The sequence below is a fragment of the Argiope bruennichi genome, chromosome 7 (genome assembly GCF_947563725.1).
Source record: "Argiope bruennichi chromosome 7, qqArgBrue1.1, whole genome shotgun sequence".
NCBI classification, from domain to species: Eukaryota; Metazoa; Arthropoda; class Arachnida; order Araneae; family Araneidae; genus Argiope; species Argiope bruennichi.
The window spans coordinates 112,922,748-113,182,444 of record NC_079157.1 but is presented as its reverse complement, the minus strand read 5'-3'; the positions used below and the strand labels follow the sequence as shown (position 1 = coordinate 113,182,444).

The 259,697-nt window shown below is 29.6% G+C and overlaps 6 protein-coding genes and 1 long non-coding RNA gene across 23 annotated transcripts; 5 read left to right on the top strand and 2 right to left on the bottom strand.

Moving 5' to 3' along the window:
• The first annotated feature begins 25,515 nt into the window (after window positions 1-25,515).
• On the top strand, window positions 25,516-25,950 carry LOC129975544 (protein FAM200B-like). Its single transcript, XM_056088605.1, has one exon. The coding sequence runs from the start codon at window positions 25,516-25,518 to the stop codon at window positions 25,948-25,950; it is 435 nt and encodes a 144-aa protein (XP_055944580.1).
• Window positions 25,951-29,497: 3,547 nt separating this feature from the next.
• Window positions 29,498-66,916, top strand: LOC129976565 (anaphase-promoting complex subunit 7-like). 2 transcript variants are annotated; one of them, XM_056090195.1, is made up of 18 exons: window positions 29,498-29,818; window positions 32,072-32,194; window positions 32,631-32,708; window positions 32,827-32,910; window positions 37,301-37,416; window positions 40,712-40,825; window positions 44,108-44,195; window positions 46,710-46,805; window positions 47,732-47,820; window positions 48,336-48,450; window positions 50,892-51,033; window positions 52,332-52,432; window positions 53,753-53,797; window positions 55,690-55,802; window positions 55,965-56,081; window positions 58,634-58,742; window positions 61,554-61,641; window positions 66,599-66,916. In XM_056090195.1, exons 1-17 carry the CDS (start codon window positions 29,753-29,755, stop codon window positions 61,602-61,604), a joined length of 1,647 nt encoding a protein of 548 aa, XP_055946170.1. In that variant the 5' UTR covers window positions 29,498-29,752; the 3' UTR covers window positions 61,605-61,641; window positions 66,599-66,916. The 2 variants fall into 2 exon arrangements, with proteins under 2 accessions (XP_055946170.1, XP_055946169.1); XM_056090194.1 differs by lacking the exon at window positions 61,554-61,641 and having other exon boundaries at window positions 29,499-29,818.
• Window positions 66,917-81,915: 14,999 nt separating this feature from the next.
• On the top strand, window positions 81,916-94,435 carry LOC129976738 (E3 ISG15--protein ligase HERC5-like). 2 transcript variants are annotated; one of them, XM_056090458.1, is made up of 5 exons: window positions 81,916-82,846; window positions 83,744-83,891; window positions 84,003-84,124; window positions 86,582-86,773; window positions 94,050-94,435. In XM_056090458.1, the coding sequence occupies exons 1-5, from the start codon at window positions 82,291-82,293 to the stop codon at window positions 94,118-94,120; spliced, it is 1,089 nt and encodes a 362-aa protein (XP_055946433.1). In that variant the 5' UTR covers window positions 81,916-82,290; the 3' UTR covers window positions 94,121-94,435. The 2 variants fall into 2 exon arrangements, with proteins under 2 accessions (XP_055946433.1, XP_055946432.1); XM_056090457.1 differs by lacking the exon at window positions 94,050-94,435 and adding an exon at window positions 90,848-91,118.
• A 1,722-nt stretch (window positions 94,436-96,157) lies between these two features.
• LOC129975714 (KICSTOR complex protein kaptin-like) lies at window positions 96,158-131,563 on the bottom strand. Of its 13 annotated transcripts, none has more exons than XM_056088877.1 (15): window positions 131,468-131,542; window positions 128,968-129,085; window positions 121,425-121,635; window positions 119,713-119,795; window positions 117,710-117,787; window positions 114,591-114,675; window positions 114,344-114,398; window positions 113,384-113,459; window positions 113,101-113,174; window positions 111,720-111,817; window positions 108,482-108,586; window positions 105,895-105,964; window positions 103,185-103,326; window positions 97,178-97,348; window positions 96,158-96,370 (listed from the first exon to the last, which is right to left on the bottom strand). In XM_056088877.1, the coding sequence occupies exons 2-15, from the start codon at window positions 129,001-129,003 to the stop codon at window positions 96,269-96,271; spliced, it is 1,386 nt and encodes a 461-aa protein (XP_055944852.1). In that variant the 5' UTR covers window positions 129,004-129,085; window positions 131,468-131,542; the 3' UTR covers window positions 96,158-96,268. The 13 variants fall into 13 exon arrangements, with proteins under 13 accessions (XP_055944852.1, XP_055944851.1, XP_055944850.1 ...); XM_056088876.1 differs by having other exon boundaries at window positions 131,322-131,514; XM_056088875.1 differs by lacking the exons at window positions 128,968-129,085; window positions 131,468-131,542 and adding exons at window positions 123,457-123,534; window positions 123,876-123,893.
• Window positions 131,564-131,882: 319 nt separating this feature from the next.
• Window positions 131,883-151,213, top strand: LOC129975245 (thioredoxin domain-containing protein 11-like). The gene is made up of 13 exons (XM_056088283.1): window positions 131,883-132,142; window positions 133,435-133,645; window positions 134,892-135,119; window positions 135,699-135,792; window positions 139,043-139,146; window positions 139,245-139,310; window positions 140,446-140,574; window positions 141,044-141,823; window positions 144,085-144,133; window positions 144,207-144,361; window positions 144,534-144,646; window positions 145,957-146,037; window positions 147,177-151,213. The coding sequence occupies exons 1-13, from the start codon at window positions 131,967-131,969 to the stop codon at window positions 147,691-147,693; spliced, it is 2,703 nt and encodes a 900-aa protein (XP_055944258.1). The 5' UTR covers window positions 131,883-131,966; the 3' UTR covers window positions 147,694-151,213.
• Window positions 151,214-163,989: 12,776 nt separating this feature from the next.
• On the top strand, window positions 163,990-167,353 carry LOC129976740 (peroxisomal biogenesis factor 19-like). 3 transcript variants are annotated; one of them, XM_056090461.1, is made up of 2 exons: window positions 163,990-164,113; window positions 166,375-167,353. In XM_056090461.1, exon 2 carries the CDS (start codon window positions 166,395-166,397, stop codon window positions 167,241-167,243), a length of 849 nt encoding a protein of 282 aa, XP_055946436.1. In that variant the 5' UTR covers window positions 163,990-164,113; window positions 166,375-166,394; the 3' UTR covers window positions 167,244-167,353. The 3 variants fall into 3 exon arrangements, with proteins under 3 accessions (XP_055946436.1, XP_055946438.1, XP_055946437.1); XM_056090463.1 differs by lacking the exon at window positions 163,990-164,113 and adding an exon at window positions 164,184-164,208; XM_056090462.1 differs by lacking the exon at window positions 163,990-164,113 and adding an exon at window positions 164,323-164,346.
• Window positions 167,354-177,874: 10,521 nt separating this feature from the next.
• Window positions 177,875-184,408, bottom strand: LOC129975972 (uncharacterized). Its single transcript, XR_008785063.1, has 5 exons — window positions 184,305-184,408; window positions 184,014-184,200; window positions 182,366-182,993; window positions 182,087-182,218; window positions 177,875-180,289 (listed from the first exon to the last, which is right to left on the bottom strand). It is a non-coding gene; the product is annotated as an uncharacterized LOC129975972 (long non-coding RNA).
• Between the last annotated feature and the right edge of the window lie 75,289 nt (window positions 184,409-259,697).

The window sequence follows — 259,697 nt, the reverse complement described above, 5'->3', positions numbered from 1 at the left end:
TAACAAAGTTTAATGCCATCTGTTCAAAACACCATTGGCGCTGGCCACAACTTCAACTTCAACTTAATTTCACATGTAACGCGCCAATCTCAGGTATCTTATTTTTATTAAACCATATCGGGTGATAAAAAATCTCAGTGAAGCGTTAATAATGAGCGAATTAGGAAATGATATTGCTCAGGAAAGAATGCGAAATTTTCCTTGTGATTTATGTTCCAAATCATTTTTTACCAGACAGAATTTATCTGAGCATCGTGCATCGCATACTCAAGAAAGGAAGTTCAGTTGTAAAATATGTAATGCATTGTTTACGAGATCATCAGACGTAAAAGTTCATTATCGTGTGCACACACGGGAAAAGCCTTATGGTTGTGACGTTTGTAATAAATCATTTTCTCAAAAATCAAATCTAAAGAAACATTCCCTCAGCCACATCAAGGAGAAACCCTTCTCATGTAATGTGTGTAGTAAGACGTTTGATACTCAAGGGCATTTGGACATTCATTACCGTACTCATACAAAAGAGAAACCTTTTGTGTGTGAAATTTGTGGTAAAGCATTTGCCTGTAAGACGTATTTAAAGCAACATTACTATTATCACACTGACGAAAAGCCTTTTGAGTGTAAGTTTTGCAAACGATTATTTAAACTTAAAAAGGCAGTAAAGACTCATGAGCGTACTCATACAAAAGAAAATCCTTATACATGTAGTATGTGTGATCAATCATTTCCTTTATTGGCTGCATTGAAAGAGCATTGCCGGAAACATACTGGGGAAAATCCTTATATATGTGATATTTGCAATAAAACATTTTGTCGACAATTTACTTTAAATCGGCACTATCTCATTCATTCAGGAAATAAACCTTATTCTTGTAATGAATGCATGAAATGTTTCAATCAGAAAGGATATTTAGAATCGCATATCAAGAAGGTTCACACCCAGAAGAAAACCTATACATGTCGTTTTTGCAATAAATCATTTATAAAACAAGCTCTATGGCAAGCCCATTGCCTCACTCATAAATTTTCATGTCAAGACTGCAAGAAAGAATTCCATCGGAAAGGTGATTTAAACAAGCACTCATGCCTATTGTTATGACTAATGTTAATCAGTCATGCCTAAGTTATGACTGATATAACTTAAAATGTCATTATGGCAGACATTTCCATGAAAAAGTTGTAAAAATATCTTATAAACATTTTTTTTTTTTTTTTCCATATTCTTAAAACTTTGAATTTCAATTTGTTGTTTGAAATTTAACAAGAAAATTAAACATATGTTCTGAATATTTAGAAAATTGAATGGAATTTTTGTTAAAGAAAGTGGAGTCAATACAGTAATTTCAGCTATCAAATGAACTGTATGCTTCAGTATCAGAAATTATGATTATAAGTTCTCTCTATTCAAGTCAAGAAGAAAAGCACAATAAGTGGAAAAATTCTAGACTTAGTTTCTGTTCTTTCTCTGTTAGAATAAATGAGAATTGATGCAGTTGCTTATTATTTTTTTCAAAATTGAAATTATATAGATTGATTTAAGTGATATGGCTGTATTTAAAGAAAAACACAGATTACTAATTGGATTTTCAATATCATTTTACGTTATTAAAATGCAAAAATAATCTGAATATTTGAACATGTTATAATTATTTCTTCTTGTCAATAGATTTTTGGATTTGGTCTGACTAAGTCAGGCCATGGAGATTAGCAACGACAACAATAATTATTTTAATGAATTTGGGGATGAGAATGAATTTGGATTAATAATCAATTTGGGAATGTTCATGATTTTTTTTTCTTTCTTGAATTCAAAGTCATCTAAATATTCAATTATTAAGAGATGTATTGAATTATTTGAAACTATATTAGATTCTAATTCTTGTTGGTTTTTAAAATAGAATTACAAGCAGTGACAAATTTAGGTATTTTGTGCCCCTAAGTAATAATTGGTTAATATAGTTACATATTTTTAATTTAAATTAAAATGTTGATATTTTATTTAAATGATATTTGAAATATATAATATTATTTTTAAATGCATATGTTATGAAAAAAAGTAAATTAAAAACTAAATAATAAGATTATAGATATATGAACAGTTAATTGCATTATATTATAATAAGTATTTATATAACTCTTAATTAATTTTTTAATAATCCTATGTAAATAGATGTACTTTTATATCTTGCAAATTTATTTATTTAACTACTAGACTAATGATTTATTTTTTTATCACAGCAGTTGTTTCACATTTAATAGTTGCTTTGTCTGCTATTGGCGATAAAATGTAGGCAACCATCCACAGTAAGGGAAGTATCCCTGAAAATTAAGCTAGAGTGCAAGCAACTGACATTTATTCCTTATCCAAATCACATACAATAAATGCCAAATCCTAAAGACAGATCACTAAATGTGTATGTAGTTGCCAAAATAGAGCGATGTGACTGACCAGTTGAACTGGTTGATGACTGGAGTTCCATTTACAAATATGTATATGTATATTCTTATTTCTGAACCATAAAATTTGTCAGCTAGATTTTTTTTTTAAAATATAGTTTGACATATTCATATGGTTTAAGACAAACACTAAGCTATTGTTAAATTTTATTCCTACAATTGCATTATTGCTGAATATGAATGTCTCTAAATGAATTTGAAAAATTGTTATATGATGTACTTATTAATGTTTCTTGTCTAAAAATGTAATTTTCTCAAAATGAAAATTGCTTAATTTTGAAACTAAAAATACTGATTATAAAATTTCTTCTTAAAAAATACTTGCTGTTTGTAGTGAAAGCATATTTCAAATGGAAAGTTGATTGTCAATTGCATTGTGAAAAGTAGTCAAGAAACTTTTTGACTCCTGAACATTAATGGCTATTAATTTGTCATTTTCATTTAGTTATTTTTGTTGATAATTTTTTTTTTTTTTTTTTTGTATGCCTGTTCATAAATTAAGTTTATTATATATGTATAATCCTGCTGCAAGAAGTGAAAAAATATTCATAAAATAATCACTGAGTTTAAGTTACTGATTGAAATAAAACTGAAATATAAGAGAGATACACTTAAATTTGTTTTATGGAGTCGTTAAAGACTTCAGTAAAAAGTCTAAATTAGTGTAATAATAATTTATTTTACAATTTACACCAAAATTTTAGAATAGTTTTAAGATATAGGTATAGAATAATTTAAAGATATATATATATATATATATATATATAAGAGCATGGATTAAAGCATGCCATTGCTAGATCTGAACTAAGTCATGGTGCCATAAGGTGTCAGAGGGTGCTGTCTCTGATGTCATCACATTCAGTTATGGTTAATTTTACAAGAGCAGCTACAGTTTAATTTTCTTAAAATATTATACATTAATGTATTGCAGAAACGTAATTGTTCAAATAGAGGACTTGACAGGTATATATTTATCATAGAATTGTCATAGAAAAATTTCATATTTCCAAACGGATAGTTGAGATAGGGGTCTATTTGAAAATTTTTTATAAAAAATAGTAAACCATTTCTGTACTTTATATTATTTCTCTTTAGTTTTTCGTTATTATTTGTGGGTTCATTTTACGTTTTTCTATCTGGCAAGTAGAATATAAGTTAGGGAATCAAAGAATAGGATATCTCTTATTTCCAGTGCTAGCATATTCTCAACAGAATAGTAACATATTGCTCTCTGACAGATTTTCCCAAGAGATTGCACTCAAAAGTTTTTTTTATAAAAGAATATAATCAAATAGGATTTGTTTTGTTGGATACATTTTTTTTTTGAAAAAGTTTTTTTCTGTAATTTTGAAATAGTCATTGACCAATTATTGTTGTGTACCCAATTATTTTGATCTTACAGATTTCGAGTTAGGGAAATTAGCTTTTTTAGATGAATAAATGAATTATTTTTACTGAAATTTTTAGAATATTTTAATGATAGATGTTTAAAGTTTATATATATATGAATTATCTGCTTTTGAACTAAACAAGAAAAAAAATTGAAAAAATATGGCACTACTCAGTAAGCAGTAAGGTGATGAATGTCTTGTTAAAATATTTTTAGTAACTACGTTTATCTTATTTCCAGCTGATTTGTTATATATAAAGAATTGAGAATAAAACATTATATAATTTGATTTCATTGTGTGTGCATGAATTGAAAAATAGAGGCTGAAATTATTTTAAAAGCTTGGTTTTTCATTTTTAATCCTGTTTGTTATTTTTCATATTGAAAATTTAATGAGTAAAAGAAAATGGAAAAAATTAATAGAAGCTAAAATAAATAGTCAATAAGTAGGAGATTCATTAGTTAGAATCTAGTTTCTAACAGCTAAGAAAGAATCAAAATATGCTCATGTCATATAGTAACAGAAATCTAAAATCACAGATTCTTCCTTTTAAATTTGATATTGATAATCTTTGATTGAATTTGTAGTTTCAATACATGGCTAACTCTCTGATATTATGTCATGCCCCCTTTTCTTAGCGGTACATGTTCTTTGCTTCCTCAATTTTTTCTCCCTTGTTAGATTTTTTTTTTTTTTTTTTTTTTTTTTTTAGTTTTTATGGTGCTTTGATAGAAATTCATTTGTTTAATGTAAATTTTTCTTTTGTTAGAAGTTGCTCATTGAAAAAAAAAATGCATCAATAAATCCCTAAAATGTAATTCAAATAAATATAATTACAAATTTTTATCTATTTAGAGATAAAGTTGACTTTTAAAAGAAAATGATGTAATTTAATTTGCCTTGTGAAACATTTTTTGCTATAATGTGTATTTCTAAATTGATGATCCACAACTGATTATATTTGTTAAAAGGCTTCATGTTTAGATTGGCTGACTTATCTACGCACTATTTTTAACTTAATTTTTGTAAATTTCTATCGGATTTATTCAACTAAATGAAAATGACAACCAATAATAGATAAAATTCCAAAACTTTATATAACAACCATGGAAATTCATAAATATTAAGCAGTACAAAATATCAATTTGCTTGCATATAATTTCAAATAAAGAAGGTAAGTTGTATCATAAGGTAAGTAAGTTTCTGTAGGCATGATGGAATTTAAAAAAATTGGTCAAACAAATATTGTGAACAACCATTCACCATCACTGTTTGATTTTACATTTTAGAAGTAGCAATTCAAAAAATTCCTTTCAGCAAACCAGAAGGTGAAGATAGGTTTGATTTGTTAGAAAATATAAGAAACTCCTATCTGTCATTTTCCTCTCTTCCTATTCTCATAATGTATAGAATTCAACTAATAAAGGGAAAGTATTCTAACAAGGCATCATAAGTTTGGGTTATAACGTAGATAATGTTAATGATTAAAAATTATTTTTTCAATCGCTAAGCTATTGCAGCTATAAATCTGCTTTAAGTTTAACTTCTGTGTACTCTCTTTGTAGCTTCTGCTTTTTTTCTATTTCGAAAAAAAAAATCACTAATTATATTAATGCATACCTTAATTTTTTAAAAGATGATTTGTTCCATTTTACTAAATTTTTAAAGCTTTTATAATTTTAAGATCAAGGATGTTTGTATTTTCAGGATTGTGTTTTACTGAAGCTCAACTTCATTGAATTTTATATGATTAAACTTAAAATTGCATTATGGTCACCAATTTTTTTTTTTTTTTTCAAATAGTAATTACTTATAGTAAATAGTAATTTGCTAAATCTGACAATTCAGACAGTGTGAATTGCAATCCTAAAAAACAAACATTAAATATTCCTTTAGTAAAACAATTTTAATCACTATCTAAGATGGTGAACATTTCACAAATATGGCAACAATGCCTTTGTGTAGTTTTAAATATGTCTGAAACAAATATATTACTTAATTTTTTAGATTTTATGTTCAGAACTTCATGAATCATCATACTGATATTTTAATTTTTGTTGAATTTATTAGGATAAATATATTTATGAGAATTATATTAGGATTTTTGACAAGGTCAATTTTTTAGAATGAGATATTAATTGCAGTCTCAAAAATGCATGGTTTAAAGGAACTGATTGCATGTTGAAAAATGTTACTTTCAAAGAAATGTCTTCATCAAATTTAGTAATTTGAACCCTGCTCTATATAGTAAAACAACAACTTCCATTGTTTTAATGAAATTGATTGATAATTAATTAAATATAATTTCAGTTTATGAAAATTTGTTAGAACGAGAAATCAAAAACTATAAAATAATGGTTCAGTTATCTTAAACATTCATCAAATATAGAAAGTACTGATGCTGTAATTTTTTTAGTTTGAAGTATTCAAAGTAGTATCATAAGAAGATATAAAAATTAAATACCTAGTTTCAATTAAACTAATTCATTGGTTTTACTTTTTTCCATGAAGCCATTTTTGAAAGTCCATTTAATTATTTGGTAATATGATAAATGGTGGTACCTTTGAGAGTGGATAATCACTATGCTGGACAGACCGTAGAATATTTATTTTTAAAAAAATAAAAATGCATGTAAAGCTTTGGGGTCAGACAACTTTTCAAACCTCCATTTGTCAAGACTTAATAAAAAATTTATCGAATCTTCAGTCCATGATATCTTAACAAAATACCTAATTTTCAGGGCCAACCTTGGGAAATGTGGGGCTCAATTGGAAATTTTTTTATCGGGGTGAGTAGCATCATAAAAAGTGCTTAAATCTGAAAACTATTTTTAAGAAACTTAAAAGTGTTTAATTTTGGAAAAAAGGTCCTTAAAAGTGCTTAATTTTTTCGAGAAGTGCAAAGAAGATATTCCTTTTTGTTACCGCAGACAAAGCATGCGATAGATCGAAAATAGTCATAAATCTTTGTTTACTGGATATATCAAAAAAGAAAACCGACGAAAGGGAAGCAAGCATTCGAAGGGATACAAGAGTTTCAAAACGTGTTAAAAAAAATGAACTTTTTTTCTCTCCTTTTTTCAAAAATGGGCACCAGTGTATATTGGAATGGTTAGCCGAACTGATTGCAACTAGGAAACCGTTTGAACTTCTTTTACATTTAGTGTTGTAAATACCGAATAATTTACTATAGTTATGTCTGGTAACTTTATGTTCAACTCTTTATGTGTTCTTAAAGGCTACACAGGTTAGTTCCGATCGACGGAAAATATGAATACAGTATGATGCGTAAAGGAAATGGAGACATACATACGTACATATTTATAATATTCTGATTACCATGAAGTCTCATTACACATTCAACCATCAATCTCGTTAATATGTTGTCTTGAGCGATCTTTTGAACGACTACGAAAGGGAGTTTACTGTACAATTCTTTATTGCGATTGTAATTACTTTAGTCGACTGCGTAAAAGATGAAATTTTAATTTGAAGACGTCGGTTTTCAATAATTTCTTCTGTGGTGTACTTTTTTAAATGTCCCCATTCCTTTGAAAATTATCATTTGTTGAACCACTTTTGACAAATGTTAATTATTTTTTAGAAATTCTGCTAGGTCTGATATTTGAAATTTAAAAGAAATAAAAAAAAATTTAAGGAACCTTTATGATTTAGATTATATTATTTTTTAAGTTTTTTTTTTTTCTTTCTTTTTTACAGTGAATTTTTTCTTTCTCGGTATATAAAGATTTGCCTGATTAACACAAAGCATCATTGAAATAAGGGATGTGAAATTTAACTTAATTTTGGATGTTGGAAGCTCACTAAGGATGGATTGTGCAAAACTTTAATTAGAAATTCAATTTAAAAATTAAAATTCTAACGTACTTCCCACATAACATTAAGAAATATTATGGCACAAAATTTATTTTTACACCTTCTTAAAGGTGTTAATGCAATATTTTCCGACACTCTTCTGCAAATTTGGTTGCTGCTTGTTACTTCTCATTTACTTTGATGGCCTTGGAAGGCTTTCATTAACTAAGATAGTAAAAGAAGGATTTTCCCGTTAACAGCTTTCAAATCTGACCTTCTATAATATTTTGATGGATTTCATCCTCTTTTGATGGATTTCGTCCTCTTATGGTGGAATCTATATAAAATGAATGTTGAAAGAAAAAGTTTTATAAAAGAAATTTTTTTAGAAATCTAAAATAATAAATAAAAAATATTCGATGTTTTCTCCAAAAATAGATTTTTCAACGTAGTTCCTTACCTAGCATGTTTGTAAAGCAAGGATTGCAACCAAGAGCAAAGGTGTTTCGAATCCGAGGAGAATAAGGGCCCGTGCTCAACAAAAATTTACTATAGATTGACATGAACAATATAGAATGCTGAAATGTTGTTGTTTCTTAAGAAGTCTGGAGAAAATATTTTCTAAATTTATGTATAAACTTACTATTTTATGTAAGATCTGAAAAATATTTTTATGAAAAATGGACTGCTTAAACGTTAGATGCCCCGTGTATTTATTTTTCAATATATATTTAGGCTTAAAAACCAATGCATTTAAAAAAAACAATTAAATCTTGAATATGAATTCCCCTATTTTCATTTTTAGGCACGCGTTCTATGGTTAAGTACATTTTTAATTCGAAGTTATTGCAAATTAACATTCCACCCAAAAACGTGAGTTTTATCTCCTCATTTGCATGCATTGGGTTTCTCCTTAGTTGCATGTTAGTTTTCTTAAACCCTTCATATACAATGGCGAATCTGACTCGCTTTGGAATTATTGGATTTTAAATTTTAAATCTGAAATTAAGTGAAAGTATTAAGTAATTTAAAATGCAAAAATCCCTTGAAAATGCATCATTACCTCAAATGCCCTTATATTATTCTAGGCATTAAAATAACAGTAATTGTTCGAAATAAGATCTGCCATCTTATTAGGAAGCTAAGTAAATTCGTATGTCAAGGAGTTAGTGTGTTATTTATGAATATTCTAAAAATAACTATTTTAATCATCTTTTTATCAAGACATCTTTATTCAAAGTCTATTGAAAATTTAGAAGCATCTGAAATTATATAGTTTTTGCCCGAATAGTAATTAAAAGAAAAAATAATATATAAACGATACGTTCCCGATTACATAGTCATAATATTGAATGGAGAATATGAAGATAGATTGTAATTTATTTATTTAACAAATTGCATACTTGGGTAAACTCTTTTAGTGTAGCTAAAAAGCTATCAAACCACAAATATTTATTTATTTTTGTCGCCAACTGCAGCCAGCAATATTTATTTAATGTAATAATTGTAGTCTGATAAATTAGATTCCAATAGAAAACAGATATTTTACTGTTAAATAAATTTAATTTACAATTATACAATTTACTTACTTCAGTGATTTACAATGAATTCACAAAATTTGGCTACAGCAAAATAACTTTTTTTAGCATGCATATTCACAAGAGTGTCAAAAGAAAAGAGCGTTTTATTGAATTTAGTTTAACCATTAACTAGAATTTAGTCAGACTATTCTCATAGTGAAATGAATAAAATAAATTTATCAATTCGTTACTGAGAAAGTAATAATTTTATAAATAAGATAATGATAAGTTTTAGAACTTGAATTAGAATGAGGAATTATGGAAAACAACTCTATCGTCTTATTCATGAATAATATATTGTAAAAGCATCAATTTCTCTAATAATTCCACTCGAGGTAATCGAAGTGATGAAAACAATTTTTTTTCCGTAATCTATGATAAAATCTTATCCGAAGGACAAAGATTAGTCAGGTAAAATGTGATGTCTTATTCATTGGGCAGCTTATTGATTATTCTACTAAGGTGATCTAATTTCTAAATATAATATAAATTAAATATTGAATGAACATTATGACAATTTAAATAAAATGACTGAGAATTTGGACTCGTCGACAATCATTAGGATTGAATTCTTAATCGACCGATAAAAAATTTTTGACAAAATGGGACATATCTTATATCTTATTCACATGTCGTCTTGTCGGTTATATTACCAAAAGTAGTGCAAATTAAAAGCTTGATGAACGATATTTGAATCAAATGAAAAGCTGTGGACAGAGTCTTCGACATTCATCACATTCAGTTCATAGTCGGTCGTCTAAAAGTTGCCGGAAGAATGCGATATCTTATTCACTTGTCTGATATATTGCCAAATCTAGTGTAAATTATAAGCTAAATGAACGACATTTCAATCAAACGTCTGAAAATCTGCAGATTTAATGCCTTCGGCATTCACCGCATTGAGTTCATAGTCAGCCGACAAAAATTGCCAGCAAAATGAGAATATAACCTTGTCGATGTCTTATTCACTTGTTACCTTGTCGGTTATATTACCAAAAGTAGTACAAATTATAAGCTTAATGAACGACATTTGAATCAGATGTCTGAAAATCTGTGAACTTAACATCTTCGACATCCATTGCATTCAGTTCTTAGTTCGGTCTATCAAAAATTATCCCCAAAATACGGTATATTATTGACCTACCGCCCTATTGATTATTTTGCCGAATATAGTCAAATTACTTTAATCGTTACTTGGGATACTTCGACTGTTTACAATATAGGTGTATACTGTTTACAACTAAGGTGGATTTTAAATAATCATATTCGATAATACGCTACTCTCTACAACCGTCCTAAACTGGTGAACACTTTTGCCGACGAAACTCTCAATCTCTCGCCGACGGGGGGGGGCAAGGGGCTGCCTACAGGGGGGCAATTGCCCCCCTGTTACCACCCCCTCTGGATATGCTGCCTAGTCAAACTTAAGAATTATTGAAATTCAACAAAATAATCTTATCAGAAAATTCTGCAACTGTCACTGGTACATACCTAACACAAACATGTGTAAAGCTCTTGATTATTGACCACTTAAGAAATTTATTAAAAAACTTGCCACTAAATTTTTTTTAAAAGAATCTTGACTCTCACGATAATGAAGCATTTCTTGCTATTTCTAAATACACTCCTAAATTACGTATTAAAACGCCCTGTAATATTCTTCTTTAATCCCCCTTTTTTTTAGTTTTACTGTTTAATTCAAATTCAACTTTGATTTTTTCATATCTTTAATAAATTGTCCGGCAGCGTTTTTCAAATCCTTGTTGCACCTCCTTTCACGCGCCGATACCCACGGTGGAATGATTATTGATCGTCAGGAAAACGATCCTAATATTCACGATGCACCTGCCTGCCAGACATGTGCTCAGAGAAATTTCACAGAAATTGCCATTTATGGAATCCAAATGGAAGTCGATGGCTTAAATAAAGCATTGAAAAATTGGATAAAGAACCCAAATCTGCCCCAAGATCACCCTACTCTACTGGATATAGATGCCAAACGTGCCGACGCCATTTCAAGACTGGAGGAAGCACACGGTAATCTTTCTCATTTTGTCTGTCAGGATGCTAAATGTAATTTAACACCTAATCCCCCAACCTTCCTTAAAGCGCAAGAGAACGAAAAATTTCAATCCCCCACTAAACGTAAAACAGCAAGAAATAACCCCTCTCAAAATTCTAACCCAGAAATTACCACTAGAAATAGATTCTCACCGATTGAAAGTATAAAAGAGCGCGAAACTAAAGCTACATCCACTAAGGTTTCACCCATTATGCTTAGGTATGCTGATAAATTCCAAACGATATTAGCTGATATTCAGAAAGTCTGCGGCCCCACAGACAATAAATTTAAAACGGTTTCATTAAAATTTTCCCGAATTCCATTGAGCAACATCAAAAAATCCAATCTTATGCAACATCTCAGGGCTACGATTACTACATCATAAAACCAAAGAACTAACGCCCAGTCAAGGTAATCATTAAAGGTCTCCCTATCGATCATGAAGCAGCAGATATTTTTGCATACATTAAAACTGAACTTGGATTCTGCGTAATTAAAGTTGTACAACTCACACAAACAAGAACAAGCGGGCACTGCCGTTTTTTCTAGTTGAACTAGAACACAATGATGAAACAAATAGTATTGACAACATAAATTGTATCAACTATCTTCGCGTTTCTATTGAGCCATATCGTGCTCGAAATATGACAAGGCAATGTTTTAAATGTAACTATTTTCACCTTAGTGCAGATTGCTGCAACATCAAGCCATATTGTCTTAAATGTGGTGATACTCATGAGACCAATGCATGCGAAATTAAGAAACGTATTGAAATACCGAAATGTATCAACTGTGGCAAAAGTAGGCATGTTGCCTCATACAGAGGATGCGAGGCGTTCCCTAAGAGATTTCCCCCCAACAAAATCGTAATAACATTACTAATCAGCGCAGAACTAGCTTCAACAATAATTAGGCCAGTATCCGTGAAAATACATCTATCGCAGTTCTTTTTAAACCAGCTGAAGCACGGCAGATGGCGCCACGAGAAACGCAAAAAGTTGATAAGGATGTTTCTTCTACCCTCAATTTCATGAATTCGAATCACTTTAGGGAAATCATTGAGGGCATGAAGGAAATTAAAAGGCTTTTAAACGAATTTCCTAACCTACTTATACAAATTAGAAAACTTAAAAATGCTCAAACATCAGTAGATAAAGTTTTAATTATGTCAGAAATTTTTGCTAGTCTAGTCAACCCCTCTGAAAATTAATATTCAAGTGTAACAGTCCGCGTATTGTTTTTTGAAATGCAAATGGCATTTCAAACAAAATTAATGATTTTCGGTCCTTTGTAAATAAATATAACCCTGATGCTATTCTTATTCAAGAAACTCACCTTAGACCGCAAAGAAAGATTTTTCTGGCTAATTACCACTCATATTATAGCTACAGGATTGATAATACTGGTGGTGGTACTACAATTCTGATTAAAAACGGTATTCCACATCATGAGATTATCCCTCCTATGCTATACTATGTTGAGGCTATTCTGACATTGATAAAGCAAACTGCTTGGCAAATAGCCTTGAGACCCAGTTTAAATTAAATAATCTTAAGCATGATGATACAGAGCTGCTTGTAAATAATACAGTCAAAGACTTTCATAATTCTCTTCCTAATTACTTTCATGATGTTACTCCACCATCTACCACTAAAATTTCTGACTGCACTAAAAATCTTAAAATCAATAAAGCCCCTGGCTTAGATGGTATTAATAACAAAATTCTTCGTAATCTCCCCCCAAATTTAATTTCTATGCTTCAACTCATCATCTTTAAAATAATGGCCATTGGTCACTTTCCTACAAAATGGAAAACAGCTGTTGTTGCAACCATTCTCAAACCGGGCAAAGATCCCACAGAACTGGCCAGTTATAGACCCATTTCGCTACTTCCCTCCATTAGCAAAATTGCTGAGCACATCATTTTAAACAGGCTAAACAAATTTCTAGAAGACAACAACATCCTTTGCCCGGAACAATTTGGGTTTAGGAATAATCTCTCGACGACTCATCAACTTGTCAGGGTAGTTGAATAGGTCGAAGAGGGTTTTGCTAATAATCAAAAGTCTGCCGCTGTTTTCCTAGACATTCAGAAAATCTTTGACAGAGTTTGGCAAGAAGACCTTATTTACAAGCTTATTACTTATAATATCCCTCATTATATTATCAAAATTATTATCTACTATTTAAACAACATAATCTTTTGTGTTTGCGTTAAAAATAATCTTTCAGACTTAAAACATATTAAAGCAGGTGTTGCCCAAGACTCCAAAATTGGTCATATCCTTTTTTCAATCTACATTCATGACATTCCAAAACAATTTAAAACTAGGCTTTGCATGTATGCCGACGATACTGCAATACTAGCCAGAAATAAAAATCCAAATTTCATCTCAATAGCTCTTACAAGACATCTTAAAACGCTTCAAGACTGGTTCAATAAATGGAAAATTGAAATCAATCTGAGTAAAACTGAAGCAATTATGTTCACCAAAAATTAGGTTTACAAGGATTTCCGCCCAGTTAAAGTTACAAATCAAATTATCCCTTGGTCTAAGGAATGCAAATATTTAGGTGTTATTTTAGACAATAAACTTACTTGGAAACCCCACTTTATTTATGTTAACAACAAGTTTCGAGACCTAACTCATAAATTTTATCCCCCAATTTCTCGAAACTCTAAAATGAATAGGGACAACAAAATACTTATTTACACCGCTTATCTGCGTCCAGTTCTAACTTACGCATGTCTGGTTTGGGGGTACGCTGCAAAGTCAAACTTAATTATTAAAATTCAAAAACAATCTTATTAAAAGATTCTGTAATCGTCACTGGTACATGCCTAACACAAACATGTACAAAGGCGGACTCTCCAGAAGAAGTACAAGTCCTTTTTCGAAAATGATCACGGCAAATATTTAAAGCAAGTCTTTTCATTTACCGGAGATAAAGCCCCAACCCTAGGTGCTAAGCGCTCCGTTAAACATATCATTAACTTTTTCGAAGAGTAACAGGGCAAATACTGAACGCAAGGTTTCTGACAAGTTCTTTAATTTACCGGAGATAAAGCCCCAATCCTAGGGGCCAGGTGCGCCGTTAAACATATCATTAACCTGATTCGAACAGGAGACCTGCAAAATATTCTGAATAAGGATGCCGCTTAATCCACCAGGACACACATTCTCCGAGATAGACGGAGATGCAAGCTTTCGAGTTTGTTAAACAATTATTGATTGAAATACGTTGGGTTTCTGGTGGAAATGCACAATGCTAAGAATAGGGGCTGTTACGTAAGCATGTTGCCCCGCCTCTCACTTGTAACGCCCTCTAGCGGTATATGTAAAAAACCATCAGTCTTTGTAACATCATCGACGTAGCAGCACGCCGAAAGGCGAAGCTCAAACCAACTCCCAAAAGCGGAGAAACAATAAAAATCTTTAAAATACAAAAAAGGTCCGTCATCATTATTGAACCTCTCCAGGGGCTATTTCTGCGCATGCGCGAGGTGTGAAATTAAAAAGTTTTGTTAATTCCATAAATATTTTAAGATAAAAAATTATTTTTCGAAGTTTTATAGGCAGAATATTTAATAGTAACCCTTGAATTATATTGAAGTATAGAATTAATTTAAAAAAAAAAACACTAAAAAATACATAAAAATATTTTTTTTTCTCAGATTCGAACAGAAGACCTACAAAATACTCAGAACTTGCAAGTCGCTTAATACATCAGGACACACATCCTCCGAGACAGACGGAGATGTAAACTTTCAAGCTTGTTAAACAATTATTGATTAAAATACGTTGGGTTACTGGTCGAAATGCACAATGCTAAGAATAGGAGCTATTTCTCCGCATGCGCGAGGTGTGGAAATAAAACGTTTGTTCATTCCATTAATATTTTAAGGTAAAAAAATTGTTTTTCCTAGTTTTATCAGCAGTATATTTAATAGGTACACTTGATTTATCTTGAAGTATAGTATTAAAATAATTAAAAAAAGAAGAAAAATATAAAAAAATATTTTTCTTTTCTCAGATTCGAACAGAAGACCTACAAAATGCCCTGAACTTGCATGTCGCTTAATGCATCAGGACACACATCCTCCGAGACAGAAGGAGATGTCAGCTTTCAAGCTTGTTAAACAATTATTGTTTGAAATACGTTGGGTTTCTGGTCGAAATGCAACATGCTAAGAATGGGGGCAATTTCTGCGCATGCGTGAGGTGTGGAAATAAAAAATTTTGTTCATTCCATAAATATTTTAAGGTAAAAAAATTGTTTTTCGAAGTTTTATCAGCAGTATATTTAACAGGTATATTTGATTTATATTAAAGTATAGTATTAAAATAATTAAAAAAAGAAGAAGAAATATAAAAAAAATATTTTTCTTCCCTCCGATTCGAACAGGAGACCAAAATAATCCGAACATACACGTCGCTTAATCCATCAGGACACACATCCTCCAAGACAGACGAAGATGTCAGCTTTCAAGCTTGTTAAACAATTATTGATTGAAATACGTTGGGTTTCTGGTCGAAAGGCGCAATGCTAAGAATAGGGGCTATTTCTCCGCATGCGCGAGGTGTGGAAATAAAAAGTTTTGTTCATTCCATTAATAATTTAAGGTAAAATTTGTTATTCGAAGTTTTTTCAGCAGTATATTTAATAGGTACCCTTGATTTATATTGAAATATATTATTAAAATAATTTAAAAAAGAAAGATATATATAAAAATATTTTTCTTCTCTCAGATTCGAACAGGAGACCTACAAAGTATCCGGAACATGGATGTCGCTTTAGCCACCCGGCAAGATATTCTTCAGACAGACGGAGGTGTAAGCTTTCAAGCTTCTGAAACAATTAATGCTTGAAATGCGTTGGGTTTCTGGTCGAAATACTTGAAAGTAGTATATACTCGAAAACTTGAAAGAAGAAATGAATATTTATATTATTAAATTTTACATCTCTCAAATTAATTACATCTTATTATTACATTAATTACATCTTATTACAAAAATTACATCTTATTCTTTGGCTTTTACTTACAAAACTTTTAATATTTAGAAATTATATTATTTAGAGTGCTTTGTGTGCTTTGAGAAGCAATACATTAGAAATACTAATTTAAAATAGTGAAGGAGGAGAAACCTTATTTGCAAAGTAAAATAATTTTTTTATTAGTAAATTTTTTTAACAACACTAAGTCACATAATTAATTTTAAGCTATCCCAAAATTTCTCTTATCTATTTATCAGTATCTTTCATTCCTTTTTTGCAAATGAAGCTATTTTATTTCAAATGAATTGGTACAAATAAAACAACCATCTCTCAAGTTCTGTTTCTATATAAATATTGTTACAAAATATTTTTTCTATTATAAATACCATCAATTAATCGTAGCACATTTAATCACTAGTCATTAGTTCAGCAACTTGCTTGCTGTCTAATCCTCGAGTTTCTTTTACTCGTAGGCGACTCCGACCACTCTCACACACTCAACTTTTTCTCCAAAACACGACTCCCGAGTGCCTGTCTTTTATAGTTTCGGGAGGCGGGGCTAGAGTCTTCCAGACCAATCAGGGCGTACCTGGCTGTACCTCGGGTCTTACTAGATGGATCGTGAAACTTCTAGAACTTTCCGGTATTATCCATTTAGTCGCCAAATTCGTCGCCAAGTCGTCAAATGGTCGCCAAGCTCTCAGGTCATTTACGCGGCAGCTGCTCAGCACAGATCTTACAACGGTCTTTCTCACGATGACACTATTCATGGCCGAGTAGCAAAATTACAGATTTGTAACAATATGTTTGAGGAATATTTATTTACTGATTCAGAATCACTGTTAATTAATATTATAGAATTTTTTTTTAGAGATATCTGTTATTGGTAGCTATTGTTAATAGTAAAATATTGTTAATATATTAGTAATGTTATAACTAATATACATGGAAGAATTACGTTTATTTTATTATATATTACTTTTTTTAAAAAAGCACAATACAATTAAAAAAATATAAAACATGCATATGTTAAACTTCATAATGAGGTATTGTTGCGAACTTGTAATGTTGGTTTCTAGTGCAGTATTTCTCAACGTAAGTAAGACAGTTTTACAGACAGCTGTATTGGATATTGATCGGATACCGGATATTTGACTCCCCCCCGCAAATTTAATGACAAAATGGAAAATAATAGAATATTAAGGAATCTTGGAGATAGGACCAATAAGAGGCGAATTGTGCCGATCATTCGAGATTTTTCTGTACCTTCCTTCGGAAGCTATGAAAAGCCACGAAACCAAGTCTGAGTCAGTCGGAGCTCAAGGGATTAGAGGATTGAACTGTTGAGCTCTGTGCTGAGTCTTGTAGACAAGTATTGAAGCAAGTCCTGTACTTTGTAACCAGTTGTATAATAGTGAGTCCACAGTTGATTTATATATATATATATATATATATATATATATATATATATATATATATATATATATATATATATATATATTGTAATGAATCAGCTTCTTCCTGGGTGACCACTGTGACATTCCTTTTTCCCACACTCGATAATGTACATTCCGGGCCATTCTTCATCAACGAAACTCCCACAGTGTTAAGTGCCTCCAGATTGCCAAATGGAAGACCCTCCTTTTAAGTACGGTCATCTGGCCATTTAGTGCTAATCCAGATAAGGAACCACACGTGCGTTTCCCAGGCAAATAAATCGTGTCTTCGAAAGGCGACAGTGTCAAACACTCCAGATGTCCTGCATTTTTCCCATGGTGGAGGGTGAATCATCAATGGACATTTTCCCACGGGCGACCAGAGACGATTCAGGTTGTTCTGAACGGTGATTGGGTAACAGGGAGTCTGAGAGGAAAATAAAAGGTGAGGTTTTTCGGAAGAAGACGGGGAGAAGCTTCGTGTGAACCAAGGAGGAGAAGCTTCGTGTGAATCGGACTTCTGCGTAGAATTCCACCCGAAGAAAATTCGGTGGATTCCGAGAGCTACCCCCGGAGTAGCCTAAGACGCCAACAGCCTGTTAGCTGTTCTTGTAAAGTTGTTTCCTTCGAAATGGTTCGAGGAACTATTCTTGTGTAATTTTCGTGTTGTAAATAGCATCATTCATTTAACCTAGATTAGAAAGAGTTGTTTTTATGTAATAAAGCTGTAAATAAAAAAATTTGATCATATCGCTACCTGTTTTTGGATCGAGACTTTACAGCTTTAATATTTGGTGGCAGCGGTGTTGATAGAACTTTGCGCGGTAAGCTATCATTAGCTAACTGGACTTGCGTTTCAGACTCAGAGATTTCTAGTCTGAGAAAACTTACAATATCTAGGTTAAAGTTACTTTTAAAAAAGTTGCGTGGTAATTGCCAACTTCAAGATCGACGAGTGGAACTCAAAGCGAGGAAGAATCGCTGAGCTGCAAGAGCGTACTGACCCAAGTTAGAAAGGAATTCTCCAGCCGCAAGTTCGACGAGTGGACTCAACTTCGATTGGAATTCCCTCTACCTCCAACCTGGTATCAACCAACCGACGAAGTGTTCCGAGTCTCCTGCACACCGGTGAGTGCTTCCTAACTTTCCTTTCTCTAGAGGCAGTAAATTTATTATAAAAGTAACTGTCGGTCACTGAAGTAAAATTTGAAATTTCAGTGTAGCATTTTAGAATTGGCTATTAAAGCAATGCAGTAAAGAAATTTTTAATTAGTTGGGACTAATTATAAAGATTAAAATTTTGGTGTACAAGTTCTGTTAATAAGTTATAGAAGTAATGTTAAATTGTAGATGCTAATTAACTTGTAAATGCTAAATGTAACCACAGGTTTCAGTGGCTGAACCAAATGCATTCGATGAATGATAACTTTGACTTTTTTCGAATGTGTATTAGATGAAAAATTGTGTGACAGTTTGCAGTAATTAGTTGAATAGAAATCTGCTGATTTCAGTAAATTATTCAAAACTGGTGAAATAGTTAATAGAATTTATTTTGTGTATTGTATAAATCAACTGTGTTTTATGTGTATTGTTGATACATAAAGGAGTTCCTTGTGTTTAAAATCAGTTGAGTTTTGTGTAGCTTAAAATTTTTTTTTTGAGAGTAAGATAGCTAATCAGTTTGTAAGTAGAATTAAATTAAGAAATGGCTTTCTTAAACAGAGCGTTAAAAATAGATTTATTCTCCCTGACGGAAGAATTAGGGATCGAGACTGACCCCTCAAATAAAGTAGTAGATCTGATCAGGAAAATTAAAGAGTTCCCAGATATTGACTTCGTAAAAGATAGATATGAAGTTATAGTGGAAGAACGAAAAACAGAGAAAGAGCGCGTAGAGGCAGAATTACAAGCTGAAAGGCAGCGCGAACGGGAATTTGAGTTGGAGCGTTTAAGAATATCTAATTCCTCGGAAATTAATAGCTCACATTCAAGCCGAAATGAAAATTCTAGACCGCGAAGAGATATTAAGCATTTAATGCCTAAGTTTGATAGTAACCAAACTGATATGTCAATTTATCTGACATTACTAGAGAGGCAATTAAAAACCGCCGAGATTGACGAGGCTGAATGGGTCTCTCAACTACTGTCATTATTGCCGTTAGATTTGGCTCACATCATAGCGAAAGAACCGGAAGACAAAGCTCAGGATTACGAGCATATTAAACAAGTTTTGCTGGAACGATTTAAGATAAAAACTGAGACATATAGGCAGCGTTTCGTGAGCCATCAGAAAAAACCGAACGCATTGTGGAAGGAATTAATTTTTGATCTGGAACATTTCTTAGATGGTTGGCTTTCGGGATCGGGTGTAACGGATTTTACCGGGCTAAAGAAATTGCTAATCACCGACCAGATAAAAAAACGCGTCCCGAGCCAGATAAGAGACCATTTTCTAGACGTATGGTCGGAGTTCGTGGATCCTTTTGTTCTAGCCGAGAAACTGGACCACTACGAATCGGTGCGGACGAAATCCAACTTTGTAAAATTCCCCGAAAGAAAAATGGTTGAGAGAAACAGACCGTTTTCGCCTAAGAAAGAAGAGAAGTATAAAGCGACGGAAAGAATGGCAAACGCTAAACCCAATGAGAATAAATCGTGGAGGAATTTAGCCCCACAAAGGAATTGGAGGGGAGACAATTTTGATCAGCGGAAACAATTACAATGTTATGAATGTCTGTCTACGACGCATTTAAGGCCAAACTGCCCTCAATTAAAAAGGAATCAACCGACAGAGCAGATAAATCACGTAGGAAGCGCGCACGAAAATGAATTATTTGCTCCCTATATAAGTGAAGGATCCGTTAACGGATCGGAAATTAAAATTCTCCGGGATTCAGGCGCCAGCGTAGATATCGTTACACGAAATTACGTCAGTAATGCAGATTTTACCGGTGAGGTAATTTGGGTGAAACAACCATTGGACTTAGATTTGAGGTGTTTGCCTCTGGCACGTGTAAAGCTCAATAGCCCAGAGTTCGGGGAGGTCGTCACAAAGGCCGCTATTGTTGATTCATCTCTCGATCAAGGAATTTACCTTCTTAGTAACGCCACGGCCGAGTTACTTAACAAACGTATCAGTATTGCCACCGTGAATGCTGGCACTACTCGTTCACAAAAGAAGGGGGAAAACGCGAAAGGGGATGGAAAAGCAAGGAGAATAGAAAGCGGGACAGGAGGGCATCAGTACAAGGCTCCTAATAATGTGATGAATAACATTGTGCCCGACTCTGCTTCATTACGTTCGGCAACCAGATCACCTACAATTGATATGTCTACAAATCGCAACATGTTTAATGTTAGTACTGCAGTGTCTACTGCAATAAATTCTACTCCTGTTATTGCTGTTCCCCCAATGTCCACTACTGGTGTGATTGGCAAACATGGACAGCCTCAAGGGAGTGCTCTTCCTACTAATCGTATGACAGCAACTTCTGGAAAGACTTCTCAGTATTCAGTTTCACAGTCACAACAGGCTTATTTTCAATTTGGACAACAAAAGTTTAATCACCTGAAATCTAATCCAATTCGAGCTCCACAAATGTTGTTTCCAAATGTTGTAAGAAATGCTCTTCATCAACAAATTCCAACTGTTGCTGCTGCAGCAGCAGCGTCTAATTTACATTACTCACCACCTATTCAGAGACCTGGGCCTGCAACTGTTACTCAAGCTGCACCGCAGCCTCAACAAAAAATTGGAATTAGACCACAAGCCAGTGTGCTAGTTCCTGGAGGAAAATTAACACCAGCCCAGCAGGCAAAACTAAGAGCAGAAGCTGTTCAACAAACCCACATGTTCTTTGCTCAGTCAAAAACTGGCAAACATGATGAATCTGTATCTAATATGCTTTCCCAAGATAACAAGAATAACATTCAAGGAGGAGTGATTCAGAAAATGCCCCTGATTATACAAAAAAATTTATAGTCCAAACTGATGCGTCGGATGTAGGGATGGGAGTGGTAATGTCTCAATTAGATTCCGAAGGCAAGGAACATCCTATTTTATATCTAAGTAAGAAATTTTCAGACGCGGAAAAGAAATATAGCACTACTGAAAAAGAGTGTGCTAGTATAGTATACGCCATAAAGAAGCTTAAATTTTACTTGGATGGCCAGCACTTCACTATTGTCACGGACCACAATCCGTTAGTTTGGCTAAAAACCAATGCGGGTAACAACCCTAGATTGATGAGATGGTCATTGGCTTTACAACCATACAACTATACTGTCACACATAAACCGGGCAGTAAGCACCAGAATGCTGATGGTTTGAGCCGCTGTAACCTTTAAAAAAAGGAAAATCTAGTGATAAATTTTAATGTGTAAACGGTATTTTAATGTGTAAATAGTGTTTTAATGTAAATTGTTTTTTAAAATGTATTTGTATTGTATAATTGCCTCTAAGAAGGGATAGTTGGTTCCACGACCCAGTAGTGACTTTCGTCCAAGACTGGACAAAAGTCCCCTTTCAAAGGGGGGGAGAGTTGTAATGAATCAGCTTCTTCCTGGGTGACCACTGTGACATTCCTTTTTCCCACACTCGATAATGTACATTCCGGGCCATTCTTCATCAACGAAACTCCCACAGTGTTAAGTGCCTCCAGATTGCCAAATGGAAGACCCTCCTTTTAAGTACGGTCATCTGGCCATTTAGTGCTAATCCAGATAAGGAACCACACGTGCGTTTCCCAGGCAAATAAATCGTGTCTTCGAAAGGCGACAGTGTCAAACACTCCAGATGTCCTGCATTTTTCCCATGGTGGAGGGTGAATCATCAATGGACATTTTCCCACGGGCGACCAGAGACGATTCAGGTTGTTCTGAACGGTGATTGGGTAACAGGGAGTCTGAGAGGAAAATAAAAGGTGAGGTTTTTCGGAAGAAGACGGGGAGAAGCTTCGTGTGAACCAAGGAGGAGAAGCTTCGTGTGAATCGGACTTCTGCGTAGAATTCCACCCGAAGAAAATTCGGTGGATTCCGAGAGCTACCCCCGGAGTAGCCTAAGACGCCAACAGCCTGTTAGCTGTTCTTGTAAAGTTGTTTCCTTCGAAATGGTTCGAGGAACTATTCTTGTGTAATTTTCGTGTTGTAAATAGCATCATTCATTTAACCTAGATTAGAAAGAGTTGTTTTTATGTAATAAAGCTGTAAATAAAAAAATTTGATCATATCGCTACCTGTTTTTGGATCGAGACTTTACAATATATATATATATATATATAATGTGTGTGTAATGTTGTTTCCCAGCACGGTTTATTCCCTCATAGGAATGAACCGTTTTTCGATCCGCTCTCTTGGATACTAATCAGATGCCGGATTAATAACCCCCGGGCTTGGTGACCAACGACGAATTTGACCAATGGCAATAGGTCTAATAGGAGTTATGCTTGATTGTTCGAGAACATTTTGTGCCCCACTGCGGAAACTATAAAAAGCAGGCAGTCCAAATCGAGTCGTATAGTGAGTCCACGACGAATGAGTTGGATCAGTCCAGCGAAGCGCAAGTGTTGAGTGAAGCTCAAGCAATTGGTGGACTGAGAATTGGTACCGTGTAGTTTTGGAGACAAGTATAGAAGCAGTATCGAGTTCTGTATTGGAGTAGCAAATCGTACAATAGTGAGTCGGCAGTTGGGCATAGCTAAAGAAGGGAGACAGTGCAGAATAACAAGCGTTTGGAGAGATCATAGAGAATAGCTATGTAGACTCTCTCCTCCTGCTATGTTCTGTTTCGCCGCTTTGTGTGCTATGGTTGTTATTAGCTACCTATTACTAGTTGTGCTAAGTGTGCTGCTGTGTATTGTTTGTGTAAATCTCAGCTGTGTTTTGTCTTTTGCGTATTCGTGTCAATAAACATCGTCATTTGCTATCGAGGCTTGCTGATTGTTTTACACCTTAAACCCACTACGCAAGCTAACCCGTTGACTTAACGGACTTAGTGGAAGGAGTCCATAACAGTATATGTGTGTGTGTGTGATTAAAAAAATCAAATTGCTGCTTTGATAATGGATAATTCAATTAATCAGAAATAAAACCGGACAGCAATATTTTGTAGAATTGAATAAACTTACAAACGATTTCATGGTTTAATATTTATTTTTAAAATATTGAAATAATTTATAATATACTAATTAGCTATTACTTTTAAAATAGTTCCACCATTGATAATATGCTAATTATAAAATTCTCTTGAAAGCATGAATATTTAATAAATTACTTGAAATAAAATTCAAACATTGCAAATGCTCGTACTCTGTGATGTCCTCGTATAATAACAAAAGTTGGGAGAGAGAAAAAAACAAAAATTCATCAATCGTTCAGAGTATTTTAAGTACTGTTTATTATTTTTATACATAAATTGCATACTGCAGTACCTTCTTTAAGAATTTTTCCAAGATATATTGATGCAAATGGAGATTCTAAGGATTTCATTATTTTTCGATAAAGAATTACGAAATGATTTACATTAAGAAAAAGACGAACTCTTCAAATTCAGAAATTTTTAATAGAATATTTTCTTAGTTTAACTCATAGGTTCCCAAAGTGGTCCATGTGGACCCCCAGGGGTCCATAGGAGACCATACTGGGGGTCTACGTAGACGTGAAAAGAAAACAGGGGTTCACAAGTTGTAAGTGGGGGTCCACGAAAAATTTTCTGGTTTTCATAATAAAGAACAAAAATTTTGGCTTGGATTTACTTATCAATGTAGTAGGGATGACGAATATTTTCAGAGCGGTTATTACGTAACCAATATCAAAAAGTCACAAATACAAGTTATCAATACTTTTCAAAGAGGGGTGTGATTCAAATCCTTGATACGATCTTACTGAGGATATTTTGATTACAGGTTTTGGATCACGATAGAAAGTAACAATCGATACGATATCACTGAAATTTGCCGAAGCGGTGACTTTACTGGAAAGTAAGAATCGATACGATCCGTCAAATGGAAGCTCTCGAAAGAAATCTGTGATTGGATTGAAAAGTGAACGGACCGTTTATTGGAATTATCGTATCGTATCATTGAATTGTATATCACTGAAATTTATCGGAGAGGTGATTTCATCGGAAAGTTGGAAAGTGCGAAGTCACCGCTCCACGAAGTCACCGCTCCGAGAGAGACCGATATTCGTATTTGATGATGCGCTATTCCATACAGATCATTTTTAATTGCTCGTGACATGATTGACTTTGATTACATGTACTCTGTTTACTGCTGGCGCCATCTATTGGTAGAATATAGGACTAAAGTAAACATTTTAAAGAAATGACATATATTTTTAACTTATCTTTTCCAGAAAAGGGTTAACTCTAATAAATAAATAGTTTTGAGAAAAAAAATTAAATTTAAGAAGTAAGCTGAAACAAATAAATTAATTCAATCACACGTTAATTAAATTAGTAAATTAATTATTAATTACAATTAATAAATTATATATTTAATATTAAGTAATAATTTTGAATTAATAATATGATTGAAATAACAGATATTTGGAACGCATATTTAAAAATAACAATAGCAATATTATTTGTTATTCAAAAATCGTGGATTATGCATCTCTACAATGTAGGCAGGTAGCGTCCTTCACTAGGGAGGTACTCAAAAATATTCGAAACTCAGTTCAAACACAGAATTGAATAGAACAATAGATAATAGTACAAGGGTACACCACATGTCGAGACTTGCAAAGTGCTGGAAAATGGCTGAATACGGAAAATGGCTGAATCTAAGAAGAAATGTCGACAGTACAGTGTTGATTATTTGAAATTTGGTTTTCTTCCATCAACGGCAGACAAACGATTGCCCATGTGTCTTTTATGCAACAAAGTTCTGAGCAATGACTCTATGAAACCATCGAAACTCGAAGACCATCTAAGAAGGTGTCATCCTGAAAAAATAGGTAAAGATCTGAAATACTGTCAAACATTGAAGGAAAAATTTGAAAAGAGCCCTACCGTAAATAGTATGTTTTCTTCAACGTCTCAAAGTAACGATGATGGCTTGTGGGTATCTTACAATATTTCGTTGCTTGTAGCGAAATCTGGAAAACCGCACACCATCGGAGAAGAGTTAATTTTACCCGCTATTGAAGAGGTTTTAAAAACTGTTCTGCACAAACCTTATTTGACGTACTCAAAAGAATTCCTTTAAGTAACAACATTTTACAAAGACGTATTGATGAAATGAGCTCTGATATAGAAAGCTTCTTTTGTAATTATCTGCAAACCACTCATTTTTCTATTCAATTGGACGAGTCTACTTTGCCTGGTAAGGAATCATTATTATTGGCATATGTTCGATTTGTTATGGACGAAGAAATCCATGAAGAACTGCTATTCGCAAAAACTTTGAAATCGGACACTAAAGGCGAATCGATATTTAATGTCCTGAGTGATTTTTTTACAGAAAAATCTATTCCATTTACAAACATTATTTCGGTGGCAGCAGATGGAGCTCCTGCCATGTTCGGGCGATATCGTGGGTTTATAAGCCATCTTAAAAGAATAATACCAGGACTAATTGCAATTCACTGTGTCATCCACCGACAACACCTTGTAGCAAAAAATTGGAGTGATAGATTGCACCAATCGCTTCAATTTGTGAGTAACGCAGTTAATAAAATAAGAAGCAATGCTTTGAATACCCGTTAATTTGCCCTATAGTGCGATGAAAATGATGAAGATTTCCAACGACTGCTCTTACATACTGAAGTACGCTGGTTGTCGAAAGGTGCATGTTTATCGACATTTTACTCACTTTTCAAATCAGTGATAGAGTGTCTGGAAACTAAAGCACCAGATTTTTAAAAAAATCTGATCAAATATAAAGCGGGCATTGCGTACTTAACAGATTTGTTCATAAAATTCAATGACGTTAACTTGAAGTTACAAGGAGACAGCCTTAATTTAATAAAAACAAAGGGTGCAATTTCGGCTTTTCTTGGTAAATTGAAATTAATGAAGCAAAATATTAGTCGGCGCGGATTCTCCCAGTTTCCGCACTTGTCACAGATAGAAGGTCTTGATGAGGATATTCAGACATACGCTCAACATTTAAATACCCTGCATGATGACTTCAAAAATAGATTTGAAGATATTCTGACGATGGAAATACCACCATGGATCATAACCCCATTTGGTGAAATGGAAGAGGCGAATGTGGTATTACAAGAGGAGCTACTTGAGCTCAGCACCAACGAGGAACTGAAGGTGAAATTTAAAAAAGGCTATCAAACATTTTGGCTGCAGGCAAAAATCCCCGAAAAATATCCTGGGCTGTGGGAAATTGCGAGAAAATTTTTGATAGCGTTTCCCTCGTCATATCTTGTCGAAAGAAGTTTTTGTGCTGTTACCAACCTGTTAATAAAAAAAAGGAGCAGATTGAACATCACAGAACGGGGAGATTTGAGATTACTTCTTACAAAACTGAAGCCAAATATTGATAATTTACTGTCAATTCATCAAGTACATCCGTCTCATTAAAAGTATGACTATTTTTTATTGTTGATTTACATTTCAGAGTTCATTGTTGATTTTTTGTCAATTGTTGATTGTTTGTAATAATAAATGTTTATAATTTTGTATAACCACAAGTATAATTTTAATAAATAGGACACAAGAAAATGTGCTACTTTTTTTTTCTTCTTAACACCCCCAATTTAGGGTGATATTTTTTAGGAGTTTTGGGAATACAGTAGAAATGTAGCAGCAGGGGGTCTACCGAAAATAGTAAAACTTTGAAAGTGGTCCACGAGAAAAAAAAGTTTGGGAACCTCTGGTTTAACTGGAAATAACGCCAATGCTAACTAATATTGTTTAGATGACTAAAAGCTGTGTTAGTGAAACTATTCAGTAACATGAGATTACTCAAGATTTTTTTAATTAGTAAGATCACAGTATTTTGTTCACAGTAGTATAGATTTACATAGATTATTTCACAATTCCTAGAAAAAAAATTTATAGTTCAAGGAAATGAATTAACAATTAAATATTAACAAATCAGAGTAAAGAGTAAGTATCTATTATTTTTGATCGCTTACTTTCTTCTTTGATACCTTTTAATCAAATTTTTAATTAATTTTTAATATAATTTCGTACATAACCCTTTTTTATATATTTTTCAGTTATCAATTTATTTCCCCTATTCATTCATACATTCATTAATATGAAACAAAATTGCACCAAAAGAAAAAGTTATAAGAAGATTGTATTGGCTGCGGTAGCCTGTTGGTAAAGTTTCGGCTTCAGAATCGGAGGGTTTCAGGTTCGAGAGCCGATTCCGTCGAAGAACCATCATGTAAGCGGATCTAGTGTACATTAAATCCGCGAAATGTGGTGTGGAAGTATGGAGAGAAGGGGCGTCAGCTCAGGTGTCATCTTATCATCTGATCACGGTTCAAAACTACGAGGTTCAACCTAAAATAGCCCTAGTGTTGCTTTAAAATGGACGTTAATAAAACTAAACTAAAGACCATAAGTAAATTGTGCATTCGAAAAGCCCTTACTCCTTGGTTTATTTTAATTCATTAATTTATGTTTGCCATACATTATTTCTTGCTCTTATTTTTTTTTCACGCTATCTTCATTGCCATCTAGGCCGAGAGTTAGTTTTAGAAACAGATGCAAATAACACTTCTAAGATAAAAATCATCTGCCTGTACGTACGGCACAATATCCATTACAAATGCGATATGAAAGGTAAACAAATTGGCTATATATCTTGCCCATACTCAGTAAGGAAAATAACCCCTTAAACTTCCTTGCTTTCATTTTTTTTTTCTCTCTCTCTCTCATATTGAAACGTTTAAGACTGTGATCTCAGACGGTTTCGCATAAAGCCAATAACAATAATTTATAGTTTGCTAGATACAAAATAATTCTAGATCTTTGTAGCCAATAAACAAATTGGCGACGTCTGACTATCCACAGCAAGATAAGAACGCCTTTTCATAAAACAGTAAACCAGAACTTCATAAACCAGTTAACAGCCTCCGGATGGTGTGATTACTTTTGTCTAGTGGTTATGATACGCGGCTACGGACCCTAACGTCGCGGGTTCTGTTCTCGAGAATGCAATCTCCACATTGGTGACCTTGACCACGCAACCTTCGTGCAGCTGTCGTGGCGCATTTACCCGCAACAAAAAGCAACCAACGCAAGTCGACAAACTCACTTGACGCAGTAACCAAAAAATCGTCAGACTCACTTGACTCAACAGCCAACATCACCAGTCAATAGCAACAACTCACACGCGCTCATCATAACGCTTGGCCTGATAATATCGTTCGTCTTTCCGCCGACTCACTGGTGGGAGAGTATTATGGTGGTTACTTCATAAGCCAGTTAACAGCCTGCGGATGGGGTGATCACTTTTGTCTAGTAGTTATGTTACGCGGTTACGGACCCTGACGTCGCGGGTTCTGACCTCGGGAATGCAATCTCCATACTTCTACTTCCTTTTGACCTTTCATAGATTGAAGCATTTTTATGTATTATTTATCTCAATTACGGTTTATCAAATTGTTAGGGATGGATTTAGATATTCGTTAACTATATTTTAACTTATAACAAGTTTTAATTTCAACTATTGCTGAAAAATTTTTGCTTGAAAAAAATTTTAGAATTATTTTTTTAAAGAATTTTTAAATTATTAAATTGATTAGTATGCTGATACAAGCAATAAACCAAGCAATTCACGGGCTGATACCAATCTTTCAAACACGAATCGCAGCAAAGGTGACATAAATATCACAGGTTTATATCATCCTTGCACTGATTGGTCAATTAACGGTTGACATTTGTTATTGTTATACATGTGATCGGTTCCATAGCACATGTTTCAGTGAAGTCCAACCTACGACGGTTATTTAAATTTCGCTGTTAAAATTCGAAAATATTTGCGAGTGTTTGTCTTTTAGATAAAAAAAAAATCTCAGAAATAATTTTTTGTTATAATGGCACTGTTTGAACAACTAAAGTTGCAGTATGAGCAAGGACTTTATACTGATGTTTCAATTCTGGTAAGATTAAAATTTTTTTAAACGTTTATGCCCGTTTTACTCATGGAGAAATAGTTTTGAGGAAGTTCATGAGAACTCATTAAAGACAAGATACTTTTTCTAATTATGAAGTTTAAAATATCAAACCACTTTTGGCGACCAGCTGATTAGCAGGTATTAAGGCTCTCCAAAATGTTCAATTAAATATTTTATGCAACTTGATTTTTTAATGGCTCCTTCAGAAAAATAGTTTTAGGCATCAAATTTTGATAATAATATAACTGGTACTTTTATAGAAGTCTTATGCTGTTCAATCATTGAACTATGTTTCTCTAATTTTATATCAGTTCCCGTAAAATTTGAACTTTAAATGAAAGTTAAAGTGATTGAACTTCAATTAATGCAAAAATATTTTTTAAACATATGAGTACAAGAAACAATCATTCAGCATTGAAGTTTTATTTACAGAACATAAAACTTCAATGCTAAACATAAAAACCACGCTAAATGCTAAGCATTCAAACTACATACAAAACTTTTGTATGTAACATTCTTTTACATACAAAATTTTAATAAGTTATGGAATCTTTCAATAAATTATTTCATAAAAGATTCTCTTATTCATCAAAAAATTCAGTTTTGCCTTCAAAAGGAATTAAATGACATAAATAATATTTTATTCTGTTTCAGTTAATAAATATACCTTAAAAAAAAGTCCAAATTCTATACAATCCTTTAGTCTTAAATAAATGTATTCTTCAAATTATTCTTGACATTTAAATAAATAAATAAAAAAATTCTATTTTCTCTATTCAAATCTGACCAAATTCTGAAGTTTTCAAAATAACAATTTTAGAACAATCAACATTTTTGTAATTTTAAGCCAATCAAACATGGGAAAATTCCAAGCATTGATTGATGTATCTTCTACAAGATGGTCTTGGAGTAGCCTAAAATTTCGTGTCTTTATAAGAGGCTAACATTCAAATTTTCATAACTTACTCTGTTTTAATTGCAACAGAGTGGAGTTTAGTTTTCTTTTTGTTTAAAATGATTTGCCTTTGGTGACCAGCTGGAATATTTGTCAAGTCTAGTGTTTCACAGGGAATATTGGTTGCATTTAAATTGTGTAGATATAACTTCATGTCCATGATTCTACTTAATTATCAGTTTTTGAAGCTGTATTATTTTTATTATCTCTTACATATATACTTTTATTGTGTACATGAGCCTTTCTAGTGAAGATTAGTCGCATGACATCATGGCTCTACTAAATATCCAGTTTATCTATCTTCTAATGTTCATGATATCATAACTTCATTTTTTTAATACATTGCATAAACTGCAGACATATTAAACAGAAATCTTATTCTTTAGTTTTTAACAATGGGAAAAAAAATTATGTTATCAGATAAGTAATGAAATAATGAAAATAGCTTGAACTTCATGGTAGAATGTAATCTATTGTTGGAAATTAAACATAAAATTTATTTTTAAAATAATTGCAAAAGTTTTCATGGTTATGAAATTTGTATAATTAAAATGACAATTTTTTGTGGTACAATTTGGATTTAATGGAACCAAAAGGCAGCAAGTAAATTTTCTTTATCAAATTATAAAAATTACTCAAGTGCATTATTTATTATGAAAAATTTTCGATGTGCAAATCGCATATTATATAGTTTGACAATTGAAATTGCCAGAATTTCTCGGTGCTCTGTGGTCGCCATTACAACAACCATATTACCTTTTTTATATTTCAAAATGAGGCAAAATTCATTATTGTGCAGTAATATTTTCAGAAATTAGCACTAAAAAATACCAAAATTCAGCTTTATTTTTAATTGAATAAAATTTTAAAAAATTTGCTGTTATGTATCCACATGTCAAATTTGGTAGCTGTAGGTCAAATGGTTTGAATTGTAAAGTGCCAACACACACCCAATCATCTTTATTATTAGTGCTTGTTGACTAGCTGATTCGATTAATGGCTGCTAAAAATTAAATGTGTTTTGTTATTAATATGTCTTGATAATTCTTTTAATAGTTTCCTTTTCTTTTCAACGGTAGATAATTTTACTTTTTGTAAATCTTTTTTATAAAAAAAGCATTGGATTTTTTTGTTTTTTTTGTTGGAAAGAGCATATATGCTCTGTTCAATGTAATACCAGAAGATTGATCTATGCTATAAATCAAGGTTGAAGTACATTATATGTAATATGTGTGATTATTTGTGGTAATTTGATATTAAAAATATATTTCTATTTTACTTAGGCCAATATGATGCTGCTTAGCAGTGAAAGTACTCCAGATCTCTTGACTTTTTCTACCAGATATCAGACTTTGGTATATTATGCTGATTCACTTTCTAACTTGAAGGATTTCAAGAAAGCCGAAGTAAATAGTTTGTTTTTAAACATTTTTATTCAAATCAATTTGCTTTATGTTTGTAAAGATGGAATCAATTTTACACTTGCTTCCAGACATGCTAGTTTCCAAAATTTATACAAGTGTATAAAAATTATGTATATATGTAATTTCAATCGCAATAAATTATTTTAATATTTTCAGACTTAATTCTTCATTAAGTTGATTAATATAATTAAATTATTATGATTCTTCATATTTGTTTTGTCTAGAGGTGAATTTGAGAAATTGGGAATGATTTAAAAATTCCTTAATATAATAATAATTATGTAATAATAATAATAATATAATAATGAATTGTGATAAAAATATTAAAATATAATAAGTTATATAATTAAATTATTTTTATATGTTTGAAGTAATGTTTTTAAAAACTTAAAATAATGGATTTATATTGCTTTCTTAGGCTATATACAAAAAAGCACTGCAATTCAGGAAATCGGTTGCTAAATCAAAAGGGAAAACGCAGCCTTTTCCAATGGGTGTAGGTAGATTTCTGTTTTTATGTGTATGATATGTTTAAATTTTATGTATTGTTTTTGTTAATATTATTATAATTCATTTCTTTAAATAAATGTATTGAATCTTATTTAATTATATAGGAAGTTACATCTGAAGTTGATGTTAAATACAAGATTTATTTATGCCTAACCAATTTGAAACAACATTCTCAAGCTGCTGCTGTTGTAAGTAATGATTCAAATAGTAAAAATGTAAAGTAATAATTCATCATTTTATGTTATTTGACTGATATTCTTGCAGTTTATAGAGATATTAATTGAATGTATTGGAAGCTTTCAGAATTTTTCTCTAAAATCTTCTCAGATGTAATTATTAACAAGTTACTATTTAAACTGCAAATAAAATGGATTGAAAATATAATAGTTTTCTATATAAGCAATAGAAGGATCATCTTGTGCCTAGAGACCCTTTGGAGCCTCAAAATCTATTTGTCGTTCAAGCTGATAATGAATTTACAGCATTGCAGCCCTGTTTTAAAAATAATCCAATTCTCAGAGAAAATGTTCTTTATTTTATTTTTTTTAAAAAAGTAAAACAAATGAATGAAAATAATCAAATGAGTTGTGGAGTAATTAAATCCTAGTCCTTTCATGTGTGTCACTATCTATAAACAACCTTACTTCTTGTACAAGAAATGTGTGCATTCTACTGGGGCCTCTGAGAAAACAATAAAATCATTTTATGATCCTGAAACTCTAACCCTATCTGCCATTACAGTTTGAGAATAAGTGATGGGCTGCTTTCTATTATGGGCAGTCAGTTTCTTATAACAGATCAGTGTGATCTCTTACATGTTTTGAATTCTTGAGCTCATTTTGCATTTAAAATTCCTGTAAATATTTCTAGCTTACCAATGAATTAGATAGAACAGAATATGTGCCATCTCTGACATTCATATAAGTACTTAATACATTCTCTTTATTAGCAATATTTTCTGAGTTCTAATTTTTTGATTTCATTTACACATTAAGCCTAAGATTGTTTTAGCATTAGACTATTCATTGTAGTGAGTAGACAGGTGTGTTTTGATGATATGAATATTCAAATTTTATGTTATCATTTTAAGAATGGATTGTTTGCTGCAATTCTCTTTTCCTGTTTTATAAAAATCTTAATTTTATGCATTTTTTTTCATGTTAAAGTCTTTATCCAGTGACATTTGAAAATTATTTATCAATTTTTATTTTTAAAAAATGCATAAAATTCAAAGTATTTTATATTTTGGAAAATATTGCTTGTAAAAAAATGTTTTAAGTATTTACATGAGTGATAAAGATGGTACAGTATTCTGTCTTTTTAAATAACTGTTTTTATATAATTTTATTCGGTAATTTTTGATAGACATGATTGATACTTAATATAAGAAGGAATTATTCTGTTATGAAATAAAATTAATGCAATTCTTTTTAATTAGTACATGTGTTTTTAAAATTATCTGTTGTATTTAATAGAGCAATTTCTTAAATATATATCTAATTAATGATTAATTGTTAAAATTACAATTTAAAACAGTTGTTAAACATTACAAATATTTAGTCATTTCAGTTCATACTATTTTTCTGATGGCAAACTTTTTCTTTTCTTTTTTTCCTTTTAAAGAGGAGGAGAAGGGATGGGGGGTATCCATGGGATAAATAGGAAAATAGGCATGCAGTTCCAGGTTAAAATAAATAAATGAGGAAAATACACTTCAGAAATATTTTAATAATAATTTTAAAAAAAGATTTATTTATTCATTAATAAATCTCTTAACATAATAAAATTTTAAAAGGAAAATGATTCTTTTGGAGGCAGATTTGGAAGCTGATGATAATTTGTTAGCAAATATTGTATTTCTGTTGAATAGAATAAGAGGGGAAAACTCCGAATGACAGACTGAAGTTGCATTCAAAATAATATGAACTTTATGTGAGCTATTCATGTAATTTTGTCATTCTGAAACTGAAATGCCAAATTTTTTAAATTGAAAATAATAAAAGGCCCTTCATAAATTGAAATTTCATTTGTGATATGGTATATAGAACTAATATCTCATCCAAAAGATTAATATTGGAAATAACATATTTTGTGGCAAAGAAATCTTGATATTTATTAGCGAAAACTGTTGCATCCAAATGAAGACATTGATAATAATTTTTAACAAATTTTAAAATATTAACTCTTGTAAGAAATATTTTAATACTGTCATTTTATTTGCTTAGAAAATCCTCATTAAGTAAATTGTTTTTTAATGATTTTATAGAGTCATATTTTTCTATAAATATTAAGTACTTCAAATTGATTTTGGGAAAAAAAAATTTACTATGTTGAAATCTATGTAAAATCATTAAAATTGTGAAATAAGTAGCCAATAGTGTTAATCATAAATTGATACCAAATTTATACCACATAGCTTTAGAGCAGTAGCCTGAGGAAAAAACATGGTAAATGAAACGCAAGTATCACTTAGTCTTTGTCTTTCTCGGGTTTTTTCCAGGCTAATAGGATGCATTTTTATAGCGGCAGTCCTAGTTCTATTCAGAATTTGAAGCAAAAGGCAATGATCTATTGTATTTAGAGTATAATAATTTACTTACGCAAATGTAGCAGTGTTCTTGGAAGGGTAATTGTTTGTAGTGTTCAGTTCTAGATGATCTTGCCTACAAAATTAAATATGCTCCAAGTGGTTTTTTAAAAAAAATTCAAATTTGTACCCAAAGGATTGACAATGCAACTTCATTTCTAACTAAAACATTGTAAAATTTACCATTTTTCTTTGTATTGATAGAATATTTTAAATATCAGTCTTTTATATATTTATCTCAAAATAAATCTATTGTTTGCTTTAGAGAAATCTGCTTTATCAATAATGAATTGTGCTAAGGACAGAAATTTGATTTCTTACAGGTTTCATTATTTATGTATTTATTTTATTTATTATTCATTTTTTTTTTGTATTAATGCCGATGATAATTTGAATTGTAAAAAAACTTTTTCAATAACTTAGGTGTTTTTCCTGAATTTGTAAAGATACTTTTTTAAAATGTTAAGATGATGTAAAAATTATTTTTGTGTTAGAATATTTTCTGGTATTATTGTGGGCAAACCACAAAGTTGTGCTTAATTTTAAATTAAATTCTAGTTGAAATTAAAAAAAAAAAATCCTCAGATATGCTTATTCCGATCCTCCAAAGTGCATATGTGCCAAATCAAATGGACTAGCCTGTTGAGCGCTAACACACAAACACACATTATCTTTATTATAGATAAATATATTTAAATTACACAGATACAATTCATTTTTCATTTGATTCCTTCAAGTTTTCAGTAACAAAACTTTTTTAGAATAAGGAAAGTATATTGGGAACATTATTTTAAATAATTTGCTTTGTACCTTTGATAATATTTTTTTATATTCTTATTAATAATATTATTTCGAATAATATTTAATTTTTTTATTACCTTAAACTATCTTAACAGAACATTATAAATGCATAATGTTCTTTTTTTCTTTCCCTTTTTGTTTCCTTTTTCTGTAGCAACTTCTTTTGGTATATTCAGTTTATTAGAATGAAAAGAATTGATGCTACTTATTCCACTGAAAATTATGATGAAATATAAAATCCTTACTTAATTGTCCTCTTTATAAATATTATTGATAATTTTTCAATATTTGTTCCTGTTTAATGTAAAATTCGAATGCTTGTATACTATTATTTCTGACCTTCCTAAATTATTTTGGGGTCAAATATTTATCATCAATGTAGTGTCACGATTTTGTGTGTTTTGGCTTTATGTTGTCAAAATTTATCATCCATCTTCTGCTTCATATTATTCTGTATTAAAACAATATGAAATTTAGGGTATTTTTAATTAGATACAATTCTCAAATAAGTTATGTTTAACCATTATTTAAATGCATCACTTTTACATGTAGATTCAAACTCACTTGCAACAAAGGAAAATTGTATTTATATATAATATTATAATAAAATAAATCTTTTATAGAATGACACGGTTACAGAATTTACCAAATTGATCAAATTTTATGAAATAATTAAAGTTTGTTTCCTATGTTAATATCAATGACTCTTGCTCTTGATTTGTAAATTGCAATACAGTTCTTAAGATTAATATATATATCTGTGGTTCTTATAAAATATATTTGTATCATGCTATTCATCATTTTTAAATTCAGTATTTTCAGCAATGTATAAATAGTGTTGAGTTATATTCTATGCAAAACTTGACCATGATTTAAGAAGAAGAAAAAAAAATAAAAAAATCCACTTATATTTTGGGATTTTTTTTTCTCTGCATTTTTTTCTTTATTTTGTCAAATTTTTAATTTCCATTTCTACAAGTTAAGTGTTAATTATACTGGATTTTGGGGCTCTAAACTTATGTAAATAGTTTTCTTTCATTTAACATTACTAATGAAATTCCCCCAATTGTATATGGTATAGTTTTAATCTTTGTTAAATTTCTCATTTTTAGCAATTAAATCGATTAGTAATTTAATATGAGGAAAAAAATTTTCTCATAAAAATTGCAATTTTTTATTTTCGTTTGCAGTTGGATAGTATACCCGCAAAACAAAGGACACCATGCATAAATATGGCTATAGCGAAACTTAATCACCAAAATGGAAATGAGAGAGTTGCAATCACAAGTTATAAAGAAGTTTTAAGGTATTTCGATACTTAATGATTTTTTGAAAACAAAAGTGATGTCATTCTTTATTTTAAATTTAATTGTTAAATTGATAACATAGATTTACATATTTGTCAATGTCCAGATTCAAGATTTAAGTTATTGTCAATTAAAAAAATTGTGAAAAATAGTAAATTATTGTATTAGTTTCTACTTCTTACTGTAAGTTTACTAATTATTTGAGAGCTGGCTTATAATGGGGAGGATTGGTAGGAATGTCTAAATAAAAGATTAGAATCTATTTTTATTTTTCCATTAGATAGTACAGCTATAAATCCTTGCTTGATACTAATTGTTACACCATCTATAATGTTATTTGTGTTTTAAATCGGAAAATCTGATTTTTATACCTCAGTAATAAATAAAAAACATTTTTTAATGATTTTTTTTTGTCTTATTACTTATAAAATAAAAATTTTAAATATATAATAAACTCAACAATATAATGTTTATAAACTAACAATTAAATTAAACTTAATGTAGCATACTTTATATGATATGCATTTAAAATTCTGCAGAGTGTGGAATGGGACATTCTTGATTAGATTTTCTAAATAGCTCAATATGCTATCAATTAAATTTTTAATTTTTTCTTATTGCTGTTTAATATATTTATGGGTGTTGCAATGCAAGTTGATGATTTTAAATTTATTAAAATACATGTTAATATATATTATGTCATAATATATATATATTCCATTAACCAAAACAAAAAGCATAAAATAAAATTCCACTCTTTTCCAAAAATTTACTTAAAAGCACCAATATTTCTCATTTTAATTGACATTTTTGTTATTTATTTATTATATAAAGTATGAATACGTACTGTCGATCTTTCTGTATAGTTTCACATAAAAAAAATATTTTATACCCAAAATCATGTTTACTACTTAATTTCACTAAAGGGAAATTCTACTTTAAATATAATAAAGTAATAAGCAATATAATGAATATTAAGTAATGAAAAGAAATAAAGCTAAATTATGTATCTGCTGTTTATTTTAAAATTGTCTTTGATATTCATCACATAGTTTCTTCCTCAAATCATTATAGCAAACTATTATTACAAAAACAGATATTTATTTTATGGACAAATTTATATTTCTTAATTCCAAAGAGGGTTTTTCAGATATAGGAATCGGAAACATCTTGTATGGTAAAGTATGGTAATACTGCATCTTGCTGCTCTTTAGACCATCACTAAAGGTATGTTTATGCATGTGATGGTTGTAATGTGATCTATTATAGGTCAACATGTGCTGTGGCAGTTTGGTCCTGGATACTATAGTAGAGTAAAGGGTTTCCTCTTTACATATATATTTTTTAATGAAATCAGCTCAATTTTCTAAATCATTTTCATGGCTTATTTCTGAATTTAGATACTAATGATTCCTTGCACATGGCAAGAATTTATACCAAGAATGAAATGTATGCAATATTACACTTCCGTGTTACCATATTAAATTTGGTGATTATATTTCTGTTTAGAGAATGAAAAGGAGATAATAAAAGACTGAAAGAATATAAGAATCTTTAAATCTCCCCAAACATAGTCATAGATTTTTTACTAATTCCCTGAATGACAAAGTTATTGTAATGTCAATCCAGGATCATTGACTTTCAATGAGGGAACATTTGACTTTTAGTCAATTGATGTTATTGCCTTCAGTATCCTTTGTTTTATTCTTCATAAGCATGCAAGATAATTTTAACTGAAAGAAAAGAAGAAATTCTGAATTTAATTTCTATACAGAATTTTGGAAAGATTCTTCTGCTTCCTTGTAGAGCAAGTTGCTTTGAAAATTTTTGTCTAGTTATGCATAGGCTGATATTTATTTTGTCTGTGGTTCTTTAATGCTTTGCCAGATATCACTTTTTGCTGAATAATTCCATTAAATTGTTTTAACCAAATACTTCAATGAAGCTGCTGTATTTTGTTTTTGACTGTGATTGCCATATCCTAGATCTCATTAGAATGTTCCATTGTGTGGTATTTGCCCTATCAGTCTCTGGCTGGGAAATGAATTTATGGAATCAATATTTAGTCACTATTGGGAAAACTGAAACAACTCAAATTTGGTCTCAGTTTCTTCTATTACACACCAACCTCTTTTACTCAACTGGCCATTGGCGTTCACTTTCAAGGGCTAATTATCATACCATTCCCAGCATTATTAGGTAATTTTAATGATTATAGACATCAACTTTAAGCCTACTGGTTGCCACTAAGTGTGACTAATGATTTTTATCTAGTGATAAAAATATCTACAAGACTTTGTGAAATTTGACACCCCTATTTCTCAGCTTTAGAAATTCAAAGGGAGTTGGTTACTTTTACTAGATCATAGAAATTAAGATAGCAAAGAGAATTACCATTTGAATATTCTCTAATCTAAATTTTTAAACTTTGTGACTTTTATTTAAATGTTCTTTTGTTAAATAGGGACATTATAGTCTCCATTGCATATAAATATAAGAATAATTTAATATTAGAATTAAGTTTTCAAATATTATTGCATTTTAATTTTGATACTAATTTATATATTTTTATTCTCTTTTCAAATATTTAACAGTTTAACATTTTCTGTTATTCTATCCTAGTATGATAAGTCTTTGACTGAATAATTTCTCTTTCATCTCTTTACTCCATCAAAATTATTATGTATTTTTTTTAATCAAGTTTTCTCTCTCAAATATAACTGTAAATAAGACAATTATAGGTTGAAAATATTTTGGGGGAAAGTTATTTTACTGCTTCTTATTTTCATTACAATAATACAATAATTAATGAATTATAATATGGCTTAGGTCCATATAATTTTTAAGATTACACTTGGTGATGTAATTCATTATGAAGAGTATTATCAAATTATATTTGCTTCATTCTTATAATTTTTTTTTGATAATCATTCAATCAATGTTCGATAATCAACACACATTCTTTAAATTTGTACAATATATTAGTGATAGCTCAGTAATGGAATAAGGCCAACATTTAAGGAGGACACAGCTAGTGACTCCATAATGGAAAATAGTATCAAATTGGTAAAAAATGTATCTTTTGATTATAAAAAATTTTATGCTTAAAATCTAATTTTTTAAATAATTTTTTATTATTACATAAAGTAGATTCTCTTTAGTCTTTTAGGAGTCTTATAACCATAATATATATAATGTGTGTGTGTTTCATGTATAAAAGCTTTAGAATTATGTGTATTATTTTTTCCCTTTGTTTTTCATGTTTTTTAATAATTCTAATTTGTTCTATTTTAGGGAAAGCCCATTTGCTGTAGATGCTGCTTTGGGTTTGCTAACACTGGGTGTAAAAGCTACTGAAGTTGCTGCGATGATGGTGAATAATTCTTTAAATGTTGCAACTATTGATTGGTAATGTTTATTTTCTATCTTATATAAATATACTTAAATTTGGAGTCAGTTTTATTAAATATGCAGCATTCTTTAAATGCTATTTCTTTACTCTGCTCTCTCTTCTTTTTGTCTTCCTTTTGTTGTCTCTTTTCTTCTGCTCTTTCTTTACTTTACTCTTTTATAAGAGTTGAAATATTGTAATTGTAATACTTTATAGAAATATCCTTTCAAAAGGTTATTTATTCTATTTATAAAATACTTTACCTTTGGCAACCAGCTGGTTCGCTAGTATTAATGCTCACTAAAATGTTCAATTAATATTTTATGTAACTTGTTCTCATAGTAGGTTTTTCAGCAAAATATTTTTAAGTTACAAGTTATGATAGTCATATTATTTACTTATAATTTGTGTAGGCCTTAAGCTGTTCTGTTCATTGTACAACACATCTCTCTCTATTTTTCTATTGGTGTCCATAAAATTTAATTTTGGATTAAAAAGTGGAAATGATAAAACTACAATTAAAGCTTTTTGTGAATCCAAGCATGTCTTTTTTTAAAATTGTTCAGTATTGAAGTCTTGTGTGCACTACAGAATAATGTTCATAATTTGAAAATTTCAAAAAGTCAAAAAATTTGAACTTGAAATTTTTTTTATGAATCTCCACATTTTAGAACTGTTTAAGTTCGAAAAATGCATTGTTGGAAAATGTTCATCTGTTTATAAAAAAAATATCACAAAAATACTTTGAACTAGATGGATGGAATTTGGTATATGGTCTTTATACCAAATTTGTTGATTTCTATCAAATTTTGAGCAAAATCCGTTCAGCACAAGTCAGATTGTCTGGTAGTTCAATTATAGGATAACTGTAAAACTAATTGAGCTAGATAGATAAAATTTGGTCAATGTTTTTAACATCTATATTGTTTGTATCAAATTTTTGTTTCAATCAGTTGGGAAAAATCTCTTAATCACAAATTCAATTTTTGGATATTATTAACTGCATGCCTTGGATTAATCGCCAAAGAACTTGCCAAGGATCACACAATAGATTTAGTAAAAATAATAAATTCACACCAAAGACTAATATTTCGTGGTTATTGTACGTTGTGGCTTCCATACATGACTTTCTCTGGAATAACACTTTTATGAGAGTGTATGTGAGAAAGCTTTGAGGAGACCACTGCTATTGGTTTATTGAATGATATGGTCTGCTAATCAGTTGAAAGTGAGGAGTTTGTAATACCTAGAGATTGAATTGATGAGTTTTATTAAATTGTTTAGAAAGTCAAAGTTCTTATCAAAAATTTTGAAAGGTACTTAAAATTCTAATACAGTTCCATATCCAGACCATAGTTTGAAAGATTTTCTATAATTAAGAGTATTTAGATTGGAAACACACGCAAAAATGAATATATGTGCAGCACATTTCGTTTCAGATGAGTTGAAAAAAAAAAAAAATGTAAAGTAAAGAATTTTTAAATCATGAAAGAACAATAAAAAAAAAGGTGAAAATTAAAGAGGCAGTTGCTATACTGCAGAAAAATGCAAACAAACTAGGAAAAGGCAGAGAAAAGAAGCAGATTTTTAATGCACTTATAGTATCAAATAGTTTTAGGGTTGAAATTTTAAACTTAGCAACTTAAAATGTCAATTTAAAATAATTTAATTGCACACTGCTTCCATTTCATTTATGTAGATGTTAATAAAAGTATATTGATTTGTTTCTGTCTTATATATTTTTCTCTTCTATTCTGCCAAGCACTGGTTCAAGTAACATTAGGGGTTCTTTTGAGATTAACATTTTTTTTAATGAATTTCTTTTCAGTTAAAGTGTGAATGTGTTTGTGATATGAACAAGCAGTAAAATTACTCCACAAATTTTATAATTTAAATGTGTGAAAATTATCATCTAGTAATAGACATGGGGGGAATAAAAGTTCAGACACTTTGATCTTGAAACCCACTTTGAACAGTAAATTTTAGTATAACTGCAAGATCGGCATAACAAGTATTTTTAGTGCTTCTTCACTTAAACTTCTGGAATTATTAAGCAAGAAAATAATGGCTTTAAGAATGAATAATAATACTTGGAAGTTATATATTAAAAAATATTTGACCCTTGATTTCTTTTTCCCCTATAGTGAGTGGATGCCCTACTATGCTACTCAAAATGGTTGGGAACTCTTTCTTACAGCATTTTCAGTTCATATTGAATAAATTATTTTTAAAAAATGCCAAAACACTTGAACATGAAAACTATGAAATCTAGATAACTTATGCTGTTAAAGGAGAGAAAGGAAATAGATTCTTAAAAATAATTTACTTTAAACTTAGCTGCTCAGTTTTAAGATTGTTAAGTCGTGTGTGTGTGGGGGGGGGTATTTAAATAAAATATTGTTTTATATTTGAAAAAGAGACTGTAATAGTGATAATGAAATCTTGGATATGGCATCACAAAGAATTTGATGCCTTTGCTTCTATTATATTGCTTTTAAATTATTTAAAAAATTAAATTTTAAATTATTTAATAATTATTTTTTTTTACTTTTTTTTATGAAGTATAGGGATGTTTATTTTAAATATTGAGAAATCTCTTCCTGAATTCAAAAAACATGTTTTTGACATTATGAAATTTGGTATATAGTTTTGATAAAATGTGTAGATTTCTATCAAACTTTGAATGAAAATCCTTTTAGAGGAAATCTGTCTTGCTATTTGAGTGGCTACTCAGTAATTACGAAACATAGTACAGTAGTTAAAATTTGGTTCACAGGTTATAAAATGAAATTTAGATTTTTATCTATATTTTATACTTATAAAATATAGATTTTTTTAAAATCAAATTTTGAACCAAATCTGTCAAAAAGACTAACCATCTGTTGATCTCTATTTTTATATGTGTGTAAATTCTATGAGTCAAGAAATCTGGCACATGATCTTGTGACATAATTGTAGTTGCATGTCAAATTTTGGTTCCAATCAATCAGGGAAAAAAAAGCAATGGAAACCTTTACATAATTAAAATGCTGGATTCATGCTTAAGACTTATATTTTGTTACTTTTGTTCATTAATATCTTACGAGGCATTGGCTGTCTTATCCTGGATCAACAATTTTATGTGGGGGAGGGATAAGATCTTTCAGAAGTATACAAGAAAGTTTCAGGGAAACCATTTTCCCTGGTTTTCTTTATAAGGAAAATATTTGTGTTAAATGTTTTAAGGAACAGTATAACAGAATTCTTATTTTATAAAAGGTAAACTTATTCGAAAATTTAATTGCTCTTCTCTGTTATAGGTTGTCATTGTGGATAAAGGGGCATTCTCACTTGCATGCCAATGAACTTGCACTGGCTATATCTACATTTAAGCAAATAGATACAAAGGTATTATTACACTCAATACTTATCTTTGTGGCTATGTGTGTATGGCTAAACAATGTTATTATACTGTCAATACTTTATTACTAGCATAAAAAGGGTAGAATTAGAGGAGTACTGATGTCCCAAGCCTCATTCTTAAAATTGCATGAATAAAAATATATTTATTTCACTCTTTAAAAGCCAAATGTGGTTGGAAAAAGACGTAATTGATGGTAACTGGGATGATTTTAATTCTCACTTTGTCACTGCCTTATAAACTTTATTGTATAGCCGGGCTTCTTAAGCTGTGAGTCGCTACTTGGCAGGTCATGCAGAACCCAAAAAAATGGGGAATGTGTCCTTTGTTTTCCCCTTTAATATTTATAGGAAATGACATAATTAATTAGCAGCCTTTGGCAGCTAGGTCGCTTATCGAAATGTTCGTTTTATTTGATTCCATTTAAAACTTATGCATGACTTTATGATTCCAACAACATAAAATTTTAAACAAACAAATTGTCATAAGTATTAGTCATGCCATTTTAATAGTTTTACATGTCTTCTGAATGAACCTTTCTAATAGAAACCAGTTACACATAATCATAGCGCTATTGCAAATGTAATTGTCTAATTTATCTATCTTCTAAAATCTTTTAACTTTATTTTTTATTCATTTACTAACTCGTTTGGCAAATTTTTAATTAAATATTTTATCTAACTTGATCAAATAATTTTCAGCAAAATATTTTTAGTAATATATAACCCATACTATTTTAGAAGCCTTGAGATGTTCAGTTTATTTTTTTATACACATTTCTCTTATTTTCAATCCAGCTTTCCTAAAATTCATAAAAAAAATTGGTACATAGTGCTGTTTTAGTCTTTTATCAATAATAACCTGTCTTTTAACCTAGAACTATGTAAAATTTTCCATTTTTTTCAGTCTAATATTATTTGAAATAAAAATTGAAGTCTTTTACAGATTTTTCTCTGAGAGTAAATATATAGGTCGTAGTAACCTAATAATTTCATTATTTCATCTGGTGATAAGGACTTGGTTTTGGGATCGGAGGGTTTCAGGTTTGAGTTACGATTCTGCCATGGAAGCGGGTCTAGTGCCCATTATATCCGTCGGGGCCAAATGTTTACCTGCTGCTGTGGTGCGGAAGTTTGGAGAGGGTGATGTTAGCTTAAGTGTCGTTCTAGTCATCTGACTAGGTTTCAAAAGTATGAGATCCGTCCCAAAATGCCTTAGTTTTGCTATATAGCAAATTGTATCGAATTAAATCATATGCAATAAAAATATAGGGAAATTACAAGGTTCTATAAACTTTTGGAACAAAATATATATGAATTTTTTCAATATATTTGTCAGTTATATATATACATATGGGGGGGGGGTAAAATGAAAATATGAAATAAATATGAGCCCCCTAATGTCTGCTGATAGATAGCATCTCTTTTGGGTGCCTGAGTTATAATTCTAGCATCAATCTACGGTATGCAGAAAATTTGTGTGAATTACTGCTTTGTATCATTCTCCATTTAATTTTTTCTTTGCTTTTGAACTTGCAAATAAGTACTTTGTAGAATTTTCGACAATTCTTTTTGTTATAGTTAGCAATAAAATTATGAATACTTTGCTATTATTTACTTTTTTTAGATCAAATCTTGGAAATGTTATTGCTTTTTCTTAACTGATTTAAAATGTCTCCATAAATATTAATATGAATATTGATTTGATAACATTGGCCATGTTGAAATCTGTATGGTTTGTATATATTTAAATATAATTTTTTTTTCATATACTATGTTTATTATGTACATGGAACTTTCTAATGAAATAATTGTCCAGTTCATTTGTATTCTAATTTTTACAATATTGCGACTCCACTTTTTTGTTTGTCATGTAAGCTACACAGACATTAAACTGAATCCTTGTACCTTGATTTCTGACAGTAGAATCAAATATTTGATGACAATGAAGCTGATTTTAATCTCTTGGAGGAAGGGGGGGGGGTAAAAGGGAGAAAGAATTACCAGCATTTAGAAAGAATTTGTACAAATATAAATTGGTATTATTGAAAAAATTATTTTTCAGATTTTATTATGATGCAAAAGTTATTTTTATGCTTTATTATTTTTGAAAGTTACGGTGTAAAAACATCTAAATTTTGTTTATTTTGAATTAATTAAAATTTTTTCCGAATTTCTGATGCAAATTCTAAATTTCTTGATTTTAATGAAAAAAGAATGAGAGATAAGAATGCTTATGCTAATGAGCATATCTAATATTGTATGAAATAAGAATGTTGCAATGTATAGCACTTAAACATTGATACATTATTTCCCAGTAAACTTTCATTGAGGTGGAAATTGAAAATATATGTTAGTTTAAATGTTAGATTATTGCTTAAAATTTATATTAATTACACTTTAAAGATTCCCTTTGTTTTGAGAAATTTCATCTTCAATCTCACCACCAGATGATTTGTTTTAAAGCATAATAATAAACAGCACTTTTTTCTGGAATTTCAGACTAGTCTTAAGGATTGTACCGAGGTACTTGTACCTCTTGGAGAAGCTCACTATTATAATGGCGATTTTCAGAATGCCTTGGTTGTTTTGGAAAGGGTATGAAATTCTATATTTTTTTACCCACATTTTAAAATTTTTCTAATTATTGTCATAGACTGTTTGCTTGGTTTGAAAGTTTTTTAAAGTTTTAAAAATTAAAATGTAATTTGCATAGTTTGAAAATAAAATAAGTATTTTCACCCACTCGAATCAAAATTTCAGAATAGTAGTGTGTGTTTTATTAACAGCATTTTAATTCACAATGTAATCCATAAAAAATATTATGCAATAATATTCAAATAACTCGCTTCAGCCACATATTCAATAATTTGTATATTGCTGTTTTTAATATTATTTTTGCGGCCTTGTGCTTTACTAATTAAAGTTTCTTACATTCACATAGTTATTTGGTCACTGTGGAATGGTCTTTGTGATTAGTAGACAGGGATCCAATTTTAAAATCTAATTCTTTCGAATGTTTTTAATGTAACCTCTGCTTTTGTAGAGAGTGCTTAAAAATACCACAAACAAGTTTCTTTCCATTAATGATGCATGTAAGTTGGAAGGAGATATAGGGCTTGCTGATATGTTAACCATGTTATTTGACCATGACTTAAAATTATGTGTCTGTACCAAAATAGAGCTTCAGAATAGGACAGTAATTAAACTAATAGATATTATAGCAAATTTATCTACCTTATGAAATTAATTTTGTAGTTTCCATATTGAATTTCTTGTTTTTCATACTTTTGTCTTCCTATAAAAGGTATTTTTGAAGTTTTATGGCACATTGAATGAAAGAGAGAATTTCAAACTTGTTTAATATAAATGTATTGATAATCAATTTACTGCTTGATGTGTCAACTGAATCTTGATTTAAATTCAGCAGAATAATGCTTTTAATACTATAATACCTAAATTATTGTATTGCTGATTTATGTAGCACTTGATAGCCATGAATTCTGCTTTTTCCCCTCCCCCAGGTACATTGCTTAGATCCACTTTCAGTAAAAGGAATGGATGTCTATGGAATATTGCTGGGCAGAGAAAAAAAAACTCAAGAACTTGAAAAGTATTATTATTAAGATATTTGTTGCTTTTTCAAATGTCTGAAAACATTTATAAAATATGATTTATTTTATATATTATATAATTCAGGGTTGTTTAAAGACTGGTCGTGGCATTTTAATTTACACTCAGTAATACTTAAGATACAAAATTACGTTGCATGTATTTTATAACTTAATATGTTTTTTTTTTTTCTCTTTATCATTAACTGCCTTTAAAATGTTGTGAAAAATTATTCACATGATAATATATTGCTCATTGAAGTAAAATAAATTTTATGAGGAAATTTTATCAATTCTTTTCTGCGAAATAAATATGAAGATTTTTTTTTTTCTAAATTTGGTTTCTCTCTAAAATTTCCATTTATTATGAATTTTATTCTTTGGAAATATGTCTTCATTGGTAGGACTGATTTACAATTTATATAAATTTGTAGCCCTGTTGTCTAATATATTCCTAATTGAAGTCCCTTTTCAAATTTTATTGTGAGAATCGCATATAATATATAATTTTTTTCAGTTTGGCTAATCACCTTAGTTCTGTAAATGAATATGCTCCTGAACCATGGATAGTAATGGGTTATCATAGTCTTTCAATCAAAAAAGGCGGTAGAGCATCAATGTTTTCCCAGAAGGTAACTGTTTACTTTGCTTTAAATTAAGATGCAGAACTTTCCCCTTTATATATAATTTAATTATTGTTTTTCTTGAGCTATGTGTTTTTAAACTAAATTGTAAATTTTTAAATATTGTATTAAAAATTTTTAAGAAGTGCAATAGTTCTTAAACTTTACTTTTTCTATAATAAAGAGTGTTGGAAAGGGTTTTGCTTGAAATATAAATATTTAAATGAAATGTGAATTAGTCTCCTTATAATTAAATTGATTTATAAACCATAAAAAATAATCTGTAGACTGATTCAACAAGTCTGTATCATCTTTATTATCAACTTTTAGGGTTTTTTTTTCTCTTATTTTTTGAAATGGCTTTCAAAAAGCAGAAACAAGTTTAGAGACATATCATTCATCTTGTTCTTATACATTATACTTTTTTTTTAAGAAAAAAAAATGCGGTAAATTTGAATGCCATTCTTTATTTTCATAAACATTCATAATGCACTGATTTGCATATATTGTAATTAGTATGTTGAATATTAGTTTAGAAAGTATTCAACATTTTGAACTGTGGAAGTTATATATAAACAACGTTATAATATACTGTTATACAATAAAGAGAAATTAGTTATTATAGGAACCAAGTTTATGGATCTTCTTGAAAATCTGACAAATTCTGTGTATGCATAAGAAATGGTTAACACATGATAAATGATTTCTTTCATATATATATTTAATAAATTTATTTTCCTTTTTATTTCAAAACAGATTAGTTTTCCCACTAATTTCTCTCTTTAAAATTCCATTTGTTAAGTTTTGCATATTTTTACCAATTCTTATCTTAACCTTAAGCAAAATATCTATGACGATCAAGCAACGTATGTGATTGTTAAAGTTATCAATTTGCCACTTTTTCTCAGTCATAATTTCAGTTTTGAGCTCTTAACTTTCATATTTGTTTTAGAAAAGAAAGATGTAAATTTTTCAGACTACCTGTGGTCCTTGAAAACTCTTTGGATTTTGTTTTGTTGCATTCAGGACCCAGAAAGATACTTGATTTTTTCATTAGATCCTTGAAAAGTCTTTTAAAAATAATTAAAATTTATATATGTTTTTCAGATTTGTAGATTGAAAAAGAAATGGAAAATAACCCTATTCTAATAACGTTGCACTATGGTTTTAGATGACATTATAATAGTTAATCTTCAGAAGAAAAAAGAAAGAGAAGGGAGGGGGGATTAATTTTGAATTTAGCATTTTGTCAAAATTAAAGTCATTGATATTCATCAGGTTTCTTGCTTCATTTATATTGATGTATTATATTGCTGTAGTCATTTTCCCCATGGGATGGGGTTCATATTCTTTTATCTCAACTAGAAAACTCTGGATTGGTTTAAAAAGACAACTATGCTGCCATTTGTGTGGTTTGAAATTTGAATAACTATAACCAACTGCTTCCTACATTTGGATGAAATTGAATTGACTAACAGATAAAAAAAAGGGGGGAGGAAAATTTAAATGTTGAAGACAAAATTGAAATTCTTAATAGATATTGAAGTTTATGCACTAACATAATGCTATGACATAGTTAAAAATTTGACTGTCTCTTTTTTTATAAAATGATTACAAAAAAATTATGGATTTTTTGTAATCAAGACCAACTATAAATTTTGATGAAAATGAATGAATGTGTTCATGAAAACCTTGTAATAAATGCCAAAATGAGCTGAGTTCTTGATATTTTGGAATGCGGCATTGAACGTTGTTCAACAATTTTTTAAAAAAAATATGCAAGCACAAATAATATATAGGTGAACTGTTAAGGACTAATTATCAATAAGCAGTAATTGATGCCTTTTCTTATTTTTGAAATAAATTATAAATAACCCTGTATATGGGTTTTGCACTCTCCCCAGGATATTATAAAATTGTCACTGATTTTACCCAATTCAGTTGTTATCAAAATTTTTAAGTCCTGAATGATCACATTAAGTGGCAGCTATTAAAATAATTTTGGAAAATAAGAATATCAATTTCCTTAGGCAAGTCAAAGCAATTATACATCTCACAAGTTATCAACTTGATTTGATAATAAACTTCTACTGGGCATTTCTAATTTTGTACCCTTTTAATTCTCTTTTTCACTGACAAATAGGCATCACTCCAATCTTGTAACATTTCTAATTAGCTAAGCTAATAATTCAATTTAGTTTTGCTAAAAAAGCATTTAACAAAACAATTTAAAATATTTGCATAGAGGTTTGTTAATATTTCAGTGCTACCATTTGGCAATAAATAGTGATTTCTGTACCACATACTTTAATGTGTTTTGTATGTGTGTGTACAGAGGAATTTGTTTAAGAAATTTATTTCAGTATTTTTTAGGTGCAAGAAATAATTTGATTAAAATAAATTCTACTTATGTATGAAAATTATAAAATCTTTTTCTTTATTTTCTCAAGGCTTATAGTTTGGCTCCTCGCTACATTGAAGCACTATTACTTAGAGGAACTGTGCTGTTGGAGCTGAAAAAAACCCAAGAAGCAATAACATACTTTGGGGAAGCATATAAAATGTGTTCTACACGATATGAAGCTGTTAAAGGTGAAGATTTTTCGTATTATTTTGCAAGAGAAATTTTTATTTGTCTTGTACTAATGTGTTATTTTCAAAGGTTTGGGGGAGGTGTTACTTTTTATACTTTCAGCTATGGTTATTGATCATTAACAGGGGGAAAAAACGTCAGTGCACATTTTTAAAATTATCATTAACAGAATCAGTTAGGATTTAAAAAAAAAAAAGAAATTAAATAATCAAAAATATTGGGAAAATTATCCTAATACTTTTAGCAAAAATTTATCCCCCCCCCCTACATTTCTTTTCCAGGTTAATTTTAAGTATGTTAATATCCTGCCTCCCTTTACCTATAAATAGTTTAATCCTTTTTTTATTGTTAATTACCTAAAAAGATTTTAAATACAAAATGCTCTTTAATTTTGATGATTATAGAAATATATATGTTGATGAAGGAAGAAAGAAAAATCATTAATCAGCAAAAGTTGCATTATAATTGAATAACAGCACACATATTAAATTAATATCTTGTAAATTCAAACATACTCAAATTTAAGTGATGAAGATTAATTGTTTATATGTTATTATCAATTGAAAAACACATAGTAGTAACTTTTGTCTAGTTGGAACATGTTAGGCTCTTTTTTCTAGCTATTCTCAAATTATTTTCTTTATTATGTTTTTGTAATTTCTTTATCCATGTAGCTGGGATAAAATACTTAACGATAACATATGTTCAAGAAAAATTACTGTTTAGCAATTTAGTCTGTTCTAAAAAATGGAATAAATAAATTTTCTGTTTTGAACATTTTGTGGACACTGTTTGTAATTTCAAAATGTATTTTTAATTGTATATACATAAATGGATATTTTATTTTGTGCTGAATATTGTTTTAATGTATATTCAGATTGAATTTATTTTTAATGACTAATTTATTATAAAATTTTGATTTCAAAATATTTTTATTTCTCATTTTATAATAGATACAGTATAGTAATAATAATTTGTAATAATTAATATTTCTAAATTAAGAACTGTTTTGAAAATAAATTTCTACATTTTCTTTTTAAAGCATTCTTGTTTATTTTTTCTCATTATTTGTTTGCTTCTTTCAATGTGCTTATATCATCATATGTTTAGAATTGGAACTTTATATATTTGTGGTAATATATAAAGTAAAATATTATTCAATGTAGATAAGAAATAATGCAATATTTTATTATGTATTCAAGATACTATTTCTTTCCAAAAATTTTAATGTCTGTAACATTATTTAATTGTTGATTATTCATTGAAATCTTTAAAATAATGCATCCATATTTTACAGGTTTAGTGGACTGTTATTTGATTATGCACAGAAATAGAGAAGCTGTTGCCATTGCCAGTACTGCTTGCAAGCAGTTAGGTCAAACAGCCAGAGCATTAACGGTATGGTCCCCCCCCCCCATTTTTCTAAACATGGTGAAGGTTGGGAGGAAGCGAATTGTGGAAGGAATTTTATTTATTTAATTTAAAATATTAGTATCTCATGAATATTTCATTAAATGTGACTCGCAGGACAGAGGATGTATAAAAATTTAAAATGCATAATTCCTCAAAACATTTATTCATCCTCCTGAATTGCAAAAAATATAACTATTTATTTCATTTAGTCCATTTTATGACATTTATAGGTTTATTACAAAAGTTTTAGAAATTTGCTTTTGGGCCAAGAATAGAGTGGATACCTTATATATATTCAACTGTTACTTCCTTTAGATAAAACTGAATTATTGAATTAATAATATAGATATTTTAAAAGATTGCCGAAAATGTTTTCTTTTATTTATTTTTTTAGAAAGTGTCACATTTTATATTAATAATTTCATTTCATACAGGCACATGCTGAAAACTGCTCAGTTTTAGGTAACATTTTAATTGATATATTAAAACAAAGATATCATTGTAAAGATAATTTTTTGAACTTTAAAATGATGTAGAAATCACTTCTGTGCTGTATTATTTTTTATAGTTATTAAAAAAAAACCAAAAGTTTGCAAATTTGCCAAAAAATTGCATAAGTTTTCATTAAAATTTCAAAAAAAAAAAAAAAAAAATCAGTTTAAATAGCACATTTCTAACCTCCAGAGCATGTGTGTGTCTAGTTTAGTTGCTTCTAGGTCAAACGGTTTGATCAGTTATATCACTATACACTGAAATATAATATTTGTATGTTTCAACATTTACAGGAAAATAAGTGTTAATTTTGAAGGATTTGTGTTCTTAAATGCAATTTTTGGTGTAAATGTATGAGCTTTTCTGTATATTTATGAATCATGCAAATATTAATTAATATAAAGTTAAAATCATATTAATTATCTTAATGTACATTATAATTATAAGAATAGTCAAATTACTTTCACATGCTTATCAGCCAAAGCACTGAAACTTACTAAAGAAGTTAAATACTCATGGTTATAATTTATCTATCATTTATAATAGTTGGCCATTTATTAGTTTAAAATAGGGCTTCTGAAATGTGGATCCCAATCTATGTATGGAATTAAGTAGAAAATTATCTTGACTTACAGAATTTCATTATTATTTGGTATATAACTATTTTTAACTTAGTTTTGTATTACTTATCATTAATTAAACTGTTGATGCCTGTTTTAAATTATAAATTGATACTTTAGACTTTCAAATTGATGAATTAACTATCCATATTTTTGAATCATATATAATTAATCTGCCAAACTCTTCTTCCAGCTCTATGCTAATGTCCTGACAAAAGATCCCTTGTCAGCTGATAAAGTAAGTTATTTTAGATATTTTTGTTTTAATGTATTGAATTGAATTCATGAGCAGTTTTTTCCTTCTGTTCTTTAGATTTAAAATTGTACAGAAAAATGCATTAGCCAAATTTTATGTTGTTTGACAGATAATTTATTACTTTGCAGTATCATGTATTTGATTTTGTTAATTTTATACCCTTTTGTGGATTTCAAAGACTTCAAAATAAAGACAAATGCAGATTATCAAAATAGAGTGTCAAGTGAGCAAGACTGAGTATTTTTGACACTTTATTTATTTGAATTTGGCTAGTTAAAACTGAAAAAGCCACTCATTAGATTTGCTCTGTGTATTGAAGAGAAGCAATGCCACACACCACCATTATTTTATAATGCATTAGGAAAAAAAGGAAAAATGTTTAAATTGAATGCTTAATTTCTTCAAGTGATTGAAGAATTTTTTAAAAATTTAATTTGAAAGTACTCATAAATTATTGTTGAACTCATATAAGAATAGAAAATAAACATACGTTAAGGTAAATGCAATAAACTAGTTGTTGCATATAATGCTTCTTTTGTACAGCCGACCACCCCGCCACCACTGAATATAGCAGTATCGACAGGGTTGTGTATAATGCTATAAGTTATGTGGTGGTTATGAATAATCACTGGTAATTATGCATAACCATCGGGTTAAGTGCATTTGCCTTAACATTTATATATGTATTAAATAAATTTCTTTCTGTGTGCTTATAAATATTATAAATTTATTCAGTACATAATTAATAATGCAATAAAAGAAGTTCAATTTAAATATTGCTTATAATTGCAATATTCAATTTTGATATTGCTGTTTATGCATATATGAAATGAAATTTCTAAAGTGATTTAAAACTTACCAATTTTGATATTAATTTTCTCTTATAAATTGTTAGAATTCAGTGAAGTATTCAGAAGAATCAGTGGAATAAAGTACATTATAAAATATTTTGTGACTTATTAATTATATATATAATTTATATGCATGTTAATCATGGTATGCTAGAATTTATATCTTTTGCTATTTTAAAATATCTGTTCATTTGGTAAAATTGTATTAATTCCTCTTTTTAAAATTCTTTAATTATTCTTTTTTTTTCTGTTTGCTAGTTAATAATTCTAGGATCTCATTACACTGCGAGTAATGAAATATAACAATAAAAACTGTTGGGAATAAAGATTAATGTAGAGATATATTATCCTATTGGCTTAAATGAGATCAGGACAATCTGAGATTAATGTTATTTTGATCTATAATAATTATTTTTGGAATTCATATGATAGCATGAAATATTTTTTAAATTATGAAATTAAACACTTTAAAAATTCTGAAGGAACTATTAATCCTAATGAGAAATGCTTTCTTTGATTTTTATGTGCAAATGTCGGACTCCAATTACTAATTATCTAAATGTACCAGACAATTATGCTCTCATTTTTTTTCAATAATAATTATTTTTATTTATTCTTTACCATAATTTTCCATGGCTCATTTTGTTGAACCATTTTTATTCTAAATTTGTTTTTGATCGTTCAAAAAAATACCTAACAAAATTTCAGCATGGAGAAGGCATAGTAATCAAACAACAAATTAAAATTAATCATTTATGTAAGAGTATGTAAATATTTAGTTATATTATTTAAAATTTGGTTAACTTATAATAAACTTTTCATTACAAATATAACCTTTTTATTTCTAAGGATTATTCTTCCGTATATTTATTGAAAGTGCATTCAGGTTTGTTGAAATTCCTCTTATATATTCAGTTTTTAGTAAATTTGTGAATAAGCATAAAATTGCTTATTATCTATGGAAAATATATATTATTATAGATAAAATTTATACCTTAATTACATTTTGATTTCTTTTCATAGGCCAAACCTTTGCTTGAAAAGGCTTTGAAACAAGATCCAACTTATCTGAATGCTGTCTTTTTATTGGCTTCTATATATGAGCAAGAAAGACTTTATGAAAAAGGAATCGAGTTGTAAGAACTGCTTTATGAGATTTAGAATTGTGATTTCTAAATATAATAATATAAATTGAATCAAAGTTTGTTTAAATTTATGCTGATTATATATATATATAATGTGTGTATGTTTATATACATAATATATAATATGAGTAACCATATGCAAAATTGTTTCAGATTAAAAAAACATATAGAACAGCAAACTAGTGGTAAACTGCATCAAATGCTAGGGGATTTTTTAGCTCGCACAAATGAGCACGAGAAGGCATTGCAACACTTTAGCATTGCACTTAAGTAAGAAGTTATATCTGTAAATCTTAAACTTTAAATATACATGATAATTGAATTATGCATTTTCAATTTGTTACCTTTCATTGATATTTGAAATCTTTCATCTGTATGCATTCCTGAAATATTTATTATTGTGAATTGGAATAGTTGATAAATTCGCTTGTACTAACTTTTTTTTCTGATTTTCTTTCATCAAATATGTTGCAGTATAAGTTCTTGTTTTTTTTAAGTTATAAAATTATGAATTTTCAAAGATGTGCAAATCTTTACTTTTTGTAAAAACCTGTTCAGTCATTTTCTGTTATTTGTAACTCTTGTATTCAGTATAGTAACTATTTTCTGTGCCAAGAACACTGGCAGCAGGATGTAATGCCCCCCCCCCAACCTTTTCCCTGCACTGTTTTAATTAAGTGCAGAGAAATGAGATTGAAAACACTGATTGTTAATTTTTAGATTCTTGAAATTTGTAAAATTTCAAGATACTTTATTATATTTCTGTTAATTTAATAAATACACATCCTGAAAATTAATAAAATATGAAAAACAGATAAATAACTCAGCTGACTATTGGTTCTTTTATAAATTGCAATTTTTAATCAAATACAGTATACTCGGAAAATAAATAACCAAGCAATCAAAATTAATAATAAAGCAATTTACAAATTACATTTTGTATATGTACAATTTTCAAGCAAAAATTTGATGGTGTGTGTATTTATTTTAATCTTCATTGTTGTGTAAAAATGGCTGTACTTTATTTAACTGTACAAAGTGCACACCTATTAGATTTGCTACTTAAGGCTTTCCAAAATATATGTTTCATAAAATATTGGAAGTTATATTATGCTTGATGTAAATAGATGGTTAATTTATTTCAACAATTTGAATAGCTCTCTTAGCACGTAAAATGAGCGAGAGACAATTTTTGTGATTTTTCATATTTTGATCCTCCTATCATACCAAAAAATGATTTCATGCAGCTTAAATTCTGTTGTTGATAATTTTACCATTTAATTTTCTTTATTTAATAAGATAACACCTTCTGCTTTCAAATTATGGTATTATTTTTATTCTGTTGAATGTTCATAAGGCATTTAAGATATTTATGTATTGTACATAATGATTCTTAAAACTTATAAATGATTCCTTAATTAATGGAATTACTAAAATTTGATGCATAATGCTGAAATATCTATGAAATTTTGCAATATGATGTTCAGTACTTTGCTTGAATCAGATATTTATTGGGGAATTAAGTTTATATGCAGAGAAAAATGAAATTCCTTTCTTGTTTTAACATTTAAATAAAAAATAAAAAATCGCCAGTTTTTACAAAACCTGAACATTTTCCCTTGACTTTCTTGCATGATGCATTTATGTTAAGTTGCGCATTTTCTAACTTTACCCTTTATCTGTGCTAAAAATTCGGTACAGAAATGTTATTCAAACCACAGCAGCAAATGTCATTTATATAGTTTCATTTATCAATTATCATATTCATTTAAACATGAACATGCAAATAGTCATGCTTTTGTGGATTTGTCCTAAAATCTGAAAGTCTAAAATAAAAAGTCTTTGCATTTTGAGTTCAGTATTGTATTCATATACTCATGGACAAATGAACTTTCTGTGATAGATTTCATTCAAAATTTGATAGAACTCTCCAATACTGTTGTAAAAAAAAAAAAAAAAAAAAAAAAAAAAAACATGTATCTCATTTTATCCTTTTAGTTCCTTTTAACTGTTGTGTTTTGGGAATGAAGTTTGTGATCAAAGAAAATTGGCCATATATAAATATAAAAACCATAAGTCTTTGGGAATTATTTCCAATCACATATTAATGGATGCAAATAAAAATATTAAATATCAAAAAATTCCAAATTTTTGAATATTAATCTTGAATTGCAATCTTCTATTTTTAACTCTAATTATATTATTGAAAGTATCTCAGAAGGCTTGTGTTATGAAGATCAAGTTTTTTCAGAATATTACAGATGGTCCAATTTTTTTTCTTGCAATTATGATTCAAAAATGTGATTTCTAGCGATCAATGTTATATTGCATGTGATAACTTAAAATTTTCAGTAGCTATAACCCCCCTCCGACATTCCCCCCATGAATTGTTTGAGAGCTACAATACATTACTCTCCGTAATCCAGGATATATCAAATAGGAAAGTGTCAGATTATTAGTGAATTTCTAAAATGCATTTAAATAGCAAAAAGCTATATTGATTGCACACAATATACAAAATTATATTTTATATAACAAATATTAAAAATATATAATTTAAAATTCCACTATTTACATTGTGCTGCATGGAATCTCCCCCCTCATTAACACACCTACCTATCCTTCTAGATTTTGTTGGTGAATTTCAGCTGAATTAGTAAAGTTCAAGATTACTGGAATTCCACTGCATTTTTTTTTTTTATTTATTTAATTGATATATAGAAATTTTTAGTTGAAACATAAAATAGTATAGATTTAAGAATAATAATTATTCCTTTTAAACTGTTTGCATTGAATTCATTCTTATCCTTTTCCTTCCTTAGCATGGATCCTACCAATCATAAGGCTGCTGAAGGGAGTCAAAGAGTTGAACAAAACCCTGAGTCATCAGAAAGCTACGATGTGGATGAAATGGCTGATTCTGAGAATGAGGTGAATTTCTATACTTTCATCACAAAAATGAAAATTTCATTTCAGACTTCAATATTTGAATATAAATGATATATTTCTGATAATTTTTAATTAATGAAAAGAGAGTATGAAAGAAACATTCCAAGGCTGGCATGAATTTATTTATGGATTATTTCCCCATCCCCAAAACTAAATTTTGATGAATTGTTGAATTAAAATAACACCATATCTCTTCAAACATTAGCCAAAGTTTTTTTCCTTGTTTTTAATTATCTCCTTGTAGCTAAGTTGGGCATCCACTTCATGGCTAGTGGCTATGACAAAGATGATGGAATTCTTCCACATTCTTCATAGTTTTCGACTCAAAAATTTCTTCCACATTCTTCATAGTTTTCGACTCAAAAATTTCTTCCACATCTGAAACTTGTGCACTAAATAATGCTGCTTGTTGAACTGCTGTAACTGATGATCAAAAGCAAACTATGAAATGTCTATTGAATCATTTCAATGAAAGGCCTGTAAAAACTAATTATGAGTTCTGAGATATGCTGCAATGGTTAATTGACCATGAAAGAAATGTTTGTTAAAATACTTCCTTTCCCTTCAAATTTTTTGTCTTATATATAATTAAATTTGTTGGAATATGTTGCTTAAAATGTCTTAGAAAAAATCATACACCATTTTTTCTCTTTTTTTTTTTTTTTTTTTTTTTTTACTTTTATAAATTTAAAATGATTGTAGGTTCTAATTTTGATTTAAAAAAAATATTTATATTGAATGTGCATTGTTTCATATTTGCTTCATGCTCACTGCATAATTTTTTCTTCGTGTATTGTTTCACATCACTTTTTGGATTTCCTCTTTTTTCAGTTTTAATTGATCACATCCCTTAGTTATAATCATTGACATTCATTATGTTTCATCCATTTTAGTAATGGCCTATTGGTAGAATGTCAACATCAAGGCCAAAGAGCTCCATCTTTGAAATCTAATTCCACTAAAGATCCATCATGTATGTGGGCCTGGTGCATGTTAAATCTGGTATTGTGATTGAAATGTTTTCCCATTGATGTGGTGTGAAGCATGGAGGAGGGGCAAATGTCTTCCTTGTCCTCTGACCGGGGTTTAAAATTGCAAGATCCATCTCTAAACAGCTCTAATGTTGCTTGCTTACAAATCGTACATTAATATAATTAAACTAAACTCCCCCATTTTAATGTTATATTAAAACATCCAAGCACTTTAATATTGGGAATAGCATGTCTGATGCAGTAGCAATATTGTTAGCATTCTTCAAGTCGTTAATGAGTGCATCTTCATTTAGAATTCAGGGTCCAAATATTTATTGCTTGCAAGAAGATTTTGTCTGTGTATATTTCCTTCTCAAAGTCATGAATGGCTCAAATTTTATTTAATTTCATTATGCAGTTTTAGTTCTTTTACACTATGATATTAATATATATTTTCTAATATCATCTTTTCTACTTTGAGACCAAATATTATTATTATTATTATTATTATTATTATTTTGTAATAATTATCTTCAAAGTTGATTCAGATAGATTTTGTTTTTGTCATAGCAACTTCATTGAATTTTTTTAATTGAAAAATTTTCATTTACCATTTGCTTTTTTAAAACAGGTTAGCCAGTCAGAGAAAACTGGAATGGCTAAAAAAATCTGAGCGATCAAGAAAAGACAAGGAAATTTATTCTAAAACTGGAATTTTTCTATTTTGATAATCTTGATTTTTATTGTAAAACGTAACTATTGTAATTAGTAAAAATCTGTCATTTACTGAAGTCGGAAATGGAAGCCATGCGTGTTTCCATGCACACTCTATATGCTGGGAAATTTGAATTTATGAGGAACCAAAATTTTTATTGTGTAGTGGACAATATCACAAATTGCTAGTTCTTATATAGTGCAGATTTTTTAAAGTACAATTTTTTTCTTTTCCAATAACGATCACTTTATTCTTTTGATTGTTATATCTCAAATAGTAGACTGAATAACTTGCAGTGATTTTATGCACAAATCATGTTCATCACCTATCGAGCAAAATATTTTCTTAACATGTAAAATTGCAAGTGCCTTCAAATCTGAATGCACACATCATAATAGATTTCGCTTCTGCTGAACTTGCTGTTTCAAAACAACTAACTTGCTTATTTTTATTATATTCTATATTATATCATACAAATTTATCTTGCTTAAAAAAAATACTGCTTCACTTTGATTTCCTGTATTATTTTGTATTATAATTTATTAATTCATTGTTTTTAGATTGATTTGCGATTTGAGGTTCATTTTAGGATTCGTACTCAGAGTCAAACAATTTAAGAACAATAAAGTTGATTATATTAAAATTCGGAATTTCTGTGGGGAAGTCAAAAAAAGAAAATCATCATAATTAATTTATTCCTCTTTTTTTTTTTTTTTTTTTTTTTTTTTTTTCCAGAATATGAAAGTTGCAAAAATTATTACTGTCATAAATGAAAATAATTTTAGTAGAGAGAAACACAATTAAGGTCTAGATCACATTATGGTTATAATTTTCAGTTTTAATGTGCCTCTTTTATTCAGAAGGGAAAAATGCCTTTCATTATTTTTATACATGTTAAATATTATAATAGTCAAAAATTTTAATTAAAGATCCAGCAAATCTTTATAAAAAAAAAAACGTTTTCAACCTCTCTGGGTCTGCAAAATATGTATTTTGGAATTTTGTTTGATTATTTGTGAATGTGTTAACTCAAACATATTTTGAGCGTGACAAATGAAATTTGGCATGGGGTCTTTATACCAAATTTTGAGAAAATTTCTTTCTCAGGAAGTCTGGCTGTCTAAGGAATACTATAACTACAAAATGTTAAAAACATAATAAAATCTGGCATGCTAATTTAACATTAAAAGCATGGGTAAGTGTCTTTGAACCAAATCCATTAAAGGTCGTTTCTATGTGTTTAAACACAAAAATTATAGTTTTGTATCAGATTTTCGTTTTATTTGATTGAAAAAAAATGCACATGCAAAATGCATAGCAGTTTTTTCTCTCTATTATAAAGCACTAAATGCTTATGTAGAAGGCTCTGAAACTAAAATATGAACATTTATGGAGGGTGAGAGCATACTTTTTTGAAGAGTATGCATAAATTTTGGGGAGACTTATCCAACAGGTTTTTCCGTCAGCATTAAGTCGATCATATATTTCGTGAAAGTATGAATATTTGTGTTATTAATATGCAAAATAATATAAATAAATTTAATATAAGAATTAATTTATTTTTCAATTATCAAGATTTTTTTTAAAATTAGGAAGTATTGGGCATAATTGCTTATAAAGTCTCAAAGAAATTTTTTGTTTGTATATATATTTTTTTTTATGTAATGGGACATAATGTGGATATTTTGCTAAATTATGTGATCTTCAAAATATCATATGAATGTTTTTGCCAATAGTTTCTTCTAAATTATATTATTTTTTCATTCTGCAAACCTTTAAAATTCTTCCTTGTAATTAAAATCATTCTAAATATATTAAATTAATTTAAATTTGTTTTTTTATATGTAGTATTTATTATTTGAAGTACAAATTTATCATTTTCTGAAAAAGAAAAAAAAAGAAAAAAAAACGTATAAAAATGTAACATTTTTCTTACATGAGTTGATGTACTAATTGTTTCAGAATTCTGAGACTATCACTTTCTGAGGATTTTTTCCCCTGCTAAGGTAATATGCAGTGTATAATATAAACACATTTCAATGTTTCTCTATTATATCTTGATTTTTTTTTTTTTTTTTTTTTTTTTTGTTCTATCAGATAAGTTTTTTTTGCATTCCCTTCTCTCCCCCCCCTCCCGCTTTTAATTCCAGTATTTTAATTCAAAACGTGTGTCTTTCTTATTAGTTTGGCTACTTCAGTTTCATGGTTTATCCATTGGTACTACACATCCTAATTCAGTTGATAATCAGAATTTACTGTATTGCAGGGGTGTTTGTGCTCCGGGGAAACCCCGGAATTCCGGGGATTTTGAACTTCGATCCCCGGAATTTCCGGGGATCGTCGTTCAAAAGGAAGTAGGAATAATAATGAATTATTTATTTTGATCTGGGTAATTTTGTTTGCTTTTAAAGCAGAAAACGCAAGGTCAGTGTGTGTGGTGAAAACTTTTCCTTTCTTTCTCCAAAGGCAGTGATAATTCGTGAAAAGGGGGATAAAACTTCTTTTTTGTTCTTTCCTTATTGCGAGTTATGACTCATTCCCCCGGTTCTCGGACATTCTCTTCTGGATTCTTTTCGGCAAGTAGGCGCGGCAGAAATAAAAGGGGGAGACTTCGTTCGACCAGATGTGCGATAACGTGACTCTGGGTTCAAAGGTCTTATCTCTACTGGCCTGGCGCCAATAAGTAGAGAAGGGGGATTTTTCGCCGTATTAGCTATTTGTCATTGATCGCTTCGCAACTTTTTTTTCTCCGCTGTGTAAAATTTTCGTTTCATTTATTGATGCACGTGTAAATTTTTCGTTTCGCTTATTGAAATATTTTTTTATTTATGTACGCAAGAGAATTTCATTTAGAAATTTCAGCATATGAAACAGAAATTACCCCTTAAAAATTCATATCTAATTAGTTTTACAGCATTAGATCCAGAGCTAAGAAGTAAAACCAGTACAATATTAGCTTTTGAAAAATTATCATCTTTTATGTCCCATATTTTTAGTGATAATGAAAAGTCAAAAGTAGAAGCTGAAATAAGGTTATACCAGAGTGATATTGATATCACCAAAGAAATGCTCTACACATCTGATGAAAGTGGAAATCAAGTCAAGTGTACAATTGATAAATATTGGTCTAAAGTTTTTAATTTAAAAGATGATTTCACAAATGATTATAAGTATCCTACATTGGCTAAATTGGTCAAAGCCTGCCTTAGCTGCTTCCATGGCCCATTAGTGGAAAGTGCATTCAACTTAATGGATACACTTGTCACTGACTATAGAACCTCTCTTAAGATTGATTCCCTAGATGCAGTGCAGACTATTAAATATACTACTAAAGAAACCTCATGTGAAAAATATCAGAAAATAAAAAAAAAGCAGCAGAAATTAGATAATTTTTTTTTAAAGAATTAATTCAGGTAATTTAAAATATTTGCATAAAATGTAGTAGTTTATATGTTTAAAAATTTATGGTTATTAATTTTGCAAAAAAAGTAATTCATTGAACTTTTATAATTAGGTCATTCAATACTTTATAATTGTAATTTTTCATTTCTCCCCCCCCCCTTCTCGAAACTCCAAAATGCCGGTAGTAAGTCTGTAAAAGTTTCAGGGGATTTTTTGGGGTCCCACAAACACCCCTGGTATTGTCAAATAAAACATAAATATGTTCTCCATCTTTCATCTCATGTCTATTTTGGTAAAATTAATGACCTCTGACATATGAACAAATAGAATGGTTCCTGTATTTGAGAAATGAGACTACATGAAACTGATAAAAATTTACAACATTCATTCATTCCATCTATTTAAAAAAGCTAATGCAAATAGTTTTTTATGTAATAAAGAAAATTTGGTGATAAGAATCAAATTTCCACTTCTTTTCATATAATACAAATAGATTAAACATTTTGTTTAGGTATAAATGATTTTTTTTTTTTTTTTACTTGATTGGCAGGCTAAAAGTTAGTAATTTTGCTGTCACTGAAAAATTTCTATATTTTGGCACAATACCATATTTTTTTTAGTTTAAAAGTATGTACTGTTACTGCCGATATTTTTTCAACTTTTTTGTGTTGACAAATAATTTTTTGTTTGTTTGAATTACTTTTCGCTCGTTCTTGATTTGAGTGTTGGTAAATATATAAATAGGGAAGATACAACTTAAAAGATCAAAAAGAAATAGCAATCTACTGACATACATGTGATTTTGCATTACATCTTCCATGTGTAAATCTATGATAATCTGTTCTAGAAAAATCATCTAGAAGAGTACAAATCCTACAGTATTTTGTACATGCTAATTAATATGTTTACAAAAAAATGGAAAACGTTTAGAAAAATTATGTTGATCTGAAACCTTCAATTGATGGTGCCTGATCTTTTTTTGTTTTCTAAATGTTAAATGTTTTTTCTGTGTTGATTTTATTTACATAGAATAGAATACTATTTATCACATAATATTAAGAAAGTACTATGTAATACGTAAGAGGAAAAAAATGAAGGAAAATCATTCTGAAGATTTAAAATACTTCCAAAAAGAAAAAGAAAAAAATCATATATAATATTATAAAACCAGGAAAAATCAGAGTAATGTTGGCCACCTTGTAAAAAAAAAAAAAAAAACATCCTGTTATTGACAAATGCTATTTTATTATAAATAACTGCACATAGTTTGAAATTAAGAATCCACTATATTAGATGAAAGAATTTACATTGCTTTGACACATCACTTTGCTTTGAAAATAGTGATGCCTGTCATGAGTTTGACAAGCTTTATAATCAGTTAAATTTTAGAAATTCATAGTAAAATTTTTGCTTCAATTATATATTTTTTGACAGTAGAGAAACAGATATTGAATAATATTGCATCATCTATAATCCATTAATTTGTTAAACATTTAAGAAAAGACTTTATTGTTATTTTTAATTCATTTTATATTTAAATATATAGTAAAAGTAATGTTGGTATACACAATAAAGAATGTTTTTTTTTTTCATTCTTATGGATAAATTAGTTATAGCATTTATTGTAAACAGTTTTATTTCCTATAAATGTGTTGTTTACAGTTGCCATAAATAATGTTAAGATATTTTTATTACAATTACTAATGAATAAAAAAATCATAATTTTTGGCATGATTTTTTTGTATATTGAAACATGCATAGATTGAGATGCATCATACATTGTAACTATGTAAGCATAATTCTTATGATATATTTATACTGTTATGAATTCGGGGTTCTTTCGCGATTTATTGATCAATGAAGAAACAATCCTTTAGTAACGAACGACAACTTTTATTAAACATGAAGAAACGAATTCAAAGACAACGAATACACAGGCGAGATGTACACAGACAACAAATAGTAGCCCACTAGTAGTAATCGGTAGTAATAACAACAACAGCGTACAAAGTGGCTAGACAGGATTGAGTAGCAGCTGGGAATCTTCGTAGCTACTCTCTACGATCTCTCCAACTGCCAATTCACTACTACATGACTGACTACTCTTCACACGACTCGATGCTGCTTCTACAATAAACACCACGACTCGATACACAGCTCAATTCAGCAATCACTTGTTCTCCACACAACGCTTACTCTTCGTTAAACTGATTCAACTATTCGCCGTTGCTTCGACGATTCAATACACAACTAACCTCGGCTTGAGACTGCTGGCCTTTTATAGTTCCTGGGGGCGTGCAGAGAAGATTCTGGAACAAGCAGGCATATCTCGGTTCCTATTGGCTATATCACTAAAATTCTGGATGATTCCAATGTTATCTATTTTGTCGCCAAGCCCATCCGATCAACATCCAGCAGAGCTGATCGTAAAACGGTCTTTCCTGTGATTGAACTGACTGTGCTAGGAGCAACATTACATATTTGTAATAATATTGATCTCTGATATTGATTGATTTTAATGCAAATAAATGCTTCATAAGCAGACCTGTTACATTAATGTATCATGCAACTAATAAAATGGCATCTGCAATCATTCTTTAATTTTAAAAAAAGCTATAAATAATACCAAGCTGTTGATTCAGATTAATGTTTGATCAACAAATCTAAAATCCATCAAAATGATGGATTATTCTGTGTAAAATTCTCTCTCTGTTTTTGAAGCTCTTTTGATTCTCTGCATCTCTTTTTAGGCTGATCTTGAAGAAAGCGAAGTTGAAGCTGTCTGGTCAGATGTGGAATACCCATAGTTCATTCTGTAACTTACAACAGAAGTGAAAATGTTCCTGTTAATGTTATGTAATGTATTTTATCCCATTTGTGTATAATGTCAGAGCATTTGTTTTTATATATTCATCATGTAAAAATTTTTCTTTTGCAAATATAAATTTTAATAATTAATATTTTTCATCTCTCATTAACTTAGTTTATATTGTTTTAAATTATTATAAAAATCTCATTGCATAATTTGTATTGTATTGAAAATAATAAAACATGAAATTGTTTTTTTTTTATTCAGAAGTTCTTTTTAGTTATTATTCTTAGAAAAGTAGGCATGAAAATAAAAACACGGACAAGAAAATATTTTATTATTTGGCTATTAGAAAAGCAAATTTTGGGAGAAAAAAAAATCTACAGACTTGTGCATCTGCACCTTTTGTACCTGTATTAAACTTATACTATACAATTAAGCATATATACATTTTCTCCTTTCTTTATTAATCCTTATCTTTGCTAATTTCCATTTCTTTATTATTTTCTTTCTAATTTCCCCCTTTCTTTACTTAATAAGTAAATTAGCAACTTACTTACTACTTATTGGTTAGTTTAATGTAGCAATAAAATAGTTAAAGCTTTACTTATTTTAATTTAAAATTCATGTATTAATTATTTCCTTTTTTTTTTTTTTTTGTATCTACTTATATAGCTGTACAGTGGAAACTAAGAAATTTATTGTGGATCGTGAAGTATTATAATAAATACATATCTGCAGAAATTCATATTTTTTATGTGATATAACAAATAAAGAATTAAAAATGAATGTTATTTAATAATAAATGTTATTAAATATTATTTAAAAATAAATACATTCATGTAGTTTTCGTGTATATTAATTTTTTGCACGATGTAATGTGTTTATTCAAAAATGTTCTTAACAAGTATATGTCAATTCTTAATACATTCAGACCTTCTGTTCATGTAGTAATAGAAATAAGCAGGATGTGAAAAAATAAGATGACGTAAATTTGTTTATTAAATCCTGTTATATTACTATAGGTTGTGTTGTTTTTATGTGTGAATACAATCGTTTATATATATATATATTTTTTTTTTTTTCAAGCTACAAGTATTAGCCCTGAAATAAGGTTCTATAAAATCAAATAGGGAGGATTTCAAAAATTTTCACTATACAAAGTTCAAAAATTTTAAAATTAAAAAAAAAATTAAATCAATTTTTAAGAATTTTACATAGTTTTTCAAAACAAATTGGAAAGGGGGGGAAAAAAGATACATTTGTCAAATTCAGCTCTACTCAAAAATTATAGATTTTGTCAAAACCTGTCAGTCCATCCATATCCAAATAAACACCATAGCTCAAAAATGTGATGAGCCATTCAGATATAATTTGACATTCTATCACTATAATTATAGATCTTAAAGCAAATTCATCATTAAGGTAACAGTCTTCCCTTCTGTCTATTTATTTATATGTAAATGAAATAATTTGGACAATATAATTAGGGAAATGAAATTTTATCTATTGCCTTGATATCAAGAATCTAACAGGGTGTGTAGCGTCGTGAAAATTGCTTATATTTGAAAACCACTTTTAAGCATGTTAAAAGTGCTTTATTTTCTCGGGAAGGCTTTTCGTTTTGTTTTGTTTCCCTGCAATTGAATATGATAATTCGAAATCATGGTCGTAAAGGCTTGTTTACCGGATGTATCGAATAAAGAAAACCAACAAAAGGGAAGAATTCGAAGAAGGAATCCAGAGATTCCAGCACATATTAAAATAACGCTTAGTGCTTTTTTCTTTCCTTTCTCGCCCCCCCCCCTTTTTCTTTTCTTTTGTTTTTTGCTCCCTTTTTCTTCAACAATGTCCATTGCCATTTATTAAAATACTGGAATAGTTATCCGGAAAGGGCAGCACGAAATACGTTCTGTGCCATACTTACTGCGAACCGAGTGACATTTAAACTTCAATTTTGAATGTTTTAGGTACTAAAAAAAATTATTTAAGCTATGCCTGGTAAGTATATATTTAAACTTTTATGTGTTGTTAAAGAATATGTAGATAAGTCTGATCAACGGAATATAAAATAGCAGAATAAATTTGGTGCGTCAAAAAGATGTATCGAAGATGAGAAAAGCTGCTCTAAAAACAGTAATATACTCGATTATCATTCTCATTAATATGTCGTTTCGGAGCAATCGCTTGAACCGAAACGCATGCCGCACTTTTTTATATTAATACTCACTTATACGGATGGATAAGTGAGAATCGCTTAAGTTACTATTTTTATATGTGGATACACTTTATAAGAAATGAAATTAAGAAAAACCATTATTAAACAAAGTATAATAATTGTTTTGAATAATAGAATGTATGACATTATGCGGGAAACCAGAAAAACTTGGTGCACCTATCTAAATGTATAGAGTAAGGTGACCATTCATTCTGATTTTACCAGTACAGTACTGGTTTTCAGGGCATAAGCCCTGGTTAGTCATTAAACAAAACCAGTACACGAAAAGTACTGGTTTTAGATTAGAAAATATTAAAACAAAAAAAGTAATAAAATAAAAATAATAAAATTAGAACTGGCAACCCTGATAATTCCATGTGATATCGTCAGGTGTCGCATGAGCAGGACCGCCACGACGTCATACAAGCCAGTGGTGGTCTGATGTACTAACTACTGTGATGTACCTACCTTATTATTATCATGGTAGTAAAACGACGAAAGTGCGTATTTAATGATGATTTAAAATTAAAATATACATTTATTAAAGAAAGTAATAATATTGATCCTAGTGAAGTATATTGTGAAAAATGTAGAAGTACGTTTTCTATTGCAAATAGTGGAAAAAGCGACATTGAAAACCACATAAAAACAGTTAAACACAAACGAGCAGTGTCAGCAGCAATTGCAAGTTTGAGTATGACATCATATTTTAAGAAAAAAGAATTTGAAATTGCTGAGAAGAAAATAGCTGCAGCTGAAGGTTTGTGGGCATATCATATAGTTATGCATAATCAATCTTTTCGATCAATGGACTGTACTTGTAAACTTATTAAGGCATGTTTCGATGCTAAATTCGCATGCTCTAGGACCAAATGCGAAGCTATAATCACCTATGTACTTGTCCCTTATGCAAATCAAATATTGGCTGAAGATTTGAGAAACGTAAGTTTTATATCAGTGTATTCAGACGCCTCAAATCGCAAAGAAATTAAACTTATTCCTTTACTGGTCAGATATTTTTCATAGAAGAATGGAATACATGTAAAAATTATTGAAGTGAAGGATTTGCCAGGAGAAACGTCTGACATAGTTACCGAATATATTGTAGAGGTCTTAAAAAAACATAATTTAGAAAGCAAGATATTAGGGTTTTTTGCCGACAACACCAACACTAATTTTGGAGGCGTACGAAGAGCCGGGGAAAATAATATTTTTACCAAGCTATAAGGTACTTCGGACGGACGGGAGCTTGTGGGAATTGGTTGCTCAGCGCATATTTTAAACAATTCTATACTAACCGCGGCGGGCTGCCTTCCAATTGATATACAAACTTTAATTACCAAGATTTACTCTTACTTTTACATTTATACTTAGAGATGCATAATCCACGATTTTTTGAATAACAAATAATATTGCTATTGTTGTTTTTAAATATGCGTTCCAAATATCTGTTATTTCAATCATATTATTAATTAAAAATTATTACTTAATATTAAACATAAAATTTATTAATTGTAATTAATACTGAATTTACTAATTTAATTAACGTGTGATTGAATTAATTTATCTGTTTCAGCTTACTTCTTAAATTTTAATTTTTTTCTCAAAACTATTTATTTATTTATTAGAGTGAACCATTTTCTGGAAAAGATGAGTTAAAAATATATGTCATTTCTTTAAAATGATTACTTTAGCCCTATATTCTACCAATAGATGGCGCAGCAGTAAACAGAGTACATGTAATCAAAGTCAATCATGTCAGGAGCATTTAAAAATGATCTGTATGGAATAGGGCATCATCAAATAAGAATAGCGGTCACTCCCGTAAAGTGGAGCGGTGACTTCGCACTTTCCAGTAGGGATGACGAATATTTTCAGAGCGGTTATTACGTAACCAATATCAAAAAGTCACAAATACAAGTGATCAATACTTTTCAAAGAGGGGTGTGATTTAAATCCCTGATACGATCTCACTGGTGATATTTCGATTGCAGATTTTGGATCACGATAGAAACTAACAATCGATACGATATCACTGAAATTTGCCGGAGCGGTGACGATACGATCTGTCCAATGGAAGCTCTCGAAAGAAGTCTGTGATTGGATTGAAAAGTGAACGTACCGGTTATTGGAATTATCGTATCGTATCATTGAATTGCATATCATTGAAATTTATCGGAGCGGTGATTTCACCGGAAAGTGCGAGGCTTCACTGTAAAGTGCGAAGTCACCGCTCCACTTTACGGGAGTGACCGCTATTCTTATTTGATGATGCACTATTCCATACAGATCATTTTTAAATGCTCCTGACATGATTGACTTTGATTACATGTACTCTGTTTAATCCTGGCGCCATCTATTGGTAGAATATAGGACTAAAGTAAATATTTTTAAGAAATGACATATATTTTTAACTCATCTTTTCCAGAAAATGGTTCACTCTAATAAATAAATTAAATAAATAGTTTTGAGAAAAAAAATAAAATTTAAGAAGTAAGCTGAAACAGATAAATTAATTCAATCACACGTTAATTAAATTAGTAAATTAAGTATTAATTACAATTAATAAATTTTATATTTAATATTAAGTATTAACTTTTAATTAATAATATGATTGAAATAACAGATATTTGGAACGCATATTTAAAAATAACAATAGCAATATTATTTGTTATTCAAAAAATCGTGGATTATGTATCTCTACTTTCCAGTGAAGCCTCGCACTTTCCGGTAAAATCACCGCTCCGATAAATTCCAGTGATATGCAATTCAATGATACGATTAGAGATGCATAATCCACGATTTTTTGAATAACAAATAATATTGCTATTGTTATTTTTAAATATGCGTTCCAAATATCTGTTATTTCAATCATATTATTAATTAAAAATTATTACTTAATATTAAATATAAAATTTATTAATTGTAATTAATACTTAATTTACTAATTTAAGTAATGTGTGATTGAATTAATTTATCTGTTTCAGCTTACTTCTTAAATTTTATTTTTTTCTCAAAACTATTTATTTAATTTATTTATTAGAGTGGACCATTTTCTGGAAAATGTGAGTTAAAAATGTATGTCATTTCTTTAAAATGTTTACTTTAGTCCTATATTCTACCAATAGATGGCGCCAGCAGTAAACAGAATACATGTAATCAAAGTCGATCATGTCATGAGCAATTAAAAATGATCTGTATGGAATAGTGCATCATTAAATACGAATATCGGTTACTCCCGTAAAGTAGAGCGGTGACTTCGCACTTTCCGGTGAAATCACCGCTCCGATAAATTTCAGTGATATGCAATTCAATGATACGATACGATAATTCCAATATCCGGTACGTTCACTTTTCAATCCAATCACAGACTTCTTTCGAGAGCTTCCATTGGACAGATCGTATCGATTATTACTTTCCAGTGAAGTCGCCGCTCTGGCAAATTTCAGTGATATCGTATCGATTCTTACTTTCTATCGTGATCCAAAACCTGTAATCGAAATATCACCAGTAAGATCGTATCAGGGATTTGAATCACACCCCTCTTTGAAAAGTATTGATCACTTGTATTTGTGACTTTTTGATATTGGTTACGTAATAACCGCTCTTAAAATATTCGTCATCCCTAGATACGATACGATAATTCCAATAACCGGTCCGGAAATGGGGGAGGAACCGAAATCTGATATGACAGTATATGGGCTAAAATCATGAATTACTGGCAGTCAGGTATCTGAAGAAGAATTTGTCAAAACTTACTAGAAACAATAATCTCTACAAGAAAGGAACAAGAATTGAAATTGCAGATGGAAGCAACAAAGAAAGAGAATGAGTTGAAATGGCAGATGGAGACGGAAGCAAAAAAGCGAGAGATGGAATTTGAATTGGAAAAGGAAAAAATAGAAGCAGGAATGGCTGCATCTAATGCTAGTTCAGCTAGTGGTGGACGATTTCATATCAATCCGCAGATTGAAATTTCCAAGTCCATGCCAAAATTCGACGAGAAAGAATGTGACATTGTCTTATATATGTCATTGTTTGAGAGACAAGTCAAGAGGTTGAAAATTGATGAGGAAAACTGGGTGTCATGTTTAATACCTCTCATGCCTGCAGAGATAGTGGAACTGATCGCAAGAATTCCAGAAGAAGAATTTTTTAATTTTGAACATGTGAAGGAAATCTTGATGAAGAAGTTTAAATTGAATGCTGAAGGTTTTCGGCAGAAATTTGTTCAGCACCAAAGAAACCCAGAGAAGAGTTGGAAAGATTTCATTTATGAAGTTACAAATTACTTTCAAGGCTGGATAAGTGCTTTGAATGTCACAGATTTGGAGGGGCTGAAAGATTTGATCATTACGGATCAAGTAAAGAAGAGAGTTCCACAAGAGGTTCATGACCATTTTGTTGACGTATGGGGGACATTAGTCAAACCCCAAGATTTAGCAGACAAGCTAGACGAGTACGAGTGTATTCGAAAATCTTATCGGAGACCGTCGAATCGAAATCCCAAGGCACATCAACAAGTAAATGTTAGAAATAACGCCTTTAGCCGTGATAACAGAGACTATAATAATAGTCCTAAACAGATGAAGCAAGATAAAGGTTTCACACGGAATCGATACGAACCGAAAAACCGTCCAAAGTTTACCTGCTATTTCTGTGGAGTGGATGGTCATGTAAAGAAGTTCTGTCCCAAACTTTTAAGGACGAACTCAGATCAAGATAGTAGAAGAAAGGCAAATGTTCACAGAACTGTCGTGGACCCAGAACCGGTAACTAAGGAAACGGCAGTAGTGGCTAAAGTGATGTCTCACAGACGACCTTCTCTTGATAAAGGTCTTTGTAATCTAGAAAAGATGCGTATAAGTGTGAATGGAAAGCCTGCAACAGCTTTCATTGATTCTAGTACTGAAATAACTGTAGTCAGAAGAGATCTAATGACTGATTTTAATGTCTAAGATAAGGCTTCAATTTATATAAAAGGCATTTTTGGTCCAGCAGAGAAATGTTCTCTTGTCAATATTCCAATGGGTGTCATCGTTGGCAAAGACGGGAACATGATTCACCAAGAAGTGCTGTGTGCAGTTGCTCCTACTCCGGTGGATGATGTACTGTTGCCCCCAGAAATAAGGGACAAGTTTCAGGGTGTTCAAGAAAATTATTTCGTTGATATTTCCGAAAAGAACTCGGAACCGAAGACAATTAAAGATAGAGAAATCGTCGATGAAACAAGTGATGACAACCCAGTCTTGGGAAGTGAAGAAATAAGGGCATTCTCTGTGGAAAATTCAGAAAAGAATGCTAAAGAACTATCAAGGTCGGACGAATTTCTTAAAGATCAAGTGGGTTGTCCAGATTTGAAATACGCTAGAAAATGTGCAAATGAAAAGTCCGGAGGATATTATTTCCATAATAAATTTTTGTTTCACAAAGAAAAAGTTTTAGGGGAGTCCGTTGCTCAGCTAGTTTTGCTTAAGAAGCGTAGACTTGAAGTTCTAAATTTAGCTCACTGTTCGGTATTTGGAGGTCACATGGGCGCAAGAAAAACTGCTGAAAGAATAAGGTATTCTTTTTACTCGCATGGAATAAATATCCAAAGATGTCAGAGCTTTTTGTCAACAGTGCAAAGAGTGTCAGTTGACAAGGCGAATAAATCAAAAGGACAGAGTACCAATTACTCCTGTGTCAAGACCAGAATTGCCGTTCCAAGTGGTAAACATCGACATCATTGGACCTATAGATCCACCGAGTGCAAAAGGTCACAGATATATATTATGTCTAGTTGATCAACACACGAGATGGGCTGAGGCAGTACCACTGACCAGTTTAACTGCCAAAGCTACATGTGAAGCACTGTTAACCATCTTCATGCGGACAGGTGTGCCTAATATAATAGCATCAGACAATGGGACTAATTTCAATGCTAGAGTTGAAAAACACACAAGAGTTTGAAAAAAGAATGGGATCCAGCCCAAGATTTTCGACACCATTGCATCCAGAGTCGAATGGGCTGGTAGAAAGATTTAATCAGACGTTAAAGCACATGCTACATCATGTCATTTTGGAAGAGCCACGTACATGGCATACAAAAATACCATTCATTTTGTGGGCCTATCGAAAAGTCCCCAACAGCACGACCGGCGTAGCATCTTTTCAGTTGTTGTATGGACGAATACCAGAAGGACCCTTATCTATTCTGAGGAACACTTGGGTGGCAGATGAAGAGGGTTTGCAGTTGGATACTACTCCAGTACCTCTTTACATGGAAAAGCTTAAGAAGCAGCTAGAAGACGCAGCTGAGAAAGCAAAATTGATTTCAACAGTACAGCAAGAAAGAATGGCTCGTTATTACAATTTGAGATCTACGAAGAAAGTCTAATCCAGGAGACAAGGTAATTGTTCTATTACCTGATTCTAGGAACAAGCTTTTAGCTAGATGGCAAGGTCCATGTACCATCGAATCACGAAAGAATGGACATTCATTTTTAGTGAGGATGCCTGATGGTAGTCTGAGGCGTGTGCATCAAAATAAAATGAGAGAATTTATTGCTAGCTCCAGAAGTGTGAACGTCATATTTGAAGGGGAAGAAGAATTTGGTGACATCGAAAATACTCCATTGAAAGAAGATTCCTTTTGGCAGGAAGTAAAATCTGTAACCTCACCTGACTTATCAACTACGCAGCAAGCAGAATTGGAGAAATTATTAAAAGAATTTGAACCCTTATTCAAAAAACCAGTGCAACCAGTTGCAATCGGGGAGCACGTGATTGAACTTTTGCCCAATATTACTAGACGGAAACCGCATTCCTACAGTGTTCCAATGTCTTATAGAGCAGAGGTGGACAGACAAGTGAAAGAACTGTTGGACTTACACTTGATTGAACCTTCGAATGCAGACATTACATATCCTATAGTATGTGTGGCAAAGAAGGACGCATCCATTCGAATGTGTATTGACTATAGAGTCCTTAATGCTGTAACAAAAGTTCCTAATTACCTCATGAAAGATACACAAGAATTAGTTTTTACTGCGGGGATGGCTCAATGGTTATCTTGTCTAGATTTGCTAAAGGGATATTACCAAATTAAAATGAATGATGAGAACAAAATTTTAACAGCTTTTTCTACTCATAACGGAGTATATCAGTGGAAGGTTATGCATTTTGATCTATCGGGAGCATCGGGTACATTCCAAAAAATATGAATAGTGTTCTTCGAAACCATTCTAGTTATGTTCAAGCTCACATTGACGATATAATAGTGTACTCCAAAACATGGAGTGAACATTTAATTCATCTGAGAAAGGTATTGCAGGAATTAGAAAAGACAGGGTTTTCTGTAAAATTTAAAAAATGCACTTTCGCGGCGCGAGAACTACAATTTTTAGGCCATAAGATATGAGGAGGTAAGCATGCACCAGACGAGGAAAAAATTGCGGCAATAAAACGACTAGAAAGGCCAAAGACGAAAAAGGAAGTAAGATCTGTCTTAGGACTAATGGAGTTTTATCGATCATATATTCCTAATTATGCGGAAATTGCAACCCCTCTAACTGAACTAACCAAAGGGGAAAAATCGGGAGATGTAAATTGGGGAAAACACGAAGAAAAATCGTTTTTTGGATTGAAGAAAGCTTTATGTGAGGCGACAGCGTTAAATGCCCCTGATTTTGGAAAACCTTTCGAAATTCACACAGACGCTTCTGACTATGCAGTTGGTTGTTTTCTAACCCAAAAAGATGACAAGGGAAATTATAAACCCATCGCATTTGCAAGCCAAAAATTTAACAAAACTCAAAAATTTTTTTCAACCATTGAAAAGGAAGCTTATGCCATTTTGTTTGGATTAAAAAAATTTGATAAATGGTTGCCTGGAACTACGGTAGAAATCGTAACTGATCATAATGCATTAAAATACTTAATTGAAAAAACTCCAAAAAGCCCTAAATTAACTAGGTGGGCATTGGCTTTGCAACGATGGAGTTACAAAATTACTCATCGTCCTGGAATCTTAAACAAAGACGCTGATGCTTTATCTCGTCTACAAACTAAACATTAGTTCTTTTTCTTGTTAAAATTAGTTCTCAATATCCATTGTGTTAATGTATGTTTTGTTCAGTTTTTATTTCAACATATGTACGCTATATTCTTATTGTGTTTAATTATTTTCAATATATGTATTCATTTTTATTTAATATATGTATGCTATGTTCATATTTCGTTTAATTATTTTTCATATATATATATATTCGGAGCTTTCATTGTTATTTCAATATGTGGATGAGATGTTCTTATTTCATTTAGTTATTTTTCCTTATATGTTATTAACTTTGTCCAAAGGAATCAGAGAAAAACTTTTGCCGTTTGAAGACCAGTTTTTCTCTTAGGGGCGGCGTGTGAGGGCGCTGCGTATGATTAGAACCAGAAAACGAACTGAAGGGAAGAGGGTGGAGAAGTAGGACCGCGAGAGAGACGGTGCCGGGAGAGGAAAAAGATGGATTTTCGGAGCTCTATGAGGTTCACGTACTAAATTTTGTAATAGTGTTCTTGTGTGTTATGTTTCGTCCTACGTCAATTAAATGTTGTCAAAAAATTTAGATATGGTGTCATACCAATTATTTTCGTTTACATTTACTTACTAAAAGGGCAGTATTTGCTTTATTAATATGTCTGATGAGAAGTAAAAATTAAAAAAGCTCGGCAGCGCCGACAGACTCTATTCGTACCGGGTAGCAAAATTACAGATTTGTAACACTATTAATCATAAAATGACCTTGAACGCGCAGCATGACTCGGTCTTCCCGCCTCTCGGGGAGAGCGGAGGAATACAACCAGAGTAGCTCCGAAGGACAAGGTGCGCGATGTTATTGTGTGTCGAATAAAGATATATTTTTGATATAAAACGGAGAGTGATTGTTTCCAAACCCTTACATGGAGACAGATCATGACAAATAACATTATGGATTAATCAATCCTCCTCAGTGGTGACCACGGACTTTAATTTAAATTTATTTAGTCGAGAATTTCATTTTCCTTGCCAACACAGCTACAGCTGAAACAGCAGCGGTAGTAATCCCGCCATTCATAAAGCCGGATCCTGCACTTTGGTTTCATATACTCGACTCCACTTTCGAATTGGCTTCTCCGAAACCATTATTGAAGGCAAGACGAAATACAATTACGTCGGGGCTCACTTACCTCCCGAAATTGCCGCTGTTGTGCGAGATGTAATAATTCAAACGGATTCCACCGATCCATATTCGGATCTCAAAACGAAAGTCATCGAACGCTGTTCCGAATCAAAGACGCAGGAAATTCGACGACTTTCGGCTGGTGAAAGCTTAGGTGCGGGGAAGCCCAGCGAATTGCTTCGTATCATGGAAAGGCGAGCCGAAAGCCATAACATCGATGATTCCTTGCTGTTTGAACTGTTCAATCAAGCAATGCCAGTACCTGTGCAAACTATTTTGGCTTCTATTTCACCGATTTCTTCGGACAAAGAAGCAGATGTAGCTAACAGAATTCTGGACATCAATTCCACCTCAATCGGCACTATTTCTTCCGGAAGTGAAAGCAACTCTTCACCTGGGAAGGAGCTTAAATCGGACATGGATGGGCTTCAAATCGGACATGGATTTGCTTCGAAACGAAATCAAGGAATTGCGCAAGGAAGTAGCTGATCTTCGTCGTTCTCGCAGTCGATTTCGGTCTCGTAGCAGTACTCGTCGTGCTAGTTCAAAATCATGGGGCAATAGATACTGCTGGTATCACTCTCGATTCCACGAGAAAGCTAAAAGGTGCATTCCGTCTTGCTCTTTTAAGGAAAACCCTGTTCCGGAAGAGTAGCGGCAGCGGACTCTTCCTCTGGATATACTTCTTGTCGTCTCTTTCTACGTGAACATAACACGGGTATTTCTTTTTTAATGGACTCCGGCAATGACATCAGCTTAATTGTTGCTTCTAAAAGAGACACGCAAATGCATGTTATGCAAACCTTTCGTACCGCAAATGGTACTGCAATAAAATGTTTATGGCAGAAAGTCTATAACTGTAAATTTCGGTTTACGTAGAAATTTCACATATTCATTTTATATTTGTAATGTTTCATGTGTTATCATTGGGGCCTATTTTTTGTAACATTTTACTTATCACCTGATTTAAGAAATAAACATTTAATTGATAATGTTACTAATTCAAAAGTGGATGCTAAACTAGGTCCATGTTCAATTTTTTCTGTAAAAATCTGTATTTGTAAATAATGTTTATGGTAAATTGTTAATGAAATATCCTGCAATTACGAAATTACCAGACCCCAGTCAGCCTGTTAAGCATAACACTGTACATTATATCAATACCAAAGGTCCTCCTGTCTCAGCTAAACCTAGAAGGTTAGCTCCAGACAGACTAAAAATAGCCAAAGCTGAATTTCAGCGCATGATAAATCTCGGTCATATGAGACCTTCTAAAAGTGCATATTCTTCTCCTTTGCACATGGTGCCTAAAAATGGGTCTGTTGAATGGCGACCGGTTGGTGACTATCGTGCACTTAATGCACAAACCATCAAAGAAATATATCCCATTCCTTGTATTGTTGATTTTACATCAGAATTGCATGATAAACAAATATTCAGTCACATCGAACTCGTCAAAGCATACCATCAAATTCCTATCAACCATGATGATGTGCATGAAACTGCAATATGCATTCCATTTGGCCTTTTTGAGAGCTTGCGAATGAGTTTGGTCTTTGTAATGCCTCATCAACCTTCCAATGCTTTATTGACGAGGTCACTAGGGACTTACCATTTGTTTACGCTTTTGTTGATGACCTACTGGTTGCTTCTGAAAATGCAAATGATCACTTACAACATTTAGATATCTTATTTTAAAAATTAAATGAATATGGTTTGTGTATAAACATTGAAAAATGTCAATTTGGACTATCTACATTTGAATTTCTGGTATTCAAATTATCAGGGGAAGGAATTGAATATTTGACTGATCGTGTAAAATGTATCCAAGAATTTCCCCAACTCCACAACCTTGACTCAATTGCGCCGTTATTTAGGACTTTTCAATTTTTATAGTCGTTGCATTCCTAAAGCTGCTGATATTCTAGAACTCATTGTAAAATTTCTTGAAGGGCACAAAAAAAAAAAAAGAAGCACCATCGTTCCAAAGCTCCCAATTCAACTGAGCAATTACAATGGAACGATGCAGCAACAATTTCCTTCAATGCTTCTAAAGAAGCAATTGCTAAAGCAAAGTTTTTGAGACATCCCATACCTGGTGCTCAATTAAGCTTGTGGGTAGATGCTTCGAACTCAGCTGTTGGCTACTCCTTAATGCAACTATCGAATAATCAGTGGGAACCAATAGCATTTTATTCTTCAAAATTAAGTAAGTCTCAAAAGAATTGGTCTACTTATGAACGTGAACTATTTGCTATTTATTCCTCTGTCAAAAAATTCCAACATATACTTGAGGGTAGAACTTTTGTCATTTACACTGACCAAAAACCTTTAACATATGTCTTCCATCAAAATACTGAAAAATGTATTCCTCGCCAATTACGCTATTTGGATTTCATATCCCAATTTTCTACTGATATTAGATACACAAAACGTTCTGAAAATACTGTTGCAGATGCACTATCACGAATTGAGATAGATGAAATATCCCCTTCTGTAATTGATTTTAAGGAATTCGCTTCTGCTCAATCAACCGATGAGGAAATACAAAAACTTTTAAAGTCCAATAATTCATCCTTAAGAATTAAGGAACAGTATTTCCCTCTTGAGGACGTTCATCTGTACTGTAATGCATCTCAAAAACAACCCCGACCTTTTGTTCCTAAAAACTAGCGGCAACTAATTTTTAAAGCACTCTATTTTTTTCTCTCAACCAGGAATTGCAGCCTAAATCGAATTAATCGCTAAGCGATTCGTATGGCCTGGCAGGCGCAAAGATATAAAATTTATAGTTCGCAGCTGTGTTAAAATAAGAAGCATAAAAAATCTTATGCTTCTTATTTGTGCTTTTTATAGCGTTATCTTATTTTATGCTTATTTGTTTTATGCTTTTCATTTGTTATGTTAGAATATTGAAAATATTACATAAAAGGGAGAAAATGTATGCAAAAAAAGACAAGCATAGGGTTCTTGGAGAAGTATTAAATATATGTTACCTCTAAAGTTCAGAAATCAATTAATCCGCAGATTAGCTAGCTAATCTGCACATTAAATAGGGTGAACCGTTAAAGTGCGAAAAATTATTATTTTTTTTTCTCAAATTACGTAGGTAATCTGCAAATTAGCTACTAGACACGCGTTAAGGTGAAAATAAGATCTTTTCTGGAATAACAGCAGTGTTTCTGTAAGCTTAAATTAAATATTGTTTATTTATTTTTGATATCTAAAGAATCAAGTTAATGCAATCGAATAATCTACACATTAGTTGATAGAATCAATCATCAATCAATTGAAAAACTATAATACAAAGAATCAAACCGTTTAGCATATTATTAAAATTAAGGAAATTAGCAATTATGCTTACTTATTAGTGCAATCTAAAGATTGGTGATACTTTGAATTGCATAGGTTTCGCACAATAGGTTTTGCGATAAGCACATCTATTTGTGATACATTTAGATTTGCAGTAACATTTTTTGAAACCCTGCCTGGTACCAAGGGATTGTTTTATTGCTGTTTGATGTAAAGATATTTCTACAGCAGGGACATCGTCTTTCGTTAAAAATCTCTCTTTGGAAACACTGAGTTTAGATCTAGCATACAATTGTTTTAAAATAATCGGTTTAGTACAAAGTTTATAAAACTTTTCCTCTGTTTTACTAAGAACCACAGCTAAAATCAGCGGGCATTAGATTTGCTCTGTCTGCGGTCTCGTGTCAATGCTGCTTAATTCGCGAACCAGAATAATTGGATCTACATGATCGTTCGCGAACGAACGAAATAATATGAGTTGAACCATTCACTTCCCGTTCGTTCGCGAACAACTCATCTCTACCTTGCAATTAGAAACCGATAACTATAATTCGCGGTCTATTTGGCTTTATATAAATGCGCTTTACTGTTCGTCACATTTTTCAAATTACATTTTAGAAATGAATATTATTTGTTAAATAAATCTGCTTTTAATAGATATATCAAGATAGATATATTATTATAATAACGAGAAGAAAATTATGGCGGAAATAACTATTTAAAATGATAAGATTTTCTTAGTACAATTATATATAACATTCCAGTTACGCTCTTGCTCGCTGCTATTCAGTTTTAACATCTCATTGTCTTTCTGGGGAAAAAAAAAAAAAAAAAAAATTAAAGTTGGGAATCTAATGTGCTGAAAAGAAAAGCAACCGTGTTTTTATTAAATGTCTTTTGTAATTCAAAGTGATGAAAATCTTAAAAAATTTACGAAGTGACATGGATACTGAGGATAATTTATTTTTTTATTTTGGTATTAAAACATATAAGGATGAAGATGTTGATGTACTTACACCTGCTCTTGGAAGCAATTCATACACTCAATGCTTTTCTCATTTACAACTTCCCTCTAAATGTAAGGTAATAGATGTCTTTTTAGGTTGGATAAATTTAATATTTTATACTAGTAAGAATGTTTTCAAAGATTTGGAAGTACACAAGACGATTAAGGATAATAAACAAGAATTTAATTTTGCAAATGAATTGAATGAAGCATTTTATCGTATCACGCACTGTCCATCAGAATCAGAAGAACATAGCAAAGAAGCATTTTCATCCATTAAGCATATGGGAATTAATAATATCTCCATCGGATTGAATTATACATTTTTAACTACAAGCGATGGAAGATGCTATTTTTATTTTAACAAAAATATTTTCTCGGAACCTGTAGATTTAACTCCTAGTATCCTCAGAACAAAAAATGTCATTACTGAAGATTTGTATTCTGTAATATTAGCAGAAGGTAAAGATGCAATTCTGTTTCTACTGCTGGATATAAGAAAATCATAATAGTTTATTAATTACTATTTATTGAATTTTTTACATAGAGCATAGTTTCTGAACTTTTGATACATATAATAAATGTATAGTTTTTGTTGTTTATTTTTAGGTGTAAAGAAAGAAATTTATTAGAGAAATATTCATAATTTTCTTTTTGGAATAGTTGTAATTAGATATATATTTTTAATATGAATTTTAAACATTTACACACATTCATTTGCTTTTTACAAGTATTAACTTCTGAGTACATCGAAAAAGAAAAAAACATTACATCCATTTGTCTTTTATCAAAATATTATCAATGGATGAATCAGAAATAAAATATGAAATTTCATGTTTGCTTAATTAGTATGGTGTTTTTCTCTAAACTCAGCTGCAACCAGAAATGTAGATGAGATATGCCCTTGTTTATGATATGTTTTTGCTAGTATAAGAAATGTTAAAATATATGCTAAAATATAGACAGGTTTGAAACATTGCCCTAATTCAATAAAATATAAATCTAGATGGTGACAAGCATTGCTGTCTTTGGTTGTAGTTTAACTTCTGTCAAGTTAACAAAATAATATTAGAAAACCTCATTACATAATGTCTATATAAAAACTTTCAAGAATTAAAAAAAGGCCTTTTGAAATTTATATGTATGTATATGAATAATTATGTAATTAGCCTCCTTTTCTGTATATTTGTTTTTTATGATTTGGAATTTCTAATTGGATTCTGTAATATTTAGTTTGTATTCTAATAAACATGAAGATTAATCAGCTATTGAGTAAAATATTTAGATAATATGAAATATATGATTTTTTAATTAAGTATCCTATTGGCTATTATTTATTTGTTTATCTTTTGGAGATAGATGGAAAAGTTTTCAAATTTAAATATGAAGAAAAGCCATGCCTTGAAGAATTAATTGTTCCTGTACCTATAAAAGAAATTGCTTGTGGAAAGGAACATGTATTACTATTATCAGAATTTGGCACTGTATTTAGTTATGGTTTTGGGAGGTAATTTAATTTTAAAAAGTGCATATCTGATTTTTATTGTTTTGCCTTAATTATTTTAATATCTTCTCTTAATTTTTTTACTTATATTATTATTTCTTTTTTTATTTTAAGCCATGGGCAGCTAGGTCTGGGTAACATAGGAAACCAGGAAACTCCTGAACTAGTTGAAGCTTTGAATGGATTAAAAATCATATCAATATCTGCAGGTGGTTGGCATTCAGCTGCAATAAGTGGTAAAGTATATTTTATTCACATGTAGCTCTTTCATTTATATATGAAGCTTATAACATTAAATTGTGATTAAAACATTTTTTGTTGCTAACATATTTTACAATTTTTCTTTATTTTTTAATGCATTAAATTGAAAGATTCCATTGACTTTTAATTAATTGTATGCTTGCTAATCTTTCAATTACAGTTGAATACAGTCTCAACATAGTCTATTAAAATGAGGATTCTTTTTAAGAAATAATGTTTACTCAATCGATTGTCAACCAAATTTTCCCAATGTTTCACATATTGTTAAATGCTGTAATCTCTTTTGAATAGCATATATGGAATAGCACCTGTATGACTCTTATTATTCCTAATAAGCAATAACCCTAATCATAATGTCTATAATTATACAATGAAATGGAGAAATAGAACTATTTAAAGGCTGATTAGAAATTTGAACAAATTATTGCTGCTGGGGAGTGACATTTTTAGATTTTCGTGACAAAGCATCATCACATACAATAAAGATCTTTTGATATCGTGTTTACCTGATACTATTTTTTGAATGATAGTAAAAATAAATTCTTTAACAAAATGGTAAAAGATTGCAATATGTTATAACTCATATCACTCTTAAAGTAAAAAGTAATTGTTTGATAATCTTCCTAAACTATGGCACAGTGAAAGTAAATAGTGTCCTTGCTTGTTATTATCAAAATCATTAACAATAACTGTTTTTAAATTATTTTTGTATCTATACTATTAGTTTGACTTATTAGTTATTTTCTGCTCTGTTTTCTAAACGATTGCAGATTTGTTTTTTTACCTAGTAATACTGATCTCATTTCACTCATATTCACTGATCATATTCATCTTACATTCACTATTATATTTTATATGTCAATTAGTGTGTTTGCAAAAGCTGGATAAATGTTTACAAAAATTGTACTAATCTGAAACTTAATGATTGAAAATTATTTTTTGTTTTGTTTTCTGAGAACCATTTTTTTTCTATGATGATTTTAGTCAGAAAGAGTAAAATCTATTTTTCATATACTATTAAGGATGTACTGTGCAACACATAAAAAGGAAGAAAATGAAACAAATTCATTCTGAAGATTTTAGATACCTCTGCAAAAAGTCTGAGAAATTTTTTAAAAAAAATCTGTGAAAAGTCAATCAAAATCAAACAACAGAGATACTGGCCACCATATGGATGGAGATATTCTATGAAAACTTGCAGCATAGTATTGAGTCATATTTTTAGATGTTGGTCAAAACTGGTTCTAAAGTCTGCCCTCTTTCTGCAGCTAAATTCTGTTTCTCATATGTGTGTATTTGCTTTGGAGGGAAGGAGGTTATATTTTGTTCATTATTAACCGAGTGAATCATTATAAGGTTGCTGGAATACTGAAGATGCAAGAGAAATTCACCATATTTAATATATTTAGCTTTTTTTTTTTCATGAAAAGAACGTTTTGTTGCTAAGGTATAAACACTTCATATAAACTTATTATGGTAAAAAATATAAAAATTGCTAATTTTGTCTATTTAAGTAAGATCTATTTCAATATACACATAAGGTGTCATTTATATTCAGTTGCAAATATCATTAATAAATGGCGTTAGCCTGTGAAATCACCTATCAATCAAATGAATATTATAGTTTCTAAGATTTTAAAAAATATTAACAGCATTTTGAAGATTCACATAATAATTGCAGTAACCTATTGGACCTTTGGAAACTGCTACATCAACATGATGTAGCAGTGATGCTGGAACAATTTCACTGACTTCAACACTTTGGACTACCATCATAATCAGTAAAAAATTTTCTTAAAAAGACTTCTAAGTAATTTTTCTTAAAAAATTTTGAAAATTAATTTGATGTTATTTTTACAGTTTTTAATATAATTTAAAATTTTTTTTCTGAAATCTGTGCTTAAAATTAAGTTGGTTATTAATGGGTCATCTTTAAACGTGGACTGTTGATTCAGATGTTGCTAAAACTCATTTTTTTAAATCATGGGTTCAGTTCCTACTCAAAGTCAATTGCTTCTTAAGCATCTGTATAATATGATTATACAGTATTTGAAACCTCTCCCCTTTTTTAACAATACTATATTTGAATACTTTTTAAATATATGGTATTCTAAAAAAAATATTCGTAATAAACTTCATCACGAAATGACATTTTATCTTCTCTGTTTATCAGTTCTTCTCTATTATGAATAAAAATGCCTGTGGTAATCATAATTGCCTATGGCAGTGTCAGTTAATGAATGGCTGCCATTGAATAAAGAAAGTGCCACATCTTACTAATCTATATACAGTAAAAAATAAATAAAAAATTTTATATATATATATAAACCTTTAAATGTGATGCTATTTGAACTTTTTGTCAAATATGATATACAAATTTTCAGGCACATTTATTTCATTTTCTTCTCTCTTTTTTTTTTCTAAATTTCAAGAGTCTGGAGATTTGTACATGTGGGGCTGGAATGAAAGTGGTCAGCTTGGATTTCCTTGCAATAAACTGCAAAATGGGGAAAGACCTAAAGAAGAAATAGAAACTATTTGCTGTTTGCCTAAAATTGTTGATCTTGATGATGAAACTGTTGTAGCAGTAAGTTGTGGATCTCGTCATACTGTTGCTTTAACTGGTAAGAATTACACTTTAAAACAAACCATACAATTGATTGATTTTGAACAAGCCTTTGATTGATTGATTGAGCAAACCTTTCAGTTGATTAATTTTCAGCCATTTGCGTATATATATGCGACATATTATTCCTAATTAAATTGTAGCAATTTAATTCTTTATTTGTGACTTATACTTAGTATATTAAGGATAAGTACATCATCATATCTTTATAAAAATAATTGTTAAAAAATAAATTTGTCTTGTAATCTGAAATTGAATTATTTTCTCATATATCATTAAAATTAATAATTACTGGAGCTCAAATTATTCCTTCACATGATTTTAGAGCTATTCTAGAATATCGTTATAAGAGATATTATATACTTTTTCAAATTTAATATAGTTTTAATGCTAAGATTTTTAATACAGAAATTGAAAATCTTGAATGTTTTTACTATTCCTTTACTAAATATGTATATTCTATTTTATTAAAATTGGTCATTATAAATTTGGAAAATTTTATTTTAAATGTCATTTATTACTGATTTTGTATAGTTACTTTTTCATTAATAGAAAACTATATAATATTATAAAAGGCACTAAAATTGTTACAGCTGTATAAGATTCATATTATTGCAAATGAAAGCTTTTGTGTATCAAAAAAATCTTTAGTATAATATAAAATGAATTTTATTATTCCCATTTGCATTATAAATTCAAGAATTTATTTCATTTTCATTGCTAGTTATATCAGAGCATTTCTTTTTATCTATTATTTTCTTAAATTTACTGATCATCCTTCCTTTCTTCATAATATGCTTTCAGAAAATTAATATTTCCTATTTTTCTCAATTTTTCATAAAATATATTAAAATTTGATGTAGCTATTGTTAATAATAGGAATAAGGAATTAATAATAAGTCAGGATAAAATTCATTTGCTTTCAGTAAACTATAATTATAATATATTTACACCATTAATATAAAGCTGTCATCAACTTTCATATACATTTGCTTGTTCAAATCTTTTAAAAGCAATTAGTTTTATTTCTATCTATCTCATAATTCTATCTTCCACTTTCAGAAATCATCTCATTGCTGAAATTTTTGAGGCTTATACTATGGTTTCATTTCAATCTCTCCTGACTCCTGTTGTTCTCAATAGAAATCTTTGCTTTCTTAATGTCCATAATTTCTTTATTCTAAGTTTAGAGCTCTCACAGGAACTTGTCTTTACTCTCTGAGATAGCTTGTCATCACAATCTGCATCAAGATTTTTGACATCATTATTAGAGTTCCTGTATTGCATTTGACTGACACATATTGTAGTAGAATATAATCTGCTTTTTTCCATCTCTGCTAGCTGTGATATCCTATAGATATCATTTGTCAAGTATATCTGTAACTACCATAAGGGGTCCTTAATACTTTGGTATGTGTTTGGTAGGTTTTCTGGTGGACTTATGCATTCTCCCGACAGTAATCATTTCTCTAACTTCAAATAATCTTTTTCAGCATTTTTTTACCTTAATATTTTTTATCTTTTTTCCCTCTATTAAAATGCTTTCGTCTTTTAGCTTTCATTACTTTTGGAGATTTCTATTTGTCTATATCATTGTCCGCTAGTCAATAGAACATCCCTAACAAAATCTATGTGTAAAACTCTGCAACATTTCAAAAGTAATCCTGTTTAATTATATTATTAGAATGTTATTGTTATATAAGACTCTAGTTCTGACCTGCCATCTTTGAAGGAGCACTAATTAATATTTAGCAGTACATTGAAAAGCCATTTTTTTTTATAAAGTCGTCCTTGTTATTTTTAGATGAATCTTGGATTTAGGCTCCAGGAAGTGTACAATATGTGGTCTCTCTTTTCATAGTGATCAATTTATTTTATAATTACAACATATCTTTAATCTATACATGTTAACTTTTATTTTAAACTAATTATTTTATTTTAGTAACTTTGTGGAATATACGTATATTTTATTTATGATGATTTATGGCTGTGTGGTATCTAACCTTTTGTACAATTTTATTTAAACAGATGTTTTGTGTTCTATAAATGCTGTAATAATAAAGTGCAGATAGGAAAGTGAGCAGTAGGATTATGTACCTATTTTTTTAACTGCCTTGAAGTTTTGTTAACTAATGATACTGTTGTTCAATCGAGTTGTAATTCATTGATTTTTAATTTTTCATAACCTGTTAAATTATCTTGTACTTTAAAATAGTTTAATACACTTTTTATTTATTAATGCAAAACATTTGTGAAATTCTACTTCTGATATATTAAAAAAAGAATAACTATTTAAGGATAAAATTCAGTTATTTTTAATAAACTAGATTTATAATATAATTATGTCATTAATTTAATACCATTACCAACTTTCATAAACATTTGATTATTCTAAAGTTTTTGTAAAAGGTTGGTGTCGTTTCTATCTGATTTCATAATCATTCCTTCTATATTTAGAAATCATCTCATTGTGAGAAATGTTGCAACTCATGCTATAGCTTTTAGCATTTATACTATGAAAGAAATTAATTTAAGCATAAACATTCAGTATTTTTATAACATGCTTTTAGTTGTGGGGAACATTCATATTCTGTAACAGCATCATTTCAAAGCTTTTAGTGATATTATAATATCTTCATATAGTTGTAGCTAATAATAAATTTCTTTTTCTAAAGTCACTTCTTGGTTTTAAAATAATTTTTAAACTAATGGTTAATTATATTGATTAGATCTTTATGAGAAAAGTAAAAAATAAGCTTCTAAATATAATTTGTTAGAATTTAATGGAATGTTTTGAATATACATATTAATATGTATTTATAAAATAATTTAATTAATTTTTTTAAGTTTTTAAAAACACAACATAATTGATTATTTTTATATTTATAATATATAAACAAGAAAACTGGATTTTTTTTCACTATCATTTAATTAACAATTTCTTGCTGAAAATAGATATAGCAAAAGGACGAGTGGAAGGAAGCAATCTCTTTTTAAAATCAAAGATTGCTTTCTCAGTGTTTAAAGTATCTTACATCTTAAATTTCTCCTTCAGGTTTTCAAAAAGGAACTCTACAAAACATTCAAATGGAATTGATAAACCAAATACTTATTTTCAGATATTATAATTTGCTTTAGTGTTTTTAATTTTTTTTCAATTTGCTTTAAAAAAGTTATAAAATGAATTATTAGAAATTTTATTAGCATGATCAGAGAAAATAGATGGAGTTTTCTACTAAGGTGCTGGCAGATCAATCAAAATTTCGCTTAGAATAATGTGCAAAAAAATCATTACATGCTCTTAAAGAAGCAGTTTAATAATGATTCCCTTAAACGGTTGTTTTGAATATTTTTATTTGAATTGAATAATGCAATTTGTAGAAACTAAATTCGGTGTTAATACTTGGAGTGTAAAAAATATAAGCTTCAACATGTTCTTTTAAAAAAACCCAGTCATCTTATTATAAATTCAATCCTGTAGAACTTCATATTTTTATTCACTAATTTTAATTATGTGATTAATCTATCTTTAATCATCTAATTAAAGTTAATAAAAAAATAACGATCCATAAATCAAAATTTATTATGTATTATAAAGTGCATATATAGTTTGCAAATTGACCTTTTAACACTCAAAGCAACCAGGCATCTACTTTATTTTGTATTTCTTATTATTAACCTTAATTATAAACACAAACTTAGTAATTAATTTTATTTAATTAAACTAAAGAATAAATGAAGCTAATTCAATCTCATTTTTAAAAATTTCTGGTCTACAAATATCAAAATGCTGCTCATGGATAGAAATTTATTTGTAATAAATTCATTCTTCCCAAACATTTATTTTTGAAATGCATGTTTGCATTCTTTTTATTAAAGTGAAATTAGGTTACATTGATTTTTGAAGTATGATATTAATTTATAGACAATGCCTTTGCACATTTTAAAAAGAAAATCGAATAACATTTTACTCACAATAATTAGAAGTATAAAAAAATTCTGAAGAATTGGTATAAAAAGAATGTATATTTTATCTTAGCAATTTATTAAGAATATTGTTTATTTCTTTCAGAGAATAATCATGTGTGGACATGGGGATGGAATGGTTATTCTCAATTAGGTCGTGATGATGTATCACTTTCTGACAAACCACAGAGAATTCAGTTGCCTAAATCATTTCTAACATTCCAGATAAAAGCTAAATTTTGGAGTACATTAGTTATTGGCTGTTTGGGAGCATCAGCATAAGGAAAACTCTTCGTGTGCATAATTCATTAATTGAAATTTTAATTATTTTTTATTATTTGTTATGAATAAAACATCCATATCAGATTATGGTTCAATATCTTTAGCATATTTTTCTTTGGATTGCAACATATTAAATACATTATTGAATAGATTGCTGTAATTAAAATTATTTTGCAGTGCTATTTTATTTATTGAAGGCAGATCTTTACTTATTACTAAATTCAATTTACACTCTTTTTATTAGATAAAATTCAATTGGCTTTTTTTTGTATTGGTTATATTGAGCAAGTGCAGCATTAGATATTTGATTTGATTCTGCTCTAAAATTACAAAAGAATTTAATTATGTATTTACATATAGGAATTTCTCTTATTGGAAATCTGCTTTCTATTAAACTGAAGAAATTTTGTTGATTTACATTCTTAATTATTACCACTAAGCACCAATTATTTAGATTTAAAAGAAATGTATATGAAATGATGTGAGCAATGTTGCAAATGTAAAGATATTTTGAAGAAAATGCTGACATAATAAATTTATTGGTGATACAATAAATTCCATTTGTTAGAAGACTAGCCATATTATGTCAGGATGGCCAGTCTACCGGGAAACAATGAAAGTCGGGAATGGTCAGGGAATTCCAAGAGATTGGGAAAAGTCAGAGAAATATATTTTAAAATTGGAATTTTTTAAATATTTTTATAGTCAACAATTGTTTCTTTTTTTTTTTTTTCCCTAAGTAGTTTCGTTAGCTTAGCAACCAGTGACAATCAGTCATTTACTGGAATCAGAAACGGAGGTCATGGGCGTTTCAGCTCATATTTATATTTAAATTATAGAGGAACCATAATTATCTTTTGTGTAGGATTATCAGCACCATAACTGCCTTCAATTCTTAAGTAAAGACATCTAAATTATGATAAATTCCTCCTTTGCTGACTGATTTGGAACCACTTTGCTCATTACTTGTCTGTTATATTCTGTGTTATATATTTTATCTTGTTAAAAACATTAACTTTTTCAACACAATTTCTTACATAATTTATGATATTATCATGATAATCCCATAATATTATAATTTGTTCATTCATTGTCTTTAGATGAATCGCAATTAAGGCTTGGCTTAGCATTCATATATAAAATAATTTTGGAACGATAAAACTGGTGAATTGACATTCAGATTTATAGTGGAGAAGAAAAAAAGAAAAGAAAAAAGAAAATTAATCATTTTCTTTGCTGCCGTTTTTTATTTTGTGTCCATAAAGGATAATTTTCTGTTACTGTTACTATTATTTAATCTTGAGTTGGGTGTTACTAAACTGTATAAATAGGAAAAATTACACTAAAAGGAAACATATTTCATTTTTAAGTACTCTACCAATAAGCATGCGATATCGTATTACATTTTTCATGAATAAATGTGAATAATTAGTTCTGAGAAAAATACATTTGAATGAGCATAAATCTTCTCATATATTGTATATGTTGCAAAAATTGGGAAAATATTTACAAAAATTAGGCTTATCTGAAACCTAATGATTGAAAATAATTTTTATTTTGTTTTCTAAACATTAAATTTTTATTCTATATTGATTTTAATAAAAAAGAGTAAAACACCATCTTTTGCATATTATTAAGAATGTACTGTGCAATGCATAAAAGAAAGAAAATAAAACAAAATCATTTTAAAGATTTTTAAATACTTCCAAAAATAGTCAGGGAAAATCACATAGCAGAAATGCTGGGCACTCTATAAGTAGAATGGGCGAAAAATTAAATTAAGTATTCAAATCCTTGACCTAATTTAATGAGAGACATCACACAATACTGTTAAAGCACTTCCTTACTGGAAAATAAAACAAAAGATTTGCTAGACCAGTAGTTTAAATTTTAATTTTTTAAAAAAACCCAAAAATTAAAATTGCATCTGTTGGATTGTAAGAGGCATGTATAAAAAATGAACTTATTTTAAAGGTGTGGATGAATTGAACTTATTACACACAAATATACATATACTTTAAAACAATATTTCTTGAATATTTACTTAAAATAAACCTCAATTTACAGCTTTTTCAGATTGACTTCCTCTAGAAGCAATAACATAGTAAAAATACAATTACTGATAATCATTATATCCTTTGTATATATCTAAGATATGACTAGTTCCTTAAAATTTCTATCTTAAAACTGAATAAATGTATGCTGAAATAACTTTGGCCAGTTCTTAAATGCGGCTTTGACTGCTAGTCTGTGCAGTTTTTTTAAGTCTTTTACTAGGAGAAAATTTTTAAATGAAATCTTGATTGTTATAAATTGTAATAAAAACAAGGCTACTTCTTACTTTGTGTATTCTTATATTTTTTACCTAGTATTTTAACTGTATGAATTAATGCTTTTTTATTATTTTAACATTCAGTATAATAAAAAAAAACATTAGAAAATAGTATAAACTTGTCTGATAGAAATACTTGAATGGAAATTGCATGCAAGTCTAATTACCTTCGCTTAAGTATCAATAGAAATAATCCAGATAACAAGTATTCTAACATTTACAGTGAAAAACATGTAAATTATCGGAGATAATCTTTGAGTGTAAATTTCACTATAATTCTAAAGTTCCAAGAGACTGGATAAGTCTTCCCGAGAATACAATATCATTTAAACAACTTTGACATTTGCCTGAATTCTTATGTTTCTTCATGGCACCTTTTTAAACTTGGTTGGAAATGCTGTTAGAAGTAAAAAAAAAAAAAAAAAAAGAATCAAAATCCATGGATTGCACAGAACCAATCCACTTCATTAGTTTGAGGTATCAGTTGCCTGTTATTATATAACAGTTTCAGCCCCTCAACCCTCGGAAATATTACTGTATTCAAAAAACTCTTGAATTTTTTTTTCGGAGAAGAGGGAAGAATGAATTGATTCTATTTATTTGAAATAACTACCCTATGTAATTATGCATTTTCGCCATTGTTCATTTAAAGGAGTAAGTACAGATTTTAAGTTTCCTTTCCTACCTTTTTCAGTGTCTTTGTCACCGACCTGCTTCAGAAATCAAGAATCGTTGCCTTTAAAAAAAAATTTCATCCAGGTGTGAAGTCTCATGAGATAGATCAAGGGAATTTGCTATATGTGAAAACATTGGAATGTGATGCTTTGAGAGATAATTTGATATACTTAAAAGGCATTGCTTTATTGGGATGGAGCACTCATAAATTGGCCTTTTATGTGACAAGAACTTTTTAATACCTGTAATCACTATTTATGTTCATCTGTTGTACATGTTCGAACTATATCAAATTTTTTGACTAATTAATCACATAATACTCTTTGCTTCTACTGTGGGAAATGGTGCAATTCATCCACATTTGTAAAGTATTAAAAAGTTAATTTTTAGAAATCTTGTTCACAATTGATATTTTAAAAACTGACACTATGTCGATGTCAACAGTTTTTATTCAAAGGGATTTGATTTCATTTTATAAATATAGATACTGCTCATTCTGCATACTACCAAACATAAACATTATTTAAATATGGAAATTTTCAAGCATTTATAACCCAGCTTGCAAATATTTATAAAATTCAAGATTTCTCAAACTTTATTGAATTTTGTAATCAAAGAGGAATTGTAATGATTAATGTCAATTACATCTTTTTTCACTTAATATTGAGGAGACGAGTGGATAAAGTTTGTTCGGAATCTTTAACATTAAGTTGTTGCGAGTCCCCTAAAAATATCACAAACATTTTTATTTGTCAGTTATGATTTTTTGAAGTAAGATAAATTTGCTTTCTAAAAGGTTTTAATTATTGCTAGAAATTTTTAATAGTAATAATTATTTGGTTTTGTAATTGATGAATAATTTCAATCTAATTATATAATTTTTGACAATAAGTAATGTTTTGAATTCAATAATTTTAAATTCATATCTGTAATTTGTGTGTGTATGTATATATATATATATATATATATATATATATATATATATATATATATATATATATATATATACACACACACATATATATATATATCAGATATAATCAGGATTCATAGCATACAGGGAAAAAAATCAATTTTAAATAATAAAAATATTTTAGCATAGCTATTTAGTTCTATTTGATAGTCAGCAAATTATTAATCTCAAGATAATAGTTAGATTTTTGACATTGAAATGTGATAAAGGAAGAATCAGGGGAAAAAAATCTTTATACCAATATAAATGCATCTTTTTGTTTTCTGATCTTCTAATGACCATAATTTATTATTTACTCTATTTTTATTATTACAAGTCTTGTAGAAATTTTAAGAGCGTGAAGAAATTTGTAGAATTTTCCTGTAGAAATTTTAAGAGTAAATGTGGCATGTTTCAAAAAACCATTTTGTAAGATACTTAAAAATGAAAAGAATATTGATATCAAATTCAGATTACACCATAGTTAAAAAAAAGGAATGTGAATTAAATTAATCACCATAAATTAATATATTTTCAGGTATTTTAAATATTGCAGTTTAAGAAATGGCAGAGAATTACTACATAAAATGAGTTTAAGTAAAATGTAAAAATTGCAAATGCAGATGTGTGAATTTAAAATCTTTGAATATTTTCATCCGTAAATAATATAATATTCTAATATAATTGGAAAATTAAAATAATTTCTTATCAAAAAAAATTTCCAGTTTTTGAAGTACTCCCAATGCAGTAAAAATGTAATAAATTTCAAAACTATACAAAATTTGTGTACAATGTATTAAAAGAAAATCATCACTATTTATTAACTACCCATAAATAAAATTTAAAAATATTTTTTCTGGGATTTCTGTATTAAGTCTATTTATATAGTTTATACAATATTTGTCTATTTAATAGTTCAATGTATATTTAAAATTAACTGAATTATTATATAAATATGAACAATTTATTTTAATTTAAATATCTTTTCACCATAGATTATAGTCATTCAGATTGTACTTTTTTCTTGTAGGTATCAAATGTAACAGGAATTTAATTTAATGATGAAATTTATATTTAAATCTAAATTGAAATTCTAAACAAAACTGCTTCATTGTTTTGGAAGCGTGATTTTTATTTTTAAAGAAGTGCTTTGTATTCAATGAAAATGAATAATAAACATTTCAAAAATTTTTATTACGGAATTGAATGAAAAAATATAAATACATTAAAAATATAACATCACTGGTCTAGAACACATATTTAATATACAAAAATTTATATTGTTTTTAATCAATTTTTAAAGATTTTTTCAGTTTATCAGCCGGTATGTTGCGTAGAACCCATTTCATTCTTTCGAAACATATATCTCTGACTTGCGTTAGATCATGCTAAAATGAAATGTAAACATTAATTCAAAATATATTCATTATAAAACAACAAAATGAAAAAAGCCTTTGCTTTGAAATTATAGCAAAATGAAAAATATCCTTCTAAAATGAGATTTCTAGTAGATAAACTAGAAAGATTCACAGGAAAATTGCATTGAAATATATTGCGGTTCTCTTATTATTTAACATTTTATAGTAATAGCAAAAATAAAAAAAAAATTATAACTGTCACACTGTTTACTTAATACACCATCTATGTTCATTACTACAAATGCATTCGCAACTAATATGTAATATGGAAGATTAAAAAGTGAAACATAGGAATTCTATTTGTAAATAGGCTAAAATAATTATCTGTTGCAGACATAAGGATGAATACTTCTTAACATTTTTCAGAAATAAGTCGAAAATTTCATTATAATCTAAACATTTAATTATTTTTTTTACTAACTGGATTTCAATATAATATATCAAATTTTTATTTTTATACTAATAAATTAATGTTTGACTGACAAGTAATTTTTAATTATATTTATTTCCTTTAACTTTCTTGTTGCATATTAATATAAAATTAATGAATAAGAAATTTCTTAAAACAAAATTATTATCTTCCCAAAATATTGTATTCATAAAATATTTTAAATAAAATTATTGCATTCAAATTATTTTAGATGGAATTGAATGTGTTTTTTATGAAATAACTTCAAACACTGACAAAAAAAATTTTCATAGAAATGAGTTTTTAAAATACTTATATATATATATATATATAATACTATACAGAGTAGCTAATATTTCACGTCTTACTTGTAAAATATGAAGACCATTAGTTGTAAGAACCAATAATTCTTTCACACCATCTCCTATTATGTCCATATAACTCAATGCTAATAAAGGATGGGGGAACATTTGTTTGTGATATAATTCATATGATCCAGTTTTACCAGATTCAATCTTCCATTTATAAACAAGAAGTTGCTGTAAATTAATAAAAGTATATAATACAAAAAATTTTTTACAAATACACTTGGTCACTTTTATTCTTCTTTTGTATCAAATAAAATATTTGTTAATGTTTTAAAAAATGACTTAATAATATATTATTCAATTTTTAAACTTAGAATTTTAGATAATTAATAAATAGATATTTTTTAAAAAATACCTTTTTAATTCTATAGGGCATAGCATTCTAAATTTTAGGTTCAATCACTAATAGGATTATAAAAAATTTGATAAGGCTTAGAAAAGGTAGGGAAAGAGAGAACAAAAACATATTAATAAGGAATCATTTTGAAATTAGTTAAAATTTGCAAATATAATTTTAAATATTTTATTTAATAAAGATTAATTAGAAGGTTCTGACATTCTTAACAATTCCTAATGTGCAATCCTAAACAGAATAAAAAAGAAATTGGCAAAATTTTTACTAACTACTAACTGTCTTTGCTGGAACGTGTCGAGCATCTTATACCCGAAAAAGGGGTGGGGATTGGTATTAAAAATGCTGACTCTAATGATGAGTTTTGCTTAATAATAAGCATTTTTTTAAAAGTACCTGATGTTTGCGAATATTCCATATGATATATAATATCATTTATTAATATGTAATATTTAAAGAGAAGTAAAACTCATGTCAACTTTTATCACCTCAAACTTTTTCATCCAAAAATTTACCTTTTAAAAAATTTTTTATCATCAGTATTCACAGAACTTTCTTCTTTTATTTAATTATGTTTATTAATTATGTTTTTAAGTAAATAAAGAATGCAATTAAAGCATTATAAAGTAATAAAAAGCCGTGGAAATGAATTAATAGAAAGCCGAAAGTATCATGTTAAAAACTTGATTTGGCCAAAATTTGATTAAAAAACAAAGCTTTAAAATGAGTAAGCAACATATAATCGCAATTTTTAACTTAAAAATGGCAAGCAAAGCTTTATTTTTACTATTTAACAGCAGTAATAAACAAATAAATAATATGAATTTTAATAAAAAAATACAATAATATGTATTGCTAAAAATTTTAATAATTGTAATATACTCAAATTTATAGAGATTTCAAAAATCTTAATCTATCTTCTAATTGCATTTTTATTTTATTGCTGTTCTGATTGAACACATTATGCATCAGTTAAGCTCTTAAAAATTGAAAATAATGATAATAATAATTTTTAAAAAAATACGGCAAAAAATTGTTTCAAATTTTTTGCCTTATTATTGAAGAGATACTATTTCAAATTCAAAAAATTATTTTTGTGCTGTAATAGTTTTGGAAAGCATCGTGGGAAAACGCCAAAATTTTGCTTAATATTTAATTAGATAAAATTCTGATGGCATAAAAATTATTATTATGATAAATCTTACACATAAAATAATCATTCTGGTGCTCATTCTCTTCCTCCAAAGTATATAGTACCATCTCTAGATCAAACAATTTGGCCTTTAGAGGACCAACGCACATTCTTTTAACATTTATAGAGATTTAATATTTATTTTATACCAGCTGCCTTTGGTGGCAAACTGACTCAGTGGGAATATTGGCATAAAATTTATTGTTTAATTTCCAATAATTCTTATGCATAATTTTAATGTTCATGATTCCTTCGAAAAATATTTTCAAGAATCAAAATGTGATAGACATTTATCATGTTATTTTAATAGAATTTCCACTCCATTAGAAAAGTTCATAATTCAGTTAACATGTCTTCCTAATGAAGTCAAACCCCATGGCTCTTAAAATATAACTATCCACTTTATCTTCTAATTACACATCACAATACTCTATTCTTCATATAACTTATGCAGATAATAAACATAATTTTACTTTAACTCTCAACAAAAGAAGAAATTCCCACTTTTAAGTATTTGATGAAACAATGAAAATGGTTTGAATTTCACTTTAACAATGTAATAATTATGCTAAAACATACTTCTTAAAGAAAAAAATTGATAATATTTAAGGAAAAAATATGGAAAATAAAATGATATCACTAAGAAGAAAAATTTTTGAATTTTAAAGTGCTGTAATTTTTTTTAATAAAATAATATTATGGGAAATTATTATTATCGATTGGCACAAAAATCTTGTTTAATTTTAAACTAATAAAAACATTAATTAACATTTTTAAAAAAATAGCTCTGAGGTACACATTTTATTCTCCAGAGTATATTTATCCCAAATTGGGTAGTTATTAGAATGGCATAGTCTGTAAAACCCCAATACATACTGTCTGTCCACGACAAGAACACTGCTAGACAATCGTCTATGTTTACGGCGGGCGTTATAGAAACAGGTTACTGTAGGAAGAGTTCATTTCGCAGAGGTAGAAATAAATTCAAGTTTCTTACCTTGGCACGTTTAGCGCCAAATTGGCGATATTTGGTATTTTTACATTTAATTCTTGAATATAAATTTAAAAAATAATTCTCTAACCTAAAATCATTTGCATACTCGGAATATTGAAAATATCTGATATTCCTGTTATATGTATGCAAAGAACAAAACAAATCAAATAGAAAAAATGAATAATTATTTGTATGTCTAACGATTGCACAAGAAGAAAAAAAAAATAATTAAGAAGTAAAATCATGCATGATAAATCATTAATCGTCTTCATTTCATTTGTTTTAAATTTATATAAGTTATTGATATCAAATTCTCCGCAACAAACGCGAGGTAATCTGTCTAATTTAAGATAAAAACTATAACATAATTAATCGTAATTATTTCATAATTTGTAAAAAAGGTTGCTTTTATTCTGTTATAAAGTAAAATGTCATTGTTAAATAGGCTTAAAACCTTTCCAAATTTATATTTATTTATTCTTCTGATGTATATACTATTTCCAGAAACACAAAATTAACGATTGCCATACTATCAATTTTCAGATTTTTAAAAATCAAACTTTGATTTGTAACTTATTTTCAATATGCACAAGCTTTTTACAGCATAATTAATTTCGCAAAGTTTATATGTAAAAGTATTCTGAATTTGAAGATAATTCAAGTGTTCATTCATGCACGTACCAGATGTCCCGGACTTAAAGGAACCCAACTAAATAAGCCCAACATCGCTTTACATTATTCTACGAAAAACGCGGTAAAAGTTTGTTTTTGTATTCCAGATTACCATTTATTTATTTCCCCCGGCTTGAAAAAGAAATACAATTATTTCAAAGAAAAATTTTTCTCACGAACTGTCAATTCAAATAATAGAGTGATAAATGAGCTTTTCCTTTCAGTGTATATCGGTAGTCATGAGCTCGAGCAATAAAGGATCCAAATTCCTGTATGCATTTTATCACTTCGGGATTGAAAATTCTTCACTCCCAATGTTCTTCACATTTCTATTCAAAGCCCTCAAGTATTCTCAACGTCGTTTGAGAATACTTATCTGCTACCGTTTTACTATCACAATCAGTGCACCTGAGTAGAAAGGAATCACGTTCAATATTTTAATCCTTCTAACTCACATTAACGTGCATAAATTTTTAGATTCTTGGAATTATAGTTAAGAAGGAAAGCTATTGAAACAACAGGGAGGAGAGAAAACAAGCCTGAATAAATAACTATTTTTCTTTATTTTATAGAAAAAAAAGTAATGCGCTACCTATAATATAATATTTTCTTCATACCATTATATAGTTGAATAATATTTCGCAATAAAAAATTTAATAGAATTACTTCTTAACAATTGCATATACTCATTCAATTCCAGAAAAGAAATTAAATCGTTTTAATCTCTAAATATTTTTATATAGCATAATAGAATCACTATTTTTAATTTCAAAGTAATTCTTTTTCTTTAAAGACAATTTCTCATAATTATTATTTAACACTAAAAGCAAAAGGTTAAAACAACGTTTTTTTTTTGTTTTTTTTTTTACTTTTCATCTTTTTATTTTGACAATGATTGTGATAGGAAATAACTGAATTAATTATACCTGTAGATTTAAGCAAATTATTCAATAATTTCGATGAAAATAAAATACTGAATTGTAAAATATACTTCTTTAAAAAATAATTAAATTCAAAGTTCCCTGCAAGAACTTATTTTCAAATAAAAAATTCAAAATCAATAATCAATTAATTTTACTTATACAAACAGCTGAGTATAATTTGCTTTAAAAGTTTCAACTGTTCATTTTTTTATAAATATAATCTTAAATGGATTTCTATATTTTCCAGTTGAATATATCGATCAATTCAAAAGGTGATCTTATATATGTTAAAAAGTTTAATTCTAATTTACGACAATTATTTTATTAAATTTCAGTTTATAACATTAAATAAAAGTTTTTGATCCAGATAAAGCTATAAAAGTGTGTGTGTGTGTGTGTGTGTGTTTGTGTTTGTGTGTGTGTGTGTAATGATATTTTAAACTCTAATTTCAATTTAATTCATTTCCAAGGTTTTATCTTAATTTAGCCCATAGTAACGTGCTTGTGATTTTAAAGTCTCTCCTTTCTTAAATCGAAAAGGTATTTTAAAGAATGTCAAAATTTAAGAGAAAAAAATATTAAATAATGAAATGCAATTAATATTAACCAAAGAAAAGATTAATAAAATATAAAAGAAGTAAGCTAAACGAATATAAAGATACGTGCAACTACGATTAAAGCGAGAAGACAAATGAGCAACAGGTTTTCTTTTATCGCTTCACATTGACGCCAAGAAAAAGAATACCCCCCAGACTTCTATCCGATTCCACCCATTCAAAATGGATAGTCCCTACAGGAACCCGTTTCTATAACGCCCGCCATAAACATAGACGATTGTCTAGCAGTGTTCTTGTCGTGGACAGACAGTACCAACATTATTAGCAGAAATGTATTATCAATAAAGGAACTATTTGCCTGTCTAGAAAGCTGCATTCAAAACATAATAGAATTGCATTTCCACTAACAATAAAGAAGAAAATATGTTTGTGTGTATTAATGCCGTACAGATTGGACTGTTTGACATATAAGTACAAACTTAGTACATATAAATCTTAGATGGTTGACATGTGCAATTTGGTGCAATTTTTTAATTAAAATTTTAATTAAGCAAAATATTGGTATTTTTCAGTGACAAACTCAGAAAATATTACAACACAAAAATAAGTTTTACACCATCTTAAAATTCAAAAAATTATTTTTTCAATGATACCAATTTCTTTTGCCAAATATTTTTTTTTCAATTTTTAATCGATGACTATAAGATATTTTAAGCACATTATACCACAATTGTTGAAGTTAAATTCAAATCATTTTCTTTATTAAGACTAGCATTTCTTTCTGTGTTCTTTTTTTTTTCTTCCTAAGTATCTGTTGATGATCAAAATTTAGGAATTCAGTTTATTTCTCTATGTTGAGTAGGTTTCAGTAAAAGGCAAGCTTTTAATAAAATTTTTGAAACTTTGTTGAACTTACAATTAAAATTTAACTTCAGAACCATGAGATGGTGAAATTGTTTTAATATATGCCCATTTTTAAATAACCATGCTCTTCTTTATGATACTAATGGATATATAAAAAAATATACTAGATAGAAATAAGAGCATAAGTTCCCTAATATATATAATTTATTTGACTCTCAAAGTCTGAAAACATTTTGTTGATTGTGCTATAGTTAATTGAGAGCTTTCAGATTCATTAATTCTGGTGAACCATATAGTTGCCAAAGACAGCTTGTAATACATAATAAATTCTTTTAAATGTAGAATTAAACAATTTATGGTTTTTATTTGCTATTTTTATAATTTACAACTATGAATATTTGATCAGGCGAAAAAAGAATTTCAAGTACAGAAAATAGGAAAATTGAATCATACCTGTCCATATGTTCCCAGTAAGACTTCATTCTTTCCATCCATGTCTATATCTGCAATCAAGCTACACATAACACAGTCATACATAGAGCTTTCAGGTAGAAGTTCTTGATTTTTTAACTCTAATCCATGGTTTAAAATGTCCCTGAAAAATATATAAGACAATGTAATAAAGTAAATAAAAGAATCCTTTTGAAATTAGATGAAGCAAAATAAATTTAAATCATTCAAATTGTATCATTTATATGCTTCCATGACAGCAAAAACAAAACTAAATTAAGAAATTTCCACAGACTAATTTCTTACTATTCTTATAAGTAATAACTATTATTTAATTTATTTGAAAAATAGCTTTGTATTGCTAAATCGTGTATTTTAAAAATGAAGCTAGCTTAATATTTTTTTGAAGTAACTTGCAAGTTTATGTGCAATGCATCTCATAATTTACAGCTATGGTCAGATGGCATTATATAGGATGATTATAATTAAAGTTACGATTTCAAAAATCGATAATTTTAAAACTACTGGTCAGAATGACTTTATATTTTAGCAGAACAACCGTGAGGCAATGGAATTTTGTTAGGCGAAGGAAAAAAAAAAGTTCCAAAATGTGCTAATAGATGGCAGTGTCAGAATACCCATTGTCTGGAGATATATGAATTACTTATAAGTGACATGCCCACTACAGATATAGCTGCCATAAAAATGCATTTTTATCAAATTTTGAGCAAATTCCATTCACAGGCAGTTTGTCCGACTATTTGAATAAAAGTTAACACGATAACTACAAATCAAAGAGAGCAGAGAAGATAAAATTTGGTACATAGATTTAACATCTCTAATGTAGACATGAATTAAGAACATTTTGTACTAAACACAAGAAGGAGTTGACTGTCTGTCGGTTTGTACCGTCAGAAATATGTCAATGGAATAACTCAAAAATGGAATGACAAAAATCAAATTTGGTATGTCATTTTGTGATTACAAATATAGTTTAGTGTCAAATTTTTGTTTCAGTCGGTAAGGAAAAACGCTTTTAAAGCACAAATTCTTTTTTTGGATACTATTATTAGCATGCTAGGGTTTAATCACCAAAACAATTCATTGAAGATCTCATGATGCATTAAATAAAAATGCTAAATTTATGCCAAAGATGGATATTTCATGAGTATTTAACATCAATGCCATGCAAGGTAACGAGGATAACTTCATGCCATTTTATAAGATGACACTTTTATTAGAGAGTATGTAAAAAGCTTTGGTAAGATCAATTCTGCTGTTTTTTATGGCATCGAGAACATGATGTCAATCACAATGATAGACAACCGGAAAAAATTTTAAAAATGGATTTTTTTTAAAAAAAAAAAAGGAAATTGATTGCAAAGAAGAAAAAAACATAGAAAAAACAAGAGGTTCATTGAGGCAAAATTATTTGGAACATTCAGACTACGATTAATGTTAAACACATTCATTTAAATCATTTAATAAGAATCTTTGCTGAATTAAAATGCTTTTAATATATAATATATAATTCTCTCAAATTGATTCATATTTTGACATACCAACTTTTCTCCATTGAAAAATCCTATTCACTGATATATATATATATATATATATATATAATTGCTTAAAAAGTAGAAGTGACCTCCACTGCATAGTTGTATTCAGGGCCTCAAAATTTACAGGGTATATTTGCTCACTAACAAGATAAATGGTGTATTAAAAAGAAGCTGTTGCTTGTAATATCAGATTACTGGCAACAACATTGTTTGTAATGTCTGTGACATTATCAAGAGCTTTCTTATTTAAGTGCAAGGTCCCTAAATATTTGCTACTTTTTGTATTCTTACAATTAACACTTTGCTAAGAAATGATATTCTAACTTTGTAGCTTAATTTTGAAATATCGACCATAAACAACAATAAATATACAAAATTGATATTTTTTAGATCTAAATAATCTTTTGGTATGTATGTAATCTGAAATATTGTAATTTAATGAGAAGATGGTACATGTGAAATTTATGAAGATGGCTAGGAATTGAACATTGTAAGTAAATCAATTTCATGTAGTTTTTATTAATTAAAAAGGAATGTACATTCAAAATTATGTATTGATTTTGACATTTTTTATTATTATTCTTCAGAAGTTGAATACTTAACAACTAATAAGCAAACAGAGATAAATTTAAAAAACTAATGAAAAACAGCGTTCATCGTCTTTTAGGGAGTTTTAAGTCAAATATGGGAGTGGAAGACATTAATTGATTTTATTAATTTTTTTTCATTATGTTTCTCACTAAATGGCAAAGTCTTTGCGGTACATTGATGTGGAAAAAAAAAAATTTTTTTTGTCATTTTCAGTCCACCATAATTTGCATATATGCTCACATTACTAGATGTTATTTTTTAACTATGTGAATATACATAAAAACTTTTTCATTTCAAATTTTTGTACAAAAATGCTATTAGTTTTTCTTTATTACAACAATCACACCCAAAATCATTTATTTGTTAATTATTCGTTATTCTTTATAAAATAGTTTTTAGATTCACTTTAAAAATAAATAAATATGAATTTATCACAGATATTAATATTTAATTTTCACAATATTTTAGTCATCTTATTTTATTCATCATAAATTTATGTATAAGTATGGTCTAAAATTCATTCAAGAATAATGAATCCTATGAAAAAATAAAATTCTAATTACCTGTAAACAACTGAAACTTCTAAAGCATTACCAACACATAAATGTATTTTATCATCTTTTTTGTTTGTACCTGCACAAATTACACAACGTAATATAAACATAAGGATTATCTTTGAATGTCAAAAAACACAAAAATCAATTTAAAGAAACGAATGAAAAATATGTTAAAATATGAAAAATATGTTCAATTTTAAATAATAATGAACTTAAAATGATAATTATTTTTTGAGTTATTAAAGCAATCTTACCAGTAAGTGTATTCATATATAAATATTATAAATAACTTCATTTTATACCTTCAATTTGGAAGCAATAAAAAGTTTAACATATTTATTTCAGAATATGAAAAGAGAAAATATTAAATTAAAGAAAATTTGAATTTTTATGTCGCACATATATGATATCTTAAAATAGTAAAATATTTAATTATTGCAATAAAAGCATACAAAAGCAGTAATCCATACCAAATTATTCTGCCAATCAGCCATTATAACTTCATCATCCATAAGAAATTTCAATGTAAATTTCATGATTGATTATTTCAGGTGCACAAAATAATAATAGATGATTGATTAGATTATTAGATCCTTAAGACATGACTGATTACTAATTTTCACAAGTTAGAAGGCATATCCACCATAATGGAGCAAATACAATGTCTCAGGCTATGTGTGAGTATGAGAATTATTACGAAATCAAATGGTGAATCTTCTACTTATATATATATATATATATATAATTTAATCCTAATTAATTTTTAAATTTTTATCTTAATTCAGCCCATATTAAAACCATTCTAAAATATTTTCTTATTTCCTGATTCCATTCCACTTTTTCTATATAATTAATTGAACAGAAGCTTCGTAAAAATGCTTAAGACCCAAAAGTTCCTTTAAGCTTTAAGTTCCTTTAAGTTAAGCTTTAAGGTCCTAAAATTTGAGTGAAGAGATAAAAATTGTCAACCTAAGCAATTTCTTTTTAAAAGATCCCTATAATTCCCTTACCTAAATCAATACATGTCAAGAAATCCCTATCTGAATCTCATGGTATATAAGACCAGGGATAAATATTTCTGTCCCTTTTTAAGCTTTCTCTCTTTTCATTCTTCCGTCGTTCTGTGTCGATGTGCTCGTCGCTTCTGCTTGTACATAAATGATACTTCCTGGGATGGAATAAAAGCGAAGTTTAAATTTTGAAAGTGTCTTTTCACCCACGAATCTTCTTCAAAAATTATATGTTTATATACATATATAATATAGCCTTTTACTTTCTGATCTAGTTGATCTTCAGAAAGGAAAAGGCCATCCCTAACATAAATTTTTTTACTGAATATTATAAAATACACCCAGTAGCATAAAAAGGGTAGGACAAATGCCCTGGGTGCTATTACTGGGGAAGGAAAAATTGAAAAAAATTAATTAGTTTTATTTAAAAGCAAAGAAAGTTCTTAAACTTTTTTTATTCCCTTTAAAAAATTAAAATGGTTCTACATTGGATGCAGTCCTTTTTACATCCTGGGAATCAATTTAAGCTAAGTTTATCAAAACAAAATAACAAATAGTTTTATGTTGCAAAAGTTTAATGATCAAAAACTGCACTTGCAGACAGGAAAACTCCTTAAGATATTTTTCTTTTACGTGTGTATCTCAATGGGAATAAGGAATATATTTGATCATCTTCAGAAGACTTAGAAATGTATGGCAGAGCACAATCTGCTCTAGATTAGAAAAGATAACCTTCTTGCAGCACTTAAATAAGAGACACAGAATTTACCTCAATTTCTGAAAAATAATCTGATTAAAAATATGTGCAACTAGTTGCTATGTATACTTCATAGTAAGAGGTGGACACATACATATCTTGCTAAAGCTTCATATAATAAACTAATTAAACTATTATTATTATTTTGTTTATCACATACAAAACTTTATAAACATACATCTTTTATTTTTTATATAAAATATCTCTTCCATATATCTATAAATAAATTATGCATAGTTAATCATTATTTTTGTTTTATTATTGATATTTTATATTTAAGGCTTTAATAATACTAAATTGTTTCAGAGCACTTTTTCTTACAAAAGTTGACATTATTTAGGTATATACAAATATAATGTTCAATGATATTTGTATAGGTTTAGAAATTATAATGTTATAAACAAGGAATCAGCCACCTCCATCAATCAATTACTTGTTTTTTTCTCTGAATTCAACATAATATGCTAAACAAGATGAAAATTACTAAACATCTCAATTATAGAATAGGCAGCACTGGACTACCATCCATGCAGCTAATTTAGATCTAATGTAAATTAGTTTCAATTTTCATTCTAATTACTCTAATTTTCCTTAACAATTCATTATATTATATAAAGTGTAGCAAAATGTGCATTGTGAAAAATATTTATATTGTTTTTCAAATTATAGTTATAAAATTGTTGACTTATTTTTGGAAATTTATAAGATATCTGGCAAAAAGTTAGTCTACATTTCTCAAATTAGTCTATAAATATACATAATCTGTAATTATAATATGAAATAAAACATAAAAAAGTTTGAAAATTGAAAAAATATAGAAACTCACTGAAAAAGCAATTTTGGATGCTTTCCAAAGTTGAATCTTGAAAGAGTCTCACTGTAGTAACTGGTCCATCATGCTGTATTTTCCATGAAGCTTGCAAGGTTGTCTCTGAAATACTCAACAATTTAAAAAAAGTCATTCAGACTTCACATTGCTCCTAGCATTTATTTATATGAAAAAAGTGAGAATGATATTAAAAAGGAATAAATATTAATTATTTTAAATATGTTTTCTTGAAATATATAAGTGGGATTTGTAAGAATTAATTAATAACTCGGCTACACATATTAGAAAAAAACCTAAGAAAGCTAAAGATGATACAGCATAAGTGAAAAATATCATAAAACAAAAATACATAGTTAGCCTTCATTTAACTTGAAATAAAATTCCAGGATACTGACATTCAATCATATTGCTATTCTTCAATCAAATGACAATTATTCAATTTTCATTTTGAGTATCAATCGATAACATTGTTAGATTTGCCTAAAGATTTCATGCATCTTCAACATGTAATTTTTTTACACATACTGTAAATACATGTTTTTCTATCACTATACTCTGAATTTTATTTTGTTTTTTTATAAAATTCAGTCACATTAAATATCACATTCAATTTCCTGTTTTCTTTCACCAATTAGATGTATCAAACTTTACAATATTGTTAGCAGATATATGAAAACATTACTTTCTTCAGAAAGTTACAATGAAGATATACAAATAAATAGTAATTAATGAAAAATATTTACTAAAAATATTCACCAAATAAAGCGCAGAACTTATTTTCAAAGATGATAGCCGAATCTAAATTATTACCTTACTTTCTGCAAGAATTTCATATGATATTTTTCAAGCAAATATAATGTTATTGCTGTACTATTTTTACTTTCTGATATTCTTTCTCCCAAATTAATATGATAATGTTCATACTATCTGTAAATACTACCTTCATTATTTGTAAATATTATCTGTACATTGTGTAAGGCAACATACACAATGAAAAAATTGCATAAAATGCTTTGCTGGCACAAAGCTACAAAATTTGGCAAATAATTATAAGATCATGGGTTCTCACTATGAAAGAATTTTTCAAAATTTTAATTAAAAATTAAACAAAATTTTAATATTTTTCTTCAACAGCTTTCGAACATTTTCTAAGATAGCTAATTTATTTCCATATAAATTATTTTCTCTAATTTTAATAGACTTTTCAAAATATTTTTAAGTATATTTTAAAATACTTTTTGTTGTTTTAGTTTATATTTATACACACTTTGATTTATTATTAAATTCGTTTTTGAGTGTATGTTATTGCTTCATTATTACAGTTATTATATGTTATATTATTATAGTTATGCTATGTTTCATTATGAAGAAATTTTCAAAATAAAATTAAGATGAAATGAAACCAAAAATATTTTAGTATCATGATATTTTGGAATAGAGATTCAAACCTTCTTTAATTTTTATTATACTCTAGAAAACTAAATTCTTTATATTGTCATCAATCAATCATTGTCTTGATTTCTATAAATTATAATTAACCATAATGGTCTATGAACAAAATTATTTCTATGTATGAGACAAAACCAGAAATAAAAACAATATTCAACAGCTGTAAATAAGATATTTTGTTTGATTAAGTGTTGATATAATATCCAGTTTTGCTATATCAGGTTCATGTTCACACTGATAACTTGATTGTATGTGATATTCAATTGCAACTAAAACTTTTGCTCCAGAAACAGGTAATAACCGATTCTTTTTCTGTCAGAATCTGGTACTCAGTTAATATTGATTTTCATATTCACATATTAGAATTGAATAGATACACAGTTTTGTAGTATCAGAAGTAGATTGATATTCAGGTCAGGAGATCATATTGGTCACTTAAGAGATTAGTGGTGGTCTTGCTTTTAGAAGTAATTGATGAAAGATTGAGAAGAGAGAAAAAGATTTGCCGATATAATTAGAGAAGGTGTCAATTTTCATTGTACATATACTGTTACATGGAGTAAAAGATAATTATGAGTACGGATGCAGAATATATAGTTAAAAAAAACTCATGCCTGTTCATGTACTGCTGAGACAGAAGAGCGAACTAGACAATATTTACCAAATACTTAGTATCAGATTAATATTATGTAGTAATATGTCATTGAAAATGAATGATGTAAAAGGTATTACCAATTAGAACAAATTCAGTTTAACAACTAATACAGAGTATCTGATACACTTAAGTTTGTATTAGTTTAGTAAGGTTTGATACTTTTGTGTACCTGATACAAAGTATCAAACTTACTAAACCTGATGCAAAGTATCAAACTTACTAAACCTGATTAGTATCACCCAATCCTGGTTTGATCATACTATATAAATGAACACACAGTTGAATAAAATCTAATGGATTATGACAGAGGTTTCTTAGTTTATGTGTTGCTATGATCCCAAAGAGGATCTAGTAGAAAAATTGAAAGTCTATAATATTCACAAGGTCACCAACAGTTAAATGTTGTAATTAAAATGTACCAAAACTTAATCAAATCCTTGTTAATAAGTTTTAAAAATATAGCTAATTTACAAAATAAATAAAAAAATTAAACAATAAAATCTTATAATTTTTGAATAAATAAAACTGTATTTTTTTTTTTTTTTTGCTATATTTCCGAGTATTTTAATTTAATATTTGTTTTCAACATTTGGGTTATTTATACCTTGGAAATAATTTATGACATCCTTTCCAAACAGTTTATTTAAAATTTAGTGCACATATTTTCCCTGATGTTATTCATTTCATATTTTGGAGCTGACCAATATTTACAAAATTTTTGTATTTATTCAGAAATATATAAGAAATAATATAGTTTTGGTTAGAAATAACATCAGTATTTGGCACAAACTATTGATCAAATCAAAGCAACAACACAGAAAAATTTAAAATCAGTAATTGTGCATTCTTTAAACACAACCATAACCAAATGTAAAATTTTATTTAATGCAAATTTAACTATTTCTTTGCAAATTTCTTGCCCAAATATTGATAATCTTAAATTCTCATATTTTTAATTTCCAATAAAATTCCTATTAATCGAAAAAAAAGTGCAACTTTCAAATTTAATATTTTAACATACATATAATTTAAATAAGGAATTATTGTTATGTGTATGTGTGAGGAAGGTTTCTATATCCCAAATAATTAAAATCAATTAAGTAATATTTATAAATGATTTTATAAAAATACCTGGTAATTTTACAGAAGAAACTATTACAAAGCCATGTTTACACCCAAGTGCAGTTATTCTATATTCAAAAGTAGTAAAAAAATCCATCCATATCACTCTAAAATGATGGAGTAAAAAAAAGAAAAGAAATAGTAATTTCTCATTAAAAATATAATTAATATAATACAGAGTTTATAAATAGTCTTGCTATTGAAGAAACATCTAATTAATGATAAATCTATAACAACAGATCAGAATTTTATTAGAATAATCAAATTTATTTAATTTATCAAAAAGTGCAAAAAATCAAAAAGATATTTTAAATATAATTTAATATATCAAATTTTATTGAGAAAATATACTCAAAAATGAAATGTACTTTCATTTCTGATTTCTTAAATAAATTTTCCTTCTACTTAAATTTGATAGGATGTACTTTGTGTATGCACTTAAAACAATTTCCAACTTGGATATATTTAATTAGGATATTAATATATCATTTTTAGAGTAAAAAAAAATGTGCATGCTAATATACTAAACTCCTCAAAACAAATTAAATCATAATACAAAAAAAAAAAAAAAAAAAAAAAACTGAAATGCAGCATTGCATTGGAAAAATTAATATTAATTCAAAATTAATATTATACAGAAAGTAAAATATAATTAAAAAAAACTAAATTGCATAAAAAATGTTTTTAAGCTACATTGAAAATCTTGAAATATTATAATTATTAAAATGCTTAAGTTAGTCATGCACTTGATATTGATTTTTATAACTTTTTGTTGTTCATTATTTTGTTCATTTTTTTTTGTTGTTGATATTATTCCCAATTTGATTGCATATTTTAAAAAGGAAATAAAAAAAAATAACTAAGCAAATTAAGTCTATTATGTTTTTGGCATAAATTAGCCAACAACAAAAGGCGTTCTTTAAGCTGGTTGATTCTGAAAGCAAGATCATGCATATTAAGTGCATATAATTCAAATGCAAATATTAATAAACAAATTATATCAAGATAAAAAACAACAACTAAATAATATATGCTGTTTCTAAATTTCCAGTCTTAAAGGAAATTAATAGCATATGCAAAAGATTGAATTAAAATTGCTATAAAACACATTTTGCAATAATATATTTTTTATATAAACAAATTTTGAACTCCTCCTTCGTTTGCAAATAAAAAATAAATCTTTTCAATTCCACATGAAAAAATAACCAAAATATAACCAAATAAATGCATAAAGAAAATGACTGTAATTAAAGCATAGTAAATATTCAAACATTGAGGTAGTGAATCAAGAAGCAGAATAATAAATAAATGTTTTTAAATAATACAAAAGTATTCTATAAAATTAAAATATTTTTTATATTTTAGGATGGATATATATACAGCAACTTACAAACTATCTAAAGAAGCAAATTCAGGAAAGCATGTAGTACTTAGATCCTCATAATATGTCTGCCTTGTTTTATCCTAAAAGGATTGTAAAAAATTAGGATAAAACAACTTATTCATTATTTTAGACAATTTAAATTAGAAAACAAGAATTTTAATATCTAATATATTACAAATGATGCAAATAATTTTATTGTAATAATACTTATTTTCAGAACAGTCAAAAATATTTATCAGAAAAAGTATCAAATATAAGAAGCAATACAAAGATTAAGATAAAAAAGTACTTCTCTGTAAAGATGGATTTTATTATCATTTCCACTTAACAGCCATACTACTTCCTTTACATCATCCACAATAATTCTATTTTGGGAAAATTAACACAATTTCAGATACAGTATTTTATTTTCTACTAAATACAAATTTGAAACATTTGATATTGTACAAATAACCACAAAATAATAATAAAACAGTTAGATTTTTAAATATATTTAGCATAAAATATTTTGTCAAAACATTTTTCTACAACTTTATAAAAACATGAATACAGAAATATGATTTTGAATATTTTAATAAGAATTAAGTGAATAAACTAAGCTGTAACATCAAAAACCAAAGTCATTGACGAAGAAAACACGAAAAAAAAATTTATTTTTACAAGAAGAAATCAGAATGTATTAAAAATTTAATTTAACTTTTCTTTTAAATCAAAATGTCTAAATTTTTTTTAATTTGCCATATTTCTTCTCAATTAAGACAGAGAAAAAAAAAAGGTTTTTTTTTTTTTTTTTTTTGAATGATTAGATCTTAAGAATAAATCACAGTTCCAGAAATGCCCTTATATTCCATAAATTCAGCATCATATCACAATAAAAGGATATTTTCAATTAGTAGCTTAAAAAAAAGATTTCTCATTGCCTAAAAAGATTTATTTCAAAATTATTCTTCTAATTAAAAAAGCATACTATTCTATTAACAACTATATAACATGCAGACATCCAAATTATTTGATAATGATTTAACAATCCATTAATTTTAAGTTTTAAAAAATTGGGTCTTAAAAACTATTTACTTGATAAGTTGTAAACAAAGCTGACTCAACTCTATTAATCGGATATTTCAAGTAAATTTATAAGCTTAACTGTAAAAGAATGTCAACTTCAAATTTCAGTGCTATCAAGAAATAAATCATTTTCTAAATACACAATCCAAAAATTGCTTTAAATTAATGTTAAAAAAATTCTTACTCAGTGTGTGTGAGATGCAAAGGTACAAATTCTAAGCAAATACTCAAACAACCCTCTATAAGTAAAGGAAAAAAAAAAAATATATTAGTTTATAAAACTTCAAAGATATTGCTATTACATCAAATCAAAATTAACATTATTCATTCCATTTAGCTTAATTTAATTATAAGTAAAAAAAATTCTAAACAGAAATGCTGAATAATGTATTTTTTCATTTCTAAATGAAAGAAAAGTAAATAGAACTTACGGGCAATATTATCTAAATCACATTCTTTGCTTGGCTCCCAATCAGAATAAATGTTAAAATATTTCTTCATACCAGAACTATCACCCTAATAAATAAATATAAAGATTTTTTATTATTTGTACTATTATCATAAAACTTTTAATATTTTCTAATAGCTATGCTAGGAAACTTTCCCATGAAATAAAAGAAAAAAACTAAAAGAATCTAGCAATTCTACATTCTAAAACAGTTTAAGATTTTTTTCTCATAATACTTGTTATATTTTCAAAAAATATTTGTTATTTACATAAAAATAAATTTAAATTATCGATTTGAAGATTTAGAAATTGTTTAGAGAAGAAATAATGAATTAAAATAATTCAAAAGCACAACATTTATGATTTACTTGAAATTTTAACCAAATTTTATATTCTTAAATATCTTCTTTGTTGAAATTTTTGTATTAATATTTTTTTGAATTCAAAGATTTCATAAAGTTAAGTGCATGCATTAGAAATGATTTTAGAAGTTTTAATAAACACACATAGCAAATTTTATTGGGTACAACTACTTTCAAGATTTATCTACTGAGGAGGGAGAAGAAAAGGTAATTAATGCATTTTATCTAGAAAATTAGCAGAATAATTCAATAAAAATGATTTATGTAATGCTTCATGATATGCTATAATTCCAAAATTATTGAATATTTTTATTTCAGATTTCTGATAGACAAGTAAATTCTCTTATAGTTTTCTTCAAAGTAAATATAATATGGCAAAGAAAATCTATTCTCACTAGCAGTCCTATTTTCTCAAGATCTGTAATTCCAAAAGAGGCATTCTAAGAATAAAAATTATGCAAAAGTTTTTATAAATATCCACCTTTACACATCGAAAACTTCATAAATAAAAAAAAAATTCATTTAGTTATAAGTAATGTATGTATACTTTTGAATGACAAAAACCAATAAATGCATAACGAAGACCTTGGAATTTTATTCATTCATAAGGAGAGATTTGGTGATTATGAGCTCATTTGGTAAATGCTGAAAATTACCATAAAATAAAAATCTGAAAGCTTCAATAATTTAGAATATCAATGCATAGTAAATTGCATAAGCATATACACAATTATTTTTAAAAAATTGTATTGCTATAAAATCTGATTTCTTAAAATAAATTTTGAAAAGATTTATTAAAAATTAATTTAGATGTTTTTCATTCATGAACTTTTCAAAAATAAATATATTAAATTTAACTTGCTTTTTTGATGGAGGAGAGGAAGATTTAAATTTTGAGAATGATGCATTCATATATTTCTATATATGTAATTAGCAAATCCTTTTGATGCAGGAAACAGCTTTTCAACTTAATCCTTCAAAAACTATTTTAAACCAGAAGTATATAAATTAAAGGAGATTGGAGGCGTGTAACAAAAAAATTAAAACATAAGTTGTCCAGCTTTTAAAAAAATCAACCCTAAAATTTGTATCAATTAAATCATGAGGAATTTTAACAAACATGTGTGTTTTTCTTGAATGAGAACAGATAATATTCTCTATTTTGATTTGCTCAATATCTATTTTAAGAATTACAAGCATGTTCTTTCTGGCATACTATCACAAAAAGGTTCAAAAGGTTACAAATATGATTCATTTTCATAAATATGAAATTCCCTAATTTGAGAAGAAAAAAAAAATTCTGGAATTCTTCTGTAGGAGTATTCTTATATGGATCACAATCATATCTCCTTTTTCCAATGGCAGCATTAAAAAAATTTCAGTTACAAATATGACTTCTACTTTCAATTATCTTCTAACTACTGACTGATTATTTCACACATGACTAACTACAACTCTAACTTTTGGCTTTTTATAGTTTCTGTAATAGGACAGCCGAATATTGCAGAAAGGTAATTTGCATCCTAATAGAGCAATTAATAAGATTTCTGCTGTTTTGAAAATCTCTGAATTGTCACCAAATGCCAGTTTTGTAGCCAAGGTCAAGGATAACTGACACAGCATCCATTTAGGACCCATGAGTAATCTGTAAAACTATCTTCCTCATAGGAAACTTACTGTTCTGAGAAGCAATATTACAAATTTGTAACAATATTGTTAGAATGAGAAAGCAAATAAGTCTCAAATTTAATTAGTAAGCATATACTTAATCAATTTTTGCTGTTAGAAATAAGCTTTTTCCTATAATCAACATTTTTAATAAATCCCTTAATACACTAGTGTAGCAAAGAAACTTTTCATATCCAAAATCATTAATGAACAGAAGGCGTAGTTCACGAATAAGATGTATAGCGAAGAGAGAAAAACTACCTACAAAAAATATATTTTCATTACTTATAAAAAATATTAACAAAAATGACTACAGAAGCTTGAATACTTTCCAAACAGATATTATTACAAAGATAGATGGGCAGGGGAGATGTATTTAAACTTGCAGATTGAATTGAACCTTATTTCTGGAGAATAAGACAGATCGAATATGCATTTTTACACTTTATTAAATTAAACTGAAATGCTTTCAAACTACAAATACAACAATACGAATTACTTTTATAAGAAAGAAGGCTAGACTTTTTGTCATCTCAAGAACTGCAAGAAAGTGTACAAATGAAGAACCTAATGCAGAAATTTTGCAAGTCTAGAACAATCTGAAACCATTTGTTAGGCATATATATAGAGGAAAAAAAATGGGCAAACATATAACCAGTTTTTGGACATATACAAATAAATACAACCCAACTTATTTCTAAAGTAATGTTTCACAAAAAAAAAAAAAAAAAAAAGATTACTAGAACAAATATCAGCTATGTTTGAATATCAATATTTATGTTTTTTATTTAAACTAAACTAATTTTGATAATTTGTTTATTCTAATTAAGCCTTTTTCTTTTAAGAACAGCATCATTGCATCTTTTAAATAAATACTGCTTCACTACAAATTAACAGACAGATAAATATTTTCCTATCTACATACAAATGTTTGCTGATATTGCATGATTAGAGGAGCATGCAAGTATAATGATGAAAATTAAAAACTTTGGGGAATCTAAGGAAGTGATGGTGCATGACATCTGAATTGTCTGGAATTCAGTGAACACCACAGACAAAGACATCAATGTACCTCAGAACGTCTCCTGTAATCCCTTTCTTGTAAACCTTGTTCCTGGAAAACTAAGTCTTCTTGTTCTTGTATTGGATACTAAAAAAAGATACATTGAATACCAACACTCAAAATAAAGTAAAAACTGATCCTGAACAGATAATGAATCCCTATTATGTTGTTGAGGTGATGACTAATAGGCATTCAAATTGCAGCATGTTTTTATTTGGCACTAATTTTTAAATAGAAGTCTATTTCTACAGTTTTGAAGCAGCAAGTTATAATATGCTATCTTTGTAGAAGAACTATATTTTAAGTGCAATGAATTGCTATTATTCTCTTGTTTGAAATATCAGTAAATAATGGAGTCAATATCAGATGAAAAACATAATTCAGCAGCATAATTTTCAACATTTTCAGCAGAAAAACATAATTCCATCTATCATCTTACACTGAATTTAAATTTTAAGTTACTTCTGGACACTTAACATTTATTGCACTAGCCTGAATTAACATGTCTGCTGTTTCCATTTAATACCTTTTGCAGAAATATTATATAATATATAAAAGAAAAACACAGTTCAAGAATTTCTTTTTACATCGTAAAGATATCAAAGAATCTTTAATGTTAAATTTATAAGTCCTAATTTCATATTGGGAACAATGTAAACATAAAAATTGTATCCGTCATAGCAATAGCTAAAAGGTGATCTTGGAAAATATGCATAGTTAAAATTCAAATAAAAAAGTTATTTATATGTATTCAGTAATTTAAATATACATCTGAGATAAGTTCACAAGCAAACTCATCAAAGGATAAAGTATCAAGGCTGAAAATTTTCCTTTAATTTGCATTTTTATATTTATGAAAAGTAATCGATACAACTTCCCTGCCTAGATCTCAAAAACTTCTAAAAAGTATCATCTCAATTATTTGGAAAATGTTTTAATTAGTTTATGTGAAAACACCTGTACCTTCTCTGTTTATTCAGTGTTCATCAATATCTGAATATGGTAAACAGAAAATTAGACCAACATTTATCAGTAAAAATAATTAAAATATTAATATTAGAAATAAATTGATTAAAATAAAATTGGATAAGTTGAAGAGAATCTTAGTAGTTCATGATATGGAAGAGTTTTGAATTCTAAATCTGAATTTAAGTCTAAAGCAATGGCATTTAAATATATTAAGGATAAGTTAAAAAATTTAATCTTGCTGTGTCCAGCTGTAGGAATAGACCAGGGCTGCAACTGATAATATTTGCATTAATTTTCAGTCCATAAAAAGATTGAGAATTCTCTAATTCTGTTACCAGTCTGATGGATTAAAGTCTCTCAAAATTATTCCAGTTTCAATCTTAATCAGCTATAATGAGCTACACGTGTGAAATTTTCTGGATTTTTTTAAAGATAATTAATCAAAATAATTAATTCGGTTCCTATAGTAAAAGGCACATGCAATGTAATTCCATTAAAGTTCTGTATTCCCCAATAAATAATAAAAATATTATTTTTCTGTTAGTAACTATACCATATAACTAAATTTAATAATTCTACCAAATTTCATGTTAGTGCTTTAGGTGCTCATCTAACTTAGTTTCAATAAATTAATTGATTAATAAATAAATAAATTAATTAATCTTTCCTTAAACTTAGAAATCATATAAATAGTAATAATCATATGAATAGTAATATAAAATTCTTCATTTGTATAGTAAAAAAAAGAGTTACATGGAATATTTGAATATCGTAACATAATGTTTTTAAAATTTGTAACAATTTCATATTTTTCTTGGGAACAATGAAATTTGTTCTTGCAGTATTATTATTTAATTATTTCAAATGAAGTGCAGGTGTAACTTTATCTTTTATTTAATAATCTTAGATCTCAATAGTTTTTATTTTTTTAATTTCCTTATATTTAATGCAGTTTTGCATTAAATATAAGGAAACACTGCATAGTTTATAAAACTAACTGTAAAATGAATATAAATGACAGAATAAATAGTTTGGTAACTTACTTTAACAAATGTAATTCCTACAACAAAATCATGTATATGGCAAGCTTGATTAAAAGCATCCATGGATATGATTTCTGCATTTCCTGCAAATGAAAAACAAATAAATACAGATAAAATATACAATGAGTAACAGAATGAAATTATCCAATAAAAAAGGACTATTGAAATAATTTTTCTTTTGTTAAAGTTGAATGAAGCTGACAAAGAAGAAATAAAGGACCACTCTTATAGTTCTTTGCCTAATTCTCACAAGAAATATAGAATTCCATAAAATATATAAAAACAAATATTTATTTATTTTTTTAATTTTTTTTTGTATAAGGATCTATGATGAAAAAAATATATTTTTTAAAAAGCAATTAAATAATTATTTAATTTAATAAATATACTACCTTTAATTATTTTTTTGTTTGAAATTAAAAAAAAAAAGAATTGAATTCAGTCAGTAGTAAGTCTTATATGTCTTCGTATTGAAAATGAAAAATTCAATTGTAATCAGAATAGATTGATTTTATTAAAACAGTGTCAATGATTTTATAGAAAAATTATGCATTTGATGGCTGCTTAGTTAAAATGTCATTTCAGGATGAAAATTTTAAAGAAATACAAAAGATTGTATTATTTAATGCAGCTATCGAAAAATATATGTTTTTACACCATAATTTCATCAAATGCCAGCCTTTCTAGATATGCACATAAAATGAAATTATTACCTGGAATATAGGTAAACTGAATTAAATCTATACAATTAAATGTAAAACATATATGAGCTTACTGTAATTTTTGTGGTAACAAATCATTACTTGAATAAAATTTTCTCGGAACTTCTTTAATACTTAAAATTGCAGCTATCAAAAAGGATATTGTTTATGTTTTCACATCAGAATTTTCATCAAATGCTAGCCTTTCTATATATGCATATAAATTGAAATTAATACCTGGAATATAGGTAAACTGAATTAAATACAATACAATTAAATCTAAAACATATAAAAGCTTAATATAATCTTTTATGGTAATAAGTGCTGGTTGTCAATTGATTGGATAGTATTTATTACTAAACACAGATGCCATTTTTGCTTTGATGCAAAGAATAGCCAAATAAAAAAGCTAAGATAAAGCATAGTAACTTATTACACTAATACGTGAAAAATTTCACATTTTACGGTGTATTTTTACTGACTTCAGACCAAATTTAAAAATTTAAATAAATGTTAAATCAAAAGAAAAAAAATTTGATAAATAATACGAACAATATGTAACATTTAATTTTTTTATACATCAGATTTTATTCTTGTATGGGTTTTGAAAACATCATAGACTTTTAAATCAACTAATTTACAACTAGTTTACATTATTAAATTTTACATTAAATTTCATTTCAACTAATTTACATTCACATAGTAATATTTTTTTTAAAGTTTTAATAAAGCAAATGTCAAAAAATGAAAGAGAATTTTTCAAAATTATAAGGCAGAATAATGATTTACAATTGTATTATCAGTATAATAATCTAATTTCATATTATAGCAATAAGATCAATAAGAATGAGCAACATCTGAATTAAATCATTAATTGAATCAAAATTTCTCAGAACTTCTATAATGCTTAAAATTGCAGCTATCTTAAAAAATATTGTTTATGTTTTTTTACATCAGAATGTTCATCAAATACTAGCTTTTCTAGAAATGGACATAAAATGTAATTATTACCTGGAATATAAGTAAATTGAACCTCACGAGTGGAAAAAATGACATTTTGTTGATTTTTAGAACATTCTATGCAGTATATTGTCCGTTTAGAAGAAGCCACTAAAACTTTATGTGAACTTTCACCCGTATACAAAGATGTCAGGCCATAAATATTACTTTGTGAAGATATGCCACAAAAATGTGCTTCCACAGTATTCATGATGAAATTTCCCTATGAATCAAAAACAAATTTTATCAATAAATATTTAACAGATTAACAGAAACTCTTTGATCATATTAAATTACTTAGATATACTCATATACACATTTATACTTGGTAAAATAAATGAATTTAAAACTAAGCTCTCAGAGACAAAGTACTTTAACTTTCCAAATGGTTTGCAGTTGTTTCCAATGCACTAAGTTTATCATGTACAGTACATTCATATATTTTTTAAGATGGTTAATTTTCCAAATTGATAAAGAACCCAAGCCACATGCTTATGACCTGTACTTGAATAAGAAAACCAAGCATTATATGCATACAGGAAAAAAAAATCAAAATTTTGTTTCAAAATATAAAATGAATACAAAACAAAATATCATTGTATGCAATATCTTTAAAGAAATTTTTAAAAAATCTCAATTGATTTATTTTTTAAAACACTTTTTTCTGTAGAAAAATGAAATAAATATAACAAAATTTATAATTTTACAGTTTTATTTGCCAACTTAACATTATGTTTCAAATTTATAATCAATACACGTAAACTACAAGATAAATTCAAATAAAGACTAAAAAAAAAGAATTAAAAAAAAATAAATCTTGTCTCTCAAATATAGTCTTGATCAAAATTAATATCTTAAATGCAAGAGATCTGAATAGACTATTTATGTAAACCATAGTGATACAGAGGTTTACTTATTTTACATTATTCTTATTATCTAGAATTTACAATCATTCAAAGGTAAAAAAGAATTGAAAAGTAAATGAAGTTAGAGGAATAGTAGATCACAGATAATTTCTTAAATTTAAAAAAAGCCAGAATTCCATATTATAATAGTCAAATACCACACTTTTGAAAGTACTAAGCATGGATATTCCTCTCTCTCTCTCTTTTTCAATCTAAACAGGATGCTTTTTTTTCTAACATGTAAGTTAGAAACATATTAAAAAATTATAAGCATTTATATAAAATCTTAATTACAAATAACACTATTCATTTATTAGAAGTCAATGGTAGTGTCTATGGAGGAGGGCCAAAAAATATTTTGTGTGGTTAAATTTTCTTTGAGAAGAAATTTTTTGTAATTTTCTCCCTATTGACAACTCTTTTTTATTTCCACTACAGACATTAAAAAATTTACTGTGCATACATGGATAGCTGAGTCCCAGATACTGTTAAGCATAAATGCTTTGGTACTACAGTCACCAACATTTTTGTGGACAGAAGATATCTCTGTTTTTGTAAAATGTGATGCAGCAAATCACAAAATTTAAAAACCAATCAAGAGAATATGCATTGTATCTTTTCAAGGAAACAAGAATAATTTAAATTGAATTACAACTGCACATGAATATTGAATTTACAATTGCAACAATACACTAAGACTGCTAATACACAAAATGAATATATTAATAATAACTGCATGCACTCTACCAGTGTATGCAAAAGCAATAAATTTTGAATTGTTAAAGATTATATGTGTGCTACCTTGGTTCAGAATAGGTTTCAAAGTATCATGATTTTTGGAAAGCAGGCAATAAAATTAGATTTGCATCATATAGTAGAAAAGTTTAATAAAACATATTAAAGAACACGAATTCATTTGTTTCTGATCTCATTAGGGCTACTATCTCCAATGAGTTGATTTATCATATTATCCAAAAAAACATGACATGTTTGCCCGTTTTTGGTTATATCTTTATTATAATATCATATTACATTTTAAATGTTCTTTTATTAATATGAAATGCATCATTGTAAAACTCAGAGTAGATGCAAAACTGCATTATCTAGTTGTAAATATTTAAATTAAATGTTTTTCTCACATTTAAATACACAGCAAATGCTCTAATCTTGTCTACTCCTTGTGTTGAATGTAGTAAAAAAAAGGTTTTAAAAAGTTGCTGAAATATGAAATTAATACAAGTTATCATAAACAAATTCAAAGATTTATAACTGAATTATTTTGACTGTCAGGTCCTATTTTGGTATTTTGCTTGAGCCCACATTAAATTTAAAACAACTCTAATAAAAAATTATACAATTTAAGGTTAACTTTTTCTATGGTGAATTATTTCTTGTGAAATATCTACAATAAGAATTATAAGCTATATAGAAAAACTATTCATCTACAGGCTTTGACAATTTTTTTTTAATACTCATTCATATAATGGGCTATTCAACAAGATGATAAATATCTGGTGAAAATTTTATTATCATTACCTAGTTCATAACCATTACATACCATCAATGGAGTGGCAAGTTATGCTACTCCATTGGGGCAGGCCAAACCATCTCCCTTGTCGGACATATCATGACACCCAATTGTGCAAATTCTATGCCATTCCTGTTAATACTGAAATGAATTTGTATGCAATAATGTGATTGTGTGAATGTAATGGAGCAGTATGCAGCCTTGAATTTGTTGTCCGAAACTTGATGAATATAGTGAACATAGGAATGAATATGGTGAAAATGCAGCATACATATGATGAAATTGTCCTTCACAAATAATAGATTTTTAGTCATTCAAATAATATAAAATTTGCAATGTTTAAGTTTGAAAGGTGAAAAAACATTAAATAAAATTTGCAATACATGAAATTATAATAAATAAAGGCATTCTACAGGTTATTTAAGAGGATCCCAAAAGCATGTAATGAATTTACAAATAAGATGATTATTTCAAATAGTAGTATTTTATATTATCTTGCCTAACTGTCTAAATAAGACATATCTACCATACAGTGCCAGAACTGTCAATGCCAGAACAAAAGTAGGTCTGGTTAGAGAAGTGTCACAAGTTTCAGAGTGTGAAGGGAAAGTATGGTGAACTCTACCTGAAATCTCTTACGAGAGATTTCATATGATTACCTGAGATAATTTCACCATATGATCCAAAAAAGTAAATACAATTCTTAAATCACTAAGTTTTCCAATTCCCAAAGTCAAATTTGTTTAATCTACACAAAAGACAATAATAATAATTTTAAGACTTCAATGGTAAACCTTACGAAGAATCACTCGCACATATAATAGTTACTAGCTAGTTTTACAGAAATATTAAGATGAATATAAGTACACATAATTAAATATATATATATATATGTATTCAGCTATATCCATTTGATTTGTGCTACTTCATAATAATGTTTCTAACACAGTTACCCAATGTTTAATTAGACCAAATATTCACCCATCTTACATACAATTCAGATAGAGCTCTGAAAGGATTTTTTTTTTTTTTTTTTCTCCCTGATTCAAAATTGGAAATTCTGGAATTGCATTGACAGAAATTTTACTCTTCAGCAGCTATTTTGAAAAATACAGAGACAGTTAGATAATTTTAAAAAAGATAGGGTTCTTGTCTAGTATATACCAATTTAAGGACAAAATCCAGATGTGTACAACAAAAAAGAAGACTGCTTTTAAAAAACATGTTGAGTTGAATTCCATACAATGAATTATTATATGTCAATGCAACCATACCATGATCTTAAATTTTGATGAAGGCACATATTATTCAATATTTCTTTTATTGATTTAAGTTTATAAACAAATTTTCTTCTCAGTCTCAAATAGTTTAGATTTTTTTAGTTGTTAAATTTCATTAAAACTTCTTCTATTGATCGGGCTTAAGAAATACAATTTGTTCATTTATCAAAATTAAATTATTTCTCACATTTACCAACTAATATTGATATAAATTTATTTTAGTACACTTTAATATATAAGAAATCCTGTAAAAAAATTAAACTAACAAATATCTACACATGATCAAGGAAATATTTTGAAATGTTATTTTGAAAATAAAACATAATGTTTTAAACTAATAGATTAAAAGGGGGGGAATAATTAAAAATAATTATTATTGTTTTAAAAGATATAATTTACTATATAAATCAATAAAATGAATGATTTTTTTTTTCAATCTTACATTATTTTTCAGGGTTGCCACTCAAATCTGGGGAAAAAAATTCCATATGCATATATTCAAGATATGAGAAAATGTGTGAATAGCACTCATGTGCTTGTTATAATGGAATATGATTTCAAGTTACAATTAATATTATTAAAAAAATCATATTAAAAGAAAGTTTATATTTGCATTAAAAAAAGATAATTTCCTTTTATTTTTTTTTATCTAGAATTTAGTAAGACAAAATTTATATATAAAGGGGGTAGTGAATATATTACTTTTCACACTGTTTAATTGTAAGTCACTCAAAGTTGGATGAAATAAAACACAAAACATTTTTGTTATCATGATATAAATCATTTAATGATTACTTAACAAAAAAAAGTATTACAAATGAAGGTCACTTTTTTTTTTCATTTATTTTTACCCATTCATGCATTTGTGCACTAGCTTTTACAATTTTTGCAGATTTTTCAGCCACCAGTTTCATGGTGCTAATCCTTAACAAATAAAGTACATTTTTGCATGGCCTAACATACACTTTTTGGCTATTTCACTTTCAGTGAATATATGTGAAAATATTACCGACATATCATTGAATGCGTTAAAAGATGAATGTGATACAAAAAGTTTTAATGCCCATAAAAATTCATCCTTAAATCATTGTTCTTGAACTAAAAAATTCGAAATCGGTATATTAAATTTGACATTTAAGGATTTTACATGTAATTTTTTTTTTTTTTTTTGTATTTATTTTAAATACTATGTCCAAACTCAATGACAACTATTTTGAACTGGAAGGCCGTCTTATATGTTTTCCTCTTTCGGCATGGCTAGTAAATGTCTGTTTTTCATTTTATTTAGATTCATCTTTTTACAAAGCGAGTAGTACGTAACAAATGAATTCTGCGGTACTTCCCGAACCCATTCAGCAAAATAAGGATTTTTTTTTTAATCTGCCCAATTAGTATTAAAAACGGATTTTGAGCACCACATTGTTTTAAAAAATTCTCTAATCTACTCTGAATAAGCTCACAGTTTCTTAAATAAAAAATTCTCAAGCTTACAGTTCTCAAATAAATTCAATAAACACTACACAATCGAGCTGCTCCCACAGATTGAATGTTCCCACCAGAGAAATATATTCTATTTTTTCACGCAGTTACTGATGTCTCGTGCATGCTTATTAGCTGCAATTTGGGAATCTCATGGAAAAAGAACTGTCTATACAGAAAAAAGGGAAAGTAGAAAAGGGGCGAGTTTCCGCATTACACAATCGCGAGTGATATTGTTTCGTTTTCGGAAGCTACAACTATGATCTTTTATTCTTGCAATCTTTAGAGATCGGCATTTTTAACTAAAAAAAATAACTAAGATGCTTAAAATTCCCTGTCTTTTTTTGGTTTTTATGAAAATTTTCAAATTACCGGGAATTTCCCCGGTTTTTTTAGACGATTTTTAAATTCCTTGTATTTTTTCGTTTCTTCTGATGGCATGGGAAACCTTGTTTTTACTTGGAGCCTTACATGGGAACCTTGTTTTTACAAAATACTTTTGTAGCCTAACTTTTCGGGAGCACAAAAGTTTTGTAAAAAAAAAGAAATAGATAAAATTTGGTACTACATGATTAAAATTATTATTTCAATCACGTAAGGCCATAATTATATTATTAATATATATGAAGACACTGCATGATTATTTATTATAAAACCTATAAAGAAAAATACATAAATGTTATAAAATAACTTATTCAAAATTATATCTGAATTGAGAATTAGAAATAGGATAACTGGTTTCTTTCTTTCTCGACTAAGCTTCATAGAAAATGACATTACAATTTAATTTAGTTTAAAAACTAATTCTTAACTCCACCCATATGATTAATAAACTACTACTTCAATAATCAGATTATTCAAACTATAAGATCAAGCAGTTCTCTTTTGAGCAGACACAAATAAAAGTAGAGGTCTTGTTTGTGAAGTATAAATAACTCAACCTTTTCAGTACCCATAATTTGGCATCCAAGAGAAAAACCATCACTATTTCCAATGTAGCATGCAATATAAATAACTATACATCATAGGTTTTTTTATTTTATTTCATAAAAGTTTTTACTGAGCTGCTGAATTTCGTTGTATTATAACAGTTTGGTTAATACCTATAGAAAAGCCAGACAAACTATAAAAAAACCATCTGTAACTGATTTTTTTTTTTAAGATTTAGAATAAAATCAAACTATGAGATATTTATTTTCATAATTAAAATGCATTTTTGAAAAGTATAATTTTTTTCAAAAAAAACATATAGTGACCCTTTTAAAAATTAAAAAACTTCATTTAAAAAATTGCATTGTAATTGCAGAACAAACAGAAACAATTTTATCAAAGAGCTTCAAATTGAAATCAAGAGAAAAACTTTGTATATCTTGTTGGAAAATGCTTACTCCTAATAAACAATTACAAAAAAAAAAAAAAAAAAAAGGACAATTGATGCATTAAATTCTTCATTCCATAAACTGGTTATTCTATAATGAACTCGCATAAATTTGGTGAATATAGCAGGTCATAATACGGTAAAGAAAAAATATAAAAAAAGCATGAAAATGTTAAAAAAATGATCAAACTGTTCATGAAGTTGACTCGATGTAGGGAAAAAAAGAATGATAACAAGCTTTAGGTATAATTTGAACAAGCTTGTAGGTATAATTAAAAATAAATTAAGAGGTACAACAATATTAATACGATTCAAAAAGTTAAAAACAAGAGATACTTTCAATATATCTGATTTGCAAGATTCAAAAAGTGTACCAATTCTTTTTCTTTTCTTTTTTTAACAGAACCCTTCATAGATGCAAAATGATAAAAAAGAAAAAGGAAGAAAGAATATAACAATATTTTGATTTTATGTAATCTTAACGAGTTATACTCAAATTTAATTTCAAATATCTTGAGAATATGTCTTTCAAAATTTTATTCTTTCATGTTTATGCTCTATTTTAGCTAGTGGCAGTGACACTCTGTATTCATGTGCATAAGAAAGAAAAAAAATATTCTGTAAATTCCTAGTGCATATTGTAAAAAGATTACAAAGAATTTATAAAGGTGTAAGAATAGAATGTAAGTTGAGGTATTGTGTAAGTGCCCATCAAGAGATACCTTTTCCAGTTTTTAGAGTCAAAATTTGAGGACTATGATGCTGAAAATTCTATTGAGTATAATCAATGAACTTTGATCGAACTGAAATGATACAATGCCAACTCAATAAATGAATTTATAAATAAATTAGTATAAAAAGTGAACATGTTAATACCATATTCTTATATTTCAAAAATCAGAAGTTTTATTATTAGTATTTTAATTTAAAAGGAATGACTTCTTCAAATACTATTATTATGGATTTTAGTGAAAAATATTCTGACACAATACAAGAGGCTACTACTGTATGTCAAATTCATACACTATTCATTCTGGCATAATTTATTACAAGGATGCAGCAATGAAAAACTGAATTTATTTCTTTGCATTATAGCCAGTGATCTGAAATATGAGACAAGTATAGTATGAGATATAAAAAACTGTAATTGATGTTTTGAAAGAGAAAAAATGCATGTAACAAACATTCATGATTTTCAGTGATGAATGTGAAGAAAATATAAAAATAAATACAACTTCATAAATTTGTATGCGCATGAAAAGAATTTAAAACTCATAACTTAGTGTTCATTTTTTTTGCAAATGGTCATTAAAAAAAAAAAAAAGTATATGACACACACACACAAAAAAAATATATTCTCAAATGTTTAGCTAAGAAAAATTTTTTAGCAACACTTGGATAGACAAATTATAACAGAAGAAAAAAAACCTATTAAATTTTTCAGAATAAACATTACAAATGTCAACTTCCAACCTATTTTTAAAGAAGAAGTTGATTCCATTCTCCCAACATTTAAAAATTGCATCAAATATGTTCGAGCCTGTACAAAAACCACATCATTTCATAAGTTTCAGGCAATAGATGATTTTGAAATAAATAAGATTGCAAGAATCAGTAGTGAAAAAAAATTTACTCTCACTTTCAATTTATGAAACAAAGATCTAGTGTTATTTATGAAAAAAGAAGGTATTTTGGTATGTTGAGTGAGGTAAATGATGATGTAACTGTAAAATTTTTATTTCCTCATGTACTATCACTATAATTTTTCAGCTGAGGAGAAAAAAATGTATGCATAGTACCAATCTCTTATGCCAAGCAATTATAAAATCACCCTTCAAAAAAAAAAAATAAAAAATAAAAAAAAAGGAAAAATAATTAATTTTTTAATGGGATGCATGTCCAGTTAAGTTTTGAAAATACCTGCAAAAATGAAAGAATAATGGTACCTAGAAATTGAATATTTTAATAATAAACATTTTTAATAATAAACTTTATAATAATGTAGTTTCTATTCCAACAAACACTACCAATGCATGTCAAGTTTTAGGATTAAAATATTTATTTTATGTATATATAAAATAAATAATTTAATAATATATACATTAAAAATATATTTAATAAAGTCAAGTTTTCAATCCTGATTGCAGTACTCATTTTTCATCAATTTTAAATAAAATTATTTTATTTAAATATAAAGGAATTGGAATTAAACCCACTGAAATAAATAATGGAAATTTAAAAATTCTTTTCTATAAAGTAAAAAATTTGCTAAAAAACATTTCATTTTTTCTAAGTAATAATATTTTTTAAATTAAATTAAAAAATTTTTTTTCTTTTCTTTTAGGTGAACTTTTAGCATAGAGCTCTGTATTTTAAAGATATACATAAATAACATTTTAGAATTTTTCTAACATATGCACATTCTTGCTTACTTTTTTTTTTTTTTTCTGAATTCCTTACATAGTGGAATATATTCATAAAAATTTTTATTAACCATGCAGGATAAACAAATGAAAAAACTTATTTCCAATCAAAATTTAAAATGATCTCTCCATTCTATTAGTAGAAACTGTAAAATTCTTGTAACTTTTAACAGACTGTAAAATGAAATCATTTGAGATTTATTTTTTAAAAAATACTCTGCTACTCATGTCTATGCAAGGAATAAATCTGCTTTAAAATATAAGATTATGGGTGTCAAATTAGCTTTTTGAGAATTGATTTGATAAGGATTTACAAATGACAGAAACTTAAATGCTCTGTGATATATAAAATTCTTTCTAAAAAAGATTCTTTGAAAAAATTTTGGTAAGAAAACCTTATTCCATGAAAAAAAAAAAAATCATATCATGAGTATATTAAAATAACTTTCCCATTTACACATCTATCTGCATGCATAAATAATGCATTTTAAGATAGTTTTTAAGTCATAACTATTGATTTCACATACAAATTATCATACACACTAAGCCTTCATTTTTATGAAAATTTGATTTAAGTCATTTTAATACTATACTAAAAAGGTATCAATTGAATCTATAAAGATTTTATTTGGTCAAACAAAGAAAAAGATAAAAACTATTTTTTTTATCAAGATTTCCCAGTCTCTGCAGAAGTGAAAAAAAAAAAAAAAAATGCTGTTTTTGATGAATGAAACTTTTATAAGAACATAAAATTAACAAATTTTTAAAGAAAAAAAAACTGTCATCAAAAATATTCATTCATTTTTTTCAGTTAACTTTGTTAAAAGTAAAAGAAGCTTTAATTTAAATTTGACTTAAGGTAGGTATACTAATGATTAAACTGAAAACAGATTTTAAAATTTCTCTCTATTCTTACGCATTCTAAAAAATCTAATTTCCTAAATCCGTCTAAAAAAAGGCATGTTTATTTCCAATAACAAACAATATCTGAAAATAAGTAAAACTTCTGATATTTATAGAATTTAAACTAAAGCAGGTTTTGTTACAGAATGCTACCCATACAAGGTCTGCCAGCAACAGTCGGTTTCTGTCACATGTGTAGAGGCATGTACAAGAATTCAATAAATAATTAAAAATGCATCCCGCCCACGCTAGCAATTGTTGCCAGTTCCAGTTTTTGAATTAAACGGAAAATATAGGAAGAGCAGACAACTTATGAAAAAAAACTTTTTGTTTCAAATTACTTGAAAGTTTGCCCTTAATAATAAAAAAAATGTAGAATTGCAATAAAATTTTAAAGGAAAATTCTATCAAAATATTACTTTACTTCTCATGTCAAATTTAATTTATTCAATGTCATCAAAAAAATCAAAAGAATCTTATTCAAATGGATACATATCATATTCGAAAATCACTATAGAATGAAAGGCGATAAATATCAATGAAAGATGGACCTCCTTTCAGTCTGCCGAGCCAATAACATAATTTTGAAAGATTTTACGGTATAACCTTATGTACTTGGTTTTCGTTTTGGTTTCCTTTTACGAATAATGACGTCATCATGGCGGCGACCGACGACTTGACGAAAGATGAGGATGATAATGGTATCAAAATACAAGATACACGTGGCGAACCTCTATCTCTCTCAAAATATTTCCAAGTTATGAATTCATATGGACGTGAAATTTTTTTTGTGATAACAATTGTGTTCACAGGTATTGCTGCACTTCAGAGCGGGTACGAAATTTCTATTTATCTTTTAGTGTCTATTAAAAAAATTAAGCCGGTGTCTGTAAACATAAGCAAAACACACCGTCAGATCAATGTTTACAATCAGCAATATAAACAATTTATTTATTATTATGTTCCAACTTATCAAAAATTGTTTCTATATAATAAAATACAAATAAATATACTCTTATCTAATTTTTATTTTAACATTGTATTTGTTCATTTTTGAATTAGTAATTTAAATTATGTTTACAAATTAGTATTAGTATTAGCTCGCTTGTTAATTTTTTCAAAATTTTACAAAAATAATTTATTGATTTTTTTTAAAGAGATTTACTTTTTTAGAAATCAACCATTTATAAAGCCTTTTAATTTTTACTATGATTATTAAGGCTTTATCTTGTTTTTTTCTTCCATCTTGTCATTCTTTTTTGCTATTTATATTATACTATCATCATTATCTTTCATATCTTCTTTCATCTATTATTTTACTATTAACAATATTAGCTGATTTAATGGTATTTAGATATTTAATTACTTTGAAATATTATTGAAATCCAAATTTGTATTATACATAAAATTGAGAGTTTGCCATTTCTATTATTTATTGAATTCTTTTAATTTTTATATCATTTGATTTTTATTTTTGTCAACTTCCTTTTTTCCCTATATATGTAACTGGTGATCTCTATGGTTTTTAATACCATTGATTATTCAATGATTGCAAATTTTACCAGTGTTATTTATTGTATTGTATTAGAATAAATGGCTTAATTTGTACTCAAGGCATTCAGTTATTTTAATATTACAATAGTATTGGCTTAATGCATGATTTATCTTTTTTTTTTTTTAATTTTCACATTGGACAGACATGTTATTACAATATATGTTTCAATTTAATATTGATTTAAAAGAATTTCGATTTATAATTGTTTTAATGTTTTTATGCTGCATTCAGTGCGTAGTAAAAATAAATATTTTTTATAACATAATATTTTGTTATAATCTTTCAGTGTTATATAAAATTTTATATAATGCTCCCCTATTGTAATTGAACTGACATCATCATGTATGTGAAATTATTTAATATTTAGCTAAAATATTCTTTCTTATCAATCAAGTGTTTCAAATATTGTTTAAATTTTGCTCCATTTTAAAACACAAATTTCATTAATATGTATACTTTTGATGCCCATACAAGTTTTTCTACATAAAACAATTTTATAATTATGTTATTTTAATTCATAATTTTGTTTATTCATAAAATTTATGGTAATTTTACCACTTATTTTTTCTAGACCACTGAAAACTAAAAAAGTTAATCCTCCGAACACATTTTTTGAACCACCTTCCTTGGTTACTGACTTTTATACTGGGAATATTAAGCAACTTTTATCATTAATCTCTGAGAAAGATGTATCTCTTGTCATGTATTATGCACCGTGGGATGCTTCGTCCTTACAAGCAAGAGAAGAATTTGAAACAGTTGCCAAATTTTATCACAATGAGGTATTGTTTAATTAGTGTTTTGAACCTGTTTTTTAAATATATACATGTATATAGATTTGAAATCTTGCCAAGTCCTTGCAATAAAATGCTGCTAAAAATTGTAACAATAACTATTAATTTACTTTTGACTGCTCTAGATTATATATAAAAGTTACACAATTATTAATTTTTTTCACCATTTAGAATGTTTTACATTATTTATAATTTGAAGTACCTGGCAAGAAAACTCGCTTTCCACATGAAAAAAAAAATATTATTTTTATTTTTTAATGATTTTGTTTTTGAGTTTGCATTTTTTAGTTTTACTGAATTTTCCTTAAAAGGTTTGTTCAGTATTTCATATAAAGCATGAGAAAATGAGCCTTGACATTAAGAGATTTACACTTAATATAAGAAATTTGTGGAATATGGTTATATATGCAAAGGGAAAAGCATCGATTATGCTCATATATAAGATAGAAATGTTAAGCATATTCAAACTGCTTTTGAATTGTAACCATAGAAAATCCCAAGCAGAGAAGTTTCAGGATTAATGTCAAGGCATAAGTTTAAAACAAATGTCTGGTCTTTTCAGAATCTGCAAGATCAAAGTGTTACAATGGTGAATTCATTTGCCAGAGATCAGTTACTTTATAAGTGGCAAGAAATGGACTTCAGATTTCTGTTTGTCCCATAACAAATGGAACTCCTGTTTAATGCATAGAATAAAATTTTGAATTTTCCTCTATTCAGTTATGTATTGTATGTATCTCAGTCTATAGTTGTTTATTAGAAATAAATATTTTAAGTCTGCATCAGCGACTAAATGGATCATACTGGAAAGAAAAAAAATTGAATTCAAATAAAAATTGAATTTATAAGCAATTAAAAATTGAATAATTATAATTTATGAAATTGAATTTATTATTATAGTTATTTTTTAAGAATTGAAAAAGGCTTTAGAATTTTCTAAGAATAATTAAATAGTTATAATTTTTAATTATACTTTTCTGCCATAAATAGATATGCAATGTGCAATACATATTTTAATTTCGTCAAAAGAAAAATTCAAAATTTTTCTCTTAGAATTCCATTGGAGAATATTTTTAGCATTTAACAAATATTAAATTTCATGTTAAAATGAAAATAAAAGTTATTTAATTGATTAAATTAATGGTACATTAATGCAGATATTTTTTATCTTTTAAAGATTTTATATGTATATTGCTTTAAGAAATTTAAATTGTGATTAAAAATTTCATTTTAGGTATTTTTTGCTGCCATTAATTGCTGGTGGCCTGATGGAGAGTGCCGAAAGAAGTTCTCTATTCCATCATATCCCATCGTCCTAGCATACGTTCATGAAATGGGTATAGTTCGTTATGAAGGTCCTATAGTAGCCACATACCTAATATACTTTCTTGATTCCATTTTGTCTCCAGTTGTGCCACTGCATCATTCTGGGGAATTGTTGGATTTACTGACAAAGCATGAGGTATGTTTATATTTGACTTTTATGCAATGTATTCAATGTTTATCAAAACGTGATACAATATATTTTTAAGCAATTTTCTGATATGTGATATGATTAATCAATCAAATAGTTTCAAATTTATAAAATTATGTGGAGAATTAAAAATTGTTGGGGAAACTTTCTGAATCTTTCTAGGAATTATTTTTTCTAAAATAATTTTGCATTTGGTATAATGATTTTTTTTATAATGTGATTTTATATTTTTTTATCACAGTGCATGCAATGAAATATAAACAAATCAGCATTATCCTGATTTTTTTTATAATGTAATAATAATGGTAAGAAAACTCAATCCCTCCGGGAAACTTATAGCCTGCAAATTTTCCATATCTTTTCATCCATATGTTTTATCGCTAATTTTATAATCAAACAAAAAAAAAAAAAAAAGATTTCTGTTGAAAATATTATTTAAAAAGAGAATTCTCTCTAAAATGAGTATTTGAAAATATTATTTTAAACATGTAGTAAGATTGTATAAATATTTTGTATTCCTAAGAGTAATTTCTTTCTGTATTAATATATATATATATTCATTTTCAGGCTGTGTTAGTTGCATATTTTGAATTCAAGAATAGTTCATATCCTAAAGGTTATAAACAGTTTTATTTTGCAGCTTTAAAGTCCTTATCTACTGGTATGTATTGTTGTTTTTGAAATTTTAGTAAAAAATATTTAGTCTTGATTACTTTATTATATGTGTTATTCTACATTGAATTGTATTCTTATCTTCTATTATATATTATACTATAGTTGAAAGATTCTTAGAATTATTCAGGGGTGTTTGTGCTCCGGGGAAACCCCGGAATTCCGGGGATTTTGAACTTTGATCCCCGGAATTTCCGGGGATCGTCGTTCAAAAGGAAGTAGGAATAATAATGAATTATTTATTTTGATCTGGGTAATTTTGTTTGCTTTTAAAGCAGAAAACGCAAGGTCAGTGTGTGTGGTGAAAACTTTTCCTTTCTTTCTCCAAAGGCAGTGATAATGCGTGAAAAGGGGGAAAAAACTTCTTTTTTGTTCTTTCCTTATTGCGAGTTATGACTCATTCCCCCGGTTCTTGGACATTCTCTTCTGGATTCTTTTCGGCAAGTAGGCGCTGCAAAAAAAAAAGGGGGAGACTTCGTTCGACCAGATGTGCGATAACGTGACTCTGGGTTCAAAGGTCTTATCTCTCCTGGCGTGGCGCCAATAAGTAGAGAAGGGGGATTTTTCGCCGTATTAGCTATTTGTCATTGATCGCTTCGCAACTTTTTTTTCTCCGCTGTGTAAAATTTTCGTTTCATTTATTGATGCACGTGTAAATTTTTCGTTTCGCTTATTGAAATATTTTTTTATTTATGTACGCAAGAGAATTTCATTTAGAAATTTCAGCATATGAAACAGAAATTACCCCTTAAAAATTCATATCTAATTAGTTTTACAGCATTAGATCCAGAGCTAAGAGGTAAAACCAGTACAATATTAGCTTTTGAAAAATTATCATCTTTTATGTCCCATATTTTTAGTGATAATGAAAAGTCAAAAGTAGAAGCTGAAATAAGGTTATACCAGAGTGATATTGATATCACCAAAGAAATGCTCTACACATCTGATGAAAGTGGAAATCAAGTCAAATGTACAATTGATAAATATTGGTCTAAAGTTTTTTTATTTAAAAGATGATTTCACAAATGATTATAAGTATCCTACATTGGCTAAATTTGTCAAAGCCTGCCTTAGCTGCTTCCATGGCCCATTAGTGGAAAGTGCATTCAACTCAATGGATACACTTGTCACTGACTATAGAACCTCTCTTAAGATTGATTCCCTAGATGCAGTGCAGACTATTAAATATGATTTAATGGCTTCTAAAGAAACCTCATGTGAAAAATATGGCTCAAAAAATCCAATGACTGATCCAATTCACAAAGATCTCTTACTGAATATGAACAGAAGTTGGAAAACATATCAAGAGGACTTAAAAACATGTATTTCAGATGAGTCACCTATAAAAGTCTCTGAAAAACCTTCTACATTAGCAGAAAAGCAAACTGCTTCTACCTCTCTGCATGTGCAGTTCTCGAGGAAATTTCTTCAACTGTAAATGAGGAAAATAAAAGTCAACCTTCCTGCAATTATGAAGTTCACCACAAAAGACAGACAAGCCCACAAACATTAGAAAATAAAAAAAAGAAGCAGCAGAAATTAGATAATTTTTTTTAAAAGAATTAATTTAGGTAATTTAAAATATTTGCATAAAATGTAGTAGTTTATATGTTTAAAAATTTATGGTTATTAATTTTGCAAAAAAAGTAATTCATTGAACTTTTATAATTAGGTCATTCAATACTTCATAATTGTAATTTTTCATTTCTCCCCCCCCCTTCTCGAAACTCCAAAATGCCGGTAGTAAGTCCGTAAAAGTTTCAGGGGATTTTTTGGGGTCCCACAAACACCCCTGATTACTACAGGAGAAATTGAAAATGTGCTGAAATTACAATTCTGTTTTATTTATTAGAAATCAGTTTAAAAACTAAAGTATAACATCGTGTGTTTACTTTCTAGCTGTATATATAAAATTGTTATGTAAGATTTTTCTAAAAATTCTTTAATGTATATTTTTAAACTAAGGTTAATGTTTTTTAAAATTAAATCTTTTATTATCATATTATTACAAAAAAATTTTCTACAACAAAATACCGTTGATCAATCATAATAATGTAACGCATTTAATCGCTATAGTTCAGCAGCTTTCTTGCTGTCTAGTCCTCTCAAATCTTTTACTTGTCAGCGACTCCGACTCTCACACACGACTTCTGACGATCCACACAACTTCACTGCAGCTTCAGAGTGCCCGTCTTTTATAGTTCCGGGATTTGGGGCTAGAATCTTCAGACCAATCAGGGCGTGTCTGAGTGTATCTTGGTTCCTACTGGATGGATCGTGAAACTTCTCGAACTTTCCAGTATGATCCATTTAGTTGCCAAATGGTTGCCAAGCTCTCAGGTCATTGCGCTGCAGCTGCTCAGCGCAGATCTTACAACGGTCTTTCTCACGATGACACTATTCGTGCTGAGTAGCAAAATTACAGATTTGTAACAATATACACAATTATAAATGTATACTTTTATATATAAAGCTTTTTTTGTGTGTGTGTTAAATACTCACTGATTGGAAGAAAAGTATTTCTATTTAGAACAACATAAAAGCGATGGTACTTGTATGTTAATCAAGCTATTGTCAATTAATATTGTTATACATTAACTACCAACAATTAGTCACCAAATATATCATATCAGTGCATTGATTGTATTCACTAATGATATCGTATTAAACCTAAAGTTTGCTAGTAGCATGTGGTTAATATTAAGTACAAAAAAAATCATAAGAATGTTGGATTTTGTTAATGTGCATATCAGTGCATGACATAATTCAAGTACCATAATTTTGGAAGAAAATAAGTAAAAAGTCCATAGCTTAAAATTCAGTCATTATTGTATATTAATTCAACACTAATCATGATGGATATTTATTATGAATGCTTTATAATTTAGAAGTGCAATATATATTAATAATGATCTTGAACACCTGAATACCAATGTAATTAATGTTAATAAAGTAAAGGGCTCTAAGATAAAAATCGTCATATTTGTTTAGCTGTGTTCCCCCCTCCCCCACACACACTATTCATTTCCACATGTTCTGAAATGCATAATGCAAATATTTCCTACTTTTATAATCATTGTCTTTAAAGTGTTCTTAATGGTGCTTAATATGGTTTATTTCTTAAAAAATTTGTGCTTTTACAAGTATAAGATTTAAAACAAAATAATTTTAAATTAATGAAGCTAGCTGTAGTATTTTTTTAGAATTACATTGTTTGCAACTGAGTTTATTTTTTATAGATCCACACCGAAGAATTTGTTTTGCTGTTTTGACAAACAGACATGTTGCAGAGAGCTTTAAATTAAAATCTGATGTTCAGTTGTTTCTCTGGAATAGATCAGAAGTTAGTTTTTTTTTCTGTGTTGGTGTGTCCTTATTTATGAAATTTTTTAACCTGATTTTCTTTTTTTTTTAAAAAAGAATATTTATTCATTTAATTAGGTCTATCGAGGAGAAATAAATGGCCATGCAGAGCTTCTAAAATGGGCTTATGGAGTTCTAGATTATGTAATTGATTTTTACAATTTGTTATTTTAGAAGTATAAAAATAATATATGATAAAACATTATTTTTCTGTACTTTATTTGGATACTTTTTAAAATTGCTATGGCTTTGTTTTTTAAAACTGAATGTATAATAACTGATTCACTGACTATTTTCTGACTCATCATTTACAGGGTTTTAAAAAAGTATTAGCATGGAGATAAATAAAGTATTGATAAATTTGTAGTCAAATTTTGTTGGAAAATAATCTTACTGTTCCATAGAATTTTTTTTTAAATCTTAATTTTTCAGTTCAGTTTCAATTTTTCTGTATTTTTCATTTCTAATAATTGTAAAATTTTGTGTGTTTTTTTAACCTAACGATAATCTTTAAAAATTGATTTGCATTCAGATTCAACTTATTTATTTTTACACAGTTATTCTTTTTATAACTAAATGCAGTTTCAATTGTAGATTTATAAACATTTAAATATTTATCTATCAGAAAAGTTTCAAAAAAGTATAATTTGTTCTTTACAATTTATAAGGTTAATTTTAAATAAGTATTTAATTTCAATTTTGCTTTTTAAAAAAAATCTATAGTAATGGTTGCAAAATAACTAATTCATAATTAACTGTACATTTTCTTAAATTTGCATGTTACAAATATTAGATTACTTGTTAAAAGGTGCAGTTTATACATTCTCCCCATGATTAATAGTTCAGTAATAAACAGTAGATTCTAGTTAAAATATCTTTTATTTTGTATAACTTCACAGAAACTAATTTTTCATTTAACTCATTGTGTCTATTATTCAACAGTCATAAGCTATTTTTATTTTGATATATTTCATTTCTAATCCATTAAAAAATCAATATTTTTTAGAATTTTAACAATTTGTCCAAGATTTATAATTCAATTGATGCATAAATACACTTTGAAAATTCATTTTTCTCATTTGAAAATTATGTGATAAAAATGATTGATTATTTACAAGGCTAAATTTTGTATTTATGTAACAGCTTAAAGTTCATGAAATTGATATTCGTAAATTTGATTCCTTTCTGTATAGTATATTTTTTTTATAAAAAGGTTGGAGAGGCGATGTTTTCACTATATTATTAGAATAAAAATGAGTTTGATTTGCTTATTTTACAGACATCTGATTGGGTATCACCACCTGGAACAAAGAGCAATATGCTGTCAGAAATTTTAGAGAATCATGCTGTACTTATTTTGTTTACACCTCGAAGTTTATTGTTAGAGTATACACCATATTATAATCTAGTAAGTTATTTTCATGTTTTGTTAGATTGATTATCTGTTTTCATTTTAAAATAAAAATTATTTTACTACAGTTGACATATAAAATTAAATATATGTGTCCAATTTTTAATATTGGCATTTATGTTTTTTTAATTCTTTGGGTGTATCATGACGTTAAAAACAAACTTAATTTTTAAATTATCTGTAAATAGTTTAGTATTTATTTATTGCCAAAGCTACAAGGCAAACAACACAAAATAAGAAGTAGTGAAATATTTTTAGAATTTTTTAGTAATGCATTTTTAAAATTAGAAGCTATATTTCATCAATAAATTTGTTAAGTTTATTTATTTATTTTTTTATTTTAAGAAAATTTTGGAATCTTATCATATTTGAAGAATTCACTGCTTTATTTTTATTATAAATATCTTAAAATTCTACCCTTAAATAAATTTTCTTTCTTCCTTTTTTTTTTTTTTTTTTTTTTTAGCTTAAGGAAATTGCTTTAGATTACTACAACTGCAATAAATCAAATTTTGTGGAGTCTATCAAACATAGGATGGTTCTGAAACGACACATAATGCAAGAAGAATTTACTAAAACAGTAAAAAAATGCCATAAAAATGATACATCAAATAACCCAGACCTGTGTCGATTTCGTCCTGATCTTTGTGACCTCACATGTTGCCAATCGAAAAGTCTCAGCCTGAAGTCAAACCAAGCATGTTTTTGTCGAGCCTGTTTACATCATGTTGTTGAAAATATTGAAGACATGAAACTTTTTGAATGTGAAAACACTCTGCAACTTGTTTTAAAAAATTTTAATATCAATGCACTTGGGAGCTTCGACCAGTGTAATGACATAGAGGTTTCTTTTCCTGTTAAATTTGGTCGATACAAGCGATTGAGTTTTCATTGTGAAATGGAGTCTCCGAATGCTTTGAAATCAGTAAAAAAACAACTTACAGATGAAGAAATTGCTGAACTTAAAGATGATCTTATATTGACAATGATACAAAATAATGAAAAAAGGCTCTGTCACAGAATGCGCTATGCTTTGAATTATTCTGAACTATTTTTTCCAAGCTTCCCAGATCCTTCTGATACTACCTCTTGGCTGAGTAATTTTACTGGCCTTGGATGTTTGACGAACAAAACTTTGCATTTCATTGCCATGGATGTGATTCTGTATCATAGTTTTGCAGAAAATTTAGGGATAGATATATCCTTGAATCACCATCAGACTAGTGCTGTTATTGTGGAAACTACAGTAAGTAACTTTGATTTCTCTATTTTTAATTATATATTAGTTATTTCATATTTCTATTTTATGTATTCAAGCAATTTATTTTTTCATTTAGAGTTAATAGTTATTTTCCTCCATTTAACTTGCTGCAAAAGTAGCTTTAAAAATGTGTGGCCATGTTAATTAGATAATATAAGATGAATTTTGTTTCAATTCGTTGTTTACTTAAAATTTTTCTACTTGATTATCTCTACATTTTTTTAAGGTATCAGTTTTTTAATTTCAAATAACATTAATTTTGTCACGATTTTGATTATTAACTGTAATTCTAATGGTGATATTTTTGTTCCTTCTGCAATTTCATATTTCATTTGAAGTCAAATTTTGAATATTTTATATTCTTAACTATCTGCTAAATGATTTCTTTAAAATAATTAATTTAATTATTTCATTTTTTTTTTAGTTTAGTTTAGTTGTGGATTATTTTTGGAAATCTGAAAAAGGCATGTAATTATCCGGATATTGTTCACTTTTTTTTAGTGCTTTTATCCTTGCAGAATCTCCTAAATATATGAAAATTGACCGTAACTGTTATATAACATATTCAAAATTCAATCTCAAATATTTATCTCTTCATATTTTTGTTGTTGTTAGTAAATAGATGGCTTTATTTATTATTTATTCTGTCCACTCTCTAATCTTTGGCAAAATTTCTGATGTTTCAAAAGAATTATAATTTGTTGCAGCACTTTATAAAAACCATTAGCAATGTATTAAATTGTTTTAATGACACATATTTAAAATTTTTACTTACCATATCAAATATTGAATTAATTCTACAATTCCTTGTTCCTTTTGCCTCTTAAGCTGTGTTGGATTTAGGTTAAATGGGCTTTATATTGCCTATTGAATTTGCTTATTTTATTATGACAAATGTAATATTTGACATTAAAAGGTATTTTTTTTATTATTTTTTAATGTTATAAATTTTACTCCTTGTTCTTGATGAGACTAATTTTTAAATGAGCAAAATTATTTCTCTTGGTAAAAAATGTTTTTATGAGCAATTGCTGTGTAGTAATCTTATAAACAATCACTCGTATATATAATATAACATGTAATGATATCTCTTAATTTATTTTAATTCTAATTATTTTCCTAGTTTTTATCCTAAATTAGTCCACATTCACTTCATTCTGAAATGTGCTCTTATTTTCTGATCCAATTCCACTTTTTTTTAAAAAGTACTTTTAACACATGCTCAGGAAACTAAAATATTCAGGAGATTCTCATGCTCCGAGTGAAAGGATAAAATTCTTTATTGCTTTCAACTTTCTTTTAAAGATACCTAAATTTCCCTATCCTTAATTGACATGTGTCAAAGAAATCTCTATCAAAATCTCATTGTAAAAACCATTGAAGGTAAAATTCTGTGCTCTTTTACTCTTCTGCCCTTGTGTCGCTGTAGACTGACTTCTTACCACTTATACATAATAATACATAATTACATATACATAATAGTACATAAATTTATGCCTCAAAGGATGGAATAAATCAAAGTTTTAAAAATTCAAAAGTGTCTTCTCTTCAGCCATGCAACTGCTAAAACGTGTTTACATATATATTTTTAAAGACTTAGTGTTGGATCGACATGTAGATAAGCTCTTATAAACATAATGTATGACTGTTGCTCCTGTAATAGAATGTTTGTGGAACTTTATTATTCAGGACAGTGACCGGTGTAATATTTTCTCATACCTAAACTTTTTCCTTCTGAATCATTTAAACAACTTCTACTATAAGAACTTCCCGATTGTTTTTGAGGATAATTATGTTGAATTAATTTCTGTTGCTGAAGCAGTCATTTTAGAAATCTGTGCTATATTTATTAGTGTGAAATATTCATTGTGCAAATGTTATTATTGGTAAATTGATTTTTGAATAACTTTTGTACATTTTTTTAAATGTACAAAAATACAAATGTGTTTTGTCCATTCTTTAAATTCATTCTTTCTTTCATTCTTTCTCTATTAATTTGGGTTTCTTTTTTGGAGGGAAGGGGATACAGTAACTACTGCCCCTAAAGTTTCATTGCAAGATCTATTACCATATGTATTGTAGTTTTTTTACACTTTTCTGAATGTATTTCATCACTTCTTAGTAGTAGTATCAAAAATTTCCAAATATTTTCTGTGTGTACATGCAAACTTAGTATTATTTCATTAGAATAAACTTAAGTTTATGTTTTATGTACTAGTTTTGTTATTTATTTCTAATTATTTTAGAAAGAAACTCAGTTTGTTCTGGAAGAACCAGTAACAAAAAAGGCTTTAGGTATGTTAGCATCCTTTTGATTGGTTGTTTCTTTATATAAGCTCAAGCTTATATGGCTTTAATTATTTTTCAGTTGAGTTTATAAAAAATTATACAGCTGGAAGTCTAAATCGTTATCTCAGAATGCCAGTAAAAAAATTGAGCAGTTGTGAAATGGAAGAAGAATCTAATGTGTGTGTTCAAGAAGTTACCACAACAACCTTTTTTGATGTAGTTTTAGATGACAAAGTGAGTTTTTAATTTCTTTATCTGTTCTTGTTAATTTCTACTGTTATGAAACAATTAATTCATTGGTTAATGTAGAATTTTAAGAAGAAAACCGTGTCAAAAATTGTAACAGTTCGAGAAAAAAATGAACATTTAATTAGTAATTTTCATATACTTTTAAAACTTTTTTTAGGATGTAGTTCTTTTATATTATGCACCTTGGTGTGGACCCTGCCAATCAATATCACACATATTTCTCAGTGTTGCAGATTATTTTTCCAATGTTGAAGATATCAGATTTGCTAGGTAAGATTAAATTCATTATTTAAAGTTAGAATCATTATAAGAAGTATTTATTTTAAGATAGTTCATATATATAATATTGCAATAACCAGCATTAATATGTGAAATATATTTATTATGATTACAAGAGCAAATCATTACTAAACTAACATAGAAGACATAAAAAGATACATGAATGTGAGCAGTATGTCTTACCATCTCACCATCAAGCTCTTGCCTGCCAATAATGACAGAAAAGCATCATATGATTAATGACGCAACATGGTGTCATACAGAACATGAGATCCGTTAACAGCTCCCCCCCCCAGCCCCATATATATATATACATATACACACACAATATTAGTAAATAGAATAATGGGATTGAATTTAAAGTACAATAAAAATTTAATGTACAACAAAATCTTGTTTCCTTTTATCTTTAATTTCAAAAGAAATCAATCTTTTTTATTATATGTTTAATATGCATTGTTTTATATATACTTCAAAATCTATATTAATTTCAGATTTTGTGTTAATATTTTCCTAATTAAGATAAGTTGAAAAATTGCTTAATTTGCATTTTAAAGTTATATTTAAAGACTGTTATATGGTAATTGTATGCATAGTGTTCATAAATGAATATCCTAAATTTTCAGGTCTGTTGAAACAAAACAATGTGCAACATTGTTATTTATCAGAAATAAAGAAATAACAATTAAAAGTTTAAATTCAATGCAGTTGTAAGTGTTTAATATAAGCTGATGTTCTACCATTATCAGCTAAATATTGATAAACTTTATACGTATCTGCAAACTTTCTAAACATCATATCAGACATGCGGAAAAAAATATGAAATGATTTGTGCACTGCCTCAGTATTGTCTGTATATTTAATAGCTCTTTATTCATCTATTAACACCCAGGGTTTCAATGTAAAAAATTTTTGCCCTTGTATGCAAATAATTCTCATACAAAATTTTTTTTCTTCTCATTGCAAAAAAGAAAAATGTTTTTGCTGGTGTATAAATTTAGTTGAAAAAGCATTTTTAACATCTTACTTTTATTATTTTTGATTTATCAGTTTTAAACTACTATCATCTTGAACATATGGTAGTAAAAAAAATATGATAAAATTATTCTTTTCCATTACCTTTCACGTTAGTTTAAAGAAAATTATGTAATTCCAAACAAAAAGAGAGAAGAATTTAGATCAGAAATTGATCACTGTTTGCTTATCTTTGCTATAATACTTAGAGTTCAGAATAATTTAATATGCATTTAATTTTCTATAATTATTCAAACTTCTGCTTTTTTTATAAAAAAATAATGTAGGATTAATGGTGAAGAAAATGATTTACCTTGGGAATATACAGTCGAAAAATATCCTACTATTATATTCTTTCCTGTAAAACGGTAAGTCATTTTTTTTCTTTGAAATATATTATTTTTATTTATATGAAAAGAAGGGGAGAGGGAATGAAAAAGCTTTTTGGATTTGTGTGTTTGTTTTTAATGAATTACGCTGTTTTTTCTATTTATTCATATAATTGTTTAAATCAACACAATTTAAATGCATATGAAATGAATCCACGATTCACATAGATTAAGGATCATTTTTATGTCATGAAATTTTATTGTAGTTTCTATCTTACTGCAATTGTTTTAAATTCTTAAATTAGTATTGATTATTTGTTTGTGCTGGGTTTAATTTTACAACAAAAAAATCTTTACCAAAATTCCAAATTCTACATTAAAAAATGCCTTTCACACAATAACTTTCTCTACCTTATTTAGAATGAACTATTTAAGAAAATGCATCTTTTAAAGGTATTTTTGTTATCAGTTTTATATCAATTACATATTTTATTACATTTGAATTTTAAAATTTAAATTTTTCCAGCAAATGCTGTACTAAAATAATCTCTTCATATATTGAGTTTTTTAATTTTTTGCTATTATTTTTCATATTGTTTACTTTTGTGCGAAATTCAGAGTATCAAGTAACCTTTGGGAGTTGTCTTACAGTATTTTGTGCTAATTGGATAGTTTAAATTATGTAATTAAATCGGGCAGAAAAAATTATTTTTCAACAATATTTCATATATTTTTTTAGTGCTGTGTAGTTGATACCTTAATTGTTTTACATTTTCTGTTTGCCCTTTTCCAGACTTTTTATTAAAAAGTTAATATTAGTTTAGACCCTAAAATAAATGAAGTGTGAAGAATTGTGTTCACTTTAGAAAACAGTATATGGGCAACCGTTATTATGTATAAATAAACTTGGTAGAAAATTATGCAACTTATTTATAAATTTTTACATTAATATAAATTGTTAGTCATAGATTTATTATATATCAGTTAAATCATTGTAAAGAGATGAGATGTCAATAATCAATTAATGAACATCTTAAACTAGTCACCTACATGCATATTACCTAGTCACCTTCTAAACTGTAGTTCCATTTGAAAACTATTTCAGAATATGCCCATTTCAGAGAATTACAAATTTTTCAATGTAATCATTCTGATTTCTATTTTTTTTTTTTTTTCAGAAAATCTGATAGTGTGGAATTTCCATCTCATTTACAAATTTCCATGACTAACCTCTTGCACTTTGTGCTTGTTCATACTCAGCCCAAAGTTCGTTGGAAGGTCTCCATGGAAATGTGCAATCGTGATTGTATTGCTCATAACCTCATCATGTCTGCCAAAGAAATCAGAAGGCTCTTCCGGGAACAAAAAGGTCTCATAAATGATCTACATTTTGCTCAGTTCCTTGTCTACAGACCAAAGAAAGTAAAAGGCTTATTACCCAAAGGCAGTAAGCCACCTAATGTGAATTATTTGAAATCTGTCTTCTTAAAAACTGTGGTAGAGCGAATCCATAAAAAACGAAAACAAATCTATCAAGCTCGGCAGTTACAGATTGTTCTGAGAAAGAAAAGAGATGTTTACCTTAAAGATAGAACAAATACAGATAATAAGACTACAAATGTTACTTCTGGACAAAAAAGCAAAAAATCTAAACTCATAAATATTCATCAAAAGAAGGCAAAAGATGAATTATGATGAAATAAAATTTCAAATTATAGGTTTTAATGTCAATAAATTACTGTAGTTATTTATTAATTTAGTGGAACTTTGTGTGCTGTGTGATATATTTCCCCCCCTTCCCAATTTTAAGATAATATTTCCAATTATATTAAAAGATATTAGTTCTATTTTGAAATTTCTAATGAACACATGCAGTATTTTTTGGTATTAATAATTTTACTAGTAAATACTTTTTTTTACCATTTAATAATTTTATTAAATTGTTAAGATATCAATCTAGTTCATTTTTGAATACTCATCTGTAAAAGCAAAATTAAGGCTATAGAAAGGAGGACTAGTATTCATTATCATAGTTAAAATTCTTGAGCTTACACTTACTTTTTAAAAAATCTGACTATATTATTTTTTAGCTTTAGCTGGTAGAACTGTGATATTCTATTTTGAATGTGATGTCTAACAGTGTTTTTGTGCATGATAGTAATCAGTATTTTGAATAACATTAAATAGCTATAACATTTAATTTTTAATTATTTTGTGGATTATAAGATAAATTCATGATTACATATAATCCTATTTTATATGACATTGAAGCTTCCCATAGCATTTGTACCTATTTAAATTAAAAATATAAGTGGGGTTTTCTAAAATTTTAAAATGATTAGTTTTATAGTTTACTGTTGCAAAACAAGTATTAGTTTTATTGAACTAAAAATAAAATTCTCATTAAATTTTTAAGGCAACTCTTTTAGTTTATATAAATAAAATTTGTGGATGTTTCTTTTTTTTTTTTAATTTGTGGAAAATAAGAATATGATAGCATCACAACAAAGTTTTGAAACTTTCTAAGTTTATGTAACATAATGCTTTTATCAAGCTAACCATTGTCCAGTTTATTTTCAACTTTTTGGTAATATTTTACTTGACTGCTTTTATAAAGTAGCAATGAATGTATAATAAAGAAAGTTTTGCAATTTAGCATTTAAAAAAATCACACAACATGCAGAGTTCATGCTTTGATTTGTCAACAGTGAATATTTGTGATAGCTTACTTGCCGTCCATTGCAGTTATGGTTAATTAAAAGTGAAAGGCAATATTATGTAAATTGTGCAATACAATTATATGTGCTGTGATAATAAAAAAAAAAAAAATGAACATTATTATTTCTAAAAGTGAAAGAGGAACTGCTAGGTTACCAGATTTGACTATTAAGTAAAGGATGTACTGGTACTTGGAAAGTTGAAGCTACTCTAAAAAATTATTTAGAGAATTAATTAAAGTTAACATTTAATGTATAGCTCTGTTTATGCCATAAAATTTCCAAAACTGATTTTTGGTGATATTCTTTGGAATATTCTTGAATTATGTTTGTCATGAATATCCAGACATCCCAAAAGTCTTCTCTTCAGTAAATTTAGAATATGTGAAATGAGAAGAATTTAAATGGTGTCAACTCTGAGAAACCACATAAATGCATGATCCTAAAAAATCTTCTGTACTGTTTTTCTCCTAATGTGTATTTCATCCTTAGTCATGAGATAATCTAACTACTGCAAGCCACAATATGTTTGACAGACCACTATCCATTTCTTAAATCATTATAAATATCTTATTATTATTTCGAAATCAAGCATGTCATTCAGACACACAACCACAAAATGGATATGTTTGTGGTAAACAGTTATAATAATTTCTTAAATCTCCCTTACTAATTTTTATAATTTATTGTAAAACTTGATAAGCTTTGCTGTATGTGGAAATCCACAACAATGTAAAGAAAAATATCTAATGGCCAATGATTGGAAAAATTATAGATGTTCTTGTTACCTGATCTTCTCAATAAAAAAAAAAGGAAAAAGAATAATAACTTTATTCTGCCTTAATCAGCTTTTTTCTGTTATTAGCAACAGCATCAGTCCTGAAATTAGGGTTGGGTTGATACCTAATTTTCCAGTTTAAGATACAAGTTGATATTGATACTTGATATAACTGATTCTTTTCCTGTTGGAATGAAATTGGTTACTGAATGGGTATCAGTTCTGACATTTGCACAAAGATTAGGATTGAATTAATACTAAATTTTGCAATATCAGGAGCAGATTGATACTCATTTGTACATGACACTTTTATTTGATATTTTGATAAAAGAAAAACCTGGCAAACAAGCTTTTTGTCTTTCAGTAGGTATTAAAACCTTTAGTCTTACCTTTACTGAAATTGCTTGTTATCTATAACTTTAATTCTTCATTTTAATTTTATGCTTTGTTTGCTTTTTAAAACTGTTAAAAACTGAAGGCTTTTATAAAGCTTAAGACTGATAACCAAAGTTTATTTTTTCTTTATTTGTAAATATTTCATCATACATTTATTAAGAAAATGTGTATATTTTTAATTTTAAAAATATAAATATTTTCATGCACACTTTTTAAATCGTCATATTTTGTCGATTCTCTTCATATTTAATTTTCATTTGCTTCCAGTTTAATTTTTAATATTTATTATTTTGTTTGAGTTATATATTTATAAAAAAATTGCATAAAGCAGAATATATTTATTTATTGAAAAACTCAAAAATTATATGTACTTAACAAACATTGTCGGAAAAGATGAACAATGCATCAAGAATACTTTTATTCAAGGTAATGGCAAAATAATTAGAAAACATAACACATGCACATATCTTTGAAGCAAACCTGCCAAGAGAATTGAGTGATCTGCAATTTTCCAATACTCTGGTTCATATTCATACAAGTATTATCTTGATATTTTTTACATCAGATTGTTACACTATCCCAAAACCCTAAATGAGACTGGTAGCTGATAGTAATACAAATATGGTTGGAAATTGGAATTTCACTTCTTCATAAAATTTATTGACCTGGGGTTTGACAGTAATTGTTAGGTGGGTGAGAAGAGGAGAAGAAAGGCATTGCTGATATTGTTAGTATAGGAGAAGACGATTCCTTGGTCAAGTCATTTTATTCAAACATGGAGATTATCAATCTGCGTCAATCCGATTCAAAAATTGATATTGTGTACTTGATTCTCTTAGTTTGTGTCAGTTTTCTGTGCTTGATGCAAAGTATCAGGTTGATACATTATGACCCAACCTTATTTGGAATATTATAGTCATATTCTTTATATGCTTATGTGCAGATAAATGGATGTGCAGACATGAGTGATTAAAACTACTAATGCTTTATTAAAAGTATTTTATTAGATATTTGGTTTTAACTATCAAACATTTGTTTATGGATATCGAAAAGTTGATAGAATTTGTCAAAACCTCTGATAAATTGATTCATTTGTCCACATTAAAAAAAAACCCAACTTTGGTTATAAAAGTAAATTTTTGGTTTATTAATATTCTCTATTAATCTTTGTTCTACTGCATTTCCTTTTATTGCTTTGTATCGCATAGTATAGACTTATTCATTAATCATATTGATGCCAAATTGCAATAAAATGATATTGATTTTATTAATATTAATTATATTTTATTCTTTGGAATAAATTGCTCTGGAACTATAAATGCCAAGTGAGTATTGATCAACTTTTATGTTTGTTGATTAATGTTTCTGAAAAAATGTTGAGAATAAATATTAATTCTTAATTTATTTCATTTGATTCGAAAATTAAGTTAAATTACTTTGAATTTTATTATTTATATCAAAAGGAAAAATGATGCATAATATAAAAATGTTTATCAATAGATTTTTTTAAAAGTATTTGTAAAGAGATATTTTTATAATTTTCTTTTATTGCTGGCATAAGAAAATTTTATTGTAATTTACAATAAAAATAACCTTTTACCATAAGTAATTTTTTTTACCTCAATAGCATATATGTCATTTTGTTATTTTTAATATGCATTATTATTAAAAGTAATGATTGTAATGATATAAACATAACAGCAATTCATTTTTTCCATAATTGATTGGTTTCATAGATTAATATCACAACATTTTTTTTATGCAAACTAACTGAAACTTTACAAACTACTATTGAAGAGAATTTGGCAATTCCTCTGAGTTATGATCATTATATCTCACCTGCTGAAATTAATCCAAATCCAGCTAATCCTTTCATGATCTTTTTTATAATGCAAACAAATACTACAGTACATTTTAATATCCAAGTTCAAAATGAGTAATAAAATATTTTCTACTTTTTTGAGTTGTGGAAAAATTTAACTGATAAAACATAAATATGGAACAAATTTTATTTAAATCTAAAAAGTTCTAAAGGATTTGTTTTAAACTGTAATTGAAATAAGTGTTTCCAATATACATAGATCATAAATTACTAATTTCCATTTTAAATAAAGAGTTTTGCTTTATTGTGTATAGATAAATTTTGTCTTTAGAAAAAGCTTTATTTAAGAACCAAAATTCTTAAATCAAATTGAAGATACTATATTAATTTTTAAACTTTAATGCAGCTCCCCCCCCCCTTCAAAAGTGCTGTTATACTTGGTGTATTTTTTTTTCCAACTTAAAAATTGAAGTTAATATCATTTCACTTCTAAAATTCAATTACCTAAATTTTATCATGATACTAAAACTTTCCTGCAACATATTTTTACATGATAATGTAGATCATGGATAACTTGGACATATCATGTATTTAAAAGTATTATTTAAAACACAGAATGCTCTTGGTCTTAAATGTTTATCCTAATGCTTTATTATAGAGTTTGTTAATATTTTACTTTTTAAAAAAATCCTTTCCTGAGCTTTCTATATCAAAATAAATTGTTTGTAAATGATATGAATAATTCAGATTGAAAAATACAGTTTGTAGGATCTTTCTTTTGAACTGCTTAGGAATTATTTAATTTTTAATAATATAGTATAGTGCAAATTTTTTTCTGAAAATTATTCATTTTTAATAAGTAATTTTTTTATATATATATATTTCTAAATCTTTGGAACTGATTTCGTCTTTAATAGAATTGATCAGTTTTATTTTTAATAAGTAAATGTTATAGGAAGAATTTCTTAGAAAATTAAATTATCATATGCAGATGTTTTTTTTGACATTGTGGCTGATTATTATTATATATTTCTTAAAATTGTATTTCTTAATTGTTAATTTGTATTTTATATTGTAGTTTGTGTATAAAATTTTGCATTCATTTTTGTGGATTTTGGTGTGTGTCTGTGTGTGCCATTTTTCATACTGGAAAAATAGAGAAAATGTTTTGGTATGAAGAAGCTTATTATCAAGACTTATTTTCAAAAGAATATCAACATTTAAATGTGAATGCATTTTTTATGTTTATTAGATGTCATAGAATATTTGCTATTCAATCCATGATTGTATGTTCCTCATTTAATTCATGTAGGGGAAAATAAAACTAGTCATTTGCCACATTGTACAACTAACTACTTAAAAGATAATTGTGTTGGAAAAAAAAATGTGCAGATGTTATATTATATCTGTGCCTTTAAATTTTACTTATTGAATAAAGGAGAAAAATTTTTGTTGTGAAAAACTTTTGTCCTTCTTCAAGCAATATACTGCATTCAAATACATTAAATGAGTTCTGAAATATATTAATCAAGTTTTATTTTTCTTTGTTATGGAAATTTTTGTTATTGCAGTGCAATTCAACAACTTTCATCTATCATGAAACATCAGAACAGGAATTTTGATTATCAGAAGTTATAAGCTGTCATCTAAAGTCACGAATATATTTTGCTACATTCTGTTCGGGAAAAGTTCCGATTTTGTGTGTGTTCACATAAGATGGCTGTTCGAAATCGAAAATATATAACTTGCAAAACCCATTTAATTTTTAAACTAAATGCATATACCTTCATCAAAATCTATATTTTATTTTTATTTGGGAATGTATATGATACACTTATATGTAGGAAGATTTGTCAAAAAAAGTGCTTGAGAGCATGAAATAAATGACCCAAGATCAATATTTCCAATATCATTTTTTCTATTAATAATTAAGAAGAATGTGTCTGTGTATTGGTACGCTATAAGACTGACTACTTGACCTAGAGCTATGAAATTTTGTAAAAATGTAGTGTATAACAGGTAGGAATTTGCTCCATGGAGTGTATTTTTGAATTTTAATAATAATTTTAATCAGTTAAAGCGATTTTGACGATTTTCCGCTATAACTTCTGAAAATATTATTGCACAATACTTAATTTTAAAAATAGTCTTTTCAATGCTGTCCTGTAAACTTTACTTTTCTTTTAGAAATTTTTTAAAAAAAAGTTGTATAATTTTTTCACATTTAATCTGCTTTTGTTTATCCATTTAATCGCGTGATTGTCTTCATTTGTTCATATCTATGGAAGAAAATTCTCCTTATCACACTTATCGAGAATTCAATAATAAAAATATATTACCCCCCCCCCTTCCCGGAAAAAAAACCGGGCAATTTGAAATAGATTACGCAGACACTGAAGTTTTAAATGGTACTATGATGTTACCTGGCTCGACTTCATTAAAAAGTTTCATGTACGCAATAGACATAGCAAGTGTAAGGATGTTAAACTAAAACGTTTTCATTATCTCAAAATTATTTTATTGAAGGAATCATGAATATCCAGTTATGCGTCGGAAATTAATTGAAATTAAACACAACTAATATTCCCAGCTAATCACTAAAGACTGCATTTTCAAATATTCTGGATGATGTTCGTGTTGACGTTAAGTTGATTACGTTCTCTGTTACTCCAAAATCCCCGAATCCTAAAATAGTCAAGAAAAAAGCAAGAAATTTTTTTCATAAGATAATCCTCGCCCGCCTCTTAAAATTGAGGAACTTGTAACACTGTAGTTCCTCCTCCTTTATTCTTTTATCAGTGTCAGGTCATCAATTTGTTTTGGATACAGATATTCAAATAGCTTTAGAAATGTCATATAAATCAAATGTTGGTCTTTTTTTAAGAATTTAGTTTTATTAGAAAAATGCAGTTAAAATTTACTTCCCGTTCGAGGAATATTCAGATCCATTTTGAAAAGTAGAATTTTAATTTTTTTTTTCTTTGATGTTCATATGATAACTAAAATGCACGAAGTTGAAAACGAATGAGCAAATAGAATTCTCTTTGAAGGATTTCTATTCAGAATTTCAAACAGATTCACAATTTTAGTGTTAAATAATTTCATTTTCCTAGCTGGCTTAGTTTTTGAATTATATTCTTATATAATCGAAAAACAGATGCAAATTCTTTTTTCGTAGAAAATTCACGAAATTCCACAGAACATTTGACAATACCAGTACTTTTTCTTTGTATTTTATGAATGCAGGAAAGGAAAAAAAAAAAAAAAATGATTTAGATTATCTATAGTGATATGGTTCTTTTCCATGTGAATGCATTTAATGGAAATGTTCTTTAAAAAATTTTATTCTTCCATATTTTATTCTAAATAGATAATATGACATGTGGCCCCAGAAAGTGGTTCCATTCCTTCCCCTCGTAGCTAGAACTTTTTTTCATAACCTTATATCGGATCGCACAGAATAATATCGACATTGCAAACGTTTTTGAATGCCTATCTTTTCAGATTTTTTCAATATAACTAAATAGTTGAAATAGTAAAAATAGTTAAAAAAATGGTTTTGAATGCAATAATATAATAATTCAAATTAATTGCGCTTTTAAATGGATTTTTTATTTATTTAACATAATTATTTCTTCGTTTTTATTTTTTCGCCTTGAGAAAAAAGTTTCTGCCATGGACAAGCGTCTGAAATCTAGTTTTTAACTTTATTGGCTGCACTCAAGAAAATATTTTTTTTTTAAAGGGGAAAACTTTGTTGAGGAAATAAAGCATCTAAAAAAGCCTGTGGATGCACAGGAAATTTGGAGAAGGAGAAAGCATAGAACTCAAGATAAGAGACTGTGGATAAAAAAAAAATTATCTCAGTTATGTCCCCCTCCCCCAGTTGAAGATCAGAACATCAAAAATTTGGAACGATGATTGATTTCGATATTATATCCAAAACTAAATAAATAAGTAATTAAATTTATGAACTGTACAAAGTTGGGGTGAATAGTTTCTCGCCTCTATACACAAACTCTTTATTTATATTTAGTTATATAAAAGTTCAAGTAAAACTCATAAATAGCTGACACGTTGTGGGAAAAATACAGAAACTTTTTACAAATTCTGATTATAAATATTATAAAATATAAGAAAAGAGTGTATTAAATTAATTAATTTTTTGTTAATTAAAAACTAAGTTTTTAATTAACAAAAAATTAATGGTTCACTAAATGTTATGATGGATATTTCCATCATAACATTTAGTGAACAAAAATTGTACTCAAAACAGGTGTACTGTAAATTGTTTGTTGCTGGCAATTTTTTTACGATTATTGCGTAATAAGAAACGTACCTGTTAAAAAAAAATCAAATGTCACAATCATTATAGCGGGTTTGAACTTGTCATTCCGCTGTTTGTTGTGGTTGGAAGAAACGTGCGATTTCTTGAATTTTTTTTATGACTCATCTGAGATTTTTTTTGCTAATAAAAGCGATAATGAGTGGAGAAATTTAGAAGAGAAGGACACTGAAGATTTTGTACTGAACTTAACATGTAAATTCGTATGATGATGAATATTTCCATCATACTGTTTTTAAATTATTTTATATTATAGATTTATACTAGGATTTTTTTTTAACTTTTTCCTTTAATCTAGAACATAAATTATATCACCCTGATTTATTTCACACACACACACACACACACAAAAGAAAGGAAAGGAAAAAATTATTAATGGCTTATAAAAAAATTAGATGATTCTTAAAAATCATTTGATACTGTTCGTGAAAAAGCTTTAAGATTTAAAAACTGTTTTGTACAAATGATGTTTCCTTTTTTTAAAAAAAATTTAAGATGCCTCGCATGATAACAACATTTTTGTGTTATAATATTTTATATAAATTAATTACATTAAAAGTATTGCATACTCTTTAAAAATGTTTTTATTTGCGTGGCGCTGGAATTTCACCAAATTTCTATTATTGAATATATTTTCTCTCTTCTAAAAGTGAAATTTACGTAGCGTAGGCGACAGCAACTGATCTGTTGTAATAACTACAGTTTTTTTAACCGTTATAACCATTTAAAATTTTGCTTATATACTGAAGAAAAAGATAAGTTTGTGTGAAACTTCCTTGAAAAGAATTGAATAATTATTCTTTTATAAATAAGGGACATGACAATATTTTCATGCGAACAGCATCAAGTATATCGGCTAGTTAATATATCCATAAAAAATAAACATCAGAAAGGTAAAGAAGTTAAATAAAAATCTGTAAGATCTGTAAAAACATTAAAATAAAAATCTGTAAGATGTATCATTTTAATTTCAATGTCAGATACTGTATATATTATTAAAATTACTGCTATAAACACAGTTTGTATGGTTGAATCTTAAGTAAATTTTAAGTACATTTATAGCATATTATTATTTTGAGAATTTTTGTCCAAATTGAAAATAGTGTGCAATCTATATGTACAAATTTCTTAACCATGTTTTAAAAATAGTTCTTGCCATCAGATATCAATTAAAATGTACAGGAATGTACTATAAACAGTTTGTTATACAAATGAAAAATATGTATAACAAAATTCAACTGGGCATTATGACATCATAATCTAATTTATAAATTACAAACTAAACAATACTAAATTACATGAATAAATACAAAGCAGCAGGATTACAAGAGAAAGAATCATAATATCATGACAAGAAACTGTCCCCTTGCATCATAAATTTTTTTAAGTTGTTTATTCATTAATAATATTACAAATACGCTGCTAATAGATGTATATTAAATTTCTTGAAGACAAAGCTTTATTTTTAATTTTAATAATCTCAATCTCGGTGCAACAACAAAAAGAGAAATCTGAATTACAGGATAAAATGTAATCGTAGTCAGAATTGCATAGAAGTTACCTCAAACATAATTAGAATTACTATCTAAATTCAAACTAAATAAACATGAGAGAAACCTTTATCTATAAAGTTAAATTCACTTTGTATTATTTTTTGTGCATATAATCCTCAGCACGATTCTGGGGGGAAAAATGAAACCTTAATTCGTCGAATTTCCTGTGAATAAATTCCCTATAAATCATTTTCATAAAAGAATAATGAATTAGAATTTTCAGTACATGACCATATTGGGTGGCATCATCAAAATTATTTGCCAGCTCATTAATTTTCTAAATTTTCAAAATGCACTTTGATGCAGTTGAGACTGACAAGATTCAAAAATTTTATTTTTGACATCGACATCTAATACACGTTTGGATACGATAGCAGTATTTTTTTTTTTTTTTAAATATCCGTATAGAAAACAAATTATGCGTGAAGAATTTTATTTCGGCTCGTTCTCCAAAATTTATGCTATTCAATATTAATTTCCAGTAGTTAAGCTTGGAGAGGTTTCGAGTCTAGAGGCAAGCTACTGTTTTACTAAGAAAAGAAAAAAGGTAATTGTATTAGTTTCCTTTTCACATATGAGCCTAAAGCCATTAAATTACATTTTGTTCTGGCCTTTTTCTCTCTCGAACATTTTTTTTAAAGTGAACATATTTCTTTTTTTAAAGTGAATGAAAACATTTACTTTTTAAAAAAAGAAAAATGTTTTCTTTATTAACAAAACTGATCCATTAGTTGGATGAGAGTAAAATGCAGTTATAAAGTCATTCGTCACTGACAAGCATTCCTCACGTAATGCCGGGTTTACACTCGACCAGTTATAAGAGGTAGATTCAGGCATTCCATTCTTGGCTATAAACTGCCGTTTTGTCGTCCCTGAATTTTTCTTTCCCACTGCGTATCGTATTAAAATAATGGATATTTTCACAAAAAATCATGCTAAAAGAAAAAAAAAAAAAAAAGATCAACATACCTAAATTTGGAAAACTGTAGAAAAAAATATCTAATAAAAAGAAGAAAAAAATACGGCCTCTCATTAGAAAGAGCAAAACATGTCGGAATTAATCTATAAGTGATCAATTTTGTTACAACAAAAAAACCCGCCAAATTATGCAAACGCATGCGCAGTAAGTAAAAAATACTTTACAGCAGCATGTTGTTGTCCTACCGGGACAAATATTTGCCATCGACCCAACAGCATTTTTTAGCCTTTCTATGCATGTGCTGCTTACTGGCCGAGTGAAAACCCGGCATAAGAACTGAAATATCTATACAAAAAGTGCTATCAACCCCATCTTTTCTCACGATAACGCTTCCTCCGTAAATGAAATAGAAAAGAAAAAAGTGCTTAAGCCAATCCAAGTATTTTAAGGAAGTTGTATGTTTATAAAGTAAAACTATTTTCCGTTTTACCATTCGTGGATTTTGACAATACGAGGGTACAGAAGCTGAAATATTTTGTGGCCTCTCATGTAAAACTTATATTGACGGTAAAAAAGTAACGGTACAAAATTTTATATATAGATATATAAATGATTTGAAGCAACTATAGTAGAGTTCTTTGACGATTTTTATTAGTTATAATTTCAAGTTTAATTTAGTTATAATAAAGTCCCGTTTTAAAGCAATACTGGGGAACGATAAGGTATTTAAAATTTAGAATTTATTTTTTAATTAATAATACTAATAACTTTACTTTAAAATTTAAATAGAGTTCGACTGGCTTAATGGTATTTGAAAAAAAAAAAAAGCAAAGAATAGTTAATACGAATTTATTATATCTGTAGAAACAGTTATATAATATTCCTGCAACTATTGAAATCAATTTGGTTATATTAAACGTCCCGTTTTAAATCAACACTAGGGCTATTTTAAGACGGATCTCGTAATTTTGAGCTGCGGTCAGACGACGAGGACGACACCTGAGCCAATACCCTGGCCCCCTCTCCAAACTTCCACATTACACCAAAGAGAGGTCGTTTGGTCCTGACAGATTTAAAGTGCTCCAGACCCGCTTACACGACGGTTCTTTGGTAGAACTGGGTCTCGAACCTGATATCTTCCGGCTCCGAAGCAGACACCTTACCACCAGGTCACCACGGCATTGAAGTTTCTGAAAAATACTCCAAGTTTTATATATTTTCAAGATCCCTTGTCCAATCCATTGCGAGCACATTGTAGCAAAAAAATAAGTAGGCTCACTTCAGTTCAATTGTATTAACATCCCGCTTTAAACCAACACTAGGGCTATTTTTGGACGGACCTCGTAAATTTGAACCGTGATCAGATGACGAGGATGGCGCTTTAACTGGCATAGGACGACACTTTAATTCCCTCCGAAATATTCTATTATGATCCCTAATAAAAGTGCCCACCCCCTCTCCCCCCGCAAAAAATTGTAAACCTTAGGCGCTTTAGTGAAAGTCACGTGTGCTGATTGTTGCTTTCAGATAACAAACCTCACATAAGAGTTTTGTGCTTCGCAATATGGTGGAAAAAGATTATGCATTGCGAATGCTTTTTTTAACCAATCGAAATCAAAATTCAACGCAGATTTACAATTTTAATATCAAAGTCACATCCCAAATTTCACTTATTTACCGTTAAATTTTTAAATTACATCGTTTATATGTGTGCAAAAGTATAGATTAAAAGACGGTAAATTCTTTGACCGAATTAATTCAAATTTCGATATGTATCTAACTTTAGATACTGAATTTGTGTATCGAATTTTATTCATATAGCTATTTAGGTTTCATGATTATCGTGCTCACAAACTGTCGAACAGTCAACCAAACAGAGGGATGAATGGATTTCGTTCCCAATTTGACAGAAATCTACAAACATTGTGTAAAGACCATATATCAAATTCCATTTGTCTTGCTCAATGCGTTTTTGAGCTATCATGTTCACAAACATATAGACTGACATAACTCTCAAAATGTATTTGAGGAACTGAAGGAAGATAGAAACCTCGAGATTTGTCAAAATCTGGAGTTCAAATTTTTTATATGATTACAATGCTTTCTCTTTGTTATATGAGAAAGTTCGTAAATGAGTATGTATCTGTTACATGAGAATGAGTGAAAATGGGCTTGAGTTCATAAATCACTAAATTTTTTTTTATGAATAATAAAAAAAATTATCATAAACTGAAAACTATTAAGAAGAAATTTTATATTATTTCTGAACTTCAAGCTGAAATAAATACTGCCAATTTTCTATAATCTGAGTGGCTTATTTTTTAATTTAGTATTACACATTAAAAAAAAGGATAGAAAAGGATAGATATTATTTATTAGTGCCAAATAAGAAACAAAATGAAATTTTGGTGGGTTGTACAAAAATGCAAATTGAGTAGCATTAAATGTTTATTTTTGATATGGTAATAAAAGAAATTTTAAAAAATGAAAGTAAAATGTTACAGACATAGAAATGGATATTGAAAGGCATCAAAATGTCCCTTTTCTTGCTTTAAATTGGAAGAATTTGGTGTTATGAAAAAGTCATTAACATTTTTAAGCTAGACAATTGACTCAACTGTCTCTCAAATAGTTCTTGATTATTTTAGAAAAGAAAACGATCTCTCTTTCAACTTGCATTACAAATTCAGCATGGCTAAATTTTAATTTGGAGAAAGGTAAAAAAAAGGCAATAGAACAATTTTTTACTAAACTACTTAATTACCATTTGTAATTTAAGGAATTTAAAATGTTTCAATTAATACAGAAAAAAATGTCAATTATTCTCACTAATTTAAGCGGCCTGATTTTATTGAAGATGGAAGTACCCGTTTAAATTAAATTTCTTGGGAAAAGAAATCCCAAAGTATTAGTAATTCTGATTCTAGCAGAAAAGAAAAATCGTACTATAGCACCAGAATTTGACGATTGATGTAAATAATAGTACTCGGAATCCATCCCTTTCATTGGATAAACAAAAAACTAAAAGATATTCTTTTCGAGTTTTTAGTTTAAAAGATGCTAACCGCCATTGGGGACTAACTGTTCGCTCACCAAATTGAAAGTATTAATTTAGTCATGTCAACTACCTTTGGTCAACTGCATTGTACCAGAACAAATGAAAATAATATTTTAAAGCGTTCTTGCAAAATAGTGTACTATGCAGGAAAAAGGACAAAATTAATTGGCAAACAGCATAATCGGCCAGCATAATATAAACTGACATAATCGGTCCTTTTGTTGCTGTGTTATAGTTTTATTTTACGATAAATTTCAAAATAATACGGAGGGAAGATGGAAATCCTGGAAAACTTATCTGGAGGTTATAAGCTTTCACGTAAAACAGAAATTGTTGAAATCGGACCAGTGCTTGAGGCTTGGAAATGTTTAATTTTTTAATTATTATTGTAATTATATAGATTGTTGATTTAATATTATTTTTCGTCACATTTATGTCTTTTAAACCCCCTGAATACCATAGTTTTCAAAATTATTTAGTGACAAGATATTTTTAGCCCCATTTCCCGCCAGTGTTCATCCACCCCAAAAAATCATTTGGCTTTTTTATTCATATATTTTCTTATTTAAAAAAAAAGCAAAGGAAAGAAATTCTGTAAACCAGACCCTCCCTTCTCAAAAAAAAAAAAAAAAAACCGTTGTTTTAGCACTAATACTATCGAAATAGATTTTGAGGCCCATATAGATCTCGAGGCACGAGGTGACCGCTTCCACTACCCGTGAATACGCTTCTGCTGCGTTTTACCATTTTAAAGACGGATTTCTTTGATACAAGAGTATTTCTTTTATCTTGCATTCGTGTAACAATACTCGAAATTGTGCTCAAAAATAGTTTTGACATATTTACAAATACGCTTATTTACATTTGAATATCCTGTTAACACAATATATGGTATGATCTCTCCACGATATCGCTCCATGTATTGAATTCCAGCCAGTATCTTAAAAATATTGTAACAGGCTATATGGTAATAAGATACAATCTTAGGATTCTTAACACTTGGAGTCTCGTAAATATAACGAAATAAGAAAATAGTTGTAACAATTCAAGCACAATTGCCCAAGAACATTTTTACTATAGCTTCACAACATTGCGCTGCATTCAGAACGTTAAATAATATAGTGGAGACATGCAATTTCTTGAGGTGACAGCTGTGAACTACGACTCAAAGCAACAATGTAAAATTTCGACTCTTGAATATGAGGCACAAATTTTATTGCACGTTGCCAGCTTTTAAAGTCTTTCAGTTTATTTTAACTATTAGTGAGAAATCCAGTCATAATCCTATTAGATTGGATCAGAAGAATAAAATTCGTGGTAGAATATCGTAATAGGTAGAGCTACGGTAAAGCTGTTATGGCAGTTATACCGTAAAGAGAAGAACTTGATGTTTTAATGTATTTAGAAATAATATACGATGTCTGAAAGAAACAGCAGAAGAATTCTCCTTTCAACTCTCTTGTATCCAGCGTTGCAGGTGTTTTGTAATATAAGGAAAAAAGATCAAGTATGAATTTTTGACCTTTCGATTCCAACATTGTATTACAATTTTGAAGACATGGACCATTTACCGCTTCGTTTTGAATTTAATCGTGATCAGATAGACAGCAAATTGATGAGTACAGAAATCAATGCTTATGACCCTAGTTGCTGCAAAAAATACTTCTTTCTACAGTAGATTTCGTATCCCCCCCCCCAATATCTTTGATTTATCTTCGTATTCACACAACGCAAAAGGTTTAAGATAAGATGATACAACATTAGATTAAAATTGCAGTCAAGTAAAAAAATATTTTGTGGTATTCAAACATGTTTTCCATAAATATATTCTAACTTTTTTTAATGCAAAATTTGTTCAATATAGTTTTACAGCTGTATAAATAATATGATTTTTAATGATTTTTTTTTTGTATGTGAGTAAAACATCCATAGTTTGAATACTTTTACAAAACATTTTGTTATAGTATATTTTTGAGTACAAAGTGTTAATTTGCGGACAAAAGCCAAGTGCATTCTTCACATTGTTTGAGCTATTGTAGATCAGACAGATACACATCCCGACGATAAATTTCATTCCGAAATTGGATTGAAATCTTCAATTTAAAAAAAAAGATTTTACACCAGATTTCAAATTTCTTATTCTTTGTGTTTTTAAGTTGAAATATTGAATTCAAAAATTGAATAGTGTAGTATATATATACTAATTTTTTTTTTTTTTTTGGCTTCAAAGTTTAATGTGAAAATTTATTTGAAATTCGAGATGAAGACAACAATACCTTCTCTTACATATGAGAAGACAATAAAAAAAACAAAAGAAAAACAGCAACCATTACAACTTATTGGGTCATGTCTGAAATTACAATCTTCTTCCTCACGCTATGATAGTAAGTCACTTTGTCATATAGGCGGCCTACTGCTATACTGAACTCTACTGACTTGCGATATCGTAATCGTATATAACATCGTTATTGATTATTATTATTTTTTTTTTCATCATTGTCAATGAGGAAAAATACATAAGTGATACGTAAGTCTCATCTCGGCATTTATTTTTCAATTAATTACTGTTTCTAATTTCAAAATTATCTGGATATTCGTCTTAATTTATTGCATGTTTTTAAAGTATGGTTAATGAGTGATGCTGAGTTTTCTTGTTTATTTTCTCCTGTGTTAGATCCAAAATTTATTTTGTCTGCTAGTGTACTGTCTCAAATCATATAATGATGAAACCTATTTGAAAAATAACCAGTTTTTGCATGTGTATTGAATTAAGCATTTTTTTTTTGATACAGTAGCAACTGAATAGTCAAATTATTTATTGTTTTTCATTTGTTTGGTATTTTTGAAACACGAAATGTTTCGAAATTTAATTAGTTTGTATATGTTGATTCATATGGGATTATTAGAAATGATATATTTATTCATTTATAGAATCTTGTTATGTTTCTTTTTAAAAGAAATGTAATCTATATTAATCCATTTGTATTTGAAACGTTTTTCATTTATTTGTATATTTTATTTAAAAAAATAATATTCAGTTTATAATTTTTAAACATGTTTCGTCTATAATTAAATACTTTATATTATAATAAATGCATTTTATTCTGTGATGAAATCAAAATTCACATTATCCTTAATATTTTACAAACTAGTGCAGAATAGTTAACTTAAAAATTTAACTTGATTTTTTTTTTCCCCCTTAGAAGCTCATTTTTCAAATGAAATTACCTCTTGCATTTCAGAGAAGGTTGATAAATTTAAGTTTATATTTGAATATGATTACATCTGGTTGTAGAACAATGAAGCAAGTTACAGAATTTTGAAACATATATTTTTTAAAAATATAATCCTTATCTTTAGTTTCTGATATTCATTGTTTGTGTGTGTGGGTTCGAAGTTCAAAACAAGCTTCCTGTGAATCATGCCCACAAATCTATTTACTTAAATCATAAAAAAAAAAAAAAAAAAAAAAAAAAAAAATCTATAAATTTTGTTTGCAAGTCCAAAACATTCTTTTATTTCCTTCTGATATCTGAAAAAATAGATAATACAACTCTTGTTATCTGAATTAAGCAGAAATTGGGCTGATTCAGGTATCCAGAAATTTGAATGTGTGTATAAAGCTGAGAAATTAACTAAAATAAAAATCAGGTCAAAAAATTAATTAGTATTAAATGGTGGATTTAATCAATGAAACTTACATAAAACTGATATTTACATTTAAAAAATTAAATTATGTATGAAGGCTTATTATGTACATATATTTGTATTAAAATTACATATGAGTTCTACATGAGATGTACATCTCATTTAACTACCTCTTTGGGTTGAGAAAGGACACATATCATTTCCCCTGAGTATTTCAATTACTATTATTTTCCCAAAATTGATTTTCTTATTTTCCCCTCTAATTAGAGATTCTTACTTATTTGAGTTTTAAATAATTGTTGTTTTTCCATATTCTTAAATAATTTCTGTTTCTCTCCAATAGTAATGCTATCATATATTTACTAAAAGAATAAAAATATCACTATTTTAAGATGAAAATTTTGTATATTTTTTCTCTCTTGATATAAAGCAAAATACATATTAATTTTTTATTAAAATTTTAATACATATGTAGTAATCGCATGCCTTTAGTGAAGTTAAAGGCTTAACCACATACAGTTGTTGAACAGACTGTAGACAATATGACATATTACATCAACTTGACCTTTAATACACAAGTAATAAATTTTTTGTAACTATCTTATACATAAAGGATGCTAAAAAATAATTGAAAACCTAATATAATTTGTTAATGGTTAAATAAGAGAAATGAAACCTTGCATACATATGTTCTTTTATTGCCTCACTAATATCTAATTTATTTTTGTTGCCATTAAACTTTCATAGATAATCATCAGAATATTCTATATGACAATTAAATTCTTCTAGGTAGATCTTAGATGGGAACATTAGCAGAAAAGCTTTTTAATGAAAAAAAATATTACATAATAAAATTATGAATTAGTAACACATTTGTTCTTTTTATTTTTCTTGCACTTTATATTCATAATCTTTATTATTTGTTGTCAGAATTCAGCAAATGGTGCACAGATATTGTAATTATATAGATTGTAAACCATATTAGTTCTCATCAATTGTTTTAATTTATCAAAGGGACATAAAACTCTTGGTTCTATAGATTTTAATACTTTATTGATTTAAGTTTTTCTCTTGTGAAATCATGTATTTGGCAGTTATTTTGTTGCATGTTCCAGAATTGAATTTCTTTTATTATTTTAGGGCAAAAGCAATGATATAACATGGATAAAGATAAAGAATCAGTACCTGCAGTTTCTGAGGATGACCTCAGTGAATTACTTGATAGTTGTTTGGATGACTTCAATAAACCCTTACCTAAACCTGTTCTACCAGAATCCACAACTAAGAAAGATAATGTACCTAAGGCAAAAACACCTTCAGTAGAAGGTGCTAAGCCCCCAGATTGTGCAGCTTGGAGTGAAGAATTTAAAGAATTTAGTGATGTTATGGAGAATATAATGTCAAATGATTCAGAACTGAATGAGATTAAAAAGATGATGGAGAGTTGTCTTTCCCAACAAGGTCCTCCGATAGATGATGCTAATTTTGCTGAATCATTTGCTGAGAGCATTCGAGAAATGACACAACAAGCACAAAATATTCCAGAAAATCCATCTGATGATATTGCAAATTTATTAAGTAATTTGGGTTTGGGTGATGGTAATAATCCTGATTTAGAGAATATGCCAGATATATTGCCACTGATGCAAAATATCATGCAAAGGTTGATGTCCAAAGATCTCCTCTATCCATCCATTAAGGAAATTGTTGAAAAATACCCAGGATGGCTAGATGAGAAGAAATCATCTCTTGAGAAAGAAGAGCATGAAAAATACCAGAAACAGTATGAATTTATGAAGCAGATTTGTGACGAATTTGAAAAAGAAATATCTAATACAGAAGAAGCAAAAAAAGAACAATTCGAAAAAGTATTGATACTGATGCAGAAAGTACAAAATTATGGTAATCCACCCAAAGAGCTTATATCTAATATTAGCCCAGGACTTCCTTTAGATGATCAAGGCAATTTCCAAATACCTGGTATGTCTGAGCAGTGTAGGATTATGTAAAAGAAATGCAGTATACATATAATTGTACACCACATTAAAATTTTACTGTGTGTTCTTTTAAAATCAGTTCTCTAAATGTAAATCGATTCTAATAAATGTTTATTATTAAAGGATTGAAATTATTTAATAATAAAACAAGATTTTAAAAAATTACATGTAATATATTCTGATTTATAGGAAATGAGCGTTTCTAGATTAGACATTATTTCATCTAAAACTTATTAATCATGATTATTATCTGATTCATATATAATTGGTAATTAATTGAAGACATGCAATGATTGCTCCTAGATTGAACTTGGTGACATATAATTTAAAATTTGGATTATGTTCTGGCAGGCAAAAATCGAAAACTTTTATACAGCTATGGCAATATTAATCAAACAGTACATTTTGGAAAAAATCCTAGTAAGGCATACAATTTATTTACTTTTAAGATCAAACCTATCAATCAATAAATTTTTTGTGACTAATTTCTGATTTGAATGATATAATTTCTTATATTCTATCAATTTTCCCCAACTTGGAATGCATGGAATCTTATTACTTTAGTAATATTAAAATTAAATTTAAATAAGTAAATAATATAAGTAATATGTAATATCACTCTGGTTCTAAGATTAAAATGTGTTTTACTTTATTATTTATGATGCATTGTATAACTTTAAACCTCACTCCTTCTTTGTCAGCTTAAAACAATGTTCTACCCTTTGTGATTAAAGAGTTAGAAAATGTTGTATGTTTATATCATCCATTCAAGGACTTGTATACACATCATGATTATTTAAATATTTTTAATCTTTTGAAATTAGTACAATATGATTTTGTAATTGGTACATTTTGTATCTGTCTATAAATGCAAAACCTTTTATTATGGATTATTTTTCTTCTTAATTAAAATTCTTTTATTATATCCTTTATTTTAAATCTTTTTTTTTTTCACAATTTGAGGTGTTGTTACATAATTTTGGCCATTTTTTTCTTTTTTGTTTCTGGAATTAGAAATATTCTTATAAATACTGACTTTGTAATAATTCTCTTCATTGAAAGTATATGGATGATCTTAAATTTCTATCTGGTCAAGTTACTGAAATTCTTTCTTTGTTGTATTTAGAATAAAGCAGTATAAGTGAACAGATTATTTATTCTAGTATTTTATAATATTGTTTATAAAGGGATAAGATAATGTTGGAGATAAAAATGAGGAAATTTTTAGCAACTACATTTTACTCTTTTATAGCTTTTTTGAATAATGGCTGAAATATAATTTTATTTCTGGAATCCTGCTGTTTTTGATCTAGAATACAATACTCAAGTGATGACTTTGTAATATTCCATGATTATCAAGCTGCCTGAAGTCAGGGTTAATTCAATTTATAGCACTGATAAGGATAGATTAAACCCTCTAGGTCCATTAGGCAATATAAGTTCTCAACTTTTAAAGTTGAACTTTTTTATTGATTTTAATTTTAATCTCTATATAAGAAGCTTTAAGCAACAAATTTTGCAAACTGAAATGACAAAACATTGAATTTTATGCCACTATCACTACCTATAAATAAATAAGAATTTTAAAATAATTTAAAAAACAAAATAGTAAAAGAAAAGGCAAATTTTTTATTTAATGCAATTATATACTATTTGACTATACAATTTTTTATGTCATATTTTTTTAGATTTATAAAATAACAAAATATTATATTGAAAAAGTTATTTATTTGGAATGTTGTTAGAATTGTGTTCAAAATTTAAGTGATATTCGATTTTAATTTGAATAAATTCAAGTGCATTGCCATTGCAAATTAAATGAGAACAAAAAAATTAGGTTTTCTGCTAATATCACGATGCAATTTTGAGATTTTATCGATTTATTATGTTGTTTAGTATATTTTCTTATATGTCTATCTAATATGGCCTGTAGCATTCAGCTTTATTTTAACTTTTGTTCTCTTAGTTAATCGGGGGGGGGTGTTATAATGTCATGTTTTGATTAGTGTTTATAAGATAATTTTATTTTTTCTAAACAATTAAATAAATTTGTATTTCATGCATTTACTTATAATCATGTATTTTAGCTTTACCGGATAAAAAAAATCACAGACAATAATTGAATTAGAGAAATTATTTTTGAATGTAGGAGAATTGAAATATTTAATTTAATTAGGTAACTTTTTATCTGCGATTTCTGCGGAATGGAAGTCAGTCTTCTGTATCTCTTGATTTTCCTGCCTAATGTGCTTATATTCTGCTATTACAGGTTTGGAATATGTTATTACCAGGTGGCATTTAATAATAGTTCATAGGGTTTTGAAAATAATTTGAGCTTGTTTTCAAAGGTTGCATCTAAATAATGATTTAAGAAAATAGTCAGTTAGGAAGTTGATGGATTTTTTTTTGTGATATTCTTTTACTTGGATTATTTCATTTTGAGATTGATATACAGGGGTTTGCATTTAAAAAAATAGGGGGGGGGTTAGGTTTTTCATTTACAAAAATTATAAAATTCGAAGAATGAACTTAGAATGAAATTCGAAGAAAAACTTAGAAATGAAATTTGCATTTATAAAAAGCTTCAAAAGATATGTAAAAATTGCTTGTACAAACAATTTTTTGATAAAATTCATTTTGTATAATTACTTTCATCATAATATATATTTTAAAAAAATTGTTTCATTCTAAATATCAAGAATTTGTTATGAAACCTTAAGGATGTTATTTTTTATACAACAGAGCAACTAATTTACTTGATTGTGAAGGAGTGTCTTTGAAGTTTTTAGAAATAAACTTAAATTTTAATTATGCAATTTCTAATAATCCTTAAAAACTTGCACATTTTAATTATTTTTCTTTAAATTACTTATTCAAAAAAATTAACTTTTCATCTCCAACTTTATTACAAAAGTTTTGTCCTGTAAATGAGATTTTATTATTTTTATTGAGAAAGAAACTTGACTGGCAGTGAAATTCAGTGAATAACATTTAGTCATTGAAACATCTTAATTCATGAGGTTTTTAACCTCTAAAATATAGTTGCTAATAATTACATTATTGAAATCGTGAATTGTTTTAGAAATTTTAAGAATTGCCACAATATTATGGTACTCAAATGAACGACAGTATTCTTTGAAAAAAAAAGTGAGGAAGGCAATATTCATTTTTTTTCCTCATAAAAATTCGCATTTCTTGGATTAGAAGCCAGAAATTTTCTGACAGGGGAGCAAGGCATCTTTTGATGTGGAGGGGGTAGTAAACAAAATTTCCCCCCAGTTTACATTCAAAATAATGCACAATAATTAATTTCATATTTAAATCAAGCTGCTTAAGTAGTGAATAACGAATTTCTTTTTAATAAATAATTATTAGCAGTAATTAACCATTTGTATAATCTCGAGGAATGAAAATTATGTGATCAAACAATGAAAAATTATATAAAATGAGGAGTTTAGTTTAGTTATATTAATGTTCCGTATTTGAAGCAACACTAGGGCTATTTTGGGACAGACCTCGTAATTTTGAACCGCGGCTAGATGACGAGGACAACACCTGAGCTGGCACCTCCTCTCCAAACTTCTACACTACACCAGCGAGCGGACATTTGGTCCCGACAGATTTAACGGGCACCAGGCCCACTTACACGACGGTTTTTCGGTGAAATCGGGTCCCGAACCTGAAGTCTTCCGGTTCCGAAGCTGAGACCTTACTACCAGGCGAAAACGGCCCTTTATAAAATGAGGAATCAATAATAATATAATAACCTTAAATGAAATGTAATACACTGGTATTTTGGTAACAGGTCTTCATTTTATTATTTAAACGTTATAACAAAATAAAATAAAGGCCGGTACAAGTGAAAATAACAATTCCTTATTAAATGATATATTCCTTATTTAATTATATAGTTGCATTAATTAAACGGATACTATAGGAAGTGAAATCAATTTGGTCTGTTCATCAAAGTATAAATTATTGCTATTTTTTGGGAAGTAAATGTTTATCAATACTTATAATAAAGTTCAATGTGTGTGTGTGTGTTGGCGCTCTACAGGCCAGACCGTTTGACCTACAGCTACCGAATTTGGTACATGTATACCTTGGAGATCGGGAATGTGCACCTTGGAGCCCGTTTTTTGAATTTTTATTTAGAGTTTTAATTAATTAAAAATTAAGCAAAATTTTGGAACTTGTTCGCCGAAGATTCTTTTCATTTCCCCACCACCAAATGAGTAAGGCTTCAGTTTTTTTTCCCACGCTAACGCGGTAAGGCATAACATGTTTTCGACAGATTATTTCAAACGATTCTGTTTATTTTCTTAATATTTAATGCATTTAAAATTTAACATTGTTAATCGATCTTTCGGATTCATTCTGAAGTACCTTTGAATTAAAATAAAACAGAATAAAGGAAATTAAAAATTTCTAATCTGCATAGCGTTACCCCAACTGGTGTAAATCAGGTGTCGTGCTCGTCATTTGACCGCGGTTCAAAATTACATTATCCGTCCCAAAATAGCCCTAGTGTTGTTTAAAAAACCTGCGTTAATTTAACCAAACCAAACCTTCCTTTTTGATATTTCTTCTGAGTGTGGCGAGCCCATTGGGAAATCTACGTACACAATTTTCAACATAGAAAAGGAAATTGTGTATCTTTCGATATTTCAGGCTTTACGTCTTTATGGATGAAGAGTTTGGCAATCTTTTTCACTTTTTATTTTTAACTGTAACACACAACTAAACAATCTATTTACATTTTCGTTTTGGTTTCATTGCTATAGCTCACGTATTATCTTTCACATCCTTCGTACATAAGTGCTAACTAGGAACCATGGGAATTCACCTGACAGCACGGCTGTAGATATATTCAGTAAAGTTACATTAAACTGTCAGTATTCCCAAGATCATTCCGTCTTTGAACTTCTAAAACTGGAAATTCATATATAATAAGCAAATTAATATAAAAAAATGAAATTAATATGAAGGAGAAAATCTAAATATATCAAACCTAAGCCAGCATCAGATTAACAGATAATATGGTTGAATAAAATTAATCACATATTAAAGTCCATATCCTTAATGATTCTTTTGATAAAATTATAGTTCATATTGTCGCGTAGATGAAATCAGCTTAGATAAACCATGTGTTAACTAAAGTCAAAGACAACACTCGCTAATCTCAAATCGAGATTTTATTCAATAGATTAAACCGTACATCTGTTTTCATCCACAAGACGAAATAACTCGATCCTTTCAGATTTAGAAAGGTGCAGAAATTATAAGAACATTCTAGAACAAACGAGAAGTAACGAAAAGTAAATCGATAAAAAACAATTTTTAGGCAACTTGCTTGCAGCCAGATACGAACTTGCGAATTGTCGCTTTCAATTCATAACATTCTATGACTGAGCCATTCAATCCGCGCTAACTTAGAACAAATTTTGTCACAATATTAAGAAAATATCAGTCCCTTCCACCCTTTACTTGTCGATAGAATCTTTTTCTGCCGTATCAAACTCGTAACGAGCAGAACCTTCCAGTCTGGGTTTACTGTTTCGAAAAACACCTTTTTCATCTGGGCTTACCTCTAGAGGATATAGTTCCGAAATTGTCTGCAAAATTTCTCCATGTTCGATTTTTAGCTTCTCACATCTAATATTTCTATCAGACGACGTCAAGTATCCAACCACTCTTCTTTATAACCCTTTGCACTCCAGAGATGACTCATGGTCACCATCCAAGACGGTGCATCATTTTGACATCTTATTTATTTATTTTTAAATTTTGATTGTTAAAAATACCTACAGAATAGTAAAAAGATGCAAATTAAATTTTCGGGGAAATTCAACTTGAAACAATTTTATATTTTTATTTATTTATGACAATAAACAAACCCTTGTATTAGGTGAATAATTTTGAATCGAATTACTTTTCCGAGTGCAAAGGGTTAAGTTGTCGCTGGATATCAAAACAATGTCTCCTAACTTGTAAATGTCGAGTTTTACGCACTTTTTAAAGGTTGTCTGAGATGCCCCAAATATTCTGAGTGAAAACATTTACAAAGATCATGTCATAATCTTCGAAAATATGATTCAAAATGTCCAAATCGGAAATTTTAACTTCTCTTGCTTCTTGCAGAAACATGACGAGAGTGAGAATTCTAAATCATCTACATCCTTTTATCATCACTCACATAACTATGAGGACTTCTATTGACGGTGCTTTTACAAGCAAAAATGATAGTGTTCAATTCTTCAAAGCCCAGAGATGTTAGTCCCAAAATTTTGTGAAGAATTCATTCAATTATTTCAATTAAACGTTCCCACAATCTACTTTACCACGGTGCAGTTGGAGAGATGAACTACCATTTAATTTTATTCAGCGTTGCCACGTTACCGGGAGAACCTGGAAAACCGGAAAAATAAAGGAACATGAAAATCGACTAAAAAAGACAAGGAAATTCGAAAATTTCCGTAAAAACCTGGAAAATACCGGGAATTTTAAGTTTCATAATTCTTTTTTTATTCCGTCTAAAAAAATGCCGATCTGTGAACATTGAGGAATAAAAGATCGTAGCCATAGCACCAAAAATGGAACAAGTGTGTAATCACGGAAACTCACTCCTTTTCTTCTCGTTCTCCCCCCCCCCCTTTTTTTTTTGTATAGACCAGTCTAATTTCGATTTCAAAAATAGTTTTTATGATATTCCCGGATTGTAGTTATTGAAGATGCGTGAGAAAACAGAATACATTTCTCTGGCGGGAATAGCAACATTTAATCTGCGGAATTATTGCGGTAGTATTTAGTTACTCACACGCGAGTTTATTTAAAGATTTGTTTAGTATTTGGGAAATTGTGAGCTTAATCAGAGTAGATTAAAGAACTTTTTCAAATAATGGATTGTTTAAAATTTGTATTTAACCACTTAACTGTTTTATTTTCTTTACTATTTAATAAGATGACACCTTCTATTTTGGGAATATTTTCTTATTTTGATTTAAATGGAAATCCATTGAATACTTGACTAATCTATTTATTCGAAGTAATTTTAATAATGAATTATGATGGTTACGAATGGTTTATTTTTTGCTTACAACTATCAACATTCGATAAATCGATGCACATATGGCACTCGGGCAAAACAATTAAGTGGTTAGTACGGATTTGTCGGATAGAAATACGAATCATGACTTCCCCGAATTGGTTAGAAGAATTCCGCAAAATCCGTTTGCTGTATACTGCTCGCTTTGTAAGAAAATAATAAGCTTAAGTAATATAGGAAAATAGGCATTTACTAGTCATAACAAGAGGAAAACTTGCAAAATTATGTGCCACTTAAAAATAGTCATCGTTGATATCGGACTAAAAGGAATACAGGAGAAGAGGACATGTTGAATCCGGAAACATCAAATATGAAAGTAAGCGATTTCGAACTTTTTAGCTGAAGAACAATAATCTAAAACAGAACTATCGTGGGCGTTAAAAGTTGTTCCACCACATTCATCTTTTAATGCATTCAATGATATATTGCGAAGATTTTCAAATATGTTCACTGACAAAGAAATGGCTAAAACATATACTTTGGATCGTACAAAAATGTCGTACATTATTGGTTAAGAATTTTTTTTTTCAACATCTTTTGATACAGATTTTTTCAGCATTCTTGTTGAACAGTAGTGAAAAATAACTGCCAAAAGAAATATGATCGAAGTAGTAAAAATATTAGACAGCTTATTTTTGATAGAGTTTGATGATTCTAAAAATATAAGGCCGAGAAAAAATAACGATATTGGAAGAATGACTACAAGCTACTTGATTATTAGTAAAAACTGAAAAAAAAACAAAGAAAGATGTTTTTAGCAGTGTTTTATATTTGGAAAGAATTCTATAAAAAATATTTGAAAGCATGCTCAAAAATTTTACCGTTTTTAAAAACTGCATCTTGTTTAAATTCATATTTATTGAAGTATCTTGCTTTTTTCACTCATTAAAATTATACAGTATTGTTATTCCATTATTACTAGTACATGAGTGCTGTTCACACATTTATACGTACAGGGGAAATACAGGGAATTCTTTTTCCAGATTTGAATAACATAATAACCTGTTTATTTGTTTGCCTGTTTGTTTATAATAACTTGTTAACTGAATAACCTGTTTATTTACCGTGCTGTATTTTACAACTGTTATCCCAACTACTCTTTTTAATCAGGTTAGTTGCATCAACGAAATTTGTTCCATTGTCAGAATAAATGATAGCTGGTCTTCCACGACCTACTACAAATCTTCTGCACGATAGGTTTAGGTTTAGTTATATTAACGTACCGTTTGAAGCAACACTAGGGCTATTTTGGGACGTACATCGTCATTTTGAACGCGGTCAGATGACGAGGACGACACCCGAGCTGGGCCCCCCTCTCCACACCACACCAGTGGGAGGACGTTTGGTCATGACGGATTTAACGTGCAACAGACCCCCTTACACGACGGTTCTTCGATGGAATCGGGTCGAGAACCTGAAACCCTCCGGTTCCGAAGCCGAGACCTTACCACCAGGCCACCGAGGCCCTTCTGCACGATAATAGAAAACTTTCTGTTGACAATGTAGTTAAATGGATTGCTCGATATACAGCACAATTACAAATGAATCAATCCTGAAATCTTAAAAATGAAACAATCCGGCACTTCTCTATTCCTTTTAAAACTAAAAGACAAGCAATGTTGAGCCTGTGATCTCAAACACAACAGCTTCTCTCAGACATCAATTGGTAACAGAGCTGTTGAAAAATCAATTGGTCGAGAAACAAATTTTTTATGGATCACACAATTCTGGATAACTTTACTTACATTTGTTCTATATTTTAGATCTAAAATTCTTCTCTTAAGTTCGTCATTTTTTTGTTTGAATGCATCTTGCATGGCCTAAAAAATAATGTTTTAAAGGGATAATTTTTTCTGCAACCGGATGTTCACTAGACAACACGACAGAAGATTTTCTAATTCCCCCTTCAAGAAAAGCATTATTTTAAAGCAGCGTTCACACGAGGCCAACTATTGCGCGTAATTGAAGATCACGCATACTTCAGAAAGATCACGTGGCCCCAACGGAAAAATGGCTATTGGTTGTCTCATTAGGACAACTATTTGCCATTGTTCGGTTGAGGCCACATGATGTTCCTTAGGTAGGCGTGGTCTTCCATTGCGCGCAATAGTTGGCCTCGTGGTGAATGCTGCTTTACTCTACAGACTAAACAAATATTTAGAATTTCGACAGATGTTTGTCTTTTGGTCCCATAAAAGATTTCGATTGTACTAATTTTATCGCAGGAATTTAGATTCTGTTTCTTTTTCCCATGGTTATACTTCTCAGTTTTTTTAAAAAACAAAATACAACTATCTTCACACACGCGCATAATGCTCTACATTTACATTGAATTACTTTTTCTTTATTATGTTCTGAAGTCTGAAATTTTTTTTCTCAGTTTCTTCGGATTTCAAATGTTTCTCCAAATAAGCTCCAATTATGCTTAAATATTGAAGCTTATCAATTAACAGTTCAACATTTTCTTTGACAACATCACAATTAAAATCTGATTTCTGAGAAAATAAAACTAGATGAGCTCTTGATCTTAAAGATTGAGCTCATAGAAAAATTAAATTAGTTAATTAAGGCTGACGATGAAGTGCAATTAAAAATTAAGCTAACCGAAGTGGCAAATGATACAGCAATGAGTGAGGAATATAGAAATAAAAGGTATAAAATTCAATCCAAATTTTAGAAACAAGTCGAAATGATAAACCACAAAACAGGACGAATGATAGAGATCCTGCGAACAATTCTTCGCACTTTACTCATGTGAATAATAATTTTACTTACAGAAACGATATCAAAAGTGTTAAGTTTACAGACTTTTTATGGTAATAGTACGATTTTAGAAATTCTTCTGAAGTTATAAAAATGAATTAAAACTGAAAAAAAATTACATATTTAAAATCTTATTTTGGAGAAACAGCTGTGTTCCAAAAACTCGGCCTTTCACTGATAGCATAATTTTTTTTAACTGATAGTTTTAATAATTAACATTTCCATATTCTTTAGGAATGGAAAAACAGGATGAATTTATATGCAGTCTTAAATTCAGTTCACGCATTTGTCAGATTAGTAGTTTCTAGGAAATATTAAAAACTTATATCAAAAGAAACAATTATTCGAAACGAAATAAGAATATTTGGTGATCAAATACAAAATTGAATTCGAAGTACATAAACTTTATTTGAAAATTTGATATACAAAAACAGATTTACAAGATAATTACAACATAAAAAGCATTGTTACAGCATACACTTTTCAATGATTTCAATTACAACATATGAATGCATTGAATTCAGAATTCAATACGGGTGTCAAATCAAATAACTTTTTGCTATTTTATCTAATAATTTAAATCAGTTTTAAATGTAAAACATTCACTTAATCTAAAATTAATATATGTCAGCAATGAAAATTATATAAACATTCTTTAGATATATTTTAAGAATTAAACACATTTATAGAAACTATTGCATAATGACAAAATCTTAATTGAAAATTCATTATAAAATTTTCTTCAATGCATATTAATTGATTCGATCAATCTGAATAAGTGAAAGTGAATTTTTTTTTTTTAAATGATTCGGAAAAATGTTTAGGAAATTTAATACTTCTGGAAAGTTGATAAATCAGAATCTAATTTTCTCGTAATATTGAGAAAAAAAAAAAAAAAAAAAAAAAAAACCCTTATCTACTCTACATTTAACATTCATTGCATTCATTCACTTTTTCCCCTCAATAAATGCGATTTTATTCGGGTAGATTTTTATGGATTTTAAATCACACTAATCACGCGAGAGCGTCAATTTTCTTTAAAAGCATATTGATCGCCGTGGTGATCAAGCACAGTGATCCAATGCTTTTTAAGAATCATAGGATATTTTGATTGGCTGGCCGGCCGAGCCAACCAAAATATCCTTTGTTCGCGGATGTACATAGTAAAATTTAAAGCCGAAATGAGGAGATATTGTAAGATAAATACTAAATTTTCCATCCAAAATAATTATTACTAATTTTATTACTTTAAATATATTTAACGAGAGTAAAATCTTAGTTTAATAAGTCACTTCAAATGGATGCAACAAACAGAATTTAATATATCTATAGAATATGGTGAATTTTTTCTGAAAGCAGGGCAATTAAATTTAAGTTAATGAGCTTTGATACCACGTCTTTAAATTTCGATTCCGGAGTAATTAATGCTGAGCACTTTATGACATTTTCAGAAGTGAAAGTTAATGAAAAGATAATCAAAGAAAACAATCTACTGTATCCCATAGTTCTAGAATAATTAGGATTCCAATATTCTAGCATTATCAAATTAAAAAATATAAGCTTAAAATATTTTTTCAAATCAAAATACAATTAGTTACATGTGCGCAAACACTTGATTTATGGTTGAGGAATATTTATAAAATATTTTCTAAATTATTTTAAAGAATCTTTAAGAAGGCAAACATGTATGTTGACAATGTAGTTTTTTGCTTTATCTTTCACACAGTATAGAGGCATTCCGCCTTTCCTTGATTTTCTTTTTCTTGGTATATTTTAAAGTGAACATAAAAATATGTATCATGTATTTATTATATCAAGTTTTAAGAGTCCAGTTTGCTTCGAGACCATAATGTTGATTGAAAATTTAGAGATCTTAAAACCATATAAAGGAAATTAAGCATAAAAGAAATCTTATCTGCATATTTTAATATAGTACTCTGATTTCATAATCACTAGTACAACCCATTTCATAATCATAAAGTGAAGTTCACGACACAAAGAAAATGCGATTGCTCTTACTAGCATTGATATTCAGTACAAAACAAAAACTTAGAACTACAATTTGTATAGTATTTGTTGGTAAGTTGAAAAATACACTGCAAACAATTGTGATGACACGTAGCAAATAACAGTAATCGATTGACAATAATAAAAATAGTCACATATTTAGAGTTGTGTTACGGCAATCGGCGACGAAAAATAATCTTAACAAATCAAACATTATAAAGATGCATTCACCACTGACAAAGATGGAGGAATGCCGCATGAAAGTTAAATAATTAGTTATTATTTTATAATAATTATAGTTCTGTAGCAATAGTTGCAATTCCTGCCTTTATTGCTGGGTCAATGAGAGTTCTGCTTGCCAACTAACTTATTGATTTAATATAAGAATTTAACTAACCCCTTGCCTACCGAGGATAACTTACAAGATTCGGTCCCCAGTGCCACGAATATATATATGTATATATTTGCGAGACGTAAATATACGACAGGGGCAGTTAACACATTGACTTAGGCAGACGTATATATACGCCTGCGGCAGGCAAGGGATTAAGTGAAAAAAATCGAATCAGTCTTGTTAGAAACAGTTTTAATTACTAGAAAATCTATTATACTATAAAATTTAAACTAAGCATATAAACAATGTTTCTCCAATTTAGATTTTTTAGAAATAAGCATTTTTAAAAAGAAAGTAGAAACTATCACGTTTGAAAGAAATTAATATACACCAATATTTTAATGTTAAATTTGTTGAGTTGATATACGAATAAAAAATTTTAAACAATAAATAATAATTGATATGCCAAGTACTTGTTTTGAATTGAAAATATTCCAAGCATTTCAAGCTTTACCAAGTTCATAAAGAATTTCTGCACTTGTCAAAAGTATTGTACAAAAATATCTAAATATTCATTATCCTGTTATTAAAATAGGATAAAGATGTATTGGTAATCTCATATAATGTTGACCTTATACGTAATCACATTTACATTTATATATTCATAAATTTTTAGTAATAAATTTATATTTTGGGCTTGGTTCAATATTTATAAATTTTTTACAAACTCAATTGCGTACGTTGGATCTTCGTCCATAATTGTAAAGACTCCGAATTCAAATATGCGCTTGATTAAGGCTCTGGATGTTCTGTTGTGCCGTGATCCCTTCCGTCAAAACATGCCAATATCTGAAAAGATTCTAAATATTTGAATCAACATAGATTAAATCCAAAACTCAAGAATTCTATTAAATGCTACAGCATAAATGACTTAATTTTTTCATGCCTACATCGATAATTCAAAAAAAAAAAAAATTGAAGGAATTTTCTTACGATATCAATAATAGTAGGAAAAGTAAATTACATTTTAATTAGAATTTTTAGATTCACTAACAGTTTGTATTTTGAAAACGAAACTGTAGTACCCTCTCGAACATCCGCTTCGCCACTATCCGGCTTCAGTATTATCCGGCCTAGTTCTCTTTTATTGTAATTGAGGAAGGCAAGACGTTGCATTCGCAACATTTCTAAGGCAGTTCAAATGGGCGTCTGCTACTATCTTCCTACATGTCGTGTGCAAAATGCAAGTTGTGACAAGAAAAGAGCAGCGTTCTGCTTGCGTTTATTGTTTCGTCAGTGTACAACGAATCTCACTTTTCCTTATTATAATTACACAATACTTACAGTATTCGTAAATTGCTCTTGGGGTGAGTTTAATGTTTTTTTAAGTATATCATAATGAAGATTACAGAATTTATGTTAAAATGGGAACAATTAATATTTTATAATTTACCTGTTTTATAATAAATTTTTGAAATGTGCAGTGCAGTATATTAACATATAGAAACTAACAGTACAGAGCTTTCTATTTTAACTCGACACGTTACCGGCAACATCTATGATTCAATGGGCCGCGGCCGCGTTCACAGTCTACTTGGTTTAAGGTAAATGGAAGGCTTAGTACTCAATAAGAAGTGATAAAATACGTCTTATAATATTGAGTTGGGTATCAAAATTTTGTCTTCTGGTATTGGTGGGCAAAGAAATGAATTCACAGAACTCCGGCCTATCCGGCCTTTGTTATCCGGTCTGCCTTCCGCTATATTAGGCCGGATACTCGGGAGTGCACTGTATTTATAACAATTTCAAAAAAATTTAAAAATAAGTAAGCATTATTTTATCATTCCAGAATCTTCCGCGAGCTATGCGAGTAATTATTCTTTAAGATGGTCAAAAGTGGTGTAAATAATGAATGTTCAAATCGCCTTCCAGTAGTCGCTGTTATGGTTTGATTGCAGAATATGGTAGGATCAGATTTCTCGATACGTTCACAGAACTGTTCAAATGCTCTGAAAATGAAGACATTCGTGTATAGTAGAGAGGAAACAACTTTAAAACTCGCGAAACATTCCCATTTCTTTTCGTAGGGTTGTAAATAAAAAATTTCTGGATAACCATTTCAGTATGAGAAAATAAATGAGAATCTTACTAATATGAGTATGTATCGATTACTGTGATGGATTTTAAATTTATGTATCAACTGAAATATGTTCGATTCGTTCCAGAAGAGTTTACTGAAGACCAAAAGGAGAGAAAATAATACACAGATGCCTCTTGCGTATTTATCATAAACGAAGGTCTCTGACTGCTGCATTTTTCTAATGACAATATGAAAGAAAGCCTACACAGCCCGACTCCTTTCTCAGGCTACCATATGCTTCAATACCTATTTAAGAAAAATATACAATATTTACATTATAGATAAACGAGTATCTATATATAATTTATAGAAACTGATCTCGGAGACTGATACGTCAATTCAGTTCCTATATTGTGAGGTAGCTGTAACTTCTGCATTTATTTTGTTAAATGTTTATGGTTTATGTATCTAAACCTTCCAGGATACTTTTTAAAGGATACAAATAAAATGGTTTCCGTCATACCACTGTGAATGTTTTATTATTATAATTTAGCAACTCACCATACCTTTTAATTACTAATTTTTCGATGTCACCTTAAGAGAACATCCTCCGCATCAGACGGAATTTGTGTCTTGATGGCGTGTGTATGGAATCCAGAAAATTATATTACTATAGATAGCGGTCGGCATGCTTTTATCTAGAAAAACAGCATAAATAAAAGTCGTAAATTGTCTGACCTTTGAATACCTAATAAAGTAAAAAGCATATTTTTATATTTTTAATTACCATTTGATAATTTATCATATTCCATCGTTATGATAATTATCATAATTCGAGCACTTACCGATTTCATTTGTCAATCGTTCTTCCTTGGATATCTAGATATATGCAAGGAATGTGTTGCAAGAGATGCAAAGGCATTCAAGACAAATATGAAATGCCATTGTGCAAATAAATGATGTCAATTGCTCTTTGTAGAGAGATGCTTTTGTATCGACTGCAGACGATTTTTGCCTCTTGTTTTATATGACGTTCTCTCTTTTGAATGGAAGCAAAGAAATCCATAAAAAAAACTTTCTGGTATAAAGTAGTTGATGCTATATTTAAAGTTCTAGATACTATTATTCCAAGAAATCATTCAAATGAGTATTTATCGCTGTTCATTTATGAAAACGTCAATCGTCAAGGCTTTTATCTCCTTTCACATACTATAAATATGAAATCACGTAATTCTGGAGCTCTCATTGCTTAGAAGACATTTGTGTGGAATATGTAAAAATTTTAAGCATTTCTTTCGCTTTCAATAAACTGTGTAGATTATTTAAGTTCCGAAAAGTTTTCGTATTGAAGACCATATGTTTTCAGCATTGTCCAAAATATACTCCTCAGATTCAAAATTCCGATATACTCTTGCTAAAGGCTCCAGATAATATCTGTTGGACAGTGATCATTTCGGTCAAACATGTGAACATCTGAAATGATTAAATATTTTTAGTATTATATCGGATGAAACCAACACAAATACTATGAAATACAAGACTATACAATTTACTTCAGCTCTTTCAATCCATATCGATAATTTAAAAATCTGAAAAGAATTTGCTTACGATTTCATTGATAAAACTATATTAACTGCCTTTTAAATAAGAAATACTAAAGCTCGCTCTAGCTCATTTTCCTTTTAAAAAAGAAATTATTCACAGTATCTGAAATACATTTGAAAAAAGTTCAATTAAGTCTTTAATTTCACCTCGCTAAAAAAAGTTTCCAATTCTTTTCCGAGTGATATAGAAGCATTTAAGAAATTAAAATTATTATGGTGCGTCCAATTATTAATTCTCCGTTAAGCACAATTACTATAAGGTTTATTCGTCACATGTTATGACACCCAAAAAAATCGACAACATATATAGTGATTAAAACACTGAATTTCATTTAAGAAACATTAATTTTTTTAAAGTTGCATGTCAAATTTTATGGCATGTCATATTTAGATGCCGGAAAAAAATGAATTCGATGACCTTATCAAGAAGCCTATTTTTTACGATTAATGAACTGAAAAAAAAATGATTTTTTAAAAGTAACAATAGAATATGCTTGGTCATTCCAGACAGTAAGTTTTTCGGATATCATACAGAAACAAAACCGAATCCCCTATACGCAGTTTGTCCTGTCGTAGGTGTTAAAACTACGACAGGACATTACCTGAAAAGATTTCTGGCCATGCAGATGATCGTTTCGGGGCTGATTCCATTCTAAGGTTGTCAATTATTTAAAAACCTACAAAGAGAAGTCAATCTTACAGTATGACACTTATTTCATTTCCGATAGTTCTGGGAGGTATCTAAAAGTGCTATATCTGTTTCAATAAAAGTTTGAAATATGTTTCGTATCTCATCGCAACCTCCAGAAGCTTACTTTCTAGACGATCCAATTAAAATGGTTACCATATGCCACGGCATTTTGTTAGTTTTTAAAATTCGTGAACTTACCGTGTCCTTGAACTTCTAATACAATTAATTCACCGTATCATCTTGAGAGTACTTCCTCACATCCAGCATAACTAATGTAGAAGTATGGCATAGACCTGAAACTAAGAAATCAGTACTACTGATGACTGACGGAGTGCCTTTATCAAGCAAAATGGCATCGATAATGAGCGGTCTAGCCTATGAACACCTAATAAAATAAAATGGACATGTTTATACTTCTAATTACCACTTCGTAAATCAAATAATTATAACCTATATTCATTTCGATATGACAAAATAAGCACAACTTACCGGTATGAATCCATTTCAATACGACAAAAGGAGCATAAATCACCGATTTGAATCCTGTCCAAAATTGAGAAAATATTTTCCTCTCCATCCAGATAGCTGCTATTAATACTTCATCAAAAGCGGAAAAACAGTCACTACTAATTTGGGAATGGAGTTGAGCCATTGTTCCAGTAAAACAGCATTGCCTCCTGTTACTTCTACTAAAAAAACTCGTCAAATTCACATTAATTCATTCTGCTCATTTGTAAAAAAGGTCACAGGAAACAATCACCATGGTTCTTTCCTCTATCATTAGACTATACCTTGTAAAATCCACATAATTATAGCATGCTCGTAACTTAAAAGCCACTTGTGTTGAATATTCAGAGATTAATATTTTTTCCCTATTTAATCTACACAAATGTGCAGATTTTAATGCATTTTAGAAGCTTACAAATAGTTTAAAAACATCTGAACGGCAATTAACTGTTTAGGGATTATTTTTAAATTGTTAAGCTATGAATTACTGAAATATTCCGTGCTTACATTTTTGTTTATAATAAGAAAATTTGCTCTCAAATAGAACAGACGTCTTCGTCTTAAAGCAATATTTCATATATTTTTAAAGATTTATGTAAAGGATGTTACTTTTTTTTATCCGTCTAGACCAAGAAAAGTGTAATAAGAAATTTGTCTAAATAAATTTCCGAATAGCTTCATTTTATAACTTATCTCGAATGCTTAATGAATCAACACAATTTCTAAAAGTTTTTCCCATTCCTGTTCTGGCAGATTCTTTTATTGAATTCAAAGACAATTAGAATTCGTTCACATTCAATATATGGGGTCATTCAAACTTCCATTTTCGAGTTAAGGCATGAAACAAATTATTTCTAGGTTCTTTAAAGGGTGGGGATTCAAATAGGTTATTATATTCAGTTATTTTATTCAGTAGAAATTCCATGTGTTGCACCTCAAAAAAATCTAGTATTTTTAAGGTTGATGGATATTCCAGATGGGATCAAATTAGAGTTTTTTTACCGATGGAATTCCAAATTGTTACGTCAATTAGACAAATATAGATAGCCAAAACAATGGGACCCAAAAGATAACTTTTATATTATGTATTAGTAATGTAAAGAAATTGAGAAAAAAGGTGGTTAAATTACGAAATGTCTAATAACTAATCATTAACGGATATGAGTTATTACCTTTCTAAATGGCAAGAATAGCGAATTGAAATTTATATGATAACTAGGCAACTTTTAAACAGAAATTAATCTACGCTTAATTTCTTAATTTAATCAGTCGCTAATTTTAAATAAGAATAAGTAAAAATTATTCGAAAATATAAATATTTATTTTTTAGAATATTTTTATTTCAATTCAATTGCGATAATTTGTATTCTTATCGGATTCCATCGTGGAAACTTTTACAGGCAGGTGTCCTTTAAAAATAATCTCAAATTTAACGAAATATGAATTTGAATCTATTTGGCCCATCAGAAAGCATGCATAGAAATGCCACGTATCGATAATTAATATACCATAAACAATTTCAATTATTGATAATAATCGTTATGAATTGCAATTGTTGATCTGAGCAGAGAGTTCTCATTTTCTGATAGGCCACAAAATGGATTTCGATAATCCAATCGATTTATCTATTACTTTACTGTTCAATCTTTCTACCGGGTTCAAATTATTCCCAGTGGGAGAAAGATATTTTATCATACATCAGAAGAGAAAAATTAGTAACCGCCAGACTGATGGGATTTAAATACTAGATGGTTTTTAAATTACCTTTAAATTTCTTTTTAAATATGAAACCCAATTCACTTTAAAATTACTTAAGCATTGTGTCAATTACATATTTCAATGAAGCATTTTAAACTCTTTACTGTCTATAGCCAAACTTCTTACGAAATATTGGTCAGAAGACAGAATTAAAAAGCCCTGAATTATTATTAGTAGCAAATCCATGTTTAGTACAAAAATGCGGTCCCGTTTTTTCATTTCGATAATTTCACACACACACACACACACACACACACACACACACGCGCGCACACACACACTCCAAGTTGCCAACACCACTCGAAAACCAAAGCCCACACACCACCCACACTGATGAAAAAACAGCCTGAAATTACAATCCACACATGACCCATGCCACCAACACCATTCTCAATCCAAAATTTTCACGTCCCTACACAGTTTACTCATGCCGCTAATGCCACAAACTCACACACACAAGCATGGCCCACACCATCCCGCAACCCCAACTCACACACACAAGCATGGCCCACACCATCCCGCAACCCCAACTCACACACACAAGCATGGCCCACACCATCCCGCAACCCCAACTCACACACACAAGCATGGCCCACACCATCCCGCAACCCCAACTCACACACACAAGCATGGCCCACACCATCCCGCAACCCCAACTCACACACACAAGCATGGCCCACACCATCCCGCAACCCCAACTCACACACACAAGCATGGCCCACACCATCCCGCAACCCCAACTCACACACACAAGCATGGCCCACACCATCCCGCAACCCCAACTCACACACACAAGCATGGCCCACACCATCCCGCAACCCCAACTCACACACACAAGCATGGCCCACACCATCCCGCAACCCCAACTCACACACACAAGCATGGCCCACACCATCCCGCAACCCCAACTCACACACACAAGCATGGCCCACACCATCCCGCAACCCCAACTCACACACACAAGCATGGCCCACACCATCCCGCAACCCCAACTCACACACACAAGCATGGCCCACACCATCCCGCAACCCCAACTCACACACACAAGCATGGCCCACACCATCCCGCAACCCCAACTCACACACACAAGCATGGCCCACACCATCCCGCAACCCCAACTCACACACACAAGCATGGCCCACACCATCCCGCAACCCCAACTCACACACTCATGCATTGCCCACTCCGCCGACACCACCGAGAAATCTCAATTAACACACGCATTGCTCACTCCGCCGACACTACTATGAAACCCCAATTTAATCTTTGTTTACATCGCCAATTTCACCTCTAATCCGCGATTTTAGAAGCATTACCTACACTAGCAACGCTATATCCAATAAAAATTCTTCCCCTTGCAAACACTCATTCCACGACAACCACAAACTCCCAATACTCAACCCTGCATACTCTATCGGATAACACGACAAGTTCACCGTGAAGACAGTTCTTTTGCATAACCCATGGCGAAATAACTTACAGTTCTTTCATATCACACACTGACTATTCCCTCATTCCTCTATATTACTCCATTCACTGCCGAATGCGATATTGCACAAATTAATCATACAACTCCCAAAGGAAAATGCATTAATTTTATTCCATACATCATGTCCATGCATAAGACGAGACATCAGGAATACACATTGTTGTTCAATTCTCATTCGTATAATGCCTCTCAATCTGAGAAAATGCATGTCAGTCTACCCACTGCAACGCGAACACTATATTTTGTACTAAATTAACACCGAAATCAGCTGTTTTTATACTAGTTTTGATGAGCTGCACATTTGATTAAAGCAGGGAAACAGTATATAGATTAATATTTATATATTAATATATTTTTTCCATTAATGTAAATGAATGTATATTAACCCATTAATGTATAATCTAAATGAATGATGACAAAATAAGAAGGGAAATAAGACTAATGACAAAATTTAAATTGATTTTTATTAGTCAATTATGAATTAATAATAATTATTTAATTTTTAATAATTAAATATGAAACTTGGAATAAGCAATTGAAGAAGCAATGAATTAAATCAAACAGCAACAAAAGGTTTAAGATAGAGGTCGGCAATTTCCATATGTACTATGAATTCCAAATACAAAGCAACGAGGAGACTTAATTATTATTCTAATTTTAAAATAACGCCATTTAACGTTTTATAAAATGTTTAGTAAAATCAGTTAAAATTCAATAATTTTATATACTCTTGCTTCCCAGTTTGAATAGTAATGGAAAATCGACTTATCACTCATCAGGAATTATTCTTAAAAATATTCGATAATTCCGAAAACCACTCAAAGCTTAAAATCTTTTCAATCGACTTACATTTTAACCATCAACAAGGCAAACTTAATTTTCATCATGCATATTCAAACTTTGATATCCTTGAAATGTTCTTAATCATTTAGCACTTAATCGTTTCTCTAAAGTACATTTGGGAACCTAATTCCTTAATCTGTAGAGCAGAAAATTAAGTCGATGTTTGGACTCTTAATATCAGAATCAATAATTTATTCCTCGTCTTAGAAGAAGCATACACTACAAAACTCTTAAGGTGCAACAACATCTGTATTCATCTTTTAATTAAGTATTTAAATTTAATTTTTCAAATTACCGAAAAATTATTTGAATACGCAATCCGAGATTAATTCTATCGCAAGCAAAAGTTGGTAGTGGCATGTAATCAACAAAATTGGATTGTTGATTTACTCAAATACATTTACTGAATATATTTACTAAAATAAGTAAAAGCTGTATAAGGAAGAAACCCTAGGAAGTGTAAGGAAGTTAGATGAATCATTCGATATTTGTTAGAAGTATCCCGAGAAGAAACAATTTCAGGGGCTAAATGAAAAGCTTTAGACAAAGTTATAATCAATACTTAGATGATGAGTGGATCTCCAAACTAATAATCGCGAAAATCACGAGTATAAAATTGAATTTTAGTTTGAGATTCGTTTCGGAAAATTTATCTTTTCATTTATAATATATTGCATCGAAAAAATATTGATCTTTCTGTTTTAATTTTAGAAGCTAGTAATCAATGCCATGTTACTTTTGCTTCGCGATTTAATATTCATTTCCGAAAGTGAATTTTATTTCTTTGCATTCCAAATTATCTTTCCTCTTTTTCAAAATGTTTTTAATTTCAGAAATTCAATTCTTGAATTCCTGAAAAGCATTAAAATCTGATCCTCTAATATTCTGAAAGAATAGGGAAGAAATATTCACGACATCCGAATATTCGATGCAAGTAAACTTTTAAGTGATTTGGATGCCACAATGCAGACATACCTGGTTAGTCCAACACTATAACAGCGGGAAATCCAAAAGAAAATATCGGCCACCGTCTTCCGGAAATGGCATGGCACTGTGTGATTAAGATGGTGTCCTTTTTCTTAAATCTTGGAATCAGTATCGAGAACTTGAAAGAATGGTACTAGCAGCGATGGTTGTTTCAATGTATGCAGTCCATTGGGTGCGAGAATACACGTGTCGCTTCAATTCCTCAGTCAAAATGATCTTTTGGGAATTGATGAGCTGGAATAGAAATTGTGGTTAATCTTTGCTCAAATCATAAATAAGAAATTACAAGAATTAGTTTGTTTTTTCAAAATGCAAAGAATGTCATTTTATATTCATTCATACGGAAATAATTGCTATGCTTTTACTAACATTTCGCGTAAGATCAAGGAAAAAATACCGTGTTCGGCTTTCATTGACAAGAAAAGTTTATCTTACAAGAAGTTTTAAGTGTTTCTGGACTTGAAATCATCTTATTTTATTTCATAAGATTCACTAGTGATAGCCGTAGCTTAGATGTTATGCTAATAAAATTTAAATTTGCATTTCTCCAAATGAATGCTTGTTAAGAAAACCACGACGCGAAACTAGAACTGTGCGACGATTCTGCAAAATGTACTCTCAAAAATCAAAGCAACTAGAAAGAGCAGCTGAAAAAAGTGTGGACCTACATTTTAAGTATGTAAAACTAGTTTTATGTTTTATACTGCATTAATTTTTTCATACCATAACGATGGAATCAAAAATTTATCAGTATTGACATTTGTTCAAATTAGGTGGGCGAAGATTTTTTGAAATGCCCATCTTCGTGTGTATCTTTAATGTGTTAACAGTTACGGGTTATTAGAAGCATGGTCTACCAAAATTTTCTGCCTACATTAATTACCTCGTTTCTTTAAGAAATTTTTCCTATTATTAGGTTACTGAATTTTTTGTAAATTGTGAGATATAATGACACTAAGTAATGAGTGTAACGTTCTTTGGACAGATATTTGAACTTAAATCTATCAGATTAACAATGCCTTCTTGAAGAATAAAATTCACGAAAAAATCATTTTTTCAAAATTTAAATTTTTAATTAAAAGTTAAATTTATTCCAAAATTTCTAATAATGGATAGAAAATTTTCTTCGATAGTTCCAGAACATGTGACATAAAAAAGCTATTTTTTTTTTTCTTACCAATTCAAAACGAACTTTCCATTGATACTAATTTTATTTTTGTGCATTAATTTTTTAAATTTAATTAAAAACATTAAATCTGATATGCTGTAATAAAATTCAAGTATTTGTTTGCTTCCACATTTCAATCGCATGCTGTAATTAATTCTAAAGCTATCAGTTAAGAATGTAATTTTATACATTAATTTCAAAATTATACACTTTCGAATCTAATAACAAAAATATTTAGACAGGCATTTTTTCTGCAAATCGAATAATTGTAAAGTCACTTCGTATATAATGCAATCAAACAAATACTAAATATTACAAATAAAAATTCGTAACAAATTTCAGCGAAATATTTAAAAGGAAATTTTATATTCCCATTCTTTAAAGCAAGCGGAACTCGATACAGCTGTAAAAAGTCCATTTCCTTATTTAATTTATTGTATAGAAAATAAATGCATTTGAAGTGCCTTTATGCAATAATCATCTTACCAATAGTCTAAATCATGAAATACATTGAGTTTTCTAAGAAAGTTCCTATTAAAAATACTAGTAATAATAAACCATTATGAATATGGAATTTTGTTGTAAACGGATTTCAGTGAAAAAAAGCATTCAAATCTCCAGTAGATAAACCAAATAACTACTCATAGTTCATTACCATATTTATGCGAGCTTGAAAAAACTATGTAACTTACCCATTATCTTTCTATTCATTATCAATGGTGAGAGTTCTTGACAAAGTGACATGGTACTAAAGACTAACAGATGGCTAAAATATCTTCAGGTACACAAGAGACACTAATGAATTGCATAATATCTTAATTTCAAGTGTATTCTGGACATTCTGCGTCATTTCTAAATGATCTTCTACGATAAGCAAGGAACAAAATGAAAATCGATTAATCTTTTGAATGTATATCAGCTTTTTAGAATCTAGAAATTTCTTATAATCACTTCTCTTCTTCCAAAGATTAATACGAGGTGATTACTCAGCAAGCCGCTATTAAAAATGGTTACAAAAATCCAAATTCGAATACGAACAAAGCATACGCATTAGATATAAATATTATTTAAAAATAACAATTATTGCGATAAATTTAAAAATAAATCTGTCGCCTTTTGTAAAAAATTAGGACCAGGTGAAACAAAGATAATTAGTCATTCATTCAGAAAACAAAGGTGATTTCTTTATTTGCTATAAGAGGATTTTTCACGTAAGGAATATCAAAAAGTGATGGCCCAGTAGTATAGGCATCAATGACAGTACACCATGATATGATTTGGCTCCGAATCTTAGTTAATCCTTCCCTAAATGATCCTTTAATAATAAATAAAACATTAACTTCGTTAGATAGTCAGTTATGTAGTCTTCGTTCTAGCTTGATTTTGTTATTCTTTTCCTTTTTATCCTTTTCGTAAAGGGTAATCTTGCACGTCCTGATTTGCGAAATAGAGGATTATGAATTGAATCTTCATTCTAAAGAAAATGTTGTTTTCGGACCTAACTCACATGCGTAAAATCTGAAATCTAAAAGAAAACTTATGGGTCGCGATGGGTTGGTGGTAAGATTTCGGCTTCGGAACCGTAGGGATTCAGGTTCGCGACCCGATTTCACCGAAGAACATTTGTGTAAGCGGAGCGGATCTGGTACACGCTAAATCCGCCGGCTCCAAACATCATTTCGCTGGTGCGGCGTAGAAACTTGTAGAGGGAGGGGGGATGCAAGCTCAGGTGTCATCCTCGTTATCTCACAGCGGATCCAAATTACGAGGTACATGCCAAAATAGCTGTAGTGTTGCTTTTAAAAGCGACGTTAATATAACTTAACTTATAAAAACCAAAATCCTTTTGACTAATCTAGAAAACTGGAGTACCAGCCAACGTACTATTTTCCTTAGATCTTTATGTGTAAATGGGACTTTTTCCACAAAGTTTTATTAAAAATAAGTAAATAAATAAACCTCTGTTCAAACTTACTCATATGATTCTTATAGATCCAATGGAAAGTGTTTGTTGCACGACTCATGGAAATTGTTCAGTAAAACAAAACCTACCAGAAATTCGCTTCAAAATATCAGTGGGCTGACATCTACCCAATGTTGGGTGATTGCTGATTAATTATATACAAAAATGTAGGCATGTGACACATAAAAGCACATTTAGTAACCACGAGCACAAAAGCAATACAACATTTTTACGATCACATAAGCAAGTGAGAAGAAAAAGAAGAGACAGAAAAAAACAGTCAGCAGTTAGGTAATTTACTACTGCTCTTCTGATTGGAGGCGAAGGAAAGATGCATTTAGCAAGCCTTTCTCAATATCCTCCCCCCCCTTTTTGAGAAGCTGAACAGCTGCTCAAAAACTAAGTTTAAGAGTAACTAAAATTAAGCCTATTAGGTCTCTATTTCAGGGCCGAATCTCGACACTTGAGGCAAGCTCACATCGTTGACTAAAGTCTCCGTAGATGAGTCAGCAGATGGACCTAGCTGTTTTTGAAAATCACTACCACTTCAGCGATATCGGATGAGTGAGAATAGAACCTGGGACCTTGTGGTTAGCAGTCCAGTAACTAAGCCATTATACCAAAATGATCGTTCAGGTAGAAGAGATGTTAACTGGCTTATATGCTATTCACCACACCACTCACCCCAAGAGGGAATATTCGTTGTATGGGACGAACTAATGTAGAATGTTGAGTCTTTACTCTTACTGTCCTCACATTTCCATCTTTTCCAGTTATCATCTCTATGAACCTGGTTAAAGGCCATTGAAGACGCTTTTTCACATCATCACCAATTAATACAATATATCCTATGTGTATGTTAGAAGACTGGATGTTGTCGATGGCGCTGAACCAACTGACCAAAATATTGTTTCATAAAGCGCTCTCTCAGCACTTGGATCATTTTTGCTCTAAATCTCAATCTTTTACGAAGATGATTAACATCCATCACATCTAAGTCCGTTGTTTCAGATGTTGGGTTATCACATAAAAACCATTCCCCTTTATCCCTCAACCAAACCAAAGCTACCATAGAATCACTCCAAAATATTGTTTCTATGTCAGTAATATTAAGGGCAAGTTGCACAGAATGTGCTAATCTGGTACCAATACAGCATGTCATTAATTCTAATTCAGGGATAGTTACTGTTTTAAGGGGAGGTACCTTCGATTTAGCTCTCACAAGAAAAATCTTTTTCCCTCCCGAAGTTTTTGTTCTTAAAAATGTACATGTAGCATATGCTTCTTTACAAGCATCGACAAATACATGCATCTGAGTAGTATCATTAATTTCAAGATAACGAGGAATTTCTATATGATTTAAAACATTAATTTTTTTAGCCACTTTTTATAAAAGTTGATAATATCATCTAGTAAAATAGAATTCCAATTTAAATTGAGACTCCAAGTTTGTTGCAATAAAATTTTAGGTGGCTAAGTTACAGAACTTAGTAGACTAATCGGATCAAAAGTTTTCTGAATACTACTCAAAAGATGCCTTTTCGTAAATGCTTGTTGCTCTCCCATAAAATATTCTAAATTCAAATTACATTTTAAAATATCTTTATCCAGATCCCACAAAATTCCTAAAAGTTTAGTAATCCCACTACTTTTAGAAACATTATTATTCTTAACGTTGCTTTCCCAGTTTCTCAAATTAAAGCAACCACGTAATAAAACTTCTTTAGCCCTTTTAATCAATTCTTCCTGTTGTTTTATATTATTAACTCTTGTAACACAACTGTCCACATAAAATGAAAGTTTCAATTTATCAACAATTTCAGAATATTCTATAGGTGCATTTTCTAACAAATGTGACAAAACTCCTGCTCATAGAAAAGGACTACTGTAGTTTTTTGGGACTTTGATACTCAAAAAAACTACACGGCAATGTCGGTAAATTATTTCTTCGTCTTCTTTAGGATAAAAGAATCTCAAAAAATCTCGATGCTCGGGAGCAATCCCTAATTAAAGGAAAGCCTTTTCAATGTCGGCAGAAATTGAAAAGGGTCGTGTTGTTACAAATAATAGTTAAGTATGTAATCTAAAACGAAGCCATTTAAAATGTAATGGAATGGAATGTCCATGGTTATGTGAAGGTGTTTTATGTCCCTGATTTATTTTTATACGCTTTTATTTAGTTTGATTTGGTTCATGCTTCTGAAATTGCATTCAATTTTTACCCGCTTTCTAATGTGCTAGACATACGAAACTTCGCTAACTTGTTTTATGCCAATAAAAATATGCTGTTTGCAATTTCAGAACTAAATTATCTGTTAAAATTTAATAATTTTAATTAATTCTATTCCACTGGAACTGGAATTTCTAGTGCCTGAATTGAGAAAAATTCATACCGTAATTATTAAAATTAATTATTAAAAAATAATTTAAAAATAACGAAAAACGATTTTTAAAAAAAGTAGTGAATAGAAGAGAGCTTTCAGAAATCGATTTTTACTAAATTAAATTGGTCTACTGAATCAAAATAACTTCACTTTATCCAAATCAGAAGGTCTTATCCAATATATGCTTAGCCGGTGAATTATTATTTAGAGTTAGATCGAGAGATTTGAAAGGTGTTTTAATATGGCCTTGTCTTTAAAACTTGTTACAGTAAAACAACAGTCAGGAAGATTCACAAATTGGGAAGGAATACATATTAATTTATTTCATCGGTCATGGAAAATCATTGAAACCCATTAATTTGCTTAATAGCAGTAAATCGTGAGGAATGGCAACTATGTAGTAACTTCTTTCATTATTTTCCCTCTATCTTGATAAACGCCATCCCATAATCATTTTAATGGATACCAGTTATTTTCCTCTTTTCTGCAAAAACCGGAATTAATCAATATTTTACTTTGTGATTTCTCCATATTTTTTCTGCATATTTACAAAAATAGCTGTCAATAAATATTTTAAGGTAAGGTAAATGAAAACTACTTTATTTTTCCTTGTATAATAGGAAAAATCCTTTTTATTCAAAATTTTCTATTTAGATGCAATGTTTGAACATGTTTCAAATATGTTTTCTTTTTTTATTCAGGACTATATTGGAACAAATAGAAAAAATTAAAATCCTTTTTTGATAATTTAGTGTTACAATATCCAGATTGTGACACAATTATTATATCTCAGTTCGGCTGATCCATTAATATTCCTAACGAAAAGCGCTAATTCGTTTAGAAATATTCTTTTACAATTCAGGGTCTCATCCCGTTAAATTGAATCTCTTTTAAGTAAACTATTTAAAAAAATTTTGAAGTCGGTTAAAATCGTTTAGCATCATCTTCCAAAAAAAAAAAAAAAAAAAAAAAAAAAACCCACTGGAAACAGCAATACTGAAATCCTTTTAAATTTACATTAATTATATAAATTACAGCATTTTACAATTACTGTTAGAAATTATTCTTATTTTTAATTTTATGTTACTTTAGTATTGATGTTATGAATATAATTTTAAATATTTTTTTAATGTATTTATATTGTTTTGTAGTTTTATAATAATATTAAGTATGAAGTATAATTATTACTCTATGCATTTTCTTTGTATATTTATAATCAAATGATGAATAAGAATATGAATAGTTTGTAATTTCCTTTTACCAGTTTTTTTTTTGTATTTCTGTAATATTAGACTTGTTCAGATAATATTTTTCTTGTGAGGCGTAAATTAAAAGTAATATTACTCGGAAATAAAGATAGCTAATGTTGAGAAAAATTTTAAGTTCATCGGAGTAATTAGATGCATAAGTCCAAAAACTGATGCCGCGGAGTCAGTCTTTGGACTTACGTGGCGTATAAAAAATATCGCATGGATATGCCACATATTCATTTCAGATAAACCACTTATCATTATAAATATCGTTTTGCATATGTTTTATTAACTCTTGTTTTTTCTTTTATATATCTACCGTCGTCACCCGTATGTCCTAAGACTCTATCTATATACGTGATCTATACGTGAGGACCTCTTCAGTGGAATTCTTCTGATAGATCAAAAGGAATGATCCAAGAAAATGCACTTTGGAAATGTGTAAGAAGGTAATTCTTGTTTTGGTTTTCCGCTCAGCATCTGACGAGGATTCTGAAAGAAAAGGTGCATCACAATGTTCTCTAGCATTTAAACATTTTTCCTTATATATCGCAAACACATAAAATTCTGCCGTTCTTGTATGACATAAAGAAACTAAATACTTACACTTCTATTCAAAAACTCTTTTAATTATACAAACTTTATATTCTCTTCTTAAAAAAATGAGCATCGAGGCGCAACTTTACTGACTATATTTGATTTTATCCTTTAGTAGACTTGGACATTTTCTCATCAACACGATTTATCCTTACGAACTTTATATTATTCATGGACTTTTATTTAAAAAAATGAACTTCGAATCACTATTGTAATATGAGGACCGTAATTTTGGTGAACTTTTTCTCTTCTACTATGTTACTGAAATATCCTGACTACATTTGATTAGCTGTTTTGTAAAAACTATTTTGGCACGTATAGTGCACCTTTTGTAATCAAAATTGAAGTGATGTGCAAAATTTCAAATTAAAAAAAAATTTCATCTAACCTCCAACAAATGAAACTGGAGGTAATAAGATAGCCGGAATGTTTCGTGTGGACACGTATCTCTTGCATCCAGACACTTACTTAGACAGTAATTCTCAGCCACTTTTGTGTACTGCGAAATTATTAAAGTGTGCCATCAAAATTTAGAAATGTATATAATAAAAATTATAATGCTTTTTTATTAGGAGTAACTTAAAAAAAGTACACTATAAACGGAAACTTGTTTTTACAATAGTTAAAAACTGTTTTTCGAGAGAACAGTTTTTAACTGTATTTATTTTCGATAACTGTTAACTTTCATAAAGTGAAATAATTAATTAATCCCTTAATTACCGGCACACAAAAAAAATGAAAAAAGTTTACTTACCTTATAATAAAAAACCCTTAAAAGTTTACTTACCTTATAATGACACTGTAATAGTGATAATTTTAATAATTAATGATACACTTAATGATAATTTTGAATATAAAAGTAATATGTACTACAAAAATGTTTATTGAAACCATTTAAGAAAGCTGCCGCAAAAGAAAAGATAAGAGAGAGAGAGAGAGAGAGAGAGAGAGAGGGTTGAGAATCACTACTTTATGAGCTGGATGTATCCAGACACTTATGAGCTGTATGCGACTGACTCTCTCGCATCCAGACACTTGTTCTATGAGCTGAATGCGATTGCTACGTTGTCAATAAGTGTGTGTGACTTATTTTTATTACAAGCTAAACACTTATACAGAGCAATATATAATATATATATATATATATATATATATATATATATATATATATATATATATATATATATATATATATATATATATATATTATTTTTATCAAACTTATAATTTTCATATAAAATTTTAATGTTTAAAAGTAACATTTAAATGATAAAAATAAGATATAATCATTTATAAGGATAAATAATAATTACTTATAAAGATTTATAATATTATAAAACGTTTAAAAGTAAAATTTAAATGATAAAAAACGGAAATAATCATTTGTAGGTACACTATTAATATAAAAAGAAATTCAATACCTCTGGAATATCAATCTAATTAAAGTAACATAGAATATTAGTTAATTACAAAATTACTTTAGGTAAAAAAATATTAAATTTTTTTATTAAAATGTAATTAAATTAATGTATTAAATTAAAAGAAAAGAAAATAGAAGATAAAATCTAAATTTGGTCGCGATTAAATAAGAAATTTTATTAGGTTCAGGACGCTCACTCTAAGAACAAACACTTTTTATTAAGTAGGGAAGGACTCACCCCCCTCCTCCAGCTTGCACCACAACTCTAGCGCGACCGCCCCCCCCCCGAGTCCCAGCTCTAGCGCGCCCTAAAAAAAACCACCACCACTACCACTACCACCCCACCGCAAACGCACCACCACCCAAAAGTCCCGGCCCCTAGCGCGACCGAAAACAACAACAACAACAAACCACCCAACGAAACCACACGCACACGTCCTAGCACTTGTGCAAGTGCCAGCCAATCACCCCCAATTCTCAGCTCTAGCACGACCTCCACCCAAACACCCTCGAGTCCCACCAGCTCGGGCGCGATCGCAAAAAAAAATAAGGGAAAAAAATATTCACATCAAGACTACCCGGTACCAGTGCGACCGCCGAACAACACTAGTTTACCGCGCACGGCTGTAGCACGACCACCGCACACATCTAGCGCGACCCACAAACAACCCTCTCCCCTTCCAATCCCCCTTGAATCGCTTGCTCCCGAGCGAATAACCCTTCCTCCCCTCCCCGTTCCTCGCCCGCGAAACAAAAAACTTAGCGCGCCACACAGAACACTCGCTGCTTTCCCCCTCGCTCGCCACATTACAACGGACTCCTCATCTTGCTCGCGACACAGAATGACCAAACTCGCTGGCGCACACACACGTACCTGAAGAAAAAATCGAGATCTGTTTCTGCTTATTGCTTGAATTAAATCTACCAGATTTGTATAGCTGAATAATTTTCGTAAGCTAATGCTGCATAATCAACTAGTGCGTGTACTAATAATTATTTTATCAATAATATATATATTGAATTTTCAATAAAATGAAAATAAGGCGATATAACATTATGAGAGGAATAAATTCGTAAATCTGAAACTAATTGTAAATATAATTATTTGACAGACAATATTTTATTTCAAGTGAACTCTTTAATGAAATGAAATACGTCAAGAGACGTGGTCACTCGTCGTTTTCTACTTACTGTCAAGTTGAGATTCACCGATTGCTCAGTACCGTTCACATATCAATTCTTTAGTTGTTAGCTCCCTGACAGCATAATCAATTATATTGACTTATGTTCATATTGTTAGCATATGTGCATGAAAAAAACGAATTAGTACAGATAAAGTTGTGTCAACCTACATCAAAAGAATATTAATAGTTAAATAAACTCATTTACTTTCACAGATTTTACAGTAGGTCAATTTAATTTTCGACCGAAATTGCAGTCGTGAAATTTGTTTTGAATACTACTCATATAATTCTTTTCTCTCAATTTTAGAAGCCAAATTTTCTAGCTCTACGGTTGAGTACACTTTTAAAAATCGTGCAATCAAAATCTGCTTATCATTTGTTAAATTAAAAGATATTTCTTAGTTAATAACTAAAGTTTTTCTTTAGACTTGGGAGCTGAAATGGCTCAGTGATCTTTTGCGTCGAACTGCGCTCATCTGAGAGAACAGCACCTGTAGGCGCTTAGGCAGAGTTTCTCTATCCGAACAAAAACTTTGGACATATCCTTCATTTGTGACATATCCTACACCGACATATTTTTCAGCAAACACAAAAAGCGATTATACACGATTGGAATCCAAAGATTGTAAATGTTTTATTAAGTATTTAACCTTGCTTTAAATTATATCGTGCAAAGGAAAATTATTAAAAATTATTGTCGAAAATTACCTAAGATTATTAAAGATTACTAAAATTGTTATTATTATTGTTATTATTTGATCGGCGTCTTGGCCAGCTGCCTCAAGGAAATGACCAACAGAATCAACTCCGCACATTGAGTTCAGAAAGGCTTGCGTGTCGTGTTATCTGCTCGGAATATCTTTCACCGTCACACCGGCTGCCTAGAGTGCATTTCATTTCTAAGCGCTCCACCGTGAAAGGGGTTGATGTGGCAGTAACGAAGACAGCCCAACCAATCTCTAATTCATATGATCAGCTTTAATCATTTTATGAATTCTGAAATAGTGGAAATTTTAGTGTAAAACTGGAAAAATTTTGAAAATTTTGGGGAAAAATAGGGGACATTTTGAGGAAAAATTGCAGAAACGGTGTGGAAAATTCGGAAAAATGTTCATAAATATAGAGGAAATTTTAGTGATAAATAGTGGGAATTTTAATGTGAACTTGAAAAAATTCTGAAAATTTTAGAGAAAAGTAGAGGAAATTTTTATGAAAAATAGGAGAAATGCTGGTGAAAATGGAGAGAAAAGTTAAGAAACAGCGGAAATTTTAGAGAAAAATAGAGTAAAATTTAGTGTAAAACTGGAAAAAATTCTGAAAATTTTTGGAAAAACTATGGGACATTTTAGAGAAAAATAGGAGAAATGCTGTGGAAAATGGAGACAAATGTTCAGAAATATAGAGAAAATTTTATAGAGAAATATTGAAAATTTTTCTGTAAAAGGTGAAAAAATTCAGAAAATTTTTGGAAAAAAAAGGGAAATTTTAGAGATTATAGGACAAATGCTGAGGAAAACGGGGAGAAATGTTCAGAAATATAATGGACATTTTTGAATGAAATTGTGAAAATTTTAGTGTTAAACTGGAAAAAGTTCTGAAAATTTTAGGAAAAAATAGGGAAAATTTTAGAGAAAAATAGGAGAAATGCTGGGGAAAATGGGGAGAAATGTTCAGTAACGTAGAAGAAATTTTAGACAGAAATAGTGTAAATTTTAGTGTAAAATTTGAAAAAATTCTGAAAATTTTTGGAAAAAATTGGGAAAATTTAAGAGAAAAATAGGAGAAATGCTGGGGAAAATGGGAAGAAATGTTCAGAAACATAGCAGAAATGTTAGAGGGAAATAGTGAAAATTTAAGTATAAAACTGGAAAAAATTCCGAAAATTTCAGGAAAAAATAGGGGAAATTTTAGAGAAAAATGGGAGAAATGCTGGGGAAAATGAGGAGAGGTGTTCAGAAACATAGAGGAAAAGTTGCACAGAAATAGTGAAAATTTTAATGCAAAACTGCAAAAAAAATCTGAAAATTTAAGTAAAAAATAGGAGAATTTTTAGAAAAAATTAGAAGAAATGCAGGGGAAATTATTGAGAAATGTTCAGAAACATAGAGGGAATTTTAGAGATCGTAGTGCACTGAATGCTGCTAAACGTAGTATACTATACTTCTCGTAGGTGACGCTGCGATCGTTGATAGGTTACAGAACATTTCATAGGTGGCATTACAATCATTGCAAGTTCGCTGAACCGGCAACATTTCTCCTCGTTTTCTCCAGCATTTATCTCCATTATTTTTCCCTAAATTTTCCAATACTTTTCTCTAAAATTTTCAGAACTTTTCCCAGTTTTACACTAAAATTTTCTCTATTTATCTCTAAAATTTCCTCTATGTTTCTGAACATTTCCCCCCATATTTCCCAAATATATATTCCCAAAAATAGGAGAAAAGCTGGAGAAAATAAGGAGAAATGTTCAGAAATATAGAGGAAAAGTTAGGCAGAAATAGTGAAAATTTTAGTGTAAAACTGGAAAAAATTCTGAAATTTTTTGGAAAAAGTAAGGAAAATTTTACAGAAAATTAGGCTAAATGCAGGGGAAAATAGGGAGAAATATTGAGAAACATAGACGAAACTTTAGAGACAGTAGTGCACAAAAAACTGCTATATATATTTGACTGTACTTCTCGTTGGTGGCACTGCTGGGTTACAGAACATTTAGTAGGCGGCAATGCGATCGTTAACTGTTTACTAAACCTTTCATCCTATTTATCCAATTTTTCCCTAAAATTTCCCCTACTTTTCTTTAAAATTTTTAGAACTATTTCTGTCTATCTTTTCCTCTTTGTATCTGAACATTTTCCCTTATTTTCCCCAGCATTTTTCAGATTTTTCTCTAAATTTTCCCTATTTTTTCCTAAAATTTTCAGAATTTTTCCAGTTTTACACTAAAATTATCAATATTTCTCTCTACAATTCCCTCTATGTTTCTGAAAATTTCTCCCCATTTTCCCCAGCGATTCTCCATTTTTTCTCTAAAATGTCCGTTATTTTTTTCTAAAATTTTCAGAATTTTTTTCAAGTTTTACACCAAAATTTTAACTCTGCCTAAAAGTTCTTCTATGTTTCTGAACATTTCTCCTTATTTTAATCAGCATTTCTCCTATTTTTCTCTAAAATTTCCCCTATTTTTTCCAAAAAGTTTCAGAATTTTTTCCTGTTTTACACTTAAATTTTCTTTATTTCTCTCAACAATTTCCTCTACGTTTCTGAACATTTCTCCCCATTTTCTCCAGAATTTTTCTTATTTTTCTCTAAAATCATCCCTATTTTTTCCAAAAAATTTAAGAATTTTTTTTTAGTTTTACAGTAACATTTTCACTATTTCATTCTAAAATTTGGACTTTGTTTCTGAAGATTTCACCCCATTTTCCCCAGCAATTCTCCAATTTTTCTATAAAATTTCCCCTTTTTTTAACTAAAATTTTCAGAATTTTTTCCACTTTTAACCTAAAATTTTCACTATTTCATTCTAAAATTTCAACAATATTTCTGAACCTTTCTCCCTATTTTCCCCAGCATTTCTCCTATTTTTCTCAAAATTTTCCCCTATTTTTTCCTAAAATTTTTAGAGTTTTTTCCAGTTTTACACTAAAATTTTCACTTTTTCTGTCTAACTTTTTCCCTATGTTTCTGAACCTTTTTGCCTATTTTCCCCAACATTTCTCCTATTTTTCTCTAAATTTTTCTTATTTTTTCCTAAAATTTTCAGAATTTTTTCCAGTTTTACATTTAAATTATCATTATTTCTCTCTACAATTTCCTCTCTGTTTCTGAACATTTTTCACCATTTTCCCCAGCATTTCTCCTATTTTTCTAAATAATTTCCCCTATTTTTCCCTAAAATTTTCAGATTTTTTTCCAGTTTTACATTAAAATTTTCACTATTTCATTCTAAAATTTCGACTATGTTTCTGAACATTTCTCCGCATTTTCCCCAGCATTCCTCCTATTTTTCTCTAAAATTTTCCCTATTTTTTCCTAAAATTTTCAGAATTTTTTCAGTTTTACATTAAAATTTTCACTGTTTCTGTCTAAAACTTCTTCTATGTTTCTGAACATTTCTCTCCATTTTCCCCAGCATTTCTCAAAAATTCTCTAAAATTTTCCCTATTTTTTCCTAAAATGTTTAGAATTTTTGTCCAATTTTACACTAAAATATTTACTATTTCTGTCTATCTTTTCTTCTATTTTTCTAAACATTTCTCCGTATTTTACACAGCGTTTCTCCTATTTCTCTAATTTCTCAAAACTAAGTGGCGCGATCTGCCGATCTGGCCACGAAATTCCGTACCCGGAGAGCGTCTGAATGGTCTAAGACTCTCATTAAGATTACCTACTAAACCTTTTAAGACGCCGTCAATCTGGTCTAAAAGCACAATGATTTGAATAGGAATGAATTCTGCGCATGTGCGTGAACTTGACTAATAAAATTTCTCTTAAATATAGAAATAATTTGACATTAAATTTTATTTTTGAAGTATAACATTTTGAAAAGTTTATAGTAAGTGTGAGAATAATGGATAAATAAAACTAAAATAAATTGAAAAAAATATATATTTAAAAAATTCTTATTTTCGAGACTTGAACTGCCGACCAGTAAAACTAAGTGGCTCGTTCAGCCGATCTGGTCAAGATGCTTCGTACCCGGAGAGCGTCTGAACGGTCTAAGACTCTCATTAAGATTATCAACTAATCCTTTTAAGACGTTGTCAATATGGTCTAAAAGAACAATGCTTTGAATAGGAATGAATTCAGCGCATGTGCGTGAACTTGACTCCTAAAATTTCTCTTGAATATAGAAATATTTTGACATTAAATTTTATTTTAGAAGTATAACATTTTGAAAAGTTCATAGTAAGTGTTTGAATAATGGATAAATATACCTAAAATATATAAATAAATAAAAAGAAAAGGAAAATATATTTAAAAAATTCTCATTTTCGGGACTCGAACTGAAGACCAGCAAAACTAAGTGGCGCGTTCTGCCGATCTGGCCAAGAAACTTCGTACCCGGAGAGCGTCTGAATGGTCTAAGACTCTCATTAAGATTATCCACTAAAACTTTTAAGAAGGTGTCAATCTGGTCTAAAAGAACAATGCGTTGAATAGGAATGAATTCTGCGCATGTGCGTGAACTTGACTCCTAAAATTTCTCTTGAATATAGAAATATTTTGACATTAAATTTTATTTTAGAAGTGTAACATTTTGAAAAGTTTATAGTAAGTGTGAGAATAATGGATAAATAAAACTAAAATAAATTTTAAAAAATATATATTTAAAAAATTCTCATTTTCGAGACTCGAACTGAAGACCAGCAAGACTAAGTGGCGCGTTTTGCCGATCTGGCCGCGAAGCGACGTACCTGGAGAGCGTCTGAATGGTCCAAGTCTCTCATTAAGATTATCCACGAAACTTTTTAAGACGGTGTCAATCTGGCCTAAAAGCACAATGCTTTGAATAGGAATGAGTTATGCGCATGTGCGTGAACTTCACTCCTAAAATTTCTCTTGACTAGAGAAATATTTTGACATTAAATTTTATTTTAGAATTAAAAGATTTGGAATAGTTTATATTAAGTGTGGGAATAATGGATAAAAATATCTAAAATAAATTAAAAAAAATGTAAAATATATTAAAAAATTCTACTTTTCGGGACTCGAACTGAAGAAAAGCAAAAATAGATGGCGCGTTCTGCCGATCTGGCCACGAAGCTTCGTACTCGGAGAGTGTCTGAATGGTCTAAGACTCTCATTATGATTATACTCTTAAAAGTTTAAACACGGTGTCAATCTGGTCTAAAAGCACAATGCTTTGAATAGGAATGAATTCTGCGCATGTGCGTGAACTTGACTCCTAAATTTTCTCTCGAATATAAAAATATTTTGACAATAAATTTTATTTTAGAAGTATAACATTTTGAAAAATTCATAGTAAGTGTTAGAATAATGGATAAATATACCTAAAATATATAAATAACTAAAAAGAAAGGAAAAATATATTTAAAAAATTCTCATTTTCGGGACTCGAACTGAAGACCAGTAAAACTAAGTGGCTCGTTCTGCCGATCTGGTCACGAAGCTTCGGACCAGGGGGGTGTCTGAATGGTCTAAGACTCTGATTAAGATTATCCACTAAAACTTTTAAGAAGGTGTCAATCTGGTCTAAAAGCCCAATTCTTTGAATAGGAATGAATTCTGCGCATGTGCGTGAATTGGACTCCTAGATTTTCTCTCGAATATAAAAATATTTTGACAATAAATTTTATTTTAGAAGTATAACATTTTGAAAAATTCATAGTAACTGTTTGAATAATGGATAAATATACCTAAAATATATAAATAACTAAAAAGAAAAGAAAAATATATTTAAAAAATTCTCATTTTCGGGACTCGAACTGAAGACCAGTAAAACTAAGTGGCTCGTTCTGCCGATCTGGTCACGAAGCTTCGTACCAGGGGAGTGTCTGAATGGTGTAAGACTCTGATTAAGATTATCCATTAAAACTTTTAGGAAGGTGTCAATCTGGTCTAAAAGCACAATTCTTTGAATAGGAATGAATTCTGCGCATGTGCGTGAACTTGACTCTTAGATTTTCTCTCGAATATAAAAATATTTTGACAATAAATTTTATTTTAGAAGTACAGGGTGTTTATAAAGTCCCGGACCCATTTTGATGTTTAATAACTCATAAAATAATAAAGATATAAACAAACTTATGGCATTTATTGATGGAATAACTGATATATTTTCCTTTTCAGGTTTGAATATTTTTACTTTTGTAAATATCGTCTGCACGTGTGGTTAATTTCAGATAATTTCATTTTGCAGTCTAAATATCTGTACTTTTCTAAATATTGTCTGATTATTATTTGCATTTTTCTCTCTTTTGTTTTTGGCAACTATTGCAATGTGATGTTTACTTTTGATGTGTTTGTTCTATGTAGTACTTTTGTATGTGATGTTTTATTCTAGCGGATATCAAGGAGAATGCATACACCACAAGAGAAAGCACAGATTTCATGGTGGTTCAAAGAAATGAAATCGATAGTGCAAGCACAGAGAAATTTCAGAAGAATTTACCAAAAAGATCCTCCATCCAAAAACAGCATCTTGTGGTGGAAAAAGAATTTTCTAGAAATTGGAAGTATCGAAGATAAAAAACGTTCCAGACGTCCTTGCACAAGTGATTTTGATGTTGAGCATGTCAGAGAGACATTTTTACACAATCCTAGAATATCTGTGAGATCAGCGGCAACAGAAGTGGATATCCCAATTTCGACGGTGTACAAGGTTATTAAGAAAAAATTAAGACTGCATGCATACAAAGTTCAAATTGTTCAAGTTTTGGAACCGAACGATAGGCCTAGGAGGATGGCCTTTGCAACAGATATGCTAAGGATTATAGAAGATGCCGCTGATTTTCTGAAGAGCATAATGTTCTCCGATGAAGCATCCTTTCATGTTTCTGGCATTGTTAATCGCCATAATGTGCGCAAATGGCTCTGTGGATGCCGACATGTTTGTCGCTACCTGGCGTGAAATTGACTATCGAATTGATATTCTCCGTGCGACAAAGGGGGCACACGTGGAAGTTCATTGACAAGGGTCATGAAACTTTTTGAGTCTATTTAACCATTTATGTTATTAATTTAAATCTATCATTATTATTTTATGAGTTATTAAACATCAAAATGGGTCCGGGACTTTATAAACACCCTGTATAACATTTTGAAAAATTCATAGTAAGTGTTTGAATAATGGATAAATATACCTAAAATATATAAATAACTAAAAAGAAAAGAAACATATATTTAAAAAATTCTCATTTTCGGGACTCGAAATGAAGACCAGTAAAACTAAGTGGCTCGTTCTGCCGATCTGGTCACGAAGCATTGTACCACGGGAGTGTCTGAATGGTCTAAGACTCTGATTAAGATTATCCACTAAAACTTTTAAGAAGGTGTCAATCTCGTCTAAAAGCACAATGCTTTGAATAGGAACGAATTCTGCGCATGTGCGTGAACTTGACTCCTAAAAGTTCTCTTGAATATAGAAATATTTTGACATTAAATTTTATTTTAGAAGTGTAACATTTTGAAAAGTTTATAGTAAGTGTGAGAATAATGGATAAATAAATCTAAAATAAATTTAAAAATATATATATTTAAAAAATTCTCATTTTCGAGACTCGAACTGAAGACCAGCGAAACTAAGTGGCGCGTTCTGCCGATTTGGCCGCGAAGCTTCGTACCTGGAGAGCGTCTGAATGGTCCAAGACTCTCATTAAGATTATCCACTAAAACTTTTAAGACGGTGTCAATCTGGTCAGAATGCACAATGCTTTGAATAGGAATGAATTCTGCGCATGTGCGTGAACTTCACTCCTAAAATTTCTCTAGAATATAGAAATATTTTGACATTAAAATTTATTTTAAAAATATAATATTTTCAAATGTTCTTAGTAATTGTTGGAATAATGGATAAATATACCTAAAATAAATAAAAGAAAAAAAAATATATTTAAAAAATTCTCATTTTCGAGACTCGAACTGAAGACCAGCAAAACTAAGTGGCTCGTTCTGCCGATCAGGCCACGAAGCTTCGTACCCTCAGAGCGTCTGAATGGTCTAAGACTCTCATTAAGATTATCCACTAAAACTTTTAAGACGGTGTCAATCTGGTCAAAAAGCACAATGCTTTGAATAGGAATGAATTCTGCGCATGTGCGGGAACTTCACTCCTAAAATTTCTTTTCAATATAGAAATATTTTGACATTAAATTTTATTTTAAAAGTATAACATTTTGAAAAGTTCTTAGTAAGTGTTGGAATAATGGATAAATAAACCTAAAAGAAATAAAATAAAATAAAAAATATATTTAAAAAATTCTTATTTTCGAGACTCGAACTGAAGACCAGCAAAACTAAGTGGCTCGTTCTGCCGATCTTCCCACGAAGCTTCGTATCCAGAGAGGGGCTGAAGGGTCTAAGACTCTCATTAAGATTATGCACTAAAACTTTTAAGACGGTGTCAATCTGGTCAGAATGCACAATGCTTTGATTAGGAATGAATTCTGCGCATGTGCGGGAACGTCACTCCTAAAATCTCTGTTGAACATAGAAATATTTTGACAGTAAAATTTATTTTAAAAATATAACATTTTCAAATGTTCTTAGTAATTGTTGGAATAATGGATAAATATACCTAAAATAAATAAAAGAAAAAAAAATATATTTAAAAAATTCTCATTTTCGAGACTCGAACTGAAGACCAGCAAAACTAAGTGGCTCGTTCTGCCGATCAGGCCACGAAGCTTCGTACCCTCAGAGCGTCTGAATGATCTAAGACTCTCATTAAGATTATCCACTAAAACTTTTAAGACGGTGTCAATCTGGTCAAAAAGCACAATGCTTTGAATAGGAATGAATTCTGCGCATGTGCGGGAACTTCACTCCTAAAATTTCTTTTCAATATAGAAATATTTTGACATTAAATTTTATTTTAAAAGTATAACATTTTGAAAAGTTCTTAGTAAGTGTTGGAATAATGGATAAATAAACCTAAAAGAAATAAAAGAAAAAAAAAGAAAAATATATTTAAAAAATTCTTATTTTCGAGACTCGAACTGAAGACCAGCAAAACTAAGTGGCTCGTTCTGCCGATCTGGCCACGAAGCTTCGTACCCGGAGAGCGGCTGAAGGGTCTAAGACTCTCATTAAGATTATCCACTAAAACTTTTAAGACGGTGTCAATCTGGTCAGAATGCACAATGCTTTGAATAGGAATGAATTCTGCGCATGTGCGTGAACTTCACTCCTAAAATTTCTCTAGAATATAGAAATATTTTGACATTAAAATTTATTTTAAAAGTATAACATTTTGAAAAGTTCTTAGTAAGTGTTGGAATAATGGATAAATAAACCTAAAAGAAATAAAAGGAAAAAAAAAGAAAAATATATTTAAAAAATTCTTATTTTTGAGACTCGAACTGAAGACCAGCAAAACTAAGTGGCTCGTTCTGCCGATCTGGCCACGAAGCTTCGTACCCGGAGAGCGTCTAAAGGGTCTAAGACTCTCATTAAGATTATCCACTAAAACTTTTAAGACGGTGTCAATCTGGTCAGAATGCACAATGCTTTGAATAGGAATGAATTCTGCGCATGTGCGTGAACTTCACTCCTAAAATTTCTCGAGAATATAGAAATATTTTGACATTAAAATTTATTTTAAAAATATAATATTTTCAAATGTTCTTAGTAATTGTTGGAATAATGGATAAATATAAATAAAATAAATAAAAGAAAAAAAAAGAAAAAAAAATATATTTAAAAAATTCTTATTTTCGAGACTCGAACTGAAGACCAGCAAAACTAAGTGGCTCGTTCTGCCGATCTGGCCACGAAGCTTCGTATCCGGAGAGCGGCTGAAGGGTCTAAGACTCTCATTAAGATTATCCACTAAAACTTTTAAGACGGTGTCAATCTGGTCAGAATGCACAATGCTTTGATTAGGAATGAATTCTGCGCATGTGCGGGAACGTCACTCCTAAAATTTCTGTTGAACATAGAAATATTTTGACAGTAAAATTTATTTTAAAAATATAACATTTTCAAATGTTCTTAGTAATTGTTGGAATAATGGATAAATATACCTAAAATAAATAAAAGAAAAAAAAAGAAAAAAAATATATTTAAAAAATTCTCATTTTCGAGACTCGAACTGAAGACCAGCAAAACTAAGTGGCTCGTTCTGCCGATCAGGCCACGAAGCTTCGTACCCTCAGAGCGTCTGAATGGTCTAAGACTCTCATTAAGATTATCCACTAAAACTTTTAAGACGGTGTCAATCTGGTCAAAAAGCACAATGCTTTGAATAGGAATGAATTCTGCGCATGTGCGGGAACTTCACTCCTAAAATTTCTTTTCAATATAGAAATATTTTGACATTAAATTTTATTTTAAAAGTATAACATTTTGAAAAGTTCTTAGTAAGTGTTGGAATAATGGATAAATAAACCTAAAAGAAATAAAAGAAAAAAAAAGAAAAATATATTTAAAAAATTCTTACTTTCGAGACTCGAACTGAAGACCAGCAAAACTAAGTGGCTCGTTCTGCCGATCTGGCCACGAAGCTTCGTACCCGGAGAGCGGCTGAAGGGTCTAAGACTCTCATTAAGATTATCCACTAAAACTTTTAAGACGGTGTCAATCTGGTCAGAATGCACAATGCTTTGAATAGGAATGAATTCTGCGCATGTGCGTGAACTTCACTCCTAAAATTTCTCTAGAATATAGAAATATTTTGACATTAAAATTTATTTTAAAAGTATAACATTTTGAAAAGTTCTTAGTAAGTGTTGGAATAATGGATAAATAAACCTAAAAGAAATAAAAGGAAAAATAAAGAAAAATATATTTAAAAAATTCTTATTTTTGAGACTCGAACTGAAGACCAGCAAAACTAAGTGGCTCGTTCTGCCGATCTGGCCACGAAGCTTCGTATCCGGAGAGCGGCTGAAGGGTCTAAGACTCTCATTAAGATTATCCACTAAAACTTTTAAGACGGTGTCAATCTGGTCAGAATGCACAATGCTTTGATTAGGAATGAATTCTGCGCATGTGCGGGAACGTCACTCCTAAAATTTCTGTTGAACATAGAAATATTTTGACAGTAAAATTTATTTTAAAAATATAACATTTTCAAATGTTCTTAGTAATTGTTGGAATAATGGATAAATATACCTAAAATAAATAAAAGAAAAAAAAAGAAAAAAAATATATTTAAAAAATTCTCATTTTCGAGACTCGAACTGAAGACCAGCAAAACTAAGTGGCTCGTTCTGCCGATCAGGCCACGAAGCTTCGTACCCTCAGAGCGTCTGAATGGTCTAAGACTCTCATTAAGATTATCCACTAAAACTTTTAAGACGGTGTCAATCTGGTCAAAAAGCACAATGCTTTGAATAGGAATGAATTCTGCGCATGTGCGGGAACTTCACTCCTAAAATTTCTTTTCAATATAGAAATATTTTGACATTAAATTTTATTTTAAAAGTATAACATTTTGAAAAGTTCTTAGTAAGTGTTGGAATAATGGATAAATAAACCTAAAAGAAATAAAAGAAAAAAAAAGAAAAATATATTTAAAAAATTCTTACTTTCGAGACTCGAACTGAAGACCAGCAAAACTAAGTGGCTCGTTCTGCCGATCTGGCCACGAAGCTTCGTACCCGGAGAGCGGCTGAAGGGTCTAAGACTCTCATTAAGATTATCCACTAAAACTTTTAAGACGGTGTCAATCTGGTCAGAATGCACAATGCTTTGAATAGGAATGAATTCTGCGCATGTGCGTGAACTTCACTCCTAAAATTTCTCTAGAATATAGAAATATTTTGACATTAAAATTTATTTTAAAAGTATAACATTTTGAAAAGTTCTTAGTAAGTGTTGGAATAATGGATAAATAAACCTAAAAGAAATAAAAGGAAAAATAAAGAAAAATATATTTAAAAAATTCTTATTTTTGAGACTCGAACTGAAGACCAGCAAAACTAAGTGGCTCGTTCTGCCGATCTGGCCACGAAGCTTCGTATCCGGAGAGCGGCTGAAGGGTCTAAGACTCTCATTAAGATTATCCACTAAAACTTTTAAGACGGTGTCAATCTGGTCAGAATGCACAATGCTTTGATTAGGAATGAATTCTGCGCATGTGCGGGAACGTCACTCCTAAAATTTCTGTTGAACATAGAAATATTTTGACAGTAAAATTTATTTTAAAAATATAACATTTTCAAATGTTCTTAGTCATTGTTGGAATAATGGATAAATATACCTAAAATAAATAAAAAAAAAAAAAGAAAAAAAATATATTTAAAAAATTCTCATTTTCGAGACTCGAACTGAAGACCAGCAAAACTAAGTGGCTCGTTCTGCCGATCTGACCACGAAGCTTCGTACCCGGAGAGCGTCTAAAGGGTCTAAGACTCTCATTAAGATTATCCACTAAAACTTTTAAGACGGTGTCAATCTGGTCAAAAAGCACAATGCTTTGAATAGGAATGAATTTTGCGCATGTGCGGGAACTTCACTCCTAAAATTTCTTTTCAATATAGAAATATTTTGACATTAAATTTTATTTTAAAAGTATAACATTTTGAAAAGTTCTTAGTAAGTGTTGGAATAATGGATAAATAAACCTAAAAGAAATAAAAGAAAAAAAAAGAAAAATATATTTAAAAAATTCTTATTTTCGAGACTCGAACTGAAGACCAGCAAAACTAAGTGGCTCGTTCTGCCGATCTGGCCACGAAGCTTCGTATCCGGAGAGCGGCTGAAGGGTCTAAGACTCTCATTAAGATTATCCACTAAAACTTTTAAGACGGTGTCAATCTGGTCAGAATGCACAATGCTTTGATTAGGAATGAATTCTGCGCATGTGCGGGAACGTCACTCCTAAAATTTCTGTTGAACATAGAAATATTTTGACAGTAAAATTTATTTTAAAAATATAACATTTTCAAATGTTCTTAGTCATTGTTGGAATAATGGATAAATATACCTAAAATAAATAAAAAAAAAAAGAAAAAAAATATATTTAAAAAATTCTCATTTTCGAGACTCGAACTGAAGACCAGCAAAACTAAGTGGCTCGTTCTGCCGATCTGACCACGAAGCTTCGTACCCGGAGAGCGTCTAAAGGGTCTAAGACTCTCATTAAGATTATCCACTAAAACTTTTAAGACGGTGTCAATCTGGTCAAAAAGCACAATGCTTTGAATAGGAATGAATTTTGCGCATGTGCGGGAACTTCACTCCTAAAATTTCTTTTCAATATAGAAATATTTTGACATTAAATTTTATTTTAAAAGTATAACATTTTGAAAAGTTCTTAGTAAGTGTTGGAATAATGGATAAATAAACCTAAAAGAAATAAAAGAAAAAAAAAGAAAAATATATTTAAAAAATTCTTATTTTCGAGACTCGAACTGAAGACCAGCAAAACTAAGTGGCTCGTTCTGCCGATCTGGCCACGAAGCTTCGTACCCGGAGAGCGGCTGAAGGGTCTAAGACTCTCATTAAGATTATCCACTAAAACATTTAAGACGTTGTCAATCTGGTCAGAATGCACAATGCTTTGATTAGGAATGAATTCTGCGCATGTGCGGGAACGTCACTCCTAAAATTTCTGTTGAACATAGAAATATTTTGACAGTAAAATTTATTTTAAAAATATAACATTTTCAAATGTTCTTAGTAATTGTTGGAATAATGGTTAAATATACCTAAAATAAATAAAAAAAAAAAGGAAAAAAATATATTTAAAAAATTCTCATTTTCGAGACTCGAACTGAAGACCAGCAAAATTAAGTGGCTCGTTCTGCCGATCAGGCCAGGAAGCTTCGTACCCTCAGAGCGTCTGAATGGTCTAAGACTCTCATTAAGATTATCCACTAAAACTTTTAAGACGGTGTCAATCTGGTCAAAAAGCACAATGCTTTGAATAGGAATGAATTTTGCGCATGTGCGGGAACTTCACTCCTAAAATTTCTTTTCAATATAGAAATATTTTGACATTAAATTTTATTTTAAAAGTATAACATTTTAAAAAGTTCTTAGTAAGTGTTGGAATAATGGATAAATAAACCTAAAAGAAATAAAAGAAAAAAAAAGAAAAATATATTTAAAAAATTCTTATTTTCGAGACTCGAACTGAAGACCAGCAAAACTAAGTGGCTCGTTCTGCCGATCTGACCACGAAGCTTCGTACCCGGAGAGCGTCTAAAGGGTCTAAGACTCTCATTAAGATTATCCACTAAAACTTTTAAGACGGTGTCAATCTGGTCAAAAAGCACAATGCTTTGAATAGGAATGAATTTTGCGCATGTGCGGGAACTTCACTCCTAAAATTTCTTTTCAATATAGAAATATTTTGACATTAAATTTTATTTTAAAAGTATAACATTTTGAAAAGTTCTTAGTAAGTGTTGGAATAATGGATAAATAAACCTAAAAGAAATAAAAGGAAAAATAAAGAAAAATATATTTAAAAAATTCTTATTTTTGAGACTCGAACTGAAGACCAGCAAAACTAAGTGGCTCGTTCTGCCGATCTGGCCACGAAGCTTCGTATCCGGAGAGCGGCTGAAGGGTCTAAGACTCTCATTAAGATTATCCACTAAAACTTTTAAGACGGTGTCAATCTGGTCAAAAAGCACAATGCTTTGAATAGGAATGAATTCTGCGCATGTGCGGGAACTTCACTCCTAAAATTTCTTTTCAATATAGAAATATTTTGACATTAAATTTTATTTTAAAAGTATAACATTTTGAAAAGTTCTTAGTAAGTGTTGGAATAATGGATAAATAAACCTAAAAGAAATAAAAGAAAAAAAAAGAAAAATATATTTAAAAAATTCTTACTTTCGAGACTCGAACTGAAGACCAGCAAAACTAAGTGGCTCGTTCTGCCGATCTGGCCACGAAGCTTCGTACCCGGAGAGCGGCTGAAGGGTCTAAGACTCTCATTAAGATTATCCACTAAAACTTTTAAGACGGTGTCAATCTGGTCAGAATGCACAATGCTTTGAATAGGAATGAATTCTGCGCATGTGCGTGAACTTCACTCCTAAAATTTCTCTAGAATATAGAAATATTTTGACATTAAAATTTATTTTAAAAGTATAACATTTTGAAAAGTTCTTAGTAAGTGTTGGAATAATGGATAAATAAACCTAAAAGAAATAAAAGGAAAAATAAAGAAAAATATATTTAAAAAATTCTTATTTTTGAGACTCGAACTGAAGACCAGCAAAACTAAGTGGCTCGTTCTGCCGATCTGGCCACGAAGCTTCGTATCCGGAGAGCGGCTGAAGGGTCTAAGACTCTCATTAAGATTATCCACTAAAACTTTTAAGACGGTGTCAATCTGGTCAGAATGCACAATGCTTTGATTAGGAATGAATTCTGCGCATGTGCGGGAACGTCACTCCTAAAATTTCTGTTGAACATAGAAATATTTTGACAGTAAAATTTATTTTAAAAATATAACATTTTCAAATGTTCTTAGTAATTGTTGGAATAATGGATAAATATACCTAAAATAAATAAAAGAAAAAAAATATATTTAAAAAATTCTCATTTTCGAGACTCGAACTGAAGACCAGCAAAACTAAGTGGCTCGTTCTGCCGATCAGGCCACGAAGCTTCGTACCCTCAGAGCGTCTGAATGGTCTAAGACTCTCATTAAGATTATCCACTAAAACTTTTAAGACGGTGTCAATCTGGTCAAAAAGCACAATGCTTTGAATAGGAATGAATTCTGCGCATGTGCGGGAACTTCACTCCTAAAATTTCTTTTCAATATAGAAATATTTTGACATTAAATTTTATTTTAAAAGTATAACATTTTGAAAAGTTCTTAGTAAGTGTTGGAATAATGGATAAATAAACCTAAAAGAAATAAAAGAAAAAAAAAGAAAAATATATTTAAAAAATTCTTACTTTCGAGACTCGAACTGAAGACCAGCAAAACTAAGTGGCTCGTTCTGCCGATCTGGCCACGAAGCTTCGTACCCGGAGAGCGGCTGAAGGGTCTAAGACTCTCATTAAGATTATCCACTAAAACTTTTAAGACGGTGTCAATCTGGTCAGAATGCACAATGCTTTGAATAGGAATGAATTCTGCGCATGTGCGTGAACTTCACTCCTAAAATTTCTCTAGAATATAGAAATATTTTGACATTAAAATTTATTTTAAAAGTATAACATTTTGAAAAGTTCTTAGTAAGTGTTGGAATAATGGATAAATAAACCTAAAAGAAATAAAAGGAAAAATAAAGAAAAATATATTTAAAAAATTCTTATTTTTGAGACTCGAACTGAAGACCAGCAAAACTAAGTGGCTCGTTCTGCCGATCTGGCCACGAAGCTTCGTATCCGGAGAGCGGCTGAAGGGTCTAAGACTCTCATTAAGATTATCCACTAAAACTTTTAAGACGGTGTCAATCTGGTCAGAATGCACAATGCTTTGATTAGGAATGAATTCTGCGCATGTGCGGGAACGTCACTCCTAAAATTTCTGTTGAACATAGAAATATTTTGACAGTAAAATTTATTTTAAAAATATAACATTTTCAAATGTTCTTAGTCATTGTTGGAATAATGGATAAATATACCTAAAATAAATAAAAAAAAAAAAGAAAAAAAAATATATTTAAAAAATTCTCATTTTCGAGACTCGAACTGAAGACCAGCAAAACTAAGTGGCTCGTTCTGCCGATCTGACCACGAAGCTTCGTACCCGGAGAGCGTCTAAAGGGTCTAAGACTCTCATTAAGATTATCCACTAAAACTTTTAAGACGGTGTCAATCTGGTCAAAAAGCACAATGCTTTGAATAGGAATGAATTTTGCGCATGTGCGGGAACTTCACTCCTAAAATTTCTTTTCAATATAGAAATATTTTGACATTAAATTTTATTTTAAAAGTATAACATTTTGAAAAGTTCTTAGTAAGTGTTGGAATAATGGATAAATAAACCTAAAAGAAATAAAAGAAAAAAAAAGAAAAATATATTTAAAAAATTCTTATTTTCGAGACTCGAACTGAAGACCAGCAAAACTAAGTGGCTCGTTCTGCCGATCTGGCCACGAAGCTTCGTATCCGGAGAGCGGCTGAAGGGTCTAAGACTCTCATTAAGATTATCCACTAAAACTTTTAAGACGGTGTCAATCTGGTCAGAATGCACAATGCTTTGATTAGGAATGAATTCTGCGCATGTGCGGGAACGTCACTCCTAAAATTTCTGTTGAACATAGAAATATTTTGACAGTAAAATTTATTTTAAAAATATAACATTTTCAAATGTTCTTAGTCATTGTTGGAATAATGGATAAATATACCTAAAATAAATAAAAAAAAAAAAGAAAAAAAATATATTTAAAAAATTCTTATTTTCGAGACTCGAACTGAAGACCAGCAAAACTAAGTGGCTCGTTCTGCCGATCTGACCACGAAGCTTCGTACCCGGAGAGCGTCTAAAGGGTCTAAGACTCTCATTAAGATTATCCACTAAAACTTTTAAGACGGTGTCAATCTGGTCAAAAAGCACAATGCTTTGAATAGGAATGAATTTTGCGCATGTGCGGGAACTTCACTCCTAAAATTTCTTTTCAATATAGAAATATTTTGACATTAAATTTTATTTTAAAAGTATAACATTTTGAAAAGTTCTTAGTAAGTGTTGGAATAATGGATAAATAAACCTAAAAGAAATAAAAGAAAAAAAAAGAAAAATATATTTAAAAAATTCTTATTTTCGAGACTCGAACTGAAGACCAGCAAAACTAAGTGGCTCGTTCTGCCGATCTGGCCACGAAGCTTCGTACCCGGAGAGCGGCTGAAGGGTCTAAGACTCTCATTAAGATTATCCACTAAAACATTTAAGACGTTGTCAATCTGGTCAGAATGCACAATGCTTTGATTAGGAATGAATTCTGCGCATGTGCGGGAACGTCACTCCTAAAATTTCTGTTGAACATAGAAATATTTTGACAGTAAAATTTATTTTAAAAATATAACATTTTCAAATGTTCTTAGTAATTGTTGGAATAATGGTTAAATATACCTAAAATAAATAAAAAAAAAAAGGAAAAAAAATATATTTAAAAAATTCTCATTTTCGAGACTCGAACTGAAGACCAGCAAAATTAAGTGGCTCGTTCTGCCGATCAGGCCAGGAAGCTTCGTACCCTCAGAGCGTCTGAATGGTCTAAGACTCTCATTAAGATTATCCACTAAAACTTTTAAGACGGTGTCAATCTGGTCAAAAAGCACAATGCTTTGAATAGGAATGAATTTTGCGCATGTGCGGGAACTTCACTCCTAAAATTTCTTTTCAATATAGAAATATTTTGACATTAAATTTTATTTTAAAAGTATAACATTTTAAAAAGTTCTTAGTAAGTGTTGGAATAATGGATAAATAAACCTAAAAGAAATAAAAGAAAAAAAAAAGAAAAATATATTTAAAAAATTCTTATTTTCGAGACTCGAACTGAAGACCAGCAAAACTAAGTGGCTCGTTCTGCCGATCTGACCACGAAGCTTCGTACCCGGAGAGCGTCTAAAGGGTCTAAGACTCTCATTAAGATTATCCACTAAAACTTTTAAGACGGTGTCAATCTGGTCAAAAAGCACAATGCTTTGAATAGGAATGAATTTTGCGCATGTGCGGGAACTTCACTCCTAAAATTTCTTTTCAATATAGAAATATTTTGACATTAAATTTTATTTTAAAAGTATAACATTTTGAAAAGTTCTTAGTAAGTGTTGGAATAATGGATAAATAAACCTAAAAGAAATAAAAGGAAAAATAAAGAAAAATATATTTAAAAAATTCTTATTTTTGAGACTCGAACTGAAGACCAGCAAAACTAAGTGGCTCGTTCTGCCGATCTGGCCACGAAGCTTCGTATCCGGAGAGCGGCTGAAGGGTCTAAGACTCTCATTAAGATTATCCACTAAAACTTTTAAGACGGTGTCAATCTGGTCAGAATGCACAATGCTTTGATTAGGAATGAATTCTGCGCATGTGCGGGAACGTCACTCCTAAAATTTCTGTTGAACATAGAAATATTTTGACAGTAAAATTTATTTTAAAAATATAACATTTTCAAATGTTCTTAGTAATTGTTGGAATAATGGATAAATATACCTAAAATAAATAAAAGAAAAAAAAATATATTTAAAAAATTCTCATTTTCGAGACTCGAACTGAAGACCAGCAAAACTAAGTGGCTCGTTCTGCCGATCAGGCCACGAAGCTTCGTACCCTCAGAGCGTCTGAATGGTCTAAGACTCTCATTAAGATTATCCACTAAAACTTTTAAGACGGTGTCAATCTGGTCAAAAAGCACAATGCTTTGAATAGGAATGAATTCTGCGCATGTGCGGGAACTTCACTCCTAAAATTTCTTTTCAATATAGAAATATTTTGACATTAAATTTTATTTTAAAAGTATAACATTTTGAAAAGTTCTTAGTAAGTGTTGGAATAATGGATAAATAAACCTAAAAGAAATAAAAGAAAAAAAAAGAAAAATATATTTAAAAAATTCTTACTTTCGAGACTCGAACTGAAGACCAGCAAAACTAAGTGGCTCGTTCTGCCGATCTGGCCACGAAGCTTCGTACCCGGAGAGCGGCTGAAGGGTCTAAGACTCTCATTAAGATTATCCACTAAAACTTTTAAGACGGTGTCAATCTGGTCAGAATGCACAATGCTTTGAATAGGAATGAATTCTGCGCATGTGCGTGAACTTCACTCCTAAAATTTCTCTAGAATATAGAAATATTTTGACATTAAAATTTATTTTAAAAGTATAACATTTTGAAAAGTTCTTAGTAAGTGTTGGAATAATGGATAAATAAACCTAAAAGAAATAAAAGGAAAAATAAAGAAAAATATATTTAAAAAATTCTTATTTTTGAGACTCGAACTGAAGACCAGCAAAACTAAGTGGCTCGTTCTGCCGATCTGGCCACGAAGCTTCGTATCCGGAGAGCGGCTGAAGGGTCTAAGACTCTCATTAAGATTATCCACTAAAACTTTTAAGACGGTGTCAATCTGGTCAGAATGCACAATGCTTTGATTAGGAATGAATTCTGCGCATGTGCGGGAACGTCACTCCTAAAATTTCTGTTGAACATAGAAATATTTTGACAGTAAAATTTATTTTAAAAATATAACATTTTCAAATGTTCTTAGTCATTGTTGGAATAATGGATAAATATACCTAAAATAAATAAAAAAAAAAAAAGAAAAAAAATATATTTAAAAAATTCTCATTTTCGAGACTCGAACTGAAGACCAGCAAAACTAAGTGGCTCGTTCTGCCGATCTGACCACGAAGCTTCGTACCCGGAGAGCGTCTAAAGGGTCTAAGACTCTCATTAAGATTATCCACTAAAACTTTTAAGACGGTGTCAATCTGGTCAAAAAGCACAATGCTTTGAATAGGAATGAATTTTGCGCATGTGCGGGAACTTCACTCCTAAAATTTCTTTTCAATATAGAAATATTTTGACATTAAATTTTATTTTAAAAGTATAACATTTTGAAAAGTTCTTAGTAAGTGTTGGAATAATGGATAAATAAACCTAAAAGAAATAAAAGAAAAAAAAAGAAAAATATATTTAAAAAATTCTTATTTTCGAGACTCGAACTGAAGACCAGCAAAACTAAGTGGCTCGTTCTGCCGATCTGGCCACGAAGCTTCGTATCCGGAGAGCGGCTGAAGGGTCTAAGACTCTCATTAAGATTATCCACTAAAACTTTTAAGACGGTGTCAATCTGGTCAGAATGCACAATGCTTTGATTAGGAATGAATTCTGCGCATGTGCGGGAACGTCACTCCTAAAATTTCTGTTGAACATAGAAATATTTTGACAGTAAAATTTATTTTAAAAATATAATATTTTCAAATGTTCTTAGTCATTGTTGGAATAATGGATAAATATACCTAAAATAAATAAAAAAAAAAGAAAAAAAATATATTTAAAAAATTCTTATTTTCGAGACTCGAACTGAAGACCAGCAAAACTAAGTGGCTCGTTCTGCCGATCTGGCCACGAAGCTTCGTACCCGGAGAGCGGCTGAAGGGTCTAAGACTCTCATTAAGATTATCCACTAAAACATTTAAGACGTTGTCAATCTGGTCAGAATGCACAATGCTTTGATTAGGAATGAATTCTGCGCATGTGCGGGAACGTCACTCCTAAAATTTCTGTTGAACATAGAAATATTTTGACAGTAAAATTTATTTTAAAAATATAACATTTTCAAATGTTCTTAGTAATTGTTGGAATAATGGTTAAATATACCTAAAATAAATAAAAAAAAAAGGAAAAAAAAATATATTTAAAAAATTCTCATTTTCGAGACTCGAACTGAAGACCAGCAAAATTAAGTGGCTCGTTCTGCCGATCAGGCCAGGAAGCTTCGTACCCTCAGAGCGTCTGAATGGTCTAAGACTCTCATTAAGATTATCCACTAAAACTTTTAAGACGGTGTCAATCTAGTCAAAAAGCACAATGCTTTGAATAGGAATGAATTTTGCGCATGTGCGGGAACTTCACTCCTAAAATTTCTTTTCAATATAGAAATATTTTGACATTAAATTTTATTTTAAAAGTATAACATTTTAAAAAGTTCTTAGTAAGTGTTGGAATAATGGATAAATAAACCTAAAAGAAATAAAAGAAAAAAAAAGAAAAATATATTTAAAAAATTCTTATTTTCGAGACTCGAACTGAAGACCAGCAAAACTAAGTGGCTCGTTCTGCCGATCTGGCCACGAAGCTTCGTACCCGGAGAGCGGCTGAAGGGTCTAAGACTCTCATTAAGATTATCCACTAAAACTTTTAAGACGGTGTCAATCTGGTCAGAATGCACAATGCTTTGAATAGGAATGAATTCTGCGCATGTGCGTGAACTTCACTCCTAAAATTTCTCTAGAATATAGAAATATTTTGACATTAAAATTTATTTTAAAAGTATAACATTTTGAAAAGTTCTTAGTAAGTGTTGGAATAATGGATAAATAAACCTAAAAGAAATAAAAGAAAAAAAAAAGAAAAATATATTTAAAAAATTCTTATTTTCGAGACTCGAACTGAAGACCAGCAAAACTAAGTGGCTCGTTCTGCCGATCTGGCCACGAAGCTTCGTATCCGGAGAGCGGCTGAAGGGTCTAAGACTCTCATTAAGATTATCCACTAAAACTTTTAAGACGGTGTCAATCTGGTCAGAATGCACAATGCTTTGAATAGGAATGAATTCTGCGCATGTGCGTGAACTTCACTCCTAAAATTTCTCGAGAATATAGAAATATTTTGACATTAAAATTTATTTTAAAAATATAATATTTTCAAATGTTCTTAGTAATTGTTGGAATAATGGATAAATATACCTAAAATAAATAAAAGAAAAAAAAAGAAAAAAAAATATATTTAAAAAATTCTCATTTTCGGGACTCGAACTGAAGACCAGCAAAACTAAGTGGCTCGTTCTGCCGATCTGGCCACGAAGCTTCGTACCCTCAGAACGTCTGAATGGTCTAAGACTCTCATTAAGATTATCCACTAAAACTTTTAAGACGGTGTCAATCTGGTCAGAATGCACAATGCTTTGAATAGGAATGAATTCTGCGCATGTGCGGGAACTTCACTCCTAAAATTTCTCTTGAATATAGAAATATTTTGACATTAAATTTTATTTTAAAAGTATAACATTTTGAAAAGTTCTTAGTAAGTGTTGGAATAATGGATAAATAAACCTAAAAGAAATAAAAGAAAAAAAAAAGAAAAATATATTTAAAAAATTCTTATTTTCGAGACTCGAACTGAAGACCAGCAAAACTAAGTGGCTCGTTCTGCCGATCTGGCCACGAAGCTTCGTATCCGGAGAGCAGCTGAAGGGTCTAAGACTCTCATTAAGATTATCCACTAAAACCTTTAAGACGGTGTCAATCTGGTCAGAATGCACAATGCTTTGAATAGGAATGAATTCTGCGCATGTGCGGGAACTTCACTCCTAAAATTTCTCTAGAATATAGAAATATTTTGACATTAAAATTTATTTTGAAAATATAACATTTTCAAATGTTCTTAGTAATTGTTGGAATAATGGATAAATATACCTAAAATAAATAAAAAAAAAGAAAAAAAAATATATTTAAAAAATTCTAATTTTCGAGACTCGAACTGAAGACCAGCAAAACTAAGTGGCTCGTTCTGCCGATCAGGCCACGAAGCTTCGTACCCTCAGAGCGTCTGAATGGTCTAAGACTCTCGTTAAGATTATCCACTAAAACTTTTAAGACGGTGTCAATCTGGTCAGAATGCACAATGCTTTGATTAGGAATGAATTCTGCGCATGTGCGGGAACGTCACTCCTAAAATTTCTGTTGAACATAGAAATATTTTGACAGTAAAATTTACTTTAAAAATGTAGCATTTTCAAATGTTCTTAGTAATTGTTGGAATAATGGATAAATATACCTAAAATAAATAAAAAAAAAAAGAAAAAAAAATATATTTAAAAAATTCTCATTTTCGAGACTCGAACTGAAGACCAGCAAAATTAAGTGGCTCGTTCTGCCGATCAGGCCACGAAGATTCGTACCCTCAGATCGTCTGAATGGTCTAAGACTCTCATTAAGATTATCCACTAAAACTTTTAAGACGGTGTCAATCTGGTCAAAAAGCACAATGCTTTGAATAGGAATGAATTTTGCGCATGTGCGGGAACTTCACTCCTAAAATTTCTTTTCAATATAGAAATATTTTGACATTAAATTTTATTTTAAAAGTATAACATTTTGAAAAGCTCTTAGTAAGTGTTGGAATAATGGATAAATAAACCTAAAAGAAATAAAAGAAAAAAAAAGAAAAAGATATTTAAAAAATTCTTATTTTCGAGACTCGAACTGAAGACCAGCAAAACTAAGTGGCTCGTTCTGCCGATCTGGCCACGAAGCTTCGTACCCGGAGAGCGGCTGAAGGGTCTAAGACTCTCATTAAGATTATCCACTAAAACTTTTAAGACGGTGTCAATCTGGTCAGAATGCACAATGCTTTGAATAGGAATGAATTCTGCGCATGTGCGTGAACTTCACTCCTAAAATTTCTCTAGAATATAGAAATATTTTGACATTAAAATTTATTTTAAAAGTATAACATTTTGAAAAGTTCTTAGTAAGTGTTGGAATAATGGATAAATAAACCTAAAAGAAATAAAAGAAAAAAAAAAGAAAAATATATTTAAAAAATTCTTATTTTCGAGACTCGAACTGAAGACCAGCAAAACTAAGTGGCTCGTTCTGCCGATCTGGCCACGAAGCTTCGTATCCGGAGAGCAGCTGAAGGGTCTAAGACTCTCATTAAGATTATCCACTAAAACTTTTAAGACGGTGTCAATCTGGTCAGAATGCACAATGCTTTGAATAGGAATGAATTCTGCGCATGTGCGGGAACTTCACTCCTAAAATTTCTCTAGAATATAGAAATATTTTGACATTAAAATTTATTTTGAAAATATAACATTTTCAAATGTTCTTAGTAATTGTTGGAATAATGGATAAATATACCTAAAATAAATAAAAAAAAAAGAAAAAAAATATATTTAAAAAATTCTCATTTTCGAGATTCGAAATGAAGACCAGCAAAACTAAGTGGCTAGTTCTGCCGATCAGGCCACGAAGCTTCGTACCCTCAGAGCGTCTGAATGGTCTAAGACTCTCATTAAGATTATCCACTAAAACTTTTAAGACGGTGTCAATCTGGTCAAAAAGCACAATGCTTTGAATAGGAATGAATTTTGCGCATGTGCGGGAACTTTGCTCCTAAAATTTCTTTTCAATATAGAAATATTTTGACATTAAATTTTATTTTAAAAGTATAACATTTTGAAAAGTTCTTAGTAAGTGTTGGAATAATGGATAAATAAACCTAAAAGAAATAAAAGAAAAAAAAAAGAAAAATATATTTAAAAAATTCTTATTTTCGAGACTCGAACTGAAGACCAGCAAAACTAAGTGGCTCGTTCTGCCGATCTGGCCACGAAGCTTCGTATCCGGAGAGCGGCTGAAGGGTCTAAGACTCTCATTAAGATTATCCACTAAAACGTTTAAGACGGTGTCAATCTGGTCAGAATGCACAATGCTTTGAATAGGAATGAATTCTGCGCATGTGCGTGAACTTCACTCCTAAAATTTCTCTTGAATATAGAAATATTTTGACATTAAATTTTATTTTAAAAGTATAACATTTTGAAAAGTTCTTAGTAAGTGTTGGAGTAATGGATAAATAAACCTAAAAGAAATAAAATAAAATAAAAAATATATTTAAAAAATTCTTATTTTCGAGACTCGAACTGAAGACCAGCAAAACTAAGTGGCTCGTTCTGCCGATCTGGCCACGAAGCTTCGTATCCAGAGAGCGGCTGAAGGGTCTAAGACTCTCATTAAGATTATCCACTAAAACGTTTAAGACGGTGTCAATCTGGTCAGAATGCACAATGCTTTGATTAGGAATGAATTCTGCGCATGTGCGGGAACGTCACTCCTAAAATTTCTACTGAACATAGAAATATTTTGACAGTAAAATTTATTTTAAAAATATAACATTTTCAAATGTTCTTAGTAATTGTTGGAATAATGGATAAATATACCTAAAATAAATAAAAGAAAAAAAAAAGAAAAAAAAATATATTTAAAAAATTCTCATTTTCGAGACTCGAACTGAAGACCAGCAAAACTAAGTGGCTCGTTCTGCCGATCAGGCCACGAAGCTTCGTACCCTCAGAGCGTCTGAATGGTCTAAGACTCTCGTTAAGATTATCCACTAAAACTTTTAAGACGGTGTCAATCTGGTCAGAATGCACAATGCTTTGAATAGGAATAAATTCTGCGTATGTGCGGGAACTTCACTCCTAAAATTTCTCTAGAATATAGAAATATTTTGACATTAAAATTTATTTTAAAAGTATAACATTTTGAAAAGTTCTTAGTAAGTGTTGGAATAATGGATAAACAAACCTAAAAGAAATAAAAGAAAAAAAAAGAAAATTTATTTAAAAAATTCTTATTTTTGAGACTCGAACTGAAGACCAGCAAAACTAAGTGGCTCGTTCTGCCGATCTGGCCACGAAGCTTCGTACCCGGAGAGCGTCTAAAGGGTCTAAGACTCTCATTAAGATTATCCACTAAAACTTTTAAGACGGTGTCAATCTGGTCAGAATGCACAATGCTTTGAATAGGAATGAATTCTGCGCATGTGCGTGAACTTCACTCCTAAAATTTCTCTAGAATATAGAAATATTTTGACATTAAAATTTATTTTGAAAATATAACATTTTCAAATGTTTTTAGTAATTGTTGGAATAATGGATAAATATACCTAAAATAAATAAAAAAAAAGAAAAAAAATATATTTAAAAAATTCTCATTTTCGAGACTCGAAATGAAGACCAGCAAAACTAAGTGGCTCGTTCTGCCGATCAGGCCACGAAGCTTCGTACCCTCAGAGCGTCTGAATGGTCTAAGACTCTCATTAAGATTATCCACTAAAACTTTTAAGACGGTGTCAATCTGGTCAAAAAGCACAATGCTTTGAATAGGAATGAATTTTGCGCATGTGCGGGAACTTCACTCCTAAAATTTCTTTTCAATATAGAAATATTTTGACATTAAATTTTATTTTAAAAGTATAACATTTTGAAAAGCTCTTAGTAAGTGTTGGAATAATGGATAAATAAACCTAAAAGAAATAAAAGAAAAAAAAAGAAAAAGATATTTAAAAAATTCTTATTTTCGAGACTCGAACTGAAGACCAGCAAAACTAAGTGGCTCGTTCTGCCGATCTGGCCACGAAGCTTCGTACCCGGAGAGCGGCTGAAGGGTCTAAGACTCTCATTAAGATTATCCACTAAAACTTTTAAGACGGTGTCAATCTGGTCAGAATGCACAATGCTTTGAATAGGAATGAATTCTGCGCATGTGCGTGAACTTCACTCCTAAAATTTCTCTAGAATATAGAAATATTTTGACATTAAAATTTATTTTAAAAGTATAACATTTTGAAAAGTTCTTAGTAAGTGTTGGAATAATGGATAAATAAACCTAAAAGAAATAAAAGAAAAAAAAAAGAAAAATATATTTAAAAAATTCTTATTTTCGAGACTCGAACTGAAGACCAGCAAAACTAAGTGGCTCGTTCTGCCGATCTGGCCACGAAGCTTCGTATCCGGAGAGCAGCTGAAGGGTCTAAGACTCTCATTAAGATTATCCACTAAAACTTTTAAGACGGTGTCAATCTGGTCAGAATGCACAATGCTTTGAATAGGAATGAATTCTGCGCATGTGCGGGAACTTCACTCCTAAAATTTCTCTAGAATATAGAAATATTTTGACATTAAAATTTATTTTGAAAATATAACATTTTCAAATGTTCTTAGTAATTGTTGGAATAATGGATAAATATACCTAAAATAAATAAAAAAAAAAGAAAAAAAATATATTTAAAAAATTCTCATTTTCGAGATTCGAAATGAAGACCAGCAAAACTAAGTGGCTAGTTCTGCCGATCAGGCCACGAAGCTTCGTACCCTCAGAGCGTCTGAATGGTCTAAGACTCTCATTAAGATTATCCACTAAAACTTTTAAGACGGTGTCAATCTGGTCAAAAAGCACAATGCTTTGAATAGGAATGAATTTTGCGCATGTGCGGGAACTTTGCTCCTAAAATTTCTTTTCAATATAGAAATATTTTGACATTAAATTTTATTTTAAAAGTATAACATTTTGAAAAGTTCTTAGTAAGTGTTGGAATAATGGATAAATAAACCTAAAAGAAATAAAAGAAAAAAAAAAGAAAAATATATTTAAAAAATTCTTATTTTCGAGACTCGAACTGAAGACCAGCAAAACTAAGTGGCTCGTTCTGCCGATCTGGCCACGAAGCTTCGTATCCGGAGAGCGGCTGAAGGGTCTAAGACTCTCATTAAGATTATCCACTAAAACGTTTAAGACGGTGTCAATCTGGTCAGAATGCACAATGCTTTGAATAGGAATGAATTCTGCGCATGTGCGTGAACTTCACTCCTAAAATTTCTCTTGAATATAGAAATATTTTGACATTAAATTTTATTTTAAAAGTATAACATTTTGAAAAGTTCTTAGTAAGTGTTGGAGTAATGGATAAATAAACCTAAAAGAAATAAAATAAAATAAAAAATATATTTAAAAAATTCTTATTTTCGAGACTCGAACTGAAGACCAGCAAAACTAAGTGGCTCGTTCTGCCGATCTGGCCACGAAGCTTCGTATCCAGAGAGCGGCTGAAGGGTCTAAGACTCTCATTAAGATTATCCACTAAAACGTTTAAGACGGTGTCAATCTGGTCAGAATGCACAATGCTTTGATTAGGAATGAATTCTGCGCATGTGCGGGAACGTCACTCCTAAAATTTCTACTGAACATAGAAATATTTTGACAGTAAAATTTATTTTAAAAATATAACATTTTCAAATGTTCTTAGTAATTGTTGGAATAATGGATAAATATACCTAAAATAAATAAAAGAAAAAAAAAAGAAAAAAAAATATATTTAAAAAATTCTCATTTTCGAGACTCGAACTGAAGACCAGCAAAACTAAGTGGCTCGTTCTGCCGATCAGGCCACGAAGCTTCGTACCCTCAGAGCGTCTGAATGGTCTAAGACTCTCGTTAAGATTATCCACTAAAACTTTTAAGACGGTGTCAATCTGGTCAGAATGCACAATGCTTTGAATAGGAATAAATTCTGCGTATGTGCGGGAACTTCACTCCTAAAATTTCTCTAGAATATAGAAATATTTTGACATTAAAATTTATTTTAAAAGTATAACATTTTGAAAAGTTCTTAGTAAGTGTTGGAATAATGGATAAACAAACCTAAAAGAAATAAAAGAAAAAAAAAGAAAATTTATTTAAAAAATTCTTATTTTTGAGACTCGAACTGAAGACCAGCAAAACTAAGTGGCTCGTTCTGCCGATCTGGCCACGAAGCTTCGTACCCGGAGAGCGTCTAAAGGGTCTAAGACTCTCATTAAGATTATCCACTAAAACTTTTAAGACGGTGTCAATCTGGTCAGAATGCACAATGCTTTGAATAGGAATGAATTCTGCGCATGTGCGTGAACTTCACTCCTAAAATTTCTCTAGAATATAGAAATATTTTGACATTAAAATTTATTTTGAAAATATAACATTTTCAAATGTTTTTAGTAATTGTTGGAATAATGGATAAATATACCTAAAATAAATAAAAAAAAAGAAAAAAAATATATTTAAAAAATTCTCATTTTCGAGACTCGAAATGAAGACCAGCAAAACTAAGTGGCTCGTTCTGCCGATCAGGCCACGAAGCTTCGTACCCTCAGAGCGTCTGAATGGTCTAAGACTCTCATTAAGATTATCCACTAAAACTTTTAAGACGGTGTCAATCTGGTCAAAAAGCACAATGCTTTGAATAGGAATGAATTTTGCGCATGTGCGGGAACTTTGCTCCTAAAATTTCTTTTCAATATAGAAATATTTTGACATTAAATTTTATTTTAAAAGTATAACATTTTGAAAAGTTCTTAGTAAGTGTTGGAATAATGGATAAATAAACCTAAAAGAAATAAAAGAAAAAAAAAAAAAAAAGAAAAATATATTTAAAAAATTCTTATTTTCGAGACTCGAACTGAAGACCAGCAAAACTAAGTGGCTCGTTCTGCCGATCTGGCCACGAAGTTTCGTATCCGGAGAGCGGCTGAAGGGTCTAAGACTCTCATTAAGATTATCCACTAAAACTTTTAAGACGGTGTCAATCTGGTCAGAATGCACAATGCTTTGAATAGGAATGAATTCTGCGCATGTGCGGGAAATTCACTCCTAAAATTTCTCTTGAATATAGAAATATTTTGACATTAAATTTTATTTTAAAAGTATAACATTTTGAAAAGTTCTTAGTAAGTGTTGGAATAATGGATAAATAAACCTAAAAGAAATAAAAGAAAAAAAAAGAAAAATATATTTAAAAAATTCTTATTTTCGAGACTCGAACTGAAGACCAGCAAAACTAAGTGGCTCGTTCTGCCGATCTGGCCACGAAGCTTCGTACCCGGAGAGCGGCTGAAGGGTCTAAGACTCTCATTAAGATTATCCACTAAAACTTTTAAGACGGTGTCAATCTGGTCAGAATGCATAATGCTTTGAATAGGAATGAATTCTGCGCATGTGCGTGAACTTCACTCCTAAAATTTCTCTAGAATATAGAAATATTTTGACATTAAAATTTATTTTAAAAGTATAACATTTTGAAAAGTTCTTAGTAAGTGTTGGAATAATGGATAAATAAACCTAAAAGAAATAAAATAAAATAAAAAATATATTTAAAAAATTCTTATTTTCGAGACCCGAACTGGAGACCAGCAAAACTAAGTGGCTCGTTCTGCCGATCTGGCCACGAAGCTTCGTATCCAGAGAGCGGCTGAAGGGTCTAAGACTCTCATTAAGATTATCCACTAAAACTTTTAAGACGGTGTCAATCTGGTCAGAATGCACAATGCTTTGATTAGGAATGAATTCTGCGCATGTGCGGGAACGTCACTCCTAAAATTTCTGTTGAACATAGAAATATTTTGACAGTAAAATTTATTTTAAAAATATAACATTTTCAAATGTTCTTAGTAATTGTTGGAATAATGGATAAATATACCTAAAATAAATAAAAGAAAAAAAAAAGAAAAAAAATATATTTAAAAAATTCTCATTTTCGAGACTCGAACTGAAGACCAGCAAAACTAAGTGGCTCGTACTGCCGATCTGGCCACGAAGCTTCGTACCCGGAGAGCGGCTGAAGGGTCTAAGACTCTCATTAAGATTATCCACTAAAACTTTTAAGACGGTGTCAATCTGGTCAGAATGCACAATGCTTTGAATAGGAATGAATTCTGCGCATGTGCGTGAACTTCACTCCTAAAATTTCTCTAGAATATAGAAATATTTTGACATTAAAATTTATTTTAAAAGTATAACATTTTGAAAAGTTCTTAGTAAGTGTTGGAATAATGGATAAACAAACCTAAAAGAAATAAAAGAAAAAAAAAAAGAAAAATATATTTAAAAAATTCTTATTTTTGAGACTCGAACTGAAGACCAGCAAAACTAAGTGGCTCGTTCTGCCGATCTGGCCACGAAGCTTCGTACCCGGAGAGCGTCTAAAGGGTCTAAGACTCTCATTAAGATTATCCACTAAAACTTTTAAGACGGTGTCAATCTGGTCAGAATGCACAATGCTTTGAATAGGAATGAATTCTGCGCATGTGCGTGAACTTCACTCCTAAAATTTCTCGAGAATATAGAAATATTTTGACATTAAAATTTATTTTAAAAATATAATATTTTCAAATGTTCTTAGTAATTGTTGGAATAATGGATAAATATAAATAAAATAAATAAAAGAAAAAAAAAGAAAAAAAAATATATTTAAAAAATTCTTATTTTCGAGACTCGAACTGAAGACCAGCAAAACTAAGTGGCTCGTTCTGCCGATCTGGCCACGAAGCTTCGTACCCGGAGAGCGGCTGAAGGGTCTAAGACTGTCATTAAGATTATCCACTAAAACTTTTAAGACGGTGTCAATCTGGTCAGAATGCACAATGCTTTGAATAGGAATGAATTCTGCGCATGTGCGTGAATTTCACTCCTAAAATTTCTCTAGAATATAGAAATATTTTGACATTAAAATTTATTTTAAAAGTATAACATTTTGAAAAGTTCTTAGTAAGTGTTGGAATAATGGATAAATAAACCTAAAAGAAATAAAAGAAAAAAAAAGAAAAATATATTTAAAATATTCTTATTTTCGAGACTCGAACTGAAGACCAGCAAAACTAAGTGGCTCGTTCTGCCGATCTGGCCACGAAGCTTCGTACCCGGAGAGCGGCTGAAGGGTCTAAGACTCTCATTAAGATTATCCACTAAAACTTTTAAGACGGTGTCAATCTGGTCAGAATGCACAATGCTTTGAATAGGAATGAATTCTGCGCATGTGCGTGAATTTCACTCCTAAAATTTCTCGAGAATATAGAAATATTTTGACATTAAAATTTATTTTAAAAATATAATATTTTCAAATGTTCTTAGTAATTGTTGGAATAATGGATAAATATAAATAAAAGAAAAAAAAAAGAAAAAAAAATATATTTAAAAAATTCTTATTTTCGAGACTCGAACTGAAGACCAGCAAAACTAAGTGGCTCGTTCTGCCGATCTGGCCACGAAGCTTCGTACCCGGAGAGCGGCTGAAGGGTCTAAGACTGTCATTAAGATTATCCACTAAAACTTTTAAGACGGTGTCAATCTGGTCAGAATGCACAATGCTTTGAATAGGAATGAATTCTGCGCATGTGCGTGAATTTCACTCCTAAAATTTCTCTAGAATATAGAAATATTTTGACATTAAAATTTATTTTAAAAGTATAACATTTTGAAAAGTTCTTAGTAAGTGTTGGAATAATGGATAAACAAACCTAAAAGAAATAAAAGAAAAAAAAAGAAAAATATATTTAAAAAATTCTTATTTTTGAGACTCGAACTGAAGACCAGCAAAACTAAGTGGCTCGTTCTGCCGATCTGGCCACGAAGCTTCGTACCCGGAGAGCGTCTAAAGGGTCTAAGACTCTCATTAAGATTATCCACTAAAACTTTTAAGACGGTGTCAATCTGGTCAGAATGCACAATGCTTTGAATAGGAATGAATTCTGCGCATGTGCGTGAACTTCACTCCTAAAATTTCTCGAGAATATAGAAATATTTTGACATTAAAATTTATTTTAAAAATATAATATTTTCAAATGTTCTTAGTAATTGTTGGAATAATGGATAAATATAAATAAAATAAATAAAAGAAAAAAAAAGAAAAAAAAATATATTTAAAAAATTCTTATTTTTGAGACTCGAACTGAAGACCAGCAAAACTAAGTGGCTCGTTCTGCCGATCTGGCCACGAAGCTTCGTACCCGGAGAGCGTCTAAAGGGTCTAAGACTCTTATTAAGATTATCCACTAAAACTTTTAAGACGGTGTCAATCTGGTCAGAATGCACAATGCTTTGAATAGGAATGAATTCTGCGCATGTGCGTGAACTTCACTCCTAAAATTTCTCGAGAATATAGAAATATTTTGACATTAAAATTTATTTTAAAAATATAATATTTTCAAATGTTCTTAGTAATTGTTGGAATAATGGATAAATATAAATAAAATAAATAAAAGAAAAAAAAAGAAAAAAAAATATATTTAAAAAATTCTTATTTTCGAGACTCGAACTGAAGACCAGCAAAACTAAGTGGCTCGTTCTGCCGATCTGGCCACGAAGCTTCGTACCCGGAGAGCGGCTGAAGGGTCTAAGACTGTCATTAAGATTATCCACTAAAACTTTTAAGACGGTGTCAATCTGGTCAGAATGCACAATGCTTTGAATAGGAATGAATTCTGCGCATGTGCGTGAATTTCACTCCTAAAATTTCTCTAGAATATAGAAATATTTTGACATTAAAATTTATTTTAAAAGTATAACATTTTGAAAAGTTCTTAGTAAGTGTTGGAATAATGGATAAATAAACCTAAAAGAAATAAAAGAAAAAAAAAGAAAAATATATTTAAAATATTCTTATTTTCGAGACTCGAACTGAAGACCAGCAAAACTAAGTGGCTCGTTCTGCCGATCTGGCCACGAAGCTTCGTACCCGGAGAGCGGCTGAAGGGTCTAAGACTCTCATTAAGATTATCCACTAAAACTTTTAAGACGGTGTCAATCTGGTCAGAATGCACAATGCTTTGAATAGGAATGAATTCTGCGCATGTGCGTGAATTTCACTCCTAAAATTTCTCGAGAATATAGAAATATTTTGACATTAAAATTTATTTTAAAAATATAATATTTTCAAATGTTCTTAGTAATTGTTGGAATAATGGATAAATATAAATAAAAGAAAAAAAAAAAGAAAAAAAAATATATTTAAAAAATTCTTATTTTCGAGACTCGAACTGAAGACCAGCAAAACTAAGTGGCTCGTTCTGCCGATCTGGCCACGAAGCTTCGTACCCGGAGAGCGGCTGAAGGGTCTAAGACTGTCATTAAGATTATCCACTAAAACTTTTAAGACGGTGTCAATCTGGTCAAAAAGCACAATGCTTTGAATAGGAATGAATTTTGCGCATGTGCGGGAACTTCACTCCTAAAATTTCTTTTCAATATAGAAATATTTTGACATTAAATTTTATTTTAAAAGTATAACATTTTGAAAAGCTCTTAGTAAGTGTTGGAATAATGGATAAATAAACCTAAAAGAAATAAAAGAAAAAAAAAGAAAAAGATATTTAAAAAATTCTTATTTTCGAGACTCGAACTGAAGACCAGCAAAACTAAGTGGCTCGTTCTGCCGATCTGGCCACGAAGCTTCGTACCCGGAGAGCGGCTGAAGGGTCTAAGACTCTCATTAAGATTATCCACTAAAACTTTTAAGACGGTGTCAATCTGGTCAGAATGCACAATGCTTTGAATAGGAATGAATTCTGCGCATGTGCGTGAACTTCACTCCTAAAATTTCTCTAGAATATAGAAATATTTTGACATTAAAATTTATTTTAAAAGTATAACATTTTGAAAAGTTCTTAGTAAGTGTTGGAATAATGGATAAATAAACCTAAAAGAAATAAAAGAAAAAAAAAAGAAAAATATATTTAAAAAATTCTTATTTTCGAGACTCGAACTGAAGACCAGCAAAACTAAGTGGCTCGTTCTGCCGATCTGGCCACGAAGCTTCGTATCCGGAGAGCAGCTGAAGGGTCTAAGACTCTCATTAAGATTATCCACTAAAACTTTTAAGACGGTGTCAATCTGGTCAGAATGCACAATGCTTTGAATAGGAATGAATTCTGCGCATGTGCGGGAACTTCACTCCTAAAATTTCTCTAGAATATAGAAATATTTTGACATTAAAATTTATTTTGAAAATATAACATTTTCAAATGTTCTTAGTAATTGTTGGAATAATGGATAAATATACCTAAAATAAATAAAAAAAAAAGAAAAAAAATATATTTAAAAAATTCTCATTTTCGAGATTCGAAATGAAGACCAGCAAAACTAAGTGGCTAGTTCTGCCGATCAGGCCACGAAGCTTCGTACCCTCAGAGCGTCTGAATGGTCTAAGACTCTCATTAAGATTATCCACTAAAACTTTTAAGACGGTGTCAATCTGGTCAAAAAGCACAATGCTTTGAATAGGAATGAATTTTGCGCATGTGCGGGAACTTTGCTCCTAAAATTTCTTTTCAATATAGAAATATTTTGACATTAAATTTTATTTTAAAAGTATAACATTTTGAAAAGTTCTTAGTAAGTGTTGGAATAATGGATAAATAAACCTAAAAGAAATAAAAGAAAAAAAAAAGAAAAATATATTTAAAAAATTCTTATTTTCGAGACTCGAACTGAAGACCAGCAAAACTAAGTGGCTCGTTCTGCCGATCTGGCCACGAAGCTTCGTATCCGGAGAGCGGCTGAAGGGTCTAAGACTCTCATTAAGATTATCCACTAAAACGTTTAAGACGGTGTCAATCTGGTCAGAATGCACAATGCTTTGAATAGGAATGAATTCTGCGCATGTGCGTGAACTTCACTCCTAAAATTTCTCTTGAATATAGAAATATTTTGACATTAAATTTTATTTTAAAAGTATAACATTTTGAAAAGTTCTTAGTAAGTGTTGGAGTAATGGATAAATAAACCTAAAAGAAATAAAATAAAATAAAAAATATATTTAAAAAATTCTTATTTTCGAGACTCGAACTGAAGACCAGCAAAACTAAGTGGCTCGTTCTGCCGATCTGGCCACGAAGCTTCGTATCCAGAGAGCGGCTGAAGGGTCTAAGACTCTCATTAAGATTATCCACTAAAACGTTTAAGACGGTGTCAATCTGGTCAGAATGCACAATGCTTTGATTAGGAATGAATTCTGCGCATGTGCGGGAACGTCACTCCTAAAATTTCTACTGAACATAGAAATATTTTGACAGTAAAATTTATTTTAAAAATATAACATTTTCAAATGTTCTTAGTAATTGTTGGAATAATGGATAAATATACCTAAAATAAATAAAAGAAAAAAAAAAGAAAAAAAAATATATTTAAAAAATTCTCATTTTCGAGACTCGAACTGAAGACCAGCAAAACTAAGTGGCTCGTTCTGCCGATCAGGCCACGAAGCTTCGTACCCTCAGAGCGTCTGAATGGTCTAAGACTCTCGTTAAGATTATCCACTAAAACTTTTAAGACGGTGTCAATCTGGTCAGAATGCACAATGCTTTGAATAGGAATAAATTCTGCGTATGTGCGGGAACTTCACTCCTAAAATTTCTCTAGAATATAGAAATATTTTGACATTAAAATTTATTTTAAAAGTATAACATTTTGAAAAGTTCTTAGTAAGTGTTGGAATAATGGATAAACAAACCTAAAAGAAATAAAAGAAAAAAAAAGAAAATTTATTTAAAAAATTCTTATTTTTGAGACTCGAACTGAAGACCAGCAAAACTAAGTGGCTCGTTCTGCCGATCTGGCCACGAAGCTTCGTACCCGGAGAGCGTCTAAAGGGTCTAAGACTCTCATTAAGATTATCCACTAAAACTTTTAAGACGGTGTCAATCTGGTCAGAATGCACAATGCTTTGAATAGGAATGAATTCTGCGCATGTGCGTGAACTTCACTCCTAAAATTTCTCTAGAATATAGAAATATTTTGACATTAAAATTTATTTTGAAAATATAACATTTTCAAATGTTTTTAGTAATTGTTGGAATAATGGATAAATATACCTAAAATAAATAAAAAAAAAGAAAAAAAATATATTTAAAAAATTCTCATTTTCGAGACTCGAAATGAAGACCAGCAAAACTAAGTGGCTCGTTCTGCCGATCAGGCCACGAAGCTTCGTACCCTCAGAGCGTCTGAATGGTCTAAGACTCTCATTAAGATTATCCACTAAAACTTTTAAGACGGTGTCAATCTGGTCAAAAAGCACAATGCTTTGAATAGGAATGAATTTTGCGCATGTGCGGGAACTTTGCTCCTAAAATTTCTTTTCAATATAGAAATATTTTGACATTAAATTTTATTTTAAAAGTATAACATTTTGAAAAGTTCTTAGTAAGTGTTGGAATAATGGATAAATAAACCTAAAAGAAATAAAAGAAAAAAAAAAAAAAAAGAAAAATATATTTAAAAAATTCTTATTTTCGAGACTCGAACTGAAGACCAGCAAAACTAAGTGGCTCGTTCTGCCGATCTGGCCACGAAGTTTCGTATCCGGAGAGCGGCTGAAGGGTCTAAGACTCTCATTAAGATTATCCACTAAAACTTTTAAGACGGTGTCAATCTGGTCAGAATGCACAATGCTTTGAATAGGAATGAATTCTGCGCATGTGCGGGAAATTCACTCCTAAAATTTCTCTTGAATATAGAAATATTTTGACATTAAATTTTATTTTAAAAGTATAACATTTTGAAAAGTTCTTAGTAAGTGTTGGAATAATGGATAAATAAACCTAAAAGAAATAAAAGAAAAAAAAAGAAAAATATATTTAAAAAATTCTTATTTTCGAGACTCGAACTGAAGACCAGCAAAACTAAGTGGCTCGTTCTGCCGATCTGGCCACGAAGCTTCGTACACGGAGAGCGGCTGAAGGGTCTAAGACTCTCATTAAGATTATCCACTAAAACTTTTAAGACGGTGTCAATCTGGTCAGAATGCATAATGCTTTGAATAGGAATGAATTCTGCGCATGTGCGTGAACTTCACTCCTAAAATTTCTCTAGAATATAGAAATATTTTGACATTAAAATTTATTTTAAAAGTATAACATTTTGAAAAGTTCTTAGTAAGTGTTGGAATAATGGATAAATAAACCTAAAAGAAATAAAATAAAATAAAAAATATATTTAAAAAATTCTTATTTTCGAGACCCGAACTGGAGACCAGCAAAACTAAGTGGCTCGTTCTGCCGATCTGGCCACGAAGCTTCGTATCCAGAGAGCGGCTGAAGGGTCTAAGACTCTCATTAAGATTATCCACTAAAACTTTTAAGACGGTGTCAATCTGGTCAGAATGCACAATGCTTTGATTAGGAATGAATTCTGCGCATGTGCGGGAACGTCACTCCTAAAATTTCTGTTGAACATAGAAATATTTTGACAGTAAAATTTATTTTAAAAATATAACATTTTCAAATGTTCTTAGTAATTGTTGGAATAATGGATAAATATACCTAAAATAAATAAAAGAAAAAAAAAAGAAAAAAAATATATTTAAAAAATTCTCATTTTCGAGACTCGAACTGAAGACCAGCAAAACTAAGTGGCTCGTACTGCCGATCTGGCCACGAAGCTTCGTACCCGGAGAGCGGCTGAAGGGTCTAAGACTCTCATTAAGATTATCCACTAAAACTTTTAAGACGGTGTCAATCTGGTCAGAATGCACAATGCTTTGAATAGGAATGAATTCTGCGCATGTGCGTGAACTTCACTCCTAAAATTTCTCTAGAATATAGAAATATTTTGACATTAAAATTTATTTTAAAAGTATAACATTTTGAAAAGTTCTTAGTAAGTGTTGGAATAATGGATAAACAAACCTAAAAGAAATAAAAGAAAAAAAAAAAGAAAAATATATTTAAAAAATTCTTATTTTTGAGACTCGAACTGAAGACCAGCAAAACTAAGTGGCTCGTTCTGCCGATCTGGCCACGAAGCTTCGTACCCGGAGAGCGTCTAAAGGGTCTAAGACTCTCATTAAGATTATCCACTAAAACTTTTAAGACGGTGTCAATCTGGTCAGAATGCACAATGCTTTGAATAGGAATGAATTCTGCGCATGTGCGTGAACTTCACTCCTAAAATTTCTCGAGAATATAGAAATATTTTGACATTAAAATTTATTTTAAAAATATAATATTTTCAAATGTTCTTAGTAATTGTTGGAATAATGGATAAATATAAATAAAATAAATAAAAGAAAAAAAAAGAAAAAAAAATATATTTAAAAAATTCTTATTTTCGAGACTCGAACTGAAGACCAGCAAAACTAAGTGGCTCGTTCTGCCGATCTGGCCACGAAGCTTCGTACCCGGAGAGCGGCTGAAGGGTCTAAGACTGTCATTAAGATTATCCACTAAAACTTTTAAGACGGTGTCAATCTGGTCAGAATGCACAATGCTTTGAATAGGAATGAATTCTGCGCATGTGCGTGAATTTCACTCCTAAAATTTCTCTAGAATATAGAAATATTTTGACATTAAAATTTATTTTAAAAGTATAACATTTTGAAAAGTTCTTAGTAAGTGTTGGAATAATGGATAAATAAACCTAAAAGAAATAAAAGAAAAAAAAAGAAAAATATATTTAAAATATTCTTATTTTCGAGACTCGAACTGAAGACCAGCAAAACTAAGTGGCTCGTTCTGCCGATCTGGCCACGAAGCTTCGTACCCGGAGAGCGGCTGAAGGGTCTAAGACTCTCATTAAGATTATCCACTAAAACTTTTAAGACGGTGTCAATCTGGTCAGAATGCACAATGCTTTGAATAGGAATGAATTCTGCGCATGTGCGTGAACTTCACTCCTAAAATTTCTCGAGAATATAGAAATATTTTGACATTAAAATTTATTTTAAAAATATAATATTTTCAAATGTTCTTAGTAATTGTTGGAATAATGGATAAATATAAATAAAATAAATAAAAGAAAAAAAAAGAAAAAAAAATATATTTAAAAAATTCTTATTTTTGAGACTCGAACTGAAGACCAGCAAAACTAAGTGGCTCGTTCTGCCGATCTGGCCACGAAGCTTCGTACCCGGAGAGCGTCTAAAGGGTCTAAGACTCTTATTAAGATTATCCACTAAAACTTTTAAGACGGTGTCAATCTGGTCAGAATGCACAATGCTTTGAATAGGAATGAATTCTGCGCATGTGCGTGAACTTCACTCCTAAAATTTCTCGAGAATATAGAAATATTTTGACATTAAAATTTATTTTAAAAATATAATATTTTCAAATGTTCTTAGTAATTGTTGGAATAATGGATAAATATAAATAAAATAAATAAAAGAAAAAAAAAGAAAAAAAAATATATTTAAAAAATTCTTATTTTCGAGACTCGAACTGAAGACCAGCAAAACTAAGTGGCTCGTTCTGCCGATCTGGCCACGAAGCTTCGTACCCGGAGAGCGGCTGAAGGGTCTAAGACTGTCATTAAGATTATCCACTAAAACTTTTAAGACGGTGTCAATCTGGTCAGAATGCACAATGCTTTGAATAGGAATGAATTCTGCGCATGTGCGTGAATTTCACTCCTAAAATTTCTCTAGAATATAGAAATATTTTGACATTAAAATTTATTTTAAAAGTATAACATTTTGAAAAGTTCTTAGTAAGTGTTGGAATAATGGATAAATAAACCTAAAAGAAATAAAAGAAAAAAAAAGAAAAATATATTTAAAATATTCTTATTTTCGAGACTCGAACTGAAGACCAGCAAAACTAAGTGGCTCGTTCTGCCGATCTGGCCACGAAGCTTCGTACCCGGAGAGCGGCTGAAGGGTCTAAGACTCTCATTAAGATTATCCACTAAAACTTTTAAGACGGTGTCAATCTGGTCAGAATGCACAATGCTTTGAATAGGAATGAATTCTGCGCATGTGCGTGAATTTCACTCCTAAAATTTCTCGAGAATATAGAAATATTTTGACATTAAAATTTATTTTAAAAATATAATATTTTCAAATGTTCTTAGTAATTGTTGGAATAATGGATAAATATAAATAAAAGAAAAAAAAAAAGAAAAAAAAATATATTTAAAAAATTCTTATTTTCGAGACTCGAACTGAAGACCAGCAAAACTAAGTGGCTCGTTCTGCCGATCTGGCCACGAAGCTTCGTACCCGGAGAGCGTCCAAAGGGTCTAAGACTCTCATTAAGATTATCCACTAAAACTTTTAAGACGGTGTCAATCTGGTCAGAATGCACAATGCTTTGAATAGGAATGAATTCTGCGCATGTGCGTGAACTTCACTCCTAAAATTTCTCGAGAATATAGAAATATTTTGACATTAAAATTTATTTTAAAAATATAATATTTTCAAATGTTCTTAGTAATTGTTGGAATAATGGATAAATATAAATAAAATAAATAAAAGAAAAAAAAAGAAAAAAAAATATATTTAAAAAATTCTTATTTTCGAGACTCGAACTGAAGACCAGCAAAACTAAGTGGCTCGTTCTGCCGATCTGGCCACGAAGCTTCGTACCCGGAGAGCGGCTGAAGGGTCTAAGACTGTCATTAAGATTATCCACTAAAACTTTTAAGACGGTGTCAATCTGGTCAGAATGCACAATGCTTTGAATAGGAATGAATTCTGCGCATGTGCGTGAATTTCACTCCTAAAATTTCTCTAGAATATAGAAATATTTTGACATTAAAATTTATTTTAAAAGTATAACATTTTGAAAAGTTCTTAGTAAGTGTTGGAATAATGGATAAATAAACCTAAAAGAAATAAAAGAAAAAAAAAGAAAAATATATTTAAAATATTCTTATTTTCGAGACTCGAACTGAAGACCAGCAAAACTAAGTGGCTCGTTCTGCCGATCTGGCCACGAAGCTTCGTACCCGGAGAGCGGCTGAAGGGTCTAAGACTCTCATTAAGATTATCCACTAAAACTTTTAAGACGGTGTCAATCTGGTCAGAATGCACAATGCTTTGAATAGGAATGAATTCTGCGCATGTGCGTGAATTTCACTCCTAAAATTTCTCGAGAATATAGAAATATTTTGACATTAAAATTTATTTTAAAAATATAATATTTTCAAATGTTCTTAGTAATTGTTGGAATAATGGATAAATATAAATAAAAGAAAAAAAAAAGAAAAAAAAAATATATTTAAAAAATTCTTATTTTCGAGACTCGAACTGAAGACCAGCAAAACTAAGTGGCTCGTTCTGCCGATCTGGCCACGAAGCTTCGTACCCGGAGAGCGGCTGAAGGGTCTAAGACTGTCATTAAGATTATCCACTAAAACTTTTAAGACGGTGTCAATCTGGTCAGAATGCACAATGCTTTGAATAGGAATGAATTCTGCGCATGTGCGTGAATTTCACTCCTAAAATTTCTCTAGAATATAGAAATATTTTGACATTAAAATTTATTTTAAAAGTATAACATTTTGAAAAGTTCTTAGTAAGTGTTGGAATAATGGATAAACAAACCTAAAAGAAATAAAAGAAAAAAAAAAGAAAAATATATTTAAAAAATTCTTATTTTTGAGACTCGAACTGAAGACCAGCAAAACTAAGTGGCTCGTTCTGCCGATCTGGCCACGAAGCTTCGTACCCGGAGAGCGTCTAAAGGGTCTAAGACTCTCATTAAGATTATCCACTAAAACTTTTAAGACGGTGTCAATCTGGTCAGAATGCACAATGCTTTGAATAGGAATGAATTCTGCGCATGTGCGTGAACTTCACTCCTAAAATTTCTCGAGAATATAGAAATATTTTGACATTAAAATTTATTTTAAAAATATAATATTTTCAAATGTTCTTAGTAATTGTTGGAATAATGGATAAATATAAATAAAATAAATAAAAGAAAAAAAAAGAAAAAAAAATATATTTAAAAAATTCTTATTTTCGAGACTCGAACTGAAGACCAGCAAAACTAAGTGGCTCGTTCTGCCGATCTGGCCACGAAGCTTCGTACCCGGAGAGCGGCTGAAGGGTCTAAGACTGTCATTAAGATTATCCACTAAAACTTTTAAGACGGTGTCAATCTGGTCAGAATGCACAATGCTTTGAATAGGAATGAATTCTGCGCATGTGCGTGAATTTCACTCCTAAAATTTCTCTAGAATATAGAAATATTTTGACATTAAAATTTATTTTAAAAGTATAACATTTTGAAAAGTTCTTAGTAAGTGTTGGAATAATGGATAAATAAACCTAAAAGAAATAAAAGAAAAAAAAAGAAAAATATATTTAAAATATTCTTATTTTCGAGACTCGAACTGAAGACCAGCAAAACTAAGTGGCTCGTTCTGCCGATCTGGCCACGAAGCTTCGTACCCGGAGAGCGGCTGAAGGGTCTAAGACTCTCATTAAGATTATCCACTAAAACTTTTAAGACGGTGTCAATCTGGTCAGAATGCACAATGCTTTGAATAGGAATGAATTCTGCGCATGTGCGTGAATTTCACTCCTAAAATTTCTCGAGAATATAGAAATATTTTGACATTAAAATTTATTTTAAAAATATAATATTTTCAAATGTTCTTAGTAATTGTTGGAATAATGGATAAATATAAATAAAAGAAAAAAAAAAGAAAAAAAAATATATTTAAAAAATTCTTATTTTCGAGACTCGAACTGAAGACCAGCAAAACTAAGTGGCTCGTTCTGCCGATCTGGCCACGAAGCTTCGTACCCGGAGAGCGGCTGAAGGGTCTAAGACTGTCATTAAGATTATCCACTAAAACTTTTAAGACGGTGTCAATCTGGTCAGAATGCACAATGCTTTGAATAGGAATGAATTCTGCGCATGTGCGTGAATTTCACTCCTAAAATTTCTCTAGAATATAGAAATATTTTGACATTAAAATTTATTTTAAAAGTATAACATTTTGAAAAGTTCTTAGTAAGTGTTGGAATAATGGATAAATAAACCTAAAAGAAATAAAAGAAAAAAAAAGAAAAATATATTTAAAATATTCTTATTTTCGAGACTCGAACTGAAGACCAGCAAAACTAAGTGGCTCGTTCTGCCGATCTGGCCACGAAGCTTCGTACCCGGAGAGCGGCTGAAGGGTCTAAGACTCTCATTAAGATTATCCACTAAAACTTTTAAGACGGTGTCAATCTGGTCAGAATGCACAATGCTTTGAATAGGAATGAATTCTGCGCATGTGCGTGAACTTCACTCCTAAAATTTGTTTTCAATATAGAAATATTTTGACATTAAATTTTATTTTAAAAGTATAACATTTTGAAAAGTTCTTAGTAAGTGTTGGAATAATGGATAAATAAACCTAAAAGAAATAAAAGAAAAAAAAAAGAAAAATATATTTAAAAAATTCTTATTTTCGAGACTCGAACTGAAGACCAGCAAAACTAAGTGGCTCGTTCTGCCGATCTGGCCACGAAGCTTCGTACCCGGAGAGCGTCTAAAGGGTCTAAGACTCTCATTAAGATTATCCACTAAAACTTTTAAGACGGTGTCAATCTGGTCAGAATGCACAATGCTTTGAATAGGAATGAATTCTGAGCATGTGCGTGAACTTCACTCCTAAAATTTCTCGAGAATATAGAAATATTTTGACATTAAAATTTATTTTAAAAATATAATATTTTCAAATGTTCTTAGTAATTGTTGGAATAATGGATAAATATAAATAAAATAAATAAAAGAAAAAAAAAGAAAAAAAAATATATTTAAAAAATTCTTATTTTCGAGACTCGAACTGAAGACCAGCAAAACTAAGTGGCTCGTTCTGCCGATCTGGCCACGAAGCTTCGTATCCGGAGAGCGGCTGAAGGGTCTAAGACTCTCATTAAGATTATCCACTAAAACTTTTAAGACGGTGTCAATCTGGTCAGAATGCACAATGCTTTGAATAGGAAAGAATTCTGCGCATATGCGTGAACGTCACTCCTAAAATTTCTGTTGAACATAGAAATATTTGACAGTAAAATTTATTTTAAAAATATAACATTTTCAAATGTTCTTAGTAATTGTTGGAATAATGGATAAATATACCTAAAATAAATAAAAAAAAAGAAAAAAAATATATTTAAAAAATTCTCATTTTCGAGACTCGAACTGAAGACCAGCAAAACTAAGTGGCTCGTTCTGCCGATCTGGCCACGAAGCTTCGTACCCGGAGAGCGTCTAAAGGGTCTAAGACTCTCATTAAGATTATCCACTAAAACTTTTAAGACGGTGTCAATCTGGTCAAAAAGCACAATGCTTTGAATAGGAATGAATTTTGCGCATGTGCGGGAACTTCACTCCTAAAATTTCTTTTCAATATAGAAATATTTTGACATTAAAATTTATTTTAAAAGTATAACATTTTGAAAAGTTCTTAGTAAGTGTTGGAATAATGGATAAATAAACCTAAAAGAAATAAAAGAAAAAAAAAGAAAAATATATTTAAAAAATTCTTATTTTCGAGACTCGAACTGAAGACCAGCAAAACTAAGCGGCTCGTTCTGCCGATCTGGCCACGAAGCTTCGTATCCGGAGAGCGGCTGAAGGGTCTAAGACTCTCATTAAGATTATCCACTAAAACTTTTAAGACGGTGTCAATCTGGTCAGAATGCACAATGCTTTGATTAGGAATGAATTCTGCGCATGTGCGGGAACGTCACTCCTAAAATTTCTGTTGAACATAGAAATATTTTGACAGTAAAATTTATTTTAAAAATATAACATTTTCAAATGTTCTTAGTAATTGTTGGAATAATGGATAAATATACCTAAAATAAATAAAAAAAAAAGAAAAAAAAATATATTTAAAAAATTCTCATTTTCGAGACTCGAACTGAAGACCAGCAAAATTAAGTGGCTCGTTCTGCCGATCAGGCCACGAAGCTTCGTACCCTCAGAGCGTCTGAATGGTCTAAGACTCTCATTAAGATTATCTACTAAAACTTTTAAGACGGTGTCAATCTGGTCAAAAAGCACAATGCTTTGAATAGGAATGAATTTTGCGCATGTGCGGGAACTTCACTCCTAAAATTTCTTTTCAATATAGAAATATTTTGACATTAAATTTTATTTTAAAAGTATAACATTTTGAAAAGTTCTTAGTAAGTGTTGGAATAATGGATAAATAAACCTAAAAGAAATAAAAGAAAAAAAAAGAAAAATATATTTAAAAAATTCTTATTTTCGAGACTCGAACTGAAGACCAGCAAAACTAAGTGGCTCGTTCTGCCGATCTGGCCACGAAGCTTCGTATCCGGAGAGCGGCTGAAGGGTCTAAGACTCTCATTAAGATTATCCACTAAAACTTTTAAGACGGTGTCAATCTGGTCAGAATGCACAATGCTTTGATTAGGAATGAATTCTGCGCATGTGCGGGAACGTCACTCCTAAAATTTCTGTTGAACATAGAAATATTTTGACAGTAAAATTTATTTTAAAAATATAACATTTTCAAATGTTCTTAGTAATTGTTGGAATAATGGATAAATATACCTAAAATAAATAAAAGAAAAAAAAAAGAAAAAAAATATATTTAAAAAATTCTCATTTTCGAGACTCGAACTGAAGACCAGCGAAACTAAGTGGCTCGTTCTGCCGATCTGGCCACGAAGCTTCGTACCCGGAGAGCGTCTAAAGGGTCTAAGACTCTCATTAAGATTATCCACTAAAACTTTTAAGACGGTGTCAATCTGGTCAGAATGCACAATGCTTTGAATAGGAATGAATTCTGCGCATGTGCGTGAACTTCACTCCTAAAATTTCTCGAGAATATAGAAATATTTTGACATTAAAATTTATTTTAAAAATATAATATTTTCAAATGTTCTTAGTAATTGTTGGAATAATGGATAAATAAACCTAAAAGAAATAAAAGAAAAAAAAAGAAAAATATATATAAAAAATTCTCATTTTCGAGACTCGAACTGAAGACCAGCAAAACTAAGTGGCTCGTTCTGCCGATCTGGCCACGAAGCTTCGTACCCTCAGAACGTCTGAATGGTCTAAGACTCTCATTAAGATTATCCACTAAAACTTTTAAGACGGTGTCAATCTGGTCAGAATGCACAATGCTTTGAATAGGAATGAATTCTGCGCATGTGCGTGAACTTCACTCCTAAAATTTCTCGAGAATATAGAAATATTTTGACATTAAAATTTATTTTAAAAATATAATATTTTCAAATGTTCTTAGTAATTGTTGGAATAATGGATAAATAAACCTAAAAGAAATAAAAGAAAAAAAAAGAAAAATATATATAAAAAATTCTCATTTTCGAGACTCGAACTGAAGACCAGCAAAACTAAGTGGCTCGTTCTGCCGATCTGGCCACGAAGCTTCGTACCCTCAGAACGTCTGAATGGTCTAAGACTCTCATTAAGATTATCCACTAAAACTTTTAAGACGGTGTCAATCTGGTCAGAATGCACAATGCTTTGAATAGGAATGAATTCTGCGCATGTGCGGGAACTTCACTCCTAAAATTTCTCTTGAATATAGAAATATTTTGACATTAAATTTTATTTTAAAAGTATAACATTTTGAAAAGTTCTTAGTAAGTGTTGGAATAATGGATAAATAAACCTAAAAGAAATAAAAGAAAAAAAAAGAAAAATATATTTAAAAAATTCTCATTTTCGAGACTCGAACTGAAGACCAGCAATACTAAGTGGCTCGTTCTGCCGATCAGGCCACGAAGCTTCGTACCCTCAGAGCGTCTGAATGGTCTAAGACTCTCATTAAGATTATCCACTAAAACTTTTAAGACGGTGTCAATCTGGTCAAAAAGCACAATGCTTTGAATAGGAATGAATTTTGCGCATGTGCGGGAACTTCACTCCTAAAATTTCTTTTCAATATAGAAATATTTTGACATTAAAATTTATTTTAAAAGTATAACATTTTGAAAAGTTCTTAGTAAGTGTTGGAATAATGGATAAATAAACCTAAAAGAAATAAAAGAAAAAAAAAGAAAAATATATTTAAAAAATTCTTATTTTCGAGACTCGAACTGAAGACCAGCAAAACTAAGCGGCTCGTTCTGCCGATCTGGCCACGAAGCTTCGTATCCGGAGAGCGGCTGAAGGGTCTAAGACTCTCATTAAGATTATCCACTAAAACTTTTAAGACGGTGTCAATCTGGTCAGAATGCACAATGCTTTGATTAGGAATGAATTCTGCGCATGTGCGGGAACGTCACTCCTAAAATTTCTGTTGAACATAGAAAGATTTTGACAGTAAAATTTATTTTAAAAATATAACATTTTCAAATGTTCTTAGTAATTGTTGGAATAATGGATAAATATACCTAAAATAAATAAAAAAAAAAGAAAAAAAAATATATTTAAAAAATTCTCATTTTCGAGACTCGAACTGAAGACCAGCAAAATTAAGTGGCTCGTTCTGCCGATCAGGCCACGAAGCTTCGTACCCTCAGAGCGTCTGAATGGTCTAAGACTCTCATTAAGATTATCTACTAAAACTTTTAAGACGGTGTCAATCTGGTCAAAAAGCACAATGCTTTGAATAGGAATGAATTTTGCGCATGTGCGGGAACTTCACTCCTAAAATTTCTTTTCAATATAGAAATATTTTGACATTAAATTTTATTTTAAAAGTATAACATTTTGAAAAGTTCTTAGTAAGTGTTGGAATAATGGATAAATAAACCTAAAAGAAATAAAAGAAAAAAAAAAGAAAAATATATTTAAAAAATTCTTATTTTCGAGACTCGAACTGAAGACCAGCAAAACTAAGTGGCTCGTTCTGCCGGTCTGGCCACGAAGCTTCGTATCCGGAGAGCGGCTGAAGGGTCTAAGACTCTCATTAAGATTATCCACTAAAACTTTTAAGACGGTGTCAATCTGGTCAGAATGCACAATGCTTTGATTAGGAATGAATTCTGCGCATGTGCGGGAACGTCACTCCTAAAATTTCTGTTGAACATAGAAATATTTTGACAGTAAAATTTATTTTAAAAATATAACATTTTCAAATGTTCTTAGTAATTGTTGGAATAATGGATAAATATACCTAAAATAAATAAAAGAAAAAAAAAAAAAGAAAAAAAATATCTTTAAAAAATTCTCATTTTCGAGACTCGAACTGAAGACCAGCAAAACTAAGTGGCTCGTTCTGCCGATCTGGCCACGAAGCTTCGTACCCGGAGAGCGTCTAAAGGGTCTAAGACTCTCATTAAGATTATCCACTAAAACTTTTAAGACGGTGTCAATCTTGTCAGAATGCACAATGACTTGAATTGGAATGAATTCTGCGCATGTGCGTGAACTTCACTCCTAAAATTTCTCGAGAATATAGAAATATTTTGACATTAAAATTTATTTTAAAAATATAATATTTTCAAATGTTCTTAGTAATTGTTGGAATAATGGATAAATATACCTAAAATAAATAAAAGAAAAAAAATATATTTAAAAAATTCTCATTTTCGAGACTCGAACTGAAGACCAGCAAAACTAAGTGGCTCGTTCTGCCGATCTGGCCACGAAGCTTCGTACCCTCAGAACGTCTGAATGGTCTAAGACTCTCATTAAGATTATCCACTAAAACTTTTAAGACGGTGTCAATCTGGTCAGAATGCACAATGCTTTGAATAGGAATGAATTCTGCGCATGTGCGGGAACTTCACTCCTAAAATTTCTCTTGAATATAGAAATATTTTGACATTAAATTTTATTTTAAAAGTATAACATTTTGAAAAGTTCTTAGTAAGTGTTGGAATAATGGATAAATAAACCTAAAAGAAATAAAAGAAAAAAAAAAGAAAAATATATTTAAAAAATTCTTATTTTCGAGACTCGAACTGAAGACCAGCAAAACTAAGTGGCTCGTTCTGCTGATCTGGCCACGAAGCTTCGTATCCGGAGAGCAGCTGAAGGGTCTAAGACTCTCATTAAGATTATCCACTAAAACTTTTAAGACGGTGTCAATCTGGTCAGAATGCACAATGCTTTGAATAAGAATGAATTCTGCGCATGTGCGGGAACTTCACTCCTAAAATTTCTCTAGAATATAGAAATATTTTGACATTAAAATTTATTTTGAAAATATAACATTTTCAAATGTTCTTAGTAATTGTTGGAATAATGGATAAATATACCTAAAATAAATAAAAAAAAAGAAAAAAAAATATATTTAAAAAATTCTCATTTTCGAGACTCGAACTGAAGACCAGCAATACTAAGTGGCTCGTTCTGCCGATCAAGCCACGAAGCTTCGTAGCCTCAGAGCGTCTGAATGGTCTAAGACTCTCATTAAGATTATCCACTAAAACTTTTAAGACGGTGTCAATCTGGTCAAAAAGCACAATGCTTTGAATAGGAATGAATTTTGCGCATGTGCGGGAACTTCACTCCTAAAATTTCTTTTCAATATAGAAATATTTTGACATTAAATTTTATTTTAAAAGTATAACATTTTGAAAAGTTCTTAGTAAGTGTTGGAATAATGGATAAATAAACCTAAAAGAAATAAAAGAAAAAAAAAGAAAAATATATTTAAAAAATTCTTATTTTCGAGACTCGAACTGAAGACCAGCAAAACTAAGTGGCTCGTTCTGCCGATCTGGCCACGAAGCTTCGTACCCGGAGAGCGGCTGAAGGGTCTAAGACTCTCATTAAGATTATCCACTAAAACTTTTAAGACGGTGTCAATCTGGTCAGAATGCACAATGCTTTGAATAGGAATGAATTCTGCGCATGTGCGTGAACTTCACTCCTAAAATTTCTCTAGAATATAGAAATATTTTGACATTAAAATTTATTTTAAAAGTATAACATTTTGAAAAGTTCTTAGTAAGTGTTGGAATAATGGATAAATAAACCTAAAAGAAATAAAAGAAAAAAAAAAAGAAAAATATATTTAAAAAATTCTTATTTTCGAGACTCGAACTGAAGACCAGCAAAACTAAGTGGCTCGTTCTGCCGATCTGGCCACGAAGCTTCGTACCCGGAGAGCGTCTAAAGGGTCTAAGACTCTCATTAAGATTATCCACTAAAACTTTTAAGACGGTGTCAATCTGGTCAGAATGCACAATGACTTGAATAGGAATGAATTCTGCGCATGTGCGTGAACTTCACTCCTAAAATTTCTCGAGAATATAGAAATATTTTGACATTAAAATTTATTTTAAAAATATAATATTTTCAAATGTTCTTAGTAATTGTTGGAATAATGGATAAATATACCTAAAATAAATAAAAGAAAAAAAAAGAAAAAAAAAATATATTTAAAAAATTCTCATTTTCGAGACTCGAACTGAAGACCAGCAAAACTAAGTGGCTCGTTCTGCCGATCAGGCCACGAAGCTTCGCACCCTCAGAACGTCTGAATGGTCTAAGACTCTCATTAAGATTATCCACTAAAACTTTTAAGACGGTGTCAATCTGGTCAGAATGCACAATGCTTTGAATAGGAATGAATTCTGCGCATGTGCGGGAACTTCACTCCTAAAATTTCTCTTGAATATAGAAATATTTTGACATTAAATTTTATTTTAAAAGTATAACATTTTGAAAAGTTCTTAGTAAGTGTTGGAATAATGGATAAATAAACCTAAAAGAAATAAAAGAAAAAAAAAAGAAAAAAAAATTTAAAAAATTCTTATTTTCGAGACTCGAACTGAAGACCAGCAAAACTAAGTGGCTCGTTTGCCGATGTGGCCACGAAGCTTCGTATCCGGAGAGCGGCTGAAGGGTCTAAGACTCTTATTAAGATTATCCACTAAAACTTTTAAGACGGTGTCAATCTGGTCAGAATGCACAATGCTTTGAATAGGAATGAATTCTGCGCATGTGCGGGACCTTCACTCCTAAAATTTCTCTAGAATATAGAAATATTTTGACATTAAAATTTATTTTGAAAATATAACATTTTCAAATGTTCTTAGTAATTGTTGGAATAATGGATAAATATACCTAAAATAAATAAAAAAAAAGAAAAAAAATATTTAAAAAATTCTCATTTTCGAGACTCGAACTGAAGACCAGCAAAACTAAGTGGCTCGTTCTGCCGATCAGGCCACGAAGCTTCGTACCCTCAGAGCGTCTGAATGGTCTAAGACTCTCGTTAAGATTATCCACTAAAACTTTTAAGACGGTGTCAATCTGGTCAGAATGCACAATGCTTTGAATAGGAATAAATTCTGCGTATGTGCGGGAACTTCACTCCTAAAATTTCTCTTGAATATAGAAATATTTTGACATTAAATTTTGTTTTAAAAGTATAACATTTTGAAAAGTTCTTAGTAAGTGTTGGAATAATGGATAAATAAACCTAAAAGAAATAAAAGAAAAAAAAGAAAAATATATTTAAAAAATTCTTATTTTCGAGACTCGAACTGAAGACCAGCAAAACTAAGTGGCTCGTTTGCCGATGTGGCCACGAAGCTTCGTATCCGGAGAGCGGCTGAAGGGTCTAAGACTCTTATTAAGATTATCCACTAAAACTTTTAAGACGGTGTCAATCTGGTCAGAATGCACAATGCTTTGAATAGGAATGAATTCTGCGCATGTGCGTGAACTTCACTCCTAAAATTTCTCTAGAATATAGAAATATTTTGACATTAAAATTTATTTTTAAATTATAACATTTTCAAATGTTCTTAGTAATTGTTGGAATAATGGATAAATATACCTAAAATAAATAAAAAAAAAGAAAAAAAAATATATTTAAAAAATTCTTATTTTCGAGACTCGAACTGAAGACCAGCAAAACTAAGTGGCTCGTTCCGCCGATCTGGCCACGAAGCTTCGCACCCGGAGAGCGTCTGAATGGTCTAAGACTCTCATTAAGATTATCCACTAAAACTTTTAAGACGGTGTCAATCTGGTCAGAATGCACAATGCTTTGAATAGGAATGAATTCTGCGCATGTGCGGGAACTTCACTCCTAAAATTTCTCTTGAATATAGAAATATTTTGACATTAAATTTTATTTTAAAAGTATAACATTTTGAAAAGTTCTTAGTAAGTGTTGGAATAATGGATAAATAAACCTAAAAGAAAAAAAAGAAAAAAAAAGAAAAATATATTTAAAAAATTCTTATTTTCGAGACTCGAACTGAAGACCAGCAAAACTAAGTGGCTCGTTTGCCGATGTGGCCACGAAGCTTCGTATCCGGAGAGCGGCTGAAGGGTCTAAGACTCTTATTAAGATTATCCACTAAAACTTTTAAGACGGTGTCAATCTGGTCAGAATGCACAATGCTTTGAATAGGAATGAATTCTGCGCATGTGCGGGAACGTCACTCCTAAAATTTCTGTTGAACATAGAAATATTTTGACAGTAAAATTTATTTTAAAAATATAACATTTTCAAATGTTCTTAGTAAGTGTTGGAATAATGGATAAATATACCTAAAATAAATAAAAGAAAAAAAAAAGAAAAAAAATATTTAAAAAATTCTTATTTTCGAGACTCGAACTGAAGACCAGCAAAACTAAGTGGCTCGTTCTGCCGATCTGGCCACGAAGCGTCGTACTCGGAGAGCGTCTGAAGGGTCTAAGATTCTCATTAAGATTATCCACTAAAACTTTTAAGACGGTGTCAATCTGGTCAAAAAGCACAATGCTTTGAATAGGAATGAATTCTGCGCATGTGCGGGGACTTCACTCCTAAAATTTCTCTTCAATATAGAAATATTTTGACATTAAATTTTATTTTAAAAGTATAACATTTTGAAAAGTTCTTAGTAAGTGTTGGAATAATGGATAAATAAACCTAAAAGAAATAAAAGAAAAAAAAAGAAAAATATATTTAAAAAATTCTTATTTTCGAGACTCGAACTGAAGACCAGCAAAACTAAGTGGCTCGTTCTGCCGATCTGGCCACGAAGCTTCGTATCCGGAGAGCAGCTGAAGGGTCTAAGACTCTCATTAAGATTATCCACTAAAACTTTTAAGACGGTGTCAATCTGGTCAGAATGCACAATGCTTTGAATAGGAATGAATTCTGCGCATGTGCGGGACCTTCACTCCTAAAATTTCTCTAGAATATAGAAATATTTTGACATTAAAATTTATTTTGAAAATATAACATTTTCAAATGTTCTTAGTAATTGTTGGAATAATGGATAAATATACCTAAAATAAATAAAAAAAAAGAAAAAAAAATATATTTAAAAAATTCTCATTTTCGAGACTCGAACTGAAGACCAGCAAAACTAAGTGGCTCGTTCTGCCGATCAGGCCACGAAGCTTCGTACCCTCAGAGCGTCTGAATGGTCTAAGACTCTCGTTAAGATTATCCACTAAAACTTTTAAGAAGGTGTCAATCTGGTCAGAATGCACAATGCTTTGAATAGGAATAAATTCTGCGTATGTGCGGGAACTTCACTCCTAAAATTTCTCTTGAATATAGAAATATTTTGACATTAAATTTTGTTTTAAAAGTATAACATTTTGAAAAGTTCTTAGTAAGTGTTGGAATAATGGATAAATAAACCTAAAAGAAATAAAAGAAAAAAAAATATATATTTAAAAAATTCTCATTTTCGAGACTCGAACTGAAGACCAGCAAAACTAAGTGGCTCGTTCTGCCGATCTGGCCACGAAGCTTCGTACCCTCAGAGCGTCTGAATGGTCTAAGACTCTCATTAAGATTATCCACTAAAACTTTTAAGACGGTGTCAATCTGGTCAGAATGCACAATGCTTGGAATAGGAATGAATTCTGCGCATGTGCGGGAACTTCACTCCTAAAATTTCTCTTGAATATAGAAATATTTTGACATTAAATTTTATTTTAAAAGTATAACATTTTGAAAAGTTCTTAGTAAGTGTTGGAATAATGGATAAATAAACCTAAAAGAAATAAAAGAAAAAAAAAAGAAAAATATATTTAAAAAATTCTTATTTTCGAGACTCGAACTGAAGACCAGCAAAACTAAGTGGCTCGTTTGCCGATGTGGCCACGAAGCTTCGTATCCGGAGAGCGGCTGAAGGGTCTAAGACTCTTATTAAGATTATCCACTAAAACTTTTAAGACGGTGTCAATCTGGTCAGAATGCACAATGCTTTGAATAGGAATGAATTCTGCGCATGTGCGGGAACGTCACTCCTAAAATTTCTGTTGAACATAGAAATATTTTGACAGTAAAATTTATTTTAAAAATATAACATTTTCAAATGTTCTTAGTAAGTGTTGGAATAATGGATAAATATACCTAAAATAAATAAAAGAAAAAAAAAAGAAAAAAATATTTAAAAAATTCTTATTTTCGAGACTCGAACTGAAGACCAGCAAAACTAAGTGGCTCGTTCTGCCGATCTGGCCACGAAGCGTCGTACTCGGAGAGCGTCTGAAGGGTCTAAGACTCTCATTAAGATTATCCACTAAAACTTTTAAGACGGTGTCAATCTGGTCAAAAAGCACAATGCTTTGAATAGGAATGAATTCTGCGCATGTGCGGGGACTTCACTCCTAAAATTTCTCTTCAATATAGAAATATTTTGACATTAAATTTTATTTTAAAAGTATAACATTTTGAAAAGTTCTTAGTAAGTGTTGGAATAATGGATAAATAAACCTAAAAGAAATAAAAGAAAAAAAAAAGAAAAATATATTTAAAAAATTCTTATTTTCGAGACTCGAACTGAAGACCAGCAAAACTAAGTGGCTCGTTCTGCCGATCTGGCCACGAAGCTTCGTATCCGGAGAGCAGCTGAAGGGTCTAAGACTCTCATTAAGATTATCCACTAAAACTTTTAAGACGGTGTCAATCTGGTCAGAATGCACAATGCTTTGAATAGGAATGAATTCTGCGCATGTGCGGGACCTTCACTCCTAAAATTTCTCTAGAATATAGAAATATTTTGACATTAAAATTTATTTTGAAAATATAACATTTTCAAATGTTCTTAGTAATTGTTGGAATAATGGATAAATATACCTAAAATAAATAAAAAAAAAGAAAAAAAAATATATTTAAAAAATTCTCATTTTCGAGACTCGAACTGAAGACCAGCAAAACTAAGTGGCTCGTTCTGCCGATCAGGCCACGAAGCTTCGTACCCTCAGAGCGTCTGAATGGTCTAAGACTCTCGTTAAGATTATCCACTAAAACTTTTAAGACGGTGTCAATCTGGTCAGAATGCACAATGCTTTGAATAGGAATAAATTCTGCGTATGTGCGGGAACTTCACTCCTAAAATTTCTCTTGAATATAGAAATATTTTGACATTAAACTTTGTTTTAAAAGTATAACATTTTGAAAAGTTCTTAGTAAGTGTTGGAATAATGGATAAATAAACCTAAAAGAAATAAAAGAAAAAAAAATATATTTAAAAAATTCTCATTTTCGAGACTCGAACTGAAGACCAGCAAAACTAAGTGGCTCGTTTTGCCGATCAGGCCACGAATCTTCGTACCCTCAGAGCGTCTGAATGGTCTAAGACTCTCGTTAAGATTATCCACTAAAACTTTTAAGACGGTGTCAATCTGGTCAGAATGCACAATGCTTTGAATAGGAATAAATTCTGCGTATGTGCGGGAACTTCACTCCTAAAATTTCTCTTGAATATAGAAATATTTTGACATTAAATTTTGTTTTAAAAGTATAACATTTTGAAAAGTTCTTAGTAAGTGTTGGAATAATGGATAAATAAACCTAAAAGAAATAAAAGAAAAAAAAATATATTTAAAAAATTCTCATTTTCGAGACTCGAACTGAAGACCAGCAAAACTAAGTGGCTCGTTCTGCCGATCTGGCCACGAAGCTTCGTACCCTCAGAGCGTCTGAATGGTCTAAGACTCTCATTAAGATTATCCACTAAAACATTTAAGACGGTGTCAATCTGGTCAGAATGCACAATGCTTTGAATAGGAATGAATTCTGCGCATGTGCGGGAACTTCACTCCTAAAATTTCTCTTGAATATAGAAATATTTTGACAGTAAAATTTATTTTAAAAATATAACATTTTGAAATGTTCTTAGTAAGTGTTGGAATAATGGATAAATATACCTAAAATAAATAAAAGAAAGAAAAAAAAGAAAAAAAATATTTAAAAAATTCTTATTCTCGAGACTCGAACTGAAGACCAGCAAAACTAAGTGGCTCGTTCTGCCGATCTGGCCACGAAGCGTCGTACTCGGAGAGCGTCTGAAGGGTCTAAGACTCTCATTAAGATTATCCACTAAAACTTTTAAGACGGTGTCAATCTGGTCAGAATGCACAATGCTTTGAATAGGAATGAATTCTGCGCATGTGCGGGACCTTCACTCCTAAAATTTCTCTAGAATATAGAAATATTTTGACATTAAAATTTATTTTGAAAATATAACATTTTCAAATGTTCTTAGTAATTGTTGGAATAATGGATAAATATACCTAAAATAAATAAAAAAAAAGAAAAAAAAATATATTTAAAAAATTCTCATTTTCGAGACTCGAACTGAAGACCAGCAAAACTAAGTGGCTCGTTCTGCCGATCAGGCCACGAAGCTTCGTACCCTCAGAGCGTCTGAATGGTCTAAGACTCTCGTTAAGATTATCCACTAAAACTTTTAAGACGGTGTCAATCTGGTCAGAATGCACAATGCTTTGAATAGGAATAAATTCTGCGTATGTGCGGGAACTTCACTCCTAAAATTTCTCTTGAATATAGAAATATTTTGACATTAAATTTTGTTTTAAAAGTATAACATTTTGAAAAGTTCTTAGTAAGTGTTGGAATAATGGATAAATAAACCTAAAAGAAATAAAAGAAAAAAAAATATATTTAAAAAATTCTCATTTTCGAGACTCGAACTGAAGACCAGCAAAACTAAGTGGCTCGTTCTGCCGATCTGGCCACGAAGCTTCGTACCCTCAGAGCGTCTGAATGGTCTAAGACTCTCATTAAGATTATCCACTAAAACATTTAAGACGGTGTCAATCTGGTCAGAATGCACAATGCTTTGAATAGGAATGAATTCTGCGCATGTGCGGGAACTTCACTCCTAAAATTTCTCTTGAATATAGAAATATTTTGACAGTAAAATTTATTTTAAAAATATAACATTTTGAAATGTTCTTAGTAAGTGTTGGAATAATGGATAAATATACCTAAAATAAATAAAAGAAAGAAAAAAAAGAAAAAAAATATTTAAAAAATTCTTATTCTCGAGACTCGAACTGAAGACCAGCAAAACTAAGTGGCTCGTTCTGCCGATCTGGCCACGAAGCGTCGTACTCGGAGAGCGTCTGAAGGGTCTAAGACTCTCATTAAGATTATCCACTAAAACTTTTAAGACGGTGTCAATCTGGTCAAAAAGCACAATGCTTTGAATAGGAATGAATTCTGCGCATGTGCGGGGACTTCACTCCTAAAATTTCTCTTCAATATAGAAATATTTTGACATTAAATTTTATTTTAAAAGTATAACATTTTGAAAAGTTCTTAGTAAGTGTTGGAATAATGGATAAATAAACCTAAAAGAAATAAAAGAAAAAAAAAGAAAAATATATTTAAAAAATTCTTATTTTCGAGACTTGAACTGAAGACCAGCAAAACTAAGTGGCTCGTTTGCCGATGTGGCCACGAAGCTTCGTATCCGGAAAGCAGCTGAAGGGTCTAAGACTCTCATTAAGATTATCCACTAAAACTTTTAAGACTGTGTCAATCTGGTTAGAATGCACAATGCTTTGAATAGGAATGAATTCTGCGCATGTGCGGGACCTTCACTCCTAAAATTTCTCTAGAATATAGAAATATTTTGACATTAAAATTTATTTTGAAAATATAACATTTTCAAATGTTCTTAGTAATTGTTGGAATAATGGATAAATATACCTAAAATAAATAAAAAAAAAGAAAAAAAATATATTTAAAAAATTCTCATTTTCGAGACTCGAACTGAAGACCAGCAAAACTAAGTGGCTCGTTTTGCCGATCAGGCCACGAAGCTTCGTACCCTCAGAGCGTCTGAATGGTCTAAGACTCTCGTTAAGATTATCCACTAAAACTTTTAAGACGGTGTCAATCTGGTCAGAATGCACAATGCTTTGAATAGGAATAAATTCTGCGTATGTGCGGGAACTTCACTCCTAAAATTTCTCTTGAATATAGAAATATTTTGACATTAAATTTTGTTTTAAAAGTATAACATTTTGAAAAGTTCTTAGTAAGTGTTGGAATAATGGATAAATAAACCTAAAAGAAATAAAAGAAAAAAAAAGAAAAATATATTTAAAAAATTCTTATTTTCGAGACTCGAACTGAAGACCAGCAAAACTAAGTGGCTCGTTTGCCGATGTGGCCACGAAGCTTCGTATCCGGAGAGCGGCTGAAGGGTCTAAGACTCTTATTAAGATTATCCACTAAAACTTTTAAGACGGTGTCAATCTGGTCAGAATGCACATTGCTTTGAATAGGAATGAATTCTGCGCATGTGCGTGAACTTCACTCTTAAAATTTCTCTAGAATATAGAAATATTTTGACATTAAAATTTATTTTTAAATTATAACATTTTCAAATGTTCTTAGTAATTGTTGGAATAATGGATAAATATACCTAAAATAAATAAAAAAAAAGAAAAAAAAATATATTTAAAAAATTCTTATTTTCGAGACTCGAACTGAAGACCAGCAAAACTAAGTGGCTCGTTCCGCCGATCTGGCCACGAAGCTTCGCACCCGGAGAGCGTCTGAATGGTCTAAGACTCTCATTAAGATTATCCACTAAAACTTTTAAGACGGTGTCAATCTGGTCAGAATGCACAATGCTTTGAATAGGAATGAATTCTGCGCAAGTGCGTGAACTTCACTCCTAAAATTTCTCTAGAATATAGAAATAATTTGACATTAAAATTTATTTTAAAAATATAATATTTTCAAATGTTCTTAGTAATTGTTGGAATAATGGATAAATAT

Coding starts and splice junctions, on each gene's coding strand:
- LOC129975544 (XM_056088605.1), top strand. CDS start 25,516: ATGGCTGAATCTAAGAAGAAATGTCGACAGTACAGTGTTGATTATTTG.
- LOC129976565 (XM_056090194.1), top strand. CDS start 29,753: ATGGCACTGTTTGAACAACTAAAGTTGCAGTATGAGCAAGGACTTTAT. Junction 37,417..40,711: donor AGTTATAAAGAAGTTTTAAG/GTATTTCGATAC, acceptor GTTCTATTTTAG/GGAAAGCCCATTTGCTGTAG. Junction 56,082..58,633: donor CACTTTAGCATTGCACTTAA/GTAAGAAGTTAT, acceptor TTCCTTCCTTAG/CATGGATCCTACCAATCATA.
- LOC129976738 (XM_056090457.1), top strand. CDS start 82,291: ATGAAAATCTTAAAAAATTTACGAAGTGACATGGATACTGAGGATAAT. Junction 83,892..84,002: donor TTTAGTTATGGTTTTGGGAG/GTAATTTAATTT, acceptor TTTTATTTTAAG/CCATGGGCAGCTAGGTCTGG. Junction 86,774..90,847: donor TCATACTGTTGCTTTAACTG/GTAAGAATTACA, acceptor TATTTCTTTCAG/AGAATAATCATGTGTGGACA.
- LOC129975714 (XM_056088874.1), bottom strand. CDS start 125,117: ATGGTTGCATTGACATATAATAATTCATTGTATGGAATTCAACTCAAC. Junction 105,965..108,481: donor CATCCAAAATTGCTTTTTCA/GTGAGTTTCTAT, acceptor TAATTTGTGCAG/GTACAAACAAAAAAGATGAT. Junction 96,371..97,177: donor ATGGTCTTCATATTTTACAA/GTAAGACGTGAA, acceptor ATTTCATTTTAG/CATGATCTAACGCAAGTCAG.
- LOC129975245 (XM_056088283.1), top strand. CDS start 131,967: ATGGCGGCGACCGACGACTTGACGAAAGATGAGGATGATAATGGTATC. Junction 139,147..139,244: donor TTCTCTGGAATAGATCAGAA/GTTAGTTTTTTT, acceptor TCATTTAATTAG/GTCTATCGAGGAGAAATAAA. Junction 140,575..141,043: donor ATACACCATATTATAATCTA/GTAAGTTATTTT, acceptor TTTTTTTTTTAG/CTTAAGGAAATTGCTTTAGA.
- LOC129976740 (XM_056090461.1), top strand. CDS start 166,395: ATGGATAAAGATAAAGAATCAGTACCTGCAGTTTCTGAGGATGACCTC.